The 239,000-nt window shown below is 44.8% G+C and overlaps 4 protein-coding genes, 2 long non-coding RNA genes and 2 pseudogenes across 22 annotated transcripts; 5 read left to right on the forward strand and 3 right to left on the reverse strand.

Moving 5' to 3' along the window:
• The first annotated feature begins 1,398 nt into the window (after positions 1–1,398).
• LOC311583975 lies at positions 1,399–4,464 on the forward strand. Its single transcript, XR_014774735.1, has 3 exons — positions 1,399–2,447; positions 3,049–3,220; positions 3,652–4,464. It is a non-coding gene; the product is annotated as an uncharacterized lncRNA (long non-coding RNA).
• Positions 4,465–11,368: 6,904 nt separating this feature from the next.
• Positions 11,369–43,721, reverse strand: LOC311583974 (protein arginine N-methyltransferase 9-like; annotated as a pseudogene). Its single transcript, XR_014783536.1, has 12 exons — positions 42,874–43,721; positions 39,442–39,590; positions 36,500–36,736; positions 35,073–35,240; positions 31,946–32,048; positions 30,429–30,535; positions 27,966–28,158; positions 26,720–26,903; positions 22,916–23,635; positions 17,597–17,750; positions 13,374–13,496; positions 11,369–13,101 (listed from the first exon to the last, which is right to left on the reverse strand). The product of XR_014783536.1 is annotated as a protein arginine N-methyltransferase 9-like (transcript).
• A 19,618-nt stretch (positions 43,722–63,339) lies between these two features.
• LOC311583972 (rho GTPase-activating protein 10-like) lies at positions 63,340–118,687 on the forward strand (the record flags this gene model as incomplete). 3 transcript variants are annotated; one of them, XM_084803399.1, is made up of 2 exons in its annotated part: positions 63,340–63,493; positions 75,902–76,136. In XM_084803399.1, the coding sequence occupies 2 exons, from the start codon at positions 63,340–63,342 to the stop codon at positions 75,970–75,972; spliced, it is 225 nt and encodes a 74-aa protein (XP_084659525.1). In that variant the 3' UTR covers positions 75,973–76,136. The 3 variants fall into 3 exon arrangements, 1 of the variants encoding a protein (XP_084659525.1); XR_014774732.1 differs by lacking the exon at positions 75,902–76,136 and adding an exon at positions 89,905–90,169 and having other exon boundaries at positions 63,352–63,493; XR_014774733.1 differs by lacking the exon at positions 75,902–76,136 and adding an exon at positions 118,434–118,687 and having other exon boundaries at positions 63,355–63,493.
• Positions 66,106–145,714, reverse strand: LOC311583967 (protein arginine N-methyltransferase 9-like). 5 transcript variants are annotated; one of them, XM_084803385.1, is made up of 12 exons: positions 145,329–145,712; positions 142,036–142,184; positions 139,108–139,344; positions 137,682–137,849; positions 134,562–134,664; positions 132,867–132,973; positions 130,582–130,774; positions 129,336–129,519; positions 125,474–126,191; positions 120,287–120,440; positions 116,252–116,374; positions 114,248–115,979 (listed from the first exon to the last, which is right to left on the reverse strand). In XM_084803385.1, the coding sequence occupies exons 1-12, from the start codon at positions 145,518–145,520 to the stop codon at positions 115,764–115,766; spliced, it is 2,544 nt and encodes an 847-aa protein (XP_084659511.1). In that variant the 5' UTR covers positions 145,521–145,712; the 3' UTR covers positions 114,248–115,763. The 5 variants fall into 5 exon arrangements, 4 of the variants coding, with proteins under 4 accessions (XP_084659512.1, XP_084659511.1, XP_084659513.1 ...); XM_084803386.1 differs by lacking the exons at positions 114,248–115,979; positions 116,252–116,374 and adding an exon at positions 66,106–66,324 and having other exon boundaries at positions 145,329–145,713; XM_084803387.1 differs by lacking the exon at positions 142,036–142,184 and having other exon boundaries at positions 145,329–145,443.
• Positions 66,803–67,881, forward strand: LOC311583973. The gene is made up of 3 exons (XR_014774734.1): positions 66,803–67,106; positions 67,141–67,247; positions 67,283–67,881. It is a non-coding gene; the product is annotated as an uncharacterized lncRNA (long non-coding RNA).
• Positions 90,331–108,694, forward strand: LOC311583971 (transmembrane protein 184C-like). The gene is made up of 10 exons (XM_084803398.1): positions 90,331–90,610; positions 94,830–94,960; positions 95,051–95,087; positions 96,883–97,088; positions 98,937–99,011; positions 100,423–100,516; positions 101,704–101,816; positions 105,144–105,243; positions 105,848–106,019; positions 106,451–108,694. Exons 2-10 carry the CDS (start codon positions 94,878–94,880, stop codon positions 106,861–106,863), a joined length of 1,293 nt encoding a protein of 430 aa, XP_084659524.1. The 5' UTR covers positions 90,331–90,610; positions 94,830–94,877; the 3' UTR covers positions 106,864–108,694.
• Positions 145,715–163,598: 17,884 nt separating the features above from the next.
• LOC311583969 (transmembrane protein 184C-like) lies at positions 163,599–194,619 on the forward strand. Of its 9 annotated transcripts, XM_084803392.1 has the most exons (14): positions 163,599–163,865; positions 170,148–170,347; positions 177,190–177,368; positions 177,461–177,609; positions 177,934–178,150; positions 182,115–182,245; positions 182,336–182,372; positions 184,170–184,375; positions 186,241–186,315; positions 187,721–187,814; positions 189,002–189,114; positions 192,490–192,589; positions 193,191–193,362; positions 193,794–194,619. In XM_084803392.1, the coding sequence occupies exons 4-14, from the start codon at positions 177,578–177,580 to the stop codon at positions 194,195–194,197; spliced, it is 1,581 nt and encodes a 526-aa protein (XP_084659518.1). In that variant the 5' UTR covers positions 163,599–163,865; positions 170,148–170,347; positions 177,190–177,368; positions 177,461–177,577; the 3' UTR covers positions 194,198–194,619. The 9 variants fall into 9 exon arrangements, with proteins under 9 accessions (XP_084659518.1, XP_084659517.1, XP_084659516.1 ...); XM_084803391.1 differs by lacking the exon at positions 170,148–170,347; XM_084803390.1 differs by lacking the exon at positions 163,599–163,865 and having other exon boundaries at positions 169,775–170,347.
• A 6,916-nt stretch (positions 194,620–201,535) lies between these two features.
• On the reverse strand, positions 201,536–226,983 carry LOC311583968 (protein arginine N-methyltransferase 9-like; annotated as a pseudogene). Its single transcript has 11 exons — positions 226,811–226,983; positions 226,481–226,717; positions 225,054–225,221; positions 221,865–221,967; positions 220,346–220,452; positions 217,883–218,075; positions 216,637–216,820; positions 212,833–213,552; positions 207,716–207,869; positions 203,541–203,663; positions 201,536–203,268 (listed from the first exon to the last, which is right to left on the reverse strand). The product of its transcript is annotated as a protein arginine N-methyltransferase 9-like (transcript).
• Between the last annotated feature and the right edge of the window lie 12,017 nt (positions 226,984–239,000).

Raw genomic sequence — 239,000 nt, forward strand, 5'->3', positions numbered from 1 at the left:
GGCAAGAGTATCTCAAATTATGAGTGTGAGGACATCCTGGGCTATATAACAAGTTCTAATCTGTGTGATCTTGTATCTGATCAATCAAAGAGAGAGTCAGATGATGGCTGACATTTAAAAGATGAAGATCATTTGAGATAGCCTAAATATCTTGATAGTATCATTAAAATGAAGGTTCTGCTAGTTGTGGTGTTTTTAATTCCAGCACTCCCACGGAGACAGAAGCAGGCAGATCTTTGTGAGTTGAAGGCTAGCATGGTCTATAATAGCAAGTTTGAGGCCAGCCAGAGACCCTACCTCAAAATGAAAACGTTACTTAATATTATGATTCTGCCGTAAATAAAATAGTATCAATTTGGGAGAACATTTAATGATGTGAGGAAATGTTTATCAGTGAGTAAGCACAAGGAGATACAGCCTTGAGGTAGAGTGTGTGTTTGCAGTGTTACAGGCCCTACTGTCTGTCCTCAGTGTCACAAAGCAGAACTAGACATGGCCTTAGGTTAGTGACAGGGTAGGTAACAAGTTAAGTATATTTAGCTTAGCAAAGCAGTCAGGAGAAAAAAGAATTCATGAAACTGCACTGCCAGAAGTTATGTTAGCATCTGGGGGCACACATCATACACAGTCCTCTATAGAAGTAGCTCATATTATAACAATTTCTGGGACTCAGCAGTATTATAGTTCAGATAATCTGTGCCTGGCAGGATAGCTCAGCAGGGAAAGGCACTTGCCCTGCAACCTAATGAACTGAGTTTGATGCCCAGAGCCCATGTAAAGAAGTAAGGTTTTAAAAGGGGCAGAGGAAAACAATGGCGCCTATGAGGTGGCTCAGTAGGGAAAGATGCCTGCTGTCACCAAGTGTCAACAATTGGAGTTCCATCTCAGAGCCCACATGGTCAATGAAAACTACTGACTCCCACAGGCTGTCCTCTGACCTACACACACACACACACACACACACACACACAAAGACATGTTACATGTGTGTACGTAAACAGCCGAAAATTAATTTCTTTGAACCTAATTATCTAGACATGGTGGCACACACCCTTAATCTCAGCAGTTGGGAAGTGGAGGCAGTCATATCTCTGAGTTTGAGGCCAGCCTGCTCAGCATAGCAAGTTCTATGAGCAACCAGAGTTATATAGAAAAGCCTTGTCTCAAAATAAGTAAATGAATAAATAAATAATAAAATAAAAATCCTAGTAGTTGATACACGTGTAAACATACTGGAGTATCAGGCCTTTACTGACAAGCTGTTAGAACTTGGAATCTGATTCTTTGTACATGGTTCCAAAGTGGGAGGAAGGGTAAATAAACTAAATAATGAAGTTCCAAGAACATATCATGAAATTCATCTTAAGAAGTTAATAAATTTGTAAGGCAAGGTGAGTATACTTAACATAAGCACAACTGGGAGTATGCCCTGAAGGCAGGATAATGGGGAGCCCTAGGGTGCAGTGAGGCATTAGCTGTTTTAAATCTTTTTTGTATGATATGTGTTTATTGTGTGAACGGCGGCATGTACATGCTGTCTGTGCTTGTGGAGGTCCGAGGACAACTCTGGGGGTCAGTCCTTGCCTTTCATTTGAGACAGGGTTGTAGTGAGAATCCTGGAATTTTGGGTTCCTTTGAAACAGAGAAATATTATAAGAATATGTTCTCGTTTAGCCCCAGGTGTCGGGTATGGGGCTGCTTCTCAGCAGCGGACTCATGTGTCTGGTGCGCTGGCGACAGACTTCACTTTGCCAACTGCAGATAGTGTCTGTGATTGTGTGACCTTTGGAATTCTAGGGGCTTTTCGGAGGATATATAAATGCTGGGGGTGGGGATGGGGGTGCTAGTCGCTGTTGGTGTGAAAAGAAACAAGAAGAAATTAGATATCCTGATGGCAAAGACCAAATTGCCCCAAGGAGCTCAAAGCCCCTAATCAGCAGGCAGTCGTCTAATGATAATGCCGCCCCCTTTCCAGCCCTTGGCTTTATTCACGGGTCTCTTCCTTTCCTCTCCCTCCTCCCTTCTTCCTAGTGTTAGGGGTTGAAAGGGAAGAAGGAAAGGGGTGGAGAAGGGTGGCAGAAAGAAGCAGCCACAAAGTAGCCAAGGCCAGCTACACAGGTCTCCTAAGTGTTCACTCCGCAGACATACATCAGGCTTGCTGGCCTGCGGCCGGCCTGGGAGCCTCTCTGCTACTTCCCAGCTCAACATGAGGAGCACTGGGATTGCAGATGTGTGCTACCACAGCCTTACCTGGGCTCTGACACCTCCCGGCCCCTAGTTGCATATTTTTAGAACAGTTGGTCGTTTCATTATTTAGATTTGACACTGACCTTTTCTTGACATACAGGCAAGAAGTAGTTATTGCTCTGTTGGTTAAAGTTGGCGTTATTTCAGAAAAGCGTACCTGGGACTGGCAAAGCCCAGAAGCTGTGGCCACAGGCCTGCAGGTAAGTAGTGTTGTTTCTGAAACTCAAGGAATTTTACTGTGAAGGCATTTGATGCAGTATTGCCCCTGAGCGGGCCAACGTGCAAACAATGGGGGCAGGAAACTGAGAGAAATGAGCTATAGGTACTGACTGGTAATTATTCTGTTCCTGGTTCACTTATAACTGCATGTTACCTTGCAGCTGTTGGGTAACAGATTGAAAAATACTTGAGCGGGGCTGGAGAGGTGGCTCAGAGGTTAAGAGCACTGCATGCTCTTCCAGAGGTCCTGAATTCATTTCCCAGCAACTACATGGTGGCTCACAGCCATCTGTAATGAGATATGATGCCCTCTTCTGGTGCGCAGGTGTACATGCAGGCAGAGCACTGTATACTTAAATAAATCTTTTTTAAAAACAGAAGAAAAAATACTTGACTGAGAAAATGCAAGAGATATAAATCTTGGCTTGTCATACTTTGAAGAAATGAAAAAATGTTTGAAAAATGAATATAATCTGAAACTTTTAAAAGAAATTTATACCCTAAATAACATTGAAGAAGTTTGTAGTTTGGAAAACTAGATTTAATCCCAAAGATGCCTGGTGTGCTGGTTACTGTTTGCAGGACTTTATAATCTGCGTAGAAATGTTCTTAGCAGCCATCGCCCATCACTACTCGTTTTCTTATAAACCGTACGTGCACGAAGCAGAGGAGGGCTCCTGCTTCGACTCCTTACTCCCTATGTGGGATGAGTCGGATATCAGAGATGACATCTCTGAACAAGTGAGACGTGTGGGTAAGTAACAGCGATTCAACTTCTGTTAGTGTGAGGCGGGGGCGCGGCAGGCATGAGCCTCAAGCAGGGCTCCTCAGGAGCTGTTCAGCTTGGATTTTAGAACAGGGTCTGGCTGGCCAGGGAGCCTCAGGGACCCTCCTGTCTGACCACACCACAAAGCCAGGCCAAGCTTCTTACTTGTGCTGAGGAGGAAACTCAGGTGCTTCGTGTTTGTGTGGCAAGCTCTTTACAGACTGCAGTGTTACCCCTGCCCAAATATGCAGGTTTTGTACGTCTCCTGCTGTGGCCGTTCAGTAGTTAAAGTAGTAGTATCATTGTGCAGGCTCTTCAAACTTGGGGAAGACAAAGGGGAAAGGGGGAGCTTTTTAAAGAACCATATGTTTAGAATAGAAAAAATAACTTTTGGCTAATAAAATTATATTGTCTTAAAGGGAGGACAATGCGAGGTTATCCGAAAAAAAAGTTTTTTCCTGGCGACCCGGATGATACAGAGCATTCAAGTCTTCTTTCTTCTTCTCCGCAAGATAGAGTTTCTAGTAGTTCAAGAGCATCCTCGCCAGTGGGCCAGTACCAAGGCTTCGGACATACAATTACATCACCACGTCCACTTTCTATAGACCGCCTATATGAAGATTTCATGAATGATATCCAAGAAAAGAACAGAAAGGCTCTTGCAGCAGGCATCAGGATTAACATGCCTGAAGAGGACCAGATGACTTCCGGCTCAGACTCTGACACACAGATCATACTTGTTCCAACCAAGCCAAGTCACCACATTATCCTAGGCATGTTAGAAGATCTGTCGGTACCTTCTGAATCATCCACAGACCCTTAAACCTGCCACAATACATTTTTCAAAATACAGGCAAAACCAGTATAACTACTATATATAATATACAACTATAACACTAATACATACAGGTTTTACTAATACATATATGTTTTCTATATCACAACATTTAAATTTCTTAGCTTTAGCTTTCTTAAACTTTTAAGAATATCATATATTCAAATAGTAGGTAACAACTTTAGCAAAATTCTCTTGAATTTCTCAAAAGTACAGACTTAAAAAAACAAACAAAAAAAGAAAGAAAAAAAAAAAGAAAATCAGTGCTTCTTGCCACTGCATGAATGCAATGCTCTGGACTGAAAATGTAAATATAAAATTCAGATTAATTGAATTTAATGTAATCCTAACCATGTGCCATTTAAGTTTATGTAATTATACTTTCAAAAATCTAAAACTCTTAACGTGTCTTGCTCTTTTGTTTTCTCCCATCACCACCCCCCACCCCCTGCCAAGACAGGGTTTGTAGCTCTGGTTGTCCTGGACCCACTTTGTACACCAGGCTGGCCCCAAACTCAGAGATCCACCTGCCTCTGCCTCCGCCATGCTGGGACTAAAGGTGTGCACCACCATCATCTAGCTGTGTCTTACTCTGGTGTGTGTGTGTGTCTTATTCCTTAAACAAACTAAATCTTAATACTTTAACAAAAATAGCTTGATTAGAAATCCAACAAAAATTTTAAAAAGATTTGAACTAGACTTAGTGGTGTATACTACCTTTATACCCAGCACTCAGGATGTAGAGGCAGGCAGATCTCAATGTGTTTCAGGCCAACCTGGTCTAGGCAAAAAACAGAATCAGGAAACACTGATCAAAAAAACAGAAAATGAAAATAAATGAAAGGATGTCCTGTGAATCAGAATCAATCATTTTATTAGAATGTTCAGACTACTCATATGAATATATAGACATCAGAATCCTAGTGGCATTATTTAGATAAAGGACAATCCTAAATTCATATAGAAATATAAAAGAATGGCCAAATCACTTCTGAGGAAATGCTGGACCACTGCCTCATTTGAAATACAAGCTGGGTGCAATCCCAGCTTATGAGGCACAGGCACAAGAGTCATTTGAGCCCAAAAGTTTGAGATCAGCCTAAGCAACAGAGAACCCTCTGCCTTAAGAAAAAACTGATTACAATATGGCAGGCTGGAAAGTCAGCTCAGCATTTAAGAACACTAGCTGCTCTTCAAGAGGACCCAGAATTGATTCCCAGCACATGATAGTTCACAACCCTCTGTAACTCCAGGTCTGGGAAATGTCCTCTTTCGACCTTAGGCACCAGGAATGCACACTGGTGCACAGACATACACATAGGCAAATCACCCAACCAAATAATAAAAACTGAATATTTTAAGGGAAAAAAGTGTGGTGCTAACAAAAATAAAGGTACAGAATGGGAAGTTCAGAATCGTTGACCAGAGCACCAAGTGGGCATACTAATGCAACTAATAAACTTCCATTGCAAATAGGGCTCAAACAAATTTGAAGTCCCCAAGACTTTCCTGGATGAGTGACATTCTGGTTGGCAAGTTGAGACATGAATGCTGGGCAAGGCATCCCAGGAGAGTCGAGCAAACCAATGAGAACAGGATAAGTGCACCACAAAGACATGTCCCCAGCAAAGTCCCCTATCCCTGAACCCAGTTGGTGGAAAATGTAACTAACCTGGCACAGATGACTGTGGCTTTTGTGCCGTCTGTGCTTAAAGGCTCTACAGCAGTCTGGCTTGGGGTCACAGCTTGGCTACTGAGTCTGTTCTGCATGTGATCCACTAGTGGCTTGATTACAATAAACTTTTATTTTCTGCATTGATTTGGTGTTTGAGTTGTGTTGGATCCAAGCGGACCCCAGAACACTAAGAAAAAGCAGCTTGCAACAAGAGAATTATCCCAGGAAATCTGAATTCCACATACCAAAACATGGAACTTGACCCCTATTTTACACCAGACACCAAAATCAACTCACTGCGCAAGAGACACAAATGGGAAATCGAGAAGAGAAGCCCTTGGACCACTGGCCTTGGCAGTGACTTTCAGACTATCACACAACCAGAAGGCACCATGCAAGCTTCCAAAGTCCTACACAGTTAGGACAGAACTACATCACTAGCTAGCATGCCAGGATAGCCCAAAGGGTGCAATGGTGGCATGCACACCTTGGCGGTAACCAACAGCTCTCTAATTAGACTTAAGACCTGCTCAACAAGAGGAAAACCTGCCTTGGACTGGAAACCTAACTAACTGCTTAGTGCTCGGGATTCTTGGAGGAGAATCTACACTAATTTACTAAGCCATCATATTCCCTAAAAAATATATATATATATATATATATTATATATATATATATAAAAACTTTCTCTTTACACCCATAGATCAGGGTCCTTTTTACCTCTCAAGGAAACTTCTCTCCAATTGACAGAGACAATTACAGAAAACCATAACCAATCAAAATGCAGAGCTGTAGAGCCCAGTCCCAAAGGATATATCTACAAAACACCTAAGGCTCAGGGAACATAGTAGAATTGTGAAGCAGAGACTGTAGGAAGCAGAGGACCTGGGAGTTCGCTGTGCGATTGTGTCTCCTAATAAGTAATGTCAAGTCTCATCAGCTTGACTGCCCGAACATGAATTGAGCAACAACAGACAAAACTGGACAAGGAAAAGCCCATAAGGCCTCAACCCTACACAAAGAACTAACTACAAGCAGCGGAGGCAAGCTGGGACTGGGGCTGGTCTAACCGCAATAAGCATGCTGCACACTGGATAGACAAGAACAGGGTCAATATTGGCAACCAGGTTCCCGAAGGCTTGACCAGAGCATCTGTAACCCAGCCTGCAAAAGGGACGCCCAGAAGCAAGAGCAGCACTCCAAACAAGATCCCCGCGGGTGGGGGTGGGGGTGGAGGGCAACACGCAGGCCTGTGGCCAACAGCTAGGACTTAGCAGTGAAAGGACGCAGGAGCGCAGCAGGCTTCTGCAAACAGGACAGAAATGCCTAGACGAGACTGGATCCAGCCAACGGGACAGATGGCGTTCATCCATCCTCTGCCCCCATCGCGCACCGCACCATTTATCACTTCCTGCCGACTCTGCTGTTGTTCTGCATCTACTCCTTCCCCCTTCCTATGTATTTTCCCTTCTCACAGCACGGCCTGAGCAGGTTTGTGGGGCCTCTGTGTCGGCCTCCTAAGAGCTGGGGTTGTCCTGTTACCTCATACAAACCTTGTCATCTCCCCCTTCTTGTTCTCATCACCCTCTCCCCTACCTCTACTGACCCAAATCTCAACACTACTCTTGCTCTTTTCCGCCCGCTTCATACTGATGGTAGCAAATATCCGTGCCGCTCTACTTCATAAAATGGCGTTTAAGGGATGGTTGGTTCTTATTTGGCTGTTACAGTATTTTCACAGTTGGCCTACCCCTTGATAGCCATTACTGTAGACACTATTGTCAGAGGACTACTCTGGGGAGCAGGCCAGCAACAGCAATCTAGCAGAAAAAGATAGCACCTAGCTTTTGTTCGTTTGTTTGTTTTTGAGACAGGCTTTCTCTGTGTAGCCTTGGCTATCCTGAAACTCACTCTATACACCAGGCTGGCCTCAAACTGCCTGCCTGTGCCTCCTGAGTGCTGGGAGTAAATGTGTGAATCACCACACCCAGATAAAGACATAATTTTTAAAAACTTAAGCTTATTTTTATGACGGTACATATGACTGTGCACCACCTGTGTGCCTGGTGCTTGATCTGATGAGGGGGTCAGATCCCCTGGAACCTAGAGTTACAGATGGTTGTGAGGCACGTGTGGGTGCTGGGAACCAAACTCAGGTCTTCTACAAGAACAGCACATGTTACTGCAAAGCTGTCTCTCCAGTCGTACTTTTTATTTTATGTATATGGACATTTCACCTGCATGTAAATCTAAGCACATGCACGTGCCTGGTGCCCACAGAAGCCAGAAGATGACATCAGATCCTCGGGAACTGGAATTTCAGACTGTTGTGAGCTGCATGTAGGTTCTAGGCTTGGAACCAAAGTCCTCTGCAAGAACCCCAGTGCTGTTAACTGCTGGACCATGTCTCCAGCGCAAAGGCAATACCAAAAAAGGAAAAGATCAGCCAACCACCTAACAACAGTGGTTTAGGTTCAGGCAAAAGCACAGGAAACTGGAATACAAGGCAATAAAGCTATGTAAAAACTACCAAACCTACAGTAACTGCACCTAGTGAGAGCACATTAACTGAAACCTCAAAGAACTCAAATGAATAATTACAAATACATTATCAAAAAACAAAACAAAACGGAAGACACAAATTCCTGAATTCCGAGAAAACAGTGAGTGAAAGAAGGTCAGTATAAGCTATGAAAATGGAACCTAGTAAACAGAAACAGTGAAAAAACCCAAACAACAGAAATGAAAATGTCAGTAACTGAAATAAAGAGACTTGTGGAAAGAGCAATACAAAGGGCCATGCAGTGGTAACAATATCAGGTCCTGAGGACAATGAGGAACTGGACATTCATTTAGTAACAAAGATACATTAATTTTTAAAATGTACGTGGGGGACTGGAGAGATGGCTCAGCGGTTAAGAGCACTATCTGATCTTCCAGAGGTCCTAAGTTCAATTCCTGGCAACTACATGGTAGCTCACAACCACCTGTAATGTGATCTAATGCCCTCTTCTGGCATGAAAGTGTATATGCAAAAGCAGCACATATACATATATATATATATATATATATAAAAATAAATAAAATCTTTTTTTTTAACGTGCCTAGACTGGGCAGTGTTGGCACATGTCTTCAATCCCTGCCCTCTAATCCTAGCATATGGGAGGCAGAAGCAGGCAGATCTCTTTGAGTTCAAGGTCAGCCTGCCCTCCAATGATAGTTCCAGAACAGCCAAGGCTACCTAGGAGAAACTGTCTCGAAAAAATATATATAAACTTCTCACATATATATGTGTGTATATGTGTGTATGTATGTATGTATGTGTATATGTAATGTATGTAATGTGTATGTATGTAAGTGTATATATATGTAATGTATGTATGTGTATATATATGTATATGTGTGTGTGTATATGAATGCATGTATGTATGCCTGAGACACTCAGGATGGTGAACTATGAAAAGACCAAATCTATAAATCGTGGACATTGAGTAGTTTTCATGGCCAGGCAAGGTGGCATGCACGCCTTTAATCTCAGCTCTCAGGAGGCAGAGGCAGGAGGATCTCTGTGAGTTAAAGGCAAGCCTGGTCTATAAACCGAGTCCAAGATAGCCAGGTCTGTCTCAAAAAACAGTTTCATGTCAAAGGCACAGGAAAATATTTTTCATAAAATTACAGCAAGAAACTACACCACATCTAAGGAAAGATGTTCATACAAGTACTAAAGGCATTAGAATACCAAACTTCCTATGTTATGGTCAAAACACTAAATATAAGCCGGGCGTGGTGGCACACGCCTTTAATTCCAGCATTCAGGAAGCAGAGGCAAGTGAATCACTGTGAGTTCAAGGCCAGCCTGGTCTACAAAGTGAGTCCAGGACAGCCAAGGCTACACAGAGAAACCCTGTCTTGAAAAAAAAAAAAAAAACACTAAATATACCCAAGGGAAATATATCTACAGCTGAAAAAAAAGAAGAAGAAGAAGAAGAAAAGAAAAGAAAAAATTCACATTATAAGGCTGGCTCATTAAATTAGCATATTTCTTAACAAAAGATTAAAAGAGAAAAGTTAGGAATAAAGTTTTCAGTGTCTGAAAGACAATACTCTCCATCTCAGACTACTATTCCCAGTGTGCTAATATGAAGGAAGATGTCCCCACAGGCTCGTGGGAACGGCATGATTTGAAAGGATGAGGATGTATGTGGCCTTGTGGAGGCAGGTGCCATCTGACAGGACGAAGTGTGTCGCTGGGGGTGGGCTCTGAGGTCTCAGAAGCCCAAGTCAGGCCCAGTGGCTCACTCTCTTCCTGCTGCCTTTGGATAAAAATATAGGACTCTCAACTCCTTCTCCAGCACCATGCCTGCCTGTGTGCCACTGTGCTTCCTGCCATGTCAATAATAGACTAAGCCTCTGAACTATAAGCCAGCCCCAATTAAACGGTTTTCTTTATAAGAGTTGCCATGGTCATGGCATCTCCAGCAATAGAAACCCTAAGTAAGACACCCAGCAAACTGCTGCTGCTGAAGAGGGGCAGGGGAGAGACCCAACTTCCCCAAGACTGCTAAGCCATGTTAACGGAAGACACTGGGGAGAATTTTTTTGTATTGAGGAAAACAAAGACCCCCCAAGAGGCTATGGGAAAACTGTATGCTGCAGCTGTAGTCAAACAAATAAGATTAGGAAAACACCAGCCAGTTCAAAGTGACAGGACCAGTGTGTCTTCTCAATAATTCTGAATAGTAAGGCTCCCAATTCCCCCATCAACACACAGGTGAGCAGTCTGTCTCCAAGAAATGTGCCTCCACTATAAACAGATGGTACCATGGGGTGAAAGGAAAGAAAAGGCATTCCAAACAAGCGGGACTGGAAGCAAGCCAAGTGCCATTGTTCTGATGCCTGATAGAACCAGACAGTCAAAAGGCGTAAGGCATAAGGCATTAAACTGTAGACTTCTATGCACCCAGCTGACATGTGCACCCACTCCACAAACAAACATTGCAAAGGGTAAAGTCAAGAATTAGGTGATACAAAGAAGGCAGAGCGGATAAAACACTTGCCATGCAGGGAGCAGGACTGAAGCACGGAAGCCGAGTACTGACATCAAGCCAGTCAGATGTGCTGCTTGCCTGTAATCCCAGCACTCTGGAGGCAGAGTCAGGATCCCCAACACACATTGGCTAGACAGATTAGACGTAACTGGTGCTCTCTGGATTCAACAAAAGAACAAACCTCAGTAAGTGAAGAGTGAGGGATTGAAAAAGACCAGTATCAATTTCAGGGTCCAGCATGCATGTGTATGTATGTGAGCGCACGCTAGCACATACATACCCCTGACACACAAACCACATGGAAATAAACATTTTAAGTCAAATAAATAAAAAGTCACAAATTAACCCCAACACATAGTGGGTGACTTCACTATCCATTCTCACCAACAGACAGGCCATCTTGGCAAATATAAACACTTGCGCTAAATGACATCAAACATCAATAGACCTCCCAGAAACCTACAAGAACAGTCCATCAAAACACTTCAGAATAGACATTCTCAGAAACCTGTAGAACTGACTCTAAAACAGGCCATAATAGGTCATATAATAGCACAGAAAACCTTGACAAACATAGGGAAATTTAAATAACTTATTTTATTTTGATCACAATGCTAAAAGCTGAAAATCAACAGCAAGGGCAGACTACAGAGCATCCATACTTGTGGGAATTCAGCAACATACCACTAATAACACACAGTCAGTGAAGAAATCAAGAAGACAACAAAAGATTGGTAAAATCAAAGCAAACGAAGACAGAACATACTAATACCAATGAGACATAACAAAAGCCATTTCTTTTTGGGGGGCGGTTGGTTTTTCAAGACAGGGTTTCTCTGTGTAGCCCTGGTGGGCCTGGAATTCACTCTGTAGACTAAGACGGCTTCGGGCTCATAGAGATCTGCCTGCCTCTGTCTCCCGAGTGTTGGGATTAAAGGTATGTGCCACCACTGCCCAGCTAACAAAAGCATTTGTAAGAGTAAAGTTGTTGCTAAACATGCCCGTATTAAAAACAACAGAGGATCTCAAATAAATAACAGTACACCCTAAGTCTTGAAGGAATAAGAACAAACCAAACCCAAAAGTAGTGGTTGGAAAGAAGTAACTTAATGAAATAGGACGACTCAGTGACGCTGAGATGGCTCTCTGCGAGGATGAACAAGAGATGGGGCGCAGCATGCCCACAGCACTGAGCTTGGTCCCTAGCAGCGCATAAAGCAGGTATGGTGGAACACACCTGTACCCTCAGCATTTAGGAAATAGATAGGAGATGCAGAAAGGAAAGGTCACCTTCAGATACACAGCTAATTTGAGACTAGCCTGGGGTATATAGGTCCCTGTCCAAAGAAAAGAAAAAATGAAGGAAGGAGGGAACAAAGAAAGAGAGAAAGGAAAGGAGAGAGAGGAGAAAAGAGAGGAAAGAGGAGAGGAGAGAAGGGAGAGGAAAGCAGGACAGAAAGAGAGCGGAGACAGAGAGGAACAGGATCAAAACACTCAGCAAAAATCAAAAGCAGGGGAAGCAGTTCGAGATGCAGACACAGACGAGGAGTCCCTGAGGAGCCCTCGGGCTGCTCAGAAAGTAACACCAGCAATTAAAGATGGGATCCCATGGAGTCACAGAGCTTTGCAACAGAGCACTCAAATCAAAACTTAGAGAAATTCTGCGTTAGCATTTTTAAGTGTTTGTTTGCCACCAGCGTTTAATCTTCTTGCCCAAGTAGAGAAGGGAAAAATGCCTATGGCGGACATTTCTTCCGAAGCCCTTTGCTCTTTAATATCTAACAGAAGCAAGGCCTGGCTCACAGCCACTGCTGTCAGTCTGCACTGGAAGCCTAGATGTTGCCCCACTGTAAGATAAGATCTCTAAGCCTTAACTGACACGGCAAGAAGGCAGACATCTTTTAAATCCCTATGAAGTCCAACAAAATGGCTTCTTAATCTGAAGAAACCAAAGACGTATCCTTTTCCAGAGGGCAAAGCCTACACTTTAGAATAACGATCCACTTTAAGCCCTTTACCGAGTGCTTTATTAAGGCCACCCTTAGACATGCTGGACCATTCGAGGAGCTTGTACATCCATTTCATGACTGGAGTCTCACTGCTTCACTGTGATACTGACGTTGCTTTTGTGATGCTCAACACTGAGAACAAGTTCCTCCCCCGCTTGCACTTGGATGGGATTATCCAGAACCACCGCAGCTTGCTTCCAGTGGGAGGCTTCGCCTGAGGTGTCCAGCCTGACATCATCATCAAGGCACAAATGAAACCAAAACGGAACAGCAGTTACTCGTCCAGACCTACAAGCACGGACCTGCAGAAAGTGAATTTTGAACATTTCATCGAGGAAAGTAAGTCTTCTCTTTTGAATCAATTTGAACACAGGAACTAGAAATACATTTAACCATGCATTCAAATTTAGTAACTAGTTGTAGACTCTAATGTTTATCTAACCTATTTTTGTATGTTGTCTAGAAATTCAGATTTAAATCCTCAAAGGAAATGACAGACCGTGTAAGTATAGTGCCCGTCATTTCAGCTCCATGTTTTGCATGGGAAGAGTGACCCCCCTGTAGCTGTCCTTACTTTTACTTCTCTCCTGGAAGTGTTCAAATATGGAGTCATCAGGTCTAATCTAAGGAGCTCCACTGGCTGGCTTAAAGGGGTACATGGCAACGAAGATAAATCCAAACACACACGAATAGGCACCTGAAAAAAGAGGGAACATTCGCTTTTATTGTTTTCACAGTGAGGGTTCCCTCTGTACTCGACTTATAATTAGCTCCTTATGACAAAACTTTTTATCGTTTACTTTATGCATCAACCTAAGGCATGAAGCTTCATGGCCAGGTTTTCAGGAGGAATGAATGAGCTAACTTTGCTGTGGTCGTGACCAGGTTTTCAGGAGGAATGAACTAGCTCGTGCACTGGGTTCTTACCTACAGGCCTTTCTCTTGGATGAAAACACATCAACTTTTAAGTGGCCGAACAATTCCAAAACCATTTGTACCTAGAATGTGTGAGCTAGCAAGCAGACAGTCTAACAGTAAGTACTACTGTGCTTCATCAGAGGCACCAAACTCAGCCGGACACGGTGGCACACACTCTCATTTAAAATAAAACGACAGGGCTGCTTAGAAGATGCTCTCCTTCTGGGTTCAATCTTCATGGTGAGACTGGACACAGACAGGGCCAGCTTTCCTAGGTATTCACTCCCTCTTCCTCACTGTGCCATCTGCTCCTGTTTACGCTGGTAACTGAGAACCCTCCATTGCCACTTCTCAATGCCTGGGACAGGAATCCTCTTACAGACAGATCTACAGATCTACTCACACCTTACAGACTGTTCCCACTTTTGTTTCTCAGCCAAACCTCCTGGCCTGGCCTGTCACCATCAATCTAGAGCTCATAGCCTTTCAAGTTCTCTGAACTCAGGTCTCAAGCCATTTTCTGCACACCCCTACCGTTCCGTCTGCCTGTGGTTTTAAATGCTGTCTACATGATACTGACTGCCCAATTCACATGCTCAGCCTAGAGCTTCGAGCCTTATCCAGCTGCTCAACAACCCCTCCTGACACCTACACAGCACAGCTGAGCACACCAACAAATGATAAGTGTCCTTCCTGGTCCTCTCTTACATTCTACATCCAATCTATAAAACTCCGCCTTATAAACCTGACTGTAGAGCGGGGATGCTGGAGTTGAAGGTCTTGCCCCTTTCTGCCACGGCACAGCTGGTTGACTAAGAAGTCTATAGTCCCTGTGGAGGCCCTGAGCCTGAAGACGAGCAAGGAGAGGTGCTGGACAGGGACTCTTTGGACTCAGAAGATGAGAAGATGGCTGGTGAAGGGCCTTCTCCCGTTTAATCTTGCACTCGAAAGCAGAGACGATGGACATTCGGCTTTTTCTTTCTTTTTTTTTTTTTTTCCAGAGCTGAGGACCGAACCCAGGGCCTTGCGCACCACTGAGCTAAATCCCCAACCCCATACGGCTTTTTCAAGGAGCTGACAATAACTGATGTGCCCATGGGCTCCCACCATTTTTGTTGTTGTTGCTGTTCCTTGGTGACCTGAATCAGTCTACCAACCCCCCTCGTAGTCAGAGACTACAGGTTCCTACTCATAGCAGGCCAATCGGTGCTGCCCACTGCCATCTCTGTTAAGAGCATTAATTTCCGCAAACTTCGCTGTTGGGCTCACACAGTTTTAAGTGGTCTTCTCATTGGCTATAAAAGTGTTTTGCATGGATGTGTATTCTCTCTTGGGACCTCCCTGCCTGGCTGTCTATGTCAATGGCCAGAGTTAACCTAATGTCCGGGTTGGCTGCCAACCTGCTGAAGGCTGACCACGCTGGCCATGCTCCTACTCCCTGTCCATAGAGAGACCCTGCTCCCATCATGCACCCTTGGTTTATACTGGGATACCTGTTTCACACAGAGATGGCAACAACGTACATGGAGACAGCAATTCTGGTTCAAGCCTCCTGTGAGGGAGATATTCCTGACCCAATCAAAGGTGGCATGCTGCATACATGGGGCAGTAGGCCTGTCGTTTAAGGAAGCATGACTCACTCTCCCTGGAGGGAGTGTAGCATAGGGAAGGATTTCAGGCTGCCTGTTTACTTGACTTGCAGCACCCATGGGGGCTCAGGCTTCCTTCTAGCCATGCCTGCACTGGGGTTAACTGGTACTGGGAAAGGCACCGTAGTCTGACTGCCTGGACCTGCAGCCATAGCTCCATGAAGTTCTGCATGTGCATACTCTGGCACACATGTACACACAAGTTACACAAGTATAAACATGGAGATCAGAGGTAGATAGTGGGTGTCTTCTTCAATTGCTCTTAGAGGTAGAAATTTTCTGCCATGGTGGACTGTGTTCCTCAAACTTTAAGATTCCTTTTTCAGGTATTTTGTTGTAGCAACTAGTAACTAATACATACACCTAACTTGGGAATGTCTCTAATTCTAGACCTGGGAAGATGGAAACAGGGGGATCAGGAGGTCAAGGTTCTCCCTGGCTACATACTGAAGCCCTCTGGGCTACATCAGACCCTATCTCCAAACAAACAGTTTGTGTAGTAGGTGTTCAATAAACACTTGTTAAATGATTTTTAATGAACTATATTCTTTTAACAACTTCTGCTTTTGTTTCATTGGTTCACACACTTATCAAGTAGTTTACCATTGTAAGAGAGGAGACAATACCTAAGGCAAAGAATAAAAAGACTATAAAATATAAAACTGCCAAGAAAGGTTACGGGGTCTCTTTAGATAAGCAGCCATCAACTAAAGTGAGAGCACGGCATTAAGGGTCATCTGTAGGGTGTTACATAGAAACACAGAGGGTGGGGCTTAGCCAGGACAGGATCACCCAAGAACAACGGGGGACGGAGGGTAATCCTTCAATTATATGAAAACAGACAGACTATAAGGCTCTACGCTGTTAAGGACAGAGTGGCCATGAAACAGGCAGTACAGTGAAAGGGCAGCATGGCCCGGGGAGACTCTGCTCACACTGAAGAACTGCCGGAGCCAGGACCAAGTGGGAATGAAAGAGCAAGACAGGCAGGGGATGGAGAGACACCCAGCAGCCAAGAGTGCTCGCTGCTCTGCCAGAGGCCTGGGCTCAGTTCCCAGCACCCATGCAGGGTCACAACCACCTGCCACTCTAGCTCCACACCTGATATCCTCTTCTAGACTCTGTGAGCAACGCACACACAAAACACACATGCATAAACCAAACTAAGTCATTCTCTTAAAAGTTACACTAGAAGCCGGGCAGTGGTGGCGCACGCCTTTAATCCCAGCACTCAGGAGGCAGAGGCAGGCGGATCGCTGTGAGTTCGAGGCCAGCCTGGTCTACAAAGCGAGTCTAGGACAGCCAAGGATACACAGAGACACCCTGTCTCGAAAAACAAAACAAAACAAAAAAAATTACACTGGAAAGATAGCTGGTGGCCTTTTGGAAACATGAACAGACACAGCTTAAGCATCTCAATCTTGTGATAAATATGCTCTCTTTATTAAGTCTTCACAAGAGAGATATTCAGCTAACTAAAACCCTGGTTAGCCAACCGCCTCCAAAAGCAGTTAATCAATTTATTCCTCAGTTGGCTCTGTCACAGAACTCCTACCAGCATCCTAAGAGCTTACTAATTATACCTTCAGGCATCATTTCAACTGCTACTCAGTATCCCGCTTTTCAGAATTCTGCTTTGGCTTGTATGGTCGTATCCGCTCCACCCCATCTTCAGCCACACGTGGCTTCCCTGGCACTCTGTCTAAACACACGTTAAACTCACGCACGGGTGTGCTCGTCGTTCCTAGCACCTGGGACATTTCCACTCTCTCTCTAAATCCTAACTCCTTGTTTCTTAACCTGAAACCCGCCTCCCTGTCTTGAGCTCCACATGTCCCTGCTGCCTACAGACAGACGGCCTAGACCTGGGCTTCAGCTGCCCAGGCCAATCCTTAGTCACCTGAGGTCTCACTACAGAACCGCAAGCTTAGGACACAGGCTTCTGGGGGCTTCTTTGTTACACAAGTACAGCCCTTTCTCAAAGTCTAAGAGCTCCGGTTTTATTTTCAATCTGGAACAGGGATTCAGAGGAAAGTCTATAAACTTTAGTCTGCATTCGTGACAAAGTCCTTGGTTATTCTAACCCTCAGGTTGATTTTCATCTGTGATGTGGTCCTTTACTCCAGGAGACCGGCTGCCTTTCTAACCCAGCTAAAACCAATCACTAAGTAAAACCTCAAGGACGGAGGGAGACAGCGACATCTTGGCTGACCAGCTCTCTGACACTTACCTGAAACTGGTTAATAAAAGGTGCTATGTTTAACCCAAGAGTGTGTTCTGTTCCTTGGACAGCACTCTCTTCTACCAGTGTCTGGGACTCCAGCAGCATCCCAAACATCAGCACGTACTGGGGGAAGATCTTGCCTCCAGACTGCAGTAAACACCTGAAGAAGGGCAAATGTCTTTAAAAGCCTTTTAATTCCCTGTTTTATAGCTATAAATAAGCAAGCATCATGAATTAGTGAAGTGTAAATGATATGTAGTCATTATTGGCTAATAGCTCAAATTTTAAATCACAAGAAATAGTTGCCTAAGAAGTCAAATTTGGACTGTTAACTCAGGAGCCAGACTAAGGTAAATTTTTAGTTATAGGCTGCAATCATTAACAGTGAACCCTCCCTACATAAAGATCCAAATATTCCAAAATCCAGTACTTTTTGAACAGTTATACAATACATGGAAAATTCTATATATGACTTCATGAATAGGTTTCCATAAAAATATGAATGCACTAAAAATCCTGTACAGCTACTTTAAGACTGTGTAAGATGCATATGAAATAGTAATAAACCTCATGTGTAGACAAGCTTCCTCCACCAGTGATCATCATGTGTAAGGAGCTGCAACACTGATGGTCCTAAGCAGTTCAGGCAAGGTGAAAGTTGGACGGCTAACAGGATAGACTTACACCATCACCACTATGAATGGTTTAGTATATGAGGGTGCAAAGCATTTGGTCAGTTCTCTGAACTATTCTGTAACTTCTCTGGAAGTCTGAAATGATTCACTATGAAGGATTAAACCTTCCAAATGCAAATATATACGCAAACTGAAATATTCTAGGAAGCAAAGCAAGACAAAGGTTAACAAAACCCTTTCTCGTGCAACTGCACATTCATCTTCATTCTCCCCTGAGTCCCACAAAATGGTATTAACAACTCTGTATATGGTTATTAGAAAGTATCTTAAGTAGGCTGTACCTAGAAAGAGAATTATGAGCAGAAATTAAGTGCCTGGTGGGACGCTGGCATTCCATGCATGTGGGTACCAGGTGTTCCTGTACCAAGAATTCGGAGGCTTAAGTTAAGGGCACTAAAACTACCATGGGTATTGTTTTTCATACCTGAGCCATAAAAGGAAGCAGAAATTGTTATATAACGTTTATTCTCCTAGTTATAATTGTTGTCTCAGGCTTACTGCCTCTGTCTGCTAACCACGGCCTAGAGCTGGAAGCGTCTCACCTCCACACAATCCTATCTAGGTCTAGAATGTTTTCATCCTCTGAGACTTAGTGCTGAATAAGCTCACCCTTTCTAGTTCTTTCTGAACTCTGGCTGGCTGGCTCAACTCAGCTGTTCTGGCTCAAACTCCTCTCACAGCTGACTGATTCAACCTAGCTTCTCTGTTTCTCACTGAATTGCTCTGCTTGGCCTCAAACTAACTCTAGCAATCTTTTTCTAATCTTCTGGCTTCTTCTCATTCTCTGGCTCATTCTGTCTTCACCTGTGTCTTCAACCTCTCTCTGTAAAACTCTCCCGGTAAAAACCACCACTGAATTCCACAAACTGAACTGCCACAAACTCCACTGCACTGCTTCTCAATTGACTGACGCAACCGAACAACCTGAACAGCACTGACTAGAACTCAGATCTGCATGCCTCTCTCTCTTGAGTTCTGGGATTAAAGGTGCGTTCCACCATGCCTGGACCTAAGTTTTTCTCTAGCCAAAACTTGCTCTATACCAGGCTGGCCTTGAACTCAGAGATCTGCTTGCCTCTGTCTCCAGGGATTAAAGGCGTGTCTTTATTCCAGCCAGATCACACAGACCTACAAAGTCTTTGGATGTGATCTCTTGCCAGAGCAGTCATGTTTACAATTTAAATCGCTCTACAAGAAACAGAAGAGTAAGGTTTCTAAGACCAAGTGAAACCATTCCTTATCTGTCACATTTTCAAACATCAAACCTTGTTCTTACTGAGTTTTTTGGAATATCTTTTAATTAAACTTCCAGAGCAGGGACTACAGAAAGGTGGGCAATGTACCATCTCGAGCATCTCTCACAGTAAATTTTATACCCAAGTTAAAGACATAAGGATCTACTTTTTAAAAACTGCAGACTAGCCATCTGACCAGTCTGTACATATCTGAAAGATTATATGCGTGTTTAAATTTTTCCTATGTAACTTCCCTAAACAGATTGTTAAGACTTAGGGGCCGTGAAGACAAGTGAGTGGATAAAGTCCTTGCAGTCCAAATGGAGGTGCAGAGCTTAGTGTGCAGCACACAGGTACAGCAGCAGCCTGCCTGCAGAGCTGGCACTCACGGAGGGGCAGGGGCGCAGCGCTCAAGCCAAGCTCAAGAGCTAGATTAACCAGATGAGCACACTTTGTGTTTATCTACAGAGCCTTCACAGCAGAGGAAGGTGCAAATGATGAAGACACTCAGCACGTGCTATTAGAAACAGAATAGCAAGGACGAGTGATGGAAGCACCCATTCCCAGGTGGAACCACGTACACAGGGCTGACTCCAGGCTTAATCGTTGAGTAGAGAGGACGTAGCCTGGTTCAGGGTCATGACTTACCCTTACACTGTGTACACTGACACCCTTACAGAGTGTAGTCTGGCACTCTACATCTAGGAGGCATCTGGGACCTGCTGGCCCTATGCTCATCCTACACTCTTCTGGACAACTTGTTTGAGTTCGAGGGAGAGTCTGTAGTCACCCTCAGTTACTCACCTCTTAAAGAGGCATGGCTCTCAACAAAGCCCTTCCTATTAGCTTGTGAGCTATTATGAAATTGCCCTTGTTAATTTACTTGTTAAATTTCTGCCAATTTGCCTTTTTTTTTTTTTTAATTTTCCAAATTTGGAAGGTCAAAAAAAGTTCTAAGAATGGTAACAATGCACTCTGGGCTGGAGAGATGGCTCAGAGGTTAAGAGCACTGGCTCTTCTTCCAAAGATCCTGAGTTCAATTCCCAGCAACCACATGGTGGCTCACAACCATCTATAATGAGATCTGGTGCCCTCTTCTGGCCTGCAGGCACACAAGCAGGCAGAATACTGTATAATACATAAATTAATTAATTAAAAAAAAAAAACAAACAGTGCACTCTAACTTGGGTTTTGACTGTTATGAAACGGGCCATTTAGCAGGCACTGACATCATACTAGGTTTCTCTTTGTAGTGTGTGGATAGCAGAGCAGCTCACCACCGCCGAACTTGACTTTTACCTTAAGAAGCGCTTTCCCTTATTTATTAAAACTTCTCACACCAAACTGGAAAGAGGATTTCTCCCAAACACAGCCAACTAATTAGTTCTCCAAATCAGCAGAGTACCTTATGATTCCAGTCACTTCTAACACGATGTACCCATGTCACACAGTTAAAGACTTCAGTGCCGTGTGAGTGGCCCACTTCAGATGCCGCCACTAAAGCCCAGGTGTCTGGAACAGTGCAACCGTCACTAATACACATGCGGTATTCGCACAACTCCCTCTCTGAGGGAAGTTTCTGATAATCTGCTAAGGTGGCTCACAGAACTAAGGAAAACACATTACCTCTATGTACTGGCTCACTACAAAGGCCAGCACGCAGAAATGGGATGCTGGAGACAGAGCTCAGCTGTTAGGAACATTTGCTGCTCTTGCAGAGGACCCGAATTCAATTCCCAGCACCCACATGGTGGTTCACAACCATCTGTAACTCCAGCTCCAGGGGACCCCATGTCCTCTTCTGATCTCTCCAAGCATTAGGCATGCATGTGGTCCACATACAAACCCAAGACATTTAAAATACATAAATCGGGGGCTAGAGAGATGGCTCAGCGGTTAAGAGCACTGACTGCTCTTCCAAAGGACATGAGTTCAATTCCCAGCAACCACATGGTGGCTCACAACCATCTATAATGTGATCTGGTGCGAATTGTATACATAATAAATAAATAAACCTTTAAAATAAATAAATAAATAAATAAATAAATAAAATAAAATACATAAATCTAAAAAAAATTTTTAAAGACAAACTCACTCACTCAGAAACGGCCAAACAGAAGACACATAGGGCGATCATGACTTATACTAACATTGTGTTTGATCTGTATCTTGGCTTTCTGCTGTTTTGTTGTTTTTAGCACAAAACTCTTAAAAGAGGAGGCTTCTCAGAGTCAAGGAAATGCTAAGAATATCTTCTGTATATCAAGGCCATTCCAGGGGCTAGGGACTACCAGAGGCTCAGGTTTGTTCTCCAGAAAGAACAAGTGACTAGGGGGTTGGGCCTTTGTCCTCTTCCCCTGCCTGGTCTCAACGCCAGGTTAAATTATCACTAACACCCAGTGCTGCCCATACAGAATGAAGCCATGCCACTCCAAAGGGACAGAGTTGAGGGCTCCTGTGCAGCTCAGCGTGTCCGGGCAGACACCGACACTCTGCACACTCCCACGCAGCACTCCTTCGGCTCCTCGTCGGCACCCTCTATAGGTTCATCTACGCCAGGCACTTTCCTAGGTCCTGTGAGCTGCTATACAAACCCAACCAAATCTGAAGGGGTTTTACAAACTGAAGGGAACCTTCAACTTGTACTGGTGGTTTAGAAGTAGAGACGACACCCTACACTGTGCACCTGACTTTTGACGTCCGTGACGCCCTCTAGGTTCGGCCTGTACCTTGCAGAACCACACTGAATTTAAGAACTGGCTGCTGTGTGGGGTAAATCCCTGTAGAGCTGTCACCAGGAATACTGTGGCAAACGGTGGATCAGAGGAAGAAACAACTCTTTCTGAGAGGACACTCAGAGCTCCTTGCAGTCTTGAGGCACGTTACTCTCCCACGGTTTGACGTGCTCACCTGCTCTGGAAAGCTTGTGAACTTCTCTTTTTTTTTTTTTTTTTTTTTTTTTTTTTTTTTTGGTTTTTCGAGACAGGGTTTCTCTGTGTAGTCTTGGCTGTCCTACACTCGCTTTGTAGTCCAGGCTGGCCTCGAACTCACAGCGATCCGCCTGCCTCTGCCTCCCGAGTGCTGGGATTAAAGGCGTACGCCACCACGCCCGGCCCCAAGCTTGTGAACTTCTCATTCACAGCTTTTGTGAAGATTCATTTACTTATTGGTGATTAACTGAGTTTTAGTAGAGGAAAGGTCTAAGTTGTCAACCAGGCTATCCTGGCAACCTCCAGCCTCTACCCCAAACCTGCCTAGATGCCATCATCAGAATAAACTCTGCTGTCAGGTACGGTTAGATAGTAAGATATCAGCTCACCCCTATTGTGCACAAAAATTAAAAACAAAACAGCAACAACAACAAACCCTGGTGAAGTTTATGTTTTTTGTTTTACCTGGATATTGCCGCTTTTTCCATTATTTCCTGCTGAATGAGTCCAGACGGCTCAATGACATCTAATATAATTATGCTCCACAATTTGTCTGATTTGGGCCTTTGCAACACAGCAGCTTCATCCTCTATGTGTCTCAGCCAAAACTCAAGTGTGTCCTTAGGGAAGTGATTGGCTTCAGATATGAGGTCCAAAGTGAGACAATGCTGGTCTTTCTCCACAGAACTGTAGGGCTTAACCTGACCGAGTGTTCCAGCAAGGATGGGCAAAAGAGAGAAGCCTTCAGACACGTCCAACACGTAGAAGGGGTCAGAGGTGCTCGGCACACTGTCACTCTGTCCACTCCCAGAGTTCATCTCAATATCCTGACAGTGAGTATCCACGGGCTGGCACGGCTGCTCTGGAGCCAGTGAAGACAACACCTTCCTCATCGCCGTCTTGAAGCCCTCGTGATATGGGATGTTGTTAAGCAAAGCAATCTCTGTGGGCTCTAACACACAGGCCTGCTCCAGAGCGTCTGGTCTACTGGTCTGAAGGTTAGCCACAGGGCGCTGCAGAGCTCCGCCTCATTTCCTAGAGAGAACAGGTCTTTACTCTTGGTAAAACTCTTCATAACTTCCATTTCATGCTCCAGACGCAAGATGCTGATACTCTGGATTCTTAGGTAACAATCTTGACAAGATGCTTCCATTGTCACACTGTCCCCAGGCTTTATCCAGTAGTCTTTATTAGTAGAAAAGGACTGAGAGAAAAAGAAAAAAATATATATGTATATATAACTGATTGTCTTAGTCAAAAGCAAGCTGGGGAGGAAAGGGTTTATTTGGTTTACACTTTCACATCATAGTCCATCATTAAAGGAAGTGAGGGCAGGAACCTGAAGCAGGAGCTATGGACGGGTGCTGCTTACTGGCTGGCTCCTCCTGGCTTCCTCAAGCAACCTTGGAGACTGGGTTTCCTTGTGTAGGCCTGGCTATCCTGAACTAGCTCTGTAGACCCGCCTGTCTCTGCCTCCCAACCGTGCACCACCACCAGCCAGCTTAACTACTTTCTTGCAGAACCCAGAACCACCAGCCCAAGGGATGGCACCACCCACAGTAGGCTGGGCCCTCCCCCATCAATTACTAATTATGAAAATGCTCTACGGGCTGGCCCACAGCCCCATCTTATGGAGGCAGTTTCTAATTAAGAAGTTTCCTTTCAGATGACTTTAGCTTCTGTCAAGCTGACACAAAACTAGCCGGCACAACTGATCCCTAGTCAATTTAAGCTGAGTCCCGGTCCACTCCACAGCTGCTGCTGGTCTTGGCAGTTATTCCCACGGTACTGGCATCTCCAGAACGCTGAGGTCTCTTGCTGCAACTGGGCTGCACTGCTGATTCTCCTTCCTCTACCCCGCAAGTGTTGGAATTACAGACATACCACAAAACTTCATGTTGACTTTGTTTTTATTACAATCAGTAGATATGCTGCCAAACTAAGGAAGATGTGGGGATAAAAAGAGCCTTTGTCTAGATGCAAAGGCAGATGAAATTCAGGGAGCAAGCCTCATTGTAGCTTAAACAGACACTCTTTTCTCTGAAGGTAATTTCCAAAAGAACAAAAGCACAACACAATAGTATCTAATATTCCTTAAGCATATGGAAACCTGCTTGTTTAGGGACATCACAGGTTCAGGGAAGCGTATGCCCTGCAGCAAGGACTATACTGTGCTCCTCTCCAGAGTCCCTGTGTGTAATTGTCATATTCCTATTGGTTCTAGGACCAGATAAAAATACAATCTATACCTAAGTGTGGTGGTACATGGCTGTACTACCAAACAGTGGGAAGCTGAGGCAGGCAGATCGCTTGAGGCCACAAAGTTTGCTTCATAACCCTAACTGAGCTCAGTCCCTAGAAACCAAGTAAAGAAAATAAGGGATAGTTGTCCCCCGACCACACGCATGCCACGGGATGTACGTTCCTCCAAGAAACATCTCACACATCACACAAGACAGGCACACACAAAGGAAATAGATGTCTGTGTAGTCCCTGATCTGATCTGCCGAGGCCTGTACGCTGACCTGAAGCTCTGGCCCTGTTGTGACTGACTCTGCTGGCCTTGCTGTAAGGTCTCAGAGCTCTTACTGGGCCATGCCTGAGAACAGGCTGATGCAGTGTACCCTTACAGTCTTGTAGGAATGAGAAGATACACAGGGAAAAAAGCTTCGCTCTCAGCAAGCCACGTTTGAAAATCTTTGTTCATCATTTTTGTTTTCTTATACTGATTTAATGTCTCTGAAGCGTTCTCAGGGAGACCATTTTAAATGCACACAGTGGCAGCAAGCAAGCGCATCTACCCACTGCGCCATCTCTCCAGCCCTGCTACACACGTTCTTATGACCTGGGCTCTACAGCGTCATCAGGGTCCCTATGGCTAAGTACTCATGCATTTAATACTTTTCTAACCCCTTTTTAAAAAAAGCAGCAGTGCTCACTTCAGAAGGAGTTGTACTAAAATTAGAACAATAGGGCTGGAGAGATGGCTCAGCGGTTATGAGCACTGACTGTTCTTCCAGAGGTCCTGAGTTCAATTCCCAGCAACCACATGGTGGCTCACAACCATCTGTAATGTGATCTGATGTGCACAGTATACATAATAAATAAACAAAAAATACTTTAAAAAAATAAAATAAAATAAAATTAGAACAATAGTGAGAGGATTAGCATTGCTTCTGAGCAAGTGAAGTGTTTCATTTTTACATTGTTTAAAAAGATTTATTTATTTATTTAATGTATATGAGTGTCTATGTGTATGCATGTTTACTCGATGCCAGAAGAGGGCATCAGATGCCAGTATAGAGGGTTGAGCCACCATGTGGTTGCTGAGAATTGAATTCAAGATCTTTGGAAGAGCAGCCAGTGCTCTTAACCACTGAGGTATCTCTCTAGCCCATCATTTTTACTTTTTTTTAAAAGCAGCATTTCTTTTGTCTACTGATAACTAATAATTGAAACTATCAAATGAGTAATGAGAGTTGTAACTGAGAAGCATGGAGTAATTTAATTCACTATGTAACCTTGGTTGGCCCCCAAACTGCTTTCAGAGTGCTGGGATTAAAGGTATGTGACACTGTAGGCAGTTTTTGTTTCTAATAAATACTTTAATGTACACTTGTGACAATTCATACACACAAACACCACATCTTTATCATATGTGTACTCTCAATCTCACCCCCAGGAACTTTTAAGTCCTCTCTCTCACTTTCCAGAGGAATGATTTTATCTCTCTTATTATTTTTTGAGACTGGGTCTCAATATGTAGGCCTGGTCTGTCTAGCTTTTGCTATATAAACCAGGCTGTCTTTGAATTCCCAGAGATTAGCCTACCTCCTGATGCCTTGACAGTGCTGTGCTTAGCTGCACGCAACACCACAGCTGGCTTTAATCTCTCTTCCAAACTATACGTTCGCTATTTAAATTTACTTTTGAACAAAGAAAATTGTAATTCTGAAATATTTAAGTAATACCTCTTTTGCTAAAAACTTCATCTCCAAAGTAATTGCTTTTTCTTTTTGGCCACTAACATTTACTTGATAAAAGCAACTAACTTTGATTTGGTGTTGAAGTTTGATTTAAATGTTTTAGAGATTTATTTATTTATGCATTTTTAAATGTACCGATGTTTTGTCGGCATACGTTTGCACTTTAGGAGATGCCATTGGACCCCTGGGGCTATGGGTATAGCGGTGCTGAGCTGCAGTGTGTGCAGAGAATTGAGCCTGGTCCTCTGGAAGAGCAGATGTTTCCTGAGGAGACAACGCTCACCTGCAAGGGCCTGCACTGGGTAAACAGCCTGCTCCCAGCACGTCTCCTCAGCGGGGCCTGTGCACAGACTATGCTCGTCATCAAGCTGGAGAACAAACCAAACCACAATGGCATCCAGCACGCCTTCCTTAACAGCGGGGACAGCAAGAGGCTGCGGCTTTCTAGTTGCAAGACTTTTCAACTCCTGAAAAGAAATGTAAAAAGGATGAGAAAACCGAGGTTAGGAAACTAGTAAGGAGCCAAAACAATTTAAATAATAAAAAAGAATGAGAAGGCTTTATACACTGACTGTGCAGCCCGCTCGGTGTCACACAGCTCCTCTCTGCAGCTCACAGTCCTTTCCTGCACAGCTGGGGAATCACAGAATACCATGTGTACTAAACAGACAGGAGACACATCCACACGCTACTGATAAGAAAAAACCACCAGTGACACAGTGGTAGATGACAAATGCATGCAGCAAAGCAACATCGTTGTTTTATTCTGGAAACTACACATGTGTACATGCATGCTTACAGAAAGAAAAGCAAGCCCGGAATGACACACTTAAAACAAGAGATGCAGGGGAAGGAGGCAACGTTTTAAAAGGTGACACTGGGGCGTCTTCTGTCTGTTCTGTAACTCCTTAAAAGTGTTAAACAGGTAGACATTATTTTTTTAAACTAAAAGCTTTTATACGGTGTATGTGGATTAAGGAAAATTTCAAATGAAAACTATTAAAATAAAAACCAGCTGTGATAAAGTACTTAACAGCCGCACTCCCATTACTCCTGGAACACTTTGTCTACCCGGCATCCACAAAAAAGTGAACTTAAAACAGCTACAGACCACGCCAAGAGAAGGCCAGTGAAAGGCGAAGCATCTGACGCTAAGAGCGCACGCATCACCTTCCTTCTGCCATCACAGGGAGTGCTCACAACAGCACACAGGACAGCATTCACTCCCAACAAACCCAGGGAGCTTTCCCCTGATATGGAAAAAGAATACTTTCAAAGAAATTCTAACTTGCTGCTTATCATTCTTCATAAGTAGAGCCTCATGTACATTAAAAAAGAAAGCCAGGCATGGTGGTGCACACCTTTAACCCCAGCACTCGGGAGGCAGAGGCAGGTGGATTTTGGAGTTGGAGGCCAGCCTGGTCTACAGAGCGAGTTCAAAGATACACAGAGAAACTCTTACCGGTGAGTATTGGGGGGTGGGGGGAGAGACGGGATGGGGTGGTTAAAATTAAACTTCTTGTTTTTACCTGAAGACTGTTGAAATCAACTTTTATAATCTGGAAGCAGTCTGTCAAAGGCAGATATCCTCCAGGAATCCGACTCATCTTTTCAGTGGTGTATGGTTCAACTGTTTCTTCAGTATCTACCAAAGAATAGGCTGGGCTCTGAAATTTCACATTTGTTGGCAAATGGATACCAGCAATGTCCTTAGCACCCACCCTAGTAAGAGTTCAAAGAAAAGGTAAGGTATAACACAGATTTTGTAAATTATCAAATATCATCTAATACTCAAGAAAATATAAACATAAAGATGAAATAAAATCCCATGGCCATAGATTTCTTAATTATATCCATAATCACATGAAGAAAAAAATTAAAATAAGTCTATATTCAAATTAACAAGTTTGAGCCAGGTGCAGTGGCACATGACTGTTATCCCAGCACTCAGGGAGGCAGAGGCAGGCAGATCTCTGAGTTCAGGGCCAGCCTGGTCTCTAAAGCAAATACAGTACAGCCAAGGCTACCCAAAGAAACCCTGTCTCAAAAAAAAAAAAAAAAAATTAACAACTCTGTGGTTAAGCATGCTTGCTGTTGTTGCAGAGGCCTTGAGTTCAGTTGTTCCAACACATGTCAGCCATCTCACAACCACATACAACTCCAGCTACAGGGGATGCAACACCCTCCTAGGGACTCCACAGATACCACATACACATGGCACACATTTACACAAACACACATGCAGAAATAAACATTTGAAAAGTACACAAAGAGGGCTGGAGAGATGGCTCAGAGGTTAAGAGCACTCACTGCCTGCTCTTCCAAAGGTCCTGAGTTCAATTCCCAGCAACCACATGGTGGCTCCCAGCCATCTATAGTAAGATCTGGTGCCCTCTTCTGGCATGCAGGCAGAACATGGTATACTTAATAAATAAATAAATCTTTTTTAAAAAAAGATATACAAGGAAAATATTTAGAACATGTAGTCAACAAATGATTCATATTCAAAATGTACTTTTGGATTCCAGCAAGTTAACAGAAGACAAACAAGACAGAGAAGACACCTAGCTGCTTCACCACAGGGATAGCCAAGTAAAATATGAATGTGAGCGATCATAAAGCAGTGAGGTGAAAACAGGACAGTCAACAGCAAGGGTTGGAGAGAATCCTGTCCCACACGACTGTATTTATTGGTATTCTTTAACCAATTAAAATACCACAGAGACATTTATATACGTAGAGCTGAGAGCCAACCAGTGCGGTCTCATTCACCAACTAGGCACCTGAGGCCCATGTGTCTGGCGGGTAGCCTGAGCCTACCCTGCGCCTACCAGCATCTAAACACTTTTACTATCACCCGGTCACATGAAACAAAAAGATAAATGAACAATTCACAGCAAAGACAAGAAGTAGGTATTTACCGGTGGTTAGTTCATTTTATTTTTTTCTTTTATTCATCAATACTTGCAACACTATTTTTATGTTGTCTCTATACAGGAAGGAGAGTTCTCTGAATGATTTAAAATTGCATCTGCCCAATCACTGCATTAATGAAGTTAACAAGAAAAACAATACTAAGTTGGGCGTGGTGGCGCACGCCTTTAATCCCAGCACTCCAGAGGTAGAGACAGGCAGATCACTGTGAGTTTGAGGCCAGCCTGGTCTACAAAGCAAGTCCAGGAGAGCCAAGGTTAACACAGAGAAACCCTGTCTCAAAAAACAAAAAGAAAAACAAACAACAACAACAACAAAAAACAATACTAAAATTTATCTTCACATTGGAAATCCTTTTTTTTTTTTTTTAATTTATTTATTATGTACAGAGTGTTCTGGACACCAGAAGAGGGGCATCACATCTCATTACAGGTGGTCATGAGCCACCATGTGGTTACTGGGAATTGCACTCAGGACCTTTGGAAGAGCAGCCAGTGCTCTTAATCTCCGAGCCCTCTCTCCAGCCCCACATTGGAAATCCTTACTTGAACTTCAATTAAAATCAATCTGAACTTAAATTTTTTCTGCACAACTTCTCACACAAGTTGTATGAAAATAAAGCTGGCTTTGGGGCCGGGCGTGGTGGCGCACGCCTTTAATCCCAGCACTCGGGAGGCAGAGGCAGGCGGATCGCTGTGAGTTCGAGGCCAGCCTGGTCTACAAAGTGAGTCCAGGACAGCCAAGGCTACACAGAGAGACTCTGTCTCGAAAAACCAAAAAAAAGAAAATAAAGCTGGCTTTGATCCTAGAGTTCTACTTAAAATAAATAAGACTAAGCATTACAAGCATGCACTAAGCTGTGAAATAGTGTTCTTATTTTGGGGGTCTCGGGGTGGGAGGGATTTTCTAGACAGAGTTTTTCTGTGTAGCCCTGGCTGTCCTGGAACCTGCTCTGTAAACCATGCCTCAAACGCAAGAGATCTGGCTGCCTCTGCCCCGCCTCCCCACCCAGTGTGTCACCACCGCCTGGCTTAGTGTCTCTCTAACCACTTACTTACCTGTGATGTCTTCGTATCTCTGCACACTCTACTGCCATCCCAAATATAACAGCACTTGCTGGTATAACTTTCCCATACTTTCCACAATTTCCATTTTCTCCTTTGGTCTGAAAATATAATAAAGTCACATCACTACATGTACAAATAAGTATGTGCATAAGTGTGTTTATATACAGGCTAAAAAGTTTTTCCTTTAAAAAGTATTTTCACTGGTATGTGTGCGTCTGTGTGTGTGTGTGTGTGTGTGTGTCTAGGACAACCAAGGCTACACAGAGAAACCCTGTCATGAAAAACAAAAAACACGAACCAACCAAATAAATATAAATGTAATTTAATGTTTAGAATACAAGCACAAAAAGAAAAGAAAGGAGTATAAAGCTAGTTCAATTTAAAATATGATTTAATAAAAAACAAAAAGCAAAACAAAAAGGAAAGTACTGAAGAGATGGATCAGAGGTTAAGAGGACTGGCTACTCTTGCAAAGGACCCAGGTTCGACTCCCAGCACCCACAAGCAGCTCATAACCCTCTCTAACTCCAGTCCCACAGGGTGAGATGCCTTCTTCCGACTTCCACAAGCCCTGCACACATGTGAGTCTCACACACACATTCCCAACAGGCAACCACACACATGCATGCAGGCAAAACTCTCAAATACATAAAACAAAAGTAAAGATAATTAAATGTTTTTTGTTGTTGTTGTTATTTTGTTTTGTTTTGTTTTTTTAGTTTTATTTTATGTGCATTGGTATGTAGGTATCAGATCCCCTGGAGCTGGAGTTAGAGACAGCTGTGAGCTGCCATGTGTGTGCTAGGGATTGAACTCAGGTCCTTTGGAAGAGCAGACAGTGCTCTTAACCACTGAGCCATCTCTCCAGCCCCCAAAATAATTAAATCTTTAAAAACAGAAAGAAAATAAAACCAGGCATGAAATGTAGCTCCGCAGTAGTGCACTGGCCATGTGTAAGGCACCAAGGTCATCTCTAGAACTGGAAAAAAGTCAACTTGAAAAATAAACGACTCTTCTATGTCCCATACATATCATCTTCTGTAATCACTGGATTTTACCACAGTGCATTAACACATACAGTAAATTAACTACAATATACACACGGCTACAGGAGAGCTCAGTGTGCTGTCTAGGAGCCTGAGTTCAGTGAGTACCTGAAAACTCCACTGAACTAACATTACTACCCTTTTCCTAGAGATTTGCCAAAATTCCACGCATTGACTGCTGGGAGATTCAAAGCACATCCCTCTTCTACAACTATAGTCAAGAATTTAGTCAGCACTTCCACACATAAGCTCATCCAGAGTCCCTCCTTCCTGTAGTGGTGCATGCAGTGCTGCCAAGTGCTTTCCCTTGTGAACTGGACTGGTGTGTGCAGTGCACATCGTGTTACACTGCTGTCAAGTGCTTTCTCTTATCTTTTGCACCTTGCACACACTCTCGGGACTCAGTGAGCCCCTTGGAATAATGACTACATGCTCGAGTTTAAGTGCTTGCAGGCTGCTTACCTTTGGCTGAAGAAGTAAATTCTCCCACGCATGAATTAAACTCTCCACAATTCCTTCTCCAAATACACCTGCATCGACAGTTTCTGTTACAACTAGGGACACTCTATAGAATGATGTTTTAAGGATACATGTAAGTAAACTGACATACTGTTTATACAAACTGTCAAAGCTCAGACAAAAGGGCAAATATGTTATAGAAAACCTCTACCTAAAATGTTCTAATACATTTCAGTATCTTTCCCGCCTCTCTTGATCATGAACTCTTTTTCCTTGCTCTGGGCAGAGAAGGGTTACTTTCCCAGGCTCTGTTCACTGCCTAAGTCCTTAAGGGTAAGTCGTGCCCACATTAAACACTGAGCATCTAACTCTCACTCTATAAAATGTTTCTCTCCCAGCCTGGAATGGTGGTTTCTATCTCTAGACCCAGAACCTGGGACCTGAAAGCACACTGACCAGGCAGAAGTTAAAAGTCATCTTTGACTACATAGTGGGTTTGAAGCATGAACCCCTGCATTAAAAAGCAAAAACCAGGGACTGGAGAGATGGCTCAGTAGTTAGAGCACTGGCTGCTCTTCCAAAGGACCCGGGCTCATATCCCAGCACCCACATACCAGCTCACAACTGTCTGTAACTCCAGCTCTAGGGGATCTGACACCCTCACATATATGCACATATGCAAGCAGGCAGAGCACCAATGTACATAACATTTTTTAATTTTTAAAAGTTTCTTCTTTAAAAAAAAAAAAAAAAAAAAAGCAGAACCCAACCAGGGAAGGAATACAGCCACAGATTCTCCACCATCAATGATCCTTATTTCTTTTTGTTGTTTTGTTCATTGTTTTCCAGACAGGGCCTCTCTGGTAGTCCTGGATCTAGCCACCACCCAGCATGAACTTCCTTTTCAGGTGTCTTTAAGAACAAATTGTTTGTTTTGTGTATGAATATGTGTGTGCACTATTTGTGTGCGTACAGGCGTGCCACAGTGCACATGTGGGTGTCAGACACTACTCTCCCTCTACCTTGTGGTTGCAGGGACTGAACTCAGGTCATCAGGCTTGGCAAATGTCTTTACCCACTGGCCACGCTGCCAGGCCAGTTTTAAATCTGACCAGAACCTTCCCTCTCAAAAGTTCTCTTAGTACCTTCTGTGACACTGCACGTACCCGCGTCTCTCTTACCACTTGTCAGGTCTTTGCAAACACCTCCTCCAGAGCACTGCTTTCATTCATTCATCCTGCCTAGACAACTCAAAGACACTCCCTTTGCTCCTTCTCTGAATTCTTTTCACTTTCACTGTCAGCACCGTTCACTTTGTAGTCTAAAGATAGACCAAAATTTCATAAATATTCCTTATGCCCCTCTCCAGACTTGTAAGTATCTGAAGGGTAGGATGACTTGCGTGTCCTCCATAGTGCCCTGACCCAATTATATCTATGCACAGAAAACATTCAGCATTTATGGCCACACGCCCTTAGAATATTTCAAATTGTCTAGTCTCACAACTTAGTCCAGAAATCTGCTTATGGTCAAAGTGAATGAATAATAGTCTAAGTAGAAACACTTATTTCAGCTTGCTTCAAGAGCAGTCTATGAGAAAATTACAAATTAAAGTAACCTCTGAGCCGGGCGTGGTGGTGCACGCCTTTAATCCCAGCACTCGGGAGGCAGAGGCAGATGGACTGCTGTGAGTTCGAGGCCAGCCTGGTCTACAAAGCGAGTCCAGGACAGCCAAGGCTACACAGAAAGACCCTGTCTTGAAAAACCAAAAAAATAAAAAGTAACCTCTAATTCATGCTACTCCAAATCATATGCTGAAGCCCTAACCCTAACAGCACTGTATTTGGAGACAGAGCTCTTAGGAGGCCGTTAGTTCAATAAGGTCACCAACATGAAGTCCTAATCCAACAGAGGCAAAGTCACATGAGGACAAAAAGAGCAGGTAGCCAACTGCAGCCAGGAGAATGCCTGCCTGAAAATGATGTGCCTGTAGTTTAAATTCTGTGACCTTTAATATTTTGTTATTATAACATGTAAACTAAGGCAACTTTGTTTTTTTATAAAATGAGTACACACCTGCATAAGGATCTGATAAACCTCCTCACCAACAAAGACCACTGAAGGGTAAATACCATGCACTCATTATTAAAACTGGAAGATCTAAAAATCAGAGTTCAAATAATAACAGAACACCAAAAAAGTTCTTCACGTATGAACTACACTTAAGTGAGACAGAAGACAGACGGCATCGGCAGCTATACAAGTATTACATTAGGAAAGGGAAAGTGGGGTTGGAGAGATGGCTCAGAGGTTAAGAGCATTGTCTGCTCTTCCAAAGGTCCTGAGTTCAATTCCCAGCAACCACATGGCGGCCCACAGCCATCTATAATGAGATCTGGTGCCTACTTCTGGTGTGCAGGCATACATTTGGGCAGAATACTGTATACATAATAAATAAATCTTTAATTTTAAAAAGGGGAAAGTGCTTGAAAAGATAGGCAGACACTTTCTAAATGCCTTCTTGTTCTGAGAACCCACTGCTCTCCTGCCCACAGTGAGACTGCAGATACAAACATGGCTTCTATAAAGGTGCTTTCATTGTTTTCAGGACACAGAACAAAGCACTCTGTCAACTGGCACTTCCAAATGTTCATTTTAATCAAGGACACCAATGAAAACATGATGTCTGCTGAGGGTGAACGGCTCACATTGTAAGCACAGTTATTTAACACTGTTGACCTACAGGAAGTCAGTCTACTTTTATGGACAAGACGTCTGAGTTTAGCCAGGTGTGTTGGCGCATACCTTTAGTCCCACCCAGTACTTGGGAGGCAGAGGCAAGAGGATCTCTGAGTTCCTGGCCAGCCTGGTCTACAGAATGAGCTCTGGAACAGCCAGGGCTACACAGAGAACCCTATCTCACAGTGACATGCTAAAGAACGGTTTGTTACTATCAATTTTTCTTGAGTTCTTTATTACTGTTTAAAAAGCACATGTGACTATAAAGACCTGCATTTTTCTTAAGCTAGGTGATAGCCACATCTCCACAAAACAAGGATATTGTTAGTGCTGTTGTTAACACAAGAAGCTGGAAAGGTATATTAATGGTTTTGGTGAATTATAAACATACCTTTCAGGAATGTGTTTTGGAATTTCTATATCGAGTGACTTCATGTGTAGGAGCTTTATCCCAGTCTCCATCTTGTTTGCAGCCACTACATCACACGCAAGTTCATACATGGTCTTGGATAATTCACAGGCATATACTGAGTGTGCACCAGCTTTTTTAGCAAACATGCTGTAAAAGAAGAAAAATCCATTATATCTTTTTCCAATTTTAATAAAATTATGATGCTTCAAACATTTTTCCATTCTTTAATATAACCATCATTTGTTCTGCATTAAAAAAGCTTGAGGCTAGCGAGTTGGCTCAATGGGTAAGCATTTGCTATGCAAGTCTGACGCTCACAGTCCAATCCCTGCAGCCCACAGTGGGAGGAGAAAACTGATTCCTGAAAACTAGTTAACTTCTGACTTCGCATACTGTGGTGAGCAAGCAGGCTTGCAGGTGATATATGTACACGCACACACAGAGTAATAATAATAATCTAATTAAAAGGTAAGATAAGGCCAAGTATGGTGGTTATGTGCCTTTAATCCCACCACTTGGGAGGCAGAAGCATATCTTAGGAGGATATCTCTGTGATACCCAGGCCAGCCTAGTCTACACAGCAAGCTCCAAGGACTACACTGAGAAACTCTGTCTCAAACTAATAATAATAACAATAGCAATAAATAAAAAGAATGAACTAATATACTTGTTTAAAAACAAATCATTTGCCAGGCGTGGTGGTGCACGCCTTTAATGTCAGCACTATAGGAGGCAGAGGCAGGCAGATCTCTGTGAGTTCAAGGCCAGCCTGGTCTACATAGTGAGTCCAGGACAGCCAAGGCTACACAGAGAAACCCTGTCTCGAAAAACCAAAACCAAAACAAAACAAATCACTTACCAAGCATGGTGGAGCACACCTTTAATCCCAGCACTGGGGAGGCAGAGGCAGGTGGATCGCTGTGAGTTCGTTCAAAGGCAGCCTGATCTACAAAGTGAGTCCAGGACAGCCAAGGTTATATGGAGAAACCTTGTCTTGAAAAAAACAAAACAAAATCTAAAATTTATTATGCAGAATTTCAGTAATCCCAAGTTGCTCTTAGTTTTCTTGAATTTTTTTTTTTTTTGGTTTGAACTTTTGATTAGTAAAATCATAGAAAAAAAGTATAAAATTAACAGTTCTATCAATAACACTAACAATATCATGAGAAACAACTACTATTTTTACAAACCAATGTTAGAATTTGTTTGTTTGTTTGTTTTTCCAGACAGGGTCTCTCTGTGTAGCCTTGGCTGGCCTCAAACTCACAGCGATCCACCTGCCTCTGCCTCCCGAGTGCTGGGATTAAAGGCGTGCGCCACCATGCCCAGCTCAATGTCAGAATTTTGGTATCTAACAAACCTGTTTAATTCATGTAAATATAATAAAAGTAATAATTACAACAAACCTCAGTATTCCAGTTCCTGTGCCAATATCCAAAACACTTGTGGACCCCGAGCCCACCGCCTTCTGGATCGCTGCATTGTAAATCCTATTCCTCCTGGTGTCGTTAAGCATGACGAAGTGCCAACGTTCCACCAACCAGTTTGCAACGCGATAAAAGTTCTCCTTGGCGTCACTGAAATCAGGGTTTAGCTTCACCGCTCTATGAAAATACCCAGCTGCCTCATCTCGAAAGCCCATTCTAGATGAGGAAGAGACAGAGTACGTTCACCTCCGTGTGACCAACGGCGGCGCCCCTGTTGGTGCACTAACCCAGCCTGAGCATCCTCACCGCTGCCCCCGAGCCCACAGCACTCCACCTCCTCTGCAGGTCATGAGCACGGCACTCTCCTGACTTCTTTTCTGAGTTTCTGCCTGTGCATCTCAGATGTCTTAGGGCACCCCTAGGTGGAGTGGAGGCGTCCAAGGCATTGACTTGTACTGAGCTGAATATGAGCAGATTAAAAAAATAAGACAAAGAAGAAATACTACAAGTCATCTGAGCGCTGCTTCTCAGAAGTGATGAAGAACTCCCTGTCACGGTTTAAGAGTTAATCGTAGGCTGACTGCACTGCCCACGACCAGAGTGCATCTCACACACCACCAGACTCAGCAGCTTCCAAACTGGTCTGGACTTTGCTCAGCCTACTTACCCACTCCCTGACCAGAGACATAGATTTCTACAAATATCAAGTTCCATACACAGCTGTTGTCATAAACCAGCAATTTACGGGCCACACAGTCAATACAGCAGAACAAATGGAATTCTTCTCCCTCTCACTTTAGGCACCATCCATTCTAAAGAAACTTAATCAGACGATTCATTCTGAACGTGGTTACGACAAATGAACCATCTAACAAAAGGGCAGTGCGATGTTAAATTGTAAGTGCTCGTGTTTTAGTTTAAAATGAAAACATTAAGGTCAGTATATGTTATTTCTTTGTTACCCTGAAGGCAGAGATATCTTGTTTATACGCTGGAACTGCCCAGGACACATGATAGTAGAAAATACATGGTGTTAATGTAAACAAGCCTCACCATGCTAAACCAAAGTGTGTAAGGAGGACGATGGCTGCTCAGTTCCTTTACCTTGTCACAACTCTACACTGTACACACTCCTTCCCCAGAGCCATGGCCCTGCCCGGTCCTGAGTCAAGTAAGGGCCCTTGGGAGTAGGAGACAAACTACTAGGTTGATTATCAACAGCCAATAGACTCCAGATACATTTAAGAGAAATTCTGTGGTCACTTACACTTTGTGGTTCATTACTAATAACATTAATGATTTGAGAGAAAACAACAACGCATGAGAACAGCTAGAAGGAATATATAAAATGAGATTCATTTATTAAATTCCTTAAAGTTGAAAGTACAACTTGCCAATCTGGCAGAACAATGCTCTTTCCCCATTACTTTAAAACTTTCTAACTCAAAAGCAATGCTGGCCTTTGGCTGTGGTTCCTGTAATTCCTTGGCAATGCTTATGGCTTGTGATGGTGTGCATAAGAGCTCACGTGGCAAGCCTGACTGGGATCCCTTGAGACGCCTGCTGACACGTGGGTACTCACACTGGGAAGGGTTTTGCCTGCCTTAACTGACGATGAGTGCTTCCACGCGCCTCAGTGTTTGTATAAGCAATGTGATTGCGCTGGACAGGACTTTTATTCTAGAGTCTAGAATTTGGGTATGCATCATATGGAGGTGGTACCTGAGTATACCGCCTCCAATAAAAACACCGTGTACTAGGCCTCAGAGGAGCTTTCCAGATTATAAACATATGACGCAGAGTAAAGGTGGAAATGTGCACTGTGACATCAGAGAGGACCTTGAGGACTGCTCTTGGATTCTCTCCAACGTTGCCAGTGTTCTCTTTCCTTTTGCTGGTTTTGCGTTCCAATCAAACTAAGACAATCCGTTAATGACTTACTACCAACCTCACCCATTTTTGTCTGCTGTGCAAAAAACTTACACGGCCTTCTAACAGTTTCCTACAGTTGCTAAGAAGACACTGCAGGAGGGAAATTTTGCCTTCTAGTGCCACTATAGTCATGGTTTCTCGAGAATCACACGCCCTGTGTTCACGGAAGGCAACAGTGTTCCAGCGCATGGCACCAGAGCATGCAGTGATGGGCAGCTACTCTAGAACTCTAGCCTAGTGGAGAGCTCCTTAACAGTATGCTCCAAAGTTTATACTTCCCCATTAAGCTTTCTCTGGCACCCCAAAAGGAAAAATTCTAGCATTTTCCAAAGAAGAGATTCACCAGCTTTCTGGCATCCTATGAACCACAGCTATGCCTTTTCAAACAAGGACTGGATCTGAGCCCAGTAAGGAAAACTCTCCCTTGAATACGTCCTCAGCACTAGGGGTGTGACTCATATAATATACTATAAAATTGCCATGGACCAGCAAGACGGCTCAGCAGGCAAGGGTTCTTGTCACTAAGCCTGAAAACCTCAGTTCAATCCCCAAGACCTAGCTCATGGAAGGAGAAAACCAACTCTCTCTGACATCCACAGGCACATCTTGGCACATGAACCCGCAACACAGGTATCCATACACACGTACCCACATGTGCACATAAAAAATAAACCTGATTTTTAAATTGCCAGATTACATACCATATTCACATATCATTCCCATATTCTTTTTGAGTCTCACTCACGTTGCTTATATTACATTTCCCTATTCAAAGGACTGTACACACAGGCAGAGTCGGGCAGAGATGTAATCTCCAGCTGAAATATCACCTAAGCCCACAGGTTAAAGACCAGACTGAGCTGGTGGTAAGCCTCCATCTCAAAACCAAACAAAGTAAGTTACTGTATAACTTACACTCGCTTTGGACTGGTAAAAAAAAAAAAAAAAAAAAAAAAACCAAGCCTCATTGTAGTGAGGTCACTACAAACCTGAAGAGATGCTATCCCATGCTATTGCAAATCACTTCATCATCAGGAAACAGCTCCAAGGCCTGCTCATAGCAGCCAAGTAAGTCTTGTACTCTACTGAGTGCATCAAGCTCTTCAGCCCACTTGAAAAGTGTATACTGAAAAGTTTCCTTCACAAACAAGAAAAAAAAAATTACAAATTAGTAAACAAGAAAGAATTCATAACTCTAGCTGAAGATTCCAACAAATGGAACTATAAATGGAACGATGACCTTAAATTGCTAATTTTTAGTAAGTACAGTTTGCCAAATGTGGTGGTTTGAGTAAGGACAGCCCCACGGGCTCACACGTGTGAGTGATGGTGATACAGCTGTCTCTAAGTCACTGCTGTTCCTGTAAGTAACCCCAATAAAACTCACTGGTTCACCAAGTTGGACTTTGGTGGGATCCATATTTTGGTCTGTCATGGGGTCGCTATCTAGAGTGAGTATGTATGTGTTGCGTCCCCCAAGTTTGGTAAAAAAAAAAAACATATCCTAACTGCACTATCTTTAAATCAACACCTCCTGACAATCCATACTGTTACGGCTTAACCTGACCGTTACAGTCACTTGGTACAATGCACCAACTTCCTCCTCACTGCCAACCTAGCCCGTCTCATTTCCCTCTAACGGTTTGCCACGACACTGAACTATGGAAAGAAGGCAGGCTCACACATTCCAGCTTCAAGTCAACGAACTTTACACACAAGAGTCAACACCTGGAACTGAATTATAACAGTTTATTAGAAAGATAAGGATAACGAAGGAGATTCTTTTCTTACATGGTAGATAGTCTAGATACCTAGGTCTTACACGAACAGCTCAACAGTTCTTCCATAGGTTAGTAGAATGGGGAGCTAGGAACACTGGTCAGTAGCTGAGCACTTTCCTGGGATGCCTAAGGCCCTCAGTTTCGACTCCGGTAACAAGAAAAATGAGTAAATAATACAACAGCTAAGGGGCTGAGGAGATGGCTCAGCAGGTAAGAGCAGTGCTTGCTGCCCTTGCAGAGGACCCAGGTTCAGTTCCCAGCACTCAGCTGCTTACAACTGCCTATAATTCTAGTCCCAGGAAATCGAGCCGGGCGGTAGTGGCGCACGCCTTTAATCCCAGCACTCGGGAGGCAGAGGCAGGTGGATCACTGTGAGTTCGAGGCCAGCCTGGTCTACAAAGTGAGTCCAGGACAGCCAAGGCTACACAGAGAAACCCTGTCTCAAAAAAAAAAAAAAAAAAAAAAAAAAAGGAAGAAATCGAATGCCCTCTTTTGGTCTTAGATACACGCACACATGTGGAATGTGTGTATATATACATACACACACACGTACACACATATATTATACACACACATATACATACACACATACATATACATGCAAATATGCTTACATATTAAATTTATTGATTTATTTTTGGTTTTTCAAAACAAAGTTTCTCTGTGTAGCCTCGCTATCCTGGAACTCACTCTGTAGACCAGGTTGGCCTCAAACTCAGAGGCCTGCCTCTGCCTCCCGAGTGCTGGGATTGAAGGCATGTGCCACTACTGCCTGGCTATGTACTAAATTTAAAATTTTTTAAATGCAAGTTTAGTGACTCAGTGTGACTGAAGTGTGGGTGTAGGTAGCAAAGAGAATATCAAGAAAGCAAACAGAAGCTTGAGGCTTTTGCAAAGAAATATGAATTTGGTTTCCTATAAAAGGAAACCAGAAGCCAGGCGTGGTGACGCACACTTTTAATCCCAGCACTCGGGAGGCAGAGGCAGGTGGATCGCTTCGAGTTCGAGGCCAGCCTGGTCTACAAAGTGAGTCTAGGACAGCCAAGGCTACACAGAGAAACCCTGTCTGGAGAAAAACAAACAAACAAACCAGTTACTAAGTCCTACTGAATGCTGGTTATTACGTTTGTTTGTTTGTTTGTTTGTTTGTTTAAAAATAAGACAAGGGCTCACACAACCCAGGCTAACCTCAAACTCATTGTGTAGCTGAACTTCTGAGCCCCCCTGCCTCTACCTCGCACATGCTGGGATTACAGCTTATCCTTGCCACACTAGGTTTAGCCCTTGTGCACAATTCTACCAACTGAGCTACATCTCTGGCCATACACCTAAGTTTTACGTAATTATTTTTTCTGTGTTGGGACTGGAACCCAGAGCCTCACATCCAGGGCCATTCTAAGGCAGGCTGTTGTCCAGGTCTATCCTCCAAGCCAAACAACTGCCACTTTGGGGGGGGGGGGCGGAGATAACTGTGCCACCTGCAAAAGATCACACCAGATGGACCTGTTGACCTTTTCAATCCCTCCCAGAACGGCAGGCTGGGTCACATGACACTCTCCTGCTGTTCCATACCACCTGTTTTTGTTTTTTAAAGATTTACTTACTTGTTTATTTATTTATTTATTACGTATACATTGCTCTGCCTGCTTGTACCCCTGAAGGCAAGAAGAGGGGACCAGATCACATTCTAGATGGTTGTGAGCCACCATGTGGTTGCTGGGAATTGAACTCAAGACCTCTGGAAGAGCAGTCAGTGCTCTTAACCACTGAGCCATCCCTCCAGCCCCCTCCATACCACCTGTTCTGAGCAATACTATCCTAACTGCACGGCTTAGGGTACAGTCTAGAGCAGTGGTTCTCAACCTTCCTAATGCTGTGACTCTTTAATACAGTTCTTCATGCTGTGGGGACCCCAACCACAAATTATATCCATCGCTACTTCATAATGGTAATTTTACTACTGTTTCAATTGTAATGAAATACCTGATATGCAACCCTGTGACCAGGTCCTGACATTTCTACGAGTTACAAAAGCCTAATGCTACTGACATCTAGTGGGCAGAGGACAGACCAAGGAAGACAGTATACCTTCTGCACACGATAACGCAAAACCTCCAGCGCAGGGCTAATTTAAATTAGATACTGAAGGAGAGAAAGAATTACCCTGCCTCGTTCGCACTTAAGGGGCCTTTGAAATCTTAAGTGAGGCAGAAATTTTGAAAGAGGTGTGTGACAACTCTTGACTTTTGTTACTAAAACATCGCTGTATTGAGAGGGGCTGCAGAGAGCCTCAGTCTATCTCTGTCTCTCTCTGTCTCTGTCTCTCTGTTACACACACACACACACACACACACACACACACACACACACACACACACACACACACACACACACACACACACACACACACACACACACACACACACACACACACACACACACACACACACACACACACACACACACACACACACACACACACACACACACACACACACACACACACACACACACACACACACACACACACACACACACACACACACACACACACACACACACACACACACACACACACACACACACACACACACACACACACACACACACCCTGTTGGCCACCGGGAAGGAAGGCCTCACCTTCACGTCGTCTTTGAGCTCTGGTGCCAGGCTGAGCACTAGGAGGTAGTGGGCATAAGCAGTGCCGAAGTCCTGGGCGCCCAAACAGTGCTCAGCGCTCTGCAAGGATCGCGCCACCAGCCGGTCCCGGCCGGCCGCACCTGCGCCACCACCCCCTGCTCCCCGGCGGGACCTGGGCCTCGAGTTCGGCATGGCTGAGTCTCCGCTCGGAAGCCCACGAGGAAGACGCCCTTGTCCGGAAAAGAGTCTCCAAGCCCAGGACCCAAGGAAGCAAGAGAACACACAGAGGTTGGAGGAGATCACCTCCACAGAGTGGGGAGCTCCGCCTTCTCAGCAGCGGACGGAGCTGCGCGCGCACCGGGCGGCGGCGCGCTGTGATGACGTCACCCGGCGAGCCGCGCGCGCTCTCGGGGAAAGCGCCGGCACTGCTAACGCCGAGGAGTACATGGGATGTAAGCCCCTTCTGCTCCGCTGTCACGTTGCTTTGGCCGGCCAGGTTTCCCACCTTGTACAGTGTGCCGCTGCGAGTCTCAAGACTCTGCTCGCGTCAGGCGTGCGCGATGCTCCAGGCCCCTGGATCTCAGCGCACCACTCGTACTTGTGCAAAACGAAGTAAAAAACTCATTAAATTTGGCCATGGTGTAGTCTCTTAGCGTCAAGTATTCTCACAAGACCCAATGAGGCGGAACTTTGGATCACGCTCCATAAACGCGATCTCTCTGAGAACTACTTCAAGGTTGCACAAGTCACTGGGATGGGTACAGCGGAATCCGAATTTCCTAATCCCTGTTACATTAGTCAAGTGTTTCTCCTGCTCTTTAGTTTTGCTTGTGTGCTTTCCAAGCTATTCATATCCTCCTTATTTGGTGCTTTCTGAACTAAGCAATGTAGAATTTAACTATACAGCATTTCTCTAATAAGATGGAAAAACACAGAGAAAGCCTCTACACCTAATGGGACTGAGTAGAACATAAAGACCAGTAGACTTGGGGTAAGGGTTTTATTGTTCCAGCCCATGCTTTTCCTCTTTATCTAGCAATTCTCCCATAAGACATTGAGACAGACCCAAATGAAAGCATCAGACAAACTCCATTTTTAAAACGAAACTCCATTTTGTGTTAAACTTAGCCAAGGGCTGAACCCAGATTCCAGAAAAACCACAAAGTAGTCTAGACAGAAAAAAGTTCCCTAGCAACACAATCAGCTCACCTTGGGAAAGTCCAAATATACTCTCTGCTGGTCAAACTGACCAGCAAGTGGTCTGGCACATAGCAACAACCAATTAGGAGAAGCCAGGCCAAAGTTCCTAATGCCCCTGTGACTACTTCAACCAATCTTTTCTATAGGCCAACTTGCTCCTACAACTATTACCCAACCATGAAATGCCAAGGCTCTAACTCTTTCTGCCCAAGTGCCATCCAATCATATACTGTAAAACCCATTTCTGTGTCTAAAACCTATAAAAACCCCTCTCAACTGAGAGTTGAGGCTGCTTCCCTGCATCTGCTGTGTCAGTGCATTGGTGGGTGGCCCGGGGATTCGAACCTGCATTAAAGACTTCTTTGCCACTACATTTGGACTCAGCTCTTGGGTGGTCTGTTCGGGGAGTCTCAAATTTTGGGCATAACACCAATAATGTTCTCTTCCTGTCATAAGTCATGAGGTTGTTCTAACTATGCAATGAGATAGTTATAAAAACATTTTTACTTATACCTAGTTAATGCAATTCATTGTTACCATTATCTAGAATCATTTTGAAATTATCTGAAATTTTCAAAAAGTTATTACACCTGTAAACATTCAACCAAATATTTATGAAATTATTTGCATGATGGAAAAGCCAGAGGTGACAGACTGAAGCTGAGGAGGAGGGGGGGGGCATCTCAGTCCTGCTTCCCAGGGACATCTGGGGCCATGCTGCCAGTGTTAATTTTCAACTTAACAATCCAGAATCACCTGGGAGACTGGCTGGCCTTTGGTCATGTCTGCGGGTGGTTATCTCCAGCTGCGGTGGGTAACGCCGTTCTCCAGCTGAGCCCCTGGACTGTGTAACTGGAGAAAGGAAATGAGCCACAGTGTGTGTTCATCAGTCCCTGCCTCCTGACCGGGACAATGGAAGGACCAGCTACTGCATGCTGCTGCCGCCCGGCTTCCCTGCAGTCTTTCTCCCTTACATTGCTTTTGGCAGAGTCTTTGTTTTGTTTTGTTTTGTTTTTTTAAGATTTATTTATTTTATTTATTGCATATGAGTGCTTTTTATCTGCCAAAGAGGGTATCAGATTACATTATAGATGGTTGTGAGCCACCATGTGGTTGCTGGAAACTGAACTCAGGACCTCTGGAAGAGCAGGCGGCGCTCTTGACCACTGAGCCATCTCTCCAGCCCCTTGGCAGAGTCTTTTATCACAGCAATGGGAAAAGAAACTGAGACAGCGAGCGGTGTTTGTTTGAACATTTGGTCCCTAGCCAGTGGTGCTGTTTGGGAAGATGGCGAAGCTTCCGGAGAGCAACTGGGCCACTGAGGTCCGGCCTTGGGGTTTCACAGGCTAGCCCCACTTGCCCTTCTTCTTGGCAATTCATGGAGATCACACCTGCCTCCCTGGCTATAAAAGATCGTGTTCCCTAAAACCGTATGCAGAAACGAACCCCTGCTCCCATAAGGTGCTTATGGTCAGGTGTTTCCATGACAACAAGACAAGTAAGTGATACAGGGAAGATCCGTCATTCTATTAGCACATGAGTCTCTGCTTACCTGAATTGCTTGACTTTGCAAACTATCTTGTCTTGTGGGCATGCTCTCCCCTTCCATGGGCAAGGTTTCTTAACATTTGTTTTTGTATCTGCTGGGTTCCAATGGCATGATCCAAGTACCTAAAACAACTACAGTACATGAATGGTACTCAGAGAGGACACGTTTCCATGACAGAAACAGGGAAAGAACAATTTAATTTTCTGCAGGAAATGTTCCACTGCCACTTTTTCTCAGCCGTAGAATTTATTCCATATGTCCCACAAAGTACACTGGTTACTTTTTTTTTTTTTTATCATCATCAATGTTGGCTAAGAGTGGGAGGAGCAGGACTGGAAAGAGACAGCTCAGTGGCTTAGAGAGTGTACTCCTCTTTCAGTGGACAAGGTCAGTTTCCAAAATCCATATCGGATGGTTTACAAACTCCTCTGAGTCTGGCTCTAGGGATGTGCTGGTTTAACTAGGAATGGCTCCATTGACTCATGTGTTTGATGCTTGGCACTACTAGGAGGTGTGGCCTTGTTGGAGGAAGTGTGTCACTGTGGGCTTTGAGGTCTCTTAAGCTGAAGCTTTGCTCAGTGTGGCAGTGTCCGAGAATCCAGATGCAGAACTCTCAGCCCCTCCTCCAGCACCATGTCTGCCTGCTGCTGCCACGCTTCCCACCATGAGGATAATCAACTAAACTGTATGCCAGCCCCAATTAAATGTTTTCCTCGTAAGAGTTTCCATGGGCATGGTGTCTCTACACAGCAATAAAACCCTAAAGAAGACAGAAGATCTGGGGCTCTGTCTCCATGAACAGACATCCACATAGCTAAAAGTAACAAAACTAAATCTTTTAAAAGAGAAACATGGAGCTGGGCAGTGGTGGTGCACGTCTTTAATCCCAGCACTCAGGAGGCAGAGGCAAGTGGATCTCTGAGTTTCAGGTCAGCCTGGTCTACAAAGCAAGTCTTGGACAGCCAAGGCTACACAGAGAAACCCTATCTCAAAAACAAAACAAACAAAAATCCAAAACAAAACAGAGAGAGAGACAGAGACAGAGACAGAGTCAGAGACAGAGACACAGAGACAGAGACAGAGACAGAGACGGAGACGGAGAAGAGAGTAGGCAGACAGTACAGAAGGACAGAAAAAAATTAAAGAAGCCAGGTTTGGTTCTTTTGGGGGGCACTGGTTTTTCGAGACAGGGTTTCTCTGTGTAGCCTTGGCTTTCCTGGACTCACTTTGTAGACCAGGCTGGCCTCAAACTCACAGCAATCTGTCTGCCTCTGCCTCAAACTCACAGAGATCTGCCTGCCTCTGCCTCCTGAGTGCTGGGATTAAAGACAAGCACCACCGCTGGCCAGGTTTGGTCCTTTTTCTCATCACCTTTCAAATAAAGTTGTCAACAAAAAGGAAAATGATAGCCTTCCTGTTGCTTCTAAACTACTCAGATAACATGGGCTACCAGTTCTCACTACAGTAAGATATAAGTAAAATAAGTGTACCACAGATCATTTGTGCATCTTTATATAATACAGTTTGCAGGTACTATCTGAGGTCTTTTGCCAAAATAGGACTAACAAGGTAGAATGAATGCCTGGTCATCTAAGAAACCACAATGGAGCTGAGCATGGTGGTGTGCTCAGGATGTGAAGGAAAACAGGCCTCTGGGATCCAGGCCAGCCTGGTCTGCAGAGAAAGTTCCAGGACAACCAAGGCTACACAGAGAAACCCTGTCTCAAAAGAAAAGAAACCCTCCCCCCAAAAAAAAGAAAAAAAGAAAAGAAACCCAAATAAAAAAATAAATTTGACTACTCTATTGTGCATTTATTCCGTTCTGTCTTGTTTTGTTTTTGTTTTAGACGTTTTCTCTGGGTAGCCTTGGCTGTCCTAGAACTCACTTTGTAGACCAGGCTGGCCTCAAATTCACTGAGATACACCTGTCTCTGTCTGTGCTGGGATTAAAGGCGTGCGCCACCACACCTGGCTGCAAGGTAACTTTTAATGTAGTTGTACTATTCTGCTGCAGATTTGAAGTGCAATTATGAGTGCTTCCTTAGTATACATAAGTCCCCAGGTTCAATCCCCAGTGACACCAATATATACATACCATATGTGTAATGTGTATGTATATGTGCATGTGTATATGTATATTATGTTATAATATATACCATATGTATGTATTATAATATAAAATGTATATATTATATGTATTATTAGTTGTTGTATATAATACAATATTACACATTATATATCATCATATATAACACAACATTGTTTACATAATATATACATATTATGTATATATGCCTTTCACTGCTTCTAAGAACTCTTTAATTGTATGTTCTTTTTCACTCTTTTAGGGTCTAGAACAAAAGCCTCCACTGCTGACACTAAGGCTGGATTAATGTGGTTGTCTTTCACCATATTCTGGTCAGTTTTTCAATGAACCACACAAGGTAAACAAAGAAATTAAGCCAGCTGAGTAGTTCTTTTTTACAAAATATTTATTAATTAATTAATTTATTTATTTATTATGTATACAGTGCTCTGCCTGCATGTACACCTGCATGCCAGAAGAGGGCATCAGATCACATTGTAGATGGTTGTGTGGGGCAGTGGTGGCACACGCCTTTGATCCCAGCACTCAGGAAGCAGAGGGAGGTGGATTGCTGTGAGTTTGAGGGCAGCCTGGTCTACAAAGTGAGTCCAGGACAGCCAAGGCTACACAGAGAAACCCTGTGTCAAAAAAACCAAAATAAATAAATACATTATAGATGGTTATGAGGCACCACGTGGGTGCTAGGAATTGAACTCAGGTCCTCTTGAAGAGCAGTCAGTCCTCTTAACCGCTGAGCCATTTCTCCTGCTCCCAGCTGAAAAGTTCAAAGTCAATGTTGGAATGTGGATAGGGAAGGCGAGACAGACGTACGTATGTACAGACAGACATTTCAAATGGGAAAGAGAGCTGTCATCAGAACTGGACTAGAAGCTAACCAGCTTTGTTCTGATAAAGAGTTTGTCTATTTTCTTATTTGTCTCCTGGGGTGTAGTAGCTTGGATGAGATGTCCCCTGTAATCCTGGACAGTTAAATGCCGCGTCTCCAGTGGGTGGCGCTGTTTGCAGAGGCTTAGGAAGTGTGGCCTTGCTCCAAGAGTACACTACAGGAGGTGAGCGCTGAGAGCTTAAAATTTACGTTAATTCAAGATTGTTCTCTCTGTTTCCTGCTTAACTTCCTACGCAAGTCACCATGCCTGTTGCCAGCTGCCTCCGTTTCATCACCACAGACTTTTTTTTTTAATGTTCATTGGTGTTTGACTGCATGCATGTCTGTGTGAGGATGTCATGTCCCCTGGAACTGGAGTCACATACATGTGTGAGCTGCCATGTGGGTGCTGGCTATTGAACCCAGATCCTCTGGAAGAGCAGCCAGTGCTCTCAACCGCTGAGCCATCTCTCCAGTCTCTCATCATCATGGACTTTACTCCTCTGAAACAGTAAACCCAAATAAACTTTCTTCTCCAAATCCCCTTGCTCATGGTGTTTTATAAAAGCAATTTAAAAATGAACTAATACATGAGGCATGGGCAGCAGAGCGAAGTGGCACACACCTGTAATCCCAGCACTCAGGAGGCAAAAGCAGGTGGATCACTGTGAGTTCAGGGCCAGCCTGGTGAGTCCAAGACACCCAAGGCTACACAGAGAAACCCTGTCTAGAAAAAACAAAAATAAAAAAATAAGTAAATTCATTGTGTCAGTATGCCTGCTTATTTTGAGACGGGATCTCATGTGTTCCTGGCTGACTTAAAATGTACTGTGATCTTGAGCTTCGGGTCCCTCTGCATCTACCTCCCGAGTGCTGAGTCCCTCCATAGGCTTCTAACCAGTGCAGGGGAGTCAAAGGCAGGGTTCTGTGTGTACTCTACCAGTGGAGCTGCATTATCATCATTTTGTTGTTATTGTTGTTGTTTTGGTTTCCTTATGGCAGGGTTTCTCTGTGTAGCCCTGGCTGTCCTAGACTCACTTTCTAGATCAGGCTGGCCTCGAACTCACAGTGATCCACCTGCCTCTGCCTCCCGAGTGCTGGGATTAAAGGCATGTGCCACCACGTCTGGGGCTTCTGGTACTCTTGTACCATTGGCACTTTGTATAGAAGTGTTCTGCAAACTGTAGGATAATTACCATCCCTGTACTCCACCCGCACCAAATCCTTGACACTATGACTCCTGAAAAGAACCCGAACATCTCTCAGTGCCCACCAGAGGGCGCTCATTGCTGTGTCGTACATATTTGCTAAGAGGCACACTTTCTGATACGTGGTAGGACTTACTACAGAGATCAGGGTTTGAGAATCTGTGGTTAAACTCCCTTATCACATATGGGATCAAGAGCATTATTGCTTCTGGGTGAGGGTGCAAGCCAAGAACAGACAACTGCATTGCTCAGAGAAATGTTACACTTAGAGCTAGCAAAATGGCTCAGTGGACAAATGCTGATGACTGGATTTCAATACTTGGGACCCACAGAGTGAAAGGAGAGAAAGAACTCCTGTACTTTGTTTCTGACCCCCACGCTTGTACATTGACATAGTCTACCCCACAAGTAAAGAAATGAATAAATAAGTGTTTAAAAATGTTAATAGCCAGGTGCGGTGGCTCATGTCTATAATCCCAGAACTCTGGGAGGCAGAAGCAGGCTATCTCTGTGAGTTTGAGGTTAGCCCAGTCTACAAAGTGATTCCAAGACAGCCAAGGCTACACAGAGAAACCCTGTCTCAAAAACCAAAACCTACCAAATGAATATGTTAAGCCTGGCAGTAGTGGGATACACCTTTAATCCCAGCACTTGGGAGACAGAGGCAGGCTGATCTTTGTGAGTTCAAGGCCAGCCTGGTCAACAAAGCAAGTTCCAGGACAGCCAGGGCTACACAGAGAAACCCTGTCTTGAAAATTAACAACAGCCAGGTGTGGTGGCACACACATTTAATCCCAGCACTCAGGAGGCAGAGGCAGGAGCATCACTGTGAGTTCGAGATCAGCCTGGTCTACAAAGAGAGTCTAGGAGAGCTAGGGCTGCACAGAGAAACCCTGTCTTGAAAACAAAACAAAACAAAACAAAAACAAAAACAAAAAAAAAGAAAGAAAGAAAAAGAGAATTAACAACAACAAAAATTAAACTCAAAGATGCAACTGAAAGCTTTTTTTTAAAAAAAAAAAAATAAGGACCGCATTTGTTTTTATTTTGTTTTGAAAGAGGTAATGGAGAGGGTCTTGTTTTGTGCAGGCTGGCAGTTAGAGCATTCATGGTTATCAAAAAAGGAAATAAAGGTCCAACCTGCTGCAAAGAGGAAGAAGAGAATCCAAGGTCACGTGCTTAGAATTTAGGGGCCCAAGAAAGGGTGGTACCCCTGCCTACTGTCCAGTCAACTGAAAGGACAGCAGGTTCCACCGGAGACAACTGAGGAAAGTGACTAGGACAATCTCCTGCCCTGCCGGACGTTTCATTCCAAGGTTTCCTGGATCTGACCAAGTGACACCAAAGTAATGGAAAGACAGGCAGCAGATGGGAGGGGCCAAAGACCAGAAGAGACCAGCAGACCGAGGCAGCCCTGGGGAGCAGGGACAGGGGCTGACCTCCAAAGTCCGAAGGGAGGTGCCCGCCAGTCCACTGTTTCCTACAGTGACAATAAACCAGCAGCCGTCCCTCCTTGGTTGAGCCCATGACATTTTCAGGAGGTGCCCAGCGGCTCTCTGTAGGCTGTTCGGCATGTACAGAGTTAATTATTTGAGTAGTTTGGAGGTCCATGTGTTGACAAACAAGTGCCCATTGTTTGGGTTTTGTTTGTTTGTTTGTGGGCAGGGTCTCTCTATAGACCTGGCTGTCCTGAAACTTCTTGGAGACCAGGTCGGCCTTGAACTGAAAGACTCCCCCTCCCTCTCCCTCCCGTCCCCTCCTTTCCCCTCCCTCCCCCTGCCCCCTCTATGTGGGTGGGTGTGTGCTCCAATGAGAAGGAGAGCTCTGTAGTGTATGTTAAGAAAGGAGCTCCAGGGGCTGGAGAGATGGCTCAGCGGTTAAGAGCACTGATTGCTCTTCCAGAGGTCATGAGTTCAATTCCCAGAAACCACATGGTGGCTCACAACCATCTATGATGTGATCTGATACTCTTCTGGCCTGCAAGTGTACATGCAGGCAGAGCTCTGTATACATAATAATAAATAAATAATTTAAAAAAAAAAAAAAAGAAAGAAAGAAAGAAAGAAGCTCCAGGTCCTGGTGCACACCTTTAATCCCAGCACTTGGGAGGCAGAGGCAGGCAGATCGGATCACTGTGAGTTCGAGGCCAGCCCGGTCTACAAAGCGAGTTCAGGACAACCAAGGCCACACAGAGAAAAGGCCCTGTTTGGAAAAATGGGGGGTGGAGGTGGGGGAGAAGTTCCACCTTAGCCTTGACAGAATATTTAGTAACAAATGATTTTCTTTTTATTTGTACTCTTATTCATATAGGTGTTTGTTTGAATTTAGATGTCATTAACAGTCAGGTTTTTAATGTGATAAATATGCACATCTTTGGAGATCAACTAAATTCTGGTAAGAATCTTTTTTTTTTTTTTTTTTTTTTTTTTTACGAGAGTGATTAGGTTGGGGGAGGAGGCGTGGCTATGTGGTCCAGGTGGTCTTAATCTCCTAAATTTTAGATATTCATTTTTTAGGTTGGTTATTTCCACTTTCCTCTTCTGTTCCACCCTGGTCTTGTTCTGAAAGAACACCAAAGCAGCTGAAAAACTCGAGAGCACCAGGACATGGCACACACAGGAGAATCTTGAGCTGTCTGGTGTCTGGTCTTTTTTCAGTTAATTCTGTTGAATTTACAAACAGGCAATGTGGCTGCATTCTAACACACTTCTACCTTCGCAACCGAAGTCCTATAAATGTCAGGCTCCTGTTATCAATGTGTGGGTATTTCACCTCCTTGCCTTATGTCAAATCTAAGTGGATGGATGAAACACAGTCTTGGGCTGCAGATGAGGATGATCTGGTTTGTTGTGTTCCTGAACCCTTCGGCTGTTCACATTGGTCACTAGATTTGGGCAAAAACAAACAAACGCACAAACAAAACAAAAACAAAACACGAGACCGACAGCCCTGTTTGCCAGGTGGTTTGAGCAGCTTTGCAGTTCGTTCCCCTCGTTGGTAGCTTTGTATTCTGCTTGTTTAACTTCTTTAGAAAACATGAGCTGGTAGTTCAGGAAATGTCTGTGCTTTCAGGAACAAAGAAGACAGTAGGGCATTGGCTGCAAACGCCTTTAATCCCAGCGCTTGGGAGGCAGGGGCAGGCAGGGGCAGGCAGATTGCTGTGAGTTCAAGGCCAGGAAAACCAGGGCTGCACAGAGAAACCCTGTCTCGAAAAACCCAAAAATAAGTAAATGGATAGATAGATAGATACATACATACATACATACATACATAAAAACAATAACAACAAAAACCAAAGAAGATTTTTTTCCACTCAGATTGCTTTTTAAGAGAGGTTGAGATAGGTGTCTTCCCAAGTTTCTTAGCCTCAAGCAATCCTCTTGCTCCAGCCCCCGAAGTAACTAGGGGGACAAGCATACCCCCCATTCTAGCTTCTTCTCTCTCCTCCTCCTCCTTCTTCTTCTGGGCTGGTGGGGGTTTTGAGACAGGCTTTCTCTGTGTTAGCCTTGGCTGTCCTCAAACTCACTTTGTAGACAAGGCTGGCCTCGAACTCACAGATCCTCCTCCCTCTGCCTCCCAACTGCTGGGATTAAAGGTGTGCGCCACCACTGCCTGGCTGTGACAAGCCCTTTCTATCTTGCTCTTGCAAGCATGTTAGAACTGATAAGAAGCTCCTGGGAAACTCCAAAATACGGCTCAGCCCAGCCTCCTGACCTGGCAAAGACTAAAGGACCTAAACCCCTGACAGCACATGAGGAATCTTCTTCCTATTTGCAAAGTATGATGTGTAAGAATGATCGTCAAGCAGGTGTCAAGCAGGTGTGGTGGCGCACACCTTTAATCCCAGCACTTGGAGGCAGAGGCAGGGGGATCACTGTGAGTTCAAGGCCAGCCTGGTCTACAAAGTGAGCCTAGGACAGCCAGGGCTACACAGAGAAACCCTGTCTTGAAAAACCAACCAATCAAACAAACAAACAAAGCAATCTAGCTATAACATAATTTTTTAGTTTCCTACTGTTACACATTTAGACTATTTCCAATTTTTGTTTGTTTTGAATTTTAAGTGATTTATTTTATTGTCATCATCGTCATTATCATTATCATCATCATTGAGACAAGGGCCCTGACTGGCCTGGAACTGCTATGTCAAGAGCAGGTTAGGGCTAGAGAGATGGCTCAGTGGTTAAGAGCACTTGATTGCTCTTCCAGAGGTCCTGAGTTCAATTCCCAGCAAGCACATGGTGGCTCATAACCATCTGCAATAGGATCTGATCAACTTTTCTGGTGTTCATGAAGACAGACAGAGTACTCATACATAAAATGCATGAATAAATAAATCTTTTTTTTTTTTTTAAAGAGTACAGCCAAGTACAGAGATAACAGAGAGTGTAAGTGGAGTGTAGCCACGTGTGGAGATCACAGAGCATAAACTATGACACCATTAAGTCACAGTAAAATACAAGGTTAGCTTTGACCCTCTGGCAGGTCTGTTAGTATCAGTTATGAATAACTCTTTCTAGGAAGCAGAGTTGAAAAATGTTGAACTTAACTTCACCTTATGAACAAAGATGGGTAGAAAATGGCTTCAGCTGTGTAACAAAGAGCAGGCCTCAACACTGGCGAACCAGCTGGGCATGGTGGCTCACACCTTTAATCCCAACACTCGGGAGGCAGAGGCAGGCGGATTGCTGTGAGTTCGAGGCCAGCCTGGTCTACACAGAGAAACCCTGTCTCAGGGGAAAAAAAAAAACAAAACAACAACAATAACAACAAAAAACACTGGTGAACCACCTGATGTGGGTGCTGGCAATCAACTTAGGTCCTGTGTGAGAGCAGCAATTGCTCATAATTGCTGGCCCATCTCTCCAGCCCCTTGTTTTGGAATCTTTGAGACGGGGTTTCCTGTAGCTCAGGCTGGCCTGACCTTGCTATATAGGTGAGGTTGGCATTAAAATCCTGACCCTACATCTACCCCTGGAGTGCTGGGATTGGAGGCATGTGACACTGTGTGTGGCCTTCGTGCTGTTCTTGGAAGCGTGCGGTGTTCTCATTGGTTCTTGGAAGGGTGGACATACAGAGGTGAGTCACTCATTCTTGGTTATGTTTCCGGTCATCCCTGTCCACGAACTCTGTTCACTGTCCACCTGTCTCAAATGCTACTGGACAAGTTGGAAATTCAGACTAGGGGCCTAGCCAACTCATCCAAGCTTATTTTATTTATGTTTATATGTATGAGTGTTTGCCTACATATATGTCTGTTACACCAACACATGTATGCAGTGCCCCTTGGGGTTCAGAGGAGGGAGTTGGATGCCCTGGGTCAGGAGTTACAGGAGGCTGTGAGCCACCACGTGGGCCCTGAGGCTCAAACTTTGTTCCTCTGGAAGAGCAGCCAGTGTTTTTTAACTGCTAAGCCATCTCTCCAGCCCCCAAATCTTTTGGTTATGACCATTATGGTGACATTTCGTTTAAAAATGAAAACTCTACAGGGGAATGATAAAAAAATACTAGGAATGTCCCCCTGGATGGGGAGGCCTGGTGGCACTCAGAAGAAGAATAGCAGGCTGCCAAGAAGAGACTTGACACCCTATGAGCATATTCAGGGGGAGGAGGTCCCCTCAGTCACAGTCATAGGGGAGGGGAATGAGAGGAAAATGGGAGGGAGGGAGAAATGGGAGGATACAAGGGATGGGATAACCATTGAGATGTAATATGAATAAATTAATAAAATTTATGTTAAAAAACAAAAAAGAATACTAGGAATAAAGCAGCCGAACTCTAGGCAGAAGGGAAGGACGATCTGGCTGCTTAGAGTGAGTGATCATGGTGAGTGACAGCTGGGTCCTGGTTTCTGTGTCATACCCATAGGTCCCGAGGGGCTCCTCTCACAATACAGATAGAATATCGCTCCGTTTTGCTATGTTTATAGCAAGATAACCAATTGAAAATGCCTTAAGTTTTCCCTGAAGTATACTATTTCCCTAAAGTATATCTATTGATATACTTCAGTTGCAAGGTAAAAGCCACAGATTTTGAGGCCAGGCATGGGGTGCACGCCTTTAATCTCAGCACTCAGGAGGCAGTGACAGGTGGATCTCTGTCACAAAACAAAAAACAAACAAAGACATAGATTCTGGTCACTAAAGCAGAAAGACCGTTTTTATTCAGTTTGTGAGGGGCTAAGGAAGCTTTTGGAGCGGAGCCTGCCTGGAGGAGGCAGCCCGGGAAGAAGCAGGTCTTTCTTTTTCTTGTCTTTTCTTTTCTTTCTTCTTTTTTTAAAATTAATTTATTTTTATTTTATGTGCATTGTATGTCTACAGGTGTCAGATTTTGGAGTTACAGACAGTTGTGAGCTGCCATGTGGGTGCTGGAAATTGAACCAGGGTCCTCTGGAAGAACAGTCAGTGCTCCCAACCACTCCAGCCCATCTTATCTTTCTTTCTTTTTTTTTTTTTTTTTTTTTGGTTTTTCGAGACAGGGTGTCTCTGTGTAGCCTTGACTATCCTGGACTCGCTTTGTAGACCACGCTAGCCTCGATCTCACAGTGATCCACCTGTCTCTGCCTCCCGAGTGCTGGGATTGAAGGCGTTTGCCACCACCGCCCGGCTAGGGCTTTCTTTTTCAACACGCTTGGCTGGAGTACACGAACTTTGCCTCTCTGCCAGGCTTGTATTAGGTTCAGAAGTCAAAGTCTTGGGAATGCAGGGCTGGTTCGCTCAGGTTAGGTCACACTCCCAGAGCCTGGCTGTGGCACAACTCAGAGCAAGACTCACAGCAAAAGAGTCTCCAGAGAGCTATTTAGATCTCCAGCTGGAGGCGGGCACGGTGTCTGAGAAAATAGATACCGGGTGGAAACCAGGTTGCTGTTGGGAAGTGGAAATGCGTGGAGCGCACAGCAAATGCCAGCATCCCCCGCTGAGAGCAAGGAGTGGGAATTCCATTGGATCCTTGTGAGTGTTGGTGGGTGCAGGTTGGTTTAGGGCTTTTCAAATGTTAGGTGGTGGCAGCCACCTCCTTCTGTCTTTCCTCCCTTTTCTGCCTCCTCTTCCCTCATGTGTTTCTCCTCTTAAGTATACACACTAAAAACACTGTTCCACTGGACAAAGTGCAGATCTGAAGTTAATCCTCCTTCGCGTGACCGAAGGCCGAGAGTACAAGTGCTTATTCTTTTTCTGCTTTCTGTTTCCCGGAAGTGCCAAGTGGCTCTCAGAACATGCCTTCAATTGCTGGAGGTTGACTTCCAGGGTGTGGTAATTTGCCCATTTGAAGGTCACGCTACGGAAACCTCTCTAGGTCATACCAGCGACACTTTGGGTGCTGGGGAACGCATTCTTTGCAGACGCCTTCTTTTTCCTTTCTGACGAGCATATGCATATAACCTTAGTTATATGCCCATTGTTAGAAATCCCTGCTGTTAGTAATATCTGGACAAACAAACTCCAAGGTCACCTCTTAGGCTAGTTCATTCCTGTGTCACAGAAAAGAGGGCAGCATTCGCCTGGGGCAGGGGGGTGTCTGTGGGCATCGGAGGAATGGTTGCTGATTTATTATTCAGACAGTTTTATGACGTGCCTAGCGAGTGCCCTCTCCTACCTTCCTAGTCTTTCTCAAAGCCCGGCATGGGTGGAGGAGCCATACCTATTCTAATGACAGGGGCCTCCGCCTGGGGAGGGAAGGTGCTAGTGTGTGCGCCTTGACCTACATCTCCTTCTGCCAGGTTCTTGTATATTCAAATTTGAACAGGTCAGGAGTACCAGATTTTTTTTTTCAGAGGATATGAATTTAAGTGTGGGTGGGGTGAGAAAGTCTGGCTCCCTTCACCCAGCTTGTTTCTCCACCCCACCCATCAGCTTCCTTAGGAGCGGTCACTTTTTAAGCCAGGCTGCCAGGCTACCAGGCTGGTAGAGCAAGCAGCAGTGTGCTGTTTACCCATGGGGCAGCTTGTTCCTCCTGGTTCAAGTGTACCAGATGGTACTTCCAACCAGCTAGGGACTTTGCGGTGCTATGGTGCTTTGCCTGCTTCATGTCCTTAGTATGTGCTGGCTTCATTGTTTTCAGGGTCCCAAGCTCTCTGAAGCTGTGATGTCTGGGAGTTGTGGAAAAAGCACTCTAGATTGCTAGAAACAATCAGGGCAGCTTGAAACCCACGCTCCACTTCTTCTGGAAAGCAACAAGCCTGATGCAAAGCACATGGGCTGTGCCGCCCCCTTGTGCCACTTGCTCTTGAGTCCCTCCTCAGCCTACAGTGCTCCAGCCACAAGGCCCTTTCCAAAGCTGACTCCTCCGTGTGAGTGTTTGTCTCCACGTAACATCTGCAATTCGGCCGCTAACTGCAATCCTACAGGCCTCCTGAGGCTGACCGATCTGTCACATAATCACTGATGTCTCTGCATAGCACAAAGTCCCCTCCGTAGCACCATATTCAGTCTCTCAGCTCTACTCGGAGTTTCACTTAACATTTGCTCAGTTTATTTATTTATTTATTTTTTAAAAAAATTTTTAATTCGAGACAGGGTTTCTCTGTGTAGCCCTGATTGTCCCGGGACTTGCTCTGGAGACCAGGCTGGCGTCAAACTCAGGAGATCTGCCTGCCTCTGCCTCCTGAGTCCCGGGATCAAAGCGTATGCCACCACCATCTGGCTTTCACTTACACTTATACTCGAGGTTGCTTGACTGCTCTTTTTTGTATGTTGAAGGTTATTGGCCCATGAAGGTGGGAGCCATGCTTGCTTGGCTCACTGTTGCCATTGAGAACTCACACAGTGTCTCTCAAGTCCTAGGTCGTCAGGCACTTCTGGCAGCAAGAACAGCAGGGCTGCATGTTTCATGGTGCAGCCTCTGCAATCCTGGAGGTCCAGAGACTGGGGAACAGTGCCTTGAAATAACACTTAGCCCAGCATTATGCTTTCAGCACAGTCTTTCTCAAGCTGAGGTCACAAACTCTAATTAGTATTTGGTGAAGAAATACAGATGTAATGAGGATTGCTAACAGTAGTTATGTGTAGGGAGGAGAGGTGGGGGGGGTCCCTCAATCTCCCCTCACTATACTTTTCTTTATGTTTATAAGATAAACGTAACAAAGTGTACCACCTCTAATGATTTGTAGGTATGCAGTTCAGCGCAGTTAAGTATATTTACATCCTGTGCAAGCATCACCTTTTTATTGAATGGTGATAATAATTCAGTGCTGCACACGTTGGGGGGGGTTAACCTGTCCTCTGGCCACATAATGGCTCCAGAGTGTCGGCTGTCAACACTGTCTCAGGGCCTGAGGTTTTCAGTGCTGCGCTCCACTGATTTACCCAGAAGCCACTTTGGCATTTTCTTCATTGCTGTTGTCCGTCTTGTGAGAAGCCGCCTCAGGTAGATTGACCGATACCCAGCAATCACACCTTCATCTCTTCCTGCTCTATCGCTTCTTTTTGGCATGGTTGTCGCTTAAGTACGTCACTCAAAAAAAAGTGTCAGCCTGTGTTAGAGACTGTTGTTTTTATTCAATATTTATCTTCCCTTACCTTTCTGTGGCCATCTAACTGATAAAGCCACATTTTTTTCCCCATTGCAGCAAAATATGTTGTCTATATGACTAAGTTCTGGCCAAAGACATAAAAAGGAAAAACCTTTTTTATGATATGCACAGGAATGCTGAGAAGCTGGCCCGGGGTGGCTGGGGCTGAGGTCCTTTGGTCTTTTCACCTTTTTCCCTCCGGAGGCTTTTTGGGAGCCATGTTACACTGTAAGGTCGTATAAGGTGGAACAACACTTCCCAAGGCATCATGGCATCCTGTTAAGGCTGTTGTCTTCTGGACTAGAGAGGGAAGGATAGGGGGACCTTTCCCGGCTGCCTTACAGAGAAATTCTTTTGGCTAAAACCATTCTTCATTTGGATTTTCTGCTAGTTTATCTGAGTCTAGTTCCGACTCCCAGCCTGAAACCCTGTGTGCAGTCCAGGAGCACTTGCATTTGGCTTTACGGTGGCAGCAGTTCTGGGCCTCAACCTGGGATACGCAGTCTGTACTGGAATCAGCACAGAGGTAAGGGCTCCGTCCTAGTTAACCTCTCTCACCCCGGCTGGAACCTGAGCAGGTTGAGTCTGTAACTAACCAGGCACCCAGCAAAGCCTAGCAACTCTGTTCTAGATCGTGTCATTGTCCTCACATGCTGCAATCTTCTCAGATGCCTCTGAGTCACAGTCATGTTCTGACGCTGGCCCTGTCCTCTCCAGGTACCACCGCTCTCACTGGCACACTGCTTTCAGTAAGTAACATTTCCATCCACCTATCCTGACAATTTTGCCGGGAACTTGGGTTTTTTTTTTTTTTTAAAGATTTATTTATTGTATATGAGTGCTTTATCTGCAGAAGAGGGCATCAGATAACATTATAGATGGTTGTGAGCCACCATGTGGTTGCTGGGAACTGAACTCAGGACCTTTGGAAGAGCAGGCAGTGCCCTTAACCACTGAGCCATTTCTCCAGCCCAGAGCTTGGGTTCTTTTTTGACACTTTCCTCACTTCCAATGTCCAGACAATTCTCAAGTCCCAGAAACTCCCTGTAAGACCTAGCTGTGTCTTCAGTGTCACCTTGGAGAGCTCGGTTATGCCATTTCTTTTCTAATGGCTTTCCTACAGGACTCTCCTCCTCCACACAGCTAAGAGAGACATCTCAATCAAGCCAGACCATACTCCTACCACGCCTTTACGGCTTGTACTAGCGTGGAGATGAGACCGCCAATGCTAACACAGCCTAGGAGGCTCTTTATATCAGGGCCCTGTCCACACTTCTCCACAACTGTGAATGCACTCCCTGTCTCTGGGGGGTTTTTCTGTTCTGGGCATGCCATATGAATGGATGATATCACATGTGGCCTTTGTCACTGCCCTCTTGGCATCATGAGTTCAGAGTTCATTGTTCTGCAGGGCATGTTGTCCTGCCTTCTTTCTCATGGTAGCTTAATTTGCACTGTGCTTACTTTCTCAACTACGGGTGGTTATTGGGTTGACTCATTTTAGGGTGTTATAGAGAATGCTGCTATGAACATTCATGCACAAGCATGCTGTGGGTGCATGTTTTTATTCTTTATTTACCTTCTCTTGGAAGTATCTATGTCCAACATATAATATATATGTATAAATATATAAATATACATATATATTTATATATTTATGTTGGATTCTTTGTGGAAGCCTCCACAACCTCTCTTTTGGAGGGTATTCTCAGTTTATTTTTAAAAAAGTATTTCTCGTGTCTCTGTGTGTGTGTGTGTGTGTGTGAGAATGCGTGCGTGTGTATACGAGTGCATATAGGCATGCGTGTGAATGAAGGTCAGAGGACAACTTTCCGGAGTGGTTTTTCTTTCCACTCCCATGGGTCCTGGGCATTGAACTCAGGTCATCTGGCTTGGAGGCAGGCATTATTTCTACTGAGCAATCTACCTGGCTGTCTTGGTCATGGTTCTACTGCTGTGACACCCATTTGATCGGGGGGTGGGTGGGGGTGGGTGGGGTGGGGGTGGGTGGGGGTGGGGGTGTTTACAGTTTCAGAGGGTCAGTCCAGGTCCATGTCAGAGGGTTATCATGGTGGCAGGCAAGCATGGTGCCAGAGCAGTAGATGGACAGCTCACATCTTACTTCACAAGCATGGGGCAGAAAAAGAGAGACTGGGACAGGTTTGGAATTTTGAAACCTCAAAGCCCACCTCCTGCCGTAAGCCACGCCTCCTAATCCCTCCCAAACAGTTCCACACTGGAAATCAAGCATTCAACTGTATGAGCCTCTGGGGGGGGGTGTCATTCTCATTCAAGGCAATTCACTGCCCTTGCTTCGCTTGTGAGGCAGGATCTTGCTATGAAGCCCTGCCTGGCCTCTCACCAGGCTGTCCAGGTTGGCCTTAAACACTCAATCCTCTTGCCTCAGCTTATGGGATTCTGGGATTATGGAGGCTCAGGCACTATGTCTGGCTGTGGTGCTACAGTGTTTGGCTTTAATTCAATCTCCAGTTTTTCCTCCCCTTTGCCTTTCTCTCCCTCCAGTGTAGACTCCCTTGCTGAGTAGGGAGTTCAGTAGGAAGTGAACCTTTCAAAGTGCCTAGAAGTTATTTGGAAAGGCTTTTGAACCCAGAGGATGGATACTGAAACAATGTTTACCTCTGGGTTAGGCACGCAAATGGTGCCATTTCTAACAGGAGCACTTACAGATTTAGTTAGCTGTTCCCAGGGGGTTAGCTTACAGCTTTCAGGCCAAACAGTCTCTTAATTACTGCACTCAGTCTGAACCTTTTAAAGAATCACTTTTAAGTTTCCCGGTGGTACTACAACCATCATTAAGCCTTTACATGTAAACATGTGTTGTGAGTTTGCATGCCATGTGTGCACATTGTAATTGCTTTATAAACTGTTGGTTGATGAAAGTGTCTCCCAAGTGTATGATCTGCTGTACACATGGGGGAGGTACTGAGTTCTGCTTTAGAACGCATGGAATAGGAAAGGATTTCTGTGGGCGCCCGGACACGAATTCACACTTGTCTTTGCCGCCTCCCTTCCATCAGGTGAAAAAAAAACCACTTAAAGTCTGGCATCTACTTAAGGCGGCGGCCTATTTTTAGAATAAAGGTCGCCTCCTCTACCCGTGTAAATTTAATCTGTGGAACAGGACAGAAACAGGGTCAACGCGCTTTAGCTACACGCTCCCTTGCCCTAAGTCATTCGGCACAGAGAGGATGAACAATGTTCTAGAAGCTGCCAAGATAACACCGAGGTGGAGATGTTGAGCGCTCGGGCGCAGGCGGCGGGTGGGATGAGGAGAGCGAGCGCCCGGCGTGCGAGCCCTTGCACCGCGAGGCGCCCTCCCTGGGTACACAGATAAGTGAGTCAATCATTTCCGCCCGCCCGCCCGCCCGCCAGTCCGTCCTGACTTAAGACGTCTGACCGCGGGGACCGAGGCCTGCTATTAAGACTCCTTCCCGTTAGGTCCAGAGCCCACTTCGAGGATCCGCTTGAGTCACCTGGATCGGGCGAGCCGAGACCAGGGAGGCGCAGGCGCCCGAGGGTGGAGGGCACAGACTACGTTCTCCACGGCGGCCGCCTTGGAAGGAAGAGGAGGGGCAACAGCGCGTGGAGAAGAGAAGGAAGAGGCGTCCGGGGAAGGGCAGGGAGGAGAGCCGAAGGCGCTGGGGAGGGAGAGCAGGGGCGTGGGGGCGGGGGCGGGGCGGGCGCGCCCGGGGCGGGGCGGGGCGGCGGGCTCTGCAGCTGCTGGGGGCTGCCGGGATTGGGGATCCGCGCCGCGGTGCAGTCGCCTGGCTCGCTGGGCTCGGCGGGACATGAGCGAACTGCTGTCGCCGCGCGCTCAGCCCAGCTAGCCGCCCGCCCGCCCGCCCGCCTCCTCGGAGCCCCGCACCTTGCCGCCGCCTCCTCGGAGCCCCGCACCTTGCCGCCGCCTCCTCGGAGCCCCGCACCTTGCCGCCGCCTCCTCGGAGCCCCGCACCTTGCCGCCGCCTCGGAGCCCAAGCTCGGCCTGCGCCCGTGCGCTCCGCCGCAGTCATGGGGCTGCAGCCCCTGGAGTTCAGCGACTGCTACCTCGACAGCCCGTGGTTCCGGGAGAGGATCCGCGCGCACGAAGCGGAGCTCGAGAGGACCAACAAGTTCATCAAAGAGCTCATCAAGGACGGCAAGAACCTTATCGCTGCCACCAAAAGTAAGCGGGGCCCTCTCGCGTTCGGGCTGCGGCGTGGCGGGGGAGGCGGGGAGGAGCGTCTTCCCGGCCCGTGTGGGATGGCTCTGTGCCCCTAGACCGGAGTAATTGGAGATTCCTTAGGGGGAGAAGCTCCAGGACATTCCTCTCCTTAGGCGCTTCGGGCGCGTCCTCCTTCCCGCCCCGGCCCCTCGGTGGCGCGGGAGCCAGGAGCGGTGCGTGGGAGCTGCCCCGGGGCTCCCGCCTGGCCGGGCGGAGCACGCCTAGGCGCCGGCAGGACCCAGAGGAGACTCGGCCGGAGTCAGGCTTTAGTGCGCCCTAACGTTGCCCCCAGCCTCCGGCAAATCCGAGACATCAATCAGCTAAGACAGTTTTGTCTTGTAACCTTTCCAAGGAACTTTCTAGGAGATTCTTGGGAGACCCTGCTTGTAACTGAGTTCTTCAAAAGTTCCTGAAGTTACACTTAACTCTTAGATATCCCTTTTCTACCCCGCGCGACTGTCCCGACCTGAGTCCCTCATGTGCTAAACCAGAAAGTCTACTTGGCTTTGTGCTGCCTTGTGCACATTCCTTCTGTACTGTGCTGAAGCGAGTTCAAAGATTGGGGATTGAAAGGGTCAGTGGGCAGACCGCCCCCTGCTTCTAGCCGGCAGTGCCTGTGAGTAAGTAGGAAATTCCACTCTCTTCAGGCTTGATGCCTTCCACCACAGTCCAGTATTCAAACAGACAAGCAAGCAAGCAAGCAAACAAACAAACAATCCAACAACCCAACAAGCCACCTCTGAAGACAGCAACAGAAAGAGCAGTGTTTTGGAGTCCTAATGAGTCTAGGAGTAGAGGCCGGTGCAGAAACAGTTGTAATGCTCCACAGACGGGGAGAAATTAGTTTTCCAGGGCCAGGCACTGGCATCCAGGCCACGCTGGAACCCCAAGTCCCTTTCTTGAGTCACTGTGAGCACCCTGTTTCCCCTTAAAACACCTGAGCGGGCAGGAGCCAAGCCCCAGGGGTACTACTCCCCAGCCCCTCGGGTAGATGGTGCTTAGGTTTCCTGGTTCAGTAGTCGCCGCCATCCTCGGGAATTTATTCCGTGTGCTTGTAGACACGTACACTCTCACCACACCGTTTTTGCATCTAGGAAGATGAAAACGTACTGAGGCTTCCTTCCATCCACCCGGTCAAGTGCCTGGCCCAGTTAATATGCACTTAATGAATGAGTTGAAATGTTTTTTAATGGGAAGAATTTAGTGGAGCCATCCCTGTAATTTGGGAAGCAAGTCACTCAACTTCCCTGGACCTTCTCCAAGGCACCTTTGGGTCTGTGACCTCTTAGTGTTGCGGAGCTGGCTTGGGAAGCCCTTTGGGATGAATGGGTCATGTGCCGGGTGGCCGTGCAGGCCTTTGCCTTTGAGTTTTTCCGTGCTAGGCGGGACACGGGAGGAAAGTCTGTAAACAGGGAGCAATGACCACAGACAGTGAGAGGGGTGGGGAACACCAATGGCCTGTGACGTCTTCGTGTTCCGGTTTCTGTGGCCCACTGTTAAGTAGCATCACTACATGGGGACATACGTGTACCTTTTCAAAAAGGTGTTTGTGTGCTCCTGTACCATTGTGCACGTGTGAGGTCAGAGGTCAGAGGTTAGGTCTGTGGAGCTGAATCTCCCTTTCTGTGTTTATGTGGGCTCTGGGGTTCAGGGTTTGGTCATCTCTATCCAGCTTGGTTTGTTGGCTAGTAGGGACACGAGGAGAGGGGCAGATGGCAGAGTCAGTTTGGCCATGGGTAGGAAGCTATTTCTGTGACTGTAAGCTGCTCCGCTGGCAGGAAGCATGCCTCATGTTCCTGAGGCAGCCAGTGTGTGTGTGTGTGTGTGTGTGTGTGTGTGTGTGTGTGTGTATGTGTGTGTGTATGTGTATTAGCTTGCCTCCTCAGAAGGGAGACCCTCTGGAAATTGTGGCTTGCTGTCTTAATCCTTGTGCTTGGGGTCAAAGGTGAGAAACAAAATGGATGATCATTGTCTTTAAGAGGGCAGCTAGACAGTAGTGTCTTTTTATCCTCATCCATAACCTTAGGTTCTTTCCCACAATAAAAGCTTTAGAGGATGCTCTTTTTGGCAAGTTGGAAGGACCCTGGCCTTTTCCCACTTGGCCCATGAAAGTGGTCCTCTCGTTCTTAGCAGAGATTAAGAGGGCAGAGCATAAGTAAGGACACCTGGTTTGGGCTTCTCTCTATGGGGTCTGGCTGGGTTGGGTGGGTCATGCAGCTCTTGCCCCGCCTCCCGCACTGCACCACTTGGCAGCATCAGTCAAGTTCCCTAGCATTTGGAAACATGCCGATGAGGTCAGGTAACCAGTTGTCTTTCCGTAACTTTGGATTCTAGGGATGCAAGGAAGACTATTAAGGGGAAGGAAGGGTCTGCAGAGCAGTCATTGAGCTGGTCAAGACTGCCAGTTTGCCTCAGTTTCTTTCTGTTCTATATATCGGTTTGCAGAACAAGGCCTTTTGTGCTTTTCTTTGGAATTTGTGTTTAAATGATTTCTGTTCTTCATTGTCTTGCAAGAAGACATCTTGTCTTGACTTTTGAGTATCTCGAACCATTTTTTCAAGATTCATTTGTTTATTTATTAATTATGTATACAGTGTACCTTAGGTCATATTATAGATGGTTGTGAACCATAATGTAGTTGCTGGGAATTGAACTCGGAACCTCTGGAAGAGCAGACAGTGCTCTTAACCACTGAGCCATCTCTCCAGCCCCTCGAACCATTTTTGAATCCTTCTATAAATGTTCCAGGAAGTTGGAGGCCCAAAGGCTTCTTGGTGAGTTCTCTTCCATGGCTGCAACAGGAAGTAATACTGTAGTTTAATGCTGTGTGGGCACCCCAGAGAAGTCCTGGCCTTGCTTGTACTTTCTGCAGCGAATTCACTCCAGTCTGAGGGACATTTTTGCATTATTTGTACTCTGCTGAGTTATTCAAATAAAGGATACGAAATAAGACAAGTGGCAGTGCCCTGCTGCCATCCTAGTGGTCTGGAGGCTGATGCAGGAGGATTGCAAATTTGAGCTCACTTTGGGTTACAAAGTGAGACCCTATCTTAAAAAGCTAAACCGTGGAAGGCCTGGAGAGCTGGGTCAGCAGGTAAGAGCAGCACACACTGCCCTTCCAGAGGACCAGACTTCAGTTCCTAGCACCTCTATCAGATGGCTCGCAAGCACCTGTAACTCCAGCTCCTAGGGGATCTGACACCTCTGGCCTCTGTGGCACCTGGATTTGCCTGCACGTACATTCCCCCTCCCCCCAGACACATACGCATAAGTTAAAAAAAAAAAAGAAGCTGAAGGGAGTAAAAAGAATAAGTGGCAGTAAATACCCTGACGTTTGTTCCCAGAACAAGTTTGTGGCAGGGCACAGCAGGGGAAAGACTGCTAGAAGTGTTAGAACTCATCGGTGTTTTATATAAGGAAGAGAACCATGTCGGATTGGAAACAGCTGAGAAGAAACCGAAACATCTGCAGTGGGGGAAGAATGAGGTGGCCAGTTTGACTGACAGGAATGAGAAGGTCAGCGTCTGATTGCAGATCAAGGTGGGGATGGGAGTGCTCCCCCCGGAAAGCCAAGGTGGGGATGGGAGTGCTCCCCTGGAAAGCCACAGATGGGGATGGGAGTGCTCCCCCCCCCCCGTAAGCCACAGGCGAGGATGGGAGTGCTCCCCTGGAAAGCCACAGGTGGGGATAAGAGTGCTCCCCTGGAAAGCCATAGGTGGGGATGGGAGTGCTCCCCCCGGAAAGCCACAGGTGGGGATGGGAGTGCTCCCCTGGAAAGCCACAGGTGGGGATGGGAGTGCTCCTCCCAGAAAGCCACAGGTGGGGATGGGAGTGCTCCCCCCGGAAAGCCACAGGCCTTTGACAGAAGCGCTGCATAAGGGGAGAGATGGTTAGAGTAGGGGCATGTGGTGTGTGTGTGTGTGTGTGTGTGTGTGTGTGTGTGTGTGGTGGGGGAGAGACTTGGACACAGCATGGGGGGTGGGCTGGAGGAGCTCCAGAGAGTCAGTGACTTATGTGGGAGATCAGGAGATCATCCACTCACTTCAATGGACTCTTTGTTCCAATGGCTTTTTAGTTCTTGCTTTTGTCATTCCTCCCCTCGTGTAGCGTGACCAGTGTCCTCTTTCAGAGCACTGTAAAGGACCGTGAGCTTTCCAGGCAGTGCCTGGTTTTAGGTGCTTGTAACACTTACGTTCCTGTGTGTTTAATGGAGAGTGCCTGGCCTGTAGGGAGAACAGCATCAGCCAGCAGCCCCAAGGCATTGGTGAGGTGCTCCGCAGCAAGCTCGGATGGTCTGGTTCAGTGTGAGCTGCCCACCCCCACTGTGTACAACGGGTCTGCCTGGGCTGGCATCTTTCTTTCTGTGTGCTGGGTTGGGGAAATCTCTTATGTTGCCCGTACATGTTATGCTGAGATTTGAGAGATTGGAAAGACAGTCAGCTCTCTGTGTGCACGTGAGTGTCAGTGGATCGCAGGAGGCTGACTGAAGTGGCGTGGAAGGTGCTGGAGCCCGTGAGGTGCTTGTGCAGAGGCTCCCACTGACCCAGGAGACACTTTCCCCTCCACTGGTCCCGATTTTGTCCAGGTGACTCAGACATAGGAACTTAGGGGATGGTTTTGGTTGATGTCACTTGCTTCTGGCTCAGTCCCGGCCCTAGGACATAGGCAGGAGAGGCCGGGCTTGTGGAAACCGAGAGCAGGCTGAGGAGCGCCATCCATTCTCTTGGTCTGGCAAGTTGTCTTATTGTTGAGCATTCCAAGGGCTGGGGATGTAGTTTAGTCCGTAGAGTGAGGTTTTGTCCCCAACACCAGTGAGTCAAGCTTAGTGGCATAGGCCGTAATCCCAGCACTTAAAAGATATAGGTAGGTGGATCAAAAGTTCCTGGTCATTCCCTGCTACACAGCAGGTTTTAGGCCAATGTGAGACACATAAAAGGGTGGGGATTCCAATTCTGGTGCAGGTGACTGACAGGAAGCCTGCTCGGGTGGGGGTGGCGGGTAGGAGGTTGCCTTTTGTCAAGAGGACCAAAAAGCCACTTTGGACCATGAGTGGAACCCATCTGAGAGTACTGAACTAATTACATCTGCGTTCATGGTGCAGTCAGTGTGGGCCATGGATTGTTTTAGGCCTGAGGCCACATCTGAATATTTGTTAAATCCTAGTAGGACAGTTTGTGTTGGTGTTCTCCTGTTTGTTTTGTCGGGATTGGTTTTGTAGATTTGTGCTAATGCGGCTACTAAGTGGAAATGAGAGCAGTATAGAAGTAAAGTATTTGAAAAGCTCATAAAATTACAAGTTATGCCAGGCGTCGTTATGCACGCCTTTAATCCCAGCCCTCGGGAGGCAGAGGCAAGTGGATCACTGTGAGTTGCAGGCTAGGCTGGTCTACAAAGCCAGTCCAGGATAGCCGAGGCTACACAGAGAAACCCTTGTCTCGAAAAAGAAAAGAAAGAAAGAAAAGAAAAAAAAGTTTAACTTTTCCCTGAATAGAAAAATGTTCATGCATGGTTTTTGTCCTGAAGGAAGAACTCACCAAGGACCCCCCCACCCCACCCCCATTTCGCACTGTGGTCAGGGCCTCGCCTGGGATAAGCCTTCAGCTTGCCCTGCCCTTGGAGTCTATTTCAGCAGCCTGGTCCATTGTAGGAAAGTAGGGTGGCTGGGAAAATAATTAGGATGGGGTTTGAGCTGGGAGAAGGGCAGACTGGCTAGGAAGGCTGTTCTCATCACAGGTGGTCTTTGATTCCTTTTAGAGTGGGTCCACCAGTGGCAGGGCATTGCTCCCTGGGAGTGTGGGCTGTTCGGTGAGCTGATGTCCTTGTGCTTTTGTGAACCGGCCACTCATCAGTCCCATTCCCTGGGGCTTCTTTACCTTTGCTTGTTTATTTGAGACGCAGTCAAGGTGAGCAGCCTGGCTGGCCTCTAGGCTATGACCTTTCCCCCAGCCTTGTGAGTGCTGGCTCCTCACAGGCTTTCCTCTGATGACCATGGCAGGGAGGGAGGGAGGGAGGGAGGACCTTGCTTTGCTTTTTGGTGTTTATTCTTTTTTTTTCTTTATTTTATTTTTTTAAGTTTATGTGTGCTGGTGTGAGGGTATCAGATCTTGGAGTTACAGACAGTTGTGAGCTGCCATGTGGGTGCTGGGAATTGAACCCGGGTCCTTTAGAAGAGCAGGCAATGCTCTTAACAACTGGCCCATCTCTCCAGCCCCCTTGGTGTTTATTCTTTAAAGCAGCTGTTGAGCCAGGTGTTGGTGCTGCTGTGCTTTTCTTCCCAGCGCTCAGGAGGCAAGATTGACTCAGGTGACCCTTGAGTTTGAGGCCAGCCTGGCCTTCTTAGAGAGTTCCAGGACAGCTGGGGTTACCCTGTCTCAAAACAAAACAAAAGTAACCAGAACCGGCTGAAAGAATCAAACACAGACAGTGTGGCCTGTCAGTCCCGGTCCAAATGAAGCCACCTGGTAACAGCGGGCCCGGGTCCAGCTCAGTATAGTTGTGAACGTGTTTCATTAGGTTACTACAGGGGCTGGGTTGACACATGCAGAAGTGTTCAGAATAAACTCGAAGATAAAAACCAGGTTATATCATCTATAGGGCCTTTTTCTTCGGGTAAAGAGGAGCACTTAGCTAACTTTTTGGTACTCACTACTCCTAAACAATGTGTTTGCCCAAATCACTGTTACTGCTTAGCAAGAACATAGAACTGTCAGACTCTGGAAGGAACCACATTCTGACAACGCTGGAACGTTCTAGAAATAAAATAAGTAAAGCTCACTGATGCCTTGTGGGAACCCGATTCACAGTGATGTGAGTGTCAAGTCGGAGATGTCACAAAGGCTGTGGTTAGACCCCGAATGGACCGTGCCCAGCCGAGGTGCCAGCAGCCAGGTAAGGCTGTCCCCAGCTGCTGAAGGTTGAGATGGTGACACCAGTGACCAGAACATTAGATACTTCACATCACTGGGCTGTGCTTGGGGACATTAAGTCATTCTCTCTCATGCTGGAAGACCATAGCCCATTAGTGGCAGTATTTGTCTTTGCTAAAGGAATTTCACAGAGGAGAGAGAGCTGGAGACTTCTGGGAGAGAGCTTGTCCTGGGAGCTGTTGGGCAAGCCTGGCCTGCACCAGGTGTGTGCTCTTACTGTAAATCAAGGTTTGAATGAGTGCGGATGTGACCTTGTATAGATTCATCAACTTTACATCTGACCACACTTTAAGGTAACAGTGTCTTTTGTCATGTCCGAAGTCTCTTGTTAGAAATTTAAATGTGAAGACTGTGTCTTCTGGCATTCAGTGTCCTTCAACTTCGCCTTTGATTTTCTAAAAGCTTTTTTTTTGTTGTTTTTTTAAAGGAAAATTGCTAAGTTGGCTTTTGTTTCAATTTTGGAGGAGGAGTGTTGAACTGCCCGGATTATTCTGAGTAAAAGTGTCTTGAATGTCTTACTTGATTCCTTTACAAATGAAACCTCGGGGACAAGGTTTATTTTTATTTATTTATTTATTTTTAAAGATTTATTTATTATGTATACAGATCTCATTATAGATGGTTGTGAGCCAATATATGGTTGCTGGGATTTGAACTCATGACCTTTGGAAGAGCAGTCAGTGCTCCTAACCTCTGAGCCATCTCTCCAGTCCCGACAAGGTTTATTTAAATGTACACTTAAAAAACTTTTCCTTGGGCTCAGTAGAACACATGTGACTTTTTGCAGAGGACGCAGGCTAGGTTCCCAGCGCCCACATGGTGGCTCACAACCATCTGAAACCTCAGTTCCAAGGGATCTAACATCGTCTTTTGATCTATGTGCACACCAGGCATGCACACGGCACACATATACACACAAAGACACACTCATACATTAAAACAAAAGAAAATCTAAAAAATCCAAACATTTCTTATTTAAATGTGCATGGTAATAGCTAATGGTTACTTATTGACTATCTGCTGTACTTGATGCTAACCCGTGACTATTATATATTAACACTTGTGCTGTGTTGTCATGACTTAGAGGCTAGGAAACAGTTTAGAGAGGTTTCGTTGCATATCCAAATGACAGTTGCGTGGAGGTGGGATGTAGCCGTGGCTTTGTCTGATTTCCCCAGCCCAGACCACAATTAATAAGCCATCCCAAAATAAGGGGATGTAACTCCTGTAACTGTGGTCTTTAGCAGGGAATGTTACAGTGATAAACCCTGGTTATCTGAAAGTGCACATTTAATAATTTATAGAATATCCTTATTAGCTCAGTACAGTGACGATGTAAATTTCAAATTGTGACCATTGTGGTCATTGTTGTAAAAAAAAATTGACAGTTTATAAGTGTAGATATTCAGAAATTATTTTGGTTCAAGATCCATTGCAAAGCACAGACTTCCACTCAAAATTCTTTTTTCTTCTTTTTCTTTATTTGCGTCTTTTCCCTTTTTGTTCCTTCCTCTTTTTTTTATTTTTTATTTTTATTTTTTTATTTTTTTTTTTGAGACAGGAATATCTTCTTTTTAGACAGAATTTCTATTATCTAGCCTTGGCTGTGCTGGAGCTCATTCTGTAGACCAGGCTGACCTCGAACCCACAGAGATCTGCTTGCCTCTGCCTTCCAAGTGCTGGGACTAAAGCCTTGCACAACCATAGCCAGATCCTCCTGTTTCTTATTTTACCTTTTAGTTGAGAAAATTTTAATACTTTTTTTTTTTAACTTCAAAATTTCAAAATAGACCCAAGGACATGGCTTTTTGGCAAAGTGCTACCTGGTGTGCGTGAGGTCCAGGGTTTAATCCCCAGCACTGAAAATAAAAGTCCAAAATGTTCCCGAAGTATAAAAAGACAAAGAACTTTATAATTGCCACCATGTATTTGTCTTCCAGCTTCAAAAATAAATAAATAAACAGACGAATATATAAATAGGGGTTGGGGATTTAGCTCAGTGGTAGAGCATTTGACTAGCAAGCTCAAGGCCCTGGGTTTGGTCCTCAGCTCTGGGAAAAAAAAAAAAAGATAAAATAAATAAATACCAGCTGGTATTTATCTCCCTGAAAAGCAGAAACTAGCCAGGCGTGGTGGTGCATGCCTTTAATCCCAGCACTTGGGAGGCAGAGGCAGTTGGATCGCTGTGAGTTTGAGGCTAGCCTGGTCTACAAAGCAGTCCAGGATGGCCAAGATAACATAGAGAAACCCCAGACGGGGACTCTCCATGCAGCTGTGGATGGCCTGAAGCGTTCTTTGTAGAGGAAGTTGTCCTTGAACTCACAGAGGTCCTCCTGCCTCTGCCTCCTGATCAAAGGTCGACACACTATGCTGGCCGCTAGACCTTTAGTAGTTTAATACCACAATTCCGTCATACTTGCGTGATGGTTTTATACATAGATTCCATTTGGGAGATTTAGCTTACTGATAGTTTTGTTGTATTTTTGAACAATGAACAACATTCATACAGTTTTACTGTTTTTGCATCTTGTATCTGCTTTATATTTATGTATCCCAGCCCCAGGCCTTTACCTGTAGAGAACGTTCATTACAAAAGCCTTAGTGTGAGAAATTGCAAACACTACCTTTGCAAATGATCTGTAACTAATGAATCCATGGAGTTCTTAAGACTTTTGAGGCGGTCAGGCTCAGACCCTGGGCCTGTGTGTGTGCGCAGGGCTAGTGCTGTACTACTTAGGCACAGCTCTAGGACTAAATTGTGTTTTCCATATTTTGAGTTATTAGCCCAGTGCTATAAGCAGAGAAAACCAGTGTACATTTCATGACTTGAGAAATGACTGACTGGTCTGAACCAACAATAAAAAGCCTTGAGAACTTTTTTTTTAAATTGAACTTGGACTTTGAGCATTAGAATGTAAAGGCAAAATGATAGTTGTGTTTCTTTTTTTTTTTCAATATTTATTTATTTACTTATTATGTATACAGTGCTCTGCCTCCATGTACACCTGCAGGCCAGAAGAGATCATCAGATCACATTATAGATGCTTGTGAGCCACCATGTGGGTGCTGGGAATTGAACTCAGGACCTCTGGAAGAGCAGTCAGTGCCCTTAACCTCTGAGCCATCTCTCCAGCCCCTGTTAGTTGTGTTTCTAAACACCTTGTACATGAAAAACTTTAGCTTAGGTGGAAGGCGTGTGAGTGTGAGCCGCTCAGTTAGGAAGTGTGTGAGTGTGAGCCGCTCAGGTGGGAAGTGTGTGAGTGTGAGCCGCTCAGGTGGGAGGTGTGTGAGTGTGAGCCGCTCAGGTGGGAAGTGTGTGAGTGTGAGCCGCTCAGGTGGGAGGTGTGTGAGTGTGAGCCGCTCAGGTAGGAGGTGCGTGAGTGTGAGTCGCTCAGGTAGGAAGTGTGTGAGTGTGAGTCGCTCAGGTAGGAAGTGTGTGAGTGTGAGTCGCTCAGGTAGGAAGTGTGTGAGTGTGAGTCGCTCAGGTGGGAGGTGTGTGAGTGTGAGCCGCTCAGGTGGGAGGTGTGTGAGTGTGAGCCGCTCAGGTGGGAGATGTGTGAGTGTGAGCCGCTCAGGTGGGAGGTGCGTGAGTGTGAGCCGCTCAGGTGGGAGATGTGTGAGTGTGAGCCGCTCAGGTAGGAAGTGTGTGAGTGTGAGCCGCTCAGGTAGGAAGTGTGTGAGTGTGAGTCGCTCAGGTGGGAGATGTGTGAGTGTGAGCCGCTCAGGTAGGAAGTGTGTGAGTGTGAGCCGCTCAGGTGGGAGGTGTGTGAGTGTGAGCCGCTCAGGTAGGAAGTGTGTGAGTGTGAGTCGCTCAGGTGGGAGATGTGTGAGTGTGAGCCGCTCAGGTAGGAAGTGTGTGAGTGTGAGCCGCTCAGGTGGGAGGTGTGTGAGTTTGAGTCGCTCAGGTGGGAGGTGTGTGAGTGTGAGCCGCTCAGGTGGGAGGTGTGTGAGTTTGAGTCGCTCAGGTGGGAGGTGTGTGAATGTGAGCCGCTCAGGTGGGAGGTGTGTGAGTGTGAGCCGCTCAGGTGGGAGGTGTGTGAATGTGAGCCGCTCAGGTGGGAGGTGTGTGAATGTGAGCCACTCAGGTAGGAAGTGTGTGAGTGTGAGCCGCTCAGGTAGGAAGTGTGTGAGTGTGAGCCGCTCAGGTGGGAAGTGTGTGAGTGTGAGCCGCTCAGGTGGGAGGTGTGTGAGTGTGAGCCGCTCAGGTAGGAGGTGCGTGAGTGTGAGTCGCTCAGGTGGGAAGTGTGTGAGTGTGAGTCGCTCAGGTGGGAGGTGTGTGAGTGTGAGCCGCTCAGGTGGGAAGTGTGTGAGTGTGAGCCGCTCAGGTAGGAAGTGTGTGAGTGTGAGCCGCTCAGGTAGGAAGTGTGTGAGTGTGAGCCGCTCAGGTAGGAAGTGTGTGAGTGTGAGCCGCTCAGGTAGGAAGTGTGTGAGTGTGAGCCGCTCAGGTGGGAAGTGTGTGAGTGTGAGCCGCTCAGGTGGGAAGTGTGTGAGTGTGAGCCGCTCAGGTAGGAAGTGTGTGAGTGTGAGCCGCTCAGGTAGGAAGTGTGTGAGTGTGAGCCGCTCAGGTAGGAAGTGTGTGAGTGTGAGCCGCTCAGGTAGGAAGTGTGTGAGTGTGAGCCGCTCAGGTGGGAAGTGTGTGAGTGTGAGCCGCTCAGGTGGGAGGTGTCGAGTGTGAGCCGCTCAGGTAGGAGGTGCGTGAGTGTGAGTCGCTCAGGTGGGAAGTGTGTGAGTGTGAGCCGCTCAGGTGGGAGGTGTGTGAGTGTGAGCCGCTCAGGTGGGAGGTGTGTGAGTGTGAGCCGCTCAGGTGGGAGATGTGTGAGTGTGAGCCGCTCAGGTAGGAAGTGTGTGAGTGTGAGCCGCTCAGGTGGGAGGTGTGTGAGTGTGAGCCGCTCAGGTGGGAGATGTGTGAGTGTGAGCCGCTCAGGTAGGAAGTGTGTGAGTGTGAGCCGCTCAGGTAGGAGATGTGTGAGTGTGAGCCGCTCAGGTGGGAAGTGTGTGAGTGTGAGCCGCTCAGGTGGGAGGTGCGTGAGTGGGAGGCGAGTACAAACAGAAGCCAAGTAGAGAGCCAGGAAGATGACGGAGACAGGAGAAGGAAAAGGAGCCCCTCACCTGGAGCCCAGCTCAAGTCTCTTGCCTGCAGCAAAGCAAGAATTGCACGTAGCACAAGATAGAGGGTCTGTCTCCCTTCTTAGCTGTGAACCTGGAGCCCCTGTACGGCCTCAGTGCCTCCTGCGTCACGACATACCTAGTTTATCTCACTTATATATAATTTATCTTAAGGGAAAAAAAAAAAAAGAAGGGAGAAAGGGTTCCTCTGCACCTTTTTGAGATGTAACCTGAGAGTCACCAGAGTGGCACACGTAAATGGCTAGTATTGAGAGAGTTAATAAATTGCTTATCCGTGCCTCCTCCCCCTCGTTTTCTGTTCCCCACCTTTCTGCAGTCTCGTTTTCTGCAGTTCTCTTGGAGAAGCCCACACCCTTGCCAACCTTCTGTCCCCGAGTCACGTCTTAAGGCTTGGCGGGCGGCACATTACAGTAGTTCTACTGAGTCCCGCCTCTGCTTCGTAACCTCTCCACGGGCCTGCAATTTTTTTCCATGTTGAAGTCATGAGTCAGGGTCACTGCATGACTAGAGACGACCCTCAGGCTGCTGGAAATGGCTGCCGGGAGCCGCATCCCCTCACAGCTGATAGACCCATGGCCTACTCAGCTTGGTATTCCAAATGTGGAAACATAGTTCCTCGATTGGCCAAAGGACTGCTTCTGCATCAGCGCCCTTGTTCCTGAACAACCAGACAGAAACTTCCGGATGCTCACCTTCTGAGAAACAACCGGACAGAAACTTCGGATGCTCACCTTCCGAGGCAGGAGCCACACCCATCTCAGCTGCCTCTGACCTAGCTAGGTTGGCCTCCCCGGTCCAACTAGAATTTCTTCCCTGTTTCCTGAGGAAGATAACTAATCCTGAGCCACTCGGTATTTCATCTCGGAGTGTGGTTCCTCCTCACTCACTGATTTGCTCACCCACAGGCACCTCTGCCCTTGGGTGCTGAAGCAATGCTGTCTGGGAGCAAGTGGTGTTGAGGTGGGTAGCTGGAGGAACTTGATTAGCTGGGGCGGTGTCCCCTCAGGCCTGCATGCAGGGTGTGTAATGGTTTCTAGACAATTGAGTGCTTTTTACTCAGGCTGTGAAGTTGGCGTCATCACATAGCAGCTGGTACTTAACTTAAGCCCTCAGCACCTAAGGTTTCTTTATTAGTCAGAACTCTCATTGGTTGGTCATTCATTCATTCATTCATTGATTCGCTGGCACTCACTGTGTGGGTCAGGCTGGCCTCATCGGTCCCCCTGCCTTAGCCCCCTCACTACCTTGGCTGCAGGGGGCCCTTCTGAGCCTGGTGAGTGGTAGTATTTAGCGCTCACATCAAACATTTAAAAAAAAAACCTTTGGGTAACTGTTTATAATCATTATTAAGAGAACTCGGTCTAGCCAAGTGTGGTGGTGTAAGCCTTTATTTAATTCCAGGACTTGGGTGGCAGAGGCGGGAGGATCACTTCGATGAAGAGGCTGGTCTGGTCTACACTGTGAGTTCCAGGCCAGCCAGAGATGCATAGTGAGACCCCAGCTCAACAACAACAAACTGTCCTAAATTACCAGCAAAGACGATGACATGGTCATGGGCTTGTTTTTTCTTTTAAGCTGACAACGTTTTGAAGTGTAGAGCTGAATACAGGCCTCTCATTGATTAAATAGGAAAGCCCAGCTGAAGGAATTTCTGCCTAGTCACAGGTGACGGTCACACACTGAACCCCCTGTATAGCGCCAGCGCCTTCTGGTTTTCAGATTATATGGTCGCTGCAGCCTGTCTAGCAGCCACTGTACAATCTCGTTCTATCAAAGGGAGGAGAAGAAAAAAAAACCAAAACCAAAAAAAGAACTTGGAGTGGGGCATGGTGGCGCACGCCTTTAATCCCAGCACTCGGGAGGCAGAGGCAGGCGGATTGCTGTAAGTTCGAGGCCAGCCTGGTCTACAAAGTGAATCCAGGATAGTCAAGGCTACACAGAGAAACCCTGTCTCGAAAAACCAAAAAAAAAAAAAAACAACAACAACAACAACAACAAAAACAAAAACAAAAAACCAACCAAAAAAAAAAAAAAAAAAAAAGGAAAGAAAGAACTTGCAAGATTTGAGGATAAAGCCTAAAGTGCCTGAGAATAGAGTACCACGGGCATGTTAATATAATTATTTGAGAATCTGACCGATAGTACTTTTGTCACTGTGACAGATGGCTTTGCTGTGTTTTGTGACATTCAGGTCAAAGGCAGCAGAGGTATTAAGTCACAAGTCACAGTGACAGAAGCCAGCTTTGCTCGCTGTGTGGCCTCAGGCAAGTTGCCTGGTCTTCCTCTTCTGTAGTATACGGATGGTAGGTAAAGTGAACGGATTCGATCCGTGCAGCGTTTTAGTCTTCTTTTTTAACTTTTGGGAAAAGTAGTGAACTTGGTATGTGTTGCCAGTATAAAAAAGTTTAAGGGTCGGGCGTGGTGGCGCACGCCTTTAATCCCAGCACTTGGGAGGCAGAGGCAGGCAGATTGCTGTGAGTTCGAGGCCAGCTTGGTCTACAAAGCGAGACCAGGACAGCTAAGGCTACACAAAGAAACCCTGTCTCAAAAACCCAAAAAAGTTTAAAAGCGGGCTAGAGAGATGGCTCAGAGGTTAAGAGCACTGCCTGTTCTTCCAAAGGTCCTGAGTTCAATTCCCAGCAACCACATGGTGACTCACAGCTATCTATAATGAGATCTGGTGCTCTCTTCTGGTGTGCAGGGGTACGTGCAAGCAAAAAAACTGTAAACTTAATAAATAAATAAATCTTTTTTAAAAAGTTTAAAAGCTCGTTTATCCTATGTATTTGTGTCGATAGGGGAGAGGTGTCACCTGGCGTTGCTGAGGCCTGCTGGTGCCACCTCCTTGCTAGAGGAGACTTTACACACAAGGTAGAGTTCCAGTGATGCTTACTGAAATTATCTAGAAGGTCACTTCATTTATGTTGAAGTATAGAATGCTCTGCCGTAGTTAACAGGACTGATTGGTTCCAGGGCATGAAAGGAGACAGCAGAGACACAGAGCTTCCTAACCAGAATCTGGATCCTGAAATATTTAGAGTGCTGACAAGGTTCCAAGTGGAAAATTCTACATTATGAAACTTTTTTTTCTGCATAAAATTATTTAAAATTGTCTTCTGCACACATGCATAGGTTTTTTGTTTTTGTTTTTTTAAATATGGAACTAATGAATTTGGTGTATTTTTTAAAAAATATTTATTTATTTATTATGTATACAATGCACATCAGATCACATTATAGATGGTTGTGAGCCACCATGTGGTTGCTGGGAATTGAACTCATGACCTGTGGAAGAGCAGTCAGTGCTCTTAACCTCTGAGCCATCTCTCCAGCCCCGAATTTGGTGTTTTGAGTTGGGTCTCAACCCAAATCTAAAAATCCTGAAACATTTTTGGTCCTATTTATTTATTTATTTATTATTTAGAGACACAGTTTCTCTGTCCTGGAACTTTCTTTGTAGACCAAGCGTTTTGAACAGGGCTACCCACTCATTCTGCAGTAACTCAGAAGACCAGAGGAGGGCTAGGGGGTTCTGCTGAGTGGGGAAGAGGAATTCTTCAGGTAAAGGGCGAGTGTGGCTGCCTGTTCCTGAGTGGCTGTGGGAGCGAGGCTGCAGACAAGTCAGGGCGTCTGTGAGGGCATGTGGGGTAGGTGAAGGCAGAGGGAAGTTTTGAGCAGGGCACTGACAACGTATGCATTCAGTCCTCTGTCTGTGAGACCAAGGATGGAGTTTGGCTGGAGGTCAAACCTGGGACAGGATTAGTGGCAAGAGGAGTGCCCCAGTTTAGGGGTTGGTGACTGGGTGTGGGGATCCAGGCGAGGTGAGGTCTTTGGTTCCGGGCTGTGGGCGGCGAGTTCTGGCTGCTGGCAGAGGAACAGTCTTGGCAGGAAGGATGGTGGGTTTTAGTTGTTTTGTGTTGAGATGGTTGTGTGTTTCGGGGAAAGAGAGCAGAGCTAATGAGTCTAGAGATACTAGAGTTGGAGACAGGAAATGATGCTGGGAGCCTACCGCGGAATCTGGGAGAACGACAGTATTGGTTCAGGGCAGACCCTGAGGCCCCTGCCTTGAGTGTTGTAGCTATTTTATCATCGCCGTGAAAAAAGACTCTGACAAAAGCAACTTACAGGAGAAAGGGTTTATTTTGGGTCACAGTTCCAGAGGGACGCAGTCCGTCAGGGTCAGGAAGACATGGCAGCAGGCAGTGGGGAGCAGGAGGCTGGCCGGCCATGTTACATCTATACTTAGGGACAGAGTGAAGAAGAAGTGCGACAGGCTGTAAAGTCTCAAGGGCCATCCCAGTGGCTTTGTTCAGCAAGGCCCTTTTATTTATTTATTTATTTATTTACTTATTTATTTTTATTTTTATTTTTTTAGCAAGGCCCTTTTAAAGGTACCTCAGCCTTGGCAAATGGTGTCAGTAGTTTGGGAGCAAGTGTTCAGACATATGACCCTGTGGAGGACATCATGCATTTAAACTACATTATCGTAGGAGGAAGTTTAGGAAGGGCAATAGAGGGGTCACACTTAGAGACAATGGGGTGAAGAGTAAATGAATAGGAATGAGGAAGCAGATGAATTTGGAGAGAGTCACAGACGCCAGGCGAGAACAGCCAAGGCCGGACTTCAGAGTTCAGGTGTCATTTCACTAGTAAGATGGGGACTTTTGGGGAGTCTAGGTGAGCCTAGGTGCCTGAGCAAGAGTGGAGAGCAGGATTCTTGGAGACAAGGACATCAGGTATCCTGACATACTGCTCTTTGCCACACCCCCTCAAGGCAAAGTCTCTCCTTGAGATAACAGTGCTCTTCCTGTCTCTGCTCCCCGTAGTCCCCATGACAGGCATGTGGTGCCACATCTGGCTTTTTACAAGGGTATGGGGGATTCGAACTCAGGCCCCCATGTTCTCACAGACAGCCTTCTACCCACCGAGCAAGTCGTTACGTCATCTCTCCATCCCCCGAAGGCAACTTATAACGAGGAAAGGTTTGTTAAGGCTTATGGTTTCAGTCCATAGCCACTAGCCCTGAGGTAGGAGTGTGAGGGGGAGGAGCCTTCCTCCTTTTCTCCTGAGGTCATGCTGCCGTCTTTTGAGAATCCTTTCATCAGCTTTCGTGTTGAGTGTGCTGTGTGGCATCTGAAGTGAGGACTGGGGAGAACGGAGAGCCCGAATAGCTGTTATGTAAACTCTGGGCTCCTTTAAGGTTGCCACTTGTCGTCATGGCTGTCTAAAGGGCTTGTATGGCTACGCAGCTTAGCCACACGTGAAGAGACCGGATGTACCCTGTAGCCACAGTTAACAGGGCTTTGTTTGTTGTAACACTGTTGAGTGCCTTTTTGGCAAGTGCCTACCTGCTTTATCCCGACCCTTGTAAAACCAAAAAGGATCTAAAGAAATGCTTTGGTGTCTAGAAAACAGAGGCGAGCTTGCGAAAGAATTTTGAATTGTTGTGGTTTGAAATTTAAGTTCCAAACCTTAAGACTGAGTGTCGTTTTGAGTGGAAACACCTAAGTTTAATACACGAAGTGAGGACAGAGTGGGGAGTTGGTACCACAGTGGAAGGCAGCGCAAGCGTCGCTGTGCATGCGACAGTGCAGGAGGGTCGGTGACAGTGAAAGGCACAGTGCATGCGACAATGCAGGAGGGTCGGTGACAGTGAAAGACCGCTGTGCATGCGACAGTGCAGGAGGGTCGGTGACAGTGAAAGGCGCTGTGCATGCGACAGTGCAGGAGGGTCGGTGACAGTGAAAGGCGCTGTGCATGCGACAGTGCAGGAGGGTCGGTGACAGTGAAAGGCGCTGTGCATGCGACAGTGCAGGAGGGTCGGTGACAGTGAAAGGCACAGTGCATGCGACAATGCAGGAGGGTCGGTGACAGTGAAAGGCGCTGTGCATGCGACAGTGCAGGAGGGTCGGTGACAGTGAAAGGCACAGTGCATGCGACAATGCAGGAGGGTTGGTGACAGTGAAAGACCGCTGTGCATGTGACAGTGCAGGAGGGTCGGTGACAGTGAAAGGCGCTGTGCATGCGACAGTGCAGGAGGGTCGGTGACAGTGAAAGGCGCTGTGCATGCGACAGTGCAGGAGGGTCGGTGACAGTGAAAGGCGCGGGTCGGCTTGGCCAGCTTGTGGCCTCTGTTTGATAAGTATGCTCGGACTTTTCAAGTTTATATTAGAAAGAAAAGTTAGAATAACATGGAACCCATGGGTGCTATCGACGGCCTTCACTGGAAGGCTGCTCGTCTAGCGTTCACTGTGTCCAGCACTGCATGAAAAATAGGATGTGTTGGCATTCCAGAGCTGAGGTTGCGGGGGGCGGCGGTCAGAAGTTCAAGGTCAGCCTTGTCTGTGTAGTACATTTGAGACCAGGCTGGGCTGCTTTTAAAGTCAAGACAGGATTCCTCAATGTAGCCTTGGCTGTCCTGAACTTGCTTTGTCGAACAGGCTGGCCTTGAACTCAGAGATCCACCTGCCTCTGCCTCTCTGAATGCTGGGATTACAGGCATGTGTCACTGCACCTGGCTCATAAATCATTGTTTATACAGGTATAGAATAAAAATAAGCAATACTGTGTAGTGTATGTGTACGCAGAATTCTGCCCCAAATAGCTGCTTTCTAGTTCATTCATTCTCGGAATAAGAGTTTTAAAAAGTTAGCCAGTGATGGAAGCAGTGAGGAGTTGGGATGTTTTAGGGTAAGTATTATTCCTAATATTTTTGGCTTTCCTGCTCTTGGCTGGATCCCCTCTCTTTGGCATGCTGAGCTCATCCTCATCCTCTTTCCTGCCCAGTGAGGCTGACTTTGGTCCCCAGCAGCAGGTTCCCTCATCCTCCGGCTTCTGCAGGGCAGGAGTGGGTGGGAAAGGGGGGAGAATTAACTGTCTCCACTCCCCCTGGAGGGCGCGTCCACGTACAGCTCTGTGCTGACGGTCTTGCCCACAGCCTGTCTAACTCCACAGTCTAGAGACTCATTACAGAATTATCCCAAACGGCTTCTGTGCTCCTCATTGACACCTGCTGTAAGTGGTCCCTCTGTTGAACTCTTCCTTGACGCACTTGACTTAATTTATCATGTGTTTTTATCGGAAACCCTGGCTAGATTAGTCAGAAATCATGCTTGATGCTGTGTGGCAACCAGTGTTCACTCAAAAACTGTTGTTTGGCAGTAACAAAAAAGTGTGACTGTTTGTCTTTACCCTGCAGATACCCTGAGAAGCCTGAGAGGACTGTGCCTCTGGTGTCTCTAGACTCTTCTTTAAGGCTACGTGGCCTCAGTTTTATTAATGAGGAATGGAGAGAAAGCAAGCAACTCTGACAGATTGGCTCAAGTTGGCCCTGTATCCTCCAACTGTAGTGTGGAAGGGGAGGGGGGATTGGAGAGGGAGTCGGAGAGAGAGATGCAAGTAAGTCTGATTTTCTTTCTTTCTTTCTTTCTTTCTTTCTGTCTTTCTTTCTTTCTTTCTTTCTTTCTGTCTTTCTTTCTGTCTTTCTTTCTTTCTTCCTCCGAGACAGGGTTTCTCTGTGTAGCCCTAGCTGTCCTAGAACTCTCTTTGCAGACCAGGCTGGCCTTGAACTCACACAGATCCGACTGCCTCTACCTCCTGAGTACTGGAATTAAAGGTGTGTGCCACCACGCCTGTCTGTAGTCTGGTTTTCGAGTTTAATATTTTAGCTCACGCCAGGCGGTGGTGGCGCATGCCTTTAATCCCAGCACTCGGGAGGCACAGGCAGGTGGATCGCTGTGAGTTCAAGGCCAGCCTGGTCTACACAGTGGGTTCTGGGACAGCCGGAGCTGTTACACAGAGAAACCCTGTCTCCAAAAACAAAAACAAAACAAAATATTTTAGCTCACAAATTACAAGATGGATTGGACAGACCCATAAAATTTAGGGCCTCTGGCATTCCTATCAAAACAACCTCACCAGGATGCACAGGGCGCAGAGAACAGTTGGTGTCGTGGCCGAGAAGCAAAAGACAAAGAGGAAGGGGGCGCTTGAGAGCACGCCCCAGAGACCCGAGGACCAGCCGCCATTCCCAGTGGAACCATCCTAGAGGCCAAGGCCTTCAACACACAGGCCTTCGGGGTGCGTTCACCACTCAGCTATCCTGGCTTACACCCAGGGCCAAGTCCGCCCCAGACTAATGGAGTCCTTTGACTATTTTCCGTGCTGAACTTGGGTCATTTTGTATCAGGTCTGTTGCCTTTTTGCCACTGTAACCACTTTCCCTCTTTCAGTAGCAGCTACAACCACAAGAAGTGGCCCCGAAAGCAGCACAGAAGCAGTAACACTTCTTTTACGAATGCTTTTCTCTGGCACCACTTAGGGAAATAAAGCTTAGAGAGGAGTTGGATGCCTCTCTAAGCAACACGTGAAAAATCCACTCCCACGCCCCTCCCTTCTAAGTCTCTTGAGTTCTTTGCTCTAGAGCTCCCAGTAACCACACAGCAGCTCACCACCATTCATAACTGCAGTTCCAGGGACTCCGATACCCATGGGCAGCAGGCACAGGCAGGATGCACAACAGTCATGCAGACAACACACCCCCACACATAAGAAATAAAATCAAATAACTCCTCCCCTCTACGTTACGTGAAGGAAATGTCAGGTCTTGACTTTCCATGCGGAGACACCTGCTCCAGTTAGCGTGGCTTGCTGGAGTCAGGGAAGAGGGTACTGGGAGGGTCAATTGGTTATTGTCACATGGCTGTGACCACGAAGCCTGCTGGAACTGAGGTCAGGAGGAAAGGCTTACTTTGGTTCATGAGGGTTTCTCTCCATCCGGGTACAGAAGGCATGGTAGGATAGTTTAGTTTTTGGCATCAGAAATGTGTGGTGGGAACCCCAAAATGCAGGCAGAAGTCAGCATTGGGTAAAACCTTCAAAGACCCTCCCCTGTGACCTGCTTTTACCGGGGAGACTCTACTTCCTACAGGCTCCACGAGTTCCCAACAAATACCGCCACCAGCCAGGAGCCAAACACCCAAAACTGACATCAGACTCAAAGCAGGACAGAGGCTTACACCTGCAATGGAATACTTTAGCCTGAGGTAACACCTGCCATTTGCACTAGATCCAGTGGCCTGAACCACACAGCACAGCACAGTCCCTTCGGGAAAGAACCGCATATTCTGGGAAACCGCACCTGGGGTGATTGTACAGGAGCACAAGGAGTGGCGCTACTAGGAGGTGTGGCCTTGTTGGAGTAGGTGTGGCCTTGTTGGAGGAAGTGTGTCACTAGGGGTGGGTATCAGAAGCTCAAGCCGGTTTTCTCCTCACTGCCTGCCCTCACAGGTAGAACTCTCAGCTCCCTCTCAGGCACCACGTCTGCCTGCACGCTACAATACTTCCTGTTATGACAATTATGGACTAAACCTCTGAAACTGTGAACCAGCCCTCAATTAAATGTTTTCTTTTGTAAGAGTTGCCCGTGAGAGCTAGACATGGTGGTACACACCTTTAATCTCAGCACTTGGGAAGGCAGAGGCAGGCGGATCGCTGTGAGTTTGGGGCCAGCCTGGTCTACAAAACGAGTCCAGGACAGTCGGGGCTACACAGAGAAATCCTGTCTCAAAAAAAAAAAAAAAAAAAAGTTGCCATGGTTATGGTGTTTCCTCGCAGCACCTATGAAAAGTGGAGCTGCGCAGTGACAAAGGGCCACAGTATCACAGATACTCACGGACCCTGTCGGGGAGCACAGAGTTCCTGGGGCATGCCACCTGGAGGATTGGAACAGCCACGGTTTATGCTCTTCGGCTGTTTCTTTTTCTCTCTTCCAGCTTGTATGTAATGTCAGCCTGCAGTGACTGACATTTTAAGTCAGTCTGTATCAGTTCCCAACAAGTCACAAGTTTATTCATTTGCTTGCGCGTTGTTATATGCTACTTTTTGGGTCTGCCAGGGTTGCCCTATAATGAAATGTTGGTGAGTGTGCCCAGTTGTATGGTTTAGTTACCATAAAAGCACTGTTTATAATGGGCAGTTCAGGATGCCTAATCACTTATTGTCCCCAAGTCTGATGTTTCCCTTCTCTCGGGACCCAGCAGTGAAGTTAAGGACAGCTTTTCAAATAAGAATAGTGACAATGTGGCCTTCTTCCAAGCCTGCTCCCAAAGCCAGCAGTGCTTTCTCTGTGGTTTGGCAGTCTACAAGCAGCACTTATGCAGCATGCACACCCACTGAACTTACGTGGGCTGGGTCAGACACTACAGTGTCTCTTTGCGTCAGGGCTCATTGAAAGCAGGCCTGTCATGTGGCTTTATAGCTCAGTGCAAAGCACCCAAGCTGATGAGAACGTGGTCTCTGTTCTGAAGCCCGCCACCTGCTATATCTCTTTATGGTAGATTGTGGGAGGTGCTGCTACTTGCCTTTCTCCATAGAAAGGATTTCCCAGGGTTCCCCAGACTACTGGACTCCTGGAAACATCCGAGAGGTCGGGCCCTGGGCTTTTATAGCATTTATTTCCTATCATCTTTAAGTGTTGTTATTATTGCTATTCTAATTATGGTCATATGTGCACATGAGTTGCCCACAGAGTCCAGAAGAGAGAGTTAGTTCCTCTGTCGCTGGAATTATTAAGCTGGGGACTGAACTCTGGCCTCTGCAAGAGCATGCACTCTTAAGCACTGAGTCACCTGTCACGTGCCAGGCCCATCAGTCTTTTACTGTTTGAACAGCACATTCTAAGCAGATGCAGGTGTCACCCTCCCTGCTGGCAAGGCTTTACAGCAGCAGCAATTACTACAACACAAACATTTTGGGGCTTTCTGAACTGAACTGCTGGAGGTGTGATCTACACACACTGCTTGGATTAGCAGTATCAGCAGAGCGGAACATTCTGCCGCACAACAAGAATTGTATAGTTGGACCCAGGTACAGTTCCCAGCACCCACACAGCAGCCCACAACTGTCCGTAACTCCAGTTCCAGACTGGGTCTGACACCTCTCACAGACATAAATGTAGACAAAACATCAATTCACATGAAATCAAAATAAATACAAATTAAAAAAAAAAAAAAAAAGAATGGCCTGGTGGGTTTTGTGGCCTTTTGGCTCCCACAGGTGGCTGGGGTCAGGCCCTTGCATCTCATTGTGCTTTTTGGGGTCCAGGCTGCTGGTCCACTAGGTGTCAGGAACTCTTCTTCTAGCTTTCTGGACTCCAGCAATGAGAAGAAGCCCAAAGAGTCTACACCAAGAATCCTCACCAACACATGGAGACTTCCTGATGCTCAAGCTTGCTGTAGGCTGCACCTCTGGAGACTAGCAGGTCACTGCCGCATGGTGCACTTGAATCCCCATGGGATTTGCCTTTATTTGCCTGTCCTTTCCAGTCTCACAGTTCATCTGTCTGGGCAGAGTGAGAGCCCTGCAGAGTACACAGAGTACACAGTTCCTTAATGCTCTTGTCTGTGTAGCTGCCACCAAACACAGAGGAAGAAGCCTTTCTCCACAGGCCCGTATTGGCTAGCTCAATCCATCCATCCGTCGTATGGAAGGATTTTTAAAGGCCCTGGGACATGGCGTTCCTTTCAGAGTACCCCTCCCTCCCTTCATTACTGAAATCTCTTGGGTGACACAAGACACTCTGTTGCTTTTCTTGTGAGGAAACTGGAGAACCTGAGAATCATCAACTGGATGACTCTGGTAACACATCTTTGCGAATAAGAGTAAGGGCGATTGAAATATTCATGTAAATGTTGATCTCAGTGGTTTAAATGAGGATCTTATAAAGTGAACCCATTGATCCCTCCCTCCTCCCCCCACCTGATCCCTCCTGCTCTCATCCCCACCCCCATCCATTCTATTTCCCCTTCACAGTGATTCTCATGTGGCCTTCCTTGTTACTTAGCTTCTTCGGGTCTATGGATTATAGCATGGTTGTCCTGTACTTCATGGCTAATAGCCACTTAGAAGTGAGCATATATCAAGCGTGTCTTTCTGGGTCTGGGATATTTCATTCAGGATGATCTTTTCTAGTTCCACCTATTTGCTGGCCAATTTCATAATGTCCTTGTTTTTAACAGCTGGGTTCTATTCCATTGTGTAAATGTACCACAGCTTCTTTATCCATTCTTGGGTTGAGGGACGCGTAGGAACCTACCTTTGACACTGCCTGGAGGGCCAAGAACCAGAGGCTAGATAGCCCAGAGACCTAGGATAGCACCAAATACAACTGGGGGAGGGGGAAGGGAAGGAAAAGACAAGATAAGAAAGACATTTCTTTGCTGAGGATATTGAGGGGGAAATGAGAATTTCTCGATTAGGAACTTGCTAAGCAGAGGCAAAGATGTAGCTACCCAGGAGAGAGTTAGAAGAGTTCACGGAAAGCAGAAGAGAACAAAGGCAAGGCCAGGACCTCCAGCCTCTGTGGACCTAGTGACACAAGTGAGGTCTTCATCTTCATCCTTTGGCTTTCCAGACCCTTGTTCTCTCTCTGGATTCACTGCAGAGCCCTTTAAACTCAGTGGATCTTGCTTTTAAACCATCAACTGTGGGGTACACAGCTTTAATGCTAGCACTGGGGAGGCAGAGACAGGTGGATGCCTGTGAGTTCCAATCGGATCTTGACAGGGAGACTCTGTCAAGAAAGGAAAGGAAGCAAGGAAGAAAGGAAGAAAGGAATTGAAGGAGGGAAGGAAGGAAGGGAAGGGAATGAAGGAGGGAAGGAAGAAAGGAAGGGAAAGGGAGGAAGGGAAGAAGGGAAGATAGGACAGAAGGAAGGAAGGAAAAAAGGAAGGCAGGGAGGAAAGGAGGGAAGAAAGGAAGTGAAGGAATGAAGGAAAGGAAGAAAGGAAAGAATGAAGGAGGGAAAGAAGGAAGGGAAGAAGGGAAGGAAGAAAGGAGAGAAGTAGGACATCTTCAAAATAAAGCAGCATCTTTATGAGTGAACAAGTTTAAATGAAAAACTCACTGTTTCTAATTTCTCTGTGTAGAAGTTTCATCAAAAATGAATTCCAGCTCACAAACATATGCAGTCATGTCTGCATTTGACTTGTCTTTTCATTGCCTTCATAATACTATTTTTTGTTGTTTATTTTGGTTTTGTTTTTTTTTTTTTTTTAAGACAGGGGTCTCTCTGTGTAGCCTTGGCTGTTCTGGACTTGCTTTCTAGACCAGGTTGACCTTGAACTCACAGAGATCCACCTGCCTCTGCCTCCTGAGTGCTGAGAATACAGGCACGCACCACCACTGCCCAGCTAATAGTGGTTCTTAATGGTTCAAGGATTTTAGTTTTTTCTGGGGGAACTCACAGTATAAGAAATACAAACAAACATTCAGGTTAATGGCAATAGCGAAACATAAAGGATGGTGCTACTAGAGTACCAAAATAGATTTCAGAAATTAAGTCAAGACTGGTTTCCTATGAGAAAGAATAGGGAAGACAGCTGTAGGCAACAATAAGAGCGTGGCTGGACACGCAGAAACAAGCCATGCTAGACAGCCTGTTTAAAAAGACTGTTGTTGGCCAAGAAATAGTGATATAGTGATATCTAGTTGTAAAGCAGGAGTTTTCTCTTGTTCTCTGAACTTTAACAGTATGCCAGGATACGCATATGCCAGGATAGTGGTCAGGAATTTCCCTAAGACCAATTATCTTAATTTAAAGTTGGCATAGACCAAACAAAAGTCCTACAACCTCTTTAAAGAAAGTTGCAAAACGGAGATCAGGACAGCATGGGGCAAAGACTGCAGACATCAGAGTCCACGCTCGGGGTTACAGAGGAAAATGATATATGATTCGTCTGATCTCGGTGAGACTCTGGCCCATGCCTTGGCCCACCTGCCTTATAGGCAGAATTCCCCTGGTTGAAGGTAATGGCAAATATTTCAACAACCAAGCAGAGTCCATGGTCAGAGAACACAATTGTGTTGCTTAGTAGGCCAATATTTGAGTGAATTAATCACTTGAAGTTTTTCTCATCTGTGAAATTTTTCTCATCTGTTGAGTTTTCAGTACTTTTAAGTTAAGTGTTGCTTCAGAAAATCACAATATAGTCCCTGTTCGTGTGTTTAATCGGGACACAGATGTTTGCTTGCTCCCTTGATTTAGAAACACTTTAAGGTTCCATTTGCCACTTGTTTGATCTGTAAACCTTTACAGCTAAAAGCATTCCGAGTCAGAAAGCTGGCCTTTTGAAACTTAAATCATTAACGCTTTTTCCCCCCAAATGTGAACATTTCATATTGTCACTTTCAAATAAGCTATTTTTAGAACGATTCTTCTGCCGGGTCCAGAAATTATGCAAAGAAATCCCTCCGTAAGGCCCTAAACTCTAGCAACTGACTGACATCTAATCGGAGGTTTCCTGTTCTATCTTTTTCCAGCCGGCTTCCAATTCCAGCCATAAAGACAAGTGAGGAGCATTCTAAGAAAAAGGCTGTTTTGAGTTCCGCTCCACATCGATTGCCCCTCACTAAGACTTTAGGTAGAATGTAGCAGGTGTTTTTGAAACGTGCCCAGTTCCTCCAACTTCCAGAACCCTTCTCCGAGACGCTAAGACTAGGTAAGTTAGCGCGGCCAGCAATCCTGAATTCTCCATTTCCCTCGCCACGCCCCCTGAGTAACCTAGGTTACAGACACACCCATCCTCCGTAGCTGACCAATCACAAAGGTGAGCATTGCCGGACAAGGTTTGCCCAGCATGAACCTCGCTGCAAATCATTCGCTTCCTGGACCTGAACGGAAACGGAAGTGAGCTCCTATATTTTGAAGATGAGTTCCTCTAGCGAGGAAGATTTGAATGAGTGAGTGAGGAAGTGCGGGCCCGGGTCTTCCGGGGGGCGGAGACTCGCCTGCCAGAGCAGGAGGGAGGGAACCGGCCGGCTACCCGCCGCAGGTCAGAATCCCCGGGTCACCCCGCTGTCCTCGGAAGCATGGTGCAGCCGAGACGGCGGCGACTCCGCCACGGCAGCACCGAGTGCACGCGGGTTGGCCGGCGAGGATGCAGCCCGCACCTGCGAGCATCCCGAGCGGCCACCGCTGCGGCAGCCGGCAGCACAGTGCGACCCAAGGACGGGGCGCCAGCGGCTGGTAAATTTTTCTTTATAGTGAGTCAGCTCAAGAAACAACCGAAGAACCGAACCAGCAAAGATCTTGGTTTAGTTCGTTTACTCAGCTGTTGAAAGCTGGTTTGTTTATGAAAAAGCCTTGCGCATGCAACCGGAACAACTGGAGGAGATGGATCCGACCCCTGTTAGTACTTATTTACGGAGTTTCCATCTTGATAGCCATTCCTGTATGTGTTTGGGAACTAAAGAAATTGAAGGTAAGAGGGTCCAGCACCTCTCCTCTTTCTTAACGCTGCTTGACAGAGTCCCTTTGTCCGCCTTCTTGGTGGTCTGCGAAACATTTCGTCTTTGGTCTGATTTTATTCTGCCGCTACAAGTGGAGTTACCTCCTGGTGGAGAAAATAGTTAAGGCAGCTGCTCAGGATGGACTGAAAGAACTTTATTCCTGAAATAGTAGCTGCTGTGCAGACATTGGGGCTTGACCAGATCAAATAAACTACCTTGGAAGTTACGTTCTGGGTTTTATAAGCTTTTAGCCCGCCTCCTGTAACTAAAGGATTCCTGTTCATTTGACTTTGTTAATTGTTTTTACGTTTGAGGTTACATCTTTTTCTTTGTTTCTTTCTTTAATGAGATAAAGTCTCTAATGTAGATGCTTTGTAACCTAGAATGGTCCTCCTCCGTCTACATTCCGAGCGCTGGGCTTATAGATGTAGCCATCATTCTGTTTGTTTAGTGCTGGGGTTGAACCCGGGGCTTTGTGCATTTGAGGCAGGCAAGCACTCTACCAACTGAGCTACATTTCCAGACCTGAAGTTACTCCCTAATCGAAGCACACGTTTTTACAAAGTCTCTCCGGTCTGTCTCTTGTCTTTCTCTCAGTCTCTCTCCCTCTCTCTCCTCCCTTCCCCTCTCACCCCCCCATCTCTCCCTGTCTCTGTCTCTCTCTCTCTCCTTCCTTTTCTCCCTCCCTCCTTCATTTCTTTCTTTCTTTCTTGTAACTCACTCTGTAGACCAGGCTGACCTCCACTCACAGCAATCTGCCTGCCTCTGCTTCCCTGAGTGCTGGCATTAAAGGCATGTACCACCACAGCCAGTTGTATTTCTTTCCTTACTTAAAAAAAAAAAAGTATTCGTTGCTGTGTTCATGGGATGGCCCAGTTGTGGAGGGACAACTTAGGGGAGTTGCTTCTGTGTTCCCAGGATGAGGAGTGCGGAGGATGGAGCTCAAGTCGCCAGTGTTGGAGGCGAGCACCTTACCCGCTGAACCCTCTCTGGCCCACTTTCTACTGTTTGTTGACGTCATGTGACAGTAGTGAAGTATTACAAACTGAATAACTACCATAAATCTACAATCTATGCATAAAGTGAATTTGGATTTATCAATTAATAATAACCAGAAATACTTTTATTGAGAAACACTTTATCTCAGAAGAGTTATAACCATGCCGATGGCCCCCTTTTTGATTGTGGAAAATATTTTAAACAATGTGTCAGACATTTGTAGGATCCTTTTAATCACTAAATTTTTTGTTGGCTTTTTTTAATAATTATAGGTTTTTAGGTTATTTGAAATTTGTCCACCCAAACTTGGGTATAGCAATCTTAACATAAATATAATTTCCTCACTTAGTGTTCCTTAGGATATAGTATAGAAAGGTAAATGAAATGTGTATCATTTCTGCTTAAGAATTCCCTTAATTGTGAGCTTCAACTGTAGTTTTAAAAAACCATTTCTAATCTTCAGTGTGAACTGCTAACATCCCAAGCCCCTCACTTTCTGATAAGGATATTTAATGGGGCGTGCAAATAAACCAAAGTAATGCATTTGCCAAGTCTAGACCTCAGAACAACTTAAACTGCAGAGACAGGTATGAGAGTATTGCTTAATGTACTTTCTCTGCCATAAGAAAATGCCACGCTTTAGCTGAAGAAAGGGTTCAGTGGTAAAGCAGTACGCACGCAAGCCTGACCACCTGAGTTCCATCTCTGACCCTCGTGAGTGGTGTCTAGGCAAGATGGAAGGCAGGAACAGAACTGTCTGCACGCTAGCCGGCCAGCTGGCCTGCTGTGTGACATGTAACAGCGGAAGCTGCAGAGACCGTGCCTCACAAGATGGAAGGAGAACAGACTCCACGCATGCGCACCTGGGCTCACACACATAGAAGAACACATTTAAGTATACATAAAATAAACTGAGGGCCTTCAACAAGACTTTTTTTTTTTTCCACAGTGTTGAAAACTATTTTGGAGTGAAATATCATGGGGGGGGGGGCGGACACCCGCAGGGTGGCAGTCTAGGGAAGGTCCTCTCACGTTGCAGGAGGCCATGCTCTTGAGCCCTCAGATGGCTGACAGACAATTCTGAGACCACCAGGGCTGTGAGATTATGACCTCATTTCACCTACGTCATTTCCCATCAGCCTTTTCTCCAAATATGGCCATTTGCATTAGGGGTTAAGTTTCAGCAAATGAGGAGAGAACAACCTAGGAACTAGTGGTCAAACTTCAGACAGGCTCCACAGTTAAAAGAATGCTTGAAGCCAGGTGTGTTGTCGCACACCTGTAATTTCAGCTCTTGGGTAGCAGAGGCCGGCAGATCTCTGAATTCAAGGCTATCCTGTCTAGGAGGGCCAAGGCTACACAGAGAAACCCTGTCTCAAAAAAGCTTAAAAAAAAAAAACCCAACCAACCAAACAAAAACAAAAAGAACTTGAGACTAAGGATACAATAGCAAAAGACCCAGCACCTGTATTTCACAGGGATTTACAAAGAGGGCAGATAATGACCTCCCTGGAAAGAGGGTTTCAGGGGAAACATTTTGAAGAGTGTTCACTGTTGCCACCTGGTCAGTCACTTTTCACAAGTAGGAAGGTCATTGGGGAGCTTAGTGAGTGCACTGGAGGTGGACAGAATTGTTTAAGTAGGAGTGTGTGGGGGAAACATAGGCTCAGAAGAATAGATGAGGGTTTTTTGGTTTTTGGTTTTGGTTTGGTTTGGTTTTTCGAGACAGGGTTTCTCTGTGTAGCTTTGACTGTCCTGGACTCACTCTGTAGACCAGGCTGGCCTCGAACTCACAGAGATCTGCCTGACTCCACCTACCAAGTGCTGGGATTAAAGGCGTGCGCCACCACTACCCAGCTGAATAGATGAGTTTTGAAAATTTTGACTCTGAAGGAGGCTGGGAAATGATAGCACATAGGTAGAGAGGACTGGGAGACAAGGAAAGATTTTGATTTTATGTCATTTCCTATTAAGGTTAGAGGCATTAACTAGAGCATATTCCTAAAATGGCTTTATTTTTTTTTTAATGTAACTATAATTTTACTTAATTCTTTAGAAAGGCAAAATAGAGCAAAGTCCCTCTTCATACAGATGAGGGGACATTGAAGCAGAGAGACAAGTGGCCATGGGGATATGACTACAGGAGTGAGTCATTTTTCTGGTCACTTTATGAACGACTGAAATGAAACTCCCCCACAGCACCATGTGAGGATACATGGCCTTCATGAGTTGTCAGCACTAGGCCCCCACTTCACAAGAATCAGAGAGAGAAAGAAGTAACAGGCTAGGAATGGGTGAAGGCACTACGGAAATGTCTCGGGTTTTGTTTCGTTTTTGGTTTGTTTGTTTGGTTGGTTTTGGTTTTTCGAGACAGGGTTTCTCTGTGTAGCCTTGGCTGTCCTGGACTTTGTAGACCAGGCCGGCCTTGAACTCACAATGACCCGCCTGCCTCTGCCTACCAAGTGCTGGGATTAAAGGCGTGCGCCACCACCGCCCGGCTCTTGTTTCGTTTTTGAAGAGGGTTCATTCTTTTGTGAGGCAGGGTCTCATATATGTAGCCTGGGCTGTCCTGGAACTCATCGTAATCCACCTGCCTCTGCCTCCAAGAAATCTAGTACCCACTTCTGACCTCACACCCACACATGCACATATCCACACACAGACACATACAAAAAAAAATTTTTTTTTTGAGACTTGGCTGTCCTGGACTTACTTTGTAGGCCAAGCTGGCCTCGAACTCACAATGATCCACCTGCCTCTGTCTTCAGAGTCCTGGGATTACAGGTGTGTGCCACCATGCTCGACGACATAATTTTTAAGTAAATATTTTTTTAAATTGTTACTAATTATTTGGAAAATACCAAGCAGTGCTAATAATCAAATGAAAATAAAACAAATGTTGATTTTTATAGTCATAACATGAGAGTCTAAGCTCACACGTTCTTTTCTCTTCTAAGGTTGGGATCCACACCAAAGCTTGGTTTATTGCTGGAATATTCCTGCTGATGACCATACCTGTGTCCATGTGGGGGATTATCCAACATCTAGTGCATTATACACAGCCCGAACTTCAAAAACCCATCATAAGGTCACTTCCTCACACATCTCTATTACTAGTATTGACTGACTTAACTCATAAACATCACATTAAATGGGTTTTATGTTTTACTCTCCATAGGATTCTTTGGATGGTTCCGATATACAGTTTGGATAGTGTAAGTATATTTTGTTGTATTCTGTTAAGAATTCTTTTATGACACTTAACTATGTTTACTAGAGAATGCTTAATAAGGTAAAGAGCACACAGTATTGACAAGGAGAGATTAATAGTAAAAATGTTTCACCTTTTTTTTTTTTAAACAGGGTTTCTCTGTTGTAGCCCTGGCTGTCCTGCTGTAACTCACTCTGTAGACCAGGCTGGCCTTGAACTCAGACATCCACCTGCCTCTGCCTCCCAGTGCTGGGATTAAAGATGTACACACTTCCATGCCCCCCTACTGAAGACTTCTTTTTTCCTTTTTGGGTTTTGTTTTGTTTTGTTTTGTTAAAATAGAGTCTATGTAACCCTGGCTGTTCTTGAATTAACCATGTGGACCAGATTAGTATCCAGCTCACAGAGTTCCATCTGAGGGCAGGGATTAAAGGCATGCACCACCACCACACCTGGTTTTTTTGGTTTTTCGAGACATGGTTTCTCTGTGTAGCCTTGGCTGTCCTGGACTTACTTTGTGGACCAGGCTGGCCTCGAACTCACAGAGATCCGCCTGCCTCTGCCTCCCGAGTGCAGGGATTAAAGGCATGCACCACCACGCCCGGCTAGACATTTTCTTTGTCTAATTATCACAGTAGTTGTATTCTCTGTGGAAAGTGTCTGTCTGTGCATCCACCCTACTTTCCTGCATTTCTTCTTTTTCTTTCTTTCTTTTTTTTTTTTTTTTTTTGGTACTTGATAACTAAAATGTGTGATAGTGAGCAATCTGCATCCTTATCAAAATCTGCGCCCATGGGTTCAGCCAAGCCTGGAGCAGATCTATTTTAAACAAGCCCCGACCCCAGGTTTGCACTCTGGATATCCCATCAGGTGTCATAAGCCGTCTGGAGATGACTAAGTCTAGGAGAGCTGCACTTGGGTCGTGTGTTGCACCTGGTCTGTGCTGATGCTGCCCATTCTGTATAAGGGACCTGGTGGCAGCAGTCTGTGCCTGGGGTGGCCCATCCCTTAGGGATGAGGGTAACTTACAGTATTACAGTCTTTAACAGGTGAAAAGCCACTAATCTGAGAATGTAAGCAGCCAAGCAAGGAGAGTAACTACACACTAAAAATGTTCCAAATATCTGCATTTGTCATTACAGTCATATTTTGTCTTAACAACATTAAAAAACAAGTGTAGTGGTACACATGCCTTTAATCCTAGCACCTAGGAGACAGAGGCAGGAGGCTCTCTATGAGTTCTGGGTCAACCTGGTCTACATAGTGAATTCCAGGATAGCCAGAACTACATAATGAGACCCTGTCTCAAAAAATACAAAATATCCAGGCTTTAGTGGCCTTTAATTCCAGCAGAGACCAGCCTGGTCTACAAAGCAAGTTCTGGACAGCCAAGGCTATACAGAGAAACTGTGTTAGGAAATAAAACGTCTTCAGTAACATTTTTTTCTGATCATATTTTTTTCTTAATTTCAAATTATATTTGAGAACTCACTAACTTTCTTTTTTATGTTCATCACTTCCCCAAACACTTGCCCTTCTGTTTACCTGTATCAGAGAAGTTCGTTGCATTTTAAAGCATGCTTTGCAGAGCCTAGGATGTAGCTCAGTGGTGGACTTGCACTGTTTAATCCTCAGCAGTCCCTGCCTCCCTCCCCGTAAATCCACTCAGAGTACTTCAGAGAGTTTGCTGCAAGTCTGTGACGGGATCCCCAGGTTCTGTGTTATTGTCCTGTGAATCTGAGCAGTAATTCATTTTCCTCAGGCTACAACTCTTCTTTAATGTCTGTGCTTTTCCATAGTGGATAGCTTTGAAATTTCCCAAAATTGCCATCTACGTGGACACCTGGAGGGAGTGCTACGAAGCGTATGTCATCTATAACTTTATGATCTTCCTTACCAACTATCTCACCATCCGATTCCCAAACTTGATGCTGCACCTAGAAGCTAAAGACCAGCAGAACCACCTCGTTCCACTCTGCTGCTGCCCGCCATGGGCAATGGGGGAGTAAGTAAATCGGGTTTTCATGTGTCTGTTTGGGTTTTACAGAAGCAGAATTATTCAGTTTGGGCCAGCTCTCTGCAAGACAGTTCTGTAAACAGAAACAATAAGTAGACTTTAGCATGGAGTACAGTTTGAAAGACAACAAAATACATTTTTGTTTGTTTTTGTTTTTGAAGACAAGGTTCTCTGTGTAGCCCTGGCTGTCCTGGAATCGCTCTGTAGACCTGGCTGTCCTTGAACTCACAGAGATTCACCTGCCTCTGCCTCCCCAAGTCTGGGATTGCATTCATGTGTCACCATGCTCAGCTAACAAAATACATGTTTTGTTTTTTGTTTTCGAGACAGGGTTTCTCTAGCCTTGGTTGTCCTGCATTCTGTACACCAGGCTGGCCTCACCTTGATAAACTTTTTATTGGGTGAGCAATGTAAAAATGAAACAAAAACAAAAAAAAACCCACAACATCTATATCTTAAAAATGTATTGCCTTTAATCGTAGCACTCTGGAGGCAGAGGCAGGGGGATCCCTGTGAGTTCCAGGCCAGCCTGGTCTATAAAGTGAGTCTAGAACAGCAAGGGATACACAGAGAAACCCTGTCTCGAAAAACAAAAACAAAAAGCAAAGACCCAGGTTGATTTCCTAGCCATTCCAGCCATCCAAAACCCCAGTTCCAGGGGATCCAACAGGCACATGTGTGGTGCACACACATATATGCAGGCAAAACATTCATACACATAAAGGAAAATAAATGAGCCCTTTTTAAGTGGGATTTTTTGTTGGGTGAGGTGGTAACACGCCTGTGGTCCCATCACTCAGGCAGGGGCAAGTGGATCTCTGAGTTCGAGGCCACCCTGGTCTACAAAGCAAGTCCAGGACAGCCAAGGCTGCAAAGAGAAACCCTGTCTCAAAAAAAAAAAAAAAAAAAAAAAAAGTAGGATTTGTTTGTTTGTTTTGCTTTTTCTCCCCCTTTTCATTTTGGTTTTTCAAGACAGTGTAGCTTTGGCTGTCCTGGAACTCACTCTGTAGACCAGGCTGGCTTCAGACTCACAGAGATCCACGTTGCCTCTGTTTTCTGAGTCTTTTTTATATATATATACATTTATTTTATTACACATGTATAAAACAAACTACATACAGCACAGAGAACCATGTGACAATCATGAGAATAATGAGTTCTATACATGTTACATTCATAGTGAATTGGCCATCTGCATTCATCTAGTTTGAAGTAAATGTAAAAAAAAAAAAAGTCTTTAAAGAGTTAAGATTGCATATTTTACCCAAAGAACTTTAGTTACTTTTCTCACTACTGTGATAAAATAACTGACAAAAGCAACTTAAGAAACAAAGGGTTTATTTGGCTCACAGACTCATTTCACTTGGTCCTGTCGATTTGAGGTGAGCATGGCAGGAAGCCCCAGTTCCCAATACTGTTCTGTGCTGTGCTTCAGTGGAGCTGGGCAGGGGTGTCTTTCAGAGATAAAGTTACTAAATAACTTCAGGGGCTGGAGAGAGGGCTCAGAGCACTGTCTGTTCCGAAAAGGTCCTGAGGTCAATTCCTAGCAACCACATGGTGGCTCACAACCATCTATACTGAGATCGGGTGCCCTCTTCTGGCCTGCAGGTGTATATGCAGGCAGAGCACTGTGTAAGTAATACATAAATAAGTCTTTAAATAATTTCAAAGTGGGCTTTAGATTTCCTTGCTGCCATCCACACTCTTATCCACCTGTCATTTAGGACAAAATTGGCTGAATGAATATAGTTGTCATCTGACCGAGTCATTTCCATTTGGAGGCTTTGAGATGTTTTGATGCCACTGAATAGCTAAGATGGTCTCTTTCTTTTGCAGAATGCTGCTCTTTAGATGCAAACTAGGAGTGTTACAGTATACTGTGGTCAGACCAATCACCACTGTTACTGCTTTGTAAGTATGACTCTCCTTTATTTTTTTTACTGTTTCAAATCTTCATGCTACATGCCTGGGAATGTAGCTCAGTTTGGTAACTGCTTTGTATGAACAAAGCCCCGTGTTTAATCCCCAGCCCCTCAGAAGGCAAGTGTAGTCGTTCATGAGAAATAATCCAAGCACTTGCAAGGTAGAGGCAGGAGAATTGAGAATTTAAGGCCACCTGGGGCCCTGTCTTTAAAGATCTGTGTTCTTACATGGGAAAGCAAGTAGGAAAAGGGTATTGATTAATAGCGTAAGTCTAGCCTGCTACAAAACCACATATATAAAAGCTGGGTTCCGTAACAACAAACAGTGCAAGGCATTGCCACAAGATTCACATCCTTTTGAGAGCAGACATGAGAAAAATCATCAGAGGAAAACACTACTTTAGTTGGGTTAATCACACAGATTTTATGTGTGTGTGTGTGTGTGTGTGTGTGTGTGTGTGTGTGTGTGTGTGTGTGTGTTGTTAATTTAAGAGTTTATTAATACTGTTTTAAACAGGTGCAGGTCTTTAATCCCAGCACTGAGGAGGCAGAGCCAAGTAGATCTCGTTCAAGGCCTGCCTGGTTTACATAGAGAGACTACATCTCTCTCACACACACACAAACTGTGATGCCAAAATATTAAAGTTTCAATAAAAATTCCAAAATGTGAGTTTCTGCAGACCACAGCGTAGAATCAAGCCATGTAACAATACTTCTTATCCTGCCTGTGCCAGAAATACTTATAGAAGTATGTTTTATTGCTTTGCTGCTTAGAAACTAGGTGAGCATATAACTTAATACTTGTATTAGAATTTACTCGGGGGATCTGAATCTTCAAATATTTACCGCTAAGTTAATTTAGAGGGAAAGTGAGCTGTAGTCATGTTTATCAACCAAGCTTTCCAAAATGAGGAAAGTCATGATTGTTCTGTGGTTTAATGGTTGTTTATAATTTAAGTTAAAAGTAATGATCATACCATGTATTTCTAGAAAGATGTGACTCGTGTCAGCTTTTCAACCATCTGTGACCAAAGGCAAGTGGTCGTCCTTAGGCTTTCTGAGATAAACTGGTTATAGATTTTAAGTTTTACTACCGCTGTGCCCTAAGTGTGTGTATTCAGGGCTGGAAGGTGTTTGGTGATTGAGAGCGCTTGGTGCTTTTGCAGAGATGTGGTTCCTAGAACCACCATTGCTGCTCACAACAATCTGTTAATTCCAGTTCCAATTCCAGAGTATCCAGTGTCCCCCTCTGGCCTCCAGGGACACTGAATGCACATCACGCCAGGCGTACATGCAAGCAAAACACTCATACGTAAAAAAATAAATCTCTAAAGGATATATATTAAGATACAGGTCTCCTTGGTTCGTCATAAAGTTGCCTGACTTTTGTCACTTTTCAGGGTATGTGAGCTCGTTGGAGTATATGATGAGGGAAACTTTAGCTTCTCCAATGCTTGGACCTACCTGGTTATAATAAATAATTTGTCACAACTGGTGAGTAAATACTCTTTTGTTTGTTTGTTTTGTTTTTTGAGACAGGGTTTCTCTGTGTAGCCCTGGCTGTCCTGGACTCACTTTATAGACCACGCTCAGAGAGATCTGCCAGCCTCTGCCTCCCGAGTGCTGGAAGTGAAGTGTGTGTATGTGCCACCACACCCTGCAATAATGATCTTAATTGTACTGAATTAGTTTCTGTTACTAAATATTATCAGGCACTATTTCTTAAGAACAAATATTACCTTTTAATTTGTACATGGAATCTGAGGCAGCTTTAATGTATAGTTTTATACAATATAAACATATAGTAGTATGTTTATGAATGATTTAGTGACTTACACACAGACCTGTTGTTTGCTGTCGTTTCTGCATGGCTGTGAGTATATGCATTGTGTACCTCCTAAATAAACAAAAGGTACAGAGACTTACTCCGTAAGAAGAAAAGGTCTAATTGGCATATTGATAGGATAGAGTTTCTAAGTAAAGGAAGAATTTTCTGGTTGTGGCACACACTTTTAATCCCAGCACTTGGGAGGCAAAGGCATGAAGATCTGCGTTTGAGGCCAGTCTTGTCTACAGAGCAAGTTCCAAGACAGCCAAGGTTACATAGTGAGACTCTGTCTTGCAAAAAACAATTAATTGTTTGTTTTTCAAGACAGGGTTTCTCTGTGTAGCCTTGGCTGTCCTGAGCTCACTTTGCAGACCAGGCTGGCCTCGAACTCGCAGCGATCCACCTGCCTCTGCCTCTTGAGTGCTGGGATTAAAGGCTTGCACCACCTGGCATTAGTTAAATAAATTAAATAAACTGTGTGGTATAAATGTTACGCAAGAGACTAGCTTATAAAAGTAGTAGTGATTTGTCTTTAAAAGCATAATAGATGTGTTTGCTTTTATTTGACTGAAGGAAACCTTTTGTCCCATTCATATCATTTGTATATTGCTTTAGTTCCAGTAAGTGAACATGTAGAAACATATTTAGGGGAAACATTACATATCTCCCTTGCGAAATTCCACTTCTGTGCATCTGCAGCAAAACACTAAAAGCCTGTTGTTAATCTGAACCACTGGCCGAGTAGCACTCAGCTGTGCCTGGAGCGCCACTGTAGAGCAGGCTCTGGTTTCGGCTTCAAGAGTTCTGCTACTGTCTTCTACTGCAGAATGTTAACTGTTGCTTTTGTTTCCAGTTTGCCATGTACTGCCTTCTGCTGTTTTATCAAGTGCTAAAAGAAGAGCTCAGCCCTATAGAACCTGTGGGCAAATTTCTCTGTGTGAAACTTGTTGTTTTCGTTTCCTTTTGGTAAGTATTGCTTTCTCTTACGAGAATATTTCAATATTAAATGCTAATTAAACTGTTGGTTAAGAGAGTTTGAGAGGCACGACTACCAGTTCAAGGCCAGCCTGAGCTATGAAGCTACAAACTACAAGTGTTAATATAGGAGGAGAACTAAAATGCTATTACTCACACTTTTAAAAGCTAGCCCTATGTCAGGGTAGTGGTGGCACACACCTTTAATCCCAGCACACAGGAGGCAGAGGCAGGTGGATCTCTGAGTTCAAGGCCAGCCTGGTCTGCATAGGTTCCAGAACAACAGAAGCTACACAGAAACCCTGTCTTAAAAAACAAAATCAACAAAAGCTAGTCCTTAGGGCTAGAGAAATAGTGTTTCAGAGACTTTGCTACATATCCAGAGGTCCACAGCACCCGGCTCACATCCAAGGAATCTGGAACTTTCTCCTAGCCTCTGGGGCACATGCACATATTCAGATTATCAGACACACACATACACATAAATAAGAAAATCTTTTTGTCTTCTTTTGTTTTGTTTGTTTGTTTGTTTCTGAGACAAGGTTTCTCTGTGTAGCCCTGACTATCCTGGACTCACTTTGTAGACCAGGCTAGCCTCAAACTCACAGAGATCTGTCTGCCTCCCCTTCCCTAGTGCTGGGATTACAGGTGTGCGCCATGTCTCTCAGCTAAGGAAAAACTTTTTTTTTTTTTAATTTGTCTTTTGTAAGATTTATAATAACAGGACTGGGAAGGTGATTCGGCAGATAAGAGCTCCTTTTGCAGAGGACCTGGATTTAGTTTCCAGCACCCACAAGGTTGGTGGCTCAGGACCTTGTGTAACTCCAATTCCAGGTGGTTCTAATGCCCCTCTGACATCTGCAAATACTGCACAGGTGTCATAGATGCAGGCAAAGCTCACACACATAAAAATAAATGTTACCATTTAAAAAGATTTACAAAAACAAATATTCTTAGCCATGTGTTGGTGGTACGTACCTGTAGTTGTGGCACTCGGCAAGAGTATCTCAAATTATGAGTGTGAGGACATCCTGGGCTATATAACAAGTTCTAATCTATGTGATCTTGTATCTGATCAATCAAAGAGAGAGTCAGATGATGGCTGACATTTAAAAGATGAAGATCATTTGAGATAGCCTAAATATCTTGATAGTATCATTAAAATGAAGGTTCTGCTAGTTGTGGTGTTTTTAATTCCAGCACTCCCACGGAGACAGAAGCAGGCAGATCTTTGTGAGTTGAAGGCTAGCATGGTCTATAATAGCAAGTTTGAGGCCAGCCAGAGACCCTACCTCAAAATGAAAACGTTACTTAATATTATGATTCTGCCGTAAATAAAATAGTATCAATTTGGGAGAACATTTAATGATGTGAGGAAATGTTTATCAGTGAGTAAGCACAAGGAGATACAGCCTTGAGGTAGAGTGTGTGTTTGCAGTGTTACAGGCCCTACTGTCTGTCCTCAGTGTCACAAAGCAGAACTAGACATGGCCTTAGGTTAGTGACAGGGTAGGTAACAAGTTATGTATATTTAGCTTAGCAAAGCAGTCAGGAGAAAAAAGAATCCATGAAACTGCACTGCCAGAAGTTATGTTAGCATCTGGGGGCACACATCATACACAGTCCTCTATAGAAGTAGCTCATATTATAACAATTTCTGGGACTCAGCAGTATTATAGTTCAGATAATCTGTGCCTGGCAGGATAGCTCAGCAGGGAAAGGCACTTGCCCTGCAACCTAATTAACTGAGTTTGATGCCCAGAGCCCATGTAAAGAAGTAAGGTTTTAAAAGGGGCAGAGGAAAACAATGGCGCCCATGAGGTGGCTCAGTAGGGAAAGATGCCTGCTGTCACCAAGTGTCAACAATTGGAGTTCCATCTCAGAGCCCACATGGTCAATGAAAACTACTGACTCCCACAGGCTGTCCTCTGACCTACATACACACACAGAAAGACATGTTACATGTGTGCACGTAAACAGCCGAAAATTAATTTCTTTGAACCTAATTATCTAGATATGGTGGCACACACCCTTAATCTCAGCAGTTGGGAAGTGGAGGCAGTCATATCTCTGAGTTTGAGGCCAGCCTGGTCAGCATAGCAAGTTCTATGAGCAACCAGAGCTATATAGAAAAGCCCTGTCTCAAAATAAGTAAATGAATAAATAAATAATAAAATAAAAATCCTAGTAATTGATACACGTGTAAACATACTGGAGTATCAGGCTGAGAGACTGACAAGCTGTTAGAACTTGGAATCTGATTCTTTGTACATGGTTCCAAAGTGGGAGGAAGGGTAAATAAACTAAATAATGTAGTTCCAAGAACATATCATGGAAGTTAATACATTTGTAAGGCAAGGTGAGTATACTTAACATAAACACAACTGGGAGTATGCCCTGAAGGCAGGATAATGGGGAGTCCTAGGGTGCAGTGAGGCATTAGCTGTTTTAAATCTTTTTTGTATGATATGTGTTTATTGTGTGAGTGGCGGCATGTACATGCTGTCTGTGCTTGTGGAGGTCCGAGGACAACTCTGGGGGTCAGTCCTTGCCTTTCATTTGAGACAGGGTTGTAGTGAGAATCCAGGAATTTTGGGTTCCTTTGAAACAGAGAAATATTATAAGAATATGTTCTCGTTTAGCCCCAGGTGTCGGGTATGGGGCTGCTTCTCAGCAGCGGACTCATGTGTCTGGTGCGCTGGCGACAGACTTCACTTTGCCAACTGCAGATAGTGTCTGTGATTGTGTGACCTTTGGAATTCTAGGGGCTTTTCAGAGGATATATAAATGCTGGGGGTGGGGATGGGGGTGCTAGTCGCTGTTGGTGTGAAAAGAAACAAGAAGAAATTAGATATCCTGATGGCAAAGACCAAATTGCCCCAAGGAGCTCAAAGCCCCTAATCAGCAGGCAGTCGTCTAATGATAATGCCGCCCCCTTTCCAGCCCTTGGCTTTATTCACGGGTCTCTTCCTTTCCTCTCCCTCCTCCCTTCTTCCTAGTGTTAGGGGTTGAAAGGGAAGAAGGAAAGGGGTGGAGAAGGGTGGCAGAAAGAAGCAGCCACAAAGTAGCAAACACAGGTCTCCTACACAGGTCTCCTAAGTGTTCATCTGCAGACATACATCAGGCTTGCTGGCCTGCGGCCGGCCTGGGAGCCTCTCTGCTACTTCCCAGCTCAACATGAGGAGCACTGGGATTGCAGATGTGTGCTACCACAGCCTTACCTGGGTTCTGACACCTCCCGGCCCCTAGTTGCCTATTTTTAGAACAGTTGGTCGTTTCATTATTTAGATTTGACACTGACCTTTTCTTGACATACAGGCAAGCAGTAGTTATTGCTCTGTTGGTTAAAGTTGGCGTTATTTCAGAAACGCGTACCTGGGAATGGCAAAGCCCAGAAGCTGTGGCCACAGGACTACAGGTAAGTAGTGTTGTTTCTGAAACGCAAGGAATTTTACTGTTAAGCCATTTGATGCAGTATTGCCCCTGAGCGGGCCAACGTGCAAACAATGGGGGCAGGAAACTGAGAGAAATGAGCTATAGGTACTGACTGGTAATTATTCTGTTCCTGGTTCACTTATAACTGCATGTTACCTTGCAGCTGTTGGGTAACAGATTGAAAAATACTTGAGCGGGGCTGGAGAGGTGGCTCAGAGGTTAAGAACACTGCATGCTCTTCCAGAGGTCCTGAATTCATTTCCCAGCAACTACATGGTGGCTCACAGCCATCTGTAATGAGATATGATGCCCTCTTCTGGTGCGCAGGTGTACATGCAGGCAGAGCACTGTATACTTAAATAAATCTTTTTTAAAAACAGAAGAAGAAAAAATACTTGACTGAGAAAATGCAAGAGATATAAATCTTGGCTTGTCATACTTTGAAGAAATGAAAAAATGTTTGAAAAATGAATATAATCTGAAACTTTTAAAAGAAATTTATACCCTAAATAACATTGAAGAAGTTCGTAGTTTGGAAAACTAGATTTAATCCCAAAGATGCCTGGTGTGCTTGTTACTGTTTGCAGGACTTTATAATCTGCGTAGAAATGTTCTTAGCAGCCATCGCCCATCACTACTCGTTTTCTTATAAACCGTACGTGCACGAAGCAGAGGAGGGCTCCTGCTTCGACTCCTTCCTCGCTATGTGGGATGTGTCGGATATCAGACATGACATCTCTGAACAAGTGAGACGTGTGGGTAAGTAACAGCGATTCAACTTCTGTTAGTGTGAGGCGGGGGCGCGGCAGGCATGGGCCTCGAGCAGGGCTCCTCAGGAGCTGTTCAGCTTGGATTTTAGAACAGGGTCTGGCTGGCCAGGGAGCCTCAGGGACCCTCCTGTCTGACCACACCACAAAACCAGGCCAAGCTTCTTACTTGTGCTGAGGAGGAAACTCAGGTGCTTCATGTTTGTGTGGCAAGCTCTTTACAGACTGCAGTGTTACCCCTGCCCAAATATGCAGGTTTTGTACGTCTCCTGCTGTGGCCGTTCAGTAGTTAAAGTAGTAGTATCATTGTGCAGGCTCTTCAAACTCGGGGAAGACAAAGGGGAAAGGCGGAGCTTTTTAAAGAACCATATGTTTAGAATAGAAAAAATAACTTTTGGCTAATAAAATTATATTGTCTTAAAGGGAGGACAATGCGAGGTTATCCGAAAAAAAAACTTTTCCCTAGCGACCCGGATCATACAGAGCATTCAAGTCTTCTTCCTTCCTCCCCGCAAGATAGAGTTTCTAGTAGTTCAAGAGCATCCTCGCCAGTGGGCCAGTACCAAGGCTTCGGACATACAATTACATCACCACGTCCACTTTCTATAGACCGCCTATATGAAGATTTCATGAGTGATATCCAAGAAAAGAACAGAAAGGCTCTTGCAGCAGGCATCAGGGTTAACATGCCTGAAGAGGACCAGTCTGAACAGGACTCAGACTCTGACACGGACTCGTCACTGGTCATACTTGTTCCAGCCAAGCCAAGTCACCACATTATCTTAGACATGTCAGAAGATCTGTCGGCACTTTCTGAATCATCCACAGACCCTTAAACCTGCCACAATACATTTTTCAAAATACAGGCAAAACCAGTATAACTACTATATATAATATACAACTATAACACTAATACATACAGGTTTTACTAATACATATATGTTTTCTATATCACAACATTTAAATTTCTTAGCTTTAGCTTTCTTAAACTTTTAAGAATATCATCTATTCAAATAGTAGGTAACAACTTTAGCAAAATTCTCTTGAATTTCTCAAAAGTACAGACTTAAAAAAACAAACAAAAAAAGAAAGAAAAAAAAAAAGAAAATCAGTGCTTCTTGCCACTGCATGAATGCAATGCTCTGGACTGAAAATGTAAATATAAAATTCAGATTAATTGAATTTAATGTAATCCTAACCATGTGCCATTTAAGTTTATGTAATTATACTTTCAAAAATCTAAAACTCTTAACGTGTCTTGCTCTTTTGTTTTCTCCCATCACCACCCCCCACCCCCTGCCAAGACAGGGTTTGTAGCTCTGGTTGTCCTGGACCCACTTTGTACACCAGGCTGGCCCCAAACTCAGAGATCCACCTGCCTCTGCCTCCGCCATGCTGGGACTAAAGGTGTGCACCACCATCATCTAGCTGTGTCTTACTCTGGTGTGTGTGTGTGTCTTATTCCTTAAACAAACTAAATCTTAATACTTTAACAAAAATAGCTTGATTAGAAATCCAACAAAAATTTTAAAAAGATTTGAACTAGACTTAGTGGTGTATACTACCTTTATACCCAGCACTCAGGATGTAGAGGCAGGCAGATCTCAATGTGTTTCAGGCCAACCTGGTCTAGGCAAAAAACAGAATCAGGAAACACTGATCAAAAAAACAGAAAATGAAAATAAATGAAAGGATGTCCTGTGAATCAGAATCAATCATTTTATTAGAATGTTCAGACTACTCATATGAATATATAGACATCAGAATCCTAGTGGCATTATTTAGATAAAGGACAATCCTAAATTCATATAGAAATATAAAAGAATGGCCAAATCACTTCTGAGGAAATGCTGGACCACTGCCTCATTTGAAATACAAGCTGGGTGCAATCCCAGCTTATGAGGCACAGGCACAAGAGTCATTTGAGCCCAAAAGTTTGAGATCAGCCTAAGCAACAGAGAACCCTCTGCCTTAAGAAAAAACTGATTACAATATGGCAGGCTGGAAAGTCAGCTCAGCATTTAAGAACACTAGCTGCTCTTCAAGAGGACCCAGAATTGATTCCCAGCACATGATAGTTCACAACCCTCTGTAACTCCAGGTCTGGGAAATGTCCTCTTTCGACCTTAGGCACCAGGAATGCACACTGGTGCACAGACATACACATAGGCAAATCACCCAACCAAATAATAAAAACTGAATATTTTAAGGGAAAAAAGTGTGGTGCTAACAAAAATAAAGGTACAGAATGGGAAATTCAGAATCGTTGACCAGAGCACCAAGTGGGCATACTAATGCAACTAATAAACTTCCATTGCAAATAGGGCTCAAACAAATTTGAAGTCCCCAAGACTTTCCTGGATGAGTGACATTCTGGTTGGCAAGTTGAGACATGAATGCTGGGCAAGGTATCCCAGGACAGTTGAGCAAACCAATGAGAACAGGATAAGTGCACCACAAAGACATGTCCCCAGCAAAGTCCCCTATCCCTGAACCCAGTTGGTGGAAAATGTAACTAACCTGGCACAGATGACTGTGGCTTTTGTGCCGTCTGTGCTTAAAGGCTCTACAGCAGTCTGGCTTGGGGTCACAGTTTGGCTACTGAGTCTGTTCTGCATGTGATCCACTAGTGGCTTGATTACAATAAACTTTTATTTTCTGCATTGATTTGGTGTTTGAGTTGTGTTGGATCCAAGCGGACCCCAGAACACTAAGAAAAAGCAGCTTGCAACAAGAGAATTATCCCAGGAAATCTGAATTCCACATACCAAAACATGGAACTTGACCCCTATTTTACACCAGACACCAAAATCAACTCACTGCGCAAGAGACACAAATGGGAAATCGAGAAGAGAAGCCCTTGGACCACTGGCCTTGGCAGTGACTTTCAGACTATCACACAACCAGAAGGCACCATGCAAGCTTCCAAAGTCCTACACAGTTAGGACAGAACTACATCACTAGCTAGCATGCCAGGATAGCCCAAAGGGTGCAATGGTGGCATGCACACCTTGGCGGTAACCAACAGCTCTCTAATTAGACTTAAGACCTGCTCAACAAGAGGAAAACCTGCCTTGGACTGGAAACCTAACTAACTGCTTAGTGCTCGGGATTCTTGGAGGAGAATCTACACTAATTTACTAAGCCATCATATTCCCTAAAAAAAAAAAAATATATATATATATATATATATATATATATATATATATATATATATATATATATATATAAATATATATATATATAAAAACTTTCTCTTTACACCCATAGATCAGGGTCCTTTTTACCTCTCAAGGAAACTTCTCTCCAATTGACAGAGACAATTACAGAAAACCATAACCAATCAAAATGCAGAGCTGTAGAGCCCAGTCCCAAAGGATATATCTACAAAACACCTAAGGCTCAGGGAACATAGTAGAATTGTGAAGCAGAGACTGTAGGAAGCAGAGGACCTGGGAGTTCACTGTGCGATTGTGTCTCCTAATAAGTGATGTCAAGTCTCATCAGCTTGACTGCCCGAACATGAATTGAGCAACAACAGACAAAACTGGACAAGGAAAAGCCCATAAGGCCTCAATCCTACACAAAGAACTAACTACAAGCAGCGGAGGCAAGCTGGGACTGGGGCTGGTCTAACGCAATAAGCATGCTGCACACTGGATAGACAAGAACAGGGTCAATATTGGCAACCAGGTTCCCGAAGGCTTGACCAGAGCATCTGTAACCCAGCCTGCAAAAGGGACGCCCAGAAGCAAGAGCAGCACTCCAAACAAGATCCCCGCGGGTGGGGGTGGGGGTGGAGGGCAACACGCAGGCCTGTGGCCAACAGCTAGGACTTAGCAGTGAAAGGACGCAGGAGCGCAGCAGGCTTCTGCAAACAGGACAGAAATGCCTAGACGAGACTGGATCCAGCCAACGGGACAGATGGCGTTCATCCATCCTCTGCCCCCATCGCGCACCGCACCATTTATCACTTCCTGCCAACTCTGCTGCTGTTCTGCATCTACTCCTTCCCCCTTCCTATGTATTTTCCCTTCTCACAGCACGGCCTGAGCAGGTTTGTGGGGCCTCTGTGTCGGCCTCCTAAGAGCTGGGGTTGTCCTGTTACCTCATACAAACCTTGTCATCTCCCCCTTCTTGTTCTCATCACCCTCTCCCCTACCTCTACTGACCCAAATCTCAACACTACTCTTGCTCTTTTCCGCCCGCTTCATACTGATGGTAGCAAATATCCGTGCCGCTCTACTTCATAAAATGGCGTTTAAGGGATGGTTGGTTCTTATTTGGCTGTTACAGTATTTTCACAGTTGGCCTACCCCTTGATAGCCATTACTGTAGACACTATTGTCAGAGGACTACTCTGGGGAGCAGGCCAGCAACAGCAATCTAGCAGAAAAAGATAGCACCTAGCTTTTGTTCGTTTGTTTGTTTTTGAGACAGGCTTTCTCTGTGTAGCCTTGGCTATCCTGAAACTCACTCTATACACCAGGCTGGCCTCAAACTGCCTGCCTGTGCCTCCTGAGTGCTGGGAGTAAATGTGTGAATCACCACACCCAGATAAAGACATAATTTTTAAAAACTTAAGCTTATTTTTATGACGGTACATATGACTGTGCACCACCTGTGTGCCTGGTGCTTGATCTGATGAGGGGGTCAGATCCCCTGGAACCTAGAGTTACAGATGGTTGTGAGGCACGTGTGGGTGCTGGGAACCAAACTCAGGTCTTCTACAAGAACAGCACATGTTACTGCAAAGCTGTCTCTCCAGTTGTACTTTTTATTTTATGTATATGGACATTTCACCTGCATGTAAATCTAAGCACATGCACGTGCCTGGTGCCCACAGAAGCCAGAAGATGACATCAGATCCTCGGGAACTGGAATTTCAGACTGTTGTGAGCTGCATGTAGGTTCTAGGATTGGAACCAAAGTCCTCTGCAAGAACCCCAGTGCTGTTAACTGCTGGACCATGTCTCCAGCGCAAAGGCAATACCAAAAAAGGAAAAGATCAGCCAACCACCTAACAACAGTGGTTTAGGTTCAGGCAAAAGCACAGGAAACTGGAATACAAGGCAATAAAGCTATGTAAAAACTACCAAACCTACAGTAACTGCACCTAGTGAGAGCACATTAACTGAAACCTCAAAGAACTCAAATGAATAATTACAAATACATTATCAAAAAACAAAAAACAAAACAAAAAACAAAACAAAACGGAAGACACAAATTCCTGAATTCCGAGAAAACAGTGAGTGAAAGAAGGTCAGTATAAGCTATGAAAATGGAACCTAGTAAACAGAAACAGTGAAAAAACCCAAACAACAGAAATGAAAATGTCAGTAACTGAAATAAAGAGACTTGTGGAAAGAGCAATACAAAGGGCCATGCAGTGGTAACAATATCAGGTCCTGAGGACAATGAGGAACTGGACATTCATTTAGTAACAAAGATACATTAATTTTTAAAATGTACGTGGGGGACTGGAGAGATGGCTCAGCGGTTAAGAACACTATCTGATCTTCCAGAGGTCCTAAGTTCAATTCCTGGCAACTACATGGTAGCTCACAACCACCTGTAATGTGATCTAATGCCCTCTTCTGGCATGAAAGTGTATATGCAAAAGCAGCACTCATATATATATATAAAAAATAAAAAAATCTTTTTTTTTAACGTGCCTAGGCTGGGCAGTGTTGGCACATGTCTTCAATCCCTGCCCTCTAATCCTAGCATATGGGAGGCAGAAGCAGGCAGATCTCTTTGAGTTCAAGGTCAGCCTGCCCTCCAATGATAGTTCCAGAACAGCCAAGGCTACCTAGGAGAAACTGTCTCGAAAAAATATATATAAACTTCTCACATATATATGTGTGTATATGTGTGTGTGTGTGTATATATGTATATGTGTGTATGTATGTATGTGTATATGTAATGTATGTAATGTGTGTATGTATGTAAGTGTATATATATGTAATGTATGTATGTGTGTATATATACGTATATGTGTGTGTGTATATGAATGCATGTATGTATGCCTGAGACACTCAGGATGGTGAACTATGAAAAGACCAAATCTATAAATCATGGACATTGAGTAGTTTTCATGGCCAGGCAAGGTGGCATGCACGCCTTTAATCTCAGCTCTCAAGAGGCAGAGGCAGGAGGATCTCTGTGAGTTAAAGGCAAGCCTGGTCTATAAACCGAGTCCAAGATAGCCAGGTCTGTCTCAAAAAACAGTTTCATGTCAAAGGCACAGGAAAATATTTTTCATAAAATTATAGCAAGAAACTACACCACATCTAAGGAAAGATGTTCATACAAGTACTAAAGGCATTAGAATACCAAACTTCCTATGTTATAGTCAAATCACTAAATATAAGCTGGGCGTGGTGGCGCACGCCTTTAATCCCAGCACTCGGGAGGCAGAGGCAGGCGGATCGCTGTGAGTTCGAGGCCAGCCTGGTCTACAAAGTGAGTCCAGGACAGCCAAGGCTACACAGAGAAACCCTGTCTCAAAAAAAAAAAAAAAAAAACACTAAATATACCCAAGGGAAATATATCTACAGCTGAAAAAAAAAAAAAAAAGAAGAAGAAAAAAAGAAAAGAAAAAATTCATATTATAAGGCTGGCTCATTAAATTAGCATATTTCTTAACAAAAGTTTAAAAGAGATAAGTTAGGAATAAAGTTTTCAGTGTCTGAAAGACAATACTCTCCATCTCAGACTACTATTCCCAGTGTGCTAATATGAAGGAAGATGTCCCCACAGGCTCGTGGGAACGGCATGATTTGAAAGGATAAGGATGTATGTGGCCTTGTGGAGGCAGGTGCCATCTGACAGGACGAAGTGTGTCGCTGGTGGTCGCTGAGGTCTCAGAAGCCCAAGTCAGGCCCAGTGGCTCACTCTCTTCCTGCTGCCTTTGGATAAAAATATAGGACTCTCAACTCCTTCTCCAGCACCATGCCTGCCTGTGTGCCACTGTGCTTCCTGCCATGTCAATAACGGACTAAGCCTCTGAACTATAAGCCAGCCCCAGTTAAACGGTTTTCTTTATAAGAGTTGCCATGGTCATGGCATCTCCAGCAATAGAAACCCTAAGTAAGACACCCAGCAAACTGCTGCTGCTGAAGAGGGGCAGGGGAGAGACCCAACTTCCCCAAGACTGCTAAGCCATGTTAACAGAAGACACTGGGGAGAATTTTTTTGTATTGAGGAAAACAAAGACCCCCCAAGAGGCTATGGGAAAACTGTATGCTGCAGCTGTAGCCAAATAAGATTAGGAAAACACCAGCCAGTTCAAAGTGATAGGACCAGTGTGTCTTCTCAATAATTCTGAATAGTAAGGCTCCCAATTCCCCCATCAACACACAGATGAGCAGTTTGTCTCCAAGAAATGTGCCTCCACTATAAACAGATGGTACCATGGGGTGAAAGGAAAGAAAAGGCATTCCAAACAAGCGGGACTGGAAGCAAGCCAAGTGCCATTGTTCTGATGCCTGATAGAATCAGACAGTCAAAAGGCGTAAGGCATAAGGCATTAAACTGTAGACTTCTATGCACCCAGCTGACATGTGCACCCACTCCACAAACAAACATTGCAAAGGGTAAAGTCAAGAATTAGGTGATACAAAGAAGGCAGAGCGGATAAAACACTTGCCATGCAGGGAGCAGGACTGAAGCACGGAAGCCGAGTACTGACATCAAGCCAGTGAGATGTGCTGCTTGCCTGTAATCCCAGCACTCTGGAGGCAGAGTCAGGATCCCCAACACACATTGGCTAGACAGATTAGACGTAACTGGTGCTCTCTGGATTCAACAAAAGAACAAACCTCAGTAAGTGAAGAGTGAGGGATTGAAAAAGACCAGTATCAACTTCAGGGTCCAGCATGCATGTGTATGTATGTGAGCGCACGCTAGCACATACATACCCCTGACACACAAACCACATGGAAATAAACATTTTAAGTCAAATAAATAAAAAGTCACAAATTAACACCAACACATAGTAGGTGACTTCACTATCCATTCTCACCAATAGACAGGCCATCTTGGCAAATATAAACACTTGCGCTAAATGACATCAAACATCAATAGACCTCCCAGAAACCTACAAGAACAGTCCATCAAAACACTTCAGAATAGACATTCTCAGAAACCTGTAGAACTGACTCTAAAACAGGCCATAATAGGTCATATAATAGCACAGAAAACCTTGACAAACATAGGGAAATTTAAATAACTTATTTTATTTTGATCACAATGCTAAAAGCTGAAAATCAACAGCAAGGGCAGACTACAGAGCATCCATACTTGTGGGAATTCAGCAACATACCACTAATAACACACAGTCAGTGAAGAAATCAAGAAGACAACAAAAGATTGGTAAAATCAAAGCAAAAGAAGATAGAACATACTAATACCAATGAGACATAACAAAAGCCATTTCTTTTTGGGGGGCAGTTGGTTTTTCAAGACAGGGTTTCTCTGTGTAGCCCTGGTGGGCCTGGAATTCACTCTGTAGACCAAGACAGCTTCAGGCTCATAGAGATCTGCCTGCCTCTGTCTCCCGAGTGTTGGGATTAAAGGCATGTGCCACCATTGCCCAGCTAACAAAAGCATTTGTAAGAGTAAAGTTGTTGCTAAACATGCCCGTATTAAAAACAACAGAGGATCTCAAATAAATAACAGTACACCCTAAGTCTTGAAGGAATAAAAACAAACCAAACCTAAAAGTAGTGGTTGGAAAGAAGTAACTTAATGAAATAGGACGACTCAGTGACGCTGAGATGGCTCTCTGCGAGGATGAACAAGAGATGGGGCGCAGCATGCCCACAGCACTGAGCTTGGTCCCCAGCAGCGCATAAAGCAGGTATGGTGGAACACACCTGTACCTCAGCATTTAGGAAATAGATAGGAGATGCAGAAAGGAAAGGTCACCTTCAGATACACAGCTAATTTGAGACTAGCCTGGGGTATATAGGTCCCTGTCCAAAGAAAAGAAAAAATGAAGGAAGGAGGGAACAAAGAAAGAAAGAAAGGAAAGGAGAGAGAGGAGAAAAGAGAGGAAAGAGGAGAGGAGAGAAGGGAGAGGAAAGCAGGACAGAAAGAGAGCGGAGACAGAGAGGAACAGGATCAAAACACTCAGCAAAAATCAAAAGCAGGGGAAGCAGTTCGAGATGCAGACACAGACGAGGAGTCCCTGAGGAGCCCTCAGGCTGCTCAGAAAGTAACACCAGCAATTAAAGATGGGATCCCATGGAGTCACAGAGCTTTGCAACAGAGCACTCAAATCAAAACTTAGAGAAATTCTGCGTTAGCATTTTTAAGTGTTTGTTTGCCACCAGCGTTTAATCTTCTTGCCCAAGTAGAGAAGGGAAAAATGCCTATGGCGGACATTTCTTCCGAAGCCCTTTGCTCTTTAATATCTAACAGAAGCAAGGCCTGGCTCACAGCCACTGCTGTCAGTCTGCACTGGAAGCCTAGATGTTGCCCCACTGTAAGATAAGATCTCTAAGTCTTAACTGACACGGCAAGAAGGCAGACATCTTTTAAATCCCTATGAAGTCCAACAAAATGGCTTCTTAATCTGAAGAAACCAAAGACGTATCCTTTTCCAGAGGGCAAAGCCTACACTTTAGAATAACGATCCACTTTAAGCCCTTTACCGAGTGCTTTATTAAGGCCACCCTTAGACATGCTGGACCATTCGAGGAGCTTGTGCATCCATTTCATGACTGGAGTCTCACTGCTTCACTGTGACACTGACGTTGCTTTTGTGATGCTCAACACTGAGAACAAGTTCCTCCCCCGCTTGCACTTGGATGGGATTATCCAGAACCACCGCAGCTTGCTTCCAGTGGGAGGCTTCGCCTGAGGTGTCCAGCCTGACATCATCATCAAGGCACAAATGAAACCAAAACGGAACAGCAGTTACTCGTCCAGACCTACAAGCACGGACCTGCAGAAAGTGAATTTTGAACATTTCATCGAGGAAAGTAAGTCTTCTCTTTTGAATCAATTTGAACACAGGAACTAGAAATACATTTAACCATGCATTCAAATTTAGTAACTAGTTGTAGACTCTAATGTTTATCTAACCTATTTTTGTATGTTGTCTAGAAATTCAGATTTAAATCTTCAAAGGAAATGACAGACCGTGTAAGTATAGTGCCCGTCATTTCAGTTCCATGTTTTGCATGGGAAGAGTGACCCCCCTGTAGCTGTCCTTACCTTTACTTCTCTCCTGGAAGTGTTCAAATATGGAGTCATCAGGTCTACTCTAAGGAGCTCCACTGGCTGGCTTAAAGGGGTACATGGCAACGAAGATAAATCCAAACACACACGAATAGGCACCTGAAGAAAGAGGGAACATTCGCTTTTATTGTTTTCACAGTGAGGGTTCCCTCTGTACTCGACTTATAATTAGCTCCTTATGACAAAACTTTTTATCCTTTACTTTATGCATCAACCTAAGGCATGAAGCTTCATGGCCAGGTTTTCAGGAGGAATGAATGAGCTAACTTTGCTGTGGTCGTGACCAGGTTTTCAGGAGGAATGAACTAGCTCGTGCACTGGGTTCTTACCTACAGGCCTTTCTCTTGGATAAAAACACATCAACTTTTAAGTGGCCAAACAATTCCAAAACCATTTGTACCTAGAATGTGTGAGCTAGCAAGCAGACAGTCTAACAGTAAGTACTACTGTGCTTCATCAGAGGCACCAAACTCAGCCGGACACGGTGGCACACACTCTCATTTAAAATAAAACGACAGGGCTGCTTAGAAGATGCTCTCCTTCTGGGTTCAATCTTCATGGTGAGACTGGCCACAGACAGGGCCAGCTTTCCTAGGCATTCACTCCCTCTTCCTCACTGTGCCATCTGCTCCTGTTTACGCTGGTAACTGAGAACCCTCCATTGCCACTTCTCAATGCCTGGGACAGGAATCCTCTTACAGACAGATCTACAGATCTACTCACACCTTACAGACTGTTCCCACTTTTGTTTCTCAGCCAAACCTCCTGGCCTGGCCTGTCACCGTCAATCTAGAGCTCATAGCCTTTCAAGTTCTCTGAACTCAGGTCTCAAGCCATGTTCTGCACACCCCTACCGTTCCGTCTGCCTGTGGTTTTAAATGCTGTCTATATGATACTGACTGCCCAATTCACATGCTCAGCCTAGAGCTTTGAGCCTTATCCAGCTGCTCAACAACCCCTCCTGACACCTACACAGCACAGCTGAGCACACCAACAAATGATAAGTGTCCTTCCTGGTCCTCTCTTACATTCTACATCCAATCTATAAAACTCCGCCTTATGAACCTGACTGTAGAGCGGGGATGTTGGAGTTGAAGGTCTTGCCCCTTTCTGCCACGGCACAGCTGGTTGACTAAGAAGTCTGTAGTCCCTGTGGAGGCCCTGAGCCTGAAGACGAACAAGGAGAGGTGCTGGACAGGGACTCTTTGGACTCAGAAGATGAGAAGATGTCTGGTGAAGGGCCTTCTCCCGTTTAATCTTGCACTCGAAAGCAGAGACGATGGACATACGGCTTTTTCAAGGAGCTGACAATAACTGATGTGCCCATGGGCTCCCACCATTTTTGTTGTTGTTGCTGTTCCTTGGTGACCTGAATCAGTCTACCAACCCCCCTCGTAGTCAGAGACTACAGGTTCCTACTCATAGCAGGCCAATCGGTGCTGCCCACTGCCATCTCTGTTAAGAGCATTAATTTCCGCAAACTTCGCTGTTGGGCTCACACAGTTTTAAGTGGTCTTCTCATTGGCTATAAAAGTGTTTTGCATGGATGTGTATTCTCTCTTGGGACCTCCCTGCCTGGCTGTCTATGTCAATGGCCAGAGTTAACCTGATGTCCGGGTTGGCTGCCAACCTGCTGAAGGCTGACCACGCTGGCCATGCTCCTACTCCCTGTCCATAGAGAGACCCTGCTCCCATCATGCACCCTTGGTTTATACTGGGATACCTGTTTCACACAGAGATGGCAACAACGTACATGGAGACAGCAATTCTGGTTCAAGCCTCCTGTGAGGGAGATATTCCTGACCCAATCAAAGGTGGCATGCTGCATACATGGGGCAGTAGGCCTGTCGTTTAAGGAAGCATGACTCACTCTCCCTGGAGGGAGTGTAGCATAGGGAAGGATTTCAGGCTGCCTGTTTACTTGACTTGCAGCACCCATGGGGGCTCAGGCTTCCTTCTAGCCATGCCTGCACTGGGGTTAACTGGTACTGGGAAAGGCACCGTAGTCTGACTGCCTGGACCTGCAGCCATAGCTCCATGAAATTTTCTGCCATGGTGGACTGTGTTCCTCAAACTTTAAGATTCCTTTTTCAGGTATTTTGTTGTAGCAACTAGTAACTAATACATACACCTAACTTGGGAATGTCTCTAATTCTAGGCCTGGGAAGATGGAAACAGGGGGATCAGGAGGTCAAGGTTCTCCCTGGCTACATACTGAAGCCCTCTGGGCTACATCAGACCCTATCTCCAAACAAACAAACAACAAACAAACAGTTCGTGTAGTAGGTGCTCAATAAACATTTGTTAAATGATTTTTAATGAACTATATTCTTTTAACAACTTCTGCTTTTGTTTCATTGGTTCACGCACTTATCAAGTAGTTTACCACTGTAAGAGAGGAGACACTACCTAAGGCAAAGAGTAAAAAGACTATAAAATATAAAACTGCCAAGAAAGGTTACGGGGTCTCTTTAGATAAGCAGCCATCAACTAAAGTGAGAGCACGGCATTAAGGGTCATCTGTAGGGTGTTACATAGAAACACAGAGGGTGGGGCTTAGCCAGGACAGGATCACCCAAGAACAACGGGGGACGGAGGGTAATCCTTCAATTATATGAAAACAGACAGACTATAAGGCTCTACGCTGTTAAGGACAGAGTGGCCATGAAACAGGCAGTACAGTGAAAGGGCAGCATGGCCCGGGGAGACTCTGCTCACACTGAAGAACTGCCGGAGCCAGGACCAAGTGGGAATGAAAGAGCAAGACAGGCAGGGGATGGAGAGACACCCAGCAGCCAAGAGTGCTCGCTGCTCTGCCAGAGGCCTGGGCTCAGTTCCCAGCACCCATGCAGGGTCACAACCACCTGCCACTCTAGCTCCACATCTGATATCCTCTTCTAGACTCTGTGAGCAACGCACACACAAAACACACATGCATAAACCAAACTAAGTCATTCTCTTAAAAGTTACAGTAGAAGCTGGGCAGTGGTGGCGCACGCCTTTAATCCCAGCACTCAGGAGGCAGAGGCAGGCGGATCGCTGTGAGTTCGAGGCCAGCCTGGTCTACAAAGCGAGTCTAGGACAGCCAAGGATACACAGAGACACCCTGTCTCGAAAAACAAAACAAAACAAAAAAATTACACTGGAAAGATAGATGGTGGCCTTTTGGAAACATGAACAGACACAGCTTAAGCATCTCTATCTTGTGATAAATATGCTCTCTTTATTAAGTCTTCACAAGAGAGATATTCAGCTAACTAAAACCCTGGTTAGCCAACCGCCTCCAAAAGCAGTTAATCAATTTATTCCTCAGTTGGCTCTGTCACAGAACTCCTACCAGCATCCTAAGAGCTTACTAATTATACCTTCAGGCATCATTTCAACTGCTACTCAGTATCCCGCTTTTCAGAATTCTGCTTTGGCTTGTATGGTCGTATCCGCTCCACCCCATCCTCAGCCACACGTGGCTTCCCTGGCACTCTGTCTAGACACACGTTAAACTCACGCACGGGTGTGCTCGTCGTTCCTAGCACCTGGGACATTTCCACTCTCTCTCTAAATCCTAACTCCTTGTTTCTTAACCTGAAACTCACCTCCCTGTCTTGAGCTCCACATGTCCCTGCTGCCTACAGACAGACGGCCTAGACCTGGGCTTCAGCTGCCCAGGCCAATCCTTAGTCACCTGAGGTCTCACTACAGAAACGCAAGCTTAGGACACAGGCTTCTGGGGGCTTCTTTGTTACACAAGTACAGCCCTTTCTCGAAGTCTAAGAGCTCCGGTTTTATTTTCAATCTGGAACAGGGATTCAGAGGAAAGTGATAAACTTTAGTCTGCATTCATGACAAAGTCCTTGGTTATTCTAACCCTCAGGCTGATTTTCATCTGTGATGTGGTCCTTTACTCCAGGAGACCGGCTGCCTTTCTAACCCAGCTAAACCCACTCACTAGGTAAAACCTCAAGGGCGGAGGGAGACAGTGACATCTTGGCTGACCAGCTCTCTGACACTTACCTGAAACTGGTTAATAAAAGGTGCTATGTTTAACCCAAGAGTGTGTTCTGTTCCTTGGACAGCACTCTCTTCTACCAGTGTCTGGGACTCCAGCAGCATCCCAAACATCAGCACGTACTGGGGGAAGATCTTGCCTCCAGACTGCAGTAAACACCTGAAGAAGGGCAAATGTCTTTAAAAGCCTTTTAATTCCCTGTTTTATAACTATAAATAAGCAAGCATCATGAATTAGTGAAGTGTAAATGATATGTAGTCATTATTGGCTAATAGCTCAAATTTTAAATCACATGAAATAGTTGCCCAAGAAGTCAAATTTGGACTGTTAACTCAGGAGCCAGACTAAGGTAAATTTTTAGTTATAGGCTGCAATCATTAACAGTGAGTGAACCCTCCCTACATAAAGATCCAAATATTCCAAAATCCAGTACTTTTTGAACAGTTATACAATATATGGAAAATTCTATATATGACTTCATGAATAGGTTTCCATAAAAATATGAATGCACTAAAAATCCTGTACAGCTACTTTAAGACTGTGTAAGATGCATATGAAATAGTAATAAACCTCATGTGTAGACAAGCTTCCTCCACCAGTGATCATTATGTGTAAGGAGCTGCAACACTGATGGTCCTAAGCAGTTCAGGCAAGGTGAAAGTTGGACGGCTAACAGGATAGTCTCACACCATCACCACTATGAATGGTTTAGTATATGAGGGTACAGAGCATTTGGTCAGTTCTCTGAACTATTCTGTAACTTCTCTGGGAAGTCTGAAATGATTCACTGTGAAGGATTAAACCTTCCAAATGCAAATATACACGCAAACTGAAATATTCTAGGAAGCAAAGCAAGACAAAGGTTAACAAAACCCTTTCCCATGCAACTGCACATTCATCTTCATTCTCCCCTGAGTCCCACAAAATGGTATTAACAACTCTGCATATGGTTATTAGAAAGTATCTTAAGTAGGCTGTACCTGGAAAGAGAATTATGAGCAGAAATTAAGTGCCTGGTGGGACGCTGGCATTCCCTGCATGTGGGTACCAGGTGTTCCTGTACCAAGAATTCGGAGGCTTTAGTTAAGGGCACTAAAACTACCATGGGTATTGTTTTTCATACCTGAGCCATAAAAGGAAGCAGAAATTGTTATATAACGTTTATTCTCCTAGTTATAATTGTTGTCTCAGGCTTACTGCCTCTGTCTGCTAACCACGGCCTAGAGCTGGAAGCGTCTCACCTCCACACAATCCTATCTAGGTCTAGAATGTTTCATCCTCTGAGACTTAGTGCTGAATAAGCTCACCCTTTCTAGTTCTTTCTGAACTCTGGCTGGCTGGCTCAACTCAGCTGTTCTGGCTCAAACTCCTCTCACAGCTGACTGATTCAACCTAGCTTCTCTGTTTCTCACTGAATTGCTCTGCTTGGCCTCAAACTAACTCTAGCAATCTTTTTCTAATCTTCTGGCTTCTTCTCATTCTCTGGCTCATTCTGTCTTCACCTGTGTCTTCAACCTCTCTCTGTAAAACTCTCCCGGTAAAAACCACCACTGAATTCCACAAACTGAACTGCCACAAACTCCACTGCACTGCTTCTCAATTGACTGACGAAACCGAACAACCTGAACAGCACTGACTAGAACTCAGATCTGCATGCCTCTCTCTCTTGAGTTCTGGGATTAAAGGCACATTCCACCATGCCTGGACCTAAGTTTTTCTCTAGCCAAAACTTGCTCTATACCAGGCTGGCCTTGAACACAGAGATATGCTTGCCTCTGTCTCCAGGAATTAAAGGCGTGTCTTTATTCCAGCCAGATCACACAGACCTACAAAGTCTTTGGCTGTGATCTCTTGCCAGAGCAGTCATGTTTACAATTTAAATCGCTCTACAAGAAATAGAAGAGTAAGGTTTCTAAGACCAAATGAAACCATTCCTTATCTGTCACATTTTCAAACATCAAACCTTGTTCTTACTGAGTTTTTTGGAATATCTTTTAATTAAACTTCCAGAGCAGGGACTACAGAAAGGTGGGCAATGTACCATATTGAGCATCTCTCACAGTAAATTTTATACCCAAGTTAAAGACGTAAGGATCTACTTTTTAAAAACTGCAGACTAGCCATCTGACCAGTTTGTACATATCTGAAAGATTATATGCGTGTTTAAATTTTTCCTACGTAACTTCCCTAAATAGATTGTTAAGACTTAGGGGCCGTGAAGACAAGCGAGTGGATAAAGTCCTTGCAGTCCAAATGGAGGTGCAGAGCTTAGTGTGCAGCACACAGGTACAGCAGCAGCCTGCCTGCAGAGCTGGCACTCACGGAGGGGCAGGGGCGCATCGCTCAAGCCAAGCTCAAGAGCTAGATTAACCAGATGAGCACACTTTGTGTTTATCTACAGAGCCTTCACAGCAGAGGAAGGTGCAAATGATGAAGACACTCAGCACGTGCTATTAGAAACAGAATAGCAAGGGCAAGTGATGGAAGCACCCATTCCCAGGTGGAACCACGTACACAGGGCTGACTCCAGGCTTAATCGTTGAGTAGAGAGGACCTAGCCTGGTTCAGGGTCGTGACTTACCCTTACCAGTCTGACACTCTACATCTAGGAGGCATCTGGGACCTGCTGGCCCTATGCTCATCCTACACTCTTCTGAACAACTTGTTTGAGTTCGAGGGAGAGTCTGTAGTCAACCTCAGTTACTCACCTCTTAAAGAGGCATGGCTCTCAACAAAGCCCTTCCTATTAGCTTGTGAGCTATAATGAAATTACCCTTGTTAATTTTCTTGTTAAATTTCTGCCAATTTACTTTTTTTTTTTTTTTTAATTTCCCAAATTTGGAAGCTCAAGAAAAGTTCTAAGAATGGTAACAATGCACTCTGGGCTGGAGAGATGGCTCAGAGGTTAAGAGCACTGGCTCTTCTTCCAAAGATCCTGAGTTCAATTCCCAGCAACCATATGGTGGCTCACAACCATCTATAATGAGATCTGGTGACCTCTTCTGGCCTGCAGGCACACAAGCAGGCAGAATACTCTACAATACATAAATTAATTAATTTTAAAAAAAAACAGTGCACTCTAACTTGGGTTTTGACTGTTATTAAATGGGCCATTTAGCAGGCACTGACATCATACTAGGTTTCTCTTTGTAGTGTGTGGATAGCAGAGCAGCTCACCACTGCCGAACTTGACTTTTACCTTAAGAAGCGCTTTCCCTTATTTATTAAAACTTCTCACACCAAACTGGAAAGAGGATTTCTCCCAAACGCAGGCAAGTAATTAGTTCTCCAAATCAGCAGAGTACCTTATGATTCCAGTCACTTCTAACACGATGTACCCATGTCACACAGTTAAAGACTTCAGTGCCGTGTGAGTGGCCCACTTCAGATGCCGCCACTAAAGCCCAGGTGTCTGGAACAGTGCAACCGTCACTAATACACATGCGGTATTCGCACAACTCCCTCTCTGAGGGAAGCTTCTGATAATCTGCTAAGGTGGCTCATAGAACTAAGGAAAACACATTACCTCTATGTACTGGCTCACTACAAAGGCCAGCACGCAGAAATGGGATGCTGGAGACAGAGCTCAGCTGTTAGGAGCATTTGCTGCTCTTGCAGAGGACCCGAATTCAATTCCCAGCACCCACATGGTGGTTCACAACCATCTGTAACTCCAGCTCCAGGGGACCCCATGTCCTCTTCTGATCTCTCCAAGCATTAGGCATGCATGTGGTCCACATACAAACCTAAGACATTTAAAATACATAAATCTGGGGCTGGAGAGATGGCTCAGCGGTTAAGAGCACTGACTGCTCTTCCAGAGGTCATGAGTTCAATTCCCAGCAACCACATGGGGGCTCACAACCATCTATAATGTGATCTGGTGCCCTCTTCTGGCCTGCAGGTGTACATGCAGGCAGAGCTCTGTATACATATACATAATAATAAATAAATAAATCTTTTAAAAATAAAATAAAATAAAATACATAAATCTAAAAAAAAAAATTTAAAGACAAACTCACTCATTCAGAAACGGCCAAACAGAAGACACATAGGGCGATCATGACTTATACTAACATTGTGTTTGATCTGTATCTTGGCTTTCTGCTGTTTTGTTGTTTTTAGCACAAAACTCTTAAAAGAGGAGGCTTCTCAGAGTCAAGGAAATGCTAAGAATATCTTCTGTATATCAAGGCCATTCCAGGGGCTAGGGACTACCAGAGGCTCAGGTTTGTTCTCCAGAAAGAACAAGTGACTAGGGGTTGGGCCTTTGTCCTCTTCCCCTGCCTGGTCTCAACGCCAGGTTAAATTATCACTAACACCCAGTGCTGCCCATACAGAATGAAGCCATGCCACTCCAAAGGGACAGAGTTGAGGGCTCCTGTGCAGCTCAGCGTGTGAAGGGCAGACACCGACACTCTGCACACTCCCACGCAGCACTCCTTCGGCTCCTCGTCAGCACCCTCTATAGGTTCATCTACGCCAGGCACTTTCCTAGGTCCTGTGAGCTGCTATACAAACCCAACCAAATCTGAAGGGGTTTTACAAACTGAAGGGAACCTTCAACTTGTACTGGTGGTTTAGAAGTAGAGATGACAAAATAAAAACAAAACAAAACAACAACAACAACAAAAAAAGAAGTAGAGACGACACCCTACACTGTGCACCTGACTTTTGACGTCCGTGACGCCCTCTAGGTTCGGCCTGTACCTAGCAGAACCACACTGAATTTAAGAACTAGCTGCTGTGTGGGGTAAATCCCTGTAGAGCTGTCACCAGGAATACTGTGGCAAACGGTGGATCAGAGGAAGAAACAGCTCTTTCTGAGAGGACACTCAGAGCTCCTCGCAGTCTTGAGGCACGTTACTCTCCCACGGTTTGACGTGCTCACCTGCTCTGGAAAGCTTGTGAACTTCTCATTCACAGCTTTTGTGAAGATTCATTTACTTATTGGTGATTAACTGAGTTTTAGTAGAGGAAAGGTCTAAGTTGTCAACCAGGCTATCCTGGCAACCTCCAGCCTCTACCCCAAACCTGCCTAGATGCCATCATCAGAATAAACTCTGCTGTCAGGTACGGTTAGATAGTAAGATATCAGCTCACCCCTATTGTGCACAAAATTAAAAAACAAAACAACAACAACAACAAACCCTGGTGAATTTTTTAACTCAAGTTTATGTTTTTTGTTTTACCTGGATATTGCTGCTTTTTCCATTATTTCCTGCTGAATGAGCCCAGACGGCTCAATGACATCTAATATAATTATGCTCCACAATTTGTCTGATTTGGGCCTTTGCAACACAGCAGCTTCATCCTCTATGTGTCTCAGCCAAAACTCAAGTGTGTCCCTAGGGAAGTGATTGGCTTCAGATATGAGGTCCAAAGCGAGACAATGCTGGTCTTTCTCCACAGAACTGTAGGGCTTAACCTGACCGAGTGTTCCAGCAAGGATGGGCAAAAGAGAGAAGCCTTCAGACACGTCCAACACGTAGAAGGGGTCAGAGGTGCTCGGCACACTGTCACTCTGTCCACTCCCAGAGTTCATCTCAATATCCTGACAGTGAGTATCCACGGGCTGGCATGGCTGCTCTGGAGCCAGTGAAGACAACACCTTCCTCATCGCCGTCTTGAAGCCCTCGTGATATGGGATGTTGTTAAGCAAAGCAATCTCTGTGGGCTCTAACACACAGGCCTGCTCCAGAGCGTCTGGTCTACTGGTCTGAAGGTTAGCCAGGGCGCTGCAGAGCTCCGCCTCATTTCCTAGAGAGAACAGGTCTTTACTCTTGGTAAAACTCTTCATAACTTCCATTTCATGCTCCAGACGCAAGATGCTGATACTCTGGATTCTTAGGTAACAATCTTGACAAGATGCTTCCATTGTCACACTGTCCCCAGGCTTTATCCAGTAGTCTTTATTAGTAGAAAAGGATTGAGAGAAAAAGAAAAAAATATATATGTATATATAACTGATTGTCTTAGTCAAAAGCAAGCTGGGGAGGAAAGGGGTTATTTGGTTTACACTTTCACATCATAGTCCATCATTAAAGGAAGTGAAGGCAGGAACCTGAAGCAGGAGCTATGGACGGGTGCTGCTTACTGGCTGGCTCCTCCTGGCTTCCTCAAGCAACCTTGGAGACTGGGTTTCCTTGTGTAGGCCTGGCTATCCTGAACTAGCTCTGTAGACCCGCCTGTCTCTGCCTCCCAACCGTGCACCACCACCAGCCAGCTTAATTACTTTCTTGCAGAACCCAGAACCACCGGCCCAAGAGATGGCACCACCCACAGTAGGCTGGGCCCTCCCCCATCAATTACTAATTATGAAAATGCTCTACGGGCTGGCCCACAGCCCCATCTTATGGAGGCAGTTTCTAATTAAGAAGTTTCCTTTCAGATGACTTTAGCTTCTGTCAAGCTGACACAAAACTAGCCGGCACAACTGATCCCTAGTCAATTTAAGCTGAGTCCCGGTCCACTCCACAGCTGCTGCTGGTCTTGGCAGTTATTCCCACGGTACTGGCATCTCCAGAACGCTGAGGTCTCTTGCTGCAACTGGGCTGCACTTGCAAGTGGCTAAAGCTGGCCTGAACTGCTGATTCTCCTTCCTCTACCCCGCAAGTGTTGGAATTACAGACATACCACAAAACTTCATGTTGACTTTGTTTTTATTACAATCAGTAGATGTGCTGCCAAACTAAGGAAGATGTGGGGATAAAAAGAGGCTTTGTCTAGATGCAAAGGCAGATGAAATTCAGGGAGCAAGCCTCATTGTAGCTTCAACAGACACTCTTTTCTCTGAAGGTAATTTCCAAAAGAACAAAAGCACAACACAATAGTATCTAATATTCCTTAAGCATCTGGAAACCTGCTTGTTTAGGGACATCACAGGTTCAGGGAAGAGTATGCCCTGCAGCCAAGGACTATACTGTGCTCCTCTCCAGACTCCCTGTGTGTTCTAGGACCAGATAAAAATACAATCTATACCTAAGTGTGGTGGTACATGGCTGTACTACCAAACAGTGGGAAGCTGAGGCAGGCAGATCGCTTGAGGCCACAAAGTTTGCTTCATAACCCTAACTGAGCTCAGTCCCTAGAAACCAAGTAAAGAAAAAAAGGGATAGTTGTCCCCCGACCACACGCATGCCACGGGATGTACGTTCCTCCAAGAAACATCTCACACATCACACAAGACAGGCACACAAAGGAAATAGATGTCTGTGTAGTTCCCTGATCTGATTTGCCGAGGCCTGTACGCTGACCTGAAGCTCTGGCCCTGTTGTGACTGACTCTGCTGGCCTTGTTGTAAGGTCTCAGAGCTCTTACTGGGCCATGCCTGAGAACAGGCTGATGCAGTGTACCCTTACAGTCTTGTAGGAATGAGAAGATACACAGGGAAAAAAGCTTTGCTCTCAGCAAGCCACGTTTGAAAATCTTTGTTCATCATTTTTGTTTTCTTATACTGATTTAATGTCTCTGAAGCGTTCTCAGGGAGACCATTTTAAATGCACACAGTGGCAGCAAGCAAGCGCATCTACCCACTGCGCCATCTCTCCAGCCCTGCTACACACGTTCTTATGACCTGGGCTCTACAGCGTCATCAGGGTCCCTATGGCTAAGTACTCATGCATTTAATACTTTTCTAACCCCTTTTTTTAAAAAGCAGCAGTGCTCACTTCAGAAGGAGTTGTACTAAAATTAGAACAATAGGGCTGGAGAGATGGCTCAGCGGTTAAGAGCACGGACTGCTCTTCCAGAGGTCCTGAGTTCAATTCCCAGCAACCACATGGTGGCTCACAACCATCTGTAATGTGATCTGATGTGCACAGTATACATAATAAATAAACAAAAAATATTTTAAAAAAATAAAATAAAATTAGAACAATAGTGAGAGGATTAGCATTGCTTCTGAGCAAGTGAAGTGTTTCATTTTTACATTGTTTAAAAAGATTTATTTATTTATTTAATGTATATGAGTGTCTATGTATATGCATGTTTACTCGATGCCAGAAGAGGGCATCAGATGCCAGTATAGAGGGTTGAGCCACCATGTGGTTGTTGAGAATTGAATTCAAGATCTCTAGAAGAGCAGCCAGTGCTCTTAACCACTGAGGTATCTCTCTAGCCCATCATTTTTACTTTTTTTTAAAAGCAGCATTTCTTTCGTCTGCTGATAACTAATAATTGAAACTATCAAATGAGTAATGAGAGTTGTAACTGAGAAGCATGGAGTAATTTTTAAATTTTTATTTAAAATTTAATATATAAATATTTTAAATTTTTATTTAAAATTTAATTCACTATGTAACCTTGGTTGGCCCCCAAACTGCTTCCAGAGTGCTGGGATTAAAGGTATGTGACACTGTAGGCAGGTTTTGTTTCTAATAAATACTTTAATGTACACTTGTGACAATTCATACACACAAACACCACATCTTTATCATGTGTGTACTCTCAATCTCACCCCCAGGAACTTTTAAGTCCTCTCTCTCACTTTCCAGAGGAATGATTTTATCTCTCTTATTATTTTTTGAGACTGGGTCTCAATATATAGGTCTGGTCTGTCTAGCTTTTGCTATATAAACCAGGCTGTCTTTGAATTCCCAGAGATTAGCCTACCTCATGATGCCTTGACAGTGCTGTGCTTAGCTGCACACAACACCACAGCTGGCTTTAATCTCTCTTCCAAACTATACGTTCGCTATTTAAATTTACTTTTGAACAAAGAAAATTGTAATTCTGAAATATTTAAGTAATACCTCTTTTGCTAAAAACTTCATCTCCAAAGTATTTGCTTTTTCTTTTTGGCCACTAACATTTACTTGATAAAAGCAACTAACTTTGATTTGGTGTTGAGGTTTGATTTAAATGTTTTAGAGATTTATTTATTTATGCATTTTTAAATGTACCGATGTTTTGTCGGCATATGTTTGCACTTTAGGAGATGCCATTGGACCCCTGGGGCTATGGGTATAGCCGGTGCTGAGCTGCAGTGTGTGTGCAGAGAATTGAGCCTGGTCCTCTGGAAGAGCAGGTATTTCCTGAGGAGACAACGCTCACCTGCAAGGGCCTGCACTGGGTAAACAGCTTGCTCCCAGCATGTCTCCTCAGCGGGGCCTGTGCACAGACTGTGCTCGTCATCAAGCTGGAGAACAAACCAAACCACGATGGCATCCAGCATGCCTTCCTTAACAGCGGGGACAGCAAGAGGCTGCGGCTTTCTAGTTGCAAGACTTTTCAACTCCTGAAAAGAAATGTAAAAAGGATGAGAAAACCGAGGTTAGGAAACTAGTAAGGAGCCAAAACAATTTAAATAATAAAAAAGAATGAGAAGGCTTTATACACTGACTGTGCCACCCGCTCGGTGTCACACAGCTCCTCTCTGCAGCTCACAGTCCTTTCCTGCACAGTTAGGGAATCACAGAATACCATGTGTACTAAACAGACAGGAGACACATCCACACGCTACTGATAAGAAAAAACCACCAGTGACACAGTGGTAGATGACAAATGCATGCAGCAAAGCAACATCGTTGTTTTATTCTGGAAACTACACATGTGTACATGCATGCTTACAGAAAGAAAAGCAAGCCCGGAATGACACACTTCAAACAAGGGATGCAGGGGAAGGAGGCAACGTTTTAAAAGGTGACACTGGGGCGTCTTCTGTCTGTTCTGTAACTCCTTAAAAGTGTTAAACAGGCAGACATTATTTTTTTAAACTAAAAGCTTTTATACGGTGTATGTGGATTAAGGAAAATTTCAAATGAAAACTATTAAAATAAAAACCAGCTGTGATAAAGTACTTAACAGCCGCACTCCCATTACTCCTGGAACACTTTGTCTACCCGGCATCCACAAAAAAGTGAACTTAAAACAGCTACAGACCACGCCAAGAGAAGGCCAGTGAAAGGCGAAGCATCTGACGCTAAGAGCGCACGCATCACCTTCCTTCTGCCATCACAGGGAGTGCTCACAACAGCACACAGGACAGCATTCACTCCCAACAAACCCAGGGAGCTTTCCCCTGATATGGAAAAAGAATACTTTCAAAGAAATTCTAACTTGCTGCTTATCATTCTTCATAAGTAGAGCCTCATGTACATTAAAAAAGAAAGCCAGGCATGGTGGTGCACACCTTTAACCCCAGCACTCGGGAGGCAGAGGCAGGTGGATTTTGGAGTTGGAGGCCAGCCTGGTCTACAGAGCGAGTTCAAAGATACACAGAGAAACTCTTACCGGTGAGTACTGGGGGGTGGGGGGAGAGACGGGATGGGGTGGTTAAAATTAAACTTCTTGTTTTTACCTGAAGACTGTTGAAATCAACTTTTATAATCTGGAAGCAGTCTGTCAAAGGCAGATATCCTCCAGGAATCCGACTCATCTTTTCAGTGGTGTATGGTTCAACTGTTTCTTCAGTATCTACTGAAGAATAGGCTGGGCTCTGAAATTTCACATTTGTTGGCAAATGGATACCAGCAATGTCCTTAGCACCCACCCTAGTAAGAGTTCAAAGAAAAGGTAAGGTATAACACAGATTTTGTAAATTATCAAATATCATCTAATACTCAAGAAAATATAAACATAAAGATGAAATAAAATCCCATGGCCATAGATTTCTTAATTATATCCATAATCACATGAAGAAAAAAATTAAAATAAGTCTATATTCAAATTAACAAGTTTGAGCCAGGTGCAGTGGCACATGACTGTTATCCCAGCACTCAGGGAGGCAGAGGCAGGCAGATCTCTGAGTTCAGGGCCAGCCTGGTCTCTAAAGCAAATACAGTACAGCCAAGGCTACCCAAAGAAACCCTGTCTCAAAAAAAAAAAAATTAACAACTCTGTGGTTAAGCATGCTTGCTGTTGTTGCAGAGGCCTTGAGTTCAGTTGTTCCAACACACGTCAGCCATCTCACAACCACATACAACTCCAGCTGCAGGGGATGCAACACCCTCCTAGGGACTCCACAGATACCACATACACATGGCACACATTTACACAAACACACATGCAGAAATAAACATTTGAAAAGTACACAAAGCGGGCTGGAGAGATGGCTCAGTGGTTAAGAGCACTGCCTGTTCTTCCAAAGGTCCTGAGTTCAATTCCCAGCAACCACATGGTGGCTCCCAGCCATCTATAGTAAGATCTGGTGCCCTCTTCTGGCATGCAGGCAGAACATGGTATACTTAATAAATAAATAAATCTTTTTTTAAAAAAGGTATACAAAGAAAATATTTAGAACATATAGTCAACAAATGATTCATATTCAAAATGTACTTTTGGATTCCAGCAAGTTAACAGAAGACAAACAAGACAGAGAAGACACCTAGCTGCTTCGCCACAGGGATAGCCAAGTAAAATATGAATGTGAGCGATCATAAAGCAGTGAGGTGAAAACAGGACAGTCAACAGCAAGGGTTGGAGAGAATCCTGTCCCACACGACTGTATTTATTGGTATACTTTAACCAATTAAAATACCACAGAGACATTTATATACGTAGAGCTGAGAGCCAACCAGTGCGGTCTCATTCACCAACTAGGCACCTGAGGCCCATGTGTCTGGCGGGTAGCCTGAGCCTACCCTGCGCCTACCAGCATCTAAACACTTTTACTATCACCCGGTCACATGAAACAAAAAGATAAATGAACAATTCACAGCAAAGACAAGAAGTAGGTATTTACTGGTGGTTAGTTCATTTTATTTTTTTCTTTTATTCATCAATACTTGCAAACACTATTTTTATGTTGTCTCTATACAGGAAGGAGAGTTCTCTGAATGATTTAAAATTGCATCTGCCCAATCACTGCATTAATGAAGTTAACAAGAAAAACAATACTAAGTTGGGCGTGGTGGCGCACGCCTTTAATCCCAGCACTCCAGAGGTAGAGACAGGCAGATCACTGTGAGTTTGAGGCCAGCCTGGTCTACAAAGCAAGTCCAGGAGAGCCAAGGTTAACACAGAGAAACCCTGTCTCAAAAAACAAAAAGAAAAACAAACAAACAACAACAACAACAAAAAAGCAATAGTAAAATTTATCTTCACATTGGAAATCCTTTTTTTTTTTTTTTTAATTTATTTTGTACAGAGTGTTCTGGACACCAGAAGAGGGGCATCACATCTCATTACAGGTGGTCATGAGCCACCATGTGGTTACTGGGAATTGAACTCAGGACCTTTGGAAGAGCAGCCAGTGCTCTTAATCTCCGAGCCCTCTCTCCAGCCCCACATTGGAAATCCTTACTTGAACTTCAATTAAAATCAATCTGAACTTAAATTTTTTCTGCACAACTTCTCACACAAGTTGTATGAAAATAAAGCTGGCTTTGATCCTAGAGTTCTACTTAAAATAAATAAGACTAAGCATTACAAGCATGCACTAAGCTGTGAAATAGTGTTCTTATTTTGGGGGTGTCGGGGTGGGAGGGATTTTCGAGACAGAGTTTTTCTGTGTAGCCCTGGCTGTCCTGGAACCTGCTCTGTAAACCATGCCTCAAACTCAAGAGATCTGGCTGCCTCTGCCCCGCCTCCCCACCCAATGTGTCACCACCGCCTGGCTTAGTGTCTCTCTAACCACTTACTTACCTGTGATGTCTTCGTATTTCTGCACACTCTACTGCCATCCCAAATATAACAGCACTTGCTGGTATAACTTTCCCATACTTTCCACAATTTCCATTTTCTCCTTTGGTCTGAAAATATAATAAAGTCACATCACTACATGTACAAATAAGTATGTGCATAAGTGTGTTTATATACAGGCTAAGGAGTTTTTCCTTTAAAAAGTATTTTCACTGGTGTGTGTGCGTCTGTGTGTGTGTGTGTGTGTGTGTCTAGACAACCAAGGCTACACAGAGAAACCCTGTCATGAAAAACAAAAAACACCAACCAACCAAATAAATATAAATGTAATTTAATGTTTAGAATACAAGCACAAAAAGAAAAGAAAGGAGTATAAAGCTATGTCAATTTAAAATATGATTTAATAAAAAACAAAAAACAAAACAAAAAGGAAAAGTACTGAAGAGATGGATCAGAGGTTAAGAGGACTGGCTACTCTTGCAAAGGACCCAGGTTCGACTCCCAGCACCCACAAGCAGCTCATAACCCTCTCTAACTCCAGTCCCACAGGGTGAGATGCCTTCTTCCGACTTCCACAAGCCCTGCACACATGTGAGTCTCATACACACATCCCCAACAGGCAACCACACACATGCATGCAGGCAGAACTCTCAAACACATAAAACAAAAGTAAAGATAATTAAATGGTTTTGTTGTTGTTGTTGTTGTTTTGTTTTGTTTTTTTAGTTTTATTTTATGTGCATTGGTATGTAGGTATCAGATCCCCTGGAGCTGGAGTTAGAGACAGCTGTGAGCTGCCATGTGTGTGCTAGGGATTGAACTCAGGTCCTTTGGAAGAGCAGACAGTGCTCTTAACCACTGAGCCATCTCTCCAGCCCCCAAAATAATTAAATCTTTAAAAACAGAAAGAAAATAAAACCAGGCATGAAATGTAGCTCCACAGTAGTGTACTGGTCATGTGTAAGGCACCAAGGTCATCTCTAGAACTGGAAAAAAGTCAACTTGAAAAATAAACGACTCTTCTATGTTCCATACATATCATCTTCTGTAATCACTGGATTTTACCACAGTGCATTAACACATACAGTAAATTAACTACAATATACACACGGCTACAGGAGAGGTCAGTGTGCTGTCTAGGAGCCTGAGTTCAGTGAGTACCTGAAAACTCCACTGAACTAACATTACTACCCTTTTCCTAGAGATTTGCCAAAATTCCACGCATTGACTGCTGGGAGATTCAAAGCACATCTCTCTTCTACAACTATAGTCAAGAATTTAGTCAGCACTTCCACATGTAAGCTCATCCGGAGTCCCTCCTTCCTGTAGTGGTGTGTGCAGTACTGTCAAGTGCTTTCCCTTGTGAACCAGACTGGTGTGTACAGTGCACATCGTGTTACACTGCTGTCAAGTGCTTTCCCTTGTGAACTGGACTGGTGTGTGCAGTGCACATCGCGTTACAGTGCTGTCAAGTGCTTTCCCTTGTGAACTGGACTGGTGTGTGCAGTGCACATCGTGTTACACTGCTGTCAAGTGCTTTTCCTTGTGAACTGGACTGGTGTGTGCAGTGCACATCGTGTTACACTGCTGTCAAGTGCTTTCTCTTATCTTTCACACCTTGCACACACTCTCGGGACTCAGTGAACCCCTTGGAATAATGACTACACGCTCGAGTTTAAGTGCTTGCAGGCTGCTTACCTTTGGCTGAAGAAGTAAATTCTCCCACGCATGAACTAAACTCTCCACAATTCCTTCTCCAAATACACCTGCATCGACAGTTTCTGTTACAACTAGGGACACTCTATAGAACGATGTTTTAAAGATACATGTAAGTAAACTGACATGCTGTTGATATAAACTGTCAAAGCTCAGACAAAAGGGCAAATATGTTATAGAAAATCTCTACGTAAAATGTTCTAATACATTTCAGTATCTTTCCCGCCTCTCTTGATCATGAATTCTTTTTCCTTGCTCTGGGTACAGAAGGGTTACTTTCCCAGGCTCTGTTCACTGCCTAAGTCCTTAAGGGTAAGTCGTGCCCACATTAAACACTGAGCATCTAACTCTCACTCTATAAAATGTTTCTCTCCCAGCCTGGAATGGTGGTTTCTATCTCTAGACCCAGAACCTGGGACCTGAAAGCACACTGACCAGGCAGAAGTTAAAAGTCATCTTTGACTACATAGTGGGTTTGAAGCTAGCCTGGGCTACATGAAACCCTGCATTAAAAAGCAAAAACCAGGGACTGGAGAAATGGCTCAGTAGTTAGAGCACTGGCTGCTCTTCCAAAGGACCCGGGCTCATATCCCAGCACCCACATACCAGCTCACAACTGTCTGTAACTCCAGCTCTAGGGGATCTGACACCCTCACATATATGCCTATACGCAAGCAGGCAGAGCACCAATGTACGTAACATTTTTTAATTTTTAAAAGTTTCTTCTTTTAAAAAAAAAGCAGAACCCAACCAGGGAAGGAATACAGCCACAGATTCTCCACCATCAATGATCCTTATTTCTTTTTGTTGTTTTGTTCATTTTTTTCCAGACAGGGCCTCTCTGTTAGTCCTGGATCTAGCCACCACCTGGCATGAATTTCCTTTTCAGGTGTCTTTAAGAACAAATTGTTTGTTTTGTGTATGAATATGTGTGTGCACTATTTGTGTGCGTACAGGCGTGCCACAGTGCACATGTGGGTGTCAGACACTACTCTCCCTCTACCTTGTGGTTGCAGGGACTGAACTCAGGTCATCAGGCTTGGCAAACGTCTTTACCCACTGGCCACGCTGCCAGGCCAGTTTTAAATCTGACCAGGACCTTCCCTCTCAAAAGTTCTCTTAGTACCTTCTGTGACACTGCACGTACCCGCGTCTCTCTTACCACCTGTCAGGTCTTTGCAAACCCCTCCTCCATGGCACTGCTTTCATTCATTCATCCTGCCTAGACAACTCAAAGACACTCCCTTTGCTCCTTCTCTGAATTCCTTTCACTTTCACTGTCAGCACTGTAGTCTAAAGATATACCAAAATTTCATAAATATTCCTTATGCCCCTCTCCAGACTTGTAAGTATCTGAAGGGTAGGATGACTTGCGTGTCCTCCATAGTGCCCTGACCCAATTATATCTATGCACAGAAAACATTCAGCATTTATGGCCACACGCCCTTAGAATATTTCAAATTGTCTAGTCTCACAACTTAGTCCAGAAATCTGCTTATGGCCAAAGTGAATGAATAATAGTCTAAGTTGAAACACTTATTTCAGCTTGCTTCAAGAGCAGTCTATGAGAAAATTACAAGTTAAAGTAACCTCTGAGCCGGGCGTGGTGGTGCACGCCTTTAATCCCAGCACTCGGGAGGCAGAGGCAGACGGATCGCTGTGAGTTCGAGGCCAGCCTGGTCTACAAAGTGAGTCCAGGACGGCCAAGGATACACAGAAAGACCCTGTCTTGAAAAACCCAAAAAATAAAAAGTAACCTCTGATTCGTGCTACTCCAAATCATATGCTGAAGCCCTAACCCTAACAGCACTGTATTTGGAGACAGAGCTCTTAGGAGGCCATTAGTTCAATAAGGTCACCAACATGAAGTCCTAATCCAACAGAGGCAAGGTCACATGAGGACACAAAGAGCAGGTAGCCAACTGCAGCCAGGAGAATGCCTGCCTGAAAATGATGTGCCTGTAGTTTAAATTCTGTGACCTTTAATATTTTGTTATTATAACATGTAAACTAAGGCAACTTTGTTTTTTTATAAAATGAGTACACACCTGCATAAGGATCTGATAAAACTCCTCACCAACAAAGACCACTGAAGGGTAAATACCATGCACTCATTATTAAAACTGGAAGATCTAAAAATCAGAGTTCAAATAATAACAGAACACCAAAAAAGTTCTTCACGTATGAACTACACTTAAGTGAGACAGAAGACAGACGGCATCGGCAGCTATACAAGTATTACATTAGGAAAGGGAAAGTGGGGTTGGAGAGATGGCTCAGAGGTTAAGAGCACTGTCTGCTCTTCCAAAGGTCCTGAGTTCAATTCCCAGCAACCACATGGCGGCCCACAGCCATCTATAATGAGATCTGGTGCCTACTTCTGGTGTGCAGGCATACATTTGGGCAGAATACTGTATACATAATAAATAAATCTTTAATTTTAAAAAGGGGACAGTGCTTGAAAAGATAGACAGACACTTTCTAAATGCCTTCTAGTTCTGAGAACCCACTGCTCTCCTGCCCACAGTGAGACTGCAGATACAAACATGGCTTCTATAATGGTGCTTTCATTGTTTTCAGGACACAGGACAAAGCACTCTGTCAACTGGCACTTCCAAATGTTCATTTTAATCAAGGACGCCAATGAAAACATGTTGTCTGCTGAGGGTGAACGGCTCACATTGTAAGCACAGTTATTTAACACTGTTGACCTACAGGAAGTCAGTCTACTTTTATGGACAAAGACGTCTGAGTTTAGCCAGGTATGTTGGCGCATACCTTTAGTCCCACCCAGTACTTGGGAGGCAGAGGCAAGAGGATCTCTGAGTTCCTGGCCAGCCTGGTCTACAGAATGAGCTCTGGAACAGCCAGGGCTACACAGAGAACCCTATCTCACAGTGACATGCTAAAGAATGGTTTGTTACTATCAATTTTTCTTGAGTTCTTTATTACTGTTTAAAAAGCACATGTGACTATAAAGACCTGCATTTTCTTAAGCTAGGTGATAGCCACATCTCCACAAAACAAGGATATTGTTAGTGCTGTTGTTAACACAAGAAACTGGAAAGGTATATTAATGGTTTTGGTGAATTATAAACATACCTTTCAGGAATGTGTTTTGGAATTTCTATATCGAGTGACTTCATGTGTAGGAGCTTTATCCCAGTCTCCATCTTGTTTGCAGCCACTACATCACACGCAAGTTCATACATGGTCTTGGATAACTCACAGGCATATACTGAGTGTGCACCAGCTTTTTTAGCAAACATGCTGTAAAAGAAGAAAAATCCATTATATCTTTTTCCAATTTTAATAAAATTATGATGCTTCAAACATTTTTCCATTCTTTAATATAACCATCATTTGTTCTGCATTAAAAAAGCTTGAGGCTAGCGAGTTGGCTCAATGGGTAAGCATTTGCTATGCAAGTCTGACGCTCACAGTCCAATCCCTGCAGCCCACAGTGGGAGGAGAAAACTGATTCCTGAAAACTAGTTAACTTCTGACTTCGCATACTGTGGTGAGCAAGCAGGCTTGCAGGTGATATATGTACACGTACACAGAAAGTAATAATAATAATCTAATTAAGAGGTAAGATAAGGCCAAGTATGGTGGTTATGTGCCTTTAATCCCAACACTTGGGAGGCAGAAGCATATCTTAGGAGGATATCTCTGTGATACCCAGGCCAGCCTAGTCTACACAGCAAGCTCCAAGGACTACACTGAGAAACTCTGTCTCAAAATAATAATAATAACAATAGCAATAAATAAAAAGAATGAACTAATATACTTGTTTAAAAACAAATCATTTGCCAGGCGTAGTGGTGCATGCCTTTAATGCCAGCACTATAGGAGGCAGAGGCAGGCAGATCTCTGTGAGTTCAAGGCCAGCCTGGTCTACATAGTGAGTCCAGGACAGCCAAGGCTACACAGAGAAACCCTGTCTCGAAAAACCAAAACCAAAACAAAACAAATCACTTGCCAAGCACGGTGGAGCACACCTTTAATCCCAGCACTCGGGAGGCAGAGGCAGGTGGATCGCTGTGAGTTCATTCAAAGGCAGCCTGGTCTACAAAGTGAGTCCAGGACAGCCAAGGCTATATGGAGAAACCTTGTCTTGAAAAAAACAAAACAAAATCTAAAATTTATTATGCAGAATTTCAGTAATCCCAAGTTGCTCTTAGTTTTCTTGAACTTTTTTTTTTTTGGTTTGAACTTTTGATTAGTAAAATCATAGAAAAAAAGTATAAAATTAACAGTTCTATCAATAACACTAACAATATTATGAGAAACAATTACTATCTTTACAAACCAATGTTAGAGTTTGTTTGTTTGTTTGTTTTTTGAGACAGGGTCTCTCTGTGTAGCCTTGGCTGGCCTCAAACTCACAGCGATCCACCTGCCTCTGCCTCCCGAGTACTGGGATTAAAGGCGTGCGCCACCATGCCCAGCTCAATGTCAGAATTTTGGTATCTAACAAACCTGTTTAATTCATGTAAATATAATAAAAGTAATAATTACAACAAACCTCAGTATTCCAGTTCCTGTGCCAATATCCAAAACACTTGTGGACCCCGAGCCCACCGCCTTCTGGATCGCTGCATTGTAAATCCTATTCCTCCTGGTGTCGTTAAGCATGACGAAGTGCCAACGTTCCACCAACCAGTTTGCAACGCGATAAAAGTTCTCCTTGGCGTCACTGAAATCAGGGTTTAGCTTCACCGCTCTATGAAAATACCCAGCTGCCTCATCTCGAAAGCCCATTCTAGATGAGGAAGAGACAGAGTACGTTCACCTCCGTGTGACCAACGGCGGCGGCGCCCCTGTTGGTGCACTAACCCAGCCTGAGCATCCTCACCGCTGCCCCCAAGCCCACAGCAGTCCACCTCCTCTGCAGGTCATGAGCACGGCACGCTCCTGACTTCTTTTCTGAGTTTCTGCCTGTGCATCTCAGATGTCCTAGGGCACCCCTAGGTGGAGTGGAGGCGTCCAAGGCATTGACTTGTACTGAGCTGAATATGAGCAGATTAAAAAAATAAGACAAAGAAGAAATACTACAAGTCATCTGAGCGCTGCTTCTCAGAAGTGATGAAGAACTCCCTGTCACGGTTTAAGAGTTAATCGTAGGCTGACTGCACTGCCCACGACCAGAGTGCATCTCACACACCACCAGACTCAGCAGCTTCCAAACTGGTCTGGACTTTGCTCAGCCTACTTACCCACTCCCTGACCAGAGACATAAATTTCTACAAATATCAAGTTCCATACACAGCTGTTGTCATAAACCAGCAATTTACGGGCCACACAGTCAATACAGCAGAACAAATGGAATTCTTCTCCCTCTCACTTTAGGCACCATCCATTCTAAAGAAACTTAATCAGACGATTCATTCTGAACGTGGTTACGACAAATGAACCATCTAACAAAAGGGCAGTGCGATGTTAAATTGTAAGTGCTCGTGTTTTAGTTTAAAATGAAAACATTAAGGTCAGTATATGTTATTTCTTTGTTACCCTGAAGGCAGAGATATCTTGTTTATATGCTGGAACTGCCCAGGACACATGATAGTAGAAAATACATGGTGTTAATGTAAACAAGCCTCACCATGCTAGACCAAAGTGTGTAAGGAGGACGATGGCTGCTCAGTTCCTTTACCTTGTCACAACTCTACACTGTACACACTCCTTCCCCAGAGCCATGGCTCTGCCCCGTCCTGAGTCAAGTAAGGGCCCTTGGGAGTAGGAGACAAACTACTAGGTTGATTATCAACAGCCAATAGACTCCAGATACATTTAAGAGAAATTCTGTGGTCATTTACACTTTGTGGTTCATTACTAATAACATTAATGATTTGAGAGAAAACAACAACGCATGAGAACAGCTAGAAGGAATATATAAAATGAGATTCATTTATTAAATTCCTTAAAGTTGAAAGTACAACTTGCCAATCTGGCAGAACAATGCTCTTTCCCCATTACTTTAAAACTTTCTAACTCAAAAGCAATGCTGGCCTTTGGCTGTGGTTCCTGTAATTCCTTGGCAATGCTTATGGCTTGTGATGGTGTGCATAAGAGCTCACGTGGCAAGCCTGACTGGGATCCCTTGAGACGCCTGCTGACATGTGGGTACTCACACTGGGAAGGGTTTTGCCTGCCTTAACTGACGATGAGTGCTTCCACGCGCCTCAGTGTTTGTATAAGCAATGTGATTGCGCTGGACAGGACTTTTATTCTAGAGTCTAGAATTTGGGTATGCATCATATGGAGGTGGTACCTGAGTATACCGCCTCCAATAAAAACACCGTGTACTAGGCCTCAGAGGAGCTTTCCAGATTATAAACATATGACTCAGAGTAAAGGTGGAAATGTGCACTGTGACGTCAGAGAGGACCTTGAGGACTGCTCTTGGATTCTCTCCAACGTTGCCAGTGTTCTCTTTCCTTTTGCTGGTTTTGCGTTCCAATCAAACTAAGACAATCTGTTAATGACTTACTACCAACCTCGCCCATTTTGTCTGCTGTGCAAAAAACTTACACGGCCTTCTAACAGTTTCCCACAGTTGCTAAGAAGACACTGCAGGAGGGAAGTTTTGCCTTCTAGTGCCACTATAGGCAGGGTTTCTCCAGAATCACACGCCCTGTGTTCATGGAAGGCAACAGTGTTCCAGCGCATGGCACCAGAGCATGCAGTGATGGGCAGCTACTCTAGAACTCTAGCCTAGTGGAGAGCTCCTTAACAGTATGCTCCAAAGTTTATACTTCCCCATTAAGCTTTCTCTGGCACCCCAAAAGGAAAAATTCTAGCATTTTCCAAAGAAGAGATTCACCAGCTTTCTGGCATCCTGTGAACCACAGCTATGCCTTTTCAAACAAGGACTGGATCTGAGCCCAGTAAGGAAAACTCTCCCTTGAATATGTCCTCAGCGCTAGGGGTGTGACTCATATAATATACTATAAAATTGCCATGGACCAGCAAGACGGCTCAGTAGGCAAGGGTTCTTGTCACTAAGCCTGAAAACCTCAGTTCAATCCCCAAGACCTAGCTCATGGAAGGAGAAAACCAACTCTCTCTGACATCCACAGGCACATCTTGGCACATGAACCCACAACACAGGTATCCGTACACATGTACCCACATGTACCCAAATAAACCTGATTTTTAAATTGCTAGATTACATACCATATTCACATATCATTCCTATATTCTTTTTGAGTCTCACTCACGTTGCTTATATTACATTTCCCTATTCAAAGGACTGTATGCACAGGCAGAGTCGGGCAGAGATGTAATCTCCAGCTGAAATATCACCTAAGCCCACAGGTTAAAGACCAGACTGAGCTCGTGGTAAGCCTCCATCTCAAAACCAAACAAAGTAAGTTACTGCATAACTTACACTCGCCTTGGACTGGTAAAAAAAAAAAAAAACAAGCCTCATTGTAGTGAGGTCACTACAAACCTGAAGAGATGCTCTCCCATGCTATTGCAAATCACTTCATCATCAGGAAACAGCTCCAAGGCCTGCTCATAGCAGCCAAGTAAGTCTTGTACTCTACTGAGTGCATCAAGCTCTTCAGCCCACTTGAAAAGTGTATACTGAAAAGTTTCCTTCACAAACAAGAAAAAAAAATTACAAATTAGTAAACAAGAAAGAATTCATAACTCTAGCTGAAGATTCCAACAAATGGAACTATAAATGGAACGATGACCTGAAATTGCTAATTTTTAGTATGTGCAGTTTGCCAAATGTGGTGGTTTGAGTAAGGACAGCCCCACGGGCTCATACGTGTGAGTGATGGTGATACAGCTGTCTCTAAGTCACTGCTGTTCCTGTAAGTAACCCCAATAAAACTCACTGGTTCACCAAGTTGGACTTTGGTGGGATCCATATTTTGGTCTGTCATGGGGTCCCTATCTAGAGTGAGTATGTATGTGTTTCGTCCCCCAAGTTTGGTCAAAAAAAAAAAAACATATCCTAACTGCACTATCTTTAAATCAACACCTCCTGACAATCCATACTGTTACGGCTTAACCTGACCGTTACAGTCACTTGGTACAATGCACCAACTTCCTCCTCACTGCCAACCTAGCCCGTCTCATTTCCCTCTAACGGTTTGCCACGACACTGAACTATGGAAAGAAGGCAGGCTCACACATTCCAGCTTCAAGTCAACGAACTTTACACACAAGATTCAACACCTGGAACTGAATAACAGTTTATTAGAAAGATAAGGATAACGAAGGAGATTCTTTTCTTACATGGTAGATAGTCTAGATACCTAGGTCTTACACGAACAGCTCAACAGTTCTTCCATAGGTTAGTAGATTGGGGAGCTAGGAACACTGGTCAGTAGCTGAGCACTTTCCTGGGATGCCTAAGGCCCTCAGTTTCGACTCCGGTAACAAGAAAAATGAGTAAATAATACAAGCGCTAAGGGGCTGAGGAGATGGCTCAGCAGGTAAGAGCAGTGCTTGCTGCCCTTGCAGAGGACCCAGGTTCAGTTCCCAGCACTCAGCTGCTTACAACTGCCTATAATTCTAGTCCCAGGAAATCGAGCCGGGCGGTAGTGGCGCACGCCTTTAATCCCAGCACTTGGGAGGCAGAGGCAGGCGGATCACTGTGAGTTCGAGGCCAGCCTGGTCTACAAAGTGAGTCCAGGACAGCCAAGGCTACACAGAGAAACTCTGTCTCAAAAAACCAAAAAAAAAAAAAAAAAAAAAAAGGAAGAAATCGAATGCCCTCTTTTGGTCTTAGATACACGCACACATGTAGAATGTGTGTACATATACATACACACACATGTACACACATATATACACACACATATACATACACACATACATATACATGCAAATATGCTTACATATTAAATTTATTGATTTATTTTTGGTTTTTCAAAACAAAGTTTCTCTGTGTAGCCTCGCTGTCCTGGAACTCACTCTGTAGACCAGGTTGGCCTCAAACTCAGAGGCCTGCCTCTGCCTCCTGAGTGCTGGGATTAAAGCTGTGTGCCACTACTGCCTGGCTATGTACTAAATTTAAATTTTTTTAAACGCAAGTTTAGTGACTCAGTGTGACTGAAGTGTGGGTGTAGGCAGCAGAGAGAATATCAAGAAAGCAAACAGAAGCTTGAGGCTTTTGCAAAGAAATATGAATTTGGTTTCCTATAAAAGGAAACCAGAAGCCAGGCGTGGTGACGCATACCTTTAATCCCAGCGCTTGGGAGGCAGAGGCAGGTGGATCGCTTCGAGTTCGAGGCCAGCCTGGTCTACAAAGTGAGTCTAGGACAGCCAAGGCTACACAGTGAAACCCTGTCTGGAGAAAAACAAACAAACAAGCCAGTTGCTAAGTCCTACTGAATGCTGGTTATTACGTTTGTTTGTTTGTTTGTTTGTTTGTTTTTTAAAAAATAGGACAAGGGCTCACACAACCCAGGCTAACCTCAAACTCATTGTGTAGCTGAACTTCTGAGCCCCCCTGCCTCTACCTCGCACATGCTGGGATTACAGCTTATCCTTGCCACACTAGGTTTAGCCCTCGTGCCCAATTCTATCAACTGAGCTACATCTCTGGCCATACAGCTAAGTTTTACGTAATTATTTTTTCTGTGTTGGGACTGGAACTCAGAGCCTCACACCCAGGGCCATTCTAAGGCAAGCTGTTGTCCAGGTCTATCCTCCAAGCCAAACAACTGCCACGTTGGGGGTGGGGGGGCGGGAGATAGCTGTGCCACCTGCAAAAGATCACACCAGATGGACCTGTTGACCTTTTCAATCCCTCCCAGAACGGCAGGCTGGGTCACATGACACTCTCCTGCTGTTCCATACCACCTGTTTTTGTTTTTTTAAAGATTTACTTATTTATTTATTTATTTATTACATATACATTGCTCTGCCTGCTTGTACCCCTGCAGGCCAGAAGAGGGGACCAGATCACATTCTAGATGGTTGTGAGCCACCATGTGGTTGCTGGGAATTGAACTCAAGACCTCTGGAAGAGCAGTCAGTGCTCTTAACCACTGAGCCATCCCTCCAGCCCCCTCCATACCACCTGTTCTGAGCAATACTATCCTAACTGCACGGCTTAGGGTACAGTCTAGAGCAGTGGTTCTCAACCTTCCTAATGCTGTGACTCTTTAATACAGTTCTTCATGCTGTGGGGACCCCAACCACAAATTATATTCATCGCTACTTCATAATGATAATTTTACTACTGTTTCAATTGTAATGAAATACCTGATATGCAACCCTGTGACCAGGTCCTGACATTTCTACGAGTTACAAAAGCCTAATGCTACTGACATCTAGTGGGCAGAGGACGGACCAAGGAAGACAGTATACCTTCTGCACACGATAACGCAAAACCTCCAGCGCAGGGCTAATTTAAATTAGATACTGAAGGAGAGAAAGAATTACCCTGCCTCGTTCGCATTTACGGGGCCTTTGAAATCTTAAGTGAGGCAGAAATTTTGAAAGAGGTGTGTGACAACTCTTGACTTTTGTTACTAAAACATCGCTGTATTGAGAGGGGCTGCAGAGAGCCTCAGTCTATCTCTGTCTCTCTCTGTCTCTGTCTCTCTGTTTCTCTCTCTCTCTCTCTCTCTCTCTCTCTCTCTCTCTCTCTCTCTCTCTCTCTCTCACACACACACACACACACACACACACACACACACACACACAACACACACACCCCACCCTGTTGTCGCTGTCAAGATCGCAGGGTTTGGCAGCCACCGGGAAGGAAGGCCTCACCTTCACGTCGTCTTTGAGCTCTGGCGCCAGGCTGAGCACTAGGAGGTAGTGGGCATAAGCAGTGCCGAAGTCCTGGGCGCCCAAACAGTGCTCAGCGCTCTGCAAGGATCGCGCCACCAGCCGGTCCCGGCCGGCCGCACCTGCGCCACCACCCCCTGCTCCCCGGCGGGACCTGGGCCTCGAGTTCGGCATGGCTGAGTCTCCGCTCGGAAGCCCACGAGGAAGACGCCCTTGTCCGGAAAAGAGTCTCCAAGCCCAGGACCCAAGGAAGCAAGAGAACACACAGAGGTTGGAGGAGATCACCTCCACAGAGTGGGGAGCTCCGCCTTCTCAGCAGCGGACGGAGCTGCGCGCGCACCGGGCGGCGGCGCGCTGTGATGACGTCACCCGGCGAGCCGCGCGCGCGCTCTCGGGGAAAGCGCCGGCACTGCTAACGCCGAGGAGTACATGGGATGTAAGCCCCTTCTGCTCCGCTGTCACGTTGCTTTGGCCGGCCAGGTTTCCCACCTTGTACAGTGTGCCGCTGCGAGTCTCAAGACTCTGCTCGCGTCAGGCGTGCGCGATGCTCCAGGCCTCTGGATCTCAGCGCACCACTCGTACTTGTGCAAAACGAAGTAAAAAACTCATTAAATTTGGCCATGGTGTAGTCTCTTAGCGTCAAGTATTCTCACAAGACCCAATGAGGCGGAACTTTGGATCACGCTCCATAAACGCGATCTCTCTGAGAACTACTTCAAGGTTGCACAAGTCACTGGGATGGGTACAGCGGAATCCGAATTTCCTAATCCCTGTTACATTAGTCAAGTGTTTCTCCTGCTCTTTAGTTTTGCTTGTGTGCTTTCCAAGCTATTCATATCCTCCTTATGTGGTGCTTTCTGAACTAAGCAATGTAGAATTTAACTATACAGCATTTCTCTAATAAGATGGAAAAACACAGAGAAAGCCTCTACACCTAATGGGACTGAGTAGAACATAAAGACCAGTAGACTTGGGGTAAGGGTTTTATTGTTCCAGCCCATGCTTTTCCTCTTTATCTAGCAATTCTTCCATAAGACATTGAGACAGACCCAAATGAAAGCATCAGACAAACTCCATTTTTAAAACGAAACTCCATTTTGTGTTAAACCTAGCCAAGGGCTGAATCCAGATTCCAGAAAAACCACAAAGTAGTCTTAGACAGAAAAATGTTCCCTAGCAACACAATCAGCTCACCTTGGGAAAGTCCAAATATACTCTCTGCTGGTCAAACTGACCAGCAAGTGGTCTGGCACATAGCAACAACCAATTAGGAGAAGCCAGGCCAAAGTTCCTAATGCCCCTGTGACTACTTCAACCAATCTTTTCTATAGGCCAACTTGCCCCTACACCTATTACCCAACCATGAAATGCCAAGGCTTGTAACTCCCTGCTTGCAGCTTTTCTGCCCAAGTGCCATCCAATCATATACTGTAAAACCCATTTCTGTGTCTAAAACCTATAAAAACCCCTCTCAACTGAGAGTTGAGGCTGCTTCCCTGCATCTGCTGTGTCAGTGCATTGGTGGGTGGCCCGGGGTTTGAACCTGCATTAAAGACTTCTTTGCCACTACATTTGGGCTCAGCTCTTGGGTGGTCTGTTTGGGGAGTCTCAAATTTTGGGCATAACACCAAATGTTCTCTTCCTGTCATAAGTCATGAGGTTGTTCTAACTATGCAATGAAATAGTTATAAAAACATTTTTACTTATACCTAGTTAATGCAATTCATTGTTACCATTATCTAGAATCATTTTGAAATTATCTGAAATTTTCAAAAAGTTATTACACCTGTAAACATTCAACCAAATATTTATGAAATTATTTGCATGATGGAAAAGCCAGAGGTGACAGACTGAAGCTGAGGAGGAGGGGGGGGCATCTCAGTCCTGCTTCCCAGGGACATCTGGGGCCATGCTGCCAGTGTTAATTTTCAACTTAACAATCCAGAATCACCTGGGAGACTGATTGGCCTTTGGTCATGTCTGCGGGTGGTTATCTCCAGCTGCGGTGGGTAACGCCGTTCTCCAGCTGAGCCCCTGGACTGTGTAACTGGAGAAAGGAAATGAGCCACAGTGTGTGTTCATCAGTCCCTGCCTCCTGACCGGGACAATGGAAGGACCAGCTACTGCATGCTGCTGCCGCCCGGCTTCCCTGCAGTCTTTCTCCCTTACATTGCTTTTGGCAGAGTCTTTGTTTTGTTTTGTTTTTTTAAGATTTATTTATTTTATTTATTGCATATGAGTGCTTTTTATCTGCCAAAGAGGGTATCAGATTACATTATAGATGGTTGTGAGCCACCATGTGGTTGCTGGAAACTGAACCCAGGACCTCTGGAAGAGCAGGCGGCGCTCTTGACCACTGAGCCATCTCTCCAGCCCCTTGGCAGAGTCTTTTATCACGGCAACCGGAAAAGAAACTGAGACAGCGAGCGGTGTTTGTTTGAACATTTGGTCCCTAGCCAGTGGTGCTGTTTGGGAAGATGGCGAAGCTTCCGGAGAGCAACTGGGCCACTGAGGTCCGGCCTTGGGGTTTCACAGGCTAGCCCCACTTGCCCTTCTTCTTGGCAATTCATGGAGATCAACTGCCTCTTGTTCTTGCCACCCTGCCTCCCTGGCTATAAAGGATCATGTTCCCTAAAACCGTATGCAGAAACGAACCCCTGCTCCCATAAGGTGCTTATGGTCAGGTGTTTCCATGACAACAAGACAAGTAAGTGATACAGGGAAGATCCGTCATTCTATTAGCACATGAGTCTCTGCTTACCTGAATTGCTTGACTTTGCAAACTATCTTGTCTTGTGGGCATGCTCTCCCCTTCCATGGGCAAGGTTTCTTACATTCTGTTTTTGTATCTGCTGGCTTCCAATGGCATGATCCAAGTACCTAAAACAACTACAGTACATGAATGATACTCAGAGAGGACACGTTTCCATGACAGAAACAGGGAAAGAACAATTTAATTTTCTGCAGGAAATGTTCCACTGCCACTTTTTCTCAGCCGTAGAATTTATTCAATATGTCCCACAAAGTACACTGGTTACTTTTTTTTTTCTTTTTATCATGAGTGTTGGCTAAGAGTGGGAGGAGCAGGACTGGAAAGAGACAGCTCAGTGGCTTAGAGAGTGTACTCCTCTTTCAGTGGACAAGGTCAGTTTCCAAAATCCATATCGGATGGTTTACAAACTCCTCTGAGTCTGGCTCTAGGGATGTGCTGGTTTAACTAGGAATGGCTCCATTGACTCATGTGTTTGATGCTTGGCACTACTAGGAGGTGTGGCCTTGTTGGAGGAAGTGTGTCACTGTGGGCTTTGAGGTCTCCTATGCTGAAGCTGTGCTCAGCGTGGCAGTGTCCGAGAATCCAGATGCAGAACTCTCAGCCCCTCCTCCAGCACCATGTCTGCCTGCTGCTGCCACGCTTCCCACCATGAGGATAATCAACTAAACTGTATGCCAGCCTCAATTAAATGTTTTCCTTGTAAGAGTTTCCGTGGGCATGGTGTCTCTACACAGCAATAAAACCCTAAAGAAGACAGGAGATCTGGGGCTCTGTCTCCATGAACAGACATCCACATAGCTAAAAGTAACAAAACTAAATCTTTTAAAAGAGAAACATGGAGCTGGGCAGTGGTGGTACACGTCTTTAATCCCAGCACTCAGGAGGCAGAGGCAAGTGGATCTCTGAGTTTCAGGTCAGCCTGGTCTACAAAGCAAGTCTTGGACAGCCAAGGCTACACAGAGAAACCCTATCTCAAAAACAAAACAAACAAAAATCCAAAACAAAAGAGAGAGAGAGAGAGAGAGAGAGAGAGAGAGAGAGAGAGAGAGAGACAGAGACAGAGACAGAGACACAGAGACAGAGACAGAGACAGAGACAGAGACGGAGAAGAGAGTAGGCAGACAGTACAGAAGGACAGAAAAAAATTAAAGAAGCCAGGTTTGGTTCTTTTGGGGGGCACTGGTTTTTCGAGACAGGGTTTCTCTGTGTAGCCTTGGCTTTTCTGGACTCACTTTGTAGACCAGGCTGGCCTCAAACTCACAGCAATCTGTCTGCCTCTGCCTCAAACTCACAGAGATCTGCCTGCCTCTGCCTCCTGAGTGCTGGGATTAAAGACAAGCACCACCACCGCTGGCCAGGTTTGGTCCTTTTTCTCATCACCTTTCAAATAAAGCTGTCAACAAAAAGGAAAATGATAGCCTTCCTGTTGCTTCTAAATTACTCAGATAACATGGGCTACCAGTTCTCACTACAGTAAGATATAAGTAAAATAAGTGTACCACAGATCATTTGTGCATCTTTATATAATACAGTTTGCAGGTACTATCTGAGGTCTTTTGCCAAAATAGGACTAACAAGGTAGAATGAATGCCTGGTTATCTAAGAAACCACAATGGAACTGAACATGGTGGTGTGCTCAGGATGTGAAGGAAAACAGGCCTCTGGGATCCAGGCCAGCCTGGTCTGCAGAGAAAGTTCCAGGACAACCAAGGCTACACAGAGAAACCCTGTCTCAAAAGAAAAGAAAAAAGAAAAGAAACCCAAATAAAAAAATAAATTTGACTACTCTATTGTGCGTTTATTCCATTCTGTCTTGTTTTGTTTTGTTTTAGACGTTTTCTCTGGGTAGCCTTGGCTGTCCTAGAACTCACTTTGTAGACCAGGCTGGCCTCAAATTCACTGAGATACACCTGTCTCTGTCTGTGCTGGGATTAAAGGCGTGCGCCACCACACCTGGCTGCAAGGTAACTTTTAATGTAGTTGTACTATTCTGCTGCATATTTGAAGTTCAATTATGAGTGCTTCCTTAGTATACATAAGTCCCCAGGTTCAATCCCCAGTGACACCAATATATACATACCATATGTGTAATGTGTATGTATATGTGCATGTGTATATGTATATTATGTTATAATATATACCATATGTATGTATTATAATATAAAATGTATATATTATATGTATTATTAGTTGTTGTATATAATACAATATTACATATTATATATCATCATATATAACACAACATTGTTTATATAATATATACATATTATGTATATATGCCTTTCACTGCTTCTAAGAACTCTTTGATTGTATGTTCTTTTTCACTCTTTTAGGGTCTAGAACAAAAGCCTCCTCTGCTAACACTAAGGCTGGATTAATGTGGTTGTCTTTCACCATATTCTGGTCAGTTTTTCAATGAACCACACAAGGTAAACAAAGAAATTAAGCCAGCTGAATAGTTCTTTTTTACAAAATATTTATTTATTAATTAATTTATTTATTTATTATGTATACAGTGCTCTGCCTGCATGTAAACCTGCATGCCAGAAGAGGGCATCAGATCACATTGTAGATGGTTGTGTGGGGCAGTGGTGGCACACGCCTTTGATCCCAGCACTCAGGAAGCAGAGGCAGGTGGATTGCTGTGAGTTTGAGGCCAGCCTGGTCTACAAAGTGAGTCCAGGACAGCCAAGGCTACACAGAGAAACCCTGTCTCAAAAAACCAAAATAAAGAAATACATTATAGATGGTTATGAGGCACCACGTGGGTGCTAGGAATTGAACTCAGGTCCTCTTGAAGAGCAGTCAGTCCTTTTAACTGCTGAGCCATTTCTCCTGCTCCCAACTGAAAAGTTCAAAGTCAACGTTGGAATGTGGATAGGGAAGGCGGGACAGACGTACGTATGTACAGACAGACGTTTCAAATGGGAAAGAGAGCTGTCATCAGAACTGGACTAGAAGCTAACCAGCTTTGTTCTGATAAAGAGTTTGTCTATTTTCTTATTTGTCTCCTGGGGTGTAGTAGCTTGGATGAGATGTCCCCTGTAATCCTGGACAGTTAAATGCCGCATCTCCAGTTGGTGGCGCTGTTTGCAGAGGCTTAGGAAGTGTGGCCTTGCTCCAAGAGTACACTACAGGAGGTGAGCGCTGAGAGCTTAAAATTTACGTTAATTCAAGATTGTTCTCTCTGTTTCCTGCTTAGCTTCCTACGCAAGTCACCATGCCTGTTGCCAGCTGCCTCCGTTTCATCACCACAGACTTTTTTTTTTTAATGTTCATTGGTGTTTGACTGCATGCATGTCTGTGTGAGGATGTCATGTCCCCTGGAACTGGAGTCACATACATGTGTGAGCTGCCATGTGGGTGCTGGCTATTGAACCCAGATCCTCTGGAAGAGCAGCCAGTGCTCTCAACCGCTGAGCCATCTCTCCAGTCCCTCATCATCATGGACTTTACTCCTCTGAAACAGTAAACCCAAATAAACTTTCTTCTCCAAATCCCCTTGCTCATGGTGTTTTATAAAAGCAATAAAAAATGAACTAATACATGAGGCATGGGCAGCAGAGCAAAGTGGCACACACCTGTAATCCCAGCACTCAGGAGGCAAAAGCAGGTGGATCGCTGTGAGTTCAGGGCCAGCCTGGTGAGTCCAAGACACCCAAGGCTACACAGAGAAACCCTGTCTAGAAAAAACAAAAATAAATAAATAACTAAATTCATTGTGTCAGTATGCCTGCTTATTTTGAGACGGGATCTCATGTGTTCCTGGCTGACTTAAAATGTACTGTGATCTTGAGCTTCGGGTCCCTCTGCATCTACCTCCCGAGTGCTGAGTCCCTCCATAGGCTTCTAACCAGCACAGGGGAGTCAAAGGCAGGGTTCTGTGTGTACTCTACCAGTGGAGCTGCATTATCATCATTTTGTTGTTATTGTTGTTGTTTTGGTTTCCTTATGGCAGGGTTTCTCTGTGTAGCCCTGGCTGTCCTAGACTCACTTTCTAGATCAGGCTGGCCTCGAACTCACAGCAATCCCCCTGCCTCTGCCTCCCGAGTGCTGGGATTAAAGGCGTGTGCCACCACAACCGGCTGGCTTCTACATCCTTAATCTCCTTGTAATGAAGAGTGTGCTAGACTAGCATCTCCCTTAAACTCACCCTGGAAGCTTAAAAACATGCCTAGAAGGGCTGGAGAGATGGCTCAGAGGTTAAGAGCACTGGCGGCTCTTCCGAAGGTCCTGAGTTCAATTCCCAGCACCCACCTATCTATAATGAGATCTAGCCAGGTGTGGTGGCATAGGCCTTTAATCCCAGCACTCTGGAAAAAAAAATCTGGTATCTTCTGGTGGGCAGGCACACATGCAGGCAGAACATTGTAAACATAATAAATAAATAAATCTGAACAAACAAACATGCTAAGAAGACACAACCCCAAGTCCATTAAACAGCACCTCTGGGATAGATTCCCAGACACTGGTATTTAAGTGCTCTTCAAATGATCTGAAATGCAAAGTTGAAAATAAGGCTCCAGTAGCCTAGAGTGGTGGTGCACACCTTTAATCCCAACACCCAAGGAGGCAGAGGCCTCTGGGATACTTTCTAGGGACTTGGGGAGATTGGAGGACCACATTTTGAGAACTGCAGACATGGAATGTGAGCTCTCTGAGAATGACGTGTTTGGTTTGTCCCATCACTGCTGTTGCTCCTCTCACAAGCCATCTGTGCTGGGTATACAATGCAATTAGGAAATTCAGCTTTTAGAAGTAAGTGGCTAAATCCTGGGATAGCACTGTATAGTGACAAGGATGGGACAAGAGACAAGGAACGACCCAGCCAAGGAGAATGCTTCTGCTACATTTTGTTTTGCGCTTTGTGTTTTGTTGAGACAGGGTTTTGCTGTGTAGCCTTGGCTGTCCTGGACTTGCTTTGTAGACCAGGCTGGCCTCGAACTCACATGATCCACCTGCCTCTGCCTCCCGAGTGCTGGGATTAAAGGCATGTGCCACCACGTCTGGGGCTTCTGGTACTCTTGTACCATTGGCACTTTGTATAGAAGTGTTCTGCAAACTGTAGGATAATTACCATCCCTGTACTCCACAGGCACCAAATCCTTGACACTATGACTCCTGAAAATAACCCGAACATCTCTCAGTGCCCACCAGAGGGCGCTCATTGCTGTGTCGTACATATTTGCTAAGAGGCACACTTTCTGATATGTGGTAGGACTTACTACAGAGATCAGGGTTTGAGAATCTGTGGTTAAACTCCCTTATCACATATGGGATCAAGAGCATTATTTCTTCTGGGTAAGGGTGGCAAGCCAAGAACAGACAACTGCATTGCTCAGAGAAATGTTACACTTAGAGCTAGCAAAATGGCTCAGTGGACAAAGGCTGATGACCGGATTTCAATACTTGGGACCCACCTGTACTTTGTTTCTGACCCCCACGCTTGTACATTGACATAGTCTACCCCACAAGTAAAGAAATGAATAAATAAGTGTTTAAAAATGTGAATAGCCAGGTGCGGTGGCTCATGTCTATAATCCCAGCACTCTGGGAGGCAGAAGCAGGCTATCTCTGTGAGTTTGAGGCTAGCCCAGTCTACAAAGTGATTCCAAGACAGCCAAGGCTACACAGAGAAACCCTGTCTCAAAAACCAAAACCTACCAAATAAATATGTTAAGCCTGGCAGTGGTGGGATACACCTTTAATCCCAGCACTTGGGAGACAGAGGCAGGCTGATCTTTGTGAGTTCAAGGCCAGCCTGGTCAACAAAGCAAGTTCCAGGACAGCCAGGGCTACACAGAGAAACCCTGTCTTGAAAATTAACAACAGCCAGGTGTGGTGGCACACACATTTAGTCCCAGCACTCAGGAGGCAGAGGCAGGAGCATCACTGTGAGTTCGAGATCAGCCTGGTCTACAAAGAGAGTCTAGGAGAGCTAGGGCTGCACAGAGAAACCCTGTCTTGAAAACAAAACAAAACAAAACAAAAACAAAAACAAAAACAAAAGAAAGAAAGAAAAAGAAAATTAACAACAACAAAAATTAAACTCAAAGATGCAACTGAAAGCTTTTTTTTTTTTAAATAAGGACCGCATTTGTTTTTATTTTGTTTTGAAAGAGGTAATGGAGAGGGTCTTGTTTTGTGCAGGCTGGCAGTTAGAGCGTTCATGGTTATCAAAAAAGGAAATAAAGGTCCAACCTGCTGCAAAGAGGAAGAAGAGAATCCAAGGTCACATGCTTAGAATTTAGGTGCTCAAGAAAGGGTGGTGCCCCTGCCTACTGTCCAGTCAACTGAAAGGACAGCAGGTTCCACCAGAGACAACTGAGGAAAGTGACTAGGACAATCTCCTGTCCTGCCGGACGTTTCATTCCAAGGTTTCCTGGATCTGACAAAGTGACACCAAAGTAATGGAAAGACAGGCAGCAGATGGGAGGGGCCAAAGACCAGAAGAGACCAGCAGACTGAGGCAGCACTGTTTCCTACAGTGACAATAAACCAGCAGCCGTCCCTCCTTGGTTGAGCCCATGACATTTTCAGGAGGTGCCCAGCGGCTCTCTGTAGGCTGTTCTTTCCCACAATAAAAGCTTTAGAGGATGCTCTTTTTGGCAAGTTGGAAGGACCCTGGCCTTTTCCCACTTGGCCCATGAAAGTGGTCCTCTCGTTCTTAGCAGAGATTAAGAGGGCAGAGCATAAGTAAGGACACCTGGTTTGGGCTTCTCTCTATGGGGTCTGGCTGGGTTGGGTGGGTCATGCAGCTCTTGCCCCGCCTCCCGCACTGCACCACTTGGCAGCATCAGTCAAGTTCCCTAGCATTTGGAAACATGCCGATGAGGTCAGGTAACCAGTTGTCTTTCCGTAACTTTGGATTCTAGGGATGCAAGGAAGACTATTAAGGGGAAGGAAGGGTCTGCAGAGCAGTCATTGAGCTGGTCAAGACTGCCAGTTTGCCTCAGTTTCTTTCTGTTCTATATATCGGTTTGCAGAACAAGGCCTTTTGTGCTTTTCTTTGGAATTTGTGTTTAAATGATTTCTGTTCTTCATTGTCTTGCAAGAAGACATCTTGTCTTGACTTTTGAGTATCTCGAACCATTTTTTCAAGATTCATTTGTTTATTTATTAATTATGTATACAGTGTACCTTAGGTCATATTATAGATGGTTGTGAACCATAATGTAGTTGCTGGGAATTGAACTCGGAACCTCTGGAAGAGCAGACAGTGCTCTTAACCACTGAGCCATCTCTCCAGCCCCTCGAACCATTTTTGAATCCTTCTATAAATGTTCCAGGAAGTTGGAGGCCCAAAGGCTTCTTGGTGAGTTCTCTTCCATGGCTGCAACAGGAAGTAATACTGTAGTTTAATGCTGTGTGGGCACCCCAGAGAAGTCCTGGCCTTGCTTGTACTTTCTGCAGCGAATTCACTCCAGTCTGAGGGACATTTTTGCATTATTTGTACTCTGCTGAGTTATTCAAATAAAGGATACGAAATAAGACAAGTGGCAGTGCCCTGCTGCCATCCTAGTGGTCTGGAGGCTGATGCAGGAGGATTGCAAATTTGAGCTCACTTTGGGTTACAAAGTGAGACCCTATCTTAAAAAGCTAAACCGTGGAAGGCCTGGAGAGCTGGGTCAGCAGGTAAGAGCAGCACACACTGCCCTTCCAGAGGACCAGACTTCAGTTCCTAGCACCTCTATCAGATGGCTCGCAAGCACCTGTAACTCCAGCTCCTAGGGGATCTGACACCTCTGGCCTCTGTGGCACCTGGATTTGCCTGCACGTACATTCCCCCTCCCCCCAGACACATACGCATAAGTTAAAAAAAAAAAAAGAAGCTGAAGGGAGTAAAAAGAATAAGTGGCAGTAAATACCCTGACGTTTGTTCCCAGAACAAGTTTGTGGCAGGGCACAGCAGGGGAAAGACTGCTAGAAGTGTTAGAACTCATCGGTGTTTTATATAAGGAAGAGAACCATGTCGGATTGGAAACAGCTGAGAAGAAACCGAAACATCTGCAGTGGGGGAAGAATGAGGTGGCCAGTTTGACTGACAGGAATGAGAAGGTCAGCGTCTGATTGCAGATCAAGGTGGGGATGGGAGTGCTCCCCCCGGAAAGCCAAGGTGGGGATGGGAGTGCTCCCCTGGAAAGCCACAGATGGGGATGGGAGTGCTCCCCACCCCACCCCCCCGTAAGCCACAGGTGAGGATGGGAGTGCTCCCCTGGAAAGCCACAGGTGGGGATAAGAGTGCTCCCCTGGAAAGCCATAGGTGGGGATGGGAGTGCTCCCCCCGGAAAGCCACAGGTGGGGATGGGAGTGCTCCCCTGGAAAGCCACAGGTGGGGATGGGAGTGCTCCTCCCAGAAAGCCACAGGTGGGGAATGGGAGTGCTCCCCCCGGAAAGCCACAGGCCTTTGACAGAAGCGCTGCATAAGGGGAGAGATGGTTAGAGTAGGGGCATGTGGTGTGTGTGTGTGTGTGTGTGTGTGTGTGTGTGTGGTGGGGGAGAGACTTGGACACAGCATGGGGGGTGGGCTGGAGGAGCTCCAGAGAGTCAGTGACTTATGTGGGAGATCAGGAGATCATCCACTCACTTCAATGGACTCTTTGTTCCAATGGCTTTTTAGTTCTTGCTTTTGTCATTCCTCCCCTCGTGTAGCGTGACCAGTGTCCTCTTTCAGAGCACTGTAAAGGACCGTGAGCTTTCCAGGCAGTGCCTGGTTTTAGGTGCTTGTAACACTTACGTTCCTGTGTGTTTAATGGAGAGTGCCTGGCCTGTAGGGAGAACAGCATCAGCCAGCAGCCCCAAGGCATTGGTGAGGTGCTCCGCAGCAAGCTCGGATGGTCTGGTTCAGTGTGAGCTGCCCACCCCCACTGTGTACAACGGGTCTGCCTGGGCTGGCATCTTTCTTTCTGTGTGCTGGGTTGGGGAAATCTCTTATGTTGCCCGTACATGTTATGCTGAGATTTGAGAGATTGGAAAGACAGTCAGCTCTCTGTGTGCACGTGAGTGTCAGTGGATCGCAGGAGGCTGACTGAAGTGGCGTGGAAGGTGCTGGAGCCCGTGAGGTGCTTGTGCAGAGGCTCCCACTGACCCAGGAGACACTTTCCCCTCCACTGGTCCCGATTTTGTCCAGGTGACTCAGACATAGGAACTTAGGGGATGGTTTTGGTTGATGTCACTTGCTTCTGGCTCAGTCCCGGCCCTAGGACATAGGCAGGAGAGGCCGGGCTTGTGGAAACCGAGAGCAGGCTGAGGAGCGCCATCCATTCTCTTGGTCTGGCAAGTTGTCTTATTGTTGAGCATTCCAAGGGCTGGGGATGTAGTTTAGTCCGTAGAGTGAGGTTTTGTCCCCAACACCAGTGAGTCAAGCTTAGTGGCATAGGCCGTAATCCCAGCACTTAAAAGATATAGGTAGGTGGATCAAAAGTTCCTGGTCATTCCCTGCTACACAGCAGGTTTTAGGCCAATGTGAGACACATAAAAGGGTGGGGATTCCAATTCTGGTGCAGGTGACTGACAGGAAGCCTGCTCGGGTGGGGGTGGCGGGTAGGAGGTTGCCTTTTGTCAAGAGGACCAAAAAGCCACTTTGGACCATGAGTGGAACCCATCTGAGAGTACTGAACTAATTACATCTGCGTTCATGGTGCAGTCAGTGTGGGCCATGGATTGTTTTAGGCCTGAGGCCACATCTGAATATTTGTTAAATCCTAGTAGGACAGTTTGTGTTGGTGTTCTCCTGTTTGTTTTGTCGGGATTGGTTTTGTAGATTTGTGCTAATGCGGCTACTAAGTGGAAATGAGAGCAGTATAGAAGTAAAGTATTTGAAAAGCTCATAAAATTACAAGTTATGCCAGGCGTCGTTATGCACGCCTTTAATCCCAGCCCTCGGGAGGCAGAGGCAAGTGGATCACTGTGAGTTGCAGGCTAGGCTGGTCTACAAAGCCAGTCCAGGATAGCCGAGGCTACACAGAGAAACCCTTGTCTCGAAAAAGAAAAGAAAGAAAGAAAAGAAAAAAAAGTTTAACTTTTCCCTGAATAGAAAAATGTTCATGCATGGTTTTTGTCCTGAAGGAAGAACTCACCAAGGACCCCCCCACCCCACCCCCATTTCGCACTGTGGTCAGGGCCTCGCCTGGGATAAGCCTTCAGCTTGCCCTGCCCTTGGAGTCTATTTCAGCAGCCTGGTCCATTGTAGGAAAGTAGGGTGGCTGGGAAAATAATTAGGATGGGGTTTGAGCTGGGAGAAGGGCAGACTGGCTAGGAAGGCTGTTCTCATCACAGGTGGTCTTTGATTCCTTTTAGAGTGGGTCCACCAGTGGCAGGGCATTGCTCCCTGGGAGTGTGGGCTGTTCGGTGAGCTGATGTCCTTGTGCTTTTGTGAACCGGCCACTCATCAGTCCCATTCCCTGGGGCTTCTTTACCTTTGCTTGTTTATTTGAGACGCAGTCAAGGTGAGCAGCCTGGCTGGCCTCTAGGCTATGACCTTTCCCCCAGCCTTGTGAGTGCTGGCTCCTCACAGGCTTTCCTCTGATGACCATGGCAGGGAGGGAGGGAGGGAGGGAGGACCTTGCTTTGCTTTTTGGTGTTTATTCTTTTTTTTTCTTTATTTTATTTTTTTAAATTTATGTGTGCTGGTGTGAGGGTATCAGATCTTGGAGTTACAGACAGTTGTGAGCTGCCATGTGGGTGCTGGGAATTGAACCCGGGTCCTTTAGAAGAGCAGGCAATGCTCTTAACAACTGGCCCATCTCTCCAGCCCCCTTGGTGTTTATTCTTTAAAGCAGCTGTTGAGCCAGGTGTTGGTGCTGCTGTGCTTTTCTTCCCAGCGCTCAGGAGGCAAGATTCACTCAGGTGACCCTTGAGTTTGAGGCCAGCCTGGCCTTCTTAGAGAGTTCCAGGACAGCTGGGGTTACCCTGTCTCAAAACAAAACAAAAGTAACCAGAACCGGCTGAAAGAATCAAACACAGACAGTGTGGCCTGTCAGTCCCGGTCCAAATGAAGCCACCTGGTAACAGCGGGCCCGGGTCCAGCTCAGTATAGTTGTGAACGTGTTTCATTAGGTTACTACAGGGGCTGGGTTGACACATGCAGAAGTGTTCAGAATAAACTCGAAGATAAAAACCAGGTTATATCATCTATAGGGCCTTTTTCTTCGGGTAAAGAGGAGCACTTAGCTAACTTTTTGGTACTCACTACTCCTAAACAATGTGTTTGCCCAAATCACTGTTACTGCTTAGCAAGAACATAGAACTGTCAGACTCTGGAAGGAACCACATTCTGACAACGCTGGAACGTTCTAGAAATAAAATAAGTAAAGCTCACTGATGCCTTGTGGGAACCCGATTCACAGTGATGTGAGTGTCAAGTCGGAGATGTCACAAAGGCTGTGGTTAGACCCCGAATGGACCGTGCCCAGCCGAGGTGCCAGCAGCCAGGTAAGGCTGTCCCCAGCTGCTGAAGGTTGAGATGGTGACACCAGTGACCAGAACATTAGATACTTCACATCACTGGGCTGTGCTTGGGGACATTAAGTCATTCTCTCTCATGCTGGAAGACCATAGCCCATTAGTGGCAGTATTTGTCTTTGCTAAAGGAATTTCACAGAGGAGAGAGAGCTGGAGACTTCTGGGAGAGAGCTTGTCCTGGGAGCTGTTGGGCAAGCCTGGCCTGCACCAGGTGTGTGCTCTTACTGTAAATCAAGGTTTGAATGAGTGCGGATGTGACCTTGTATAGATTCATCAACTTTACATCTGACCACACTTTAAGGTAACAGTGTCTTTTGTCATGTCCGAAGTCTCTTGTTAGAAATTTAAATGTGAAGACTGTGTCTTCTGGCATTCAGTGTCCTTCAACTTCGCCTTTGATTTTCTAAAAGCTTTTTTTTGTTGTTGTTTTTTAAAGGAAAATTGCTAAGTTGGCTTTTGTTTCAATTTTGGAGGAGGAGTGTTGAACTGCCCGGATTATTCTGAGTAAAAGTGTCTTGAATGTCTTACTTGATTCCTTTACAAATGAAACCTCGGGGACAAGGTTTATTTTTATTTATTTATTTATTTTTAAAGATTTATTTATTATGTATACAGATCTCATTATAGATGGTTGTGAGCCAATATATGGTTGCTGGGATTTGAACTCATGACCTTTGGAAGAGCAGTCAGTGCTCCTAACCTCTGAGCCATCTCTCCAGTCCCGACAAGGTTTATTTAAATGTACACTTAAAAAACTTTTCCTTGGGCTCAGTAGAACACATGTGACTTTTTGCAGAGGACGCAGGCTAGGTTCCCAGCGCCCACATGGTGGCTCACAACCATCTGAAACCTCAGTTCCAAGGGATCTAACATCGTCTTTTGATCTATGTGCACACCAGGCATGCACACGGCACACATATACACACAAAGACACACTCATACATTAAAACAAAAGAAAATCTAAAAAATCCAAACATTTCTTATTTAAATGTGCATGGTAATAGCTAATGGTTACTTATTGACTATCTGCTGTACTTGATGCTAACTCGTGACTATTATATATTAACACTTGTGCTGTGTTGTCATGACTTAGAGGCTAGGAAACAGTTTAGAGAGGTTTAGCTGCATATCCAAATGACAGTTGCGTGGAGGTGGGATGTAGCCGTGGCTTTGTCTGATTTCCCCAGCCCAGACCACAATTAACAAGGCATCCCAAAATAAGGGGATGTAACTCGTGTGTAACTGTGGTCTTTAGCAGGGAATGTTACAGTGATAAACCCTGGTTATCTGAAAGTGCACATTTAATAATCTATAGAATATCCTTATTAGCTCAGTACAGTGACGATGTAAATTTCAAATTGTGACCATTGTGGTCATTGTTGTAAATAAAATTGACAGTTTATAAGTGTAGATATTCAGAAATTATTTTGGTTCAAGATCCATTGCAAAGCACAGACTTCCACTCAAAATTCTTTTTTCTTCTCTTTATTTGCATCTTTCCCCTTTTTGTTCCTTCCTCTTTTTTTTATTTTTTATTTTTATTTTTTTTTTTGAGACAGGAATATCTTCTTTTTAGACAGAATTTCTATTATCTAGCCTTGGCTGTGCTGGAGCTCATTCTGTAGACCAGGCTGACCTCGAATCCACAGAGATCTGCTTGCCTCTGTCTTCCAAGTGCTGGGACTAAAGCCTTGCACAACCATAGCCAGATCCTCCTGTTTCTTATTTTACCTTTTAGTTGAGAAAATTTTAACACTTTTTTTTTTTAACTTCAAAATTTCAAAATAGACCCAAGGACATGGCTTTTTGGCAAAGTGCTACCTGGTGTGCGTGAGGTCCAGGGTTTAATCCCCAGCACTGGAAATAAAAGTTCAAAATGTTCCCGAAGTATAAAAAGACAAAGAACTTTATAATTGCCACCATATATTTGTCTTCCAGCTTCAAAAATAAATAAATAAACAGACGAATATATAAATAGGGGTTGGGGATTTAGCTCAGTGGTAGAGCATTTGACTAGCAAGCTCAAGGCCCTGGGTTTGGTCCTCGGCTCTGGGGAAAAAAAAAAGATAAAATAAATAAATACCAGCTGGTATTTATCTCCCTGAAAAGCAGAAACTAGCCAGGCGTGGTGGTGCATGCCTTTAATCCCAGCACTTGGGAGGCAGAGGCAGTTGGATCGCTGTGAGTTTGAGGCTAGCCTGGTCTACAAAGCAGTCCAGGATGGCCAAGATAACGTAGAGAAACCCCAGACGGGGACTCTCCATGCAGCTGTGGATGGCCTGAAGCGTTCTTTGTAGAGGAAGTTGTCCTTGAACTCACAGAGGTCCTCCTGCCTCTGCCTCCTGATCAAAGGTCGACACACTATGCTGGCCGCTAGACCTTTAGTAGTTTAATACCGCAATTCCGTCATACTTGCGTGATGGTCTTATACATAGATTCCATTTGGGAGATTTAGCTTACTGATAGTTTTGTTGTATTTTTGAACAATGAACAACATTCATACAGTTTTACTGTTTTTGCATCCTGTATCTGCTTTATATTTATGTATCCCAGCCCCAGGCCTTTACCTGTAGAGAACGTTCATTACAAAAGCCTTAGTGTGAGAAATTGCAAACACTACCTTTGCAAATGATCTGTAACTAATGAATCCATGGAGTTCTTAAGACTTTTGAGGCGGTCAGGCTCAGACCCTGGGCCTGTGTGTGTGCGCAGGGCTAGTGCTGTACTACTTAGGCACAGCTCTAGGACTAAATTGTGTTTTCCATATTTTGAGTTATTAGCCCAGTGCTATAAGCAGAGAAAACCAGTGTACATTTCATGACTTGAGAAATGACTGACTGGTCTGAACCAACAATAAAAAACCTTGAGAACTTTTTTTAAAAATTGAACTTGGACTTTGAGCATTAGAATGTAAAGGCAAAATGATAGTTGTGTTTCTTTTTTTTCTATATTTATTTATTTACTTATTATGTATACAGTGCTCTGCCTCCATGTACACCTGCAGGCCAGAAGAGATCATCAGATCACATTATAGATGCTTGTGAGCCACCATGTGGGTGCTGGGAATTGAACTCAGGACCTCTGGAAGAGCAGTCAGTGCCCTTAACCTCTGAGCCATCTCTCCAGCCCCTGTTAGTTGTGTTTCTAAACACCTTGTACATGAAAAACTTTAGCTTAGGTGGAAGGCGTGTGAGGGTGAGTCGCTCAGGTGGGAGGTGCGTGAGTGGGAGGCGAGTACAAACAGAAGCCAAGTAGAGAGCCAGGAAGATGACGGAGACAGGAGAAGGAAAAGGAGCCCCTCACCTGGAGCCCAGCTCAAGTCTCTTGCCTGCAGCAAAGCAAGAATTGCACGTAGCACAAGATAGAGGGTCTGTCTCCCTTCTTAGCTGTGAACCTGGAGCCCCTGTACGGCCTCAGTGCCTCCTGCGTCACGACATACCTAGTTTATCTCACTTATATATAATTTATCTTAAGGGAAAAAAAAAAAAAAAGAAGGGAGAAAGGGTTCCTCTGCACCTTTTTGAGATGTAACCTGAGAGTCACCAGAGTGGCACACGTAAATGGCTAGTATTGAGAGAGTTAATAAATTGCTTATCCGTGCCTCCTCCCCCTCGTTTTCTGTTCCCCACCTTTCTGCAGTCTCGTTTTCTGCAGTTCTCTTGGAGAAGCCCACACCCTTGCCAACCTTCTGTCCCCGAGTCACGTCTTAAGGCTTGGCGGGCGGCACATTACAGTAGTTCTACTGAGTCCCGCCTCTGCTTCGTAACCTCTCCACGGGCCTGCAATTTTTTTCCATGTTGAAGTCATGAGTCAGGGTCACTGCATGACTAGAGACGACCCTCAGGCTGCTGGAAATGGCTGCCGGGAGCCGCATCCCCTCACGGCTGATAGACCCATGGCCTACTCAGCTTGGTTTTCCAAATATGGGAACATAGTTCCTCGATTGGCCAAAGGACTGCTTCTGCATCAGCGCCCTTGTTCCTGAACAACCAGACAGAAACTTCTGGATGCTCACCTTCTGAGAAACAACCGGACAGAAACTTCGGATGCTCACCTTCCGAGGCAGGAGCCACGCCCATCTCAGCTGCCTCTGACCTAGCTAGGTTGGCCTCCCCGGTCCAACTAGAATTTCTTCCCTGTTTCCTGAGGAAGATAACTAATCCTGAGCCACTCGGTATTTCATCTCGGAGTGTGGTTCCTCCTCACTCACTGATTTGCTCACCCACAGGCACCTCTGCCCTTGGGTGCTGAAGCAATGCTGTCTGGGAGCAAGTGGTGTTGAGGTGGGTAGCTGGAGGACCTTGATTAGCTGGGGCGGTGTCCCCTCAGGCCTGCATGCAGGGTGTGTAATGGTTTCTAGACAATTGAGTGCTTTTTACTCAGGCTGTGAAGTTGGCGTCATCACATAGCAGCTGGTACTTAACTTAAGCCCTCAGCACCTAAGGTTTCTTTATTAGTCAGAACTCTCATTGGTTGGTCATTCATTCATTCATTCATTGATTCGCTGGCACTCACTGTGTGGGTCAGGCTGGCCTCATCGGTCCCCCTGCCTAAGCCCCCTCACTACCTTGGCTGCAGGGGGCCCTTCTGAGCCTGGTGAGTGGTAGTATTTAGTGCTCACATCAAACATTAAAAAAAAAAAACTTTGGGTAACTGTTTATAATCATTATTAAGAGAACTCGGTCTAGCCAAGTGTGGTGGTGTAAGCCTTTATTTAATTCCAGGACTTGGATGGCAGAGGCGGGAGGATCACTTCGATGAAGAGGCTGGTCTGGTCTACACTGTGAGTTCCAGGCCAGCCAGAGATGCATAGTGAGACCCCAGCTCAACAACAACAAACTGTCCTAAATTACCAACAAAGACGATGACATGGTCATGGGCTTGTTTTTTCTTTTAAGCTGACAACGTTTTGAAGTGTAGAGCTGAATACAGGCCTCTCATTGATTAAATAGGAAAGCCCAGCTGAAGGGATTTCTGCCTAGTCACAGGTGACGGTCACACACTGAACCCCCTGTATAGCGCCAGCGCCTTCTGGTTTTCAGATTATATGGTCGCTGCAGCCTGTCTAGCAGCCACTGTACAATCTCGTTCTATCAAAGGGAGGAGAAGAAAAAAAAACCAAAACCAAAAAAGAACTTGGAGTGGGGCATGGTGGCGCACGCCTTTAATCCCAGCACTCGGGAGGCAGAGGCAGGCGGATTGCTGTAAGTTCGAGGCCAGCCTGGTCTACAAAGTGAATCCAGGATAGTCAAGGCTACACAGAGAAACCCTGTCTCGAAAAACCAAAAAAAACAAAAACAAAAACAAAAACAAAAAACCAACCCCCCCCCAAAAAAAAAAAAAAGGAAAAAAAGAACTTGCAAGATTTGAGGATAAAGCCTAAAGTGCCTGGGAATGGAGTACCATGGGCATGTTAATATAATTATTTGAGAATCTGACCGATAGTACTTTTGTCACTGTGACAGATGGCTTTGCTGTGTTTTGTGACATTCAGGTCAAAGGCAGCAGAGGTATTAAGTCACAAGTCACAGTGACAGAAGCCAGCTTTGCTCGCTGTGTGGCCTCAGGCAAGTTGCCTGGTCTTCCTCTTCTGTAGTATACGGACGGTAGGTAAAGTGAACGGATTCGATCCGTGCAGCGTTTTAGTCTTCTTTTTTAACTTTTGGGAAAAGTAGTGAACTTGGTATGTGTTGCCAGTATAAAAAAGTTTAAGGGTCGGGCGTGGTGGCGCACGCCTTAATCCCAGCACTTGGGAGGCAGAGGCAGGCAGATCGCTGTGAGTTCGAGGCCAGCTTGGTCTACAAAGCGAGACCAGGACAGCTAAGGCTACACAGAGAAACCCTGTCTCAAAAACCCAAAAAAGTTTAAAAGCGGGCTAGAGAGATGGCTCAGAGGTTAAGAGCACTGCCTGTTCTTCCAAAGGTCCTGAGTTCAATTCCCAGCAACCACATGGTGACTCACAGCTATCTATAATGAGATCTGGTGCTCTCTTCTGGTGTGCAGGGGTACGTGCAAGCAAAAAAACTGTAAACTTAATAAATAAATAAATCTTTTTTAAAAAGTTTAAAAGCTCGTTTATCCTATGTATTTGTGTCGATAGGGGAGAGGTGTCACCTGGCGTTGCTGAGGCCTGCTGGTGCCACCTCCTTGCTAGAGGAGACTTTACACACAAGGTAGAGTTCCAGTGATGCTTACTGAAATTATCTAAAAGGTCACTTCATTTATGTTGAAGTATAGAATGCTCTGCCGTAGTTAACAGGACTGATTGGTTCCAGGGCATGAAAGGAGACAGCAGAGACACAGAGCTTCCTAACCAGAATCTGGATCCTGAAATATTTAGAGTGCTGACAAGGTTCCAAGTGGAAAATTCTACATTATGAAACTTTTTTTTCTGCATAAAATTATTTAAAATTGTCTTCTGCACACATGCATAGGTTTTTTGTTTTTGTTTTTTTTAAATATGGAACTAATGAATTTGGTGTATTTTTTTAAAGATTTATTTATTTATTATGTATACAATGCACATCAGATCACATTATAGATGGTTGTGAGCCACCATGTGGTTGCTGGGAATTGAACTCATGACCTGTGGAAGAGCAGTCAGTGCTCTTAACCTCTGAGCCATCTCTCCAGCCCCGAATTTGGTGTTTTGAGTTGGGTCTCAACCCAAATCTAAAAATCCTGAAACATTTTTGGTCCTATTTATTTATTTATTTATTTATTTATTATTTAGAGACACAGTTTCTCTGTCCTGGAACTTTCTTTGTAGACCAAGCGTTTTGAACAGGGCCACCCACTCATTCTGCAGTAACTCAGAAGACCAGAGGAGGGCTAGGGGGTTCTGCTGAGTGGGGAAGAGGAATTCTTCAGGTAAAGGGCGAGTGTGGCTGCCTGTTCCTGAGTGGCTGTGGGAGCGAGGCTGCAGACAGGTCAGGGCGTCTGTGAGGGCATGTGGGGTAGGTGAAGGCAGAGGGAAGTTTTGAGCAGGGCACTGACAACATATGCATTCAGTCCTCTGTCTGTGAGACCAAGGATGGAGTTTGGCTGGAGGTCAAACCTGGGACAGGATTAGTGGCAGGAGGAGTGCCCCAGTTTAGGGGTTGGTGACTGGGTGTGGGGATCCAGGCGAGGTGAGGTCTTTGGTTCCGGGCTGTGGGCGGCGAGTTCTGGCTGCTGGCAGAGGAACAGTCTTGGCAGGAAGGATGGTGGGTTTTAGTTGTTTTGTGTTGAGATGGTTGTGTGTTTCGGGGAGAGAGAGCAGAGCTAATGAGTCTAGAGATACTAGAGTTGGAGACAGGAAATGATGCTGGGAGCCTACCGCGGAATCTGGGAGAACGACAGTATTGGTTCAGGGCAGACCCTGAGGCCCCTGCCTTGAGTGTTGTAGCTATTTTATCATCGCCGTGAAAAAAAACTCTGACAAAAGCAACTTACAGGAGAAAGGGTTTATTTTGGGTCACAGTTCCAGAGGGACCCAGTCCGTCAGGGTCAGGAAGACATGGCAGCAGGCAGTAGGGAGCAGGAGGCTGGCCGGCCATGTTACATCTATACTTAGGGACAGAGTGAAGAAGAAGTGCGACAGGCTGTAAAGTCTCAAGGGCCATCCCAGTGGCTTTGTTCAGCAAGGCCCTTTTATTTATTTATTTATTTATTTATTTACTTATTTACTTATTTATTTTTATTTTTATTTTTTTAGCAAGGCCCTTTTATTTATTTATTTATTTATATTTTTATTTTTTTAGCAAGGCCCTTTTAAAGGTACCTCAGCCTTGGCAAATGGTGTCAGTAGTTTGGGACCAAGTGTTCAGACATATGACCCTGTGGAGGACATCATGCATTTAAACTACATTATCGTAGGAGGAAGTTTAGGAAGGGCAATAGAGGGGTCACACTTAGAGACAATGGGGTGAGGAGTAAATGAATAGGAATGAGGAAGCAGATGAATTTGGAGAGAGTCACAGACGCCAGGCGAGAACAGCCAAGGCCGGACTTCAGAGTTCAGGTGTCATTTCACTAGTAAGATGGGGACTTTTGGGGAGTCTAGGTGAGCCTAGGTGCCTGAGCAGGAGTGGAGAGCAGGATTCTTGGAGACAAGGACATCAGGTATCCTGACATACTGCTCTTTGCCACACCCCCTCAAGGCAAAGTCTCTCCTTGAGATAACAGTGCTCTTCCTGTCTCTGCTCCCCGTAGTCCCCATGACAGGCATGTGGTGCCACATCTGGCTTTTTACAAGGGTATGGGGGATTTGAACTCAGGCCCCCATGTTCTCACAGACAGCCTTCTACCCACCGAGCAAGTCGTTACGTCATCTCTCCATCCCCCGAAGGCAACTTATAACGAGGGAAGGTTTGTTAAGGCTTATGGTTTCAGTCCATAGCCACTAGCCCTGAGGTAGGAGTGTGAGGGGGAGGAGCCTTCCTCCTTTTCTCCTGAGGTCATGCTGCCGTCTTTTGAGAATCCTTTCATCAGCTTTCGTGTTGAGTGTGCTGCGTGGCATCTGAAGTGAGGACTGGGGAGAACGGAGAGCCCGAATAGCTGTTATGTAAACTCTGGGCTCCTTTAAGGTTGCCACTTGTCGTCATGGCTGTCTAAAGGGCTTGTATGGCTACGCAGCTTAGCCACACGTGAAGAGACCGGATGTACCCTGTAGCCACAGTTAACAGGGCTTTGTTTGTTGTAACACTGTTGAGTGCCTTTTTGGCAAGTGCCTACCTGCTTTATCCCGACCCTTGTAAAACCAAAAAGGATCTAAAGAAATGCTTTGGTGTCTAGAAAACAGAGGCGAGCTTGCGAAAGAATTTTGAATTGTTGTGGTTTGAAATTTAAGTTCCAAACCTTAAGACTGAGTGTCGTTTTGAGTGGAAACACCTAAGTTTAATACACGAAGTGAGGACAGAGTGGGGAGTTGGTACCACAGTGGAAGGCAGCGCAAGCGTCGCTGTGCATGCGACAGTGCAGGAGGGTCGGTGACAGTGAAAGGCACAGTGCATGCGACAATGCAGGAGGGTCGGTGACAGTGAAAGACCGCTGTGCATGCGACAGTGCAGGAGGGTCGGTGACAGTGAAAGGCGCTGTGCATGCGACAGTGCAGGAGGGTCGGTGACAGTGAAAGGCGCTGTGCATGCGACAGTGCAGGAGGGTCGGTGACAGTGAAAGGCGCTGTGCATGCGACAGTGCAGGAGGGTCGGTGACAGTGAAAGGCACAGTGCATGCGACAATGCAGGAGGGTCGGTGACAGTGAAAGGCGCTGTGCATGCGACAGTGCAGGAGGGTCGGTGACAGTGAAAGGCACAGTGCATGCGACAATGCAGGAGGGTTGGTGACAGTGAAAGACCGCTGTGCATGTGACAGTGCAGGAGGGTCGGTGACAGTGAAAGGCGCTGTGCATGCGACAGTGCAGGAGGGTCGGTGACAGTGAAAGGCGCTGTGCATGCGACAGTGCAGGAGGGTCGGTGACAGTGAAAGGCGCGGGTCGGCTTGGCCAGCTTGTGGCCTCTGTTTGATAAGTATGCTCGGACTTTTCAAGTTTATATTAGAAAGAAAAGTTAGAATAACATGGAACCCATGGGTGCTATCGACGGCCTTCACTGGAAGGCTGCTCGTCTAGCGTTCACTGTGTCCAGCACTGCATGAAAAATAGGATGTGTTGGCATTCCAGAGCTGAGGTTGCGGGGGGCGGCGGTCAGAAGTTCAAGGTCAGCCTTGTCTGTGTAGTACATTTGAGACCAGGCTGGGCTGCTTTTAAAGTCAAGACAGGATTCCTCAATGTAGCCTTGGCTGTCCTGAACTTGCTTTGTCGAACAGGCTGGCCTTGAACTCAGAGATCCACCTGCCTCTGCCTCTCTGAATGCTGGGATTACAGGCATGTGTCACTGCACCTGGCTCATAAATCATTGTTTATACAGGTATAGAATAAAAATAAGCAATACTGTGTAGTGTATGTGTACGCAGAATTCTGCCCCAAATAGCTGCTTTCTAGTTCATTCATTCTCGGAATAAGAGTTTTAAAAAGTTAGCCAGTGATGGAAGCAGTGAGGAGTTGGGATGTTTTAGGGTAAGTATTATTCCTAATATTTTTGGCTTTCCTGCTCTTGGCTGGATCCCCTCTCTTTGGCATGCTGAGCTCATCCTCATCCTCTTTCCTGCCCAGTGAGGCTGACTTTGGTCCCCAGCAGCAGGTTCCCTCATCCTCCGGCTTCTGCAGGGCAGGAGTGGGTGGGAAAGGGGGGAGAATTAACTGTCTCCACTCCCCCTGGAGGGCGCGTCCACGTACAGCTCTGTGCTGACGGTCTTGCCCACAGCCTGTCTAACTCCACAGTCTAGAGACTCATTACAGAATTATCCCAAACGGCTTCTGTGCTCCTCATTGACACCTGCTGTAAGTGGTCCCTCTGTTGAACTCTTCCTTGACGCACTTGACTTAATTTATCATGTGTTTTTAGCGGAAACCCTGGCTAGATTAGTCAGAAATCATGCTTGATGCTGTGTGGCAACCAGTGTTCACTCAAAAACTGTTGTTTGGCAGTAACAAAAAAGTGTGACTGTTTGTCTTTACCCTGCAGATACCCTGAGAAGCCTGAGAGGACTGTGCCTCTGGTGTCTCTAGACTCTTCTTTAAGGCTATGTGGCCTCAGTTTTATTAATGAGGAATGGAGAGAAAGCAAGCAACTCTGACAGATTGGCTCAAGTTGGCCCTGTATCCTCCAACTGTAGTGTGGAAGGGGAGGGGGGATTGGAGAGGGAGTCGGAGAGAGAGATGCAAGTAAGTCTGGTTTTCTTTCTTTCTTTCTTTCTTTCTTTCTTTCTTTCTTTCTTTCTTTCTTTCTTTCTTTCTTCCTCCGAGACAGGGTTTCTCTGTGTAGCCCTAGCTGTCCTAGAACTCTCTTTGCAGACCAGGCTGGCCTTGAACTCACACAGATCCGACTGCCTCTACCTCCTGAGTACTGTCTGTAGTCTGGTTTTCGAGTTTAATATTTTAGCTCACGCCAGGCGGTGGTGGCGCATGCCTTTAATCCCAGCACTCGGGAGGCACAGGCAGGTGGATCGCTGTGAGTTCAAGGCCAGCCTGGTCTACACAGTGGGTTCTGGGACAGCCGGAGCTGTTACACAGAGAAACCCTGTCTCCAAAAACAAAAACAAAACAAAATATTTTAGCTCACAAATTACAAGATGGATTGGACAGACCCATAAAATTTAGGGCCTCTGGCATTCCTATCAAAACAACCTCACCAGGGTGCACAGGGCGCAGAGAACAGTTGGTGTCGTGGCCGAGAAGCAAAAGACAAAGAGGAAGGGGGCGCTTGAGAGCACGCCCCAGAGACCCGAGGACCAGCCGCCATTCCCAGTGGAACCATCCTAGAGGCCAAGGCCTTCAACACACAGGCCTTCGGGGTGCGTTCACCACTCAGCTATCCTGGCTTACACCCAGGGCCAAGTCCGCCCCAGACTAATGGAGTCCTTTGACTATTTTCCGTGCTGAACTTGGGTCATTTTGTATCAGGTCTGTTGCCTTTTTGCCACTGTAACCACTTTCCCTCTTTCAGTAGCAGCTACAACCACAAGAAGTGGCCCCGAAAGCAGCACAGAAGCAGTAACACTTCTTTTACGAATGCTTTTCTCTGGCACCACTTAGGGAAATAAAGCTTAGAGAGGAGTTGGATGCCTCTCTAAGCAACACGTGAAAAATCCACTCCCACGCCCCTCCCTTCTAAGTCTCTTGAGTTCTTTGCTCTAGAGCTCCCAGTAACCACACAGCAGCTCACCACCATTCATAACTGCAGTTCCAGGGACTCCGATACCCATGGGCAGCAGGCACAGGCAGGATGCACAACAGTCATGCAGACAACACACCCCCACACATAAGAAATAAAATCAAATAACTCCTCCCCTCTACGTTACGTGAAGGAAATGTCAGGTCTTGACTTTCCATGCGGAGACACCTGCTCCAGTTAGCGTGGCTTGCTGGAGTCAGGGAAGAGGGTACTGGGAGGGTCAATTGGTTATTGTCACATGGCTGTGACCACGAAGCCTGCTGGAACTGAGGTCAGGAGGAAAGGCTTACTTTGGTTCATGAGGGTTTCTCTCCATCCGGGTACAGAAGGCATGGTAGGATAGTTTAGTTTTTGGCATCAGAAATGTGTGGTGGGAACCCCAAAATGCAGGCAGAAGTCAGCATTGGGTAAAACCTTCAAAGACCCTCCCTGTGACCTGCTTTTACCGGGGAGACTCTACTTCCTACAGGCTCCACGAGTTCCCAACAAATACCGCCACCAGCCAGGAGCCAAACACCCAAAACTGACATCAGACTCAAAGCAGGACAGAGGCTTACACCTGCAATGGAATACTTTAGCCTGAGGTAACACCTGCCATTTGCACTAGATCCAGTGGCCTGAACCACACAGCACAGCACAGTCCCTTCGGGAAAGAACCGCATATTCTGGGAAACCGCACCTGGGGTGATTGTACAGGAGCACAAGGAGTGGCGCTACTAGGAGGTGTGGCCTTGTTGGAGTAGGTGTGGCCTTGTTGGAGGAAGTGTGTCACTAGGGGTGGGTATCAGAAGCTCAAGCCGGTTTTCTCCTCACTGCCTGCCCTCACAGGTAGAACTCTCAGCTCCCTCTCAGGCACCACGTCTGCCTGCACGCTACAATACTTCCTGTTATGACAATTATGGACTAAACCTCTGAAACTGTGAACCAGCCCTCAATTAAATGTTTTCTTTTGTAAGAGTTGCCCGTGAGAGCTAGACATGGTGGTACACACCTTTAATCTCAGCACTTGGGAAGGCAGAGGCAGGCGGATCGCTGTGAGTTTGGGGCCAGCCTGGTCTACAAAACGAGTCCAGGACAGTCGGGGCTACACAGAGAAATCCTGTCTCAAAAAAAAAAAAAAAAAAAAAGTTGCCATGGTTATGGTGTTTCCTCGCAGCACCTATGAAAAGTGGAGCTGCGCAGTGACAAAGGGCCACAGTATCACAGATACTCACGGACCCTGTCGGGGAGCACAGAGTTCCTGGGGCATGCCACCTGGAGGATTGGAACAGCCACGGTTTATGCTCTTCGGCTGTTTCTTTTTCTCTCTTCCAGCTTGTATGTAATGTCAGCCTGCAGTGACTGACATTTTAAGTCAGTCTGTATCAGTTCCCAACAAGTCACAAGTTTATTCATTTGCTTGCGCGTTGTTATATGCTACTTTTTGGGTCTGCCAGGGTTGCCCTATAATGAAATGTTGGTGAGTGTGCCCAGTTGTATGGTTTAGTTACCATAAAAGCACTGTTTATAATGGGCAGTTCAGGATGCCTAATCACTTATTGTCCCCAAGTCTGATGTTTCCCTTCTCTCGGGACCCAGCAGCGAAGTTAAGGACAGCTTTTCAAATAAGAATAGTGACAATGTGGCCTTCTTCCAAGCCTGCTCCCAAAGCCAGCAGTGCTTTCTCTGTGGTTTGGCAGTCTACAAGCAGCACTTATGCAGCATGCACACCCACTGAACTTACGTGGGCTGGGTCAGACACTACAGTGTCTCTTTGCGTCAGGGCTCATTGAAAGCAGGCCTGTCATGTGGCTTTATAGCTCAGTGCAAAGCACCCAAGCTGATGAGAACGTGGTCTCTGTTCTGAAGCCCGCCACCTGCTATATCTCTTTATGGTAGATTGTGGGAGGTGCTGCTACTTGCCTTTCTCCATAGAAAGGATTTCCCAGGGTTCCCCAGACTCCTGGACTACTGGAAACATCCGAGAGGTCGGGCCCTGGGCTTTTATAGCATTTATTTCCTATCATCTTTAAGTGTTGTTATTATTGCTATTCTAATTATGGTCATATGTGCACATGAGTTGCCCACAGAGTCCAGAAGAGAGAGTTAGTTCCTCTGTCCCTGCAATTATTAAGCTGGGGACTGAACTCTGGCCTCTGCAAGAGCATGCACTCTTAAGCACTGAGTCAGTCACCTGTCACGTGCCAGGCCCATCAGTCTTTTACTGTTTGAACAGCACATTCTAAGCAGATGCAGGTGTCACCCTCCCTGCTGGCAAGGCTTTACAGCAGCAGCAATTACTACAACACAAACATTTTGGGGCTTTCTGAACTGAACTGCTGGAGGTGTGATCTACACACACTGCTTGGATTAGCAGTATCAGCAGAGCGGAACATTCTGCCGCACAACAAGAATTGTATAGTTGGACCCAGGTACAGTTCCCAGCACCCACACAGCAGCCCACAACTGTCCGTAACTCCAGTTCCAGACTGGGTCTGACACCTCTCACAGACATAAATGTAGACAAAACATCAATTCACATGAAATCAAAATAAATACAAATTAAAAAAAAAAAAAAAAGAATGGCCTGGTGGGTTTTGTGGCCTTTTGGCTCCCACAGGTGGCTGGGGTCAGGCCCTTGCATCTCATTGTGCTTTTTGGGGTCCAGGCTGCTGGTCCACTAGGTGTCAGGAACTCTTCTTCTGGCTTTCTGGACTCCAGCAATGAGAAGAAGCCCAAAGAGTCTACACCAAGAATCCTCACCAACACATGGAGACTTCCTGATGCTCAAGCTTGCTGTAGGCTGCACCTCTGGAGACTCGCAGGTCATTGCCGCATGGTGCACTTGAATCCCGATGGGATTTGCCTTTATTTGCCTGTCCTTTCCAGTCTCACAGTTCATCTGTCTGGGCAGAGTGAGAGCCCTGCAGAGTACACAGAGTACACAGTTCCTTAATGCTCTTGTCTGTGTAGCTGCCACCAAACACAGAGGAAGAAGCCTTTCTCCACAGGCCCGTATTGGCTAGCTCAATCCATCCATCCGTCGTATGGAAGGATTTTTAAAGGCCCCGGGACATGGCGTTCCTTTCAGAGTACCCGTCCCTCCCTTCATTACTGAAATCTCTTGGGTGACACAAGACACTCTGTTGCTTTTCTTGTGAGGAAACTGGAGAACCTGAGAATCATCAACTGGATGACTCTGGTAACACATCTTTGCGAATAAGAGTAAGGGCGATTGAAATATTCATGTAAATGTTGATCTCAGTGGTTTAAATGAGGATCTTATAAAGTGAACCCATTGATCCCTCCCTCCTCCCCCCACCTGATCCCTCCTGCTCTCATCCCCACCCCCATCCATTCTATTTCCCCTTCACAGTGATTCTCATGTGGCCTTCCTTGTTACTTAGCTTCTTCGGGTCTATGGATTATAGCATGGTTGTCCTGTACTTCATGGCTAATAGCCACTTAGAAGTGAGCATATATCAAGCGTGTCTTTCTGGGTCTGGGATATTTCATTCAGGATGATCTTTTCTAGTTCCACCTATTTGCTGACCAATTTCATAATGTCCTTGTTTTTAACAGCTGGGTTCTATTCCATTGTGTAAATGTACCACAGCTTCTTTATCCATTCTTGGGTTGAGGGACGTGTAGGAACCTACCTTTGACACTGCCTGGAGGGCCAAGAACCAGAGGCTAGATAGCCCAGAGACCTAGGATAGCACCAAATACAACTGGGGGAGGGGGAAGGGAAGGAAAAGACAAGATAAGAAAGACATTTCTTTGCTGAGGATATTGAGGGGGAAATGAGAATTTCTCCATTAGGAACTTGCTAAGCAGAGGCAAAGATGTAGCTACCCAGGAGAGAGTTAGAAGAGTTCACGGAAAGCAGAAGAGAACAAAGGCAAGGCCAGGACCTCCAGCCTCTGTGGACCTAGTGACACAAGTGAGGTCTTCATCTTCATCCTTTGGCTTTCCAGACCCTTGTTCTCTCTCTGGATTCACTGCAGAGCCCTTTAAACTCAGTGGATCTTGCTTTTAAACCATCAACTGTGGGGTACACAGCTTTAATGCTAGCACTGGGGAGGCAGAGACAGGTGGATGCCTGTGAGTTCCAATCGGATCTTGACAGGGAGACTCTGTCAAGAAAGAAAAGGAAGCAAGGAAGAAAGGAAGAAAGGAATTGAAGGAGGGAAGGAAGGAAGGGAAGGGAATGAAGGAGGGAAAGGGAGGAAGGGAAGGAGGGAAGATAGGACAGAAGGAAGGAAGGAAAGAAGGAAGGCAGGGAGGAAAGGAGGGAAGAAAGGAAGTGAAGGAATGAAGGAAAGGAAGAAAGGAAAGAATGAAGGAGGGAAAGAAGGAAGGGAAGAAGGGAAGGAAGAAAGGAGAGAAGTAGGACATCTTCAAAATAAAGCAGCATCTTTATGAGTGAACAAGTTTAAATGAAAAACTCACTGTTTCTAATTTCTCTGTGTAGAAGTTTCATCAAAAATGAATTCCAGCTCACAAACATGTGCAGTCATGTCTGCATTTGACTTGTCTTTTCATTGCCTTCATAATACTATTTTTTGTTGTTTCTTTTGGTTTTATTTTTTTTTAAGACAGGGGTCTCTCTGTGTAGCCTTGGCTGTTCTGGACTTGCTTTCTAGACCAGGTTGACCTTGAACTCACAGAGATCCACCTGCCTCTGCCTCCTGAGTGCTGAGAATACAGGCACGCACCACCACTGCCCAGCTAATAGTGGTTCTTAATGGTTCAAGGATTTTAGTTTTTTCTGGGGGAACTCACAGTATAAGAAACACAAACAAACATTCAGGTTAATGGCAATAGCGAAACATAAAGGATGGTGCTACTAGAGTACCAAAATAGATTTCAGAAATTAAGTCAAGACTGGTTTCCTATGAGAAAGAATAGGGAAGACAGCTGTAGGCAACAATAAGAGCGTGGCTGGACACGCAGAAACAAGCCATGCTAGACAGCCTGTTTAAAAAGACTGTCGTTGGCCAAGAAATAGTGATATAGTGATATCTAGTTGTAAAGCAGGAGTTTTCTCTTGTTCTCGGAACTTTAACAGTATGCCAGGATACGCATATGCCAGGATAGTGATCAGGAATTTCCCTAAGACCAATTATCTTAATTTAAAGTTGGCGTAGACCAAACAAAAGTCCTACAACCTCTTTAAGGAAAGTTGCAAAACGGAGATCAGGACAGCATGGGGCAAAGACTGCAGACATCAGAGTCCACGCTCGGGGTTACAGAGGAAAACGATATATGATTCGTCTGATCTCGGTGAGACTCTGGCCCATGCCTTGGCCCACCTGCCTTATAGGCAGAATTCCCCTGGTTGAAGGTGATGGCAAATATTTCAACAACCAAGCAGAGTCCATGGTCAGAGAAAACAATTGTGTTGCTTAGTAGGCCAATATTTGAGTGAATTAATCACTTGAAGTTTTTCTCATCTGTGAAATTTTTCTCATCTGTTGAGTTTTCAGTACTTTTAAGTGTTACTTCAGAAAATCACAAGATAGCCCCTGTTCGTGTGTTTAATCGGGACACAGATGTTTGCTTGCTCCCTTGATTTAGAAACACTTTAAGGTTCCATTTGCCACTTGTTTGATCTGTAAACCTTTACAGCTAAAAGCATTCCGAGTCAGAAAGCTGGCCTTTTGAAACTTAAATCATTAAGGCTTTTTCCCCCAAATGTGAACATTTCATATTGTCACTTTCAAATAAGCTATTTTTAGAATGATTCTTCTGCCGGGTCCAGAAATTATGCAAAGAAATCCCTCCGTAAGGCCCTAAACTCTAGCAACTGACTGACATCTAATCGGAGGTTTCCTGTTCTATCTTTTTCCAGCCGGCTTCCAATTCCAGCCATAAAGACAAGTGAGGAGCATTCTAAGAAAAAGGCTGTTTTGAGTTCCGCTCCACATCGATTGCCCCTCACTAAGACTTTAGGTAGAATGTAGCAGGTGTTTTTGAAACGTGCCCAGTTCCTCCAACTTCCAGAACCCTTCTCCGAGACGCTAAGACTAGGTAAGTTAGCGCGGCCAGCAATCCTGAAGTCTCCATTTCCCTCGCCACGCCCCCTGAGTAACCTAGGTTACAGACACACCCATCCTCCGTAGCTGACCAATCACAAAGGTGAGCATTGCCGGACAAGGTTTGCCCAGCGTGAACCTCGCTGCAAATCATTCGCTTCCTGGACCTGAACGGAAACGGAAGTGACCTCCTATATTTTGAAGATGAGTTCCTCTAGAGAGGAAGATTCGAATGAGTGAGTGAGGAAGTGCGGGACCGGGTCTTCCGGGGGGCGGAGACTCGCCTGCCAGAGCAGGAGGGAGGGAACCGGCCGGCTACGCGCCGCAGGTCAGAATCCCCGGGTCACCCCGCTGTCCTCGGAAGCATGGTGCAGCCGAGACTCTGGGTGACCCCCAGGTGAGGCGGCGACTCCGCCACGGCAGCACCGAGTGCACGCGGGTTGGCCGGCGAGGATGCAGCCCGCACCTGCGAGCATCCCGAGCGGCCACCGCTGCGGCAGCCGGCAGCACAGTGCGACCCAAGGACGGGGCGCCAGCGGCTGGTAAATTTTTCTTTATAGTGAGTCAGCACAAGAAACAACCGAAGAACCGAACCAGCAAAGATCTTGGTTTAGTTCGTTTACTCAGCTGTTGAAAGCTGGTTTGTTTATGAAAAAGCCTTGCGCATGCAACCGGAACAGCTGGAGGAGATGGATCCGACCCCTGTTCGTACTTATTTACGGAGTTTCCATCTTGATAGCCATTCCTGTATGTGTTTGGGAACGAAAGAAATTCAAGGTAAGAGGGTCCAGCACCTCTCCTCTTTCTTAACGCTGCTTGACAGAGTCCCTTTGTCCGCCTTCTTGGTGGTCTGCGAAACATTTCGTCTTTGGTCTGATTTTATTCTGCCGCTACAAGTGGAGTTACCTCCTGGTGGAGAAAATAGTTAAGGCAGCTGCTCAGGATGGACTGAAAGAACTTTATTCTTGAAATAGTAGCTGCTGTGCAGACATTGGGGCTTGACCAGATCAAATAAACTACCTTGGAAGTTACGTTCTGGGTTTTATAAGCTTTTAGCCCGCCTCCTGTAACTAAAGGATTCCTGTTCATTTGACTTTGTTAATTGTTTTTACGTTTGAGGTTACATCTTTTTCTTTGTTTCTTTCTTTAATGAGATAAAGTCTCTAATGTAGATGCTTTGTAACCTAGAATGGTCCTCCTCCGTCTACATTCCGAGCGCTGGGATTATAGATGTAGCCATCATTCTGTTTGTTTAGTGCTGGAGTTGAACCCGGGGCTTTGTGCATTTGAGGCAGGCAAGCATTCTACCAACTGAGCTACATTTCCAGACCTGAAGTTACTCCCTAATCGAAGCACACGTTTTTACAAAGTCCCTCCGGTCTGTCGCTTGTCTTTCTCTCAGTCTCTCTCCCTCTCTCTCCTCCCTTCCCCTCTCACCCCCCCATCTCTCCCTGTCTCTGTCTCTCTCTCTCTCCTTCCTTTTCTCCCTCCCTCCTTCATTTCTTTCTTTCTTTCTTTCTTGTAACTCACTCTGTAGACCAGGCTGACCTCCACTCACAGCAATCTGCCTGCCTCTGCTTCCCTGAGTGCTGCCTTAATGCACAGCCAGTTGTATTTCTTTCCTTACTTAAAAAAAAAAAAAAAAGTATTCGTTGCTGTGTTCATGGAATGGCCCAGTTGTGGAGGGACAATTTAGGGGAGTTGCTTCTGTGTTCCCAGGATGAGGAGTGCGGAGGATGGAGCTCAAGTCGCCAGTGTTGGAGGCGAGCACCTTACCTGCTGAACCCTCTCTGGCCCACTTTCTACTGTTTGTTGACGTCATGTGACAGTAGTGAAGTATTACAAACTGAATAACTACCATAAATCTACAATCTATGCATAAAGTGAATTTGGATTTATCAATTAATAATAACCAGAAATACTTTTATTGAGAAACACTTTATCTCAGAAGAGTTATGACCATGCCGATGGCCCCCTTTTTGATTGTGGAAAATATTTTAAACAATGTGTCAGACATTTGTAGGATCCTTTTAATCACTAAATTTTTTGTTGGCTTTTTTAATAATTATAGGTTTTTAGGTTATTTGAAATTTGTCCACCCAAACTTGGGTATAGCAATCTTAACATAAATATAATGTCCTCACTTAGTGTTCCTTAGGATATAGTATAGAAAGGTAAATGAAATGTGTATCATTTCTGCTTAAGAATTCCCTTAATTGTGAGCTTCAACTGTAGTTTTAAAAAACCATTTCTAATCTTCAGTGTGAACTGCTAACATCCTAAGCCCCTCACTTTCTGATAAGGATATTTAATGGGGCGTGCAAATAAACCAAAGTAATGCATTTGCCAAGTCTAGACCTCAGAACAACTTAAACTGCAGAGACAGGTATGAGAGTATTGCTTAATGTACTTTCTCTGCCATAAGAAAATGCCACGCTTTAGCTGAAGAAAGGGTTCAGTGGTAAAGCAGTACGCACGCAAGCCTGACCACCTGAGTTCCATCTCTGACCCTCGTGAGTGGTGTCTAGGCAAGATGGAAGGCAGGAACAGAACTGTCTGCACGCTAGCCGGCCAGCTGGCCTGCTGTGTGACATGTAACAGCGGAAGCTGCAGAGACCGTGCCTCACAAGATGGAAGGAGAACAGACTCCACGCATGCGCACCTGGGCTCACACGCATAGAAGAACACATTTAAGTATACATAAAATAAACTGAGGGCCTTCAACAAGACTTTTTTTTTTTTCACAGTGTTGAAAACTATTTTGGAGTCAAATATCATGGGGGGGGGGGGGACCAGCGGGGTGGCAGTCTAGGGAAGGTCCTCTCACGTTGCAGGAGGCCATGCTCTTGAGCCCTCAGATGGCTGACAGACAATTCTGAGATCACCAGGGCTGTGAGATTATGACCTCATTTCACCTACGTCATTTCCCATCAGCCTTTTCTCCAAATATGGCCATTTGCATTAGGGGTTAAGTTTCAGCAAATGAGGAGAGAACAACCTAGTAACTAGTGGTCAAACTTCAGACAGGCTCCACAGTTAAAAGAATGCTTGAAGCCAGGTGTGTTGTCGCACACCTGTAATTTCAGCTCTTGGGTAGCAGAGGCCGGCAGATCTCTGAATTCAAGGCTATCCTGTCTAGGACGGCCAAGGCTACACAGAGAAACCCTGTCTCAAAAAAGCTTTAAAAAAAAAAAAACCAAACAAACAAACAAAAACAAAAAGAACTTGAGACTAAGGATACAATAGCAAAAGACCCAGCACCTGTATTTCACAGGGATTTACAAAGAGGGCAGATAATGACCTCCCTGGAAAGAGGGTTTCAGGGGAAACATTTTGAAGAGTGTTCACTGTTGCCACCTGGTCAGTCACTTTTCACAAGTAGGAAGGTCATTGGGGAGCTTAGTGAGCGCACTGGAGGGGGACAGAATTGTTTAAGTAGGAGTGTGTGGGGGAAACATAGGCTCAGGAGAATAGATGAGGGTTTTTTGGTTTTGGTTTGGTTTGGTTTTTCGAGACAGGGTCTCTCTGTGTAGTTTTGACTGTCCTGGACTCACTCTGTAGACCAGGCTGGCCTCGAACTCACAGAGATCTGCCTGACTCCACCTACCAAGTGCTGGGATTAAAGGCGTGCGCCACCACTACCCGGCTGAATAGATGAGTTTTGAAGATTTTGACTCTGAAGGAGGCTGGGAAATGATAGCACATAGGTAGAGAGGACTGGGAGACAAGGAAAGATTTTGATCTTATGTCATTTCCTATTAAGGTTAGAGGCATTAACTAGAGCACATTCCTAAAATGGCTTTATTTTTTTTAATGTAACTATAATTTTACTTAATTCTTTAGAAAGGCATAATAGAGCAAAGTCCCTCTTCATACAGATGAGGGGACATTGAAGCAGAGAGACAAGTGGCCATGGGGATATGACTACAGGAGTGAGTCATTTTTCTGGTCACTTTATGAACGACTGAAATGAAACTCCCCCACAGCACCATGTGAGGATACATGGCCTTCATGAGTTGTCAGCACTAGGCCCCCACTTCACAAGAATCAGAGAGAGAAAGAAGTAACAGGCTAGGAATGGGTGAAGGCACTACGGAAATGTCTCGGGTTTTGTTTCGTTTTTGGTTTGTTTGTTTGTTTGGTTTTGGTTTTTCGAGACAGGGTTTCTCTGTGTAGCCTTGGCTGTCCTGGACTTTGTAGACCAGGCTGGCCTTGAACTCAACGATCCGCCTGCCTCTGCCTACCAAGTGCTGGGATTAAAGGCGTGCGCCACCACCGCCCGGCTCTTGTTTCATTTTTGAAGAGGGTTCATTCTTTTGTGAGGCAGGGTCTCATATATGTAGCCCGGGCTGTCCTGGAACTCATCGTAATCCACCTGCCTCTGCCTCCAAGAAATCTAGTACCCACTTCTAACCTCACACCCACACATGCACATATCCACACACAGACACATACAAAAAAAAATTTTTTTTTGAGACTTGGCTGTCCTGGACTCACTTTGTAGGCCAAGCTGGCCTCGAACTCACAATGATCCACCTGCCTCTCTCTTCAGAGTCCTAGGATTACAGGTGTGTGCCACCATGCTCGACGACATAATTTTTAAGTAAATATTTTTTTAAATTGTTACTAATTATTTGGAAAATACCAAGCAGTGCTAATAATCAAATGAAAATAAAACAAATGTTGATTTTTATAGTCATAACATGAGAGTCTAAGCTCACACGTTCTTTTCTCTTCTAAGGTTGGGATCCACACCAAAGCTTGGTTTATTGCTGGAATATTCCTGCTGATGACCATACCTGTGTCCGTGTGGGGGATTCTCCAACATCTAGTGCATTATACACAGTCTAAACTTCAAAAGCCCATCATAAGGTCACATCCTCACACATCTCTATTACTAGTATTGACTGACTTAACTCATAAACATCACATTAAATGGTTTTTATGTTTTACTCTCCATAGGATTCTTTGGATGGTTCCGATATACAGTTTGGATAGTGTAAGTATATTTTGTTGTATTCTGTTAAGGATTATTTTATGACACTTAACTATGTTTACTAGAGAATGCTTAATAAGGTAAAGAGCACACAGTATTGACAAGGAGAGATTAATAGGAAAAATGTTTCACCTTTTTTTTTTTTTTAAACAGGGTTTCTCTGTTGTAGCCCTGGCTGTCCTGCTGTAACTCACTCTGTAGACCAGGCTGGCCTTGAACTCAGACATCCACCTGCTTCTGCCTCCCAGTGCTGGGATTAAAGATGTACACTTCCATGCCCCCTACTGAAGACTTCTTTTTTCCTTTTTGGGTTTTGTTTTGTTTTGTTTTGTTAAAATAGAGTCTATGTAACCCTGGCTGTTCTTGAATTTACCATGTGGACCAGATTAGTATCCAGCTCACAGAGTTCCATCTGAGGGCAGGGATTAAAGGCATGCACCACCACCACACCTGGTTTTTTTGGTTTTTCGAGACATGGTTTCTCTGTGTAGCCTTGGCTGTCCTGGACTTACTTTGTGGACCAGGCTGGCCTCGAACTCACAGAGATCCGCCTGCCTCTGCCACCCAGTGCAGGGATTAAAGGCGTGCACCACCACGCCCGGCTAGACATTTTCTTTGTCTAATTATCACAGTAGTTGTATTCTCTGTGGAAAGTGTCCGTCTGTGCATCCACCCTACTTTCCTGCATTTCTTCTTTTTCTTTCTTTCTTTCTTTCTTTTTTTTTTTTTTTTGTACTTGATAACTAAAATGTGTGATAGTGAGCAATCTGCATCCTTATCAAAATCTGCGCCCATGGGTTCAGCCAAGCCTGGAGCAGATCTATTTTAAACAAGCCCAGACCCCAGGTTTGCACTCTGGATATCCCATCAGGTGTCATAAGCCGTCTGGAGATGACTAAGTCTAGGAGAGCTGCACTTGGGTCGTGTGTTGCACCTGGTCTGTGCTGATGCTGCCCCTTCTGTATAAGGGACCTGGTGGCAGCAGTCTGTGCCTGGGGTGGCCCATCCCTTAGGGATGAGGGTAACTTACAGTATTACAGTCTTTAACGGGTGAAAAGCCACTAATCTGAGAATGTAAGCAGCCAAGCAAGGAGAGTAACTACACACTAAAAATGTTCCAAATATCTGCATTTGTCATTACAGTCATATTTTGTCTTAACAACATTAAAAAACAAGTATAGTGGTACACATGCCTTTAATCCTAGCACCTAGGAGACAGAGGCAGGAGGCTCTCTATGAGTTCTGGGTCAACCTGTTCTACATAGTGAATTCCAGGATAGCCAGAACTACATAATGAGACCCTGTCTCAAAAAATACAAAATATCCAGGCTTTAGTGGCCTTTAATTCCAGCAGAGACCAGCCTGGTCTACAAAGCAAGTTCTGGACAGCCAAGGCTACACAGAGAAACTGTGTTAGGAAATAAAACGTCTTCAGTAACATTTTTTTCTGATCATATTTTTTTCTTAATTTCAAATTATATTTGAGAACTCACTAACTTTCTTTTTTATGTTCATCACTTCCCCAAACACTTGCCCTTCTGTTTACCTGTATCAGAGAAGTTCGTTGCATTTTAAAGCATGCTTTGCAGAGCCTAGGATGTAGCTCAGTGGTGGACTTGCACTGTTTAATCCTCAGCAGTCCCTGCCTCCCTCCCCGTAAATCCACTCGGGGTACTTCAGAGAGTTTGCTGCAAGTCTGTGACGGGTTCCCCAGGTTCTGTGTTATTGTCCTGTGAATCTGAGCAGTAATTCATGTTCCTCAGGCTACAACTCTTCTTTAATGTCTGTGCTTTTCCATAGTGGATAGCTTTGAACTATCCCCAAATTGCCATCTACGTGGACACCTGCAGGGAGTGCTATGAAGCGTATGTCATCTATAACTTTATGATCTTCCTTACCAACTATCTCACCATCCGATTCCCAAACTTGATGCTGTACCTAGAAGCTAAAGACCAGCAGAACCACCTCACTACACTCTGCTGCTGCCCGCCATGGGCAATGGGGGAGTAAGTAAATCGGGTTTTCATGTGTCTGTTTGGGTTTTACAGAAGCAGAATTATTCAGTTTGGGCCAGCTCTCTGCAAGACAGTTCTGTAAACAGAAACAGTAAGTAGACTTTAGCATGGAGTACAGTTTGAAAGACAACAAAATACATTTTTGTTTGTTTTTGTTTTTGAAGACAAGGTTCTCTGTGTAGCCCTGGCTGTCCTGGAATCGCTCTGTAGACCTGGCTGTCCTTGAACTCACAGAGAGAGATTCACCTGCCTCTGCCTCCCCAAGTCTGGGATTGCATTCATGTGTCACCATGCTCAGCTAACAAAATACATATTTTGTTTTGTTCTTTGTTTTCGAGACAGGGTGTCTCTAGCCTTGGTTGTCCTGCATTCTGTACACCAGGCTGGCCTCACCTTGATAAACTTTTTATTGGGTGAGCAATGTAAAAGTGAAACAAAAACAAAAAAAAACCCACAACATCTATATCTTAAAAATGTATTGCCTTTAATCCTAGCACTCTGGAGGCAGAGGCAGGGGGATCCCTGTGAGTTCCAGGCCAGCCTGGTCTATAAAGTGAGTCTAGAACAGCAAGGGATACACAGAGAAACCCTGTCTCGAAAAACAAAAACAAAAAGCAAAGACCCAGGTTGATTTCCTAGCCATTTCAGCCATCCAAAACCCCAGTTCCAGGGGATCCAACAGGCACATGTGTGGTGCACACACATATATGCAGGCAAAACATTCATACACATAAAGGAAAATAAATGAGCCCTTTTTAAGTGGGATTTTTTATTGGGTGAGGTGGTAACACGCCTGTGGTCCCAGCACTCAGGCAGGGGCAAGTGGATCTCTGAGTTCAAGGCCACCCTGGTCTACAAAGCAAGTCCAGGACAGCCAAGGCTGCAAAGAGAAACCCTGTCTCAAAAAAAATAAATAAGTAAAAATAAAAAGTAGGATTTGTTTGTTTGTTTTGCTTTTTCTCCCCCTTTTCATTTTGGATTTTCAAGACAGTGTAGCTTTGGCTGTCCTGGAACTCACTCTGTAGACCAGGCTGGCTTCAGACTCACAGAGATCCACGTGGCCTCTGTTTTCTGAGTCTTTTTTATATATATATATATACATTTATTTTATTACACATATATAAAACAAACTACATACAGCACAGAGAACCATGTGACAATCATGAGAATAATGAGTTCTATACATGTTACATTCATAGTGAATTGGCCATCTGCATTCATCTAGTTTGAAGTAAATGTAAAAAAAAAAAAAAGTCTTTAAAGAGTTAAGATTGCATATTTTACCCAAAGAACTTTAGTTACTTTTCTCACTACTGTGATAAAATAACTGACAAAAGCAACTTAAGAAACAAAGGGTTTATTTGGCTCACAGACTCATTTCACTTGGTCCTGTCGATTTGAGGTGAGCATGGCAGGAAGCCCCAGTTCCCAATACTGTTCTGTGCTGTGCTTCAGTGGAGCTAGGCAGGGGTGTCTTTCAGAGATAAAGTTACTAAATAACTTCAGGGGCTGGAGAGAGGGCTCAGAGCACTGTCTGTTCCGAAAAGGTCCTGAGGTCAATTCCTAGCAACCACATGGTGGCTCACAACCATCTATACTGAGATCGGGTGCCCTCTTCTGGCCTGCAGGTGTATATGCAGGCAGAGCACTGTCTAAGTAATACATAAATAAGTCTTTAAATAATTTCAAAGTGGGCTTTAGATTTCCTTGCTGCCATCCACACTCTTATCCGCCTGTCATTTAGGACAAAATTGGCTGAATGAATATAGTTGTCATCTGACCGAGTCATTTCCATTTGGAGGCTTTGAGATGTTTTGATGCCACTGAATAGCTAAGATGGTCTCTTTCTTTTGCAGAATGCTGCTCTTTAGATGCAAACTAGGAGTGTTACAGTATACTGTGGTCAGACCAGTCACCACTGTTACTGCTTTGTAAGTATGACTCTCCTTTATTTTTTTTATTGTTTCAAATCTTCATGCTACATGCCTGGGAATGTAGCTCAGTTTGGTAACTGCTTTGTATGAACAAAGCCCCGTGTTTAATCCCCAGCCCCTCAGAAGGCAAGTGTAGTCGTTCATGAGAAATAATCCAAGCACTTGCAAGGTAGAGGCAGGAGAATTGAGAATTTAAGGCCACCTGGGGCCCTGTCTTTAAAGATCTGTGTTCTTACATGGGAAAGCAAGTAGGAAAAGGGTATTGATTAATAGCGTAAGTCTAGCCTGCTACAAAACCACATATATAAAAGCTGGGTTCCGTAACAACAAACAGTGCAAGGCATTGCCACAAGATTCACATCCTTTTGAGAGCAGACATGAGAAAAATCATCAGAGGAAAACACTTTAGTTGGGTTAATCACACAGAGTGTGTGTGTGTGTGTGTGTGTGTGTGTGTGTGTGTGTGTGTGTGTGTGTGTGTGTTGTTAATTTAAGAGTTTATTAATACTGTTTTAAACTGGTGCAGGTCTTTAATCCCAGCACTGAGGAGGCAGAGCCAAGTAGATCTCGTTCAAGGCCTGCCTGGTTTACATAGAGAGACTACATCTCTCTCACACACACACAAACTGTGATGCCAAAATATTAAAGTTTCAATAAAAATTCCAAAATGTGAGTTTCTGCAGACCACAGCGTAGAATCAAGCCATGTAACAATACTTCTTATCCTGCCTGTGCCAGAAATACTTATAGAAGTATGTTTTATTGCTTTGCTGCTTAGAAACTAGGTGAGCATATAACTTAATACTTGTATTAGAATTTACTCGGGGGATCTGAATCTTCAAATATTTACCGCTAAGTTAATTTAGAGGGAAAGTGAGCTGTAGTCATGTTTATCAACCAAGCTTTCTAAAATGAGGAAAGTCATGATTGTTCTGTGGTTTAATGGTTGTTTATAATTTAAGTTAAAAGTAATGATCATACCATGTATTTCTAGAAAGATGTGACTCGTGTCAGCTTTTCCACCATCTGTGACCAAAGGCAAGTGGTCGTCCTTAGGCTTTCTGAGATAAACTGGTTATAGATTTTAAGTTTTACTACCGCTGTGCCCTAAGTGTGTATTCAGGGCTGGAAGGTGTTTGGTGATTGAGAGCGCTTGGTGCTTTTGCAGAGATGTGGTTCCTAGAACCACCATTGCTGCTCACAACAATCTGTTAATTCCAGTTCCAATTCCAGAGTATCCAGTGTCCCCCTCTGGCCTCCAGGGACACTGAATGCACATCACGCCAGGCGTACATGCAAGCAAAACACTCATACGTAAAAAAAATAAATCTCTAAAGGATATATATTAAGATACAGGTCTCCTTGGTTCGTCATAAAGTTGCCTGACTTTTGTCACTTTTCAGGGTATGTGAGCTCGTTGGAGTATATGATGAGGGAAACTTTAGCTTCTCCAATGCTTGGACCTACCTGGTTATAATAAATAATTTGTCACAACTGGTGAGTAAATACTCTTTTGTTTGTTTGTTTTGTTTTTTGAGACAGGGTTTCTCTGTGTAGCCCTGGCTGTCCTGGACTCACTTTATAGACCACGCTCAGAGAGATCTGCCAGCCTCTGCCTCCCGAGTGCTGGAAGTGAAGTGTGTGTATGTGCCACCACACCCTGCAATAATGATCTTAATTGTACTGAATTAGTTTCTGTTACTAAATATTATCAGGCACTATTTCTTAAGAACAAATATTACCTTTTAATTTGTACATGGAATCTGAGGCAGCTTTAATGTATAGTTTTATACAATATAAACATATAGTAGTATGTTTATGAATGATTTAGTGACTTACACACAGACCTGTTGTTTGCTGTCGTTTCTGCATGGCTGTGAGTATATGCATTGTGTACCTCCTAAATAAACAAAAGGTACAGAGACTTACTCCGTAAGAAGAAAAGGTCTAATTGGCATATTGATAGGATAGAGTTTCTAAGTAAAGGAAGAATTTTCTGGTTGTGGCACACACTTTTAATCCCAGCACTTGGGAGGCAAAGGCATGAAGATCTGCGTTTGAGGCCAGTCTTGTCTACAGAGCAAGTTCCAAGACAGCCAAGGTTACATAGTGAGACTCTGTCTTGCAAAAAACAATTAATTGTTTGTTTTTCAAGACAGGGTTTCTCTGTGTAGCCTTGGCTGTCCTGAGCTCACTTTGCAGACCAGGCTGGCCTCGAACTCGCAGCGATCCACCTGCCTCTGCCTCTTGAGTGCTGGGATTAAAGGCTTGCACCACCTGGCATTAGTTAAATAAATTAAATAAACTGTGTGGTATAAATGTTACGCAAGAGACTAGCTTATAAAAGTAGTAGTGATTTGTCTTTAAAAGCATAATAGATGTGTTTGCTTTTATTTGACTGAAGGAAACCTTTTGTCCCATTCATATTATTTGTATATTGCTTTAGTTCCAGTAAGTGAACATGTAGAAACATATTTAGGGGAAACATTACATATCTCCCTTGCGAAATTCCACTTCTGTGCATCTGCAGCAAAACACTAAAAGCCTGTTGTTAATCTAAACCACTGGCCGAGTAGCACTCAGCTGTGCCTGGAGCGCCACTGTAGAGCAGGCTCTGGTTTCGGCTTCAAGAGTTCTGCTACTGTCTTCTACTGCAGAATGTTAACTGTTGCTTTTGTTTCCAGTTTGCCATGTACTGCCTTCTGCTGTTTTATCAAGTGCTAAAAGAAGAGCTCAGCCCTATAGAACCTGTGGGCAAATTTCTCTGTGTGAAACTTGTTGTTTTCGTTTCCTTTTGGTAAGTATTGCTTTCTCTTACGAGAATATTTCAATATTAAATGCTAATTAAACTGTTGGTTAAGAGAGTTTGAGAGGCACGACTACCAGTTCAAGGCCAGCCTGAGCTATGAAGCTACAAACTACAAGTGTTAATATAGGAGGAGAACTAAAATGCTATTACTCACACTTTTAAAAGCTAGCCCTATGTCAGGGTAGTGGTGGCACACACCTTTAATCCCAGCACACAGGAGGCAGAGGCAGGTGGATCTCTGAGTTCAAGGCCAGCCTGGTCTGCATAGGTTCCAGAACAACAGAAGCTACACAGAAACCCTGTCTTAAAAAACAAAATCAACAAAAGCTAGTCCTTAGGGCTAGAGAAATAGCGTTTCAGAGACTTTGCTACATATCCAGAGGTCCACAGCACCCGGATCACATCCAAGGAATCTGGAACTTTCTCCTAGCCTCTGGGGCACATGCACATATTCAGATTATCAGACACACATACACATAAATAAGAAAATCTTTTTGTCTTCTTTTGTTTTGTTTGTTTGTTTGTTTGTTTCTGAGACAAGGTTTCTCTGTGTAGCCCTGACTATCCTGGACTCACTTTGTAGACCAGGCTAGCCTCAAACTCACAGAGATCTGTCTGCCTCCCCTTCCCTAGTGCTGGGATTACAGGTGTGCGCCATGTCTCTCAGCTAAGGAAAAACTTTTTTTTTTTTTAATTTGTCTTTTGTAAGATTTATAATAACAGGACTGGGAAGGTGATTCGGCAGATAAGAGCTCCTTTTGCAGAGGACCTGGATTTAGTTTCCAGCACCCACAAGGTTGGTGGCTCAGGACCTTGTGTAACTCCAATTCCAGGTGGTTCTAATGCCCCTCTGACATCTGCAAATACTGCACAGGTGTCATAGATGCAGGCAAAGCTCACACACATAAAAATAAATGTTACCATTTAAAAAGATTTACAAAAACAAATATTCTTAGCCATGTGTTGGTGGTACGTACCTGTAGTTGTGGCACTCGGCAAGAGTATCTCAAATTATGAGTGTGAGGACATCCTGGGCTATATAACAAGTTCTAATCTGTGTGATCTTGTATCTGATCAATCAAAGAGAGAGTCAGATGATGGCTGACATTTAAAAGATGAAGATCATTTGAGATAGCCTAAATATCTTGATAGTATCATTAAAATGAAGGTTCTGCTAGTTGTGGTGTTTTTAATTCCAGCACTCCCACGGAGACAGAAGCAGGCAGATCTTTGTGAGTTGAAGGCTAGCATGGTCTATAATAGCAAGTTTGAGGCCAGCCAGAGACCCTACCTCAAAATGAAAACGTTACTTAATATTATGATTCTGCCGTAAATAAAATAGTATCAATTTGGGAGAACATTTAATGATGTGAGGAAATGTTTATCAGTGAGTAAGCACAAGGAGATACAGCCTTGAGGTAGAGTGTGTGTTTGCAGTGTTACAGGCCCTACTGTCTGTCCTCAGTGTCACAAAGCAGAACTAGACATGGCCTTAGGTTAGTGACAGGGTAGGTAACAAGTTAAGTATATTTAGCTTAGCAAAGCAGTCAGGAGAAAAAAGAATTCATGAAACTGCACTGCCAGAAGTTATGTTAGCATCTGGGGGCACACATCATACACAGTCCTCTATAGAAGTAGCTCATATTAGAACAATTTCTGGGACTCAGCAGTATTATAGTTCAGATAATCTGTGCCTGGCAGGATAGCTCAGCAGGGAAAGGCACTTGCCCTGCAACCTAATGAACTGAGTTTGAAGCCCAGAGCCCATGTAAAGAAGTAAGGTTTTAAAAGGGGCAGAGGAAAACAATGGCGCCTATGAGGTGGCTCAGTAGGGAAAGATGCCTGCTGTCACCAAGTGTCAACAATTGGAGTTCCATCTCAGAGCCCACATGGTCAATGAAAACTACTGACTCCCACAGGCTGTCCTCTGACCTACACACACACACACACACACACACACACACACACACACACACACACACACACAAAGACATGTTACATGTGTGTACGTAAACAGCCGAAAATTAATTTCTTTGAACCTAATTATCTAGACATGGTGGCACACACCCTTAATCTCAGCAGTTGGGAAGTGGAGGCAGTCATATCTCTGAGTTTGAGGCCAGCCTGCTCAGCATAGCAAGTTCTATGAGCAACCAGAGTTATATAGAAAAGCCTTGTCTCAAAATAAGTAAATGAATAAATAAATAATAAAATAAAAATCCTAGTAGTTGATACACGTGTAAACATACTGGAGTATCAGGCCTTTACTGACAAGCTGTTAGAACTTGGAATCTGATTCTTTGTACATGGTTCCAAAGTGGGAGGAAGGGTAAATAAACTAAATAATGAAGTTCCAAGAACATATCATGAAATTCATCTTAAGAAGTTAATAAATTTGTAAGGCAAGGTGAGTATACTTAACATAAGCACAACTGGGAGTATGCCCTGAAGGCAGGATAATGGGGAGCCCTAGGGTGCAGTGAGGCATTAGCTGTTTTAAATCTTTTTTGTATGATATGTGTTTATTGTGTGAACGGCGGCATGTACATGCTGTCTGTGCTTGTGGAGGTCCGAGGACAACTCTGGGGGTCAGTCCTTGCCTTTCATTTGAGACAGGGTTGTAGTGAGAATCCTGGAATTTTGGGTTCCTTTGAAACAGAGAAATATTATAAGAATATGTTCTCGTTTAGCCCCAGGTGTCGGGTATGGGGCTGCTTCTCAGCAGCGGACTCATGTGTCTGGTGCGCTGGCGACAGACTTCACTTTGCCAACTGCAGATAGTGTCTGTGATTGTGTGACCTTTGGAATTCTAGGGGCTTTTCGGAGGATATATAAATGCTGGGGGTGGGGATGGGGGTGCTAGTCGCTGTTGGTGTGAAAAGAAACAAGAAGAAATTAGATATCCTGATGGCAAAGACCAAATTGCCCCAAGGAGCTCAAAGCCCCTAATCAGCAGGCAGTCGTCTAATGATAATGCCGCCCCCTTTCCAGCCCTTGGCTTTATTCACGGGTCTCTTCCTTTCCTCTCCCTCCTCCCTTCTTCCTAGTGTTAGGGGTTGAAAGGGAAGAAGGAAAGGGGTGGAGAAGGGTGGCAGAAAGAAGCAGCCACAAAGTAGCCAAGGCCAGCTACACAGGTCTCCTAAGTGTTCACTCCGCAGACATACATCAGGCTTGCTGGCCTGCGGCCGGCCTGGGAGCCTCTCTGCTACTTCCCAGCTCAACATGAGGAGCACTGGGATTGCAGATGTGTGCTACCACAGCCTTACCTGGGCTCTGACACCTCCCGGCCCCTAGTTGCATATTTTTAGAACAGTTGGTCGTTTCATTATTTAGATTTGACACTGACCTTTTCTTGACATACAGGCAAGAAGTAGTTATTGCTCTGTTGGTTAAAGTTGGCGTTATTTCAGAAAAGCGTACCTGGGACTGGCAAAGCCCAGAAGCTGTGGCCACAGGCCTGCAGGTAAGTAGTGTTGTTTCTGAAACTCAAGGAATTTTACTGTGAAGGCATTTGATGCAGTATTGCCCCTGAGCGGGCCAACGTGCAAACAATGGGGGCAGGAAACTGAGAGAAATGAGCTATAGGTACTGACTGGTAATTATTCTGTTCCTGGTTCACTTATAACTGCATGTTACCTTGCAGCTGTTGGGTAACAGATTGAAAAATACTTGAGCGGGGCTGGAGAGGTGGCTCAGAGGTTAAGAGCACTGCATGCTCTTCCAGAGGTCCTGAATTCATTTCCCAGCAACTACATGGTGGCTCACAGCCATCTGTAATGAGATATGATGCCCTCTTCTGGTGCGCAGGTGTACATGCAGGCAGAGCACTGTATACTTAAATAAATCTTTTTTAAAAACAGAAGAAAAAATACTTGACTGAGAAAATGCAAGAGATATAAATCTTGGCTTGTCATACTTTGAAGAAATGAAAAAATGTTTGAAAAATGAATATAATCTGAAACTTTTAAAAGAAATTTATACCCTAAATAACATTGAAGAAGTTTGTAGTTTGGAAAACTAGATTTAATCCCAAAGATGCCTGGTGTGCTGGTTACTGTTTGCAGGACTTTATAATCTGCGTAGAAATGTTCTTAGCAGCCATCGCCCATCACTACTCGTTTTCTTATAAACCGTACGTGCACGAAGCAGAGGAGGGCTCCTGCTTCGACTCCTTACTCCCTATGTGGGATGAGTCGGATATCAGAGATGACATCTCTGAACAAGTGAGACGTGTGGGTAAGTAACAGCGATTCAACTTCTGTTAGTGTGAGGCGGGGGCGCGGCAGGCATGAGCCTCAAGCAGGGCTCCTCAGGAGCTGTTCAGCTTGGATTTTAGAACAGGGTCTGGCTGGCCAGGGAGCCTCAGGGACCCTCCTGTCTGACCACACCACAAAGCCAGGCCAAGCTTCTTACTTGTGCTGAGGAGGAAACTCAGGTGCTTCGTGTTTGTGTGGCAAGCTCTTTACAGACTGCAGTGTTACCCCTGCCCAAATATGCAGGTTTTGTACGTCTCCTGCTGTGGCCGTTCAGTAGTTAAAGTAGTAGTATCATTGTGCAGGCTCTTCAAACTTGGGGAAGACAAAGGGGAAAGGGGGAGCTTTTTAAAGAACCATATGTTTAGAATAGAAAAAATAACTTTTGGCTAATAAAATTATATTGTCTTAAAGGGAGGACAATGCGAGGTTATCCAAAAAAAAAGTTTTTTCCTGGCGACCCGGATGATACAGAGCATTCAAGTCTTCTTTCTTCTTCTCCGCAAGATAGAGTTTCTAGTAGTTCAAGAGCATCCTCGCCAGTGGGCCAGTACCAAGGCTTCGGACATACAATTACATCACCACGTCCACTTTCTATAGACCGCCTATATGAAGATTTCATGAATGATATCCAAGAAAAGAACAGAAAGGCTCTTGCAGCAGGCATCAGGATTAACATGCCTGAAGAGGACCAGATGACTTCCGGCTCAGACTCTGACACACAGATCATACTTGTTCCAACCAAGCCAAGTCACCACATTATCCTAGGCATGTTAGAAGATCTGTCGGTACCTTCTGAATCATCCACAGACCCTTAAACCTGCCACAATACATTTTTCAAAATACAGGCAAAACCAGTATAACTACTATATATAATATACAACTATAACACTAATACATACAGGTTTTACTAATACATATATGTTTTCTATATCACAACATTTAAATTTCTTAGCTTTAGCTTTCTTAAACTTTTAAGAATATCATATATTCAAATAGTAGGTAACAACTTTAGCAAAATTCTCTTGAATTTCTCAAAAGTACAGACTTAAAAAAACAAACAAACAAAAAAAGAAAAAAAAAAAAAAAAAAAAAGAAAATCAGTGCTTCTTGCCACTGCATGAATGCAATGCTCTGGACTGAAAATGTAAATATAAAATTCAGATGAATTGAATTTAATGTAATCCTAACCATGTGCCATTTAAGTTTATGTAATTATACTTTCAAAAATCTAAAACTCTTAACGTGTCTTGCTCTTTTGTTTTCTCCCATCACCACCCCCCACCCCCTGCCAAGACAGGGTTTGTAGCTCTGGTTGTCCTGGACCCACTTTGTACACCAGGTTGGCCCCAAACTCAGAGATCCACCTGCCTCTGCCTCCGCCATGCTGGGACTAAAGGTGTGCACCACCATCATCTAGCTGTGTCTTACTCTGGTGTGTGTGTGTGTCTTATTCCTTAAACAAACTAAATCTTAATACTTTAACAAAAATAGCTTGATTAGAAATCCAACAAAAATTTTAAAAAGATTTGAACTAGACTTAGTGGTGTATACTACCTTTATACCCAGCACTCAGGATGTAGAGGCAGGCAGATCTCAATGTGTTTCAGGAAACCTGGTCTAGGCAAAAAACAGAATCAGGAAACACTGATCAAAAAAACAGAAAATGAAAATAAATGAAAGGATGTCCTGTGAATCAGAATAAATCATTTTATTAGAATGTTCAGACTACTCATATGAATATATAGACATCAGAATCCTAGTGGCATTATTTAGATAAAGGACAATCCTAAATTCATATAGAAATATAAAAGAATGGCCAAATCACTTCTGAGGAAATGCTGGACCACTGCCTCATTTGAAATACAAGCTGGGTGCAATCCCAGCTTATGAGGCACAGGCACAAGAGTCATTTGAGCCCAAAAGTTTGAGATCAGCCTAAGCAACAGAGAACCCTCTGCCTTAAGAAAAAACTGATTACAATATGGCAGGCTGGAAAGTCAGCTCAGCATTTAAGAACACTAGCTGCTCTTCAAGAGGACCCAGAATTGATTCCCAGCACATGATAGTTCACAACCCTCTGTAACTCCAGGTCTGGGAAATGTCCTCTTTCGACCTTAGGCACCAGGAATGCACACTGGTGCACAGACATACACATAGGCAAATCACCCAACCAAATAATAAAAACTGAATATTTTAAGGGAAAAAAGTGTGGTGCTAACAAAAATAAAGGTACAGAATGGGAAGTTCAGAATCGTTGACCAGAGCACCAAGTGGGCATACTAATGCAACTAATAAACTTCCATTGCAAATAGGGCTCAAACAAATTTGAAGTCCCCAAGACTTTCCTGGATGAGTGACATTCTGGTTGGCAAGTTGAGACATGAATGCTGGGCAAGGCATCCCAGGAGAGTCGAGCAAACCAATGAGAACAGGATAAGTGCACCACAAAGACATGTCCCCAGCAAAGTCCCCTATCCCTGAACCCAGTTGGTGGAAAATGTAACTAACCTGGCACAGATGACTGTGGCTTTTGTGCCGTCTGTGCTTAAAGGCTCTACAGCAGTCTGGCTTGGGGTCACAGCTTGGCTACTGAGTCTGTTCTGCATGTGGCTTGATTACAATAAACTTTTATTTTCTGCATTGATTTGGTGTTTGAGTTGTGTTGGATCCAAGCGGACCCCAGAACACTAAGAAAAAGCAGCTTGCAACAAGAGAATTATCCCAGGAAATCTGAATTCCACATACCAAAACATGGAACTTGACCCCTATTTTACACCAGACACCAAAATCAACTCACTGCGCAAGAGACACAAATGGGAAATCGAGAAGAGAAGCCCTTGGACCACTGGCCTTGGCAGTGACTTTCAGACTATCACACAACCAGAAGGCACCATGCAAGCTTCCAAAGTCCTACACAGTTAGGACAGAACTACATCACTAGCTAGCGTGCCAGGATAGCCCAAAGGGTGCAATGGTGGCATGCACACCTTGGCGGTAACCAACAGCTCTCTAATTAGACTTAAGACCTGCTCAACAAGAGGAAAACCTGCCTTGGACTGGAAACCTAACTAACTGCTTAGTGCTCGGGATTCTTGGAGGAGAATCTACACTAATTTACTAAGCCATCATATTCCCTAAAAAAAAAAATATATATATATATATTATATATATATATATATAAAAACTTTCTCTTTACACCCATAGATCAGGGTCCTTTTTACCTCTCAAGGAAACTTCTCTCCAATTGACAGAGACAATTACAGAAAACCATAACCAATCAAAATGCAGAGCTGTAGAGCCCAGTCCCAAAGGATATATCTACAAAACACCTAAGGCTCAGGGAACATAGTAGAATTGTGAAGCAGAGACTGTAGGAAGCAGAGGACCTGGGAGTTCGCTGTGCGATTGTGTCTCCTAATAAGTAATGTCAAGTCTCATCAGCTTGACTGCCCGAACATGAATTGAGCAACAACAGACAAAACTGGACAAGGAAAAGCCCATAAGGCCTCAACCCTACACAAAGAACTAACTACAAGCAGCGGAGGCAAGCTGGGACTGGGGCTGGTCTAACCGCAATAAGCATGCTGCACACTGGATAGACAAGAACAGGGTCAATATTGGCAACCAGGTTCCCGAAGGCTTGACCAGAGCATCTGTAACCCAGCCTGCAAAAGGGACGCCCAGAAGCAAGAGCAGCACTCCAAACAAGATCCCCGCGGGTGGGGGTGGGGGTGGAGGGCAACACGCAGGCCTGTGGCCAACAGCTAGGACTTAGCAGTGAAAGGACGCAGGAGCGCAGCAGGCTTCTGCAAACAGGACAGAAATGCCTAGACGAGACTGGATCCAGCCAACGGGACAGATGGCGTTCATCCATCCTCTGCCCCCATCGCGCACCGCACCATTTATCACTTCCTGCCAACTCTGCTGTTGTTCTGCATCTACTCCTTCCCCCTTCCTATGTATTTTCCCTTCTCACAGCACGGCCTGAGCAGGTTTGTGGGGCCTCTGTGTCGGCCTCCTAAGAGCTGGGGTTGTCCTGTTACCTCATACAAACCTTGTCATCTCCCCCTTCTTGTTCTCATCACCCTCTCCCCTACCTCTACTGACCCAAATCTCAACACTACTCTTGCTCTTTTCCGCCCGCTTCATACTGATGGTAGCAAATATCCGTGCCGCTCTACTTCATAAAATGGCGTTTAAGGGATGGTTGGTTCTTATTTGGCTGTTACAGTATTTTCACAGTTGGCCTACCCCTTGATAGCCATTACTGTAGACACTATTGTCAGAGGACTACTCTGGGGAGCAGGCCAGCAACAGCAATCTAGCAGAAAAAGATAGCACCTAGCTTTTGTTCGTTTGTTTGTTTTTGAGACAGGCTTTCTCTGTGTAGCCTTGGCTATCCTGAAACTCACTCTATACACCAGGCTGGCCTCAAACTGCCTGCCTGTGCCTCCTGAGTGCTGGGAGTAAATGTGTGAATCACCACACCCAGATAAAGACATAATTTTTAAAAAATTAAGCTTATTTTTATGACGGTACATATGACTGTGCACCACCTGTGTGCCTGGTGCTTGATCTGATGAGGGGGTCAGATCCCCTGGAACCTAGAGTTACAGATGGTTGTGAGGCACGTGTGGGTGCTGGGAACCAAACTCAGGTCTTCTACAAGAACAGCACATGTTACTGCAAAGCTGTCTCTCCAGTCGTACTTTTTATTTTATGTATATGGACATTTCACCTGCATGTAAATCTAAGCACATGCACGTGCCTGGTGCCCACAGAAGCCAGAAGATGACATCAGATCCTCGGGAACTGGAATTTCAGACTGTTGTGAGCTGCATGTAGGTTCTAGGCTTGGAACCAAAGTCCTCTGCAAGAACCCCAGTGCTGTTAACTGCTGGACCATGTCTCCAGCGCAAAGGCAATACCAAAAAAGGAAAAGATCAGCCAACCACCTAACAACAGTGGTTTAGGTTCAGGCAAAAGCACAGGAAACTGGAATACAAGGCAATAAAGCTATGTAAAAACTACCAAACCTACAGTAACTGCACCTAGTGAGAGCACATTAACTGAAACCTCAAAGAACTCAAATGAATAATTACAAATACATTATCAAAAAACAAAACAAAACGGAAGACACAAATTCCTGAATTCCGAGAAAACAGTGAGTGAAAGAAGGTCAGTATAAGCTATGAAAATGGAACCTAGTAAACAGAAACAGTGAAAAAACCCAAACAACAGAAATGAAAATGTCAGTAACTGAAATAAAGAGACTTGTGGAAAGAGCAATACAAAGGGCCATGCAGTGGTAACAATATCAGGTCCTGAGGACAATGAGGAACTGGACATTCATTTAGTAACAAAGATACATTAATTTTTAAAATGTACGTGGGGGACTGGAGAGATGGCTCAGTGGTTAAGAGCACTATCTGATCTTCCAGAGGTCCTAAGTTCAATTCCTGGCAACTACATGGTAGCTCACAACCACCTGTAATGTGATCTAATGCCCTCTTCTGGCATGAAAGTGTATATGCAAAAGCAGCACATATACATATATATATATATATATATATATATATATATATATATATATATATATATAAATAAATAAAATCTTTTTTTTTAACGTGCCTAGACTGGGCAGTGTTGGCACATGTCTTCAATCCCTGCCCTCTAATCCTAGCATATGGGAGGCAGAAGCAGGCAGATCTCTTTGAGTTCAAGGTCAGCCTGCCCTCCAATGATAGTTCCAGAACAGCCAAGGCTACCTAGGAGAAACTGTCTCGAAAAAATATATATAAACTTCTCACATATATATGTGTGTATATGTGTGTATGTATGTATGTATGTGTATATGTAATGTATGTAATGTGTATGTATGTAAGTGTATATATATGTAATGTATGTATGTGTATATATATGTATATGTGTGTGTGTATATGAATGCATGTATGTATGCCTGAGACACTCAGGATGGTGAACTATGAAAAGACCAAATCTATAAATCGTGGACATTGAGTAGTTTTCATGGCCAGGCAAGGTGGCATGCACGCCTTTAATCTCAGCTCTCAGGAGGCAGAGGCAGGAGGATCTCTGTGAGTTAAAGGCAAGCCTGGTCTATAAACCGAGTCCAAGATAGCCAGGTCTGTCTCAAAAAACAGTTTCATGTCAAAGGCACAGGAAAATATTTTTCATAAAATTACAGCAAGAAACTACACCACATCTAAGGAAAGATGTTCATACAAGTACTAAAGGCATTAGAATACCAAACTTCCTATGTTATGGTCAAAACACTAAATATAAGCCGGGCGTGGTGGCACACGCCTTTAATTCCAGCATTCAGGAAGCAGAGGCAAGTGAATCACTGTGAGTTCAAGGCCAGCCTGGTCTACAAAGTGAGTCCAGGACAGCCAAGGCTACACAGAGAAACCCTGTCTTGAAAAAAAAAAAAAAAACACTAAATATACCCAAGGGAAATATATCTACAGCTGAAAAAAAAGAAGAAGAAGAAGAAGAAAAGAAAAGAAAAAATTCACATTATAAGGCTGGCTCATTAAATTAGCATATTTCTTAACAAAAGATTAAAAGAGAAAAGTTAGGAATAAAGTTTTCAGTGTCTGAAAGACAATACTCTCCATCTCAGACTACTATTCCCAGTGTGCTAATATGAAGGAAGATGTCCCCACAGGCTCGTGGGAACGGCATGATTTGAAAGGATGAGGATGTATGTGGCCTTGTGGAGGCAGGTGCCATCTGACAGGACGAAGTGTGTCGCTGGGGGTGGGCTCTGAGGTCTCAGAAGCCCAAGTCAGGCCCAGTGGCTCACTCTCTTCCTGCTGCCTTTGGATAAAAATATAGGACTCTCAACTCCTTCTCCAGCACCATGCCTGCCTGTGTGCCACTGTGCTTCCTGCCATGTCAATAATAGACTAAGCCTCTGAACTATAAGCCAGCCCCAATTAAACGGTTTTCTTTATAAGAGTTGCCATGGTCATGGCATCTCCAGCAATAGAAACCCTAAGTAAGACACCCAGCAAACTGCTGCTGCTGAAGAGGGGCAGGGGAGAGACCCAACTTCCCCAAGACTGCTAAGCCATGTTAACGGAAGACACTGGGGAGAATTTTTTTGTATTGAGGAAAACAAAGACCCCCCAAGAGGCTATGGGAAAACTGTATGCTGCAGCTGTAGTCAAACAAATAAGATTAGGAAAACACCAGCCAGTTCAAAGTGACAGGACCAGTGTGTCTTCTCAATAATTCTGAATAGTAAGGCTCCCAATTCCCCCATCAACACACAGGTGAGCAGTCTGTCTCCAAGAAATGTGCCTCCACTATAAACAGATGGTACCATGGGGTGAAAGGAAAGAAAAGGCATTCCAAACAAGCGGGACTGGAAGCAAGCCAAGTGCCATTGTTCTGATGCCTGATAGAACCAGACAGTCAAAAGGCGTAAGGCATAAGGCATTAAACTGTAGACTTCTATGCACCCAGCTGACATGTGCACCCACTCCACAAACAAACATTGCAAAGGGTAAAGTCAAGAATTAGGTGATACAAAGAAGGCAGAGCGGATAAAACACTTGCCATGCAGGGAGCAGGACTGAAGCACGGAAGCCGAGTACTGACATCAAGCCAGTCAGATGTGCTGCTTGCCTGTAATCCCAGCACTCTGGAGGCAGAGTCAGGATCCCCAACACACATTGGCTAGACAGATTAGACGTAACTGGTGCTCTCTGGATTCAACAAAAGAACAAACCTCAGTAAGTGAAGAGTGAGGGATTGAAAAAGACCAGTATCAATTTCAGGGTCCAGCATGCATGTGTATGTATGTGAGCGCACGCTAGCACATACATACCCCTGACACACAAACCACATGGAAATAAACATTTTAAGTCAAATAAATAAAAAGTCACAAATTAACCCCAACACATAGTGGGTGACTTCACTATCCATTCTCACCAACAGACAGGCCATCTTGGCAAATATAAACACTTGCGCTAAATGACATCAAACATCAATAGACCTCCCAGAAACCTACAAGAACAGTCCATCAAAACACTTCAGAATAGACATTCTCAGAAACCTGTAGAACTGACTCTAAAACAGGCCATAATAGGTCATATAATAGCACAGAAAACCTTGACAAACATAGGGAAATTTAAATAACTTATTTTATTTTGATCACAATGCTAAAAGCTGAAAATCAACAGCAAGGGCAGACTACAGAGCATCCATACTTGTGGGAATTCAGCAACATACCACTAATAACACACAGTCAGTGAAGAAATCAAGAAGACAACAAAAGATTGGTAAAATCAAAGCAAACGAAGACAGAACATACTAATACCAATGAGACATAACAAAAGCCATTTCTTTTTGGGGGGCGGTTGGTTTTTCAAGACAGGGTTTCTCTGTGTAGCCCTGGTGGGCCTGGAATTCACTCTGTAGACTAAGACGGCTTCGGGCTCATAGAGATCTGCCTGCCTCTGTCTCCCGAGTGTTGGGATTAAAGGTATGTGCCACCACTGCCCAGCTAACAAAAGCATTTGTAAGAGTAAAGTTGTTGCTAAACATGCCCGTATTAAAAACAACAGAGGATCTCAAATAAATAACAGTACACCCTAAGTCTTGAAGGAATAAGAACAAACCAAACCCAAAAGTAGTGGTTGGAAAGAAGTAACTTAATGAAATAGGACGACTCAGTGACGCTGAGATGGCTCTCTGCGAGGATGAACAAGAGATGGGGCGCAGCATGCCCACAGCACTGAGCTTGGTCCCTAGCAGCGCATAAAGCAGGTATGGTGGAACACACCTGTACCCTCAGCATTTAGGAAATAGATAGGAGATGCAGAAAGGAAAGGTCACCTTCAGATACACAGCTAATTTGAGACTAGCCTGGGGTATATAGGTCCCTGTCCAAAGAAAAGAAAAAATGAAGGAAGGAGGGAACAAAGAAAGAGAGAAAGGAAAGGAGAGAGAGGAGAAAAGAGAGGAAAGAGGAGAGGAGAGAAGGGAGAGGAAAGCAGGACAGAAAGAGAGCGGAGACAGAGAGGAACAGGATCAAAACACTCAGCAAAAATCAAAAGCAGGGGAAGCAGTTCGAGATGCAGACACAGACGAGGAGTCCCTGAGGAGCCCTCGGGCTGCTCAGAAAGTAACACCAGCAATTAAAGATGGGATCCCATGGAGTCACAGAGCTTTGCAACAGAGCACTCAAATCAAAACTTAGAGAAATTCTGCGTTAGCATTTTTAAGTGTTTGTTTGCCACCAGCGTTTAATCTTCTTGCCCAAGTAGAGAAGGGAAAAATGCCTATGGCGGACATTTCTTCCGAAGCCCTTTGCTCTTTAATATCTAACAGAAGCAAGGCCTGGCTCACAGCCACTGCTGTCAGTCTGCACTGGAAGCCTAGATGTTGCCCCACTGTAAGATAAGATCTCTAAGCCTTAACTGACACGGCAAGAAGGCAGACATCTTTTAAATCCCTATGAAGTCCAACAAAATGGCTTCTTAATCTGAAGAAACCAAAGACGTATCCTTTTCCAGAGGGCAAAGCCTACACTTTAGAATAACGATCCACTTTAAGCCCTTTACCGAGTGCTTTATTAAGGCCACCCTTAGACATGCTGGACCATTCGAGGAGCTTGTACATCCATTTCATGACTGGAGTCTCACTGCTTCACTGTGATACTGACGTTGCTTTTGTGATGCTCAACACTGAGAACAAGTTCCTCCCCCGCTTGCACTTGGATGGGATTATCCAGAACCACCGCAGCTTGCTTCCAGTGGGAGGCTTCGCCTGAGGTGTCCAGCCTGACATCATCATCAAGGCACAAATGAAACCAAAACGGAACAGCAGTTACTCGTCCAGACCTACAAGCACGGACCTGCAGAAAGTGAATTTTGAACATTTCATCCAGGAAAGTAAGTCTTCTCTTTTGAATCAATTTGAACACAGGAACTAGAAATACATTTAACCATGCATTCAAATTTAGTAACTAGTTGTAGACTCTAATGTTTATCTAACCTATTTTTGTATGTTGTCTAGAAATTCAGATTTAAATCCTCAAAGGAAATGACAGACCGTGTAAGTATAGTGCCCGTCATTTCAGCTCCATGTTTTGCATGGGAAGAGTGACCCCCCTGTAGCTGTCCTTACTTTTACTTCTCTCCTGGAAGTGTTCAAATATGGAGTCATCAGGTCTAATCTAAGGAGCTCCACTGGCTGGCTTAAAGGGGTACATGGCAACGAAGATAAATCCAAACACACACGAATAGGCACCTGAAAAAAGAGGGAACATTCGCTTTTATTGTTTTCACAGTGAGGGTTCCCTCTGTACTCGACTTATAATTAGCTCCTTATGACAAAACTTTTTATCGTTTACTTTATGCATCAACCTAAGGCATGAAGCTTCATGGCCAGGTTTTCAGGAGGAATGAACTAGCTCGTGCACTGGGTTCTTACCTACAGGCCTTTCTCTTGGATGAAAACACATCAACTTTTAAGTGGCCGAACAATTCCAAAACCATTTGTACCTAGAATGTGTGAGCTAGCAAGCAGACAGTCTAACAGTAAGTACTACTGTGCTTCATCAGAGGCACCAAACTCAGCCGGACACGGTGGCACACACTCTCATTTAAAATAAAACGACAGGGCTGCTTAGAAGATGCTCTCCTTCTGGGTTCTATCTTCATGGTGAGACTGGACACAGACAGGGCCAGCTTTCCTAGGTATTCACTCCCTCTTCCTCACTGTGCCATCTGCTCCTGTTTACGCTGGTAACTGAGAACCCTCCATTGCCACTTCTCAATGCCTGGGACAGGAATCCTCTTACAGACAGATCTACAGATCTACTCACACCTTACAGACTGTTCCCACTTTTGTTTCTCAGCCAAACCTCCTGGCCTGGCCTGTCACCATCAATCTAGAGCTCATAGCCTTTCAAGTTCTCTGAACTCAGGTCTCAAGCCATTTTCTGCACACCCCTACCGTTCCGTCTGCCTGTGGTTTTAAATGCTGTCTACATGATACTGACTGCCCAATTCACATGCTCAGCCTAGAGCTTCGAGCCTTATCCAGCTGCTCAACAACCCCTCCTGACACCTACACAGCACAGCTGAGCACACCAACAAATGATAAGTGTCCTTCCTGGTCCTCTCTTACATTCTACATCCAATCTATAAAACTCCGCCTTATAAACCTGACTGTAGAGCGGGGATGCTGGAGTTGAAGGTCTTGCCCCTTTCTGCCACGGCACAGCTGGTTGACTAAGAAGTCTATAGTCCCTGTGGAGGCCCTGAGCCTGAAGACGAGCAAGGAGAGGTGCTGGACAGGGACTCTTTGGACTCAGAAGATGAGAAGATGGCTGGTGAAGGGCCTTCTCCCGTTTAATCTTGCACTCGAAAGCAGAGACGATGGACATTCGGCTTTTTCTTTCTTTCTTTTTTTTTTCCAGAGCTGAGGACCGAACCCAGGGCCTTGCGCACCACTGAGCTAAATCCCCAACCCCATACGGCTTTTTCAAGGAGCTGACAATAACTGATGTGCCCATGGGCTCCCACCATTTTTGTTGTTGTTGCTGTTCCTTGGTGACCTGAATCAGTCTACCAACCCCCCTCGTAGTCAGAGACTACAGGTTCCTACTCATAGCAGGCCAATCGGTGCTGCCCACTGCCATCTCTGTTAAGAGCATTAATTTCCGCAAACTTCGCTGTTGGGCTCACACAGTTTTAAGTGGTCTTCTCATTGGCTATAAAAGTGTTTTGCATGGATGTGTATTCTCTCTTGGGACCTCCCTGCCTGGCTGTCTATGTCAATGGCCAGAGTTAACCTAATGTCCGGGTTGGCTGCCAACCTGCTGAAGGCTGACCACGCTGGCCATGCTCCTACTCCCTGTCCATAGAGAGACCCTGCTCCCATCATGCACCCTTGGTTTATACTGGGATACCTGTTTCACACAGAGATGGCAACAACGTACATGGAGACAGCAATTCTGGTTCAAGCCTCCTGTGAGGGAGATATTCCTGACCCAATCAAAGGTGGCATGCTGCATACATGGGGCAGTAGGCCTGTCGTTTAAGGAAGCATGACTCACTCTCCCTGGAGGGAGTGTAGCATAGGGAAGGATTTCAGGCTGCCTGTTTACTTGACTTGCAGCACCCATGGGGGCTCAGGCTTCCTTCTAGCCATGCCTGCACTGGGGTTAACTGGTACTGGGAAAGGCACCGTAGTCTGACTGCCTGGACCTGCAGCCATAGCTCCATGAAGTTCTGCATGTGCATACTCTGGCACACATGTACACACAAGTTACACAAGTATAAACATGGAGATCAGAGGTAGATAGTGGGTGTCTTCTTCAATTGCTCTTAGAGGTAGAAATTTTCTGCCATGGTGGACTGTGTTCCTCAAACTTTAAGATTCCTTTTTCAGGTATTTTGTTGTAGCAACTAGTAACTAATACATACACCTAACTTGGGAATGTCTCTAATTCTAGACCTGGGAAGATGGAAACAGGGGGATCAGGAGGTCAAGGTTCTCCCTGGCTACATACTGAAGCCCTCTGGGCTACATCAGACCCTATCTCCAAACAAACAGTTTGTGTAGTAGGTGTTCAATAAACACTTGTTAAATGATTTTTAATGAACTATATTCTTTTAACAACTTCTGCTTTTGTTTCATTGGTTCACACACTTATCAAGTAGTTTACCATTGTAAGAGAGGAGACAATACCTAAGGCAAAGAATAAAAAGACTATAAAATATAAAACTGCCAAGAAAGGTTACGGGGTCTCTTTAGATAAGCAGCCATCAACTAAAGTGAGAGCACGGCATTAAGGGTCATCTGTAGGGTGTTACATAGAAACACAGAGGGTGGGGCTTAGCCAGGACAGGATCACCCAAGAACAACGGGGGACGGAGGGTAATCCTTCAATTATATGAAAACAGACAGACTATAAGGCTCTACGCTGTTAAGGACAGAGTGGCCATGAAACAGGCAGTACAGTGAAAGGGCAGCATGGCCCGGGGAGACTCTGCTCACACTGAAGAACTGCCGGAGCCAGGACCAAGTGGGAATGAAAGAGCAAGACAGGCAGGGGATGGAGAGACACCCAGCAGCCAAGAGTGCTCGCTGCTCTGCCAGAGGCCTGGGCTCAGTTCCCAGCACCCATGCAGGGTCACAACCACCTGCCACTCTAGCTCCACACCTGATATCCTCTTCTAGACTCTGTGAGCAACGCACACACAAAACACACATGCATAAACCAAACTAAGTCATTCTCTTAAAAGTTACACTAGAAGCCGGGCAGTGGTGGCGCACGCCTTTAATCCCAGCACTCAGGAGGCAGAGGCAGGCGGATCGCTGTGAGTTCGAGGCCAGCCTGGTCTACAAAGCGAGTCTAGGACAGCCAAGGATACACAGAGACACCCTGTCTCGAAAAACAAAACAAAACAAAAAAAATTACACTGGAAAGATAGCTGGTGGCCTTTTGGAAACATGAACAGACACAGCTTAAGCATCTCAATCTTGTGATAAATATGCTCTCTTTATTAAGTCTTCACAAGAGAGATATTCAGCTAACTAAAACCCTGGTTAGCCAACCGCCTCCAAAAGCAGTTAATCAATTTATTCCTCAGTTGGCTCTGTCACAGAACTCCTACCAGCATCCTAAGAGCTTACTAATTATACCTTCAGGCATCATTTCAACTGCTACTCAGTATCCCGCTTTTCAGAATTCTGCTTTGGCTTGTATGGTCGTATCCGCTCCACCCCATCTTCAGCCACACGTGGCTTCCCTGGCACTCTGTCTAGACACACGTTAAACTCACGCACGGGTGTGCTCGTCGTTCCTAGCACCTGGGACATTTCCACTCTCTCTCTAAATCCTAACTCCTTGTTTCTTAACCTGAAACCCGCCTCCCTGTCTTGAGCTCCACATGTCCCTGCTGCCTACAGACAGACGGCCTAGACCTGGGCTTCAGCTGCCCAGGCCAATCCTTAGTCACCTGAGGTCTCACTACAGAAACGCAAGCTTAGGACACAGGCTTCTGGGGGCTTCTTTGTTACACAAGTACAGCCCTTTCTCAAAGTCTAAGAGCTCCGGTTTTATTTTCAATCTGGAACAGGGATTCAGAGGAAAGTCTATAAACTTTAGTCTGCATTCGTGACAAAGTCCTTGGTTATTCTAACCCTCAGGTTGATTTTCATCTGTGATGTGGTCCTTTACTCCAGGAGACCGGCTGCCTTTCTAACCCAGCTAAAACCAATCACTAAGTAAAACCTCAAGGACGGAGGGAGACAGTGACATCTTGGCTGACCAGCTCTCTGACACTTACCTGAAACTGGTTAATAAAAGGTGCTATGTTTAACCCAAGAGTGTGTTCTGTTCCTTGGACAGCACTCTCTTCTACCAGTGTCTGGGACTCCAGCAGCATCCCAAACATCAGCACGTACTGGGGGAAGATCTTGCCTCCAGATTGCAGTAAACACCTGAAGAAGGGCAAATGTCTTTAAAAGCCTTTTAATTCCCTGTTTTATAGCTATAAATAAGCAAGCATCATGAATTAGTGAAGTGTAAATGATATGTAGTCATTATTGGCTAATAGCTCAAATTTTAAATCACAAGAAATAGTTGCCTAAGAAGTCAAATTTGGACTGTTAACTCAGGAGCCAGACTAAGGTAAATTTTTAGTTATAGGCTGCAATCATTAACAGTGAACCCTCCCTACATAAAGATCCAAATATTCCAAAATCCAGTACTTTTTGAACAGTTATACAATACATGGAAAATTCTATATATGACTTCATGAATAGGTTTCCATAAAAATATGAATGCACTAAAAATCCTGTACAGCTACTTTAAGACTGTGTAAGATGCATATGAAATAGTAATAAACCTCATGTGTAGACAAGCTTCCTCCACCAGTGATCATTATGTGTAAGGAGCTGCAACACTGATGGTCCTAAGCAGTTCAGGCAAGGTGAAAGTTGGACGGCTAACAGGATAGACTTACACCATCACCACTATGAATGGTTTAGTATATGAGGGTGCAAAGCATTTGGTCAGTTCTCTGAACTATTCTGTAACTTCTCTGGAAGTCTGAAATGATTCACTATGAAGGATTAAACCTTCCAAATGCAAATATATACGCAAACTGAAATATTCTAGGAAGCAAAGCAAGACAAAGGTTAACAAAACCCTTTCTCGTGCAACTGCACATTCATCTTCATTCTCCCCTGAGTCCCACAAAATGGTATTAACAACTCTGTATATGGTTATTAGAAAGTATCTTAAGTAGGCTGTACCTAGAAAGAGAATTATGAGCAGAAATTAAGTGCCTGGTGGGACGCTGGCATTCCATGCATGTGGGTACCAGGTGTTCCTGTACCAAGAATTCGGAGGCTTAAGTTAAGGGCACTAAAACTACCATGGGTATTGTTTTTCATACCTGAGCCATAAAAGGAAGCAGAAATTGTTATATAACGTTTATTCTCCTAGTTATAATTGTTGTCTCAGGCTTACTGCCTCTGTCTGCTAACCACGGCCTAGAGCTGGAAGCGTCTCACCTCCACACAATCCTATCTAGGTCTAGAATGTTTTCATCCTCTGAGACTTAGTGCTGAATAAGCTCACCCTTTCTAGTTCTTTCTGAACTCTGGCTGGCTGGCTCAACTCAGCTGTTCTGGCTCAAACTCCTCTCACAGCTGACTGATTCAACCTAGCTTCTCTGTTTCTCACTGAATTGCTCTGCTTGGCCTCAAACTAACTCTAGCAATCTTTTTCTAATCTTCTGGCTTCTTCTCATTCTCTGGCTCATTCTGTCTTCACCTGTGTCTTCAACCTCTCTCTGTAAAACTCTCCCGGTAAAAACCACCACTGAATTCCACAAACTGAACTGCCACAAACTCCACTGCACTGCTTCTCAATTGACTGACGCAACCGAACAACCTGAACAGCACTGACTAGAACTCAGATCTGCATGCCTCTCTCTCTTGAGTTCTGGGATTAAAGGTGCGTTCCACCATGCCTGGACCTAAGTTTTTCTCTAGCCAAAACTTGCTCTATACCAGGCTGGCCTTGAACTCAGAGATCTGCTTGCCTCTGTCTCCAGGGATTAAAGGCGTGTCTTTATTCCAGCCAGATCACACAGACCTAAAAAGTCTTTGGATGTGATCTCTTGCCAGAGCAGTCATGTTTACAATTTAAATCGCTCTACAAGAAACAGAAGAGTAAGGTTTCTAAGACCAAGTGAAACCATTCCTTATCTGTCACATTTTCAAACATCAAACCTTGTTCTTACTGAGTTTTTTGGAATATCTTTTAATTAAACTTCCAGAGCAGGGACTACAGAAAGGTGGGCAATGTACCATCTCGAGCATCTCTCACAGTAAATTTTATACCCAAGTTAAAGACATAAGGATCTACTTTTTAAAAACTGCAGACTAGCCATCTGACCAGTCTGTACATATCTGAAAGATTATATGCGTGTTTAAATTTTTCCTATGTAACTTCCCTAAACAGATTGTTAAGACTTAGGGGCCGTGAAGACAAGTGAGTGGATAAAGTCCTTGCAGTCCAAATGGAGGTGCAGAGCTTAGTGTGCAGCACACAGGTACAGCAGCAGCCTGCCTGCAGAGCTGGCACTCACGGAGGGGCAGGGGCGCAGCGCTCAAGCCAAGCTCAAGAGCTAGATTAACCAGATGAGCACACTTTGTGTTTATCTACAGAGCCTTCACAGCAGAGGAAGGTGCAAATGAGGAAGACACTCAGCACGTGCTATTAGAAACAGAATAGCAAGGACGAGTGATGGAAGCACCCATTCCCAGGTGGAACCACGTACACAGGGCTGACTCCAGGCTTAATCGTTGAGTAGAGAGGACGTAGCCTGGTTCAGGGTCATGACTTACCCTTACACTGTGTACACTGACACCCTTACAGAGTGTAGTCTGGCACTCTACATCTAGGAGGCATCTGGGACCTGCTGGCCCTATGCTCATCCTACACTCTTCTGGACAACTTGTTTGAGTTCGAGGGAGAGTCTGTAGTCACCCTCAGTTACTCACCTCTTAAAGAGGCATGGCTCTCAACAAAGCCCTTCCTATTAGCTTGTGAGCTATTATGAAATTGCCCTTGTTAATTTACTTGTTAAATTTCTGCCAATTTGCCTTTTTTTTTTTTTTAATTTTCCAAATTTGGAAGGTCAAAAAAAGTTCTAAGAATGGTAACAATGCACTCTGGGCTGGAGAGATGGCTCAGAGGTTAAGAGCACTGGCTCTTCTTCCAAAGATCCTGAGTTCAATTCCCAGCAACCACATGGTGGCTCACAACCATCTATAATGAGATCTGGTGCCCTCTTCTGGCCTGCAGGCACACAAGCAGGCAGAATACTGTATAATACATAAATTAATTAATTAAAAAAAAAAACAAACAGTGCACTCTAACTTGGGTTTTGACTGTTATGAAACGGGCCATTTAGCAGGCACTGACATCATACTAGGTTTCTCTTTGTAGTGTGTGGATAGCAGAGCAGCTTACCACCGCCGAACTTGACTTTTACCTTAAGAAGCGCTTTCCCTTATTTATTAAAACTTCTCACACCAAACTGGAAAGAGGATTTCTCCCAAACACAGCCAACTAATTAGTTCTCCAAATCAGCAGAGTACCTTATGATTCCAGTCACTTCTAACACGATGTACCCATGTCACACAGTTAAAGACTTCAGTGCCGTGTGAGTGGCCCACTTCAGATGCCGCCACTAAAGCCCAGGTGTCTGGAACAGTGCAACCGTCACTAATACACATGCGGTATTCGCACAACTCCCTCTCTGAGGGAAGTTTCTGATAATCTGCTAAGGTGGCTCACAGAACTAAGGAAAACACATTACCTCTATGTACTGGCTCACTACAAAGGCCAGCACGCAGAAATGGGATGCTGGAGACAGAGCTCAGCTGTTAGGAGCATTTGCTGCTCTTGCAGAGGACCCGAATTCAATTCCCAGCACCCACATGGTGGTTCACAACCATCTGTAACTCCAGCTCCAGGGGACCCCATGTCCTCTTCTGATCTCTCCAAGCATTAGGCATGCATGTGGTCCACATACAAACCCAAGACATTTAAAATACATAAATCGGGGGCTAGAGAGATGGCTCAGCGGTTAAGAGCACTGACTGCTCTTCCAAAGGACATGAGTTCAATTCCCAGCAACCACATGGTGGCTCACAACCATCTATAATGTGATCTGGTGCGAATTGTATACATAATAAATAAATAAACCTTTAAAATAAATAAATAAATAAATAAATTAAATAAAATACATAAATCTAAAAAAAATTTTTAAAGACAAACTCACTCACTCAGAAACGGCCAAACAGAAGACACATAGGGCGATCATGACTTATACTAACATTGTGTTTGATCTGTATCTTGGCTTTCTGCTGTTTTGTTGGTTTTAGCACAAAACTCTTAAAAGAGGAGGCTTCTCAGAGTCAAGGAAATGCTAAGAATATCTTCTGTATATCAAGGCCATTCCAGGGGCTAGGGACTACCAGAGGCTCAGGTTTGTTCTCCAGAAAGAACAAGTGACTAGGGGGTTGGGCCTTTGTCCTCTTCCCCTGCCTGGTCTCAACGCCAGGTTAAATTATCACTAACACCCAGTGCTGCCCATACAGAATGAAGCCATGCCACTCCAAAGGGACAGAGTTGAGGGCTCCTGTGCAGCTCAGCGTGTCCGGGCAGACACCGACACTCTGCACACTCCCACGCAGCACTCCTTCGGCTCCTCGTCGGCACCCTCTATAGGTTCATCTACGCCAGGCACTTTCCTAGGTCCTGTGAGCTGCTATACAAACCCAACCAAATCTGAAGGGGTTTTACAAACTGAAGGGAACCTTCAACTTGTACTGGTGGTTTAGAAGTAGAGACGACACCCTACACTGTGCACCTGACTTTTGACGTCCGTGACGCCCTCTAGGTTTGGCCTGTACCTTGCAGAACCACACTGAATTTAAGAACTGGCTGCTGTGTGGGGTAAATCCCTGTAGAGCTGTCACCAGGAATACTGTGGCAAACGGTGGATCAGAGGAAGAAACAACTCTTTCTGAGAGGACACTCAGAGCTCCTTGCAGTCTTGAGGCACGTTACTCTCCCACGGTTTGACGTGCTCGCCCGCTCTGGAAAGCTTGTGAACTTCTCATTCACAGCTTTTGTGAAGATTCATTTACTTATTGGTGATTAACTGAGTTTTAGTAGAGGAAAGGTCTAAGTTGTCAACCAGGCTATCCTGGCAACCTCCAGCCTCTACCCCAAACCTGCCTAGATGCCATCATCAGAATAAACTCTGCTGTCAGGTACGGTTAGATAGTAAGATATCAGCTCACCCCTATTGTGCACAAAAATTAAAAACAAAACAGCAACAACAACAAACCCTGGTGAAGTTTATGTTTTTTGTTTTACCTGGATATTGCCGCTTTTTCCATTATTTCCTGCTGAATGAGTCCAGACGGCTCAATGACATCTAATATAATTATGCTCCACAATTTGTCTGATTTGGGCCTTTGCAACACAGCAGCTTCATCCTCTATGTGTCTCAGCCAAAACTCAAGTGTGTCCTTAGGGAAGTGATTGGCTTCAGATATGAGGTCCAAAGCGAGACAATGCTGGTCTTTCTCCACAGAACTGTAGGGCTTAACCTGACCGAGTGTTCCAGCAAGGATGGGCAAAAGAGAGAAGCCTTCAGACACGTCCAACACGTAGAAGGGGTCAGAGGTGCTCGGCACACTGTCACTCTGTCCACTCCCAGAGTTCATCTCAATATCCTGACAGTGAGTATCCATGGGCTGGCACGGCTGTTCTGGAGCCAGTGAAGACAACACCTTCCTCATCGCCGTCTTGAAGCCCTCGTGATATGGGATGTTGTTAAGCAAAGCAATCTCTGTGGGCTCTAACACACAGGCCTGCTCCAGAGCGTCTGGTCTACTGGTCTGAAGGTTAGCCACAGGGCGCTGCAGAGCTCCGCCTCATTTCCTAGAGAGAACAGGTCTTTACTCTTGGTAAAACTCTTCATAACTTCCATTTCATGCTCCAGACGCAAGATGCTGATACTCTGGATTCTTAGGTAACAATCTTGACAAGATGCTTCCATTGTCACACTGTCCCCAGGCTTTATCCAGTAGTCTTTATTAGTAGAAAAGGACTGAGAGAAAAAGAAAAAAATATATATGTATATATAACTGATTGTCTTAGTCAAAAGCAAGCTGGGGAGGAAAGGGTTTATTTGGTTTACACTTTCACATCATAGTCCATCATTAAAGGAAGTGAGGGCAGGAACCTGAAGCAGGAGCTATGGACGGGTGCTGCTTACTGGCTGGCTCCTCCTGGCTTCCTCAAGCAACCTTGGAGACTGGGTTTCCTTGTGTAGGCCTGGCTATCCTGAACTAGCTCTGTAGACCCGCCTGTCTCTGCCTCCCAACCGTGCACCACCACCAGCCAGCTTAACTACTTTCTTGCAGAACCCAGAACCACCAGCCCAAGGGATGGCACCACCCACAGTAGGCTGGGCCCTCCCCCATCAATTACTAATTATGAAAATGCTCTACGGGCTGGCCCACAGCCCCATCTTATGGAGGCAGTTTCTAATTAAGAAGTTTCCTTTCAGATGACTTTAGCTTCTGTCAAGCTGACACAAAACTAGCCGGCACAACTGATCCCTAGTCAATTTAAGCTGAGTCCCGGTCCACTCCACAGCTGCTGCTGGTCTTGGCAGTTATTCCCACGGTACTGGCATCTCCAGAACGCTGAGGTCTCTTGCTGCAACTGGGCTGCACTGCTGATTCTCCTTCCTCTACCCCGCAAGTGTTGGAATTACAGACATACCACAAAACTTCATGTTGACTTTGTTTTTATTACAATCAGTAGATATGCTGCCAAACTAAGGAAGATGTGGGGATAAAAAGAGCCTTTGTCTAGATGCAAAGGCAGATGAAATTCAGGGAGCAAGCCTCATTGTAGCTTAAACAGACACTCTTTTCTCTGAAGGTAATTTCCAAAAGAACAAAAGCACAACACAATAGTATCTAATATTCCTTAAGCATATGGAAACCTGCTTGTTTAGGGACATCACAGGTTCAGGGAAGCGTATGCCCTGCAGCAAGGACTATACTGTGCTCCTCTCCAGAGTCCCTGTGTGTAATTGTCATATTCCTATTGGTTCTAGGACCAGATAAAAATACAATCTATACCTAAGTGTGGTGGTACATGGCTGTACTACCAAACAGTGGGAAGCTGAGGCAGGCAGATCGCTTGAGGCCACAAAGTTTGCTTCATAACCCTAACTGAGCTCAGTCCCTAGAAACCAAGTAAAGAAAATAAGGGATAGTTGTCCCCCGACCACACGCATGCCACGGGATGTACGTTCCTCCAAGAAACATCTCACACATCACACAAGACAGGCACACACAAAGGAAATAGATGTCTGTGTAGTCCCTGATCTGATCTGCCGAGGCCTGTACGCTGACCTGAAGCTCTGGCCCTGTTGTGACTGACTCTGCTGGCCTTGCTGTAAGGTCTCAGAGCTCTTACTGGGCCATGCCTGAGAACAGGCTGATGCAGTGTACCCTTACAGTCTTGTAGGAATGAGAAGATACACAGGGAAAAAAGCTTCGCTCTCAGCAAGCCACGTTTGAAAATCTTTGTTCATCATTTTTGTTTTCTTATACTGATTTAATGTCTCTGAAGCGTTCTCAGGGAGACCATTTTAAATGCACACAGTGGCAGCAAGCAAGCGCATCTACCCACTGCGCCATCTCTCCAGCCCTGCTACACACGTTCTTATGACCTGGGCTCTACAGCGTCATCAGGGTCCCTATGGCTAAGTACTCATGCATTTAATACTTTTCTAACCCCTTTTTAAAAAAAGCAGCAGTGCTCACTTCAGAAGGAGTTGTACTAAAATTAGAACAATAGGGCTGGAGAGATGGCTCAGCGGTTATGAGCACTGACTGTTCTTCCAGAGGTCCTGAGTTCAATTCCCAGCAACCACATGGTGGCTCACAACCATCTGTAATGTGATCTGATGTGCACAGTATACATAATAAATAAACAAAAAATACTTTAAAAAAATAAAATAAAATAAAATTAGAACAATAGTGAGAGGATTAGCATTGCTTCTGAGCAAGTGAAGTGTTTCATTTTTACATTGTTTAAAAAGATTTATTTATTTATTTAATGTATATGAGTGTCTATGTGTATGCATGTTTACTCGATGCCAGAAGAGGGCATCAGATGCCAGTATAGAGGGTTGAGCCACCATGTGGTTGCTGAGAATTGAATTCAAGATCTTTGGAAGAGCAGCCAGTGCTCTTAACCACTGAGGTATCTCTCTAGCCCATCATTTTTACTTTTTTTTAAAAGCAGCATTTCTTTTGTCTACTGATAACTAATAATTGAAACTATCAAATGAGTAATGAGAGTTGTAACTGAGAAGCATGGAGTAATTTAATTCACTATGTAACCTTGGTTGGCCCCCAAACTGCTTTCAGAGTGCTGGGATTAAAGGTATGTGACACTGTAGGCAGTTTTTGTTTCTAATAAATACTTTAATGTACACTTGTGACAATTCATACACACAAACACCACATCTTTATCATATGTGTACTCTCAATCTCACCCCCAGGAACTTTTAAGTCCTCTCTCTCACTTTCCAGAGGAATGATTTTATCTCTCTTATTATTTTTTGAGACTGGGTCTCAATATGTAGGCCTGGTCTGTCTAGCTTTTGCTATATAAACCAGGCTGTCTTTGAATTCCCAGAGATTAGCCTACCTCCTGATGCCTTGACAGTGCTGTGCTTAGCTGCACGCAACACCACAGCTGGCTTTAATCTCTCTTCCAAACTATACGTTCGCTATTTAAATTTACTTTTGAACAAAGAAAATTGTAATTCTGAAATATTTAAGTAATACCTCTTTTGCTAAAAACTTCATCTCCAAAGTAATTGCTTTTTCTTTTTGGCCACTAACATTTACTTGATAAAAGCAACTAACTTTGATTTGGTGTTGAAGTTTGATTTAAATGTTTTAGAGATTTATTTATTTATGCATTTTTAAATGTACCGATGTTTTGTCGGCATACGTTTGCACTTTAGGAGATGCCATTGGACCCCTGGGGCTATGGGTATAGCGGTGCAGAGCTGCAGTGTGTGCAGAGAATTGAGCCTGGTCCTCTGGAAGAGCAGATGTTTCCTGAGGAGACAACGCTCACCTGCAAGGGCCTGCACTGGGTAAACAGCCTGCTCCCAGCACGTCTCCTCAGCGGGGCCTGTGCACAGACTGTGCTCGTCATCAAGCTGGAGAACAAACCAAACCACAATGGCATCACGCACGCCTTCCTTAACAGCGGGGACAGCAAGAGGCTGCGGCTTTCTAGTTGCAAGACTTTTCAACTCCTGAAAAGAAATGTAAAAAGGATGAGAAAACCGAGGTTAGGAAACTAGTAAGGAGCCAAAACAATTTAAATAATAAAAAAGAATGAGAAGGCTTTATACACTGACTGTGCAGCCCGCTCGGTGTCACACAGCTCCTCTCTGCAGCTCACAGTCCTTTCCTGCACAGCTGGGGAATCACAGAATACCATGTGTACTAAACAGACAGGAGACACATCCACACGCTACTGATAAGAAAAAACCACCAGTGACACAGTGGTAGATGACAAATGCATGCAGCAAAGCAACATCGTTGTTTTATTCTGGAAACTACACATGTGTACATGCATGCTTACAGAAAGAAAAGCAAGCCCGGAATGACACACTTAAAACAAGAGATGCAGGGGAAGGAGGCAACGTTTTAAAAGGTGACACTGGGGCGTCTTCTGTCTGTTCTGTAACTCCTTAAAAGTGTTAAACAGGTAGACATTATTTTTTTAAACTAAAAGCTTTTATACGGTGTATGTGGATTAAGGAAAATTTCAAATGAAAACTATTAAAATAAAAACCAGCTGTGATAAAGTACTTAACAGCCGCACTCCCATTACTCCTGGAACACTTTGTCTACCCGGCATCCACAAAAAAGTGAACTTAAAACAGCTACAGACCACGCCAAGAGAAGGCCAGTGAAAGGCGAAGCATCTGACGCTAAGAGCGCACGCATCACCTTCCTTCTGCCATCACAGGGAGTGCTCACAACAGCACACAGGACAGCATTCACTCCCAACAAACCCAGGGAGCTTTCCCCTGATATGGAAAAAGAATACTTTCAAAGAAATTCTAACTTGCTGCTTATCATTCTTCATAAGTAGAGCCTCATGTACATTAAAAAAGAAAGCCAGGCATGGTGGTGCACACCTTTAACCCCAGCACTCGGGAGGCAGAGGCAGGTGGATTTTGGAGTTGGAGGCCAGCCTGGTCTACAGAGCGAGTTCAAAGATACACAGAGAAACTCTTACCGGTGAGTATTGGGGGGTGAGGGGAGAGACGGGATGGGGTGGTTAAAATTAAACTTCTTGTTTTTACCTGAAGACTGTTGAAATCAACTTTTATAATCTGGAAGCAGTCTGTCAAAGGCAGATATCCTCCAGGAATCCGACTCATCTTTTCAGTGGTGTATGGTTCAACTGTTTCTTCAGTATCTACCAAAGAATAGGCTGGGCTCTGAAATTTCACATTTGTTGGCAAATGGATACCAGCAATGTCCTTAGCACCCACCCTAGTAAGAGTTCAAAGAAAAGGTAAGGTATAACACAGATTTTGTAAATTATCAAATATCATCTAATACTCAAGAAAATATAAACATAAAGATGAAATAAAATCCCATGGCCATAGATTTCTTAATTATATCCATAATCACATGAAGAAAAAAATTAAAATAAGTCTATATTCAAATTAACAAGTTTGAGCCAGGTGCAGTGGCACATGACTGTTATCCCAGCACTCAGGGAGGCAGAGGCAGGCAGATCTCTGAGTTCAGGGCCAGCCTGGTCTCTAAAGCAAATACAGTACAGCCAAGGCTACCCAAAGAAACCCTGTCTCAAAAAAAAAAAAAAAAAATTAACAACTCTGTGGTTAAGCATGCTTGCTGTTGTTGCAGAGGCCTTGAGTTCAGTTGTTCCAACACATGTCAGCCATCTCACAACCACATACAACTCCAGCTACAGGGGATGCAACACCCTCCTAGGGACTCCACAGATACCACATACACATGGCACACATTTACACAAACACACATGCAGAAATAAACATTTGAAAAGTACACAAAGAGGGCTGGAGAGATGGCTCAGAGGTTAAGAGCACTCACTGCCTGCTCTTCCAAAGGTCCTGAGTTCAATTCCCAGCAACCACATGGTGGCTCCCAGCCATCTATAGTAAGATCTGGTGCCCTCTTCTGGCATGCAGGCAGAACATGGTATACTTAATAAATAAATAAATCTTTTTAAAAAAAAGATATACAAGGAAAATATTTAGAACATGTAGTCAACAAATGATTCATATTCAAAATGTACTTTTGGATTCCAGCAAGTTAACAGAAGACAAACAAGACAGAGAAGACACCTAGCTGCTTCGCCACAGGGATAGCCAAGTAAAATATGAATGTGAGCGATCATAAAGCAGTGAGGTGAAAACAGGACAGTCAACAGCAAGGGTTGGAGAGAATCCTGTCCCACACGACTGTATTTATTGGTATTCTTTAACCAATTAAAATACCACAGAGACATTTATATACGTAGAGCTGAGAGCCAACCAGTGCGGTCTCATTCACCAACTAGGCACCTGAGGCCCATGTGTCTGGCGGGTAGCCTGAGCCTACCCTGCGCCTACCAGCATCTAAACACTTTTACTATCACCCGGTCACATGAAACAAAAAGATAAATGAACAATTCACAGCAAAGACAAGAAGTAGGTATTTACCGGTGGTTAGTTCATTTTATTTTTTTCTTTTATTCATCAATACTTGCAACACTATTTTTATGTTGTCTCTATACAGGAAGGAGAGTTCTCTGAATGATTTAAAATTGCATCTGCCCAATCACTGCATTAATGAAGTTAACAAGAAAAACAATACTAAGTTGGGCGTGGTGGCGCACGCCTTTAATCCCAGCACTCCAGAGGTAGAGACAGGCAGATCGCTGTGAGTTTGAGGCCAGCCTGGTCTACAAAGCAAGTCCAGGAGAGCCAAGGTTAACACAGAGAAACCCTGTCTCAAAAAACAAAAAGAAAAACAAACAACAACAACAACAAAAAACAATACTAAAATTTATCTTCACATTGGAAATCCTTTTTTTTTTTTTTTAATTTATTTATTATGTACAGAGTGTTCTGGACACCAGAAGAGGGGCATCACATCTCATTACAGGTGGTCATGAGCCACCATGTGGTTACTGGGAATTGCACTCAGGACCTTTGGAAGAGCAGCCAGTGCTCTTAATCTCCGAGCCCTCTCTCCAGCCCCACATTGGAAATCCTTACTTGAACTTCAATTAAAATCAATCTGAACTTAAATTTTTTCTGCACAACTTCTCACACAAGTTGTATGAAAATAAAGCTGGCTTTGGGGCCGGGCGTGGTGGCGCACGCCTTTAATCCCAGCACTCGGGAGGCAGAGGCAGGCGGATCGCTGTGAGTTCGAGGCCAGCCTGGTCTACAAAGTGAGTCCAGGACAGCCAAGGCTACACAGAGAGACTCTGTCTCGAAAAACCAAAAAAAAGAAAATAAAGCTGGCTTTGATCCTAGAGTTCTACTTAAAATAAATAAGACTAAGCATTACAAGCATGCACTAAGCTGTGAAATAGTGTTCTTATTTTGGGGGTCTCGGGGTGGGAGGGATTTTCGAGACAGAGTTTTTCTGTGTAGCCCTGGCTGTCCTGGAACCTGCTCTGTAAACCATGCCTCAAACGCAAGAGATCTGGCTGCCTCTGCCCCGCCTCCCCACCCAGTGTGTCACCACCGCCTGGCTTAGTGTCTCTCTAACCACTTACTTACCTGTGATGTCTTCGTATCTCTGCACACTCTACTGCCATCCCAAATATAACAGCACTTGCTGGTATAACTTTCCCATACTTTCCACAATTTCCATTTTCTCCTTTGGTCTGAAAATATAATAAAGTCACATCACTACATGTACAAATAAGTATGTGCATAAGTGTGTTTATATACAGGCTAAAAAGTTTTTCCTTTAAAAAGTATTTTCACTGGTATGTGTGCGTCTGTGTGTGTGTGTGTGTGTGTGTGTGTCTAGGACAACCAAGGCTACACAGAGAAACCCTGTCATGAAAAACAAAAAACACGAACCAACCAAATAAATATAAATGTAATTTAATGTTTAGAATACAAGCACAAAAAGAAAAGAAAGGAGTATAAAGCTAGTTCAATTTAAAATATGATTTAATAAAAAACAAAAAGCAAAACAAAAAGGAAAGTACTGAAGAGATGGATCAGAGGTTAAGAGGACTGGCTACTCTTGCAAAGGACCCAGGTTCGACTCCCAGCACCCACAAGCAGCTCATAACCCTCTCTAACTCCAGTCCCACAGGGTGAGATGCCTTCTTCCGACTTCCACAAGCCCTGCACACATGTGAGTCTCACACACACATCCCCAACAGGCAACCACACACATGCATGCAGGCAAAACTCTCAAATACATAAAACAAAAGTAAAGATAATTAAATGTTTTTTGTTGTTGTTGTTATTTTGTTTTGTTTTGTTTTTTTAGTTTTATTTTATGTGCATTGGTATGTAGGTATCAGATCCCCTGGAGCTGGAGTTAGAGACAGCTGTGAGCTGCCATGTGTGTGCTAGGGATTGAACTCAGGTCCTTTGGAAGAGCAGACAGTGCTCTTAACCACTGAGCCATCTCTCCAGCCCCCAAAATAATTAAATCTTTAAAAACAGAAAGAAAATAAAACCAGGCATGAAATGTAGCTCCGCAGTAGTGCACTGGCCATGTGTAAGGCACCAAGGTCATCTCTAGAACTGGAAAAAAGTCAACTTGAAAAATAAACGACTCTTCTATGTCCCATACATATCATCTTCTGTAATCACTGGATTTTACCACAGTGCATTAACACATACAGTAAATTAACTACAATATACACACGGCTACAGGAGAGCTCAGTGTGCTGTCTAGGAGCCTGAGTTCAGTGAGTACCTGAAAACTCCACTGAACTAACATTACTACCCTTTTCCTAGAGATTTGCCAAAATTCCACGCATTGACTGCTGGGAGATTCAAAGCACATCCCTCTTCCACAACTATAGTCAAGAATTTAGTCAGCACTTCCACACATAAGCTCATCCAGAGTCCCTCCTTCCTGTAGTGGTGCATGCAGTGCTGCCAAGTGCTTTCCCTTGTGAACTGGACTGGTGTGTGCAGTGCACATCGTGTTACACTGCTGTCAAGTGCTTTCTCTTATCTTTTGCACCTTGCACACACTCTCGGGACTCAGTGAGCCCCTTGGAATAATGACTACATGCTCGAGTTTAAGTGCTTGCAGGCTGCTTACCTTTGGCTGAAGAAGTAAATTCTCCCACGCATGAATTAAACTCTCCACAATTCCTTCTCCAAATACACCTGCATCGACAGTTTCTGTTACAACTAGGGACACTCTATAGAATGATGTTTTAAGGATACATGTAAGTAAACTGACATACTGTTTATACAAACTGTCAAAGCTCAGACAAAAGGGCAAATATGTTATAGAAAACCTCTACCTAAAATGTTCTAATACATTTCAGTATCTTTCCCGCCTCTCTTGATCATGAACTCTTTTTCCTTGCTCTGGGCAGAGAAGGGTTACTTTCCCAGGCTCTGTTCACTGCCTAAGTCCTTAAGGGTAAGTCGTGCCCACATTAAACACTGAGCATCTAACTCTCACTCTATAAAATGTTTCTCTCCCAGCCTGGAATGGTGGTTTCTATCTCTAGACCCAGAACCTGGGACCTGAAAGCACACTGACCAGGCAGAAGTTAAAAGTCATCTTTGACTACATAGTGGGTTTGAAGCATGAACCCCTGCATTAAAAAGCAAAAACCAGGGACTGGAGAGATGGCTCAGTAGTTAGAGCACTGGCTGCTCTTCCAAAGGACCCGGGCTCATATCCCAGCACCCACATACCAGCTCACAACTGTCTGTAACTCCAGCTCTAGGGGATCTGACACCCTTACATATATGCACATATGCAAGCAGGCAGAGCACCAATGTACATAACATTTTTTAATTTTTAAAAGTTTCTTCTTTAAAAAAAAAAAAAAAAAAAAAAAAGCAGAACCCAACCAGGGAAGGAATACAGCCACAGATTCTCCACCATCAATGATCCTTATTTCTTTTTGTTGTTTTGGTCATTGTTTTCCAGACAGGGCCTCTCTGGTAGTCCTGGATCTAGCCACCACCCGGCATGAACTTCCTTTTCAGGTGTCTTTAAGAACAAATTGTTTGTTTTGTGTATGAATATGTGTGTGCACTATTTGTGTGCGTACAGGCGTGCCACAGTGCACATGTCAGTGTCAGACACTACTCTCCCTCTACCTTGTGGTTGCAGGGACTGAACTCAGGTCATCAGGCTTGGCAAATGTCTTTACCCACTGGCCACGCTGCCAGGCCAGTTTTAAATCTGACCAGAACCTTCCCTCTCAAAAGTTCTCTTAGTACCTTCTGTGACACTGCACGTACCCGCGTCTCTCTTACCACTTGTCAGGTCTTTGCAAACACCTCCTCCAGAGCACTGCTTTCATTCATTCATCCTGCCTAGACAACTCAAAGACACTCCCTTTGCTCCTTCTCTGAATTCTTTTCACTTTCACTGTCAGCACCGTTCACTTTGTAGTCTAAAGATAGACCAAAATTTCATAAATATTCCTTATGCCCCTCTCCAGACTTGTAAGTATCTGAAGGGTAGGATGACTTGCGTGTCCTCCATAGTGCCCTGACCCAATTATATCTATGCACAGAAAACATTCAGCATTTATGGCCACACGCCCTTAGAATATTTCAAATTGTCTAGTCTCACAACTTAGTCCAGAAATCTGCTTATGGTCAAAGTGAATGAATAATAGTCTAAGTAGAAACACTTATTTCAGCTTGCTTCAAGAGCAGTCTATTACAAATTTACAAATTTGTAGTACAAATTTGTACTAGTACTAGTACTAGTACAAACTAGTACAAAATTACAAATTAAAGTAACCTCTGAGCCGGGCGTGGTGGTGCACGCCTTTAATCCCAGCACTCGGGAGGCAGAGGCAGATGGACTGCTGTGAGTTCGAGGCCAGCCTGGTCTACAAAGCGAGTCCAGGACAGCCAAGGCTACACAGAAAGACCCTGTCTTGAAAAACCAAAAAAATAAAAAGTAACCTCTAATTCGTGCTACTCCAAATCATATGCTGAAGCCCTAACCCTAACAGCACTGTATTTGGAGACAGAGCTCTTAGGAGGCCGTTAGTTCAATAAGGTCACCAACATGAAGTCCTAATCCAACAGAGGCAAAGTCACATGAGGACAAAAAGAGCAGGTAGCCAACTGCAGCCAGGAGAATGCCTGCCTGAAAATGATGTGCCTGTAGTTTAAATTCTGTGACCTTTAATATTTTGTTATTATAACATGTAAACTAAGGCAACTTTGTTTTTTTATAAAATGAGTACACACCTGCATAAGGATCTGATAAACCTCCTCACCAACAAAGACCACTGAAGGGTAAATACCATGCACTCATTATTAAAACTGGAAGATCTAAAAATCAGAGTTCAAATAATAACAGAACACCAAAAAAGTTCTTCACGTATGAACTACACTTAAGTGAGACAGAAGACAGACGGCATCGGCAGCTATACAAGTATTACATTAGGAAAGGGAAAGTGGGGTTGGAGAGATGGCTCAGAGGTTAAGAGCATTGTCTGCTCTTCCAAAGGTCCTGAGTTCAATTCCCAGCAACCACATGGTGGCCCACAGCCATCTATAATGAGATCTGGTGCCTACTTCTGGTGTGCAGGCATACATTTGGGCAGAATACTGTATACATAATAAATAAATCTTTAATTTTAAAAAGGGGAAAGTGCTTGAAAAGATAGGCAGACACTTTCTAAATGCCTTCTTGTTCTGAGAACCCACTGCTCTCCTGCCCACAGTGAGACTGCAGATACAAACATGGCTTCTATAAAGGTGCTTTCATTGTTTTCAGGACACAGGACAAAGCACTCTGTCAACTGGCACTTCCAAATGTTCATTTTAATCAAGGACACCAATGAAAACATGATGTCTGCTGAGGGTGAATGGCTCACATTGTAAGCACAGTTATTTAACACTGTTGACCTACAGGAAGTCAGTCTACTTTTATGGACAAGACGTCTGAGTTTAGCCAGGTGTGTTGGCGCATACCTTTAGTCCCACCCAGTACTTGGGAGGCAGAGGCAAGAGGATCTCTGAGTTCCTGGCCAGCCTGGTCTACAGAATGAGCTCTGGAACAGCCAGGGCTACACAGAGAACCCTATCTCACAGTGACATGCTAAAGAACGGTTTGTTACTATCAATTTTTCTTGAGTTCTTTATTACTGTTTAAAAAGCACATGTGACTATAAAGACCTGCATTTTTCTTAAGCTAGGTGATAGCCACATCTCCACAAAACAAGGATATTGTTAGTGCTGTTGTTAACACAAGAAGCTGGAAAGGTATATTAATGGTTTTGGTGAATTATAAACATACCTTTCAGGAATGTGTTTTGGAATTTCTATATCGAGTGACTTCATGTGTAGGAGCTTTATCCCAGTCTCCATCTTGTTTGCAGCCACTACATCACACGCAAGTTCATACATGGTCTTGGATAATTCACAGGCATATACTGAGTGTGCACCAGCTTTTTTAGCAAACATGCTGTAAAAGAAGAAAAATCCATTATATCTTTTTCCAATTTTAATAAAATTATGATGCTTCAAACATTTTTCCATTCTTTAATATAACCATCATTTGTTCTGCATTAAAAAAGCTTGAGGCTAGCGAGTTGGCTCAATGGGTAAGCATTTGCTATGCAAGTCTGACGCTCACAGTCCAATCCCTGCAGCCCACAGTGGGAGGAGAAAACTGATTCCTGAAAACTAGTTAACTTCTGACTTCGCATACTGTGGTGAGCAAGCAGGCTTGCAGGTGATATATGTACACGCACACACAGAGTAATAATAATAATCTAATTAAAAGGTAAGATAAGGCCAAGTATGGTGGTTATGTGCCTTTAATCCCACCACTTGGGAGGCAGAAGCATATCTTAGGAGGATATCTCTGTGATACCCAGGCCAGCCTAGTCTACACAGCAAGCTCCAAGGACTACACTGAGAAACTCTGTCTCAAAATAATAATAATAACAATAGCAATAAATAAAAAGAATGAACTAATATACTTGTTTAAAAACAAATCATTTGCCAGGCGTGGTGGTGCACGCCTTTAATGTCAGCACTATAGGAGGCAGAGGCAGGCAGATCTCTGTGAGTTCAAGGCCAGCCTGGTCTACATAGTGAGTCCAGGACAGCCAAGGCTACACAGAGAAACCCTGTCTCGAAAAACCAAAACCAAAACAAAACAAATCACTTGCCAAGCATGGTGGAGCACACCTTTAATCCCAGCACTGGGGAGGCAGAGGCAGGTGGATCGCTGTGAGTTCGTTCAAAGGCAGCCTGATCTACAAAGTGAGTCCAGGACAGCCAAGGTTATATGGAGAAACCTTGTCTTGAAAAAAACAAAACAAAATCTAAAATTTATTATGCAGAATTTCAGTAATCCCAAGTTGCTCTTAGTTTTCTTGAATTTTTTTTTTTTTTGGTTTGAACTTTTGATTAGTAAAATCATAGAAAAAAAGTATAAAATTAACAGTTCTATCAATAACACTAACAATATCATGAGAAACAACTACTATTTTTACAAACCAATGTTAGAATTTGTTTGTTTGTTTGTTTTTCCAGACAGGGTCTCTCTGTGTAGCCTTGGCTGGCCTCAAACTCACAGCGATCCACCTGCCTCTGCCTCCCGAGTGCTGGGATTAAAGGCGTGCGCCACCATGCCCAGCTCAATGTCAGAATTTTGGTATCTAACAAACCTGTTTAATTCATGTAAATATAATAAAAGTAATAATTACAACAAACCTCAGTATTCCAGTTCCTGTGCCAATATCCAAAACACTTGTGGACCCCGAGCCCACCGCCTTCTGGATCGCTGCATTGTAAATCCTATTCCTCCTGGTGTCGTTAAGCATGACGAAGTGCCAACGTTCCACCAACCAGTTTGCAACGCGATAAAAGTTCTCCTTGGCGTCACTGAAATCAGGGTTTAGCTTCACCGCTCTATGAAAATACCCAGCTGCCTCATCTCGAAAGCCCATTCTAGATGAGGAAGAGACAGAGTACGTTCACCTCCGTGTGACCAACGGCGGCGGCGCCCCTGTTGGTGCACTAACCCAGCCTGAGCATCCTCACCGCTGCCCCCGAGCCCACAGCAGTCCACCTCCTCTGCAGGTCATGAGCACGGCACTCTCCTGACTTCTTTTCTGAGTTTCTGCCTGTGCATCTCAGATGTCTTAGGGCACCCCTAGGTGGAGTGGAGGCGTCCAAGGCATTGACTTGTACTGAGCTGAATATGAGCAGATTAAAAAAATAAGACAAAGAAGAAATACTACAAGTCATCTGAGCGCTGCTTCTCAGAAGTGATGAAGAACTCCCTGTCACGGTTTAAGAGTTAATCGTAGGCTGACTGCACTGCCCACGACCAGAGTGCATCTCACACACCACCAGACTCAGCAGCTTCCAAACTGGTCTGGACTTTGCTCAGCCTACTTACCCACTCCCTGACCAGAGACATAGATTTCTACAAATATCAAGTTCCATACACAGCTGTTGTCATAAACCAGCAATTTACGGGCCACACAGTCAATACAGCAGAACAAATGGAATTCTTCTCCCTCTCACTTTAGGCACCATCCATTCTAAAGAAACTTAATCAGACGATTCATTCTGAACGTGGTTACGACAAATGAACCATCTAACAAAAGGGCAGTGCGATGTTAAATTGTAAGTGCTCGTGTTTTAGTTTAAAATGAAAACATTAAGGTCAGTATATGTTATTTCTTTGTTACCCTGAAGGCAGAGATATCTTGTTTATACGCTGGAACTGCCCAGGACACATGATAGTAGAAAATACATGGTGTTAATGTAAACAAGCCTCACCATGCTAAACCAAAGTGTGTAAGGAGGACGATGGCTGCTCAGTTCCTTTACCTTGTCACAACTCTACACTGTACACACTCCTTCCCCAGAGCCATGGCCCTGCCCGGTCCTGAGTCAAGTAAGGGCCCTTGGGAGTAGGAGACAAACTACTAGGTTGATTATCAACAGCCAATAGACTCCAGATACATTTAAGAGAAATTCTGTGGTCACTTACACTTTGTGGTTCATTACTAATAACATTAATGATTTGAGAGAAAACAACAACGCATGAGAACAGCTAGAAGGAATATATAAAATGAGATTCATTTATTAAATTCCTTAAAGTTGAAAGTACAACTTGCCAATCTGGCAGAACAATGCTCTTTCCCCATTACTTTAAAACTTTCTAACTCAAAAGCAATGCTGGCCTTTGGCTGTGGTTCCTGTAATTCCTTGGCAATGCTTATGGCTTGTGATGGTGTGCATAAGAGCTCACGTGGCAAGCCTGACTGGGATCCCTTGAGACGCCTGCTGACACGTGGGTACTCACACTGGGAAGGGTTTTGCCTGCCTTAACTGACGATGAGTGCTTCCACGCGCCTCAGTGTTTGTATAAGCAATGTGATTGCGCTGGACAGGACTTTTATTCTAGAGTCTAGAATTTGGGTATGCATCATATGGAGGTGGTACCTGAGTATACCGCCTCCAATAAAAACACTGTGTACTAGGCCTCAGAGGAGCTTTCCAGATTATAAACATATGACGCAGAGTAAAGGTGGAAATGTGCACTGTGACATCAGAGAGGACCTTGAGGACTGCTCTTGGATTCTCTCCAACGTTGCCAGTGTTCTCTTTCCTTTTGCTGGTTTTGCGTTCCAATCAAACTAAGACAATCCGTTAATGACTTACTACCAACCTCACCCATTTTTGTCTGCTGTGCAAAAAACTTACACGGCCTTCTAACAGTTTCCTACAGTTGCTAAGAAGACACTGCAGGAGGGAAATTTTGCCTTCTAGTGCCACTATAGTCATGGTTTCTCGAGAATCACACGCCCTGTGTTCACGGAAGGCAACAGTGTTCCAGCGCATGGCACCAGAGCATGCAGTGATGGGCAGCTACTCTAGAACTCTAGCCTAGTGGAGAGCTCCTTAACAGTATGCTCCAAAGTTTATACTTCCCCATTAAGCTTTCTCTGGCACCCCAAAAGGAAAAATTCTAGCATTTTCCAAAGAAGAGATTCACCAGCTTTCTGGCATCCTATGAACCACAGCTATGCCTTTTCAAACAAGGACTGGATCTGAGCCCAGTAAGGAAAACTCTCCCTTGAATACGTCCTCAGCACTAGGGGTGTGACTCATATAATATACTATAAAATTGCCATGGACCAGCAAGACGGCTCAGCAGGCAAGGGTTCTTGTCACTAAGCCTGAAAACCTCAGTTCAATCCCCAAGACCTAGCTCATGGAAGGAGAAAACCAACTCTCTCTGACATCCACAGGCACATCTTGGCACATGAACCCGCAACACAGGTATCCATACACACGTACCCACATGTGCACATAAAAAATAAACCTGATTTTTAAATTGCCAGATTACATACCATATTCACATATCATTCCCATATTCTTTTTGAGTCTCACTCACGTTGCTTATATTACATTTCCCTATTCAAAGGACTGTACACACAGGCAGAGTCGGGCAGAGATGTAATCTCCAGCTGAAATATCACCTAAGCCCACAGGTTAAAGACCAGACTGAGCTGGTGGTAAGCCTCCATCTCAAAACCAAACAAAGTAAGTTACTGTATAACTTACACTCGCTTTGGACTGGTAAAAAAAAAAAAAAAAAAAAAAAAACCAAGCCTCATTGTAGTGAGGTCACTACAAACCTGAAGAGATGCTATCCCATGCTATTGCAAATCACTTCATCATCAGGAAACAGCTCCAAGGCCTGCTCATAGCAGCCAAGTAAGTCTTGTACTCTACTGAGTGCATCAAGCTCTTCAGCCCACTTGAAAAGTGTATACTGAAAAGTTTCCTTCACAAACAAGAAAAAAAAAATTACAAATTAGTAAACAAGAAAGAATTCATAACTCTAGCTGAAGATTCCAACAAATGGAACTATAAATGGAACGATGACCTTAAATTGCTAATTTTTAGTAAGTACAGTTTGCCAAATGTGGTGGTTTGAGTAAGGACAGCCCCACGGGCTCACACGTGTGAGTGATGGTGATACAGCTGTCTCTAAGTCACTGCTGTTCCTGTAAGTAACCCCAATAAAACTCACTGGTTCACCAAGTTGGACTTTGGTGGGATCCATATTTTGGTCTGTCATGGGGTCGCTATCTAGAGTGAGTATGTATGTGTTGCGTCCCCCAAGTTTGGTAAAAAAAAAAAACATATCCTAACTGCACTATCTTTAAATCAACACCTCCTGACAATCCATACTGTTACGGCTTAACCTGACCGTTACAGTCACTTGGTACAATGCACCAACTTCCTCCTCACTGCCAACCTAGCCCGTCTCATTTCCCTCTAACGGTTTGCCACGACACTGAACTATGGAAAGAAGGCAGGCTCACACATTCCAGCTTCAAGTCAACGAACTTTACACACAAGAGTCAACACCTGGAACTGAATTATAACAGTTTATTAGAAAGATAAGGATAACGAAGGAGATTCTTTTCTTACATGGTAGATAGTCTAGATACCTAGGTCTTACACGAACAGCTCAACAGTTCTTCCATAGGTTAGTAGAATGGGGAGCTAGGAACACTGGTCAGTAGCTGAGCACTTTCCTGGGATGCCTAAGGCCCTCAGTTTCGACTCCGGTAACAAGAAAAATGAGTAAATAATACAACAGCTAAGGGGCTGAGGAGATGGCTCAGCAGGTAAGAGCAGTGCTTGCTGCCCTTGCAGAGGACCCAGGTTCAGTTCCCAGCACTCAGCTGCTTACAACTGCCTATAATTCTAGTCCCAGGAAATCGAGCCGGGCGGTAGTGGCGCACGCCTTTAATCCCAGCACTCGGGAGGCAGAGGCAGGTGGATCACTGTGAGTTCGAGGCCAGCCTGGTCTACAAAGTGAGTCCAGGACAGCCAAGGCTACACAGAGAAACCCTGTCTCAAAAAAAAAAAAAAAAAAAAAAAAAAAGGAAGAAATCGAATGCCCTCTTTTGGTCTTAGATACACGCACACATGTGGAATGTGTGTATATATACATACACACACACGTACACACATATATTATACACACACATATACATACACACATACATATACATGCAAATATGCTTACATATTAAATTTATTGATTTATTTTTGGTTTTTCAAAACAAAGTTTCTCTGTGTAGCCTCGCTATCCTGGAACTCACTCTGTAGACCAGGTTGGCCTCAAACTCAGAGGCCTGCCTCTGCCTCCCGAGTGCTGGGATTGAAGGCATGTGCCACTACTGCCTGGCTATGTACTAAATTTAAAATTTTTTAAATGCAAGTTTAGTGACTCAGTGTGACTGAAGTGTGGGTATAGGTAGCAAAGAGAATATCAAGAAAGCAAACAGAAGCTTGAGGCTTTTGCAAAGAAATATGAATTTGGTTTCCTATAAAAGGAAACCAGAAGCCAGGCGTGGTGACGCACACTTTTAATCCCAGCACTCGGGAGGCAGAGGCAGGTGGATCGCTTCGAGTTCGAGGCCAGCCTGGTCTACAAAGTGAGTCTAGGACAGCCAAGGCTACACAGAGAAACCCTGTCTGGAGAAAAACAAACAAACAAACCAGTTACTAAGTCCTACTGAATGCTGGTTATTACGTTTGTTTGTTTGTTTGTTTGTTTGTTTGTTTGTTTAAAAATAAGACAAGGGCTCACACAACCCAGGCTAACCTCAAACTCATTGTGTAGCTGAACTTCTGAGCCCCCCTGCCTCTACCTCGCACATGCTGGGATTACAGCTTATCCTTGCCACACTAGGTTTAGCCCTTGTGCACAATTCTACCAACTGAGCTACATCTCTGGCCATACACCTAAGTTTTACGTAATTATTTTTTCTGTGTTGGGACTGGAACCCAGAGCCTCACATCCAGGGCCATTCTAAGGCAGGCTGTTGTCCAGGTCTATCCTCCAAGCCAAACAACTGCCACTTTGGGGGGGGGGGGGCGGAGATAACTGTGCCACCTGCAAAAGATCACACCAGATGGACCTGTTGACCTTTTCAATCCCTCCCAGAACGGCAGGCTGGGTCACATGACACTCTCCTGCTGTTCCATACCACCTGTTTTTGTTTTTTAAAGATTTACTTACTTGTTTATTTATTTATTTATTACGTATACATTGCTCTGCCTGCTTGTACCCCTGAAGGCAAGAAGAGGGGACCAGATCACATTCTAGATGGTTGTGAGCCACCATGTGGTTGCTGGGAATTGAACTCAAGACCTCTGGAAGAGCAGTCAGTGCTCTTAACCACTGAGCCATCCCTCCAGCCCCCTCCATACCACCTGTTCTGAGCAATACTATCCTAACTGCACAGCTTAGGGTACAGTCTAGAGCAGTGGTTCTCAACCTTCCTAATGCTGTGACTCTTTAATACAGTTCTTCATGCTGTGGGGACCCCAACCACAAATTATATTCATCGCTACTTCATAATGATAATTTTACTACTGTTTCAATTGTAATGAAATACCTGATATGCAACCCTGTGACCAGGTCCTGACATTTCTACGAGTTACAAAAGCCTAATGCTACTGACATCTAGTGGGCAGAGGACAGACCAAGGAAGACAGTATACCTTCTGCACACGATAACGCAAAACCTCCAGCGCAGGGCTAATTTAAATTAGATACTGAAGGAGAGAAAGAATTACCCTGCCTCGTTCGCACTTAAGGGGCCTTTGAAATCTTAAGTGAGGCAGAAATTTTGAAAGAGGTGTGTGACAACTCTTGACTTTTGTTACTAAAACATCGCTGTATTGAGAGGGGCTGCAGAGAGCCTCAGTCTATCTCTGTCTCTCTCTGTCTCTGTCTCTCTGTTACACACACACACACACACACACACACACACACACACACACACACACACACACACACACACACACACACACACACACACACACACACACACACACACACACACACACACACACACACACACACACACACACACACACACACACACACACACACACACACACACACACACACACACACACACACACACACACACACACACACACACACACACACACACACACACACACACACACACACACACACACACACACACACACACACACACACACACACACACACACACACACACACACACACACACACACACACACACACACACACACACACACACACACACACACACACACACACACACACACACACACACACACACCACCCTGTTGGCCACCGGGAAGGAAGGCCTCACCTTCACGTCGTCTTTGAGCTCTGGTGCCAGGCTGAGCACTAGGAGGTAGTGGGCATAAGCAGTGCCGAAGTCCTGGGCGCCCAAACAGTGCTCAGCGCTCTGCAAGGATCGCGCCACCAGCCGGTCCCGGCCGGCCGCACCTGCGCCACCACCCCCTGCTCCCCGGCGGGACCTGGGCCTCGAGTTCGGCATGGCTGAGTCTCCGCTCGGAAGCCCACGAGGAAGACGCCCTTGTCCGGAAAAGAGTCTCCAAGCCCAGGACCCAAGGAAGCAAGAGAACACACAGAGGTTGGAGGAGATCACCTCCACAGAGTGGGGAGCTCCGCCTTCTCAGCAGCGGACGGAGCTGCGCGCGCACCGGCGGCGGCGCGCTGTGATGACGTCACCCGGCGAGCCGCGCGCGCTCTCGGGGAAAGCGCCGGCACTGCTAACGCCGAGGAGTACATGGGATGTAAGCCCCTTCTGCTCCGCTGTCACGTTGCTTTGACCGGCCAGGTTTCCCACCTTGTACAGTGTGCCGCTGCGAGTCTCAAGACTCTGCTCGCGTCAGGCGTGCGCGATGCTCCAGGCCTCTGGATCTCAGCGCACCACTCGTACTTGTGCAAAACGAAGTAAAAAACTCATTAAATTTGGCCATGGTGTAGTCTCTTAGCGTCAAGTATTCTCACAAGACCCAATGAGGCGGAACTTTGGATCACGCTCCATAAACGCGATCTCTCTGAGAACTACTTCAAGGTTGCACAAGTCACTGGGATGGGTACAGCGGAATCCGAATTTCCTAATCCCTGTTACATTAGTCAAGTGTTTCTCCTGCTCTTTAGTTTTGCTTGTGTGCTTTCCAAGCTATTCATATCCTCCTTATTTGGTGCTTTCTGAACTAAGCAATGTAGAATTTAACTATACAGCATTTCTCTAATAAGATGGAAAAACACAGAGAAAGCCTCTACACCTAATGGGACTGAGTAGAACATAAAGACCAGTAGACTTGGGGTAAGGGTTTTATTGTTCCAGCCCATGCTTTTCCTCTTTATCTAGCAATTCTCCCATAAGACATTGAGACAGACCCAAATGAAAGCATCAGACAAACTCCATTTTTAAAACGAAACTCCATTTTGTGTTAAACTTAGCCAAGGGCTGAACCCAGATTCCAGAAAAACCACAAAGTAGTCTAGACAGAAAAAAGTTCCCTAGCAACACAATCAGCTCACCTTGGGAAAGTCCAAATATACTCTCTGCTGGTCAAACTGACCAGCAAGTGGTCTGGCACATAGCAACAACCAATTAGGAGAAGCCAGGCCAAAGTTCCTAATGCCCCTGTGACTACTTCAACCAATCTTTTCTATAGGCCAACTTGCTCCTACAACTATTACCCAACCATGAAATGCCAAGGCTCTAACTCTTTCTGCCCAAGTGCCATCCAATCATATACTGTAAAACCCATTTCTGTGTCTAAAACCTATAAAAACCCCTCTCAACTGAGAGTTGAGGCTGCTTCCCTGCATCTGCTGTGTCAGTGCATTGGTGGGTGGCCCGGGGATTCGAACCTGCATTAAAGACTTCTTTGCCACTACATTTGGACTCAGCTCTTGGGTGGTCTGTTCGGGGAGTCTCAAATTTTGGGCATAACACCAATAATGTTCTCTTCCTGTCATAAGTCATGAGGTTGTTCTAACTATGCAATGAGATAGTTATAAAAACATTTTTACTTATACCTAGTTAATGCAATTCATTGTTACCATTATCTAGAATCATTTTGAAATTATCTGAAATTTTCAAAAAGTTATTACACCTGTAAACATTCAACCAAATATTTATGAAATTATTTGCATGATGGAAAAGCCAGAGGTGACAGACTGAAGCTGAGGAGGAGGGGGGGGCATCTCAGTCCTGCTTCCCAGGGACATCTGGGGCCATGCTGCCAGTGTTAATTTTCAACTTAACAATCCAGAATCACCTGGGAGACTGACTGGCCTTTGGTCATGTCTGCGGGTGGTTATCTCCAGCTGCGGTGGGTAACGCCGTTCTCCAGCTGAGCCCCTGGACTGTGTAACTGGAGAAAGGAAATGAGCCACAGTGTGTGTTCATCAGTCCCTGCCTCCTGACTGGGACAATGGAAGGACCAGCTACTGCATGCTGCTGCCGCCCGGCTTCCCTGCAGTCTTTCTCCCTTACATTGCTTTTGGCAGAGTCTTTGTTTTGTTTTGTTTTGTTTTGTTTTTTTAAGATTTATTTATTTTATTTATTGCATATGAGTGCTTTTTATCTGCCAAAGAGGGTATCAGATTACATTATAGATGGTTGTGAGCCACCATGTGGTTGCTGGAAACTGAACTCAGGACCTCTGGAAGAGCAGGCGGCGCTCTTGACCACTGAGCCATCTCTCCAGCCCCTTGGCAGAGTCTTTTATCACAGCAATGGGAAAAGAAACTGAGACAGCGAGCGGTGTTTGTTTGAACATTTGGTCCCTAGCCAGTGGTGCTGTTTGGGAAGATGGCGAAGCTTCCGGAGAGCAACTGGGCCACTGAGGTCCGGCCTTGGGGTTTCACAGGCTAGCCCCACTTGCCCTTCTTCTTGGCAATTCATGGAGATCACACCTGCCTCCCTGGCTATAAAAGATCGTGTTCCCTAAAACCGTATGCAGAAACGAACCCCTGCTCCCATAAGGTGCTTATGGTCAGGTGTTTCCATGACAACAAGACAAGTAAGTGATACAGGGAAGATCCGTCATTCTATTAGCACATGAGTCTCTGCTTACCTGAATTGCTTGACTTTGCAAACTATCTTGTCTTGTGGGCATGCTCTCCCCTTCCATGGGCAAGGTTTCTTAACATTTGTTTTTGTATCTGCTGGGTTCCAATGGCATGATCCAAGTACCTAAAACAACTACAGTACATGAATGGTACTCAGAGAGGACACGTTTCCATGACAGAAACAGGGAAAGAACAATTTAATTTTCTGCAGGAAATGTTCCACTGCCACTTTTTCTCAGCCGTAGAATTTATTCCGTATGTCCCACAAAGTACACTGGTTACTTTTTTTTTTTTTTTATCATCATCAATGTTGGCTAAGAGTGGGAGGAGCAGGACTGGAAAGAGACAGCTCAGTGGCTTAGAGAGTGTACTCCTCTTTCAGTGGACAAGGTCAGTTTCCAAAATCCATATCGGATGGTTTACAAACTCCTCTGAGTCTGGCTCTAGGGATGTGCTGGTTTAACTAGGAATGGCTCCATTGACTCATGTGTTTGATGCTTGGCACTACTAGGAGGTGTGGCCTTGTTGGAGGAAGTGTGTCACTGTGGGCTTTGAGGTCTCTTAAGCTGAAGCTTTGCTCAGTGTGGCAGTGTCCGAGAATCCAGATGCAGAACTCTCAGCCCCTCCTCCAGCACCATGTCTGCCTGCTGCTGCCACGCTTCCCACCATGAGGATAATCAACTAAACTGTATGCCAGCCCCAATTAAATGTTTTCCTCGTAAGAGTTTCCATGGGCATGGTGTCTCTACACAGCAATAAAACCCTAAAGAAGACAGAAGATCTGGGGCTCTGTCTCCATGAACAGACATCCACATAGCTAAAGTAACAAAACTAAATCTTTTAAAAGAGAAACATGGAGCTGGGCAGTGGTGGTGCACGTCTTTAATCCCAGCACTCAGGAGGCAGAGGCAAGTGGATCTCTGAGTTTCAGGTCAGCCTGGTCTACAAAGCAAGTCTTGGACAGCCAAGGCTACACAGAGAAACCCTATCTCAAAAACAAAACAAACAAAAATCCAAAACAAAACAGAGAGAGAGACAGAGACAGAGACAGAGAGAGAGACAGAGACAGAGACAGAGTCAGAGACAGAGACACAGAGACAGAGACAGAGACAGAGACGGAGACGGAGAAGAGAGTAGGCAGACAGTACAGAAGGACAGAAAAAAATTAAAGAAGCCAGGTTTGGTTCTTTTGGGGGGCACTGGTTTTTCGAGACAGGGTTTCTCTGTGTAGCCTTGGCTTTCCTGGACTCACTTTGTAGACCAGGCTGGCCTCAAACTCACAGCAATCTGTCTGCCTCTGCCTCAAACTCACAGAGATCTGCCTGCCTCTGCCTCCTGAGTGCTGGGATTAAAGACAAGCACCACCGCTGGCCAGGTTTGGTCCTTTTTCTCATCACCTTTCAAATAAAGTTGTCAACAAAAAGGAAAATGATAGCCTTCCTGTTGCTTCTAAACTACTCAGATAACATGGGCTACCAGTTCTCACTACAGTAAGATATAAGTAAAATAAGTGTACCACAGATCATTTGTGCATCTTTATATAATACAGTTTGCAGGTACTATCTGAGGTCTTTTGCCAAAATAGGACTAACAAGGTAGAATGAATGCCTGGTCATCTAAGAAACCACAATGGAGCTGAGCATGGTGGTGTGCTCAGGATGTGAAGGAAAACAGGCCTCTGGGATCCAGGCCAGCCTGGTCTGCAGAGAAAGTTCCAGGACAACCAAGGCTACACAGAGAAACCCTGTCTCAAAAGAAAAGAAACCCTCCCCCCAAAAAAAAGAAAAAAAGAAAAGAAACCCAAATAAAAAAATAAATTTGACTACTCTATTGTGCATTTATTCCGTTCTGTCTTGTTTTGTTTTTGTTTTAGACGTTTTCTCTGGGTAGCCTTGGCTGTCCTAGAACTCACTTTGTAGACCAGGCTGGCCTCAAATTCACTGAGATACACCTGTCTCTGTCTGTGCTGGGATTAAAGGCGTGCGCCACCACACCTGGCTGCAAGGTAACTTTTAATGTAGTTGTACTATTCTGCTGCAGATTTGAAGTGCAATTATGAGTGCTTCCTTAGTATACATAAGTCCCCAGGTTCAATCCCCAGTGACACCAATATATACATACCATATGTGTAATGTGTATGTATATGTGCATGTGTATATGTATATTATGTTATAATATATACCATATGTATGTATTATAATATAAAATGTATATATTATATGTATTATTAGTTGTTGTATATAATACAATATTACACATTATATATCATCATATATAACACAACATTGTTTACATAATATATACATATTATGTATATATGCCTTTCACTGCTTCTAAGAACTCTTTAATTGTATGTTCTTTTTCACTCTTTTAGGGTCTAGAACAAAAGCCTCCACTGCTGACACTAAGGCTGGATTAATGTGGTTGTCTTTCACCATATTCTGGTCAGTTTTTCAATGAACCACACAAGGTAAACAAAGAAATTAAGCCAGCTGAGTAGTTCTTTTTTACAAAATATTTATTAATTAATTAATTTATTTATTTATTATGTATACAGTGCTCTGCCTGCATGTACACCTGCATGCCAGAAGAGGGCATCAGATCACATTGTAGATGGTTGTGTGGGGCAGTGGTGGCACACGCCTTTGATCCCAGCACTCAGGAAGCAGAGGGAGGTGGATTGCTGTGAGTTTGAGGGCAGCCTGGTCTACAAAGTGAGTCCAGGACAGCCAAGGCTACACAGAGAAACCCTGTGTCAAAAAAACCAAAATAAATAAATACATTATAGATGGTTATGAGGCACCACGTGGGTGCTAGGAATTGAACTCAGGTCCTCTTGAAGAGCAGTCAGTCCTCTTAACCGCTGAGCCATTTCTCCTGCTCCCAGCTGAAAAGTTCAAAGTCAATGTTGGAATGTGGATAGGGAAGGCGAGACAGACGTACGTATGTACAGACAGACATTTCAAATGGGAAAGAGAGCTGTCATCAGAACTGGACTAGAAGCTAACCAGCTTTGTTCTGATAAAGAGTTTCTCTATTTTCTTATTTGTCTCCTGGGGTGTAGTAGCTTGGATGAGATGTCCCCTGTAATCCTGGACAGTTAAATGCCGCGTCTCCAGTGGGTGGCGCTGTTTGCAGAGGCTTAGGAAGTGTGGCCTTGCTCCAAGAGTACACTACAGGAGGTGAGCGCTGAGAGCTTAAAATTTACGTTAATTCAAGATTGTTCTCTCTGTTTCCTGCTTAACTTCCTACGCAAGTCACCATGCCTGTTGCCAGCTGCCTCCGTTTC

Source organism: Acomys minous (assembly GCF_964271855.1).
Source record: "Acomys minous genome assembly, contig: SUPER_14_unloc_2, whole genome shotgun sequence".
NCBI lineage: Eukaryota > Metazoa > Chordata > Mammalia > Rodentia > Muridae > Acomys > Acomys minous.

Excerpts from the sequence above, each read along its gene's own strand:
- LOC311583969 (XM_084803392.1), top strand. The coding sequence starts at position 177,578 with ATGAGTTCCTCTAGAGAGGAAGATTCGAATGA. Across the intron at positions 182,246-182,335 it reads CTTCAAAAGCCCATCATAAG|GATTCTTTGGATGGTTCCGA; the intron begins GTCACATCCTCA and ends TACTCTCCATAG. Across the intron at positions 192,590-193,190 it reads CTGTGGCCACAGGCCTGCAG|GACTTTATAATCTGCGTAGA; the intron begins GTAAGTAGTGTT and ends TACTGTTTGCAG.
- LOC311583967 (XM_084803385.1), bottom strand. The coding sequence starts at position 145,520 with ATGCCGAACTCGAGGCCCAGGTCCCGCCGGGGAGCAGGGGGTGGTGGC. Across the intron at positions 129,520-130,581 it reads TTGATTTCAACAGTCTTCAG|GAGTTGAAAAGTCTTGCAAC; the intron begins GTAAAAACAAGA and ends ATTTCTTTTCAG. Across the intron at positions 126,192-129,335 it reads CCCAGTGCAGGCCCTTGCAG|ACTACTGGATAAAGCCTGGG; the intron begins GTGAGCGTTGTC and ends CTACTAATAAAG.
- LOC311583971 (XM_084803398.1), top strand. The coding sequence starts at position 94,878 with ATGACCATACCTGTGTCCATGTGGGGGATTATCCAACATCTAGTGCAT. Across the intron at positions 94,961-95,050 it reads CTTCAAAAACCCATCATAAG|GATTCTTTGGATGGTTCCGA; the intron begins GTCACTTCCTCA and ends TACTCTCCATAG. Across the intron at positions 95,088-96,882 it reads CGATATACAGTTTGGATAGT|TGGATAGCTTTGAAATTTCC; the intron begins GTAAGTATATTT and ends GCTTTTCCATAG.